Genomic DNA, 288,358 nt, shown 5'->3' on the forward strand with positions numbered 1-288,358 from the left:
TACAACAGAGAGTGATTAAAAGGATGGTCCCTGACATCATATATATGTTCCATCAAGTAGTAACATTTGCAATTTAACCTCTCTGCATCTTAAGTTATTCAGTTGATATATAGGCATACTACTAATAATGCCTCCCATCAAGAGTTTTTTTGAAGACCATATATGGTAAGAAAATAGTTATGTTCTTCTCTGCTTTAGTCCCTTTGATGACTTCCCATTCCCTTCTGATAAAATCCCCAAACCTCAGCATGACCTATAAGGCCTTACATAATGTACCTGCCTGTCCCTCCAGCTTAATCTTGCTCTATTCTATTCACTACCCAGCTGATAGACTTTCTTTCAGTTCCTCCAAAACAAATGATCTTTACAAATGCTCTTCTTTGCCTGGAATATATCTCTATCCACCCCCCCCCCCCCCACACACACACAGCACATGCAGCTGACTCCCAACAGCCTTTCCTTCCCAGTTTAAACGTCACTTGTCACTTATTTAAAGAGGACGCCTTTGATTTATCCCTTAAAAACCATTCCTTCCCCTATTATTCTCAGGCATAAAATTGTGTTCATTCCTAATAAAACAAATGTTAGGTACCTCGTTTGAAATGATTGGAAAGATAGTAATCAAGCAGATGAAGAAGGAATTATTACTTTTATTACCTATGTCAGGCTATGTAAGCCATGGATAGATTTAAGTGTCCCATAGGTTTACAGCTCGGAAGAGCAACACAGAACATGTGTGTTGCAAGAATGAGGGAATGAAAGAGCAGGGCTCATGGGCCAGTTTCTCCTTCCAAATGCACTAAATAAACCAAGTTACCACAGTATCACACAGGACAGTGTGTGTGTGTGTGTGTGTGTGTGTGTGTGTGTGTGTGTGTGGTGGGTGGGAGTGGAGACTGGCAAAGAGAGATGGGGGGCGGGTGTTAGAAAATCCTTCTACATGAAGTAAAGATTGGGAGTAGGGGGAAAACATTTTCTCTATCCCAAATTAAATTGTATAAATTTGAACCCTACACAATAACCATTTTTGAAGTTAATATCAGCAAATTCAAATAGTTTAAACATAACCATGCATTCATATGTTCTATGCACATGATATATAGATACGTTTGATTATATAGAAATATTATATTGTATATGTAATATATGTGTCAATGTATATGAACTTTATACATATAGTATGCAGGCATACCTCATTTTTGTGTGCTTCATTTTATGCACATTATAGGCATTTTGCTTTTCACCAATAAAAGGCAAGACCCTCCACCAACAAAAAGAGTACAACGCTCTTTATTTTGACACTTACTTTATTACGGTGGTCTGAAGCAGAATTTGCAGTATCTCTGAGGTTTGCCTGTACTCTACTATACATTATATGTACATGTCATACATTTATCTGCGTGATTATTATTATACTAGTGGCTTGGTGCATGGATTTGTGCACATTGAAAGGAAAATAATTAAAATAAATATTTTAATATTGCTATTTGCCCTTTCTCCTTCAGCACCTGGGAGCTGGGTGCTGTCTGTGGGGAGAGAGATAGAAACATCAATGATGAGAGAGAATCATTGGTTGCCTCCTGCATGGCTCCTACTGGGGATGGAGCCCACAACCCAGACATGTGCCCTGACCAGGAATTGAACCATGACTTCCTTGTTCATAGGTCAAGGCTCAACCACTGAGTGTACCAGCTGGGCTTGCCTTATTTTAAGAACTCAATAGATACTACCTATTGTGATGATCACACTGCCACTACTTCTGCTGAGAAAAAATCCTTAATATTTGTATATTAATTTTTGATCTGGGCTGTGTAAGTTCCATTTCACAAGTCCATATCCTTGCTTCAAGATTCCCTCATATAGTTTATCTTTCATGGAGCATATTTTCAGGTAACGTCCCATACTTGCAACCTCCACAGCTCCTAAGGCATAACCTCAAGGAGAATAGGGTGAGTAGCAACTATGGCAAACTTGAAACTGTACATCTTGTCTAAAAAGGGCAGCCAGTTTTCCAATCCCTTCAAACTTGCTTTGTGAGAATGTGATGTTAGTGCTGTTAGATATTGATTTTTTCAAGAGAAGCTGAAAATACATATCTATATATATAAAAGTCTAAGCCACCTACCAACCAAAAGACTGGAATGACCAGAACGACCCGTCGCTATGATACACGCTGACCAGCAGGGAGCAGATGCTCAATGCAGGAGCTGCCCCTGGTGGTCAGTGTGCTCCCACAGTGGGAGCACCGCTCAGCTGACCAACCCGTCCCGGTGGCCCTCCAGCCAGGTGACAGCCACTCACTTCCTCAGTAGTCCCGCAGGTCCAATCTCCAGAGAATGGGCCAGGCACCAAAAGACTAGCACCACCAGCCTCCTGAAAGTTGGCCTCAGGCACCATGGTCGCTTCCCTTCCCTAGATGCTCCGCAAGGAAGAAACAATATAAAAGTGGCCGCCAGGTAGATACGACAACCAGTGTGAATGTCAGCAGGATAGATCTGGATCCCTGGCTGGTAAGGGCGTCTGACATCCTGCCTGGAGGGCCAATCGTGTCCCGGCTCCCCCCACCACCATCAGGACCCCACCTATGCACGAATTTGTGCACCAGGCCTCTAGTTTTAGTGTAAAATCTTCTAAATTGGGGAAAGTAATTAAAAAATTGCTAAACTCTATGTGGTTTGAAAGATACTTGTACGTCATACTGCCCAGGGGCAGCTAGTGGGTGACCTCTGCTTTTATGGCAGTTGTCTTGTGGTATGGGGTTTCATCAATCCTTTGTTATTCTTTATTTACCTTTAACATAGATATGAGTCTGTGCTTTTCAAATTAGTTTTTTAAAAGTTGAATTTAATTGCTTTGCAGGAGATCTATTTCTAGCTGTTGTTTTTGCATTCCAACTTCTCTATCTTCTGCTTCTCTAAATCTCTACCTCTTTATTTTCTTAATGTCAGAAGAGTTTTCAGGCATATTACATTATAAGGGCAGAATTTTTAGCAAAAAGGAGGAAAAAAAAGAGCCGAACAGTATTTTCAAGTACAACACAAATAAATAGAATTTTGTGATGTGTTTGGTAAACTCAATTTTGGAAATATCTGAGAAAAGTGGACACAAAAAGTGGAGGCAATGATTTTACACTCAGTTGATATATTTCATCTATAAACCCACTGGGCAATAATTAAGCTTTCTCTTAAAATGATTTTTCCTTAAATCATAGAAAAACAAGATTAGCTTTTTATATTAGCAGTGGTAGAAACTACTGGATATCAACAATGCTAAAATGCAATAAAATTTCAGATACATGAACATATTCCAAACTATGAGAAAAAAATACCACTGTGGCCTAAACTGTGTCATAACACTATTCACTTAGAATTTTTATTATATATTAATGAAAATGCTTTGAGAATTATTTAGAGATAGATTTTTTTTTTTTTTTACCAAATATCATATTGTTCTGTTTCCTTACCTTTCTTCAAAAACCTAGTATAACAATTTTGAGGACATTTCAAATGATAATTAAATTCAACATGCATATCACTGTCAATGCAAGTAACTTAAGTGAAGTGATCAAGTGAAGTGACTTGGTCAACATCTGTGACCAAGTTCATGAGCACGTAAGACTATCACAACTATGTCAGGACTGCTGCCTGGACAACAGCAGTTCTCTTTAAGATAAATCCCCATTTCAGAAGAAGTAAAGTCTAAAAATATGTGTTTCAACATCAATGAAATATTCTAATCTCTAGTGCCTAAGTGAGTTTCTGAAATACCAGTTTTATAGGAAAACTTAAGTTCACTTTTTTTTCTGAATATCACTTAATGCTTTCTGAAAAACTTGTATTTTAAAATAAATTAATTCCAGAATACCACCAAATTTTAGTCAATAACTCAATTGATGGAATATTTTATACTGCTCCTTTGTCTGCTTCACAGAAGACTTCCACTAAGCTGTTTCCTTTGGTGAAAAAGAGTTAAAGAGGAAAATCTTTCAAATCAACTCTTAGAACTTATAACAGAGTACCAAAAGGAGTCACCCTAATGAATATAAGTATTTCAATTCAATAAAACAAACATTTATCTAAGGCCTTATGATAGCTACTTCAGAAAATTAAAATAGTAATAAAGATTCCAAGTACCCATAATGCAAGGCAGACTGATCAGAGTACTCCAATAGAGGTAATGGTATACAAATAGTAACAAGGAAATATTCTCAATATCCACAATGCAAAGCCCACTGACAGTGCAAGCTTTCTCTCTTTCTCTCTCTCTCTCTCTCCCTCCCTCCCTCCCTCCCTCCCTCCCTCCTTCCCTCTCCTTAATCCTAACTGGAGGATATTTTTCCCATTGTTTTTCAGAGAGAGTGGAAAGGTGAGAGGGAGGGGAACAGAGACAGAGGAGAGAAAGAGAGAAACATGAATGTACACATTATTGATTGGTTGCCACCCACATGCTTTCCTACCTGGCAGGAATCAAACCTGTAACTCAGGTAAGTGCTCTTGACTGTGAATCAAATCCGAGAGCCTTCAGTGTGCGGGTCCGTGCTCTATCTGTAGTAGGCAGTTAGATAGACATGAGCAAAGCAAGGAGAATGGGCCAGGTATAGAAGGTCACTAGGGCAGAACATCCCAGACACTTAGCAATGAAATAAACACAGTAGAGTAAATAATGGAGATACTCAATTCAAGACCTTGACCCTAGAACTTCTCTCCACCCTAGAATGCCTCTGGTCATGCAGGTGGGATTCTCCTGACCTTTTCTCCTCTGGCATGTGGTTAGTCACGTGGTAGACCATCCTCCTTAGAGGAGAACATAGGGGCTGGAGGAAAGCCCCATCTAACTTCCATGCAAAAACAGAAGACAGCAGCACAGGCCCTGATAGGTCAGTCTGAAGAAGAAAGCAGTTAACTCCCCTCCAAGGGTTTAATAGGAATCCTAGCCCACTCCCCAGGGTAACTTTTTGAGCTGTCAGCTTGAAATTTCTCTTCGAGGGTATTTTCTCTTTACTTGTTCAAAAGATTTTCTCTAGTGAGTTGAGTCTTGATTGAATTATTTCCTTAGCCAGAACTCAAGTACCGAAGTTGCTGAACCTAGGTTTGGTCTGATCCCACTGGTCTGACACCTGGTGCCGTTCCTGCTGCCTGCAACATATCCACTAAGCCACGCTGGCCAGGACAGTGCAAGCATCCATTTAAAAATCATTCAAACGCTGACCAGTGTAGTTCGACCTATGAACCAGGAGGTCACAGTTTGATTCCTGGTCAGGGCACATGCCCAGGTTTCAGGCTCATTCCCCAGTAGGGGGCGTGCAGAAGGCTGCTGATCAATGATTCTTTCTCATCGTTGATGTTTCTATCTCTCTATCCCTTTCTCTTCCTCTCTGAAAGCAATAAAAATATATTTTAAAAATCATTCAACAAACCAAAAACTGGTGGAGATTAACTCATTTACATATTTAGGGTGAATGAGAAAAAAACAACTTCTTATATGAAGCAAGTGGAAACATGGTTTGTAATAAAATTCCCAGTGACAGAATCATAAAAGGATTCAGGAAGTTATAGTGTCAAAAATATAGACAGATGTGAAGAAAATATGCTCTGAAAAAACCCCACTGATGATTCAAAATGTGGCTTTCATGATGAAGTCATTGATGTCAAGTTGCATGTTATAATTTGAATAAAACTTTAAAAAATATAAATGGAAAAGGCAGTATTTATACATTAATGCATAATTTTACTTTTATATTTGTTTATCTAAAATGACAAATTAAGTATTAAGTAAATAATTAAATAAGTAGACATGACTATTTTCTCTATCTCACTAAAATTTTATATTTGGCAAAAATAATAGTAGGCTTTCTTTTTGAGAACAATGAAGAGATTACTTTAAATTCTGTTGTGTAAATAATTCTGGGTATCAGTGATTCAGAAAGGCTTGAGAGGGAGGTGGGATTTGAACCTGTCTTGAAGAATCACTGGAGAAAAGAGAAGTAAATATATTAAAGGACTTCTATTTTCTAGGGCCTTAGATATGTAATCATATTGAATTCTCATAGATATTATTATTCCCACTTTACAGATGGGGAAATTGAGGCTCAGAGAAATTAATGAGTTTGCTCCAAATGCCACAACACACACAATTAACTTTCAATTCCACCACTGGGCTTTCCCTGAGAGGCAATCTCCAGCTGAGGGTGTATCTAGAAGACTATGTTGGACTTCTCTCTCCCTTATCGTCCTAATTGGTGTAAATTGCTCAACCTCTCTCAAGTTTCTTATCACAGGGATAATAACATCTTCTCTTCAAGGAGCTGTTGAGATAATTAAATGAGCTTTTACAAGTAAAGTGCTGGGAATAGCAACTGGCTCTTAAATGCTCTGTGGGTGTTAGCTTCCATGATGCAAGGAAAAGGTTAAGGGGGGAGAGGAGGAGAGAAGCAGGAGGACTTTCAATCTCTCAGATCCCCTCTTTCAGAAGCACAGGGCATTCTGGGTAGGAGGGGTGGGAGGAGCATAGATGCCAAGTCTGGCCAGGACAGAGCTCTGCCTGCTTCTTACTCAAAATGGAGGAGCCGGTGGGAGTGGGCATTTTGGGATAAATCCAGCTTAGGTGAAGACTGCTGGGTATACATACTCCAATGGCCTTGGCAGTAAACAGATTTTCATACCTCAATTCTTAAGTTAATTTTCCTATTTTGTTCCCTGAATGCCCCACTATGAAGGCTGCTACATAAATAATTTACAGCCTAGTTGTGTTCAATTTATCTACTATTTATTATTTAACCTCTTTAAGTCTCAATTAAGCCTATATTTATAAAACTGGGAAAAAATTTCCAACTCATAGAGTTGTATACATACAACATAACATATGCTAGATATTTGCCTAGAATCTGATACGATTAATAAAAGGTTGTGTTGCCACATTTCCTTTGCCTTTTATTTTCCTCCATACACTAAGGTTCTTTTTTAAAAAATGTCTGGGACTCTTTAAAAAATGTTTTCACTGATTTTAGAGCGAGTAAGGGAGGATAGAGGTTGAAACATCAATCAGTTGCCTCCTGCACGCCCCCTACTGGGGATTGAGCCCGCGACCTATCAATGTACCCTGACCAGGAATTGAGCTGACCTGTTGGTTCATGGTCCACTCTCAAAACACTGAGCCACACGGGCTGGGCATACTTAAAACCAGAGTACATCTTATAACCAATGTATACATTCACTGGGGGAGCTTTTTTCTTTTTTCACTTCCCAGAACTATTATTAAATCATCAGTGTGCCTCACACAGCTCTGAACTTTATTTCCCCTCAGAGAAGACTAAATCCAGAGGTGGTATTGCATGTACTAAGCACTGTATTCTCAAACTATTAAAAAGTAAGTGCTCAATAAATTTTTTAAACAACAAATGACTGAATGATAACCAAGGAACTAAGATATTGTTACAAAGAGGCACAAAGTCCAAATTAGTCTACAAAATTTACTAAGAGAAGTAACTTGATCACACAATGCTTGATATTCTGAGATATATAACTGATGTAAGAGTTTTTGTTTATTTATAACCCACCGTATTCAAAAATGGATGTAAGATGGCTCACACAGATAAGAATAAATGAAAGAGTATGTGAGAACTCTGAGAGGGAGAGAAGAAAAGACCCAAAACAAACAAACAAAAAAAAAACAACAAAAAAAACAAAAACAAAAACAAGGGTATGGACTTAAAATGAATATGGGCTTAAAATGAAGCCAGGAAAGAGCAAATAAATAAAATTCTACAGGAATCCAAAGAAAAGAGAATTCCTGAGGTTTAGAAAATGTCAGGAAAACTTCCCTGGTGGAACTAGAATTTGCTCTGAAGTACTAGTAAACACAGCCCCGCCTCTCCCCCCTTGCTTGGTGTCAGCCCTTTCAGAGCCTGGGGAGCAGGAATTTTGATGAAGATGAGCCTCCACAGGGCCTGGGCTCCTGGGAAGCCTTCCACACGCTGGATCTCACCAATTATCTCATTTTCATAATAAGTTCACCGCTTCCCCTAATGGCTCCACTTCCATCAACAGGTACCAGGCAAAGATCAGGACACTGCATCTTTTAAGGGAGATAAATTCAGGTCAGTCTGTGAAGAGGTGATTATTTTAAAAATAAAGATCAGCCAGTGTTGCTCAGTGGTTGAGTCTCCACCTATGAACCAGGAGGTCACTGTTGGATTCCTGGTCAGGGGACCTGCCTGGTTATGGGCTCCTTCCCCAGTGTGAGGTGTGCAGGAGGCAGCCAATCAATGATTCTCTCTCATCAGTGATATTTTTTTCTTTCTCTCCCTTCCTCTCTGAAATCAATAAAAATATAATAACAAATGAATAAATAAAAATGAGGAGTTGGCCTTTGAACTCATGGCAAACAAGTGGATTTTAGAAACTCTGGTACGGGGGGGTGGGGGGAGCACAGATTTTTTTGTTGTGTTTGTTTTTGACCCTTTATTTGCTTTTGCTGCCTCCTTATGATCACTTCAAGAGCTCTAACAATCTCAGGTGCGGGCAGGACTGGGGCATGGCGGTCTCTCCTCTCTCGCGCAAAAGTGAAGAAAGGGGAATTTAGAATTCAGAGGCTCTGTTTCTCAGGGGGGAGCGTTACAATCTAAATTGAAAACCACGTTCAGTCTGTAATGCTCTGCTCTGGCAAGTTGCTCTGCGTTCTCAGACTCACTCACCAGAAAATGGGGATCATCACCCCTTCCCTGCAGGGCTGACTTGCAGGACAATCCTATGTAATGGGCCCGGTTTACGCGTTGGCACGGGGCGTGGTGAACAGATCCGGGCCCACGGAATGCACCTTGACTGGGAGCAGCCTGGGAAAGTGAGCGCCTTAGGTGAGTGTCAAGTTCGGGAAACGCTGAGGCCACCTGGCCAGTGCCGGAACACGAATGATCAGGGGTGGGGAGGTGCCGCCCGGCTGCCAAGCCCCCTCGCCCAGCAGGCCGTCTGCTGATACCCACCGGCTGGCAGGAGCGGGGAGCGGTCCCGGGCATCCTCCTCCCCGGCGATCTCCACCCCGGGACGCGCCCTCGCAGCCTCCCCGGCCCCGCGGGTCGGGAGCCCGGAGCCGAGGTGCGCCAGGTGCGCGGCGGGCCAGGCGCGGCCAGGGCTGCGCACTGAGTCAGCCGCCCAGCTATGCCGCCCAACCAGGACGGCCGGCTCGGCCGCCCCCGCCGCTGAGCCCGCGCTGCCCCCGCGCGGGGCGCCGGTCCCCGCCCCCGCCGGCCGGGAGGAAGCGGCCGAGGCGCGGCGCGGAGCGGGGCACCTGGGCCGGGCGCCGAGGCGGGCGCGGCGCTTCCGGAGCTGCGCGCTCCCCGCGCTCCCGCCTCCAGGTGCGGCGGCCGCGGCGCCGGCGGGTGACAGCGCCGCCCGCGTGGCCGCCGTCCGGGCTGCAGACGCCGCGCGGGCAGCCGGCGGGACGGGAGGAGGCCCTGCGCCGGGGACCGACGGGTGAGGACCCTGCGAGCCGCGGGGAGAGGCGCGGCCCCCGGGCTCCCCCCTTCCCTCCCCCTCTCCGCCCGCCTCGCCTCCCGAGCCTGGCGGCCCTTGCGCCAGGCGAGTCCCGGGGGCCCCGTGGTGGGCTGGGCGGCGTGGACCCGGCTGGGGTGGGAGGACCGTCTCGGGGTGGGTCTGGGCTATTGGGTACTTTTTTCGGGTAAATTTCCAGGACGCCCAGGGCTGGACTCTGGTTTCAGCCCCGTGGATGGCGTGCCCGCGTGTGGGCGTCTAAAAGGAAACCAGAAGCGGGGACGGGATACAGAAACCCACTTACTCGGGCGCGTTGGCCTGGGCGGGTGACCATCCGGACAGTTAGACTCTCCCTTCATTCCCCCGCCTCCGAAGGGACATACACGGAGAGGAGGCGCCCCGGAGCGAGTTTCAGGCACCAAGTGATTTCCTCGGTGGAGATGATGAGTTTGCGCTGATCTTCCAGCTCCCCCGCATCCTGCTCCTGGTGCGCTGGGGACGGCAGGCCCGTAAATACACGCTCATGACTGTCATCTGACTTCACCTGCCGCCGCCGCACACCTTGCGCGGCGACCTGTGGGCAGTGAGTGGACCAGATTGATCTCGCGCCTCTACTGTGGGAGGCAGGTCTCTTGGGGGGATGGGTGTCTATTGCATTTCGAAAAGTAAGTTCATCCTGGTTTGTTTCTTAAACGCTTGCGCTCTCCTCCTGGCAGTGATCTGGAGTTGCTTTGCTGTTTGGCTGTGGGGGAAAGCGTCGTGAAGTTAGATTGTGATCTAAAACCTTGGGTAAATTAGTGGAAAATGGAAGCTGATGTGTGTGTGGAATCGTGTGTTAGGCTCTTGCAAGTTTGTACGGTGATAGCAACACGTTTACATTTTATTTTCTGCACGCTTGCCCTTGAAGTAGGCTGCTTTTGGTTTAAAAAAAAAAGTGTCCTGAAACAGGAACTATTTTTAAAATTACTTTTAATCGGATGTCATTGTGATGACCAATAATAGTATTGTACTTACAAGCTCAGTATTGATTTTCCCGCACTTAAGCACTCTACACCCCAGAGGATTTGTGGAACGTTGCCCACAAGTAATTGGAAGATGAAGTTATGGCTTTTCTTTTTTCTTTTTTTTTTTAAAAAAAGGAAGCTAACTTTTTTTTAGGACAAAAAGAGAGGTAAATACCCTTAAACTTTTAGTGATGACTTTCATACACTCACAAGAGAAATATCGAGGGAAAATTCTCAGGACATTCCACTGTTTAACCATGTTTTAAAAAGAAAGAAAAAGTAAAATGGGTCATGGAACTAGGCTAGAGTTTTAAAGTGGAAATATCTCCTTGGCTCCTTTTTAAACATACAGGGTGGGGCTGAAGTAGGTTTACAGTGGTTCATATGGAAATTAAGACAGGACTTAATAAATAATAATACAAAAATGAATTCTGTGTTGCCGTACTCACAACTGTAAAACTACTTTTGCCCACTCCTGTATATTAAACAGACATAATATATCGTAACACCAGGAGTGTTTTATATGGAGTTGAGTTGTCATTAGTACTCAAGGATTTATTTAAAATACCTGGAGGGTCAATCAAAGGATTTAAGCTTATGTATGAGGGCCTAATGTGTTTGTGTTTTTCCTTCTGTAAGCCTGTTAAATTTTATGTGTTGACCATGAAAGGAGAAGCTGGTGGTACATTTAAAAATATATATTTCTGTTGATTTCAGAGAGGAAGGGGGGGGAGGAGAGAGAGAGAAACATCAATGATCAGAGAGAATCATTGATCAGCTGCCTCCTGAATGCCCCCTGAATGCCCTCTACTGGGGATTGAGTCCACAACCTGGGCATGTGCCCTAACCTGGAATCAAACCATGGCCTCCTGGTTTACATAGGTCAGTGCTCAAGCACCGAACCACACCAGCTGGGCTGATGGTACATTTGAAAATAAATTTGTAATCATCTATCACTAAAACTTCTTATAATAGTGTGAGGCTCACAGATATTCAATTAATAATTTTCAATTTAACTACTCTTAGTTATTGTGGTTAAATATAGGATTCATTTTATAATGAATTGCTATTTTCTTGTAAACTCTGAGACTATGAAGGTTTAACAACCCGCTTAGATGGAAAACAGTATGGAGTTTCCTTAAAAAATTAAATATGGAACTGCCATTTGACCCAGTGATCCCACTTATAAAAATATATCCTAAGAAACCCAAAATACCAATCAGAAAGAATGTATGCGCCCCTATGTGCATAGCAGCCCGGTTTACAATAGCTAAGATCTGGAAACAGCCCAAGTGCCCATCAGCAGATGAGAGGATAAAAAAGCTGTGGTACATCTACACCATGGAATACTATGCAGCGTAAAAAAGGCTCTTTTCTCCTTTGAGGCAGCATGGAGGGGCCTGGAGAGTATTAATGTCAAGCAAAAGAAACCAGTCATAGAAAGACAAGTATCACATGATCTCATTCATATGTAGAATCTAATGAACAAAATAAACTGATGAACAAAATAGATCCAGAGGCAGAAACATGGAACAGACTGTTCAATCTCAGAGGGAAGGTGGGGGTGGGTGGGTGGGTGGGAAGAGGTCAACCAAAGAACTTGTATGCATTTATGCATAACCCATGGACACAGACAATAGGGTGGTGAAGGCCTGGGGCGGGGCATGGGAATAGACTAGAAGGGGTCAATGGGGGAAAGAAGGGGACATATATAATACTTTTAACAATAAGGATTAAAAAAAATAAAAGCCTGCCTAGGATTCTGGGTTATAGACCTCATGATATCAAAGAAGGTATTTCTTCTTTTGCTACTTTCTACCCCATGTCCCTGCAACTTGGAGAAAGTTTGGTGAAAGATGTTATGAAAATGCTAACATGGACATTGCTGTTAAAACCTTATTTTAACAAGGGTCCCCCCCCCCCAAGTTATTTATTGACTCTTTGGATCCAGTCTTTTCATTACTCTAAACAGAGGGGGTTAAAAAATTCTCTGTGAAATATTAATTAGGTAGGGAGAACTTGTTATTAATGTTGGAAATATTTCATAGCTTTGACAAGAAGTGATTGATGAGAGATTAGAGGCTAGGAGATGTCTTCTCATCTTTTTTTTGTGAAGTCCTAGACCCCTGTAGTTGATTATTTCAGGTTTCTTTTAAGCATTAGCCAGATTAAATATTTAATGATAGGTAAACCATTTTGCTTATTTCCTTAATTCACTAACAGTTAATGATACTCTCTTCACATGATCTTTTCTAGTTAGAAATTTGATCTGTGAATTTTGTTACAGTTTTGACTCAGCATAAACTTACTTCCTTACTTATGCCATGGAGGAAACAAAGGAGTCCTGATCTGGGTTGAAGAAATCGTTTTGAGCAGCTTCAGGGATAAAAACTACTAGAGGAGAAGGAGGAAGAATGATGTTTCTATATTATACCATTTGTGTACAGAGGTGCATGGGTAGGTGAGGGAATACTCAGGGAAGGAATACTCAAACAGTGCATCTGCCTTCGTAGCTCTCACCAAAATGGGTTGCAAAGGGACTGTTACGTCACATAGCTTTAGGAAGAGAATGGTTTAAGCCTTTGGAGTTGGAGAGATTGTCAAGAAAGAGCAAAAGGGAAGTATTGTCTCCATGCTGATGACCAGGAGACTTGGACTTGCTGGGGTGGTGATGGTTGAAAGTGGTTGCCAAGATGCGTTCACAGTATCTTGATGCAGTTCAGAATTTTTAGTCCGCCCTTGAAGGCCCTTGATTGCCACATCCAGCTTCCTTTTCTGGCATCACCTTTTATTGAACTCTTGGTCCCTCCCAGGTACTCCCATCTGCTTGCTATTGCCTGCAGGCATCTTCTCCCTCTTTGCCCCTTTATGGCATTCCTGCTACCCAGATGCTTCTGTCTCCTTTTTGCTACATTTTTTTCTGCACATCTTGCAGCTCTCCTCTATCGCTCCTTCACTGAGCACTCCATCCTCCAGGATCAAATTACTGGGTATTTCACTTATATTCAGGAAGCTGATTGGAGATTTGAGAGTTACCCTGACACTCATGAAAGATGTTGGTGGTGCTTCTCTCTGTACTAAAAAAATAAAATAAAAAATACTTAAAATGTAAACCATGTGAAAGTCAAGGTCACATAATTTGATTTTTCTCATTATTATTTAAGTGCTATTTTGGGTACATCAGAATCTTCCAATTTTTGGTACTCCTTCTGCATTGGTACTTTTCGCTGTAGTAAGGAACTGACTGTTCATATGCATGCTGTTTTCCTTTGGTCATGTCCAATCTACCCTTTTTGTTTTAAACTCTTTGAGAGAAGACATTGCATCTTTACTTTTTTTTTGTAGCCCTTTAATACATGTTCTCAAATGAGATAAATAGGTGCTGTTATCTTGAACTGCAAATATTTCCCACTATTATCTTGGAGAGAGTATATTGTGTACCTTAAATATTTATGGAATGAATAATTATAAATAAATGAATCAATAAGTTGGGAGACACTTGCTGAGATATCCTCTTTTCCTAAGAAAAAAAAAAGAGACTTTGACAATTACAGAACCACTAGGAATAAGCCCTCAAATTCAGTTGGAAAAGAGGTCAGGGTGCTATTTATAAATGCAGAGAGAGGAAACGGTTCACAGTAGGCTATTTTGAAACATCTGGTTGTTAGTCTAAAAATGCAGCTCAAATTCAGAGGAATGGTGGGGTACACATTTGTATTAAATTTTCAGATTTAAAAATATAATGTATGTATGAAAAGGACACATGTTTTAAGTGTATATTTTAAAATCTTTTTATTGAAGTATAATGATCATGCTAGCTTTGATCTGAGTAAATTAAACATTACAGCTATGTTCATTGTAGCATGCACTGGAATAGAGTCCCGACGAATACGTGCCTATGTTCATATCAAGGGTTCTCAGGGGGTCTGAGTTCTCTTCTTCCTGCTGGATGTGGCCAGATTGCAGAGGGGGTGGGAGGGGGCTGGCACTGGGCAGAGGGAGCTGTCCAGGTGTTCGGGGCACGCAGCTGGAAGGCCTCCATAGTGATGCAGGCTTCCACTTATTATTACTTTTAATTATCCCCACTTCTGCTCTTGTAGGAACTTGGGAAGATGAAATCTTTCTCTGGTTGCCCAAGATTTATGGCTCTACTTTAAAGATCTCTAATGGAAAACAAGTCTCAAACGTTAGCCAATTAACTTAAAATCTAGGTGGACAGCTTGAAAGAGAAGCTGCGGGAAGCTAAGGAGATTATCAACCACGTAGCTATTGAGATACCTAAAAACTCTAACCTACGTACTACTTCCACCACTAATAACTTCTCATAACAAATGAAGGAATGGCCATTTCTGGCCTTCACCGGATGTGGAAGTGGGCATGGAGTTTTAGATTTCGAAAGAGTTGTATTTTTTAGGTAACAGTAAATAAAATAATCAAAACAGAACGTAGAACAGTCGTTTCCCTTTGATCCAAGCCATGAATGCTTTTGCCAGAGACTGGCTATTTCCAACCTCAGCAATGCTTGTTAGTTGCCAGGGTCTGTTCTAAGACCTTTATGTATATTTACTCATTTCATTCTCAAAACAGTCTTGTGTTGTAGGCACTGTTGTCATCACTGCTTACACATGACAACAGTGAGGCTCAGAAAAATACAGGAACTTCCCCAAGGCCCTGCAGCTGGTACACGGGCAGAGCTGGGATCGCTGATAATCACTGTGCTCTATGTCCCAAGTCTAAAGTCTTGAGTAAGATCATCGTTTTCACTACTCTAACCACATCTGTATTTTGCTAAATTAATAGAACTGTGTTTACTACTGTGTTAGGTGCTTTGTAGGTTTATGAGAAGAAGAATTTACAGTGTTATTTAAAAGGACTGTAATTTTACTAGGCAGGCAGAAGAAGACTAGTCAAACCAATTCCAATAATTTATTATGAATATGACCAACTGCAGTATTGTATACAACAGATGAAGTAATAATAATAGCCAACTTTATAATTCATGTCAAGTATTGTTATATATCTATATCTATATCTGCCTATCTATCTATCTATCTATCTATCTATAGGCTAATATGCAAAGTGTCCCCTTGGCAGTTCCACTGAGAGACCGGTTGTTCGATTGCTCACTGTGACATGCACTGACCACCAGGGGGGGCGCGTTACGAGGGAAGGCCCAGGCCTGCAGCTGGAAGGCCCCAATCAGCCCTGATCACTGGCCAGGCCTAGGGACCTTACCTGTGCACAAAGTTTGTGCACTGGGCCTCTAGTATGTATATATATATATATATATATATATATATATATATATATGTATATATATATATATATGTATATATCCTACATATTTCACTTGTTTAATCCTAATAGAAATCCTATTAGATCTGAGGAATATTGTCCTCATTTGACAGATAAGGAAACCGAGCTCCCAGGAAGTTAAACTGTCTAACCAAGGTGCACGGTTAACAAGTGGGAAGGCCAGGTTGGAATTCAGGCAGCCTGACTCCAGAGCATTTTGCTCCCTCCCTGTAGTGTGGACTAGGTAGAATTAATGAGGAATTAAGGGGAATGGAATAGGTAGGGAAGATTCATGGATGTGGCGGAACACACTTGTGAGACTTGAATTGCCCCCAAAGGAAAGAAAAAAGCCAAGGTATGTACGGAGAGTTCCTTTTGAATGAAAGCTGAAATGTTGGCCAGAATCTTCCCAGTGGTCTGCAAACTGCGGCTCTTTGGCCCCTTGAGTGTGGCTCTTCCACAAAATACCGATTTCTGCGGATGGGCCACGAAGTTTCAATCGCACTGTATGTGCGCGCCCACGCGTGGTAGTTTGTGGAAGAGCCACACTCAAGGGGCCAAAGAGCCGCATGTGACTCGCAAGCCACAGTTTGCCGACCACGGTCTAGTCAATCTCCCTATCTCCTTATTGTGGTAAAAACACATATAGTAGTGAACTATTTTTAGGTGTATAGTTCAGTAGTGTTACATATGTTTACACAGTTGTGAAACAGACCTCCAGAACTTTTTCATCTTGCAGAACTGACCCTCTCTATCCATTAAACAAACCCCCCCCCCGCCCCACACACACCTCCACTCCCAGCCCCTGGTAAACACCATCTACTTTCTACTTCTATGAATTTGACCAGTTTATATATCTCATGTAAGTAGAATCAAACAGTATTTGTCCTTTTTAGATTGGCTTTGTTTATGTAGCCTAATGTCCTCAAGGTTCATCCATGTTAGTTGCATATTGCAGAATTTCCATCCTGTTTAAGTATGCATGGTATTCAATTGTGTATGCATAGCACATTTTGTTTATCCATTCATCCATCAGCACTTCCATTCCCTGTCTTCCTTTGCTCACATTTCCAGTTAAACCTTTGCAACCACGGTTAAGTACCTTTTGAAACAGTGCTTTAGCACTTTCTGTTCTAGACAAGCAGTTGTTTTGTTTTGTTTTTCACCCCATCACCATTGACTGCTCTGGTGAGCAGTGAAATCTTTGGCTGTATTTGATGATTTTATTCTGGTTTCATACTATTGTACTTACTGTATCAGTTGTCCTACATAGTTCTTTCTGCAATCATAGGCGCAAAATAAATTTTAATAAACTAAATTATGTGTTAATATTTCTTTATACAGTAATTTCAAAGATGTTTTCCCTTAATTTATTCATGGGCTCTTAAATCTCAAACAATTAAATGCAAATGAATGTAGGCTCCCATATTTAACCACTTACATGTACTTATATACCCACAATCAAATTGAAAAAGTATATAAAACTTGAGCTTGTACCTGAGCTGGTTTGGCTCAGTGGATAGAGCGTCAGCCCATGGACTAAAAGATTGTGGGTTCAGTTCTGGTCAAGGGCACCTACCTGATCCCCAACCTCCCATGTGTGAGGCAACCAATCGATGTCCCTCTCTCACAACGATATTTCTTCCTGTCCCTTCCCTTCCTTTCCACTCTTTTTAAAAATCAGTGGAAAAATAGCTTCAAGTGAGGATAATTAACAGCAACAATAAAAACAAACAAATAAAAAACTAGGGCTTGCACGACCTAGTATATTTAAGTAGCATTTCTTTAGTGACTATAAGTACTTAGCTAGACAGAGGAGATAGAAAATATGAAGTCTTTCGTATCCCTCTACTGTTAAATAAGTTGTATAGTCTTAGGCGGCATAGGCGGTGGAGCCTGACTCTTAGAGTTCTGGCTCCACTGTGTGGCTTTTGGCATGAGACTCTGCCTAAGGCAGCTCTGAGGATTATGGGAGATCCTCCACAGATAGTTTGTTAACACTCCACAAACATGGCTATTATTATTAGCAATAAAATTCTGAGGGAGAATGAAAGAGGATGGACGTGTTTTGATGGATGGAAAGTAGTAGTAATCAAGGTAGAGAAATTGGAGGCGGAGGAGGTCAGAGCACAGGAAGTGGAGGTGGCCACAGTGGAGACTGACGGCCAGATTGAGAAAATGGACTTCCTGTCAGGGGTTTGATGAGCGTATGTTGCCCCAAGCTAATATAGGTGAATGGAAGGCAGAGAGGAGGGACACTAAATGACCAGTTTTACCATGTTCTGGGGACTGAGCACTCTGGGTAGAACAATAAGTTAGGATCCTTGACCTGTGACCTTTTGCAATTCACTATATACTATGGGATGGAGTAATATGACAACAAGTGTATTTTCTCCAAACCACTTCCTATTCGGCATGGCTGTGGGGAACAAAGGAGAACGTGTTGTTTTTATGAATACTTAGAGTTGAATATGTTGGTGTTAAACAGTGGTTTTGCTTGATGTGCAAATACCATGATACCTATTTCTCGTGATTATATTCTGTGCGGATGCAAAGGTGGAATTCTGTTAAGATCTGTAGCCTGAACTAGTTCAGCAAGTTATCCATATGGAGTGAGCCCCCTAATTTTTATTCTTCACAACAAGTTTTTTAGCAATTTAAAGGCAGGGGCACATCTCTTACCTATAGTGCCAGGCACCCTACGGGGGTGATTAGTTGTAGAGAATTGGAGGAGTAAAAATGGTATCTGAAGGATGTCATAAATCACCTTTCCTGTCTACTGGTGCCACGCAGCCTTTATGACCAGCAAAAGCATTTTCTTTCACGTTTTTGCATTTCTCCCGGGAGGTGGTTCCAACTCTATTGAGAACCATCTCATTGTATTCTGGCAGACAGTAAACTCTCATTGTTCTTGCCGTCTGTAAGACTTGTATTGATAACATTATAAAGTTGCACTATTCATGTGGCAATTTAATATATTTTTGTTTTGTTTTTTTCCTGAGGTTCCTTTCAGTCCTGTGGTTCTGTGATTGTTAAACCTATTATTTTGACACATCTGCAGTTTTGAAAGTCTCCAAGGTTATACTTCTGATTTTAAAATGGTGTGCTTTTTAAAAAATGGATTAAACTTAACAGCTAATTCAATTGTACTGTGTTAACTTTTCCTTCCCATAAGAGATTGGAGTCAGGCACAGGTGATTCCAGAAGTTATCAGCACTGAATGATTAATGACCTTCTGGTAAGAGACCCCGTGGTTTTACTTGGTTTTACACTTTTCTTTCCTAGCCCAACTAAGGGAAATGACAAAATTCCACCGGTAATGGCTGGGGGTTGGGGGCCGGGGGTGTGGGGGAGGGGAGTAGATCATTGTGGTGGTTTTCCTTACTTTGGGGCATTGGGACAGGGAAGGCTCTCCCAACCCATGAGATTTTTAAAATCCCATGAGTGGTTTGTATGTTTCCAGCTGCCCTCCTGCCAACCCCTAACTCCTGATTTGATCTCTTTTTGTGGTTAGATGGATTGGAGAAATCTGTATTTGGATCCTGTTCCTGCTCCTGAGAATTTTGGTTACCTACATAGACAAAACTTTAAAACTATGTATGGTTTCCATGTTTCGTCTTAAAGCTCATCAAAGCTGGGAAGAAGTTATTCAGCAAACATTTATTGAGCACCTGCTATATGCCTGACAGTGTTCAAACTTTAGGGCTAGAGCAGAGAACAGTAGACAAGATCCCTGCTCTCTTGCAGCAGTCCACAGATGTCAGGTAGTAACAAATGCCATGGGCATAGGTAAAGCAAGGGTAAGGAGCAGGGAGGCACAGGCATGCTTATATACATAGGAGGATTAGGGAAGGCCGCTCTAAAGGGGCCCATTTGAGCAGAGACCTACTAAGGTGATGTAGTGAGCCATGAGTTGTGAGTATATGTTGGGGAGACAGATTTGAAAGAGATGCAAGGACGAGAGGTAAGGTCATGAGGTGGGAATAGGACTGAGACCAACCTGGTGGCAATTGAATGATGGAGGGAAAAAGCCAGAGAAAGTTAGGAAATCTCAGGGAGTGACTTTTATTATCAAATATATCATCTGGCTGCTATATTGAGATATACTGTGGGGAAGGAATAGGGGTAGGAGACCAGGATAGAATCAGGGCTATCAGCCAGGAGGCTATTGCAATGGTATGAGATAGAGAAGATAATGGTGTTGACTAGGATGTGAGCAGGGCAGGTGGTGAGAAGTAGCCGGTTCAGGATATAGTTCCGAGGTAGAGCTCAGTAAGGTAATAAGATCATGTTTATTAGTGATGTTGCAAGCCAGGCATGTAGCAGGTGCTCCTGAATGCTACTTCCCTTCTACTCAGGATAGGACGGGCAGATGCACAACCACATCTGCCATGCCAACTCTTTGTATACTCTCTAAACATGTTCTACATGTACATCATGCACTAAGTTTATAAACAAGTAATTTGACTGGAATTTATTGGGCAGTTTATAAGGGCTGGTCATCATCTTGGAGGAGTTATTAGTTTATAATAGGCTAAGAAAAAGTAATTACAACTGCAAACAGTTACTTAGCATTTGTTGTATGCAGTTGGTGTTGGAAATCCTTTACGACAGCCCTGTGAAATAGAGCTATTATTATTCTCACTTTCCTGATGAGGAAACCGAGGCACAGAGAAGTCAAATACTTGTTCCAGTTCACAAAACTTAAAACTGGAGAAATTGGGATTTGACCCAGGTTTTTCAGTTCCAACATCTTGGCTTTTGTATTATCCCACTTCTGTAGGTTACTATTAAAAGACTAAAACGTAATTTAATCCTCTGAAGTAAATGCTGTGGGAATATAAAGAAGAGGGTTTATTTCTTGTTTGGTAGAAACCTTGTGAAAGAAATAGCATTTGAGTTAGACTTCAAAGAATGGGAAAGATTTCAGTTGTGGGAAGATAATGACTGGAGTGATGAAAAGAAATAATTATAATGATGGAAATGAATGTTTGCTAAGCACTTACCATATGCCAGCAATTTTCAACCTTTTTCATCTCATGTTACAGGTATACTAATTACTAAAATTCTGTGGCACACCAAAAAAAACCTTTTTTTTTCCTGACCTGACAAAGTATAGGTATTCTTTTGATTGATTTATAAAAATAATAATAATAGTAATTACCTACCCTTTTTTCTCCATAGTGACCTTTTAAAAAGTCAGTTGCCGCCCTAGCTGGTTTGGTTCAGTGAATAGAACGTGGGCCTGTGGACTAAAGGGTCCCGGGTTCTATTCTGGTCAAGGGCACATCCCAGGGTTGCGGGCTTAGTCCCCAGTAGGCGGTGTGCAGGAGGAGGCAGCCAATCAATGATTCTCTCTCATCATTGATGTTTCTATCTCTCTCCTTTGAAATATATATATATATATATATATATATATATATATATATATGTATATATATGGCGTAATATGCTAATTAGACCAGACAGCTGAACAACCTTCCAGACGTCCTTCCGGATGACCTTCTGGGCGAAGCCAGGGCTTCGAGGGCTGGCTGAAGCTGCGACGGGCTGCGATGGCCAAGCCCCTTGCACAAATTTCATGCATAGGGCCTTCAGTATACACACACACACACACACACACACACACACACACACACACATATATATATATATATATATATATATATATATATATATATATATATATAGTCAGTTGCCTATACTTGAATTTAAGGATTTCTGGTACCAAGAATTAATCAATCACATGCAACCTTGTTATGTGATGTGACCAGTAAAATGGAACTCTATTAAATGACCTATATACTTATGGTTCAAGACAGGGCATTCACACTAGATGGCTATTGTGTTCACTGTTGTCATTTTTTTATTTGATGGTGTAAGGCAGTGGTCGGCAAACTGCGGCTCGCAAGCCACATGCAGCTTTTTGGCCCCTTGAGTGTGGCTCTTCCACAAAATACCGACTTCTGCGCATGGGCCACGGAGTTTCAATCGCACTGTACATGCACGCCTGTGCGTGGTATTTTGTGGAAGAGCCACACTCAAGGGGCCAAAGAGCCACATGTGGCTCGTGAGCCGCAGTTTGCCGACCACGGGTCTAAGAGAAAAGAGGTCAGTGCCCATGACTAAATAGTCAGTTATTGCATGCTTTAAGAATTCTTGTGGCACACCGGTTGAAAATCGCTGTCATATACTAAGCACTATTTTAACACTTACAGATGGATTATCTCATTTAATCTTTACCAGTGCTGAGGTACTTTTGAGTGTTTCCATTTTATGGTTAAAGAAACTGACGGACAGGTATGTGCCTGTGTTATCACTGGTAGAAAGTGGGGGAGGTGGGATTTGAGTTGGACTCCAGACTTCTGGGCAGAGTGTTAGGCGGGTGGTTCCATCCTGGGGGAGGAGAGTGATGAGCTGCGTCTCAGGTGAGATGGCATAAGGCACATTGGGGAGCATGAGGAATTTAAAACTCTAATTACCAGATTTTGTTGCACAGCCCAGGCATCAAATTCAGATTCCCGGGCCTGTTATTAGCACTTGTTGCTGTACAGCAGATCCACAGACCAGCACCTGCAGAGCCCCCATCCAAGAGCATGGCACACTTGCCATTGTGCCCAAGTGGAGGTCAGAACATGGAAGGCTTCGATTTCATATTAAGGCGACGTTTATAGTTAGGCATGTCCATCTCTTTGCCTCTGATGAGTGCATATGGCTTTCAGAAGCCTCCAAAAAAAGAAGTGGTTCTGTGGACATCCTTGGGTGGTAAGACAGCTAAGGAGTCAGGTGATTGGAGGATGAACTGATAATAAAGTTCACAGGATTGTGGGGCCTTTGGGAGGGAGCCTCTTCTGGGCCAGGAGAGGGAATCGGGTTCACTAGCCACATTCAGCATGTTGACCGAGAGTGGAGAAAGGTGTTTTGGGTAGAATATTTGCTGTATCCGTCCCTGTGTCTGCCATGGAGGAATTATATGTACATACTGCGAGAAGGAAAGTGTATTAACACACTTACACACCAAAAAACTAACGAAATGGACTCAAGCAATTCTGCCATCCCCGCCAACCTCTCATCTCTTAAACATGTTCCAAGCACTTGAAGGATCCTACTTATATATTGAAAAAGGAGCTATTCTATTTAAGGTCAATAGGAAGCCTTCACAGAGGAGGTAATACCTGCCTATTCAGAATTTTAAGTAGTGCATAGAACTTTGCAAAATGTGTAGATTTGCAGGTGTAGATATAGCATATGAAAGAGGTATGGGGCTATCAAACAGTTGTTTGCCTTGGGAACAATAATTAACAGTGAGCTAAAGTGCGTGAACGATGTGGGTAGAATATTTGGCACAGGTTGAACTTGAGCCTGGAGTGAGTACATAGGAACGCCTACGTTGCAGGAAATATATATGAGATATGTTGTTTGGCACATAATTGCTGTTTACATCACTAGTACTGTTATTATTGTTGTTAGACCAAGACCGGGCTGTGTTTATGGCACCATAAGAAACTTAGACTTTATCCTGTCGAGGATTTGGTTTTATATACCAAATTTGGATTTCACTGCTACATGGAGACTGGGCTGAGGGATTTGTTCAGAGGATTGCAGTAATCCAGGCAAGAAATATTATAATGAAGGTCGGAACCAGGGCAAAGGCAGTGAGGATGGAAGAGTGTATTAGTCAGTTCTGGCTGCTACAACAAAATAACCATGGACTGCCTGGCTTAAAAAAACAGACATTTATTTTCTCATGGTTCAGGAGGATGGGAAGCCCAACATCAGGGTGCCAGCAGACTTGGCAATAATGATTCCCATTTTGTGACATGCCAGGAAATTGGAAAATAGGTTCATTTACAAAATAATCGTGTATAACAAGAGTGGTATATCAGAGATCTAGGTTTGTATGTGGTGTTGAGGTTAAACTTTCTATTTCTTTTTTACTGACATTTTGTCATTTTGAGTGTGATAGAGGGATATCTTACTGATAAAGGCATTTCCTGCCTTTCATCTCATTGTGTTTTTATTTTTCTGCTCCTGCAGTGCTGCCTCAATATATGTACTTGGCCTCTTATCTGATACCTGCTTGTCAATATTTGCTGATATTTTAAATAGTTGGGGCAACAGTTTCTGGGTGGTTGGCATGTAAGACATGCAGTGTCTGAGAGGTGCCTTTTGGAGAGTTATTTTGAGGTATGAGCTCCAGAAACATTGCATTAACACTTGTTCAGATAAATTTCCCTTGTTTGGGTGTGTCTCATTTTACTCCTTCGTTATATGGGTGTTATGCGTATTCGGTACTTTTTTCTTTTTATTAAAACGTAATATTCAGAAATTTGCACATATGCATTTTCACAAAGTGAACATAGCTATAAAAACAGAACCTAGGTCACTAGACTTTTTGAAAAGTTTATTGATGTCATTTGGGAGAAAAATGAAGCCATGCGAATCTGCTGTGTATAAAGGAAAATGTGACCTTTAAACGTTTTCCTTTTACTTTCATATCAACTTACTTCCTGTTATATACTGATTTAAGAAGTAACTAATCATTCAACTAGTCTTATCTCACATGTCCGTGTTGTACATATAATGCTGATGCTTTTTTGAAATGAAAATTATTGACCTGAGAAATACGTTCTAACTGTGCTTGTTAAGAAAGTCTTTGAAGAAAGTGTAGTAAAGGAGGAAGTTGTTCATACCTGGTTGTTGTTAAGAGAAATTATCTAAAACTTGGTAATCAAAGAAATATACAGCATGTTCTTTCAATGCCTTGTTGGGGGAACTGTTTAATCAGCGCACCCTCAGGATATGAATTCTAATTCTTGTGTTCCACTGTCTATTTATTATTGGGTGAAAGCCCAGGACTGGCGAGCTACCTATTCACGTACAGATTTTTCTCCAGTAGATAGACAGCTCTAAAGCCTGTGATTTTATTACCCTGGAGGACATTAACCAGTTTGTTTTTTTTAAGTAACCTGCCAGTCTTACTCTAACACAAAGAGAGAGAGAGAGAGAGAGAGAGAGAGAGAGAGAGAGAGAGAGAGAAGAGCGCTTTTGCTGATGGAACTCTGAGCCTGTTCCACAAATGATATTGGAACTAATTTTACCATCTTATTGGTTCCTTTATAAACAAGTCGAATAACATTTTTGACACAAGTTCATTTTATAGTCCTGTGAGAGTCATTTTGCCTTGTTGAAAATCATTATTTGATGCCAGCACAGCATTTCTGTCCTGTCCCATCATGCTCTACCTGGGAGTCGACTTTCCAGGGCATCACAGTAATGCGCAAAGATTCCAAACTCTCAGTGGGTGAAAGTAATTCTAAAAATAATGTCATAGTTTATCATGAAAAACTCGGTTCTAATTACTAAAATTTCCTAATAAATTAATTTGTTTTTCTAGGCTGGAGCACATAAAGCACTCACTATGGAGAAAATACCATTTTGAGACATTTTTCTGTTGCCGGTGAGAGAGGAAGAGCCAATACAGAAGCGCACCCTCCTGTGTGTGTGTCTCATTGTACTGCTTTTTATAAAGCAGCTTAGTGATGAAGCCACCATTATGTCCTCAGTCAGTGAAGTAAATGTCGACATCAGAGATTTCCTAATGAGCATTAATTTGGAGCAGTATGTCTCACATTTCCGTGAGTTCGGTTTTCATACCGTGAAGGACTGTGCAGCCATAGATGACAGCGTGCTACACAAAATTGGAATATCACCTACAGGACACCGGAGGAGGATCATTAAACAGTTACAGATAATCTTGTCAAAAATGCAAGATTTCCCAATATATGCAAATATTCATAAAATAAAGAAGAATGATGAGACTTCAAAGGGTCACCCTGCTCCATCTTCTGGCCAGGATACCTGCATAGCACTGTCAGATTCATCTGGCGTTCAGACACCTAGCCCAGCGCAGTTGGAGACCGTTACAAAAAATCTCGATCAAAGTGACATTGGTGTGGAAAATAGCCAGTGTCTTAAATCAGAAGATGAGCTCTCTCTTCCTAAACACAGCTTTCCCATTCATGAAGAAGGACACCATCTGAAATTAGGTTCTTTTCAAGATTCTTTGTTGGGTAGTGAAAATATTCCAATAGAATCTTTGATTGCAAAGGAGACTGTGGATTGTACAACTAAAGAACAAGAAACAGAAAAAGTCGATTTGAACTCAGAAGATGTGAACAGGCTTCCGAATGTAGACCCTGACCGCCTTCCCTCCCATGGCGGTTCAGTATCAGAAGCCAATTCTGGACATGGAACGAATGGTTTATTAGAAAGATCGCCACCATCCCCTCTCTTTAACTTTCAAGGACAAATGGTTATAAATGATTTGTATGTTCCATCATCACCTTTCCTAACACCTATGAGAAGCCGTAGCAAGTTGGTTTCAAGGCCATCTCGATCTTTTCTGCTAAGACATCGGCCTGTACCAGAGATTCCAGGGCCAACAAAAGGAATTTCAGGGAGGTAAGAACTTCCATGATAAGTTGTAAGTGTATTCAGGTTGGAGGAATTTAATTATTTTAAACAATTACATTTTCAGTGTTTAATTTTTCCTAAATTTGACTTCTGTTAATTTGCCTATTTAACTAAGCTTTTCTTCTCTTTTACAACTTTTTTCGTTATGCCATCTCTCTTGAACACTATTCCCCAGAGTCTGTTTCCAACTCATAACCAGCTGCCTGGAACTCTTTCGCTTTCGCCCACTTCATTCTCTTTATTTTATCTGGCTAGTCCTTCCCAGACCTTTCCTCTGCACCTGGTTTTGCATTCTTCCATGAGTGCTCTTTTCTTTTTTTTTCTTTTAAAATATATTTTATTGATTTTTTACAGAGAGGAAGGGAGAGGGATAGAGAGTTAGAAACATCGATGAGAGAGAAACATCGATCAGCTGCCTCCTGCATACCCCCCACTGGGGATGTGCCTGCAACCAAGGTACATGCCCTTGACTGGAATCGAACCCGGGACCCTTGAGTCCACAGGCTGACGCTCTAGCCACTGAGTCAAACCAGTCAGGGCATGAGTGCTGTTTTCATATTTGAATTGCTGACTCTGTCTCCCCACGGAATTATTTGTTCTTTGGCAGGAGCCATGTTTCTAATGTTTGTACTTCTGCTTCCTGGTACAATGCTTGGCATGAATTAATAACTCCACAGACATCTAATGAATACCTACTTGGTACTCTTGGTCACTGTGCTAGGTGTGAAGGAGGTGGTATTTAAAAACAAAATCCAGCCAAGTAAATTTGAAGATCTAATTGGCTTTGCTCAGTGATTAATGAATCGGGCAGCATCCCATCTAGCAAATAGAAAGGAGCTCTGAGGAGCTGTACACAATGGAAGACTTCTCTAGGCAGATGGAGGCAGGGCGAGGACGATATTCTAGCAAAGAATGGATTGTTTCAGGCAAGGTCACGTTCCTTGGGGAGTGAAGTCGGGGCTGCCTTACAGATTGCCTCACTAGCGTTGCACAGATAATTCTATATTATCCAGCTAAAGGTTTCATTCCAGGGAGAGACTGAAAGTGCAGTTGGGTTAGGTTTTGTGGAGCTTAGCACGGGTGACTCCATTTTGAGTCTGTTGTTTCTTTTCTTTTTTTAACAATATAGAGGAATAATGGAGTTTGAAGTGTGGTGTGGGAGACAGATGTAAAATGATGGTAACAGTACAGTATGAAACCAGGTCCACTAGAGATGGGAACTCTAAAGAGGGGCCTGACCAGAGCGTCTGGTCATTGGTAGCATGAGGTAATTGTGGAGTCTGAGATGAGCCGACTTACAGCAGAGAGAGCTTTTATCTGTTTCTCAAAGCTAACACCTAAAATAGTCGTGGTTTTCCTCTAGTGTTGCGGTGGAGTATTTTTTTCACTTAAAGCTAACACTTGTCTCTCTGCTGGGAGCCATGAGGCTGTTCAAGTTTGGCTGTTACTGAGGTGATACTGAAAGCTGTTACCTATTTCTTGCACTGGCTGGAGGCTGGCATTTCTGCAAGATTCCCCCTCCCACGTGCCCCCCACCCCCATCTACTCTGTACCCTTGCTCTCTGGGACCTTTGGTAATTACAGCCTGAAATGGTGGTTGTATTTTCAAGAGAAAACATGGAGATTTAATATTTGCAAGAGAAAACATGGCAATTCATAAGACTGTTAATTTCAATAACTCCCATTAGAGCTGCCACTCTTTGAGGGTAGAGGCCCTCATTTGTTTGTCTACCTTGGTAGCCCTAGTGCCAATAGCAGTGTGTAGTATTTATTAGGAAATCAATATAATAATAGTGTCATTTATTAGGTGCTACATTGGCTTATAATTTTCCATGGGTTATCTAATTCTCACAATGGCCCTGTGAAGTAGGTAATATTCGTCCATTTTCTTACAAGGTAACTGAGTCTTCTGAGGTTAATTTTCCAGGGATCCCAAGGATAGTGAACTGGATTTCATTCCAGTAAATCTGACTTGTATATAGAGGTATACCTTAGGGATATTACAGGTTCATTTCCAGACCACCCCAATAGAGTGAGTCAAACTCTTTTTATTGCTGAAGGGTCTTGCCTTTAATTTGTAAAGAGAAAAAGTAAAAGAAAGGCAACATCTGTGGAGCAGAAAAAGCTAAGTGCGATAAAATGAGGTATGCCTGTATAAGAATTGGGATATATCTCAAGAACATAGAAGAAGACTAATTTTGGTATGACCGGTTAGCTTTAAAAATATTTTGCTAATTTTAAACAAAGTAACCTGAGAAGGGCCTGCTGTGAGTCTGCACATTAAAATTGCATCTTTGCCAGAACAAAATCCTTTTGGGAGCCATCAGGGTACCTTCAGATAAGAAACATTTTTGGCTTAAGTTTTAAATAAGATGTGCTAGTTTTCATAACTTGAAAGGCTTGTTATTCCCATTATGACCACGAGTTCTTGAAAATGAGAATTGAAATAGCATTAAAATTGGTATTAAATAACTTAGTAGCTGCATTACAGCCAGATTACCTGTTGTAACCTTTCTTTTCTTCTTTGATTACGGCAGTAAGGGAGTTACTCATTTGTGATGCTTAAATCATAAAAGAGAAAGTAATTAAGTTATTTTCAGACTTACTGTTTATTTTTACTTGTGGTCCTCACCAGAGTTGCAAATGGTAATTGCAAATTTAAAAAAAATATTACAATTTGACATTTAAAATAAAAATGTGGATTCTGTAAAGTGAGATTCTCTCCAATCAAATAACATCTAAATATGATATTTAGCACATTCCTTGATGTATCAAATAAGAACATTTTTTGTGGCCAATGCTTTCACCTAATTTCTTTACTAATTAAACTTTTCATATAACTGTTATAAGGAATACGATGCTAGAAGTGCTTTTCTGAGGTGAAGCCCTTTGTGCACCACCGCTTTATCTACACACTTGAATCTCCAGTCACAGGGATGGTTTTCCCTCTGCCTTGAGCATTTTACATGAGTTCCTGTTCCTTTCCTCTGGACAGTTGGGCTGGGTGGTGCTGTGCTGAACAAGGAATTGCAAGATCTCTTGTAAACGTCTACCTCTTGAGGGAGGGGTTAGCACGAGGCTGGAAGAGCCAGTTTCTTCCTTACTACCTTCACTTGGAGCTCTTCCTAGTGCTGTGGAAACCTCCAAGCAGAAAGCCAGTCCAACCAGCTGTCATTTCCTCTGGAGCCATAGGTGTGTCCTGTGATCCTTATGGGAAGATCCTCCATAGTGCTCTAGGCAAGAAGGAACAGGTCAATTTCTTATCCTCCCCAGTTGAATGATTTCATACATCTTTCATGCAATTATTTTTTTCTTGACACACGTCAAAGAGTCCTCCCTTTTAGGTGTTTTGCCTCTGAATTTTTTGGGGGACGGGAGGAAGGAAGCAGAGAGAGGTATTTGGGGAGAAGGATAGTATGAGAGGCAGCAACCCAGGTGTGCCCGACCAAGAATCTCACTGTGACCTCCTGGTTCATAGGTCGACTCTCAACCACTGAGCCACACAGGCTGGGCTTTACAATGACTTTTTATAAATTCTATGAAAAAATAGACTGTAAAATTTTGACTTGAACATCTAAATAAATCAAAATTTAGAGAATTAATAGTTTGATTTATTGTTAGAGGATAAAGATATCTTTCTGCTTAATTTTTACAAGAAAACATGATGCTTATACTTCCTTATTTTTCATAACAAAAAAAGGCCCACTTTGTTTGAAAAAAAATATTTTTGTAAACTAAAAATAACTTTATAATAAAGAATAAAAAGCATTAATTTGAGCAAAAGAAGTTGTAGCTCTGGCGACACTGATTTAGGTAGTAACTTCAATTGTAGTCCACCCAGAGAAAGGGGAGGCGTTCTTTTACATCCAAAGTTTTCATCTTATTAGGTCCATTTTAAGTAAATGAGATAGTCAAATTAAACTTCTGATTTGTCCAAATCTCAAAATCCTTTTGGTTGTCACTATGCATTCTGATTGGTTATTATGGAGTAGTTCTAATTGGTCTTGGTAGGTCTTTGTCCATTGGTCCAAAGATAAAACTAGGAACTCCTTTTTAATTCAGTTCTGTAATGACCTATACTCAGTCTTTTATAGTTAGTCTGTTAGGAATTGTAAGAACTGAAATTTCTTTTTAGACAAACATTCTGTGAAATGATGGACCCTTTATGGCCTGTAAATTATTTTTTTGGTGTGTCTGCCTCACTTAAGTAATAGGTAAGTGTAAATATAAAGGGAGATTTTTTACATTAATTAACCTGTATTTCACTGCTTTTCTTGGCAATTTTAGTGATTAAAAATATGTGAAAAAATAGCATCTGTAGGTATGATGGTGATTCTCCTTGATGATCAGTTATTCTTTTGCAGTTATTCTATATTGGTATTTCATTTAGTATTACTTTTAAGATTTGTCTGCATTGATGCACATTATTTTGTGCAATAACTCCTGTGTAGTATTTTATTATAAGAAAAAAAACACACAACTATTTTCCTACTAGGTTGTTGACACTTTTTCACTATTACAAATGAAAAGAGTTTATACTCTTAATGGCTTTAAAAGTTTACCAGGAGGACCAACCATTATTTTCTCTAATAAAAATAATAATGATGGGGTCATTCTGCTGCGTGTTTGCATTGTATAGGACACAACTTATGCCCTTTAAATGCATTAGCTCATCAATTCTCATAATATTCCTAGGCAGCAAGTCCTGTTTTTATTCTCCTTAATTAAATGAGGAAACCAGGCTCCGAGCTGTTAGGTAACTTGACCAAGATGACAAAAGCATAATAATAGGAAGGATGATGACTCCTGCTTTTCTGTATGGGTTTTTAAATTTCATAGATTAACCATGTTTTATATTTAAAATTTAAAAGCTATTTGCAGTTTTCAGGCTAACTGGTGGGAAAATTATAAGGCAGAAAGGAATAAAGAACATGAGTTTTGTTCTCACCACAGACTTGACCTTGACTTCTGGCTTTGCCTCATACTAGCGGTGGGGCTAGGCCAGGAGAGCCGCCTTTTTCTGTATTGGAAGGATTAGGACACCAGGTCCTACCTTATAGGGCTGTTGTGAGAATGAAACAGGAGATGCAGATATATAAACCCCTAACATAATGCTTTGGGCATAATAGGTATTTGAATATAGAAAAGCTTGTGATAATTTATTCACAATAATATAAATTGCTAATCACCGGTTCTAAAAACAACTTGTTTCCTATATTGAGTGAATCTTTCAGCTGCAGCAGATAAATGATCTTGATTGGCACAGTTGGAAATCACTTGCAGGTGGATATTAAATATCAAAATAAAAAATGATCACAACTATTTTTACGTTTTATGACTAATAGTTAAACCAACAAAATATGCTTTAAAATACCACTAATGGATGCACTTAAAATAGTTCAAAATATTTTTCTTTAATTTGTATATTTTTTCGGTAAGGTGGCACTTATTAAGCACTGTAGTTTAGAATAGAGGTTATGGAGCTGAGCTGCCTGGGTTTGAATCCTGCTGGTTACTTATCAGCTGTGTGATCATGGGAAAGTTACTTAACTGTTTTATGTGCCAGTTTTCTTATTTAAAATGTAGATAATAATAGTTTTTACTTCTTTGGGTATTTGTGACTATATATATGTATGAATATATCTATGTAAAATTTTACATATGTATGTAAAATTCTGATACCTATTTCTGGCATATAGTAGTAAGTGTTCATAAGAATTAGCAATATTTATTATCAGAGAAAGTTAACAAATATGTAGAAAATTTGAGTGCTGCTCTACTAAAGGGTTCAAATCATTAATATGTGCATGTGTCAGAAACATACAAATTTGAGGAAACAATTATAGCTGTACAAGAGGCCCAGTGCACGAAATTTGTGTGCAGGTATGGTCCCTAGGCCTGGCCTGCGATCAGGACCATGTTCCCTGGCTGCCGGAAGCCACCCCCTCCCACTGCCACCCACCCCCGGTTCCCCATTTGCCATTGGGCGATGGGAGCCATGGCAGCCTCCGGCCAGGGAATAGGACTGAGAAGTGGTCAGTGTGCCTCATAGTAACTGGTTGAGTGGCTGTTCTGGTCAATCTGCCATTAGGGTCAATTTGCATATTACCCTTTTGTATAGAATAACAGTATGAAGAATCTGGAGATAATGAACAAATAAAGGGTGAAGTATTTTGTAATCCTTTGTTAAACTTGTATGCTCCTCCCCTGCCAAAGACAACTTTTATCTTTTTTTTTAAAATATATATATATATATATATATATATATATATATATATATATATATATATATATATTATTGATTTTAGAAAGGAAGGGAGAGAGATAGAAACATCAATGATGAGAGAGAATTATTGATTGTCTGCCTTCTGCATGCCCCCTACTGGGGGGGATCGATCCTGCATCACAGGCAATGCCCTTGGCCGGAATCGAACCTGGGACCTTTTAGTCTGCAGGCTGACACTCTATCCACTGAGCCAAACCAGCGAGGGCCAACTTTTATCTTGACTTTAAATAACAATTACTTTCTTTATTGAAAAAAAAAGTTTACCTCTTAAGTATGCCTCAAACAATATACAGTGGGGCCTTGACTTACGAGTGTCCCGACTGACGAGTTTTTCGAGACACTAGCCGTCTCTCGGCTGATTTTTTGCTTTGAGTTGCGAGCTAAAATTCGAGTTACGAGCCAGCTTCGAGATACCCCACCGCTAGTTGGCGCAGCGAACATCACAGTGAACGCCACATCAGCCCAGCATCATGTGTCTCACTCGTTCACTTTATGATTTGACATACGAGTAATTTGAGTTACGAGCTCTGTCACGGAACGAATTAAACTCGTAAGTCAAGGCTCCACTGTAGTTTTGTTCTATAATTTTTTTAAAAATACAATAATACAGTGAGTATTCTTTTAGTCTGGTTGATTTTACTTAACTTTGAGACTCATCTGTGTTGGTGCTTGTGGTTCTAGCTACTTTTACTACTGTATAATATTTCATTGTCTATATCAGTGATGATGAACCTTTTGAGCTCGGCGTGTCAGCATTTTGAAAAACGCTAACTTAACTCTGGTGTCGTGTCACATATAGAAATTTTTTGATCTTTGCAACCATAGTCAAACAAAGATTTATATTTTTGATATTTATTTTATATATTTAAATGCCATTTAACAAAGAAAAATCAACCAAAAAAAATGAGTTCGCATTTCACCTCTGATACACGTGTCATAGGTTCGCCATCACTGGTCTATACCATGATAGTCATTCCATTGACAGATACTTGATATTCTCAACCTGGTCTGGTATTTTGCATAGATAGTATATGTTTTCGTGCATATATAAATTATTTCTAGACAAATGTAAGTCAGATTTATATCTAATTTCCATATAAAATAGACTCATTTTAAGTATACTGGTTGATGAGTTTTCGTAAATACATATACCTGTGTGACCACTACCACATCAAGATTTAGAACATTCAGTCACTCATCCACTCCCCCCTAAAAAATCTCTTTTGTCCACTTGCAGTAAATTATTCCCTGTATCCTGCAACTATTGATCTCCTTATGTCAGTTGTGCCTGTTCTAGAATTCCATATACATGGAATCATATAGCAAGTCATATTTTGTATCTGGTGTCTTTTAATCAGCATGGTGTTTTTGAGACGCATCCATATTGCTGCATGTCAGTTTGTTACTTTTGTTGTTGAATTTGTGTGGATGTCCCATAACTTGTGTATTCATTTACATGAGGACATACATTGGGTGGGTTTTTTTTACTTATTTATTTGGGAGCATATCTATAGGTGCACGTCTGTAGAGTCTATACATAGGAGTAAAATTGCTCCGAGGTGTTATTGGATATGATTGTCTTCCACTTTGGTAGGCAATGCAAAACTGCTCCTATAAAGTGATTGTGCATTCCTTTTGTTTCAGACCCTCTACCACATTGGATTGTGTATATAGGTGGATGTATAGTAATATTTTAATGTGATTTTAATTTGTACTTTCTGATGACTAACAAAATCGAGCACCTTTTAATGTTTTTATTGGTTATTGACCATGCTTACATCTTCTTTTGTGTGGTGCCTTTTCAAGTATGGTACCCATTTTTTTTTCTGTTGTTTTGAATTACATTTTCTGCCTTTCATAATGATTTTTGAAAGTTATTTATGGACTCTGGGTATGAGCCTTTTGTTGAATATATCTTCTCCCCTTCTACCTGTTGCTTTTTTATTCCTTGATGGTTACTTATGAATAAAAGTTTGTAATTTTAATTTATTCAAATTACCAATGTTTTCCCTTAGGGTTGAACTTTTTGTGTCTTAAGTCACATGAAGATATTCTATTTTATCCTCTAGCTTTGTCTGGCCTGTCACTCTGGGATTTATAATCTGCCTTGAATTGGTTTCCATATATAGTCTGAGGTAGGCATGAAGTGTCGTTTATACTGTGTGGATATCTGAGTGATCTACTTATTAAGAAGACCATGCTTTTCTCATTGCTCAAGATTGACATATTTGTCTTAAATGAAAATTGGGTCTGTTTATGGACTCTATTCTACTTTATATCTGTCTTTATATCTAGTACTTATTTCTCCTTTTATCAGTAACATAGTGTATAACTACTACAACTTTATAACAAATCCTGATACCTGGTGGAGCAAGTCTTCTCGCCTGTTCTTTAAAAGTTTCTTAGTTATTCTTGTTATGTTGCCTTTTCATATAAATTTTAGAATTGACTTGTCAAATTACATATGTGGGCGCGCACGTACGCGCGCGCACACACACACACACACACACACACGCACATGTTCACTCACTTCCGTAACTTTTTTGCATTGACTCTATAGATTAACATAGAAAGTATTGGCGTCTTTGTAATATTCAGTTTTCCATATATTCTTCCATTTAATTAAATTTTCTTTAATTTTTCTCAGCAATGTTTATAGTTTTCAATGTGCAGATCTTGCTCATATTTTAATAAATTTATCCCTTAGCATTTCACAATGAAAGTTGTCTTTTCAAACTATATTTTTCAGTTATTCATTGCTAATATTTAGAAATATTATTGAACTCTAAAAGTATTTACCCTTTATCCTTGTGCCTTGCTAGACTTACTTTTTTGAGAAGCTTTTTAGTATATTCTTTAGGATTTTTGGCTTACCTGGATACCTTTAACTGTAAGATATCTTTCAATCTGCATACCGTTCATTTCTTCCTCTTGTCTTATTGTACTGGTCTGGACCTCTGAAATAAGGTGAATATTGATGGGAGAGCAGACCTTCTTGCCTTACTCCCAATCTTAGGTGAAGCCATTCAGACTTTAACCATTAATTATGATGTAGGTTTTTCATAAATGCCTTTTATTAGGTTGCAGAAGTTTCCTTCTATTCCTGAGAGTTTTTTCATGAGTGGGTGTTGAATTTTGACAAGTGTTTTTTTCTGGATATATGGTCATGAGCATGTGATTTATCTCCCATATTTTCTAAATTTGGTGACTTACATAGATTTTTCCATGTTAAACATATTTTATTTCCTGTCATATGCTTATAGTATTCTTTTTTGCTTTCCTGCCATGTGCTTATATTATTTTTTATTTAATCCTCACCCAAACATATATTTATTGATTTGAGAGAGAGAGAGAGAGACAGAGAGAGAGAGAGAGAGAGAGAGAGAGAGAGAGAGAGAGAGAGAAAGAGAGAGAAAATCGAACTGCAACCTTATTTGGTAGAAGGGATGGCAGTTTAACCAACTAAGCCACCCAGTTGGGGCTATTCTTTTTATATATCTCACTAGAGGCCCAGTGCACAAAAATTTGTGCACTCGCGGGGGGAGGGGGTCTCTCAGCCCGGTCTGTGCCCTCTCGCAGTCTGGGACCCTTCAGGGGATGACCACCTGCTGGCTTAGGCCCGCTCCCCGGGGGATTGTGCCTAAGATGGCAATCAGACATCCCTCTGGCAGCCCAGCAGCCCTCAGGGGATGTCCACTTGCCAGCGGGGAGCAGGCCTAAACTGCAGTCGGACATCCTTAGCGCTGCTGAGGAGGCAGGAGAGGCTCCCACCACCACCGCTGTACTGGCAGCCATCAGCCTGGCTTGTGGCTGAGCAGAGCTCTTCCCATGTGAGAGCGCCCTGACCACCAGAGGGCAGCTCCTGCATTGAGCGTCTGCCCCCGGTGGTCAGTGTGTGTCATAGTGACCAGTCATTCCCAGTCTTTCGGCTGTTAGGTCTAGTTTGCATATTACCCTTTTACTATATAGGATAGAGGCCTGGTGCATGGGTGGGGGCCGGCTGGTTTGCCCTGAAGGGTGTCCCAGATCAGGGTGGGGGTCCTGCTAGGGTGCCTGGCCAGCCTGGATGAGGGGATGATGGCTGTTTGCAGCTGGTCACACCCCCTTCAGGGTGGGGGTCCCCACTGGGGTGCCTGGCCAGTCTGGGTGAGGGACTGAGGGCCGTTTTCAGGCTGGTGGGTGACTGAAGCTCCCAACCTCTCCTTTTTTTCTTTTCTTTTTTTTTTTTTTATTTTGGGATTTATTTACCTTCTATGGCCATCACTGAAACTGAGAGCTGGCTTTAGCGTTGAGGCTCAGCTCCAGCTCTGAGACCTTGGCTGCTGAAAGCAGGTATCTGGGTTTGTTTGGCTTCTATAATTGAAACACTGTTGCAGCTCCAGCTCTGAGGCCTGGCTGGCTGAAAGCAGGTTTCTGGGGTTTGTTTAGCTTCTATAATTGCAACATTCTTTCTTAGAGTGCAGCTCAGAGGCCGGCAGCGGCAGGTGGGGAACCTTGGCTTCCTTCATCACTGGAGCAAGCAAGGCTCCTGTTCGCTTCAGCTGCCTGGCTGCCGGCCACCATCTTGGTTGGCAGTTAATTTGCATATCACCCTGATTAGCCAATGGGAAGCATGTCAGAGGTACAATTAATTACCATGTTTCTCTATTATTAGATAGGATTGGATTTTATTTGCTTCTTAATTATTTTTGCATTCATTTTCATGGGGTCCATTTATCTAACATTTATATGTAGTTTTGTTTTTTACTCGTTTTGGTATCAGTAATACTGGACTTAAGAATGAGTTGGGAACTACCCCTCCTTCTATATTTTCTGAAACAGTTCGTGTAGAATTGGTGGCACATTTTTCCTTAAATGTTTGGTGGAATTCATCAGTGAAATATATGGACATAGAGTTTTTGTGGGTAGGTGATTAATTACTAACTCAATTTCTCTAATATTTTCTATGTATTCTTGTGTCATATTTGCTAATTTGAATCTCAAGGAATTTTTCAATTTTATCAGTTATTTGTTGCCATAAAATTTTCTTAGTAATCTGTAGTTATAGCTTTCATGCTCATAGGATTCGTAGTGATGTTCCCTCTTTCATTCCAGATATTGGTAATTTATGTCTCCTGTCTCTCTTTTATTTACTTTCTCTGAGGTTGATCAATTTTATTGATCATTTCAAAGAACTAGATTTTGGTTGCAGTCACTTAAATTTTGTTCATATTTTATTTTATTGATTTCTGTTCTTTTTTTATTTATTTACTTGCTTTTAGTTACTTGGACAGATAAGTATATGAGGACAGGTGTCCAGATCTTTACATTTAGAGGGAAAACTAGATAGAAGTCTTTCATATTGTGGTAGGTATTCATTATCCTCTGCTTCGACAGTGTTTTCCTCTGGCTTGCTGTTAGGTTGTATACTAACTAATTGCTTGTAAAGTCTCTTCCCCAGGACTATCAGATCTTTGAGAAAAAAAGTCTTGTGTATTTTAATATTGTGCTCATGGAGCCAGGCAGACTTTTTATTCAGTATGATAAAACTAATGACAAAAACACTACATATATACTGAAATCTAGTTAGAAAATTTGTTTCACAGATGGCAATGGATGGGGTTTTGAAATTGCTTTATGTTCATACTAGCATTGGGCAAATATGTTTGCTTTTGCGAGTTATGGATATGAGAAACACTTGTAAAATTCTTTGAAATCTCTTCGTTTACGCTGTTCAGAAAAACATATTTGTGGAATTTGCCCATTCTGTTTATTTAAAATCAAATTTACTTTTGAATATATGTTTTGCTACGTAAAAGAATGTATGTCTCTATAATTAATCCTTTTACATTTCTATTTTAACCTATTTTTCCCTTTCCTTTAAGCTATTTCCGTGAGAGAAGAAATGGTGCTACCTCAACTGGAAAATCGGTGACACAGCACAGTGAGTCTTAGCATTTCAAGTCTCTGTAAATCATTAGCACTCATTGGATGGTTTTAAATGTGTTTAAATCATGATGGAGAAGGTAACCCACCTGAGGAATAGGAACTAATGGGAATAGTGTCTGCTAGAGTTCATACTACTTCAGACACCTTTAAAAGTGAGTGAATGAAAGACAGTAATAGACACACAGACACCTGGAAATTTGCACATGGTGATGTAAAAAGATTTTTTTTTTTGTACAGGCTTCATTTATCATTAGCCGCAGTTGAAGGCATTTAACTGAATTAAGTGGTTTCTGACAGTTTGAGCTACAGAACATAGATTATGGAAAGTAATTTTTGCCATGGTAACAGGAAAGGGCTGACATCGCTCTGGTGAATTGATCATTGACAGGGGCTTTTCTTTTTTTCTGAAAATTCTGTTTCCACAAATTCAGGAACATTCTTCTCAACAATAAGATGGCAAACAAATACTTGCTACTGAGCCTTTAAAAATTGTTTTGCCCTATCAGAAAATGAAAGTGTTGAGAATTCTTTCTTGTAGATTGGTGTAATTCAAAGATGGTGGCAATTCTTTTGAAATAATTTATTTACAGATGTATTAGTAGCTGTGGAATCAGAAGGATTATATTAAGTGGATTCTGGTATTTTGAGTCATATAACATCTAATTGTTCTGTTAGTGAAATTTTAATAATTACTTATTGAAAGTTATAATAGAATTAAGATTAATTTTTTTGCTGTTATACTATTATTTTATTTAGGAACTAGAGGCCCGTTGCATGAAAAATCATGCACTCGGCAAGGGGGGGGATGGTGGTCCCTCAGCCTGGCCTGTACCCTCTCGCAGTCTGGGACCCCTCGGGTGATATCCACCTGCTGGCTTAGGCCTGCTCCCAGGGGGATCAGGCCTAAGCTGGCAGTCAGACATCCCTGTGGCAGCCTGGGAGCCCTTGGGGGATGTCCGACTGATGGCTAGGCCCGCTCCCCATAGGGGACATCCTTAGTGCTGCTGAGGAAGCAGGAGAGGCTCCTGCCACCGCTGCTGCACTTGCAGCCATCAGCCTGGCTTGTGACTGAGTGGCACTCCCCCTGTGGGAGCTCACTGACCACCATGGAGCAGCTTCTGCATTGAGTGTCGGCCCCCTAGTGGTCAGTGCGCATCATAGTGACCAGTCGTTCCTGGTCGTTCCTGAGTGTTCCACAGTTAGGATCAATTTGCATATTACCCTTTCATTATATAGGTTTAACATTAAAAATGGCATCATGACTGTGGGGGGTGTGGGTGGAGGTGGAAGAAGTATTGGGGGGAAAACAATGATGGGAAAAATAAAATAAAGGAAAAAAATGGCACCATGACAATTTCCATTGTATACAGTGGAAAATGTGCTTGTTATATTAATGTAGATCTTAGAGGTTAGCAAGGACATATATATCTGACACATCGCACTTTAAGAAATAGTAAATTTTTACTATTGTACAAGTGAGGGTATATATAGTGAGTGCTACATCCGAAGAGTTTATTTGGGGGTAAGAATTATGAGCACAATTTTGGACCCTCAGAGAATAAAACTTAAGTTGTGATATTGCTTTAAAATAAACACATGCCTTTTAAAAAAACAATGTTTCCCATTATTTACATCTTTTCATTCTCATCCTATAATTTCCCCAAAAGATTCAAATGAGGAGAATTCATCTTCCATCTTTCCTTATGGAGAGACCTTTCTCTTCCAGAGACTAGAAACTTCCAAGGTTTGTTCCATTCATTTTAATTTTTTTCATATTATTTACTCTTCTGTTTATACTTGCTGCTTCATTTTCCTGCATGCTGTTTGAAGACTGTGTTATGTTGAAGAATGAAATTTTCAGTCAGTAAAATTCTATTCCATAAAATCAGGATAAAATTTTATCTTTAAATATATATTACAAAAACAAATTTTCAGTTTGATTTCAGAAATAAGGGTTAGTGTGTGTTCAAAGTTTTGTGCAAGAGAAGTTAAAAAAAAATCATAAAAAGCAAAAGCAAGCAACCCCTTCTCTCCCTCCCCATTTGGTTTGCATTATACCCAAATACAGACTTCTAACTAGTTACATATCTTAATTATTCAGTTTTAGTCTTTTCTCTTCAGTATCTATGCTCTTTGCTATTTTATTTCTTGGACATGATAAAAAAGAAGTTAGAAGACAAAAAAATATTGGGAAAGTAAAAGTAAATAAATTTTATTCTTGGTTAGCATATTATGTTTTTTTTCTTGAAATTATGAGTTATTAATGATTGAAATTAGTTATTGAAAAAAGCATCCAAAGGCTACTGTTTAATGGAGTCTTCCTAATTACATTGTTTTTACTGATAATTGACCTAAGCAATTAGACATTTGGATAATAAAACTAAACCCAGATATTGTGGAACTTTGTAGAATATTGAAACCCTAAAAAAACTGTATGTATTTTTTTAATAGAAAAAGTCTATAAGGAATGAATTTTGGGCCCATGAAGAAACACTCAAAGGGAAAGCAACAACTGAAAGAAACTCTTTTTTTGTCCAATCAAGGTATGAAGTCATGACTAATGATGATTAATTCTTTGGAATAAAATGTTACACAATGTTGACTTCTTGCTCATATTATGTTTCTAAGAAAATAGTTTACATTGGTAAGTTCGAATCTTTTTTGATATTTTTTCCATTGATTTTTGAAGAGTGGAAGGGAGGGAGGAGAGAGAAACATCGTTATGAGAGAGAGACATCGATTGGTTGCCTTCTGCTCATGCTCTGACTGGGGCCAAGGATCAAACCTGCAACTCAGGCACATGCCCGTGACCAGGAACTGATCCTTTGACCCTTTGGTACATGGCGTGGTGCTCTAGCCATTGAGCCACACCAGCTAGCGCAGCAAATCTTTTTTTTTTTAATGCATCAATAGCAGAACTCATTTTAATAATTGAATTTAGAGTCTGTAGACCAAGTGTGTTCTGTGACAGATTACTTTGGTCTTCCTCTAATTTGAAACCACTCTCCCCTTCCCAGTGTGGCAAATGCGTGGTGACTGTGATTGCATTTTAAGGATTAGGAGAAGTTAGTTAATCTGGAGGAGAAAGGAGCAGTGCAAAAAACTCTGTGCGTTTTCACAACTGTAACTTAGTACTTTTTTATTGAACGTTCTGCATTGACAAGTGGCTTGAAAATTACCCACTTATTTGGATCACACATGAAATTAATCAGAATTTCTAAGGCTCCAACATAAATTTTGTTTTTCTCTCAACTTTATTAGGACTTGGTTTACTGGTTCATTACTTAACATTCGTTTTATCTTCCATTTTACCCTTCTCTTTCTGAAGGCTAACACTGTTGTGGGTTTCCCTTCAACAGTTGAAACTAAACTTAAGGAAAATAGAAAAACTTAAGGAAGATACTAAAATCCTAGTTCAGCAAGCACTTGATATGACTCTATTATAATGCACAACGTGGAAGGGGCTAGGCTAAATAATTCTTTAAGGAAGTTCTGGTTTTTAGACCACTGTATCCAGAAGAATGTAATTAGACCCCTAAGCATATGTTTTATTGATTAGAAAAAAACCTCCTTTATGGGTTATAGGTTTTATTATACATAAATTACTCAGTGACTCTGTTTTGTCATTCCTGAAATGTATAGCGATATGCTTAGCTATTATGAATGTGTTCCAGTAAATACTATATGCTACACCGCTCTTCTTAATGTAACCCTGACCCTTTCTCATTTTCTAGCGAGCAGTGTGGTCTGGTTCTTCCTCATTAGTGTTGCAGAATAATACTAAAGCTCTCATCAGTCAGGACTCCCTGTCCTATTACGTTGTTATGGAACATAAGGTCCTGGGAGTGGAGAGTCAAAGAAGAGGCAAGGAGTTTAGAAGAAAGATCTCCAAAAACATAAGTTAGTCGTTCATGATGTTGCCCAGGGACCAGGGTTGGGCTGGCCGCTTAATGGTGCTGGTGAAGATGTTTAAATTGTATTGCAAAGAGTACAGCCAGTCTCCCATCCTTACCACCTGTACCCAACCCCCAAAATAGGCAGATAGGATTAAATGATACGCAAGAAAAAATATACTACTTCTAGTAGTGTTCAAATCGGTCTTAGGATAATGAGAGATTTGTATTTAATTTTCTTGGAAGATTTTTAAAAATTACCAGGTGGATTAATTGAATGCTAAGATTTTCCTGGTCTGAAATTTCTGGGGTGGGTTGTTTATAAATGTAAAAAATAACCGATGGCTTAAATGGCATAAGCACTTTGAAATGTTTACACTGTTTTTTACCCTTTAGCATATATGATAACAGGAAGGAGAATGTGAGTGAAGACAAAGTGGAAGATATTTGGATACCTCGAGAGGACAAAAACAATTTTCCGACGGGCGGAGCTGCAGATTCAGAATATTCAACAGTAGAAGAATGCTTTCAGAGTTTAAAAAGAAAAAATTCAAAGGCATCTAATTCCAGGACTCAAAAAGTATTGAACTTGGACCCTGTTAATAGGCACAGTTATCCCTTAAGCTCCACAAGTGGAAATGCTGATTCATCAGTCATTTCCTCAAGTCCAATCTCTCCTTATGCCTGCTTTTATGGATCGTCTGCGAAGAAGGTTAAATCGGGCTGGCTAGACAAACTCTCTCCTCAAGGGTATGTATTTGTTCCCTTATTTTAATAAGTAACATATTTTCAAAAATTCAAGTTTATCCATTTCCAAACCTGCAAGGTTGTTACTAACCCCCCTTCCTTTACCCCTCGTCACCATGCATACAGATTGTTTTTCTGGACTTTCAACATGCTTTTACAAATGCTGTTGTTGAGACATAAGAGAAGCCTGTGGAATATGCTAAATGGAATGAGGGGTTAAGGGGTGCTGAAAAGCAGATTAAAACTGGAAGTTACGATTTCACCTCTAGAACGTTAGAGTGAGTTTCTAACTTTGCACCAAAATTCACTATTGTGTCCCAATTTTTAGCAAAGAAAACAACAACACAGATTGAGTTAGTATCACTCAGGCCACCCTGTTTGGCTTTTGCTCATCTCATAACAGTGTTCTGTTTGGGAATACAAGGCTTATTGTAGTTAAGGGAAAACACGTCATTGTTAGATTTCAGCCTTCACTGTTATTAATATATTGTTTTGAATTTTGTATGTTGCACAGAAGGTCAGAGTTCCCTGAATATTATACTTTTAAAAAAGACTTATCGTTCCTGTTTATGAAGGAACTTCTGTCCCTTAAGCATTTTAGAGTACTGAGAGATCTTTGGGGAGGGATTATGTTTAATTAGAATTGTTTTCTAGCATCTTGATTTTGGATGTCTTTTTGCAATATTTATTTGAAATGTTCCTCATGAATCATTAAGTTATGTTTGGATTAAACCTCTCCTGTTTAAGTAATTAGTGTGATGGATCCCTACAATGTGCTGGTTTTCTCTGCTATCCCCCCCCCCCCCGCAAATGTGTTCATCATTTCCAGAAGGCCTTGGTTTGACCTGAAATAAATTTTATTAGCAAATAATTACCAGAAGAAGTATCAGTTGCCTAGTGGGAGCAGGTATTGCATGTCTTAAGAAAGCCAAAAGACCCCCAACACCTTTATGGCTTTTAATTATATGGTTAACATTTCATATGATTGCATCCTTCTAGCAAATTAGATGTTGAATAAACCAAAGTACTTCTTGTACCAATTACTTTGTCTCTCTTCTTCCTGGTTACATTAGGATGATAAAGTAGTCAGCTGTGTCTACTTTTTATCAGTCATCAGTATTATTGGTAAATAGCAAACGTATGAGTCAATACTCAGATCATACACACTGGTGGAATGAAGCAGTGAGCTCGCATATTCTCAGCTCTTTCATTTCTGTAAAATTAAGCGTTGAGGGAGATCCGAGTGGGCTTCTGAAATATCACCGGAAGGTTTTGCAGACTCTGGGTACAGAGCCCTCAGCAGCTGTGGTTTCCTGCGTAATTTCTGGCGGCACCTTGCGCTTCACGGGGTTGGCATGTTTATGCTCCAGGCACACTGAGAAAGCGTCACCATTATTGGCCACTCCTGGGACAGGTAGAACATTTTCTTCCTTCTCTTTGTCAGAACTCTGGCTTTTCCTTCTTTCTCTTCTGAATCTGCCTAAGGTTAGATGCTGTACGTTTTCTAGATTTTTATCTCTCCATGTTAGGAGAAATCATTGAGTTTTCTGGCTTAAGTTATTTTCCCCCAAATACCAGGAGGAATGGATATAGGAAAGAAAACAAAGGAGTTTGTTATATCACCAGGAAATTTTTAAAAACATTTCTCCAGGATTATATTGCCATGACTGGAGAGAAACAATGTGTCACTGACCAAGAAGCATGTATTAGACCAGAAGTAGACTCTGCATTTTTCCTTTTCCTAATTAGACTCTGGCCATTGGAAGGGTGTTTAAGATGCTCATTAGTTAGACAACGGATACCTGTCCATTCCTTATGCAGAGGTTACCGAGCTGTGCGTAGCTCATGGTCACATGTTGCTTTGGTGCAGGTCGCGCTGGTTTAGATGACATTCTGAATTCCAAGAGAAGGTATTAGCAAGCTTTTTCTGTAAATGGTCAGATAATACATATTTTGATCTTTACAGCCATGTGATCTGTATGGGGTATCAGCAACTCAGCAGTTGCAGCGTTAAAGCAGCCATAGAGACTATGGGAGCCAATGAATGAGGCTTTTTCAATGAAACTTCATTTATAAACACAGACAATGGGCCAGATTTGGCCTGTGAGCCATAGAAGCACAAAGCAGATGAGATGGTTGGCTAAAATCTTATACCATCTTCTTCCATCTCCCCTGGGCCCCAAATAGAAAATTATAACCTGATAGATCACAAAATAGAGAAACCTTTCTCTATTTCTCTATAAAACTAGAAGAAATAAGAAGCAGGAGCCCCCTCCTGGACCTTTGCACTTGTTCTTTCTGCCTGGAATGCTCTTACCCGGAGAGTAATAGGGCTGGTACCCTATTCCCTTAAGTGCTTGCTCTAATGTCTGCCTCCTTTGCTTTGAGGCCCTGAGCACCAAATTTGAAGTTACCACTGCCCCTCCCCCACCACCCTGTTACTCCCTTAGTTACTTTAGTTTTCTCTGCCCAGCTCTATACTAGATGACTTATCTATAATAATAAAAGCACAGTATGCTAATTAGACTGGACAAAGCTGGGGCTGTGAGGGAAGCCCGTGTCCCAGGTGCCTGCTGGTGGCCGGAGGGAAGCCCAGGTCCCGGGTGCCAGAAGGAAGCAGGTGCCAGCAGCCAGCGGAAGGAAGGCCTACTCTTGCACAAATTTCTTGCATCAGGCCTCTAATTTATTTCATATACGTTCCCTGGGGACAACATCTAGATTGGCTTTTGTTTACTGCAGTATCCTCAGTAACCACAATGTGCCACGCGATAGATTCTTTAATATTTATTGTTGACAGAATCAGTAAAAAACTAGCATAAGGCATCATTTTTTTCTTTACATTTTTCTAGGGATTTTGTAAAACTGAACTCTGAACACTGTTGAAAATCTGCAGGTGCCATTGATGGCGCTAATGTACATTTCCGGAGCAGTGGTCTCAGTGTTCTCCTTATAATTCTGTTTCCTCCCTGGAGACACTTACATGTGTTGTCAAAACACAGTTTAAAAATAAATAGCCTCACTCAGTTATCCTTCTCTAAATATTGTTTGAAACTGTTCTCAGTCATGAGTGACATTAAACAAAATAAATTCATAATCTGGATTTATTTCACATGGTTGAGTATCTATTTGCTTTTGAAATGAAAATGCCAGTTCTGAATTAATGAACAGTATGTAAAAAACCACCAAATATTTAGTAAGAAAATAATTCTGTAACATTATGCAACTAAAGAAACACTGATCCCGGCTGGCCTGGCTCAGTGGTTGAGCATCAACATATGAACCAAGAAGTCACAGTTTGATTCCCTGTCAGGTCACATGCCCAGGTTGAGGCTCTATCCCCAGTGTGAGGTGTGCAGGGGATGGGGGTTGATCGATGATTCTCTCTCATCATTGATGTTTCTATCTCTCTCTTCCTCTCCCTTCCTCTCTAAAATCAATAAAAAAAAATATTTTTTTAAAGAAATACTGAAACATTTCCAGTTGAGCTTAACATATAAAGTTTATTTAAAAATTTGAATGATCCTATATAATAAAAGGCTAATGTGCAGATCGATCAAACGGTGGAATGGCCAGTTGCTATGACGTGCACTGACCACCAGGGGGCAGACGCTCAACGCAGGAGCTGCCCCCAGATGGTCAGGGCACTCCCATAGGGGGAGTGTGGCTCAGCCAGAAGCCGGGCTCACAACTGGCGAGCACAGCAGCAGTGGCAGGACTCTCCTGCCTTGGCGGCAGCGCTAAGCCATCAGTCAGACATCCCCCGATGGGCTCCTAGACTGTGAGAGGGTGCGGGCTGGGCTGAGAGGATCCTCCCTCCCCCCCTGAGAGCACGAATTTTGTGCACCTGGCCTCTAGTCTAATTATAATGTAGCTTGATACTATTGCTTTATAAAATTGTATGGAAGAAACTTGATAGAATGTTGAACTTGGGTCTGTTATTACAACTAGGGCAAGCAGATGAAAAACTTAAATAAATGGTACCTGTTTTAAAATACTCACTGAGTTTAGAGGATAAAAAACCAATATGCCCCTCTTGCCTTTTCTAGCTGTAATTAATAAGCTCAAGCATTTCAGCAAATCTGAAAAGATGCAAAAATGGACGATTGGATATGATTTATTCTAGCATTTTCCAAATATGTAATTCAGAGGAAGAATCCTGTGAGTTCTGTAAAGAGGAGAATGTGGTGTCATGTCTGTACCCTTTATGAGAGATGCACATATCGAAATAGCCAAGAATGTCTGCAATAAGGAGACTCTTTTATCTTTAGTTTGCTGTTTTCTACTAATGTTTGTGTGCTCAGCATAATACACTGAGCATATTTATAAAAACTACCGTATATCTCGAGGAACTCATAGTTTATTTGATAAGTTGTTTTAGGACTTTCTTACTTAGCTAAATTCTCTTTTTTTAAAAAAAAAATTATTGATTTTTGAATCATGGAGAAGCATCGTGTGGTTATGTAAATCTGGGGCAGCAGAAGCTGACTGCATGAGGCCGATTCAGCAATTTGAATGTACACTAGCTGAAGAATTTATGGAGACATGCAACGATAAGTGAGATGTGTGCGCTACTTTTGTGTGTCTTCCATTTAGGAAATTAGAAGTAAAACATAGAGACAGAGTATAATAATAATGGTACAGACAGGTCAGGTCCATAGAGTACAGAATTGTGGGGTTACAAAGGGATTGTTGAGGAAACATTTCTTCAAAAACCTGGTCCGGAGAAGTAGCAGTTCAGTTGGTCTTTGGAAAATAGATCCATTTTGAACTGGCATTTTCAGATGCAGTACTTTCTGGCTAGAAGGAGGGGAGGAAGGACAGGACTTGGGGCGCTATCTGGAGGATCTGCAGTGTGTGAGATGGCTAGCAGGGGTAAGCTGGGGTTATTTTATGGGAGATGCAAGGTTGGGCACTAGGCTGAAGAGGGAGAGACTGCCAGTGACTTGCATGTTCTGGTTGGACAGAGGACTAGGGCAGAGGGAAAAGCCAATGGCCAAATACCAAGACAAGGTCAAAGCTGGGACAGGGGTTAGGCATCAGCTCACCCAGAAGCCAGCGGCCCATGTTAGATATAGGGATTCTAGAATTCCTGGTGCTTCGATATTGGACTTCCTGCACCAAAATGCTAATTAAATGTGGCCTTTTCATTTCTGGGAGGTGTCTTCAATTGTACTTTTGAACCTACTTTTGTCTTTTGTCCTATATTTAATATGGAAAGCAGTTTCTTACTTTTGACTGTTCTTTTTATAGCATGCTGGTATTGTTCCATGAATGCAATATATTCTCTTAATATCTCTGAGGATATTAATATGTTTTTTTCAAGCTTTCTTCTCCAGTTGAGTCTGTTTCCTTGTTTTGGGAGGGAGGGGGTCATTCCCATCTTTTACCTTAGAGATGTTTTCCTCAAATGTTTTGTTAATCTTGGGGCTGTTGCTTTTTAAAATGAGATATTACACAGCTGATTGGAACAGCCTCTGATGGGTATGGCTGTCTGTTTTTCATGAGATGATGTTCCTTGGAGTCCCCTCATGCCAGATCTTTTAAATGAATTCCCTTGTTGAGGGTGATAAAACGATAAACAACTTTTTGGGAACTTAATAGGGAAAGTGGACTTTGAGCATAATTATTTATGACACAAACTGTCATTGGATTGTTTCTTTTTTATTTTTATTAAATTTATCGGGGTGACATTGGTTAATAAAATTATATGGATTCCAAGTGGACAGTTCTCTGATACATCGTCTGTATATTACATTATGTGTTTACCACCCAAAGTCAGACCTCCTTCTTCCACCGTATATTTGACCCCTTTTACCTTTTACTCCTCCCCATCTCCCTTCCCTCTGGTAACCACCATACTGTTATCTGTGTCTGAGTTTTCGTTGGTTTGTCTTTGTTCATTTTTTGCTTTCAGTTTTGTATCCTACATATGAGTGAGATCATACGGTTCTTGACTTTTTCTGCCTGGCTTATTTTGCTTAGTGTGATATTCTCGAGATCCATCCATGCTGTCACAAATGGTAGGATTTCATATCTTCTTATGGCCGAGTAGTATTCCCCTGTATATATGTTCCACATCTTCTTCATCTAAGGACACTTCGGTAGTTTCCATGCCTTGGCCACCATGAAGAATGCTGTGGTTCTGCTGTTCTTAAGACTGTCCCCTGCCTTCAGCCCCACCTTCGTCTCCCTGTGAGGAGCCTGTGTGAAGAAGCCCACAGGGAAGAAACTGCCATTCCGTTGAGGAAGAGGAAGGGCAGTTTTCCAGCCCAGCACAGAGAGGGAGGGATCCGGGGATGCAGTGAGGAGGGCACACACCTCTTTGATTGCCTTCCAACAAATTTCTATCCTCAGCACCCCATTGACCTTCATATCCCTTCCCCAAGTGTCTCCACCGCCTGAGATTTTGTGGGTAATTGGTTTTCCTCTTGCTGTGATCAGTCACAGGCTTAGCCGTCAGCTCTCTGAAGCCTCCGAAGGCAGTCCCTGTCCTTTCGTCTGCTTTCCCATTTGCTAAATATCCCTGCTATCACCTACTCTGGTCAGTGTTGGTTTGTAGGTATTTATTTTTATTTGCTTTTTTAATTGTTTGAAGTTTTGGGAGAAGTAGAGGTAAACAAGCTTTTAAGTGATCGTCTTAACTAGAAACTGGTTAAACGTTGGTTTTTTTTTTTAAAAAAAATAGAGTATGACGCCATAAAATAAAGAAGTGTGAATCTTTTAACATAGCTTTTCATATGCCATGTCATGTAAACACTAAGTTCTTTGTTAATATTGTCAAAATTGGTATTCACACACACATGTTCATGCTTTTTCATTGACTTTCCAGGGTCCTTTTAGCACATACTCATGTTTTATTAGCCCCAACTCGTTTTGGCTTATATAATCTTAGAAACTCTCATTTGGGTTTGCTTAAAAGTGAGGAAATGGCCGAAACCGGTTTGGCTGAGTTGAAAGAGCGTCTGCCTGCGGACTGAAAGGTCCCAGGTTCGATTCCGGTCAAGGGCATGTACCTGGGTTGCGGGCACATCCCCAGTAGGAGATGTGCAGGAGGCAGCTGATCGATGTTTCTCTCTCATCAATGTTTCTGACTCTCTCTCTCTCTCTCTCTCTCTCTCTCTCTCTCTCTCTCTCTCTCCCTTCCTCTCTGTAAAAAATCAATAAAATATATTAAAAAAAAGTTAGGAAATGCATTTTAGAATAGAAAAGTGCTGGTGTTTTAGAGAAATATAATAACTCCTTGGCTTTCTATCTATAGAATACTTTATAACTAATACTGCGCTATTAAAAGCCTCATCCTTAAAAGGATAAGTAGGTAAAATAATAATTAGCTAAGTAAAAATGAGGGAATAGATCAATAAAAGTCTATATTTTGGGGAATTATAGTAGTTTCAAAACATATTGAGTCTAGTTAGGGTTAGAGCAGAGAATACGATACAGTGTGCACATAATGCTGTAGGATTATGTAAGCAAGGCCCCTGAGTCTGGTAAAGCATATTAGTCTCTTTGTTCTTAGGTATTTTGTAGAATGAGTGAGAAGTACTTTTGTGATGACTTAAGAATCATGAGTAATAAAATCCATACATCTGACTTAGTGCCTTGGAGGTTCATTCCAGCTGGGTGATAGTTGAAGGTGACAGTTTGTAGCCTCTGCCACCTTGAATTGATATTGGTTAGCAAGCTTGTTTGATTTGGGGATTTTTTTTCTTTTTAAGCTATCAGATGTAATCTTAAAAAAATTCTGCTGGGACTTAGGAGTGATATTAAATAGAAGTGCCTCTGTGTGAGCACTTAATAAATGTAGTTTTAATTGTATATGCACTGTTGTTAAAGAATTTTAAGATACATGATTTTGAGACAACAAAAACTGACACCAGGTGGTAAGGTGTGTTTGTTTATGAAAGCCGCTGAAACTTTACACCCCCTCCCCTACCAGAGCTCCAGGGAAGAGTTTGTAGAAATCCGTTCGATAACACTGCACAAGCCTTAGAAACTATTCTAAAAAAGCTGCTTAAAGAAATGTTTCCCTTTAGAACCCTAAAAACAAAGTAGGATAAAACCTAGGCTAATATGTTTTTTTGTCTGCTTTACCTTTTTTTCCTAAAGGAATTCTGAAGGACTTCGTAAAATTAAACTCACATATAAAAGGGTAGAGGTCAAATGTTATTGCTGCCTAAAGGGATGTTCAGGATTTCTTGCTATAAACCGTGCTAGAGTCAGGTTTGAGCAGTGATTAAGAGCACAGATTGCCTGGGTTTGACTCCCAGTTACTCTTTACTTGTGTGATGTAGGCAAATTATTAAACCTAACAGTGCCTCTGTGCCTGTATCTGTAAAATGGAAATAATACTATTTCTTATCTGGTTATTTGGAGGATTAAATGAATAAATAGTTGTGTATGGCTTGCAACAGTGCCTAGAACAAAACACTATGTAAGTGTTTGTTGCTTTTTATTACCAAGATTATTGTGCCAAATAAATTGCTAATTGACTAAGGCTTTAATATCTCTGTGTAATAATTCATCATTATTTCAGATCTAATTTGTGTTGTGTGATGATTGGTGATATTGCATTTCATACCTTGTCTTTTTTTTTTTTAACACTTATTAGCTGTTAAAAGATATTTAAGGGAAAGGCATAACTTATGTCAGAGAAAATATTTAAAGTATTTGAGCAGCCTCTAATTGTGTATAGTAGATTAATTTTACATAATTCCAGTGCAATTAGTTACCTGATGTCTAAAAGACTTTTACAAATATATGAGAGAAATATTTAACCGTTGCTCAGAAATGATAATTCTTAAAACTTTAGTATTCACCAATATATTTATTGATTTAAAATTGTACATTGACATTTAGAAACACATCCTTCTTAAGCTATTTCTTTTAATATTTAGTTGAAATTTTGATTAATGTATAGGTTTTAGCAAATCAAAGTTTCATTAGGTGAAAAGGGGAATAATGGCCCTAACCGGTTTGGCTCAGTGGATAGAGCGTCGGCCTGCAGACTGAAGGGTCCCAGGTTCGATTCCGGTCAAGAGCATGTGCCTTGGTTGAAGGCACATCCCAGTAGGGGTTGTGCAGAAGGCAGCTGATCGATGTTTCTCTCTCGTCAATGTTTCTAGCTCTCTATCCCTCTCCCTTCCTCTCTGTAAAAAATCAATAAAATATATTTTAAAAAGGGGGGGAATAATGTCAAAAAGGATCTAAGTGTAAGTTCTTTAACCAGTTATTAGAATTCGCTATTAAAGTTCACATGCAGAAAATAGCTAATTGAATGTTGACACATTTAATGAGTAAAATAGGTTGTGTATATAAATTTAGTTTTAGAAACATCTTAAATTGACTAACTTGCATTTTAAATAGGAAAGTACGAAATGAATTCATTTTTAAGAATGTATTTTAAAAATGTTTAAAATATATTTTAACATTGCATGGAAATTAAAATGATCACTTTTTTTCATGTTTTCTGTAGTGTCTAATTTTTTTTTTTAATAACGAGGTAGTTTTACAGAGCTTTTATACTGTCATTTCATGACCTGATCTTTAGTATTTGGAAAAAGAAAAAAACACGGAAATTAAAGGTAAAGTGTTTTAGCAATGTTTATTTTCTCTATATGAAATGCAAATTGGAATTTTTCACTGAAAAATATATTTGTTAAATATTTATTAAGCACATTTTATATGCTAGGAACTATGGCAATTGTTAGTTTTACATTGATAAACAAATCTTTTCTATATTCAAGTATCTAAAGATCTATCATGGGAGATGGATAAAGCAAAATAGATATATAATTATAAATCTGTGAAGTCTGATTCAAGAAATGGAGCAGGAGACCAGGGGACCTGAAGGATCCATCTGGCAGGGATGGCTACTCAGGGAGTGACTTTCAAGCTGAGATCTCACGGATAAGGAGCCAGCCACATAATCATGTCACTCATTCCACAGATTCTTTTTTTTTTTTTTTTAGTGCCCTATTTCTCTCTGAGTTAGTTGCTGGTCATACAGTAGAGAATGAAACGTTCTTGAACTTTGTCCTTGTAACGCATAAGGGCTGGTGTTACAAGGAGAAAAGACGTTAAGCACGTAGACAAATATATATAATGGGAGATTGTATTCAGAGCTATGAGGAAAAAGAGAGGGAATAATTTTGTGATCTGCTCTGAATTGGCTTATCAGGGGAGGAATGTCTGTGTAGGCGGTATAGGTGAAATTCTGAAAGATAAGGAGTCGTTAGCAAAGGGAATGGAGCGATAGTGGAAGCTTCTAAGGCCTTTATCGCCATAAATGTTGATTACTTTTATAATAAAACAGATTATTTTACGTTACTGAGCTTTATTTTACCACCATTCTCAATGTAAGGCAGGTGGGGCTCAAAAAAATCTTGTTTTACAGAATTACTGTGGAGTACTATGGGAAGATGTGTATTTACCTGCCTTTAAGTATGACAGAGATCAGCATGAAAGAAATGCGCAGTGATTTTGTTCAGTGTATTATTATTGTGTGTTTGCTTAATGTTCTTTCCTTTTTAATTTTAATGCTGGGAATTTGAAGAACTCTTGGGTTGTTGAAAGAAGTGAAAACCTGTTGTATGTTGCAATGTTAAGAAAACCAATTGCAAATCATTAGAAGTTAAGAAACCGAAAGCAGAGGGAATAAGGTAGAAAGAGGGCTGGATAGTTAGTTGTAGTTCTGTGATCGTAAGGTCTTTCCATGTTCTTATTATGTCATAATTCAGTGCTTATAATTGAAAATGTTGTCTGCACTGATGAACTTTGAAACTTTTCTCCATTTGATCCGATTTTCTCTAATTTTATTTTAAGCGGAATAAATTGGCTAAGGATGAGTGTGGGAGGCTTGCTGCATAATAGATGTGTGGTACTCAGGGAAAGCCTGGAAGGAAAATTCTCTACACATTCTGAGGGTTTTTTTTTTCTTCTATCTTTAAATCTTCTGAAAACCACAGAAAGCCATGCCAATTCCTTATCTTAAACATGCCAGAACAGTGCAAAAGGAAAAGATAGACAGTGGTTATTCTCTCTTTGTGTAGGTGACTTTTTTTCAAAAAGTTAGTTTTCATATCTGTGTTAAAGGCTAAAAGTATCTGGATTGTGTCAGTCCACACTGAGGGGTCACGTAGAAAGTAGGATCTTCAAAACCTTTAGGATTGTCTGTCTTCAGGAAAGGAGACTAAAACGAGACAGAACAGAAAAAAGACCACGCAGAAATCGTTTTTCACTTTTCCCTTGTAGCCAGAAAAAGTTTTTTTCTCTTTTAAGCTTAACTTGGAAACCCATGATTCTGTTATTTTGCTTTGTTTCTCATCTTAGTGTCTGTTTTAAATGGCATTTGCCTTTCATATGATTCTTTTTCAAAACATGTTCATGAATTTCGGATGATTGTAAATGATTCTCTATGTGGACAGCGCTTTTTCAGCTTATTAGATCATAATTAGTTTATCTATATAAAACCCAATTGACAAAGCTTTATTATTTTAGCAAAGTATTATTCATTCTCTAAAGCAGAAATGGAGGTAAAAGAAATGTTTTAAGCTTAATGAGGGATGAGAAGTTCTGTTATCTTCATGAAGGGGAATGGGTATGCTGATAGGGGGTCTGACAGTACTTTGTTTTGCACTCAACCTTACAAATGTGGGTGACAACACTGTTAACAGTGCCATTGTTTTAGACTCCTATATAGGTGATTAGAAAGTGCCATCACACATATTTTTCTCTTTGTGTACAATTGCCAAACCGTGCATTGTTGTAGCCTATTGTTTTCTGCACTGTTCAACAGCAAGTGGGAATGTACTCAATGCAGTCACATTACAAACATATCTAAAATTCCAGTTCATGGTACTTAAATGTAAAATAACAATTTCATATGTTTTACAGAAAACGCATGTTTCAGAAGAGATGGGTGAAATTTGATGGCTTTAGCATTTCTTATTACAATAACGAGAAGGTAAGTACATTTTACAGTTTTCAAAGATTGCTTTATGCATCCCAAGTGTACTTCAGTAAACTAAGCAATCAACTTTTTGGGTTTTTTGAGAACATGAGTTGGATTATCGCATGAAAAGAATTATAATAGGGTAAAACACTCTTCATAATTTAACTTTTTCTTGAAACATCAAATTGGAATAAAAAACACATACTTTAGCTATCTAACAGTTATTTATGGAGTATCTTTGTATAGCCTATAGAAATTGCTACAAGCGATATACAGATGAACAAGGAAATGCCTTTATCCTAGAGGGCACTCAGCAGTGTGTGCAAAATTACATCACGGCAGGGGATGGCAAAGCAAGGAGAGTTACTCCGAAAGGGCTTGTGGAAGAAACAAAGAAGGTTTCTTGCATGGGATTTCATTTGCTATTTGTCTTCAAAAAAGAATGTTTGTACTTGGAGAAACTAGAGAAATGTCCGTGTGAAAAGAAACTAGTGGGAACAGGACTGATAGCAGAGAGAACAGTGAGATGCTCAGATGGGAAATCCATTCTATTATGGATGTAGTTTTCTCCAAATGGGGATAGTGTTTGTTAAGGAAACTTGTGGGAGATGGAACTGAGAAGGCTGCTTGGAGTTAGAACTCACTGAAAAATCTTAATAATTATGTTACAACTAGAGGCCTGGTGCACAAATTCGTGCACAGGTGGGGTCTGGCTGGCCTGCCCCATGGGGGCCCATCGGGCCGGGCCAATGGGAGGGAGGGGCCGTTGGCGGTTGGCTGGCTGTCCCCGTCCCCAATCAGGGTGTTGGGGGCCGATTGGAGGCCGGGGCAGGGGTCGATCAGGGCCCAGATCAGGCTGGTTGGATGCTGCAGTGCTTGTCATAGCCACTGGTTGTTCTGCCGTTCTGGTCACTGGGCTTTTAGAAGGCAGCTATGCTCACCACTATACCACCAACGCCGCACAACTGGGCTTTTATATATGTAGATATTTGCACAAATGCATAGTTAGATAAAACAAAAATTAAAGATGCTAACAGTTGTCAGATCTAAATGGAGGATACATGGGTATTCATTGTACTAATCCTTCAACTTCTTTGTGTTTAAAAATTAATTTCCTTAATCAAAGGTTGGAACCTAATAAGTATACCATATTTCAGTTAAATGAAATCAGACAATTTTATAGCCTTAACTGTATACATTATTTTAACATACTCATTTTACACGTATCCATATTCTCTTATCTATAATCTAACATTATTTTTCCATTATTTAGAGATTTCCACTGTCTAATATTGGTGATATTTGTGGCTTGAATAGAGATTTATAGTCCTTTTCATATATTGGTTCTTCAGTGCTGCAGGGCAGAAGAGAATATGGTTTTAGACATAAGATAGCACAGGGCATAGTATAACACTACGAATGATAGAGGGCAACCCGCTTGGGTCTTCTCTCTGCAGTAGGGAGCTTTTCTGTAATAAAACTTTGTTTTTGCTTAAAAAAAAATAGTCTAGAGAAGTGCTAATTGCTGGATTTCACAGTATGGTCCAGATAAAGCGTCAAATAGGTTTCAATACACCTCTTGGAAATTTGCAAGATAGTGAGATGAGTATTTTTTAATAGCTGGTTTTCTGCTTTAACTACGGTTTTTAGTTTATTTTTGTATTTGATTTTTTATTATTTTTTAAAATATGTTTTTATTTATTTTTAGAGAGAGAGGAAGGAAGAGGGATAGAGAGATAGAAACATAGATGAGAGAGGAACATCATTGATTGGCTGCCTCCTGCATACCCCCTACTGGGAATGGAGCCTGCAACCTGGGCATGTGCCCTGATCAGAAATTGAACCTGTGACCTCTTGGTTCCTGGGTCGATGCTCAACCCCTGAGCCACACCTGCAGGGCAATTTGTGTATTTGAATGTTGAGACAGTTTCTTTGCCTGGGGAGGTACAATGTGGTCTCTGTATCTGATGGAATATGACCCCTAGTTTTCTTCAGTACCTGTGCCCTTCTCTGGTCTCATTGGAATGAGGAGGAAAACTATTCAGGAATGAGACAGGCTTCCATGCAATGAAGCTCTGTTGGTGGTGGTATCATTATGGCCATTTCGGGGAGAGACTTTCTAGTATCTGTGTCCAACTGGACTCCCTCTGTCCTTTTGAAAGCTCATTTCCAGTGCAGTGAGGGGATGAGTACCTATCACATTTTTAAATATTGATGCAATAAAATTGATGCAACTTCGGTTTAAAATTGTGGTCAAAAGTTCACCTTAAGCCCTAGCTGGTTTTGCTCAGTGGATAAAGCGTTGGCCTATGGACTGAAAGGGTCCCAGGTTCGATTCCAGTCAAGGGCACATGCATGGGTTGCAGGCTCAATCTCCGGTGGGGGGGGTGTGCCGGAGGCAGCCATCGATGATTCTCTCTCATCATTGATGTCTCTCTCTCTCTCTCTCTCTCTCTCTCTCTCTCTCTCTCTCTCTCTCTCTCTCCCTTCCTCTCTTAAATCACTAAAAATATATTCTTAAAAAGTTCACTTTAAAATGAATTATTATAAATCCTTTAGCTTAACATCAAATTTTTAAAAATTCAAATTGTTGTGTTCTGTGATATTTTCCCCCTTTACTATTCAGATGATTTGGTTTATCTTGGCGAAAAACAAAACACTGGGATGGGTCTTTCTAAAAGGAGACAGTTTCTTTCCCTCTTTTTTTTTATTGTTTTTAATATATATATTAACATATATATTTGATTTTTTTCTTTACTGATTAAGGTATTACATATGTGTCCTTTTCCACCCATTGCCTCCCCTAACCCCCCCCACCCCCACTCATGCCTGAACAAAAACAGATCCAGAGACAGAGAAACATCAATCAGACTGTCAAACCTCAGAGGGAAGGTAGGGGAGGGTGGGGGTAGGAGAGAGAGATCAACCAAAGGACTTGTATGCATGCATATAAGCCTAACCAATGGACACAGACACCAGGGGGGGGTGAGGGTAAAATATATTTTTATTGATTTCAGAGAGGAAGGGAGAGGGAGAGAGAGATAAAACATCAATGATGAAAGAATTATTGATCGACTGCCTCCTGCATGCCCCCTACCGGGGATGGAGCCCACAACCTGGGCATGTGCCCTGACCAGGAATTGAACCATGACCTTGTTTATGGGTCAATGCTCAGCCACTGAGCAACACCAGCCAGGCAGGAGACACAGTTTTTGTTGTGACCTTTCAGGCAGAAGAGATGAACCGGGAAGAGGGTATTTCAGGACCAGGGAGCAGAAGGCATAGATGCAGTCTTAGCTACCGTGTCAGGAGGTGTGCAGTTTTAGTGGTCATGTGCACTGAGTAGGTGCATCTTTCAATGTTTACATGTGCACTTGGGGAGCATGTATTGGGCTTTTAGGAGGCAGTGCACAGAGTTGCCTGTTTCCCTGGTTTCCTTCCACTTTTCTCAGCACTGCTCAATCATGTCTCCGCAAGGACTTTTCATTGTGTTACTGAAAATGGCAACATCCCCATGGCCTTGATATCTTATCACCTGCCAAGAAATGGAGCTCACCCCCATTCTCACTCAGCTGTGGGCAGAATTGCCCTGTGGTTGTTTCATTGTCTGAAAGTGGTAGATAAATGACAAACTTGACATAGATATCTGTGTGTTACAGGCTCCAGGGATGCTTTAAAATTTCTTCTTCTAAAGAAAATTTCACACTCTGAAAAACATAGTCATTTTGAGCCTGTTGTCACTGAGTTGTTATTTCTAAATTGTCTTTGGTCTTTAGCGTGTGTTGTTTGAAGAGAAACATAAATGCAACTCCACAGTGTTTAAAATTATGAGATTTATCTTGTAATCATCCCCTGACAGATTATAAATGAGCCATTAGAGGAACTACAACTTCCTGAGGTTAAAGTGACACTGTATGTAGCATGTTAAGTACATTTTGATCATTTCTGGATAATTGTTTTTCTATTACTCTTCTATAAATACTTGTTAGATATAATTTCCTTATTACAGGCATGTAGATCAGTTGTTACTTTTTTAACGACTTGTTTTTTTAATCTCTTTAAAGAGATCTAGAGGAAGGAAAAAAAAATCTCCTTTTTAAAATTCCTGTTTCTTTTTCTATAATGCTACTTGATTTTTTTCTACTGAAAAATGAGTTAATGGTAATATTTTATTCAGTATCTCACTGGAAATATACCTTTATAAGCTCCTCTACCTAATTCTTAGGCAAACTGAAATTCGAGAATGGATCACCTAAAGGGTAAATGTTTTGGACCTTCTAGCTAGATTTTTGACTGTTTAGTCTCAACCACTTACAGCCAAGAGGGGCCCTCACACTGTCCCCAGGGGTGCTGTGCCCTTTCCCGGGTCTTAGGTTGCCTCACAATGGGGAGACATCCCCCTGACCCCGTCATTCCTAGAGCACTTAGTGATCTAGCATTGCCTAGTATTGCCATTGTAACCCACAGTTACTGGCTTTCCTTTGTTAAAGCCAGTCATTTCATTCATTTCTTGGCAGTGACCTTTTCAGTAGTGTCTGGACACACTGGGGGAACCTGGAGCATGTTTTTCCTGTTTTCATCTCCATGTTTTTGCTCTTTCCTCTCAATTTTCCTGTCCATTGCCATCCATGAAAACCCTGTACAAACCTAGACCCACCTTTTTACCCTCCTTTGTGAATCTGTTCTTTTTCCAACTGCGATAAATGAACAAGATGCAAGGAAGGTTAGAGGGAAGACAAGCTGGAAGGAGGAGGCAGATCGGGAGGGGGTGCAGTAACTTGAGCGCTCATTTACCAGGTGTGGGCTGTATAGGCCCGTGGAGGGGTTCAGAGAAGGACTTCAGAAACATTAGACATGAGCTGTCAGAGTTTGGTATAACTGTGATTGATTGGACGTAGAATTTATTCATTCAGAAAATATTTATACAAAACTGCTATGTGAAAGGTGGTGAGGAAAAGAGACGTGTGACCCACAGTCTGTTTGGGGAGACTGTATTAACCAAATGATCACACCGTAAATATAAAAATCATCATTTAAATTATATTTAGTAGTTGTTATAAAGGAAAGGTACAGGTTGCTATTAGCTTAAGTTAGGGTTACCTGCCTGGGTGAGGACGAAGGACTGAGAGAGGAGGCTGGTCAGAAAGGCTTTCTGCAGGAGCATGTAATATGCTGAAATGCAAAAAGTCATAGGGGCATCTTTAGTGAAGTTGGGTATGAAAAACATTCCTCAAGAAATAAGTCAGACAGAAAAAGTTAAGAACCGTATAATTTCACTGATGTGGCATATAAAACTGAAAGCAACAGACGAACAAATAAGACAAAAACTCACAGAGACAGCAGCATGGTGGTTATCAGAGAGAGTGGGCGTGTGGGCAGGGTAGTAAGGAGTGTAAAGGGTGTCAAATATATGGAGATGGAAGAAGGTTCGACTTTGGCTGGTGGGCACACAATGCAATATGCAAATGATGTATCATAGAACTGTGTACTTGAAACCTATATAATTTCATTAACCCAATAAATTTAATTTTTAAAATATTTAAAAACAATTCCTTGAAGAGTAAAAAGAGTATGCAAAAGGTATGTTTAAGGGACAGCAGGAAGGTCACTGTGACTGGAAAGAGTCAAAAGAGACATGGAGAAGTAGGGAACAAGTTGACACTGTAGCTGAAGGGAGAGTCCCAAGTTATGGGGGTCGAAAGGTCAGCACAGGTCAAAGACTCTTCTGTTGAAGACTGATTGACTAGAAGAGTAATATTTTATTGGACAGATATAGAGGCACGGTATATTTGAGGAGATAATTGAGTTTTAAAGCTTGAGGTGCTGATGGTACAGTTACATGCATTGTTGATGACTCTAAATATGGGAGTGAAGTTGACTGAAATGGACAAGGAAGGAAGGAGCAGATTTTGGAATTCTCTGCATGAAATTGGTAGTTGAAATAGCAAGAACAGAAGATAGTAAAAGGAAAATAACAAGGAGAAGATACTTCGTAATTACCTATTTCTTGATACCCTCTTCTTTTTTTGAGAAGTTGCCCACTCATCTTTCTAAATCACAGTTCAAATATCTTATTCAGTTTTAAAAAAAACACATATTTTATTGATTTTTTACAGAGAGGAAGGGAGAGGGGGGGAGAGTTAGAGAGTTAGAAACATCGATCAGCTGCCTCCTGCAAACCCCCTACTGGGGATGTGCCCGCAACCAAGTTACATGCCCTTGACCGGAATCGAACTTGGGACCCTTCAGTCCACAGGCCGATGCTCTATCCACTGAGCCAAACTGGTTAGGGCTCACATTCATTTTTTAAAAAATGTTTTTATTGAATTTAAGAGAGAGAGGAAGGGAGAAGGATAAAGAGATAGAAACATTGATGACAGAGGAACTTCATCGATTGGCTGCCTCCTGCATGGCCCCTACTGGAGATTGTGCCTGCAACCTGGGCATATGCTCTGACCTAGAATCACTCTCTTGGTTCATGGGTTGGTGCTCAGCCACTGAGCCACACCGGCTGGGCTCACATTCAGTTTTGGTAGGATTTTGATGGACCCATAAAGGGATGGGAGATTGGAACAGAGGCTCTGGAAGAGAAGAAACTCTCAAAGAACTAAGGAAATACCACGGTAGTACAATATATCCTCTCAACTAGCAGAGGATAAACCCCCCCAGTGGACTGCCCTGTTGCTGGCAGTGACTGTCCCTTACCTGAATGCCCCTTACTGTCTGCTGGTAGCGCAGTTTACGCCTCGGGGAATATGAACTTGTTTTTGGTTCACTGTGCGGAATGGTTGAGTACATTATTAGCCTAGAATTTTCTTTGCAGCACAGGGCCCATTAAACATTGTACCCTTAGTAAACAGCAGAGTTTGTGTGGCGGTCATTATGCCAAATGGTTTAGGAAGGTCTAGGTAAAAGAAGACAGAGTTACCAAGAGTCTTAAGAATGACCCTCTTGAGCAAAATTATGATCTGTATATATCGATTGCAAACAGCCACATCCATATTTTTCCCTTCTTTTGTCATTGGGGGAATAAAAGTGAAGTGATGCCATTATGAGATTAAGATCATCATCATCAGAGCATTGAGTAATATGAATAATTGATATAATCCAACAGTCTTGTTTCTTAGATATATTGTTGTTCATAATATGTAAGAGCAGTCATTTTGAAATGGTTCAGTTACAGTACCTGTTATGGCCAGCAGATGCCTGCAAACACCATAAAATCATTTTGAGCAGATTGTTTTAAAGACCAAACTGCTGTTTTTTGGAGCAATATATATATCTGATCTAGTATGATTGCTTATATTTCATTCTTTGCCTTTTAATTCCAGATGTAGAGACTAAAGACATTTTACTTAAAAGGAACATGTAATATTTTCTTTTCTGGGAGTATTAAGTGTGTATTAGGATATCTACTATTTGTATGTCATTTAAAAAATTGAGATGAAACCGTGAAAGAGAAGCACTTGTAAATGTTGTGCCATTCTTTTTTCCCCCCAATAAGATCAAACGAATTTTAATGTCTTCTTTTGTGTATCTTTTTCTCTAATCAATATAGGAGAAGTATTCAAAAGGAATAATTCCCCTTTCTGCTATATCTACAGTACGAGTTCAAGGAGACAACAAATTTGAGGTTGTTACAACACAAAGAACTTTTGTTTTTAGAGTAGAAAAAGAAGGTAAGATTATTTCTTTGTTCCTATGAAAACACTCGCAGATATTCAAGAAATCTTTAAATACGTTACTTTTAAATAATTTACATTTTATGTTAATTTTTTAAATGCCATAAGCAAGCTGACAAGTATTTATTCACTATTCTCACATGCAGCTAATACTTAGTGGGGATCTACTAAGGGTAAACAAGGACTCTTCTAAATTCTGAGTATACAGCAATGAAAAAAAGTAGACAAACATCTCTGCTCTTATGGGTAATAATGCAAAATAATTATTTAATATGCAAAAATCCGTTTTTCTAACCATTCCAAGGTTGGTTTTACAGCAGGCTTTAACTGAATGCACAGGCACAGTAGTCATTCTAACATAGATTTTGCAGTATCTTTTCTTTTTCTTGAATATTTTCACCTGCATCAGCTGCTACAGGTCACTTGATGGTGAAAATTGATGTAAAGGTGGTTTAGGGATATCTAAACCTTTAAACCTTCTCTGACTTTTTGGGTGGGAGTGAGGGAGCTAGAGCCAGGGGAGTTAAAATTTTCTGTTGTGTATTTTGATTGACTGCCAATAGCATCATTACTATAAACACCACTACTTTTAAATAATATAGGTAAGGTTCTATTCATTAATTAAATAGGATTTTAACTTATTTTAAAGCCCACATTTAGGATAGATTACATACAACTCAACTAGATTTTTAAAAGTACTTTTACTTGTTGGTACTTAATTTGAATAATGGGTGATATGGAAAACTTACTGATTTTCACAATAGTTTCATGATATATGTAGGTATTACAATTATTATTCCATTTTACACATATGAGCATTCACTTTTTATAAACTACAACAATATTAACTGTTACGGAGCAATATTTATTTATTTTTAAACTGCTAGATTCCTAGAACATACGCTTGGGCATGGCACATAGAAAACATTCCATAAATATTATTTATTTCTAGAAAGCTTCCTGTATTGCTTGGGATAATCAGTAAATGAGTAAGTCCCAGCTGCTGTTTATACTGGAGCTGCTTTTGTCCAACGGTGACTCACCACTTGAGAGAGTAACTTAGTGGTTTCTAATGATATAAAAAAATAATACCAAACAAACATAAAAAAAAAAATAAGAAATACCAAAGTACATCACTTCTGGTACGTCTAAGTAATTTATTGTGAAACATACCGATGCATATATTGCACCCATGTCATGTAAAAGTGTTCCTTATTTGCTATTAGACAAATGTTGAGCGCTTTAGCCTAGAGCTGGGGTTAACCCAACATGCCCAGGTGCCTAAGTGTGGCTCAAGGCTTGTTTTCCTGCACACAATCTTGTTAGATCCCAACCTCCATCATTCCCTGACATCTCATCTTGCAGCTGTTTGTGCCTCAGTGGCAGTGTTGAGCTGTTGCAGCCCAGCCTGTATGGTGAGGAGAGCCTGAGATATTTACTGTCGGCCCCTTTACAGAAAGAAAGCTCGCCGGCCCCTGTCCTGTCCTGGAGCACTTTTTATAGACCTGCTGCTTATGTGAGAAGCTACTTTTTGTGGTTCATTGCCTGAAATTCAGAAAGTTATCCACAGTTGTGATACTCGATATGGAAGTTGTCTCTGAAATCATAGTTTTCTCTTAGGCTATTTCTTCAAACACATGGCGTTGCTACTCTTGACTGGCTCTCATGGTGCTCTTTCCTTCTGCTTTGGTTTCCACGGCCCCGAAGGTGACTGCCTGTGTCTTTGAGGTGCTTGTCACCTTCCCCTTGGCCTGTCAGAGTGAATTCCACATATGCCACGCGGCCTGCATTTTAAGAGAGACGTACCAAGTAAAGTTTCCAAACTGTTCAGCCACGTTTACTTGCTGCAGCTAAAAGTTAAACAGACACATTTTCTTAAAGTGGAATTTGTCAACCCACACATTTAAAAGTTACGTGTTTATAGTTGACCCTTGAATCCATCTGTGATACATAGTGCATCTTTGTGATACGAACTTAGTATAAGAATTTCATTAACTTTGATATAAATTATTTGTTAAATAAGTTTTAGGTCTTTAATTTTTGAAAGCGTGAAAATACTGCTTTAGTGAAAATTCTATTCACATAGAATTACTGAAGGTAATTTTTAAGTTATTTTCATTGGAAGTCATTTTTACAGAGTAACAAGTCACATTTTTAAAGATAAGTGGATGTAGCCAGTCACAGTGGCTCAGTGGTTGAGCATCAACCTATGATGCAGGAGGTCATGGTTCGATTCCTGATCAGGCCATATGCCTGGGTTGTGGGCCCCACTAGGAGGGTGTGCAGGAGGCAGCTGATCAGTGATTTTCTCTCATCATTGATGTTTCTCTCTCTCCCTCTTCATTCCTCTCTGAAATCAATAAAAATATATTTAAAAAATAAAATTAAAATAAAGATAAGTGGATGTAGAGATGTGTGTGTGTGTGTGTGTGTATACATACATATACATAAATGCTATATATGTGTCCATATCTTTAGTATGGAACTTTCAACAGGATACTAAATGTGTTTTATTAAGTGCTTTTTCCTTCCATGTATACAAATGATTACTTTTTATTTTGTGGAAACTGAGAAATCAATCCCATGAAATATGGTTTATGAAATATTTGACTTAATGAATTTTAAGCCAAATTAAACTTTGCTTCAATCTATTCATCATACAAGACCAACATTTGGAACAGAAAGAGGAATTGGTTTCCTATTCTAACAGAGCTGAATTCTTTATTTTGGGAAGGAAGGTTCTGAGTGACCTACATATAGCAGCTCCCCATCTCCCCTGAAACCAGTGTCACTCCTTCCAAACTGCAGCGTAGCCCCCTGCTGAGGCAGGGTTACAATTTGGCATCTTTTCCCCACACATTTTCAAAGGCTCAGTTCCCCCCGGTTGCCTAGTGCCATACTGTCATTCTCTTAGTTGAAATAATAACATTTTAAAAATGCTCTTTCTCATATAGAAAAGGTAGTCTGATTGTTTTTGTCCTCAAACAGAGCCATGGGCACTGGTCATAGAAGCTAATGATCTCTTCATTTAGTCTGTATCCCCTTGGCCATGTGGACACATGCAGATGTGTTACTGCACACATTCAAACAGCAGGTGATGTGTGAGTGCGCAGTTCTCAGCATTAAAGGGGGGGCTTAAGAATTCTGCGGGGTCCTTCCCCTTCCCAGGCCACTTGCAGCACCGGCTCTCAGATGCAGGTCCCGTGTTCCTATCCATCTTTGCCCGTTCTGGACTCCTGGGAGACAGGAAGTGTCATTCTCCCAGCCATGTTTCCAGAGTCTAGAAATCTAGACTATGCCACACAGCCCTCCAGTGGCCACTGCAATACCGCAAGGCTCCCCCCTACCCGATCCCCCCCCCCCCCCCCACACGCACTGTTATTTTCTTTTTAAAGAACACTTGGGCTAAAAAAAACCATAAATTCCCCTTAGTTGTTTTGGGCAAGCAGACTTACCTGTTTTGAAATCGCCAATGTTTCAGAAGCAAGGCATGGAACATTTACTCCCTGGAGGGAGAGCCCGGAGATGAACAGTTCTCTGTTGCATCCTTTGATAGGCTTCTCATGATAGAGCCGGCCACACACTGTGAGTCATTGTCCTATCTTTTTCTCTCTCATATATCACATCCAGTCCATCAGCAGATCTTATCAGTTTGAGTTTGGAAATATATCTGTATGCAGGCCAGTTCTCAACACCTCCCCCACTTCCACTCTAGTACAAGCCACCACGTGTGTCTGGATCATTGTATTAACCGCCCTGGATCGAGGACAGTCATATGTTCACTACAGCTGTCGGAGCAATCACGCAACAAGAAAGTCAGGTCATGGCAGTCCACTCCCGGTGGTCTGTGTCTTTCCATCTCACCGAGAGTAAAGCCGTTAGGATGCCCAAAAGCCCACGTGGGTGGCCCTGATCCCTCTGTCCTTACCTCCTGTGCTCTCCTTAACTTGCCAAACCTGCTGTTGCCTTGGGGTCTTACACTTGCTGCTTTTTAAAAAAAATTCCAGAATGTTCCTCCTGCAGCCATCCTCCTGACGTGGTCTGTTGTTCCCACTTCCTTTAGGCTTTTGCTCCACCATCACCTTCTGAGGCTTTTTCTATTAGTCTATACAAAATAGCACTTCCCTGTATCCCTCATCTCATTCTTTATTTTATCCTGTTGCACTCCTCACTGTGTAACAGACTTGTCTATATTTTATCGCCTTCCTTTTTGCACAGAGTGTGAACTCCAGCAGAGTAAGGCCATGTCTGTCTTGTTCCGTCTTCCATTCCTGGTGTGCAGAATAGGTCTTGGACTGCTGGGACTAAGTAAATATTTGTATGAATGGTAGGTTATTGACTTCAAGAACACACCCTGTGTGCAATACTTCCTTCCCTAAAATTGATCATGGGCTACTTTGAGGGTTTTTAAAAAATGTTGTATTATCATATCAGATTATATCAAAAGTAAGGGTCAATTAAACTTGATTAGATTCCATTATTAATCTGTCACACAGCCCTTGCATAGTAATAACCTAGTGCAGTGGTCAGCAAACGGCGGCTCATGAGCCACATGCAGCTCTTTGGCCCCTTGAGTGTAGCTCTTCCTAAGCCTTAGGAGTATCCTAATTAAGTTAATAACAATGTACCTACCTATATAGTTAAAGTTTAAAAAATTTGGCTCTCCAAAGAAATTTCAATCGTTGTACTGTTGATAGTTGGCTCTGTTGACTAAAGAGTTTGCCGACCACTGACCTCGTGTAATACATTCTTTGTTGTTAATATTTATGCTGACTACTCAGTCTGGTCGTCTGGAGAATATTAAGTCTCTTCCCACTGAGTTTTTGAATAATTTCCTTTTGTGAGTAGTATACCATAGCTGGCATTCCTGAACACCTCAAGAACTGATTTGAGGTTTGAGGGAATTCCTGTTAACTTTTACTTACATTCTAGCACAATTACAAGTGGCAATTTGTTTCCTCTCCTCTCCTCTCTCATCCCCCTTTTTGTCTTTCTCCCATCTGAAATATTCTACTTTGAGCAGGGCCATAGCTAGGTCAGAGCATGTTCTCAGAGGGAATGGTGCATAGACACTCAATAAATATTTGTTATTGGAAAGACCTGTAGCAGCGGATGCAGGTGAAATTATTCAAGAAGAAGAAAAGATGCTCTAAAATCTATTAAAAGAAAAAATCAATCTCACAAATAATCTAAAAGAGTGCTTCTTAAACATGAACATGGATACCGGTCACCTGGGGACCTTGTTAGAAGGAAGATTATTACTTTTTTAATAAATATATTTTTATTGATTTCAGAGAGGAAGGGAGAGGGGAGAGAGATAGAAACATCAATGATGAGAGAGAATCATTGATCGGCTGCCTCCTGAAAGCTCCCACACTGGGGATCGAGCCCACAACCTGGGCATGTGCCCTGACTGGGAATTGAACCGTGACCTTCTGTTTCATAGGTCGATGCTCAACCACTGAGCCACGCCAGCCCGGCTAAAAGGAAGATTCTTATTCATCCTGTCTGGGGGTGGGTCTGAGATTGTGCATTTCTGACAAGCTCCAAGACGGAGCCGGTGTCACTGGGTGTAGGACAACTGAGTAGTGTTTGTTATTTGCTTTTCCTTACAGAATTGAGTATTGGCCCTGCCTGCAACAGCATGCACAGTGTACTTGTGGGAAAGAATCTTTGCATTATCTGTTGTAGAGAGAGTAGATTCCCGGTCCCTGTTCCTATGTGTGTATTATGTATGTAAGTATGGATACATGTATTTTGTTCCCATCTTTATTTCCAGAGGAGAGAAATGACTGGGTCAGCATACTACTGAATGCACTGAAATCGCAGTCCCCCTCCTCGCAGTCTCAAGCAGTTGCTGCACCTGAGAAATGTGGATATCTTGAATTGAGAGGGTATAAAGCCAAAATTTTTACTGTGTTAAGTGGAAACAGCGTGTGGCTCTGCAAAAACGAACAGGTAAGCTATGTTACAGCAATTGCAAATTGCAGTCCCTGATTACATTAGCAGCTGTGCTCTGTTGGGCTTATTAGTGTTTTTACTTACAGCCTTGCTTATGCCTTGAGTATTCCACTAAATATAACAAAGGAGAGTTGTTTTGTTGAATTTTCTCAGTTCATTTAGCAGCACAAAATGTCATCTATATTAGATTTGAGACTAGACATCACCTTTCTAAGGGACTGAGGAATAGAATCATTGAAAATAATTTTTTAAAAGTATTCCTTAGCTGAAGTAACATTATAAAACTACATGAGAAAGTAATTAAGAACAAATTACACATTACAGCTGTTGATGAAATAGGCACCTGTTGTGTTTCTTTTGTTTTTGTGACAAAATTATAGAGTAAGCACGTATTTTCTTGACTTTACAGCATTTTGGCTTTTGTTTTGAGCAGATAAGTTGCTAGCAGAGTAAATAATTTACTAGAGACAAATGATTGATATACACGCATTCACACATATGCACATAAATACACACATATCATATATATATATATATGTATATATAATGGGCTTAACTTGTTATTGAATTTGGTTAATATGGAAGGACTCAATAGAAACTTTCAGTGTTATGAGAGACTGATGTTAAAATAAAGTTGTAATAAATTTTATGAACTTCATTTGACTCTGTAGACTTCCCTTTCTCTAACATATCTTGTTTTTAATATGTATAAGAAAATTCCTTATCCCTTTTTGGGAATTCTTACTTAATCTTTCAGCTTAGAATATATTAAATGCTTAGTAATTATTTGTGGAATTAAACGGTATGTTTTGGATAGCTGATCTAAAATGTACTCATTGTATGATACAGTATAATGGGTTATGATGTTGTGAACTATGAATGCTGACTGTTTTCATAACAAAAAGAGTGAAATCAACTCAAAACAAATAGTTTCAAAACACATGAACTCTAGATCTTTATCCAAGGCATTCTCTGGAACTTCAGTGCAAACTTACTCATTACATTTTTTGGGATAAGATTTCTTAGCCAATTAACTGTGGACAGCATCGGTTGAACACTGTTGGCATATTAATAACTTGGATAGTTAGCCTATTTCTCAAGAATAGTGATGTGCAGCTTAATAATTTGTATGAACTCAATATGAACATTTTCCGTTTGTGAAGTAAGATGATTAAAACTTTTCTTATTGGAATGGTGGTTAAAAATGCATAATTTGCATATATCAGTATGGAAGTTTCTTTGTTAAATGAGTACCACAAAATCATTGAGGTATTCATCTGTTAGTTGCACAGACCTGATGGGCTTCAAATTATTAGTTTAATTGCTTACATTCATTAGAATGCCTGAGTTTGTTATTCTCTAGAAGTAAAGTACAATGCTTTTAAGGTTTTACTGATATTTTCTGATTAACAAGAAATATCTGAAATTTTTGCTTTAACATTAGCATTTGAGTATAAAAAAGGGATAATAATGACTACCATTTGTTGAGTACCAGCTACTGTGCTAATTAATTTATGAATATTCCCTTTAATCTTACCCACAAATATGGGAGGAAGATATTATTATTCATGTTTTATAGCTGAGGAAAATGAGGATTAAGTAACTTGGTAAGGATTTCAATTCATTATGCAGAGTTTAATTTAAAACCAGAACTTTGTAACTCTAAGTCTAGCTTCTTAGCCGCTATAGCAAACTATCTTTTTAAACTGTATGTTGAAAAGAAAATTTGTGGCCTGTGACCTTTTAGAAATAGACGGAGATTCTTTCCTTGAATAATTTAGTTGCCTGGAAGGTTCACAGTGTGCATTCAGTAAGCATTATACCATGCCAGGCACTCGAAAAATGATGCGCTGACTGGAGGACACAAGCCTTCCAGGAGGAAAAGTCAGAGAAGACCAGTGTCCATGATAGATGGTGAGGTCAGTGCTCTGTCAGGCTTGTGTAGAAGTTACAGGGAGGTGCAGAAATGGGCATCTAATGAAGTCCGAGAATTAGAACACTTCCATGTACACAAATAATGAGTATATTCTCCGTAAATTTAAAGCATTAATACTGGACCCCTCCTCATCTTTTGAGAAATAAACCTCTTTTTTAAAACATATGTTATTGATTTTTAGAGAGAGAAGAAGGGGGGGAGAAAAAGAGAGAGAGAGAGAGAGAGAGAGAGAGAGAGAGAGAGAGAGAGAGAGACATCAATGAGAGAGAAACATTGATTGGCTGCCTCCTGCAGAGATTGAGCCCACAACTTGGACATGTGTCCTGACCCGGAATCGAACTGGTGAGTTCTTGGTGCATGGGGCGATGCTCAACCAACTGAGCTACACTGGCAGGACAATAAACCTATTTTTGATGGATGTATATTTCAAGTCCTTTTTAATGCATTAACATATGTGAATGTTACACACACACACATAGACACACACCCTTGCAAAGTGCATATTACTGTTCGTACGTGTGCTCTTTTAAAAAAATTATATCAGATTCATCATGTTGCATAGAGCCAGGTCTTAAGGGACTTAGTCTAAAGAACTAGTTGGCTAAAGACTGGCTGGATAAATTAAGGATGGCCCTCTATGTTTAGGCCCTGACATACTTTTCCAATTGTATTTATTTTTACACCGTAGGGCATGCCATTCCCCCAGGGGAGAGTTGCCCATTGGTTTGCTCACATGGTTTAGCAAATTGTGTGAAGAATTTGGGTGACATGCTAAATAAGGCATCTTTCTTCTGAATGAGCAGGGCTTTAAGCTAGTGTTTTAGGAAAAGTACTAAAAGATAATAAAATAGTTTGATGTAACTTCTAAAAGTTTTATATACACACTATACAAAGGAATCTTGTGGGTTTTTTTAAAAGATGATGGAAAAAACTCATCATAAAAATGTAAGGAGTGTTGATTCTGTATTTTCATTTGTGTCGGCTCTCATTTAGATCCATGTATCCAAGCTTAATTATTTTCATTTAAAAAATTTAAGACAGTGAATTTATTGCCCACATATCTTACAGTTTGACTAGAATAAAAAAATAAAGAACATTGACTTACACCACCCTAACATGAACAATTTTCACTTTCCTTTTCTCTATTTGTACAGTCTTACTAATGTACTTTGGAGATGACTAGAGAGAGTAAATGGAGGATAGAGGTGGGAGGGTAGCTGTTGCAGCATCTGTGGATGGGCTATTACAAAAGAAGCTTGGGAGCGCAGTTAGAACAAAGAAGACTGGACTGGGCGGTGCCAGTTCTGGGTTTGCATTCTTCATCTGCTGTTAATTGGCTCAGGTAATTAAGTTAATCTCCTTAGATTTAAATGGCATCATGTGAAGAAGAGAGATAGATTACTGTCTCCAAGGCCATTATTAAAATTCAACTATCTGGACTCATTAGAGCCATTGACTTAGGGTTTCTGGAGATGTTGTGTCGGAATCTGTGTTTGTAGAAAGTATCCTAGGTGAGTCAGTGACTGGTGATCCAAGACCACACCCAGGAAAACACTGCTCTAAGCTCTCTCTTCTACAGAACTAGAAGCATCCAGGTTAAGTGAACAAGATATTGCTGGAGTGGGAAAAATGTGTAAAAACAGCCTTCCAGAACTTTGAGTGGTTCTTTAGTTCATCATTCATTAACTTGGGTTTGCTAAACCTCTTTTTGTGATTGTTGCATTTGTAAGCATATCATTTTCTTGATTGAACATTTTGAAATGTGCAACATTTAAGTGGAAATTTACCAAAATCATTCTTAGTGGTAATAATATGTTTTTAAAAGTTTGAAGAACTGTTGCTAATAAATTATATATGGTTCTAAACTATAGCTACTGGGTTTTTTGTTTGTTTGTTTTTTAAATGCCAATAATGTTATATAAATTTTCATTTTTTCAGGTTAAAATCCTATTATTAGTTTCTTCACATAGACTTTTATTAACAGGAGAATGCTCTGTTGGAGAAATTAAAACTCCATTTGCAAAGTCAGCATAAAAGAAGGTGTTTGAAAAACAATTTAAAACTGTTATATCCCATATGTTCCTGTAACTCTGTGTATGTCTGGGAATTTACTCTAATTTTGTTGATTATTGCTAATCTTTTCTAAAGTTGTTTCTCTACTTCCAATAGGTGTCCCTAAGATTCCATGTGAAGCATCCCTACAAATATATTTTTAGTAATTCTTTTACTTTTTCTGGATCTGTCCCTTATACTGAATCAAGAATTTAGATTTTCTAAGTTTAAATAGAAATTCCCCCCCCCCCCGTCCCCCCATTGACTTCAGACCTAGAGGAAGGAATAGGGAGAGAGAGAGAAACATCTATGTGAGGGCGAAACATTGCACAGTTGCCTCCTGTATGCCCCTCAACTGGGGATCAAACCTGCAACCTGGGTATGTTCACTGACTGGGAATCAAGAGACCCTTCAGTGCACTGGAAGTTGCTCCAAACGAGCCAAGCCACGGGGAAAAATCTCTACTCTTTTAAGAGAAGTGGCATTATAATAGCAAGAGATGCCAGTCTTCACATTCTCTTCGATGTTTCACTGACAAGTCTAAACTCTGTGGAATCAGCATGGATTTTTCTTTTTCTCAGATGGACAGTTCCAACATTTACTTTTTTCATCTTTTTCTTTCCCTTTCAATAATTAGCAGATTGTAGGAACTGAAACTTGAAGTTGATCTTGGCTAAGTAGGAGAAATGCCTTAGGGAATGTTAGTTGTTTGTTTTTTCCAGATACACTGTAAAAAGTAGAAAAGAACCAATAGGAGATATCAAAACATTTGTTAGAGAGTAAGATAGCAAAGTAGAAACTGACACTAAGATTATTTTTTTAAATTTATTTTTCATTAAAATTGATACACTATATTAGTTTCAGGTGTACAGCATAGAAATTCCTCATTTATATACCTTACTATGTGATCACTATAATAAGTCTAGTAACCATCTGCCACCTTTAGTTATTACAATATTCCCTATGCTGTACATTACATCCTTGTGATTTATTTTTTAACTGGAAGTTTTGTGCTTCTTAATCCCCATCCCCTTTTCTACCCGTTTCCTCCCCTCTGTCAAGCATCAGTTTGTTCTTTGAATCTATTAATTTGTTTCTCTTCTGTTTCTGGTTTTTGTTTTGTTTTATTTTATTTTAGATTCCACATATAAGTGAAATCATATTTGTCTTTTTCTGTTCAAATTATACTCTCTAGGTCAATTCATGTTGTCACGAATGGCAAGATTTCATTTTTTTATGACTGAGTAATATTCCACTGTACACATGCACCACTTCTTTATCCATTCATCTATCGATGGATACCTAGGTTGCTTCCATATCTTGACTTTGGTAAACAATGTTGCAGTGAGCATAGGGATGCACATATCTTTTTGAATTATTGTTTTCATTTTCTTCAGATACAGACCCAGCAGTAGAATTGCTGTTTCTCACAGTAGTTCTATTTTTAATTTATTTTGGAATCTCTATACTGTTTTCCGTAGTATAAAATGATTTACCTATTTACTCATTTGCAAAACACTATGGTGCTATCATCACAGAACTTAAATATCAACCCGTTAAATATTTAGCACCATCTCACAGCACTACCCTCCAAAGTGTTTAATTTTTGCAAATTTCGTTCTGTTTCTTGTCTTGGCTTATGTTTTATGTGCCTGTAATGTAGTATAATTATGATAGTTTTTCTCCATTGTTTCTTCAACTTTGTATAAAATGAGTTTTGTAATTGAGTTTGTGTAGATTATACTACAGTTCACTCTACTTCTGTATTTTTTCATCTATTTTACAAATTTTTATTGGGCACATTCTCATTTGGGGGGACTGCTCTAGGCACTAGGGGTCCAGTGGGAACCCAAAATATCCCTCCTGTTTATTACATTGTGATAAGTTAATAAGATTTCTGGAGCCTTTTGTATATAATCTTTTCCTGTTTGATTACTTTTTGGCAAGAATATTTATGACCTTTTTCTAAATAATTGTTTATATTTAAAATGCTCTTAGCCATGTGAATAGGTATCAGTTTCATTTTAACCTTAAAAGCGTTATGTTATTTTTGTATTCCCCAATTAATGGAATAAGTATTTACTTTATTCACTGCTGTGTCCTCAGGAGTTTCACGCAGGTAGCCAACAGTTAGCAAACATTTTGTAGAATGAACCTGTTGAATTAATGGTCATTTACAGCTATTTTCTTGATGAGAGAGTTTATCTTTTAAAATATTTTTCTTTTAAAATTTTTCTCTATGAATTGTCTTTGTATTTTCTTTACTTATTTATTGGGATTTTGTCTCTTCTTAGAATGTCTTTAACCTGTTCATATATCAGTCCTCATATTTTCTACAACTACTTTTCTGAGCTATTGTTCACTTTCATTTTTCAGTTATTTGTTGTATAGAAATTTTATGTAATTAAATTATTTTTGTATTAGTTCAAAGCCTATAGATTTTCTGTATTCTGGAAAAATAATTGTTTTTTATAAATTTATTTATCTTGAAATAATATGGATGTTGAACGGAATTTCTGCCCATGAATGTAAGACAAATTGGGCTTTGGTTTCCATTTGTTATGTTGTCCTGAAAGCCAATCTGCCATCTTTTTCTAATGAGTATTTTTGAATATCATGTTAATATTAGCGGAATCATAACAGCCAGATGTCTTGCTTGGTGGGTTTGCGTATCCATTTAGTGATAATTGTGGCATTGAGGTTTTAACTACATAAATTTACTTGATTAAACATTCTCAAATCAGGGTATAAAAAGAGGCTTACTCCCCCCGCCCCCTAGCATAATGTTCCCTGGTGTCTGGCGTGGGCCTGGAACTCTGATAGAATTTAAATAGATCTCATAGGGCTACGGGTTGTGTGGTGCAGAAAGAAGCAGCAGGAAGTAGGTGGTGGCCTCTGATTCTCTGGGTTCTGTCTCTGGCCAAACTGTGCATCTGGTGTTTCCCAGGAAGCCTGGTGCCAATGTCATACAATGCCACATCTGTTTGCGACAAATGTCTAAGCATTGAGTTCTTAAATGCCTGGCATGGAGACCTGGCATCCAGTATTTCCCAAAATAGGCTCTGAGATTTCAGCATATTTGGGGTTAATAGACTCTTCTTCTTCTTTTTTTCTGTTTAGAAATCAAACTTTTATTTTGCAGTTTTCACTGTATAGTTTTAAAATGTAGTTTCAACCAGATTTCGTTGTTTCAAATTTGTACAAATAACCCAGTATCTCGGTAAATACTTAACCATTAATTCTAATCTGGATGTTTAATATGGAGTCATTGGTGTGACTACTTTCAGTCATTCTAAATAAAATGGAAATGTTTTTATTGAAGACAAATTCTGGCTTTGGAACCCTCAAATGCAAGGATTGTCTGGATGTACTCGGTTTTATATTCATCAGTTTTTATAATAATGCATATAAGGTAGATATTGCTGTATTTTCATACATGAGAACGTTGAGGTCTAGATAAACTAAATGACTCGCCAGCAGCTAGTCATACAGCTAGTGAGTGGCTCAGCCAAGGTTGTCCCCGAGGCCTGGCCCCCAGTGCCTCCTGGTCATCACCACTTTTGCAGTCATCCAGGCCTGCACTGCCAACCTCAGCCGTGGTTACAGCTGTCCCGGTGGGGGATTCGTGCTTTCTGAGAGTCCGCATTCTCTGACAGCAGATTAAATGTAAAATATTCTCTATTCCACAATCTGTGTTTAGCTTTATGTTTTCTAAAATAATATTCTAGGCATTTCATTTTTATGGTACTGTGGTTTTTTGGTGTGTATTTTTTTGTTTCAGTCCAGTTTATGGCATTTTAAGGGTTGGAAGTTTGGCTTATTCCTGACTTGTGTCTATTTTTCAAAACGAGAATAGTGCTGACAATCAGATTGCAGTTAGTGGGTAATTTATTTTAAATTTTCTTGAATGTCTAACATTCACATTCCATCCCATTTGAAAAAGGTATATATGCTTGTTGTTTCTATGCATGTATTCCCTGGTAATTAGCTTTTTAATAGGTAATATCTCCAATTGGATTTAAATTTAAGCAGGTAGAAAATAACACTTGCTCAGTAGAACTGGGTAGCACCTACTGCGTACCAGGTGCTTATTCTGCTAAGCATTTTTAATTGTATGAATTTAATGCTCCCCACAGCGATGCAATAGCTACTACTGTTATCTCCATTTTACAAATGAGTGAACTTCATGAAGCAAGAGAGGTATCGCGTATCAAGCTGGTCTGGGTTTTGTCATTTGTCCAGTCAAGTGTCACTGCCTCTGGAAAGCCTCCTATGGACACAGCTCTCTCCTCTCTGGGCTGGATTCGGTGCTTCGCCTACAGGCTTCTATGCACTTTTCTTTCAGTGCCTTATTGCATTCCCCCTCATTCTCGCCTTAGACCGAATCTTCTCCAAGGCGGGCACCCTGTCTTAGGCTTTGGGGCTGACCCAGGACTTAGCACACTTCCGGGCACTTGCTAAGTCCTTCATACACGCTGTTTTGCCAGGACACGTTTTCCCATTTTACAAAAGGGTATATCTGCTCTGCCTTCTTCACAGAATCTTCAAGAAAGCAAATGAGAGTTCACAGCTGTCTGTCAGCTTTAGAGCACTACACACACATAGCTACGAAACCAGTGATGGAGTGCTCTGCCAATGCTCAATGAAGACTGATGCTTTCAAGCCTCTAGATACTAGCACAGGGGTTGGCACCCAGGACAAATAGGTGCTTGATAAAACCCAATGTGTCACTGAGTTCTGACCAGCCTCTTTTTACCCATTCATCCTAATGATTTCTAATGATTTTTGTATGATTTGATCTTGTGCTTTTTTGCTTTACAGAAAGAAAAGTGTTTATATCCTGATATGTAAACATTGCAGACTCATACTGTCTTGATTCCACCACTGGTTCTGCTCTCTCTTTCAGTGTTTCTTAGTATTGGCAACGTGAAAATCACAGGCTTGTAGTTTTGCTTTGCTTTTTAAAAATTATTATTTTTTAAATATATTTTTTTAATTGATTTCAGAGAGGAAGGGAGAGGGAGAGAGATAGAAACATCAATGATGAGGGAGAATCATTCATCTGCTGCCACCCCACACTGGGGATCCAGCCTGCAACCCAGGCATGTGCCCTGACCAGGAATCGAACCATGACCTCCTGGTTCATTGGCTAATGCTTAACCACTGAGCCACACCAGTCTGGAATTTTCTTTGTCTTTTTAATGGAAGATTCTCAGGCTCTGCTTTCCGACTCATGTAATCAGAATCTCAGGTGGGAGGGAGACTTCTACACGGTTAACTTCGATGAGCATCAAGGAATGAGATCTATTCTAAATATGTTCTAAATACTGTCTGAAAAGATGGCTTAATGTCACCACAGATATTTTTAATGAGAAACGCAGTTGTTTCTTATTTAACAGCTCTCGAGAGCACTGACATTTATCTTGTTCCTCTGCGGTACATTTCACAGTCCATTTGTGCTGGCGAGTTCAGTGGGTCCTCTAATTACTCCAAACCATGTGGCCGTAGCCAGCGGCTGATAAATGGGTTGTAAATTTTTTTCCAGGCTAAAAAAATCATCTTTGACTTGCTCAGAAGTTTGGGGCCTTGAGCCGATCCTTACGTATTTTGTTTTTAACAGAACTTTCAGCACTGTGAGTAGACATGTCATGACTTGCTTGTAGAAAGGAAGGGCATCTATTCAGGCTGGAGCCTTGAAGAGGCCCATCCATTTCCATAAAGGTTGTCAGTCTTCCCATCTGCTGGTCTGATGGCTGAGTGTGCACTCTGCCCTTAGTAACCCACGGTGCCTGCAGGCCAGACCCCCCCTCAGAAAACACAACGTGCAGTGATCTGATAGCCAGCTCTTGTCAAATGCTTCATTACTCACAACTGTTGGAAGGACATGCACGTTAACGATTGTATTCTAGAGTTATCCCTGTATCAAGCTGAGCCATCATAAACCCTTTACAAAAATATCTTCTCTTCTTACTGCCCCTACTTTATTTCCTCATTTTTAAAAGAGAGCTGAGTTTCCAATCTCATGCAATGGGGTTTCTCAAACAGTTGCATTATCCCAGCCGGTCCCTTGCTGTGGATAATTGAGAATTTGCTTTTCATTTAATTAGTAAGTATAGCACTGAACCAATATGTTGAAACATTGATATGGAGCAAGTTGCAAAAGTTCGATCCCCTTTCTCTGTCTATATAGGTCACGTTCAACACTAATTTTTGTTAAGTGGGCTTATTATAAAAAGTAGAAGTATACCACATTCTTCTAATTGTTTTACAACACTTGGCATATCTCTACATCTTTGATATTATCAACTCAATTTTTAGCTTGTTTCTCCTAGCAAAAGGAACCATTTGTTCTTTCATCAGAAAAAAGAAAAGTTTTAATTGATGATTTATTTTATGAGTCATTTTCTTATCCTGACTAAAAACTTTTTAAGTTAAAAAACATAAGCCAAAGAACTTACATGCATATAGCCATAACTCATGGACAGACAATAGTGGGGTGAAGGCCAGGGGAGGGGGCATGACAAGGGTGAAGGGAGTCAATGGGGGAAAAAGGGGGAAATCTGTAATACATTCAACAATAAAGACAATTTTTTAAAAATGAGACTTTCTGCAATTTGTGATGGAAAGCCTGGATACCTTTGCAAGCGGAGGGAAGATCTGTTATTTTATTTCACTTATTTTATGTCAGGAATGCATTCGTATCAAACTCCTGAAGGACAACCCAGTCGCAGGGATTTATTTGTTTTAACAAATCTCTTGGTGGAGGCGGTGGAGAGCGGAGGCTACCAGGGAACAGGGTTCTTTCTGTTTGTTAACTCACTCTGACTCCTTAGCTCCAGGAATGGGTCCTCGGGCTCAGGCTAAAGTGGCTTCTGGGCATCCGCATGTTATTTCCCAGGAAGATGGAAAGGCAAGCTTTCCCTCCACCTTCCTGCCCCAAGCCAGGAATTATGTATATTTTATTGTGAGATATGGCCCCTCCCACCTGCAAGCAAAATGGGAAAAGAATGCTTTTACTTCTGACCCCTGCAGCAGGAGGGACAAAGGGAAGAAGGCCCACGCATTATTACTCTCACAGTCTCTGCCGGAAGTGCCCTTATCGGAAGTGAGCCGGTGTTTTTTTGCAGCCTGCCTTTATCATGGCTCCTTTTCCCAGCCATAATTTAATTTAGGAATTCAATTCACAGCTATTCTGCATCTGTTCACATAGATACTTTATTTTCTCGAGGTACAGATTAATTATATTTTTAACGTGTTGAGCTTATTTATTTGATAAATTCCCAAGCCCTTCTGACTAGACAATATATTGCAACCTTCAGTGTATTTAAAATGCAGACTTGTGTAGCTTTTTGAACAATTTCTAATCCTGGTGAGACATACCAAACATAGTGGCCATAGGTGTTGAACAAAAGGCAGTTTTCAAACCAAAATAGCAATGGAAGAGCTTCTTCAGAATCTGACTGAAGAAAGAGGAGTGTAATAAAATGTTGGAAATGAGATAAAATTGTAAAATAAGTAACGCATACGTTTGAGAGTAAATGAGAAACAATATGACAGGACAGAGATGACATACAGTAGCACAAAGGAAGAGCAAAGAGATGGCTTGGGTTTCAGCCTCTTTCTACCACAGGCAACTGCACTTTCCATGTAACTATCTTTCTGTGCCTTGACCTCCCCTTCTTTTTATATAAATAGCAATTATAGCAACCTCACAGTGTCCTTTGGCTCCCCCACCTAGAAAACAGCTGGGTACTTGGTAATAAAGCCAGGTGTGTGTAGCTCAAAAATCTATGTCCTACTCAACTGACGTTTCATGTGCAAGAAACACATACTTGACTAATAGCCAATTGTCAAGCTTAGAAGGGACCTTGTTATCATGTACTGAAAGTGACTACCTAAAATAAAACTATTCAATGCATTTTTTAATGATTTGTTTAATTCCACTCATATGTGTGTAGTCAAATTTAGTAAGATGTGTTTTCATTTGAGAATGTAATTGTACTTTTGAAATTCATATTTTTGTTTTAATCATTTTTTCTATTTTTCTTCAAACTAGGATTTTAAGGGTGGACTTGGTATTACCATAATCCCGATGAATGTAGCCAATGTAAAGCAAGTGGACCGGACTATGAAACAGTCTTTTGAGATAATCACACCCTATAAGAGTTTTAGGTAAGCTGTACTTAAACATTTTGTGCCTGTACTACTGCGAGACAGCTTTGGGGAGCCACTTTTACATTGCTAGTGGCAATTTTATTTCTTGCAGGACATTTAGTAAAACAATGTTTTTACTTTGCATTCTGTTTAATTTCTTAGCCAGTCTCTGTAAGCACCTGTGAAAGTGATTTGAATAATCATAAGACCTGCAGATACTAGTTACATGAAATTTGAGTTGTTTCTTTTCTTAATATATCTTTGTCTTAGTGGACTTAGTATGTTACATTTTTGTTATCAACAAATATATGAAAACGTACTTCACATTTTGAAGGAATAAAGTAAAAGGGGAATATTACGTTGTCTTTAGGCTGTGTTGTTGTTTACCTTCTTTTAGCCTAATCAAGTGTAGCCCCTCCTTTAAGATCAGCCCCTAATTATAAATGTTCTGTAATCATTTCCTAAAAGGAGCTCCAGTTTAAAATGATGCTGCATTTATTGGATCTCCTAGCATTTACTGATCAAATATTTTTGTACTTTGTTACATATCTTGTATTATGGTATTCTAGTAATTATTCATTATCACAGTGAAACACAAAACTCAATATATGTTCTTCATATGTGTCAGAATACTCCATAATGACTCCCTAGCTTTAGTACACAGAAGAGGCCTAAGTCAGTATCTGCTGAGTGCAACCACATTAATTCGTTTGTCACAAATAATCAACATACCACAGGGTAGTATAAATGTCATAGGCAATTGTCAGAGTTCTTTAAGGACTAACAATTACTTATCAATTTCAAAAATACAACCAAGTCTGGTACTCAGTTTATCTGTCAAAATATGTCTGCTGGCTCAAATTTTAGCAACAATCAAAAGACGTAAGGGATAATAAGCTTTATTTTCACATATGCAGATTCATGCTTCAACTGAAAATGTAGACATTGACTGAGCTGTTTTTACTCACAACACTCTGACACCAAATCTGTGGGGTTTTCCTCATACCAATCAATTCTCCAACTCTCTGGACTCCAGTCGGGTGTTCTACAATTCAGTTCTATTCTGCCATACCAGAGTGAGCATCAGGCCCCACAGGCTTACGGCTCAGTCCCACAAGACTGTCCTCCAGATACCAGTTGCAAGTATTGGGTCCCTGGGTACCCACACTTCTGTGCACATTGACTATAAAACAGGGTTCCCCTGACTCCCTTTCCCCCAGGTTTGATAAACTGCTAGCATTGTTCACAGAACTCAGGGAAACAGTTTAATTACTATTACCAGTTTATTATAAGGAATACAACCCTGGAAAGGCCAGATGGGTGAGCTGCATAGGGCAGGCACAAGGGATTAGTGGTGTAGAGCTTCTGTGCCCTCTCTGGATGTACCACCCTCCTCAGAACCTTGTTGTTTAGGGGTTTTTATGGAGGTTTCATTCCAAAGGTATGAGTGATCAAATCTTTGGCCATTGGTGATTAACTCAATCGCAAGTCCTTCCTCCTTCCCAGAGGTCAGGGGGTGGGGCTGGTTGAAAGTTCCAGAGCTAATCAAACGTTGGTATTTCTGGTGTCCAGCTCCAGTCTAGACTCCCAGCCATAAGTTATCATATTAGCATATAAAAGTCACTTTTATCATTCCAATGGTTTTAGAGCTATATACCAGTAAAGATCAAATACCTGTTTTCCATAAAACCATATTGGCTGTGACCAATCTCTATATAGAAAGAGAAACCACTAAGAAATGTATAACTATTATAGTGATGATGTTATTATAAAGAACGTCAACAAAAATCCACACAGGTCACTCAGTTTTCTTCCTGATTGTGTAACTTATGCTAGTCGTCTATATTTTCATTGTATTTCAAAGCATTTTTTTCTTCAGAAAATTGTAATGCGAAGCATTTTTCTGTGGGTGATTGAGTATGGCACATTTCTGGGCACACGATAGGTACTCAGTAAATATTTCTTAAAGGAGTTTAAGAAACTGATCTTTAATGTTTTTATTCTTTCAGTGAGGCACCCCACAAACACTAAGATTTAGAATAAATCAAAACATGGCTAAAAATGAGTTAGAATTCTGTTGAATAGTAATCACTAAAATTTTTGATTTCTCATTTTCTTAAAGCCATTGTACATCCTTTGAATGACAAAATAATCTATTTTTAGTACTAAAAAATTAAAACTTTATGGTGGGCATTTTTGTAGTCTAGTTTCAGACTACCCTGGCATTCTTTCCTGGGGAAGTAACCCTATAGACCTGAAACTCTGACAGTCTTACGTTGATTATTATACAACCACTACTTAGGAAACAGGGCCTCTCATTTAATCTCTTGACCTAAAACGGCAATTTTTATATCCTGGTCAGAAAAACGTACATGTTAATTTTGCTTCAAGATACATAAACGAAGTCATAAGCAATGTGAAAAATTAAAGAAAATAAATAGATTCCTAAATTAGATGATTGACAGAAGAGACTATCCAACTGCCTGGAAGGCATATTTTTCAGCTGCTGTGTAATGTGTGAGTGAAATGAATATGCAAACCGAACATACCGCTTAATTGGCCTTTACCAGGGAGATCAATAATGCAGAAACGTTAATTGTTTCAGCTTTGTAGCCGAGTCTGAAAAGGAGAAACAAGAGTGGATTGAAGCTGTGCAGCAATCGATAGCAGAAACTCTCTCTGATTATGAAGTAGCTGAGAAGATTTGGTTCAATGAGTCCAACAGGAGCTGTGCAGATTGCAAAGCCCCGGATCCGGACTGGGCATCCATCAATCTCTGCGTCGTCATCTGCAAGAAGTGTGCAGGTAATTAGTGATAAGTTATGCTCATCACTGTCTGGTGGCAGGTTGGCACTGAAGGCTCTTTATTGTCATATATAATGTGTCTCGGCTAATGGTTGTGGAAAATAAAAACAGAGAAAGCTTATTACATTTAAATCAATTTTCGAAATGCAATTCTAAGTTTCTCTTATGCATGGTTTAGGTATCAAAATTGATTTTTAAGCATGTAATCATTTTTTTGTGCTTACTGGTCCATGTATGGATTGTAAAAAGAGAGCGTCGACATTTTTAGATTTTAGGTGAATGTGTTCCGGAACACACTTGCTCTTTGTATGATTTGTCCTTTTTCCTTCGGTCATCTTTTAGCAATCCTGTTTTTCACATCAACGTTGTTCAGAGCTCTAAACTGGGTATACCAGGTCTGGCACCTCTTCTAGGGAGTATTTTTATACAGAAGCATTTTCCAAGTGTAGTGAGAGTTACGAAAGTAACCAGAGCCATGAGTGGTATTCCTGTTGAGGCCTTCCACCCTACAGACTGTTTGCTAGTTCTCTGTATTGGGAGCTCAGACAGTTGTCCAAGTGAGTGCAGGCAGTGGACCCAGCTTAGGTGTGAAACCGTGGAGATCTTGGAGAAAGTTAGCCCCAACCCAAACTTTAATGCATCTTTTTGCTCTGCCAGGTACTGTGCTGGCCTAGGAATTAAAAAGATGTAGAAGGCATGGGATTTCCTGCAGCAGCAGATCAATAGTGATTATAATAGAGGAAGATGAGGGCAAGAGTAGAGTATAGGTTTCATTGAGTGACATGGAGGAGAAGCACCTAAGTCAGCTGGAGCCAAGACAAGAACAGTTGCTTTAAATTCTTTTTTTTTATTATTAAAATATTTTCTTTAATATATTTTATTGATTTTTTACAGAGAGGAAGGGAGAGGGATAGAGAGTTAGAAACATCGATGAGAGAGAAACATCGATCAGCTGCCTCCTGCACACCTCCTACTGGGGATGTGCCTGCAGCCAAGGTACATGCCCTTGACCGGAATTGAACCCGGGACCCTTCAGTCCGTAGGCCGACGCTCTATCCACTGAGACAAACCAGTCAGGGCTGCTTTAAACTCTTAATACTCTCAGTGCTACCACACTTCTCATCACCACAGGATAGATTTCCCAAACAGCTAATTAACAACATCAATAGCAGCAACAAAGAGCATCCATTAATCCCCCTCTACTCTGCAGATGTTCCTTTCCAGCCTCAGGAAGACATAGCCTTTGTGTTGTCCAAGGCTGTTCTTTCTACCTATGCTCCCTTTCTTTCCTTTCTTCTCACTCTCTATGTAGCTGTTCAACTATGGTTCCTTTTGTTTCAATATATAAACCAGCCTTAGTCTGTCCTATTAACACCAGCTTTCTGAAAATGTAACCATTCCCTTCTGTGTACCAAAATGTGTCCTTTTTTTCTTTAATAGACAAAGGCTCTCAAGAGTAGTCATCTGCACCGGGTTTCTTCGTATCCTTAACTTCCTAGTTTTTCTTTAGCATCTCTAATCAGTCTTCTTTTCTCTCTACTCTAGTAAAATTATTCTCCCCACGTTTACCAATGTATTCTACCTCTCCATGTCTGTGTGGTCAGCTCCAGTCTTTATTGTCTTCTGCGATATTTAACAATCTGACGCTTTAAGACTTCCCATCCTCCCTCAGCTTCCAGGAGACCATTTCCTCGTGTGCTCTTTCTACTCTGCTCATCCTTTCTCGGGCTGCTTTTCCTCTGCCTGCTCCTGAAATAGGTGTTTCCCTGGGGTTGCATGCCCTGCTGTCTTCCACTGGATGTTCCTGAGGGGTGACTTTTATCATTGGACTTCAGCACTCATTTTTATGCAGATGACTGTTAGAAACCAACACTCTTATATCTACCTACTAGAACCTCTTAGATTTGCCCAAGATCCCTCAAAAAATAACATGTTAAAAATGGAGCTCTCATTGATGGCCAGCTCATTACATAAAACTGCACTTTCTCCTATATTCCAAATCCTGGTCGGAACAGTCCTGCCCACCTACAGTGAAGCTTAAAATCCCAGAGATCCTCCTGACCCTCCCCCTGTCCTCGCAGGACACCGGGTCCCATCAGTTTCATCTTTGCAGTGTTTCTAAATCGGCCCTCCACCTTGTTTCTCTTTCTGTTGCCTTAACTCAGATTCTGTCATTTCTTGTCTAGGCTACTCTGTCCAATTCTTCCTACTTGGTTCTCAGTTTGACCCCAGTTGCTTTTAGGTGTTCTTTATAAATGCAAACCTGTGCAAATTCCTGCCCTGGGAGTTCTAGGGCCTTGTGTTCTGAGTAGTTTCCATCTCAAAGACCAGAGGAGAGGAACCTTTTTAAGGTAGAGAGAGGAACTCTTTCATGCTTTAAGGAAGAAAGTTCTTAAGATCAAAGGTAATGTCTTATGTACCTTTTCCCTTCTTTGGAGTTTAGACTATTGTCTGAACATGACTTTGTTGGTAACGACTGAATGTTGATTTATATGGCAGAATTGAACTGATAATAATAGAATGTTGGGCTGTTACTCTCTACCATGCATACAATAGTAGAATAAAGAATCCACTTAAGCCTGGAGTGGCTAAGTGTTTGAGTGTAGGCCTTTGAACCAGGAGATCACAGTTCAGTTCCTGGTCAGGGTACATGTCTGGTTGTGGGCTTGATCGCTAGCGTGGGGTGTGTGGGAGGCAGCCGATAGATGATTCTCTCTCATCATTGATGTTTCTATCTCTCTCTCCCTCACCATATATATATATATATATATATATATATATATATATATATATATTAAAGACTCCATTGAAGACTAAGTACCCATTTATTAGAATTGTAGCTAGTTTTTTTAAGAATAAAGGGATAATAACTGTTTTCATATACATGTAATTTACACAGACCCATTATAAAATATTTTCAGTGACCCACTATTTCTAATTAATTACCAAACGATGCAAAAATTATATATGTATGGGTATACATACATGCGTGCATGCACACATATGTACACACATGCACATCTATACACACCTTTAAGTGTATAGTTTTATGCCAGTACAAGATGGTGATGAAGGTGATTACTGTTAACTTCATTGTGGTTGGTTATGATTTCTGCATAAACACCATCACTACTCCTGGGTGTAAATAGACATCAGTGTATTTTCAGTTGAAAAAAAAAATATAAACACAAACATCCATGCACACATAAACACTGTTTTAAAAAGGTAAATACATTTGCATATGAATTAAAATAGAATGCAACTGTTTTTTGACTTTAGGACAACATAGATCTTTAGGACCAAAAGATTCCAAGGTTAGAAGTCTAAAAATGGATGCAAGCATTTGGAGTAATGAACTCATCGAGGTAAGTCCAGTCTTACTGTGGTGGTGGTAGTGGTGAGCAGAGGTCTGGGAGGAGAGATGCCTGTTAGGAGCTTACGTTAGGAACTCTTTGAGCAACTTCTCACCACAGTAGAGAAATGGCTTATAGCTTCTTTGATAGTAGCAACTTCCTACTTTAACTTTCATAATGCTTCCTAAATGAATAGTTATTTTAAAGATAAAGAAGTACACGGAGCTTTAATTGTAATAACTACTTTTAAGGGCTTGGCAGCTCTGTCGTTAAGCCAGAATTTACTTTCTTTTTAACCCAGCATGGATATAATATTAGAAAAGTGATGAAAACATTGGGAAAAATTTGCCATTCTTCATCTTGGCCATGCTGTGTCATTAACTGTGATTATGTCTAACTTGCTGTCTCCCAGTTCCATTTTCTGCTCCGTTTCAGCACCACTCTCAGCCACACTAGTCCACCTACTCAGCCATTTTAAATGAATCTGTCTCAATGTGAGCTTCAAAAAATAATCATGCTTTGGCTGCAATTTGTGTGGCTTGCAATTTCCTTCCTCGCTAATCTTCTACTGTTATTAAGAGCAGCTAGACTGTATTTAAAATAGAAATCGTGTCTGCTTTCACACTCCATCTTCCTGAAAAAGTTGGATCTTTCCTGTGTTTTTGCATATTTTATACTAAGTTATGCTTTCATTTATCATGTGAGTCAGTTTTCTGCAGATTTAAGTCATATTTTAGGAACTGATATATCTTATAATTTTTTGATAATTCAGCTTTTTATTGTCATTGGAAACAAAAGAGCAAATGACTTTTGGGCTGGTAACCTTCAAAAAGATGAAGAATTACACATGGACGCGCCTGTAGAAAAGAGAAAAACCTTCATTACCCAGAAGTACAAAGAAGGGAGATTCAGAAAAACCCTTTTGGCATCTCTCACCAAGGAGGAATTAAATAAGGTATCCAATAAAACATAACAATAGACATGCATTTTAGTATCTTATTAAATATGTGCCAAGGATTTTGGAAAGAAATAAAAAATATTTTGCCATTTGATGAAATTATTGCATAATCTCATTTTATTTCCTTTTGTGAGACTTGATCCATGGTTTCTCATTGTTTCTCTTAAGAGTTGTCATCAGTGGCAGATAAACTCTCTGTCCACAAGATTTCAGCTAACGTAGGCAGATCCCATTATTCTTAAACCCCTGACAACTTTCCCTATTTTAGGGACAGGACACGCTTCAGCTCATACATTGCTGACTTGCTGTCACCAGAATTAGCATTATTTACTTAATTTATTGTTACAAGCAATGCTTTGCTTAGTGCTGTTGATTTGAACTGTCACTTGCTTTTGGCTGAGTGATTCCAGGTCTTTTGTGACCATTTCATGCTACCCACTTGATCTTCACTCATTTAATGAGGGACGCTTGGGTTGTTTCCATATCTTGGCTAATGTGAAAAATAATGTTGCGGTGAACATCAGAATGCTGATATCTTTTCAATATTCTGTTTTTATTTCATATATATATATATATATATATATATATTCAGAAGGGGGGTTGCTGTATCCTGTGATAACTGTATTTTTAAGTCTTTTGAGGAATACTGATGCTGTTTTCCAATGTGGCTGAACTAAATTGTATTCCCACCAGCAGTGCACAAGGGTTCCCTTTTCTCCACATCCCCATCAACACTTGTTATTTCTTGTCTTCTCCAGCATAGCCATTCTGACAGGTGTGAGGTGATATCTCATTGTGGTTTTCATTTACATTTCCCTGATGATTAGTGATGTTGAACATCCTTTCATGTACCTGTTGGCCATTTGGATGTCTTCTTTGGAAAGCTGTCTAATTTGTTTCTATGCCCATTACTGAATCAGATTTTTAAAAGTTGAGTTGTATGTGTCCTTTATATATTTTGGATTTTGGATAGTAACCCTTTGGATAATATATGGTTTGCAAATACTTTCTCCTATTCATTAGATTGCCTTTTCATTTTGTTGATTGTTTTGCTGTGCAGAAGCTTTTAAGTTTGATGTAGCCCCACTTACTGATTTTTGCTTTTGTTGCTTTTACTTTTGGTGTCATATTCAAAAATCATTCCCAAGACCTATGTCAAGAAGATTACTGTATTACAGTATCAGATTTTATTTTTAATTCTTTAGTACATTTGAGTTAATTTTTTTTAATCCTCACCCAAGGATATATGTCAGTGGTTCTCAACCTTTGGGTCGCGACCCCTTTGGCGGTCGAACAACCTTTTCACAGGGTCGCCTAAGATCATCCTGCATATCAGATATTTACATTACGATTCATAATAGTAGCAACATTACAGTTATGAAGTAGCAACGAAAATAATTATATGGTTGGGTGTCACAACATGAGGAACTGTTTTAAAGGGCCAGAAGGTTGAGAACCACTGATATATGATTGTATTAATTTTGAGAGAGAGAGAGAGACATCCATCTGAGAGTGAAACATCGATTGGTTGCCTCCTGTATGCGCCCTAACAGGGAATTGAACCCGCAACCTAGGTATGTGCTGTGACTTGGAATCGAACCCGCCACCTTTTTGATGCATAAGATGACACTCCAACCAACTGAGCCACTGGGCCAGGGCTCGAGTTAGTTTATGTGAGTGGTATAAGATAGGGTCCAATTTCATTTTTCTGTATGTGGTTATCCAGTTTCCCAACCTCATTTGTTGAAGAGAATATCCTTTCCCCATTGAGTGTTCTTGGTAAATAGATATTCATTGCATACTTACAGCTTGCTGGATTATCTTTTAGTGTTGGGGATACAGTTTGTAGTAAAAAGTAGATGTGCTTATTTCATTCATGAGAGTGATCTTCAGTAGGAAAGACTGACCATAAACAGATGAACTTCAATAAATAGGCCATAACAAATAGAATGTTGTGAAGGATAAGACTAGGATGATGAAAGAGACAAGAAGAAATACATATAATTACAGTGAGAAGGTGGTCAAAGTGGAAGGGACATTAGCTGTTACATTTTCTAGCACCCTCATTTTTCATGTGTCAAAAAACTAAGACCCAGAGAGTTTGGAGAAAGGATTGCCCAAGATCATCTAGTGCCAGGTCAAGAATTCAGGCTTCTTATTCTGAAGTGAAGGAAATTCTGGACGTCAGCTAGACCATGGTGGAAAAGAGAAGTACTTTTTAACTAGTAGACAGGAACTGTGAATACATTCTGAGACTCCTTGGCTGCACACTCTGAGCTGCCCATTGGGGTAGCTAATGAGCGATTACCCTGAGGTTGCAGTGTGGAGGGCAAATTAGTGACCCGTCCAGATGCACCACATCAGAGAGAAGGTAAATAGTGAACCTGAGGCTGAAGTGAAATGGAATCAGGGTGCCAAATCAGAGGGTCTGGAAGAAAATGGGAAGCCAACAAAGTGAGGAAGCAGGAAGAGAGGATGAGAAGAGATGTAAAGGTAGCTTATTAATATAGGTCCGCAATGTTTTATTGTGTCTGTTTACTGTTCCTGCTCGCCACATTACCCCTCCTCCAAAGGGAAAGATTCTGAATTAGAGCTCATCTTTCAAATTACCACAACACAACAATAATTGAACGAATATACAGATCCCAATTAAGCTGGAAATTACATGCATACACATACACATGCGTACATACATTAATATGACAAAACATTCAGTGGATACATTATTACATTTGAAACATTTAGAATTTTCTGAGCATCAGTCATTATCATTGTATGTAAGTAGAAAAAGTGTCTTCCAGAGCAAATATTCTGGATTAGAAGGTTTGGAACATCACAGCTACAAAACAATGAATTGAGGCTTGGAGGTCTTGGGTTATAATTTAAATTCATGCAAAGCAGGCCTTTTGTGCCTATTGTTTAATTCAGGGCACACGAATAATTATATTTCTTAGTTAAGAAGGAATACAAACTTCATATCGTAAATGGACAGACTTGCACTCATTTTAATAGCTAGTACTGCATTTTCTTCCTTTAAGAGTTGTATTTTCTTTCAATGGCCAGGCTCTGTGTGCTGCTGTGGTGAAATCAGATGTTCTGGAAACAATGGCTTTGCTCTTCAGTGGAGCAGACGTCATGTGTGCAACCGGAGACCCCGTGCACAGCACCCCCTACCAGCTGGCCAAGAAGGCTGGGCAGAGCCTGCAGATGGAATTTCTCTACCACAACAAGTTCTCAGGTGAGCCCCCATCCCTTCATTAGCCCGGTTTCTTCTGATGTGTCCCTAAGTGGGCAGAAGCCCATATGTGTTTATTTCTCAAATAAGAAAAGCCAGCAGAATGAAGAAAACTATAACTACCAACAAGATGGAAGGTGCATCAGACTACATTTTATTTTAAGAAAAAGTCTAGGAAATCTTTTACGTTTCTCTGATCTTACAAATGGAAGATTAAAACAGTTAATCCTACATTATCATCTCCACCAAAATCAGATCCGATTTTCATATATGAATAATAAACACAACGTAAGTGCCTATTTTTGCAAGTTTTATGCAAAGTAAAATAAATATGTCTGTGTATTTATTCTGTGGTATGTTTGAAGTAGTTTCTCTTCTAGCTCAAACCTCCCCTACATATTCATAAGCAAAGGGGAAGTTGTTTACATTTTAGATGTCAAATGCATTATTTCTGCAATTTCTCCAGATTTCCCTCAACACGACGCTCACTTCGAAGGTGGAGTAAGTCCAGAGTCCGCCCAGTGCACGTTCCTCTGTGACTTTTTGTACCAGGCTCCTTCTGCCGCCTCCAAACTCCCTGCAGAGAAAAAGCTGCTGGAAGGTATCTTCCCTGCTATTTTTAGATTTGGTTACCGATAAAACTGTCTTTCATTATCAAAACAATTAGGTTTACGTTTTGATATCTTTTTCCCCTTAAGATATTAGATTTGATCTTGTGGTAGAAAAATATGTTTTTTTAGGATTTATAAATGCTTCCAGGCACAGATAATATTTCGTGAGCTGCAACAGGGATTTACCACCGGTTTGGGATGCTGAGGGAATTCTCAACAGAATTCACTGATGTCTACCGCAGGGCCGACCAGTTCTGTTTCAGGTTTTAAAGGTTATTCCAAAGAAATGTGAAACTCAGCCCCTTCCCTGAGGGACAGACACCCTAACTGGGGAGATAATATAGGTAAATGTGAACACAGAGGAAGAAGTGACAAGTTTTCAGTGCTTATTTTATCAGCATACTAAGTCATATTAGGGAGTTCAGTTTGTTCTGGTGGACTGTGTGTGTGTGTGTGTGTGTGTGTGTGTGTGTGTATGTGTGTATAAAATAAAGCTTAAGCATGATTTCCAAATACTGATGGGAATTGATTTGGTTCAGCAGCCTATATTCTAGGTTTGGGAATTACCTGAGCTGAGGCCCTGTAGGCAGTTATCCATCAGCTCCTTGTGTCAGGCATCTGTTAAGCAGGCATTAGAAATACCAAAATGAAAAAGACACAGGCCTCATGCTCAGGTGACAAATATTTGAACTAATTTTAGAAATATAGCAGGAAACTATGAGCTCTGTCTTCCTGGGACAAAGAGAATGTAAGAGATTAAGCTCCACAGGCCCAGTGACGGTGGGCATCCCGAGGCCCCGAGCCTGGCATTAGTTCCCTGGGTGCTGTGACCCAGCTCTGTTACTCCAGCAAAGGAACAATAGGACGAAGAACTCACTTTAAAGTGTTCATGTGGGTTCTTGTGCACTTGAAGTGATTATTTCAGTGTAAATGCTTTCTTTCCAAAAAAGTATTTCCCCAAGCAGAATTCTCCTGGGATTAACTGGACTTGATTAGGTTTTTCTGAAAACAGTAGCAGCCCTTTAGTAAGGCTTTAGGTATTTACATACATTAATTGTAATCCTCATAAAAACTCGGTAAGACAGCTGATACTGTGCTGATTTGCACATGAAAAAAAATGGAGGAATTCAGCACGAAGCAGTGTTTTCCATTTGAGCTGTGTTATAATTGTTATTGTGGCACTTTGGCCAGTGGCACAGCATTTTTATTCTTTGAATTTAGATGTTTTTGCTTCTTTCAACAATTGGTTTTTAATGACTTTCTTAACTCACCCTAACTCAATAATGAACGATGAATTTCACAGACATTCTCTCATCATCTGTTCCTCCTTACCAGTGTTTAACCCTTAAATAGTCCAAAGTTGACCGAACAGAAAGGAGGAAGTACCTGAATGATCTGTGAATTGACTACAGCAGTTATTTATACTGATCTATATTAATAAAAGGGTAATATGCTAATTAGACCGGACGCCTTCCGGACGACCATCTGGATGTCCTTCCTGACAAAGCCACCGCGGCTGCAAGGGCCGAGGGCCAGTGGAGCAGGAGAGGTGGCGGCCCTGGGAGCGGAGGAAGGCGGCATCCCGCCCCTTTTGCAGAGGCGCACGGGAGAGGCCTCAGCGTGGGCTGGTCCAGCGCCAAGGCCCCTTCCACAGAGGCAGGGGAGAGGGGCTGTGTGGTCCAGGTCCCAGTGCTGCCCCTTCCACAGAGGCAGTCACAAAGGCAGCGGTGCAGGCCTGGGCCCGGTGCCACGCCTGCACAGAGGCTGGACGAGGTATGACCTGCTGTGCCTCAACCTCCCACAGCCTCTCCCACAGCTGGCCTGGTCCCAGATCACGCCCCACCCACCAGTGGGTGGGGGGGTGGGGCCGGCGCTAAGAAGTGAGGGCTGAGAGCTGGCAGCAGAGCAGGGTGATGGGGGCGGTACCTTCCCCTGATCTGCCAGGACATCCCCTGGGGGCTGTGAGAGGGGGCAGGCCGGGCTGAGAGACACCCCTCCCCCCAGTGCATGAATTTTCATGCACTAGGCCTCTAGTTAAGTAATAAGTAATAATTGAGTAATAAGACAATTAATGTACTTCCAAATAAGTTTACAAGTTTTCTAGAATGTTTCATCTCAAGAGTAGGAGATCCTAGACTTAACTCTTCAGACCATTGTAGGAGGATGAAATAGGAACTTGAAATAGAAGACTTTCTTCCTGAAGCTTCTCAATAAAGTATGAGCACCCTGCAGGCTAAAAATAAGATTAGTTATTTTTTGACAATTGTGGTTATACCATTTATAGACTTCCTTGAAATATGGTTTGATTTTTTTCTTAATCACTTGAGGACTGATGTTTTAAACTTTAACTAAATCATCGTTTCCTTTTATCTTTTAAAATTAACTATAGATTTTTTTTGGTTACAATTTAAAAAATAGAAACTAGTGCATTCTCTGTGCAATTTAATTAGGGATGTTTTCTCATTTTGGAACAACCTTTTTTAAATAATATGAAATTGAACTTTTATACTTTGGCTATGTCACACACAGAAATTATTGTATTGGATATAATCTCCTGGCAGGGTATTCTTTGATCATCTTCTTTTCTTCCATCCAATATTTCGGCAAGGTCTATCCTTTCAAACTCAAAATGGGTTATGAATCAGTTGGCTACTCTCCATCTCCCCTCATAGCCTAGCCCCAGCACCATCATGCCCTCCCTGGGCTGTTACAGCCTCCCTATTTGTCTGCCAATACCTATTCTAGTTCCTTCCAAACCATTCTCCAAAAGCCATACTGGTTTCCTGTCTGTTTCTACAACATGCCTCTTCTTTTCTGCCTCCCTTTGCAATTGCTGTTTACTCTGCAAGGAGGCCCCTCCCATTTTGGCTCCTTGTCCTCTTTCAGGGATCAATTCAGTGCCACCCACTCAGAAGGCCACTTTGGCACTTTGCTAAAGTTTGTGTCCACTGCCAGCTCTTCCTTTTATAGTCTGCCACTTATTTCCATCCTGGCACTTAGCGCATGAAGGTGATTCTCCTTCATTGATTTGTTTCTCTTTCCCTCTGGAGTGAAAGCCCAACGAAACATCAGCATTTTCTGGTTTATTTGGGATTATCAAATCTTTGGTGCCTAAAACTGTGTCAACACATAGTAATCATGTGGTAGCTACTTGTCCAATAAATGACCATTTCTCTAGTCACAGTACTACCAGTGTAAAAGTGTAAGTGACTTGTTAATGTTTTGTTTTTCCCCTGTGTACAAACATGTATCATTGCTGGCAAAAAAGCATATTTTGTTCAGAAAGAGCCTACTTAAGAATGAAGAAGAAATGGGGGGATAAGGACACATATGTAATACCTTAGTCAATAAAAATAAAAATAGAAAAGAATGAAGAAGAAAAAGTCAAACTACCAAGAAACATAAAGTTCTGGTGTTTTTGTTTTTTCCTTTCTCTCTTTGCCCTCAAGATCCTGTAGTGGTGTTACTCCTATTGAGCGCCAGCTTTATGGAAAGATGAATTATTCGGAAAGATTTAGAGATTAAAGTGTGGTTGCCACCTTGGCCTCTGAATGGGCCGCACCACTCCATCAGTGCTTGTCCGGACGCCATGGGGCAAAATGATTAAAAACCGAGAAAAAGCCAGGGAACAGAGTGCGTGCGGCCCTTCAGAGAGTTACGGAGGCTTCAAACTGTCAGCTCAGGTGTTCAGGGTTTGAAGTTCTTCTAGCCTCTGGTTATGAAGACTGATCTGTATTTTTCTTTTCCTTCTCAATTTAGTGTTCATGGAAAGAAAGATTGATAGCTCCTGTTAAACCTAAGTACAGAGCTGAAGAATAGCATCCTGCCTTTGTTTTCTGTTTTCTCCCCTCAACCGAATTTTCTCCTTTTAGCATCTTACTTTGATTTGTTGACACAATGTTTGATTTCTTTTTTTTTTAAATCCTCACCTGAGGATATTTTTCCATTGATTTCTAGAGAGAGAAAGTGGAAGGAACATTTTCTCTTTAGAGGGAGAGACGCAGAGAGAGAAACATTGATGTGAGAGAGACACATCAATTGGCTGTCTCCCACATATGCCCGGACCAGGGCCGGAGTCTAGCCTGCAACTGAGGTAGATGCCCTTGACTGGAATCGAACCTGGGGCCCTTCAGTCTGCGGGCCAATGCTCTATCCACTGAGCCAGACTGGCCAGCGCCAGTGTTTGATTTCTAAAAAGAAAGTCATTGATAGGGCTTACTATTAGAAGCTGTATCATTTATTTATATTTAATTTCATAGATTAGCATTGAGGATTTTTGATGATCTGTTCAGTGCCTAGCTTGTGTCGTTTTTAAATGTTTCTTCAAGGCTAAAACACATTTGCTTAAAATGAAAAGGATACCTAGTGTGTATTCTTAGTTTCAGTGGAAGCTGAATACAATCAGATTAGGAAATTCTTCATGAGGAAATTACTTATTTATGCTTTCTACAAATAATAGTTTTACCTGAATTATCTCAGCCTTATTGTGCACATAGGTGTTAGAAGGTATGACCTCCACTCTACCCTAACACATTAAAAATGGGCGTATGTGCTTCAGAGGTGTAACAGGCTCCGGGAGGTAGCCTGTGAAGGAATCACGACCATAGCTTCAGGAGCTGACCGCCTGGCTCACCTCCAGCCCTGACGCTAAGCCCTCGTGTGACCCGGGGAAAGCCAGTGGGCTGCTTTGTGCCTGTCTACAGGAGACAAGGAAGGGGTTTGTCATAACAGGAATGGCCTAAGAGGCCTGCTCTAGGAGTGAGTTAATGAACATAAAGTGTGTAGAAGAATGCATGGCACATGAGTGTGGTGATGAGGCGACCACGAGGAGGAGGCGGAGCAGCAGAGGGGCTGCTTCCGGTTTCCAGTTGGCCCTTGAGTTTAGATATGTTCTCCCGGCTGTAGGTGACGGCCCAGGTGTCAAACTGTGGTATCCATAGCACTCCACAGCCGCATTTCAATAGATCACCTCCGGAGTCCTTTACCTGTGCTTGAGGACATTCTAGTAATGTTTGTCTTCCCTGGTCTAAACATTAAGATAGAATAGGAGTCAACAGCCCCTCCAGTCAGTCCAACCGCTGTACCCATGGCCTCTTATCCATTAAACAACTTACATTCTTAGGGTTATTCATTGAGAGTGGCCCCTGCTTTGTTTCTGGTGGATATCTTTGAGTAACTGAATAACAGTAAGACTGCTTCTGCAGCCAACAAGGTGTCATGATGGTATCGACATTTCTCAAGGTCATAGTCTGCAGACCGTGTCCAAATTGGCCTAAGCAGACCAATGCAATCCGACATAATTTTGTTAAAGCTTTTCCTTGCTTCCCAAATGAATAGGAATGTCAAGATTTGCTATCCCAGCTTTGTCATTATAAATCCTCAAAGGTAATATCTCTGCCTCCCTTGTCTGACCTCCGGCCCGTTTTCCTTATACCGGTAAAATGAAGCTAATCAAGGGTAGGAGTGATGATAATGCAGTAGAACTAGATCTCCTCAGGCCCATATTTCTAACTGGAAATGAGTTTGTACTCACCTTTTTAAAGAGCCCTATCATTTGTTTCCCATTGAAATTTGCATAATTAGGTTCCTCATTTACATTTATTGTATGCATCATGTATTTGGCACTTTTTATTTAAGACTGTCCAAGGGCTCCCGCTTGTCTGCTGAGAAAGGCACGAACTCCTGAACACCTGTCATGTGGGGCTCCGGGGGCCTGGTCTCTGCCTTGAGCCTGCAATCTTGCTTCCCTTTCCCAACTTCATGTGTAACCTGAGTCTCTGGCCAAATCAGCTTTCAGCACTGTCCCCTTCCTGTGACTCCCCAGAATTATGGAATGACTGCAGTTCAGAATGCATTTTTTGCTGCTTTAGAAACATATCTTTGCAGTCATAAATGACTATTTCAAAAGCTGTGTTTTCCTATGAAATTTTTCTTTTCACTTCAGACTGAGAGTGGCTTCCCTCCATGATTGATTCTCACCTGAAAGGGCCCACCTGATGGTTGTTATTCCAAACAGCTCCCCTTAGATTGGTTTACACACTGCCTAAGGCAGTGGTTCGCAACCTTGGCTGCACATTAGAATCACCTGGGAATCTTTTTAAAATCCTGATTTCTGGGCCTCATCCTCCGGAAATTCTGTTTCTTTGTTACTAATGTTGTGGCCCCACCCCATAACAAAGAAACAGAATTTCTGGGGGATGAGGCCCAGAAATCAGGATTTTAAAAAGATTCCCAGGTGATTCTAATGTGCAGCCAAGGTTGAGAACCACTGGCCCAAGGACTGGGTGGAATCCTAAAATGTGCCAGTGACCAGCTGTGTACTGAACAAATGTACATTTTGTGCTTTATTCTCCATGAATTTATTCTAGGCATCTGAGTACATTGTTCCGAAATCATTTCATAATTCCAATTGATAAATTCTTTAACTTTTGTTTTTCTTATATTTTAGAAATCTACAATAAATACTCATTTAAACATAATAGCCTTTTGTGACTTCCATGTAAGTGTGCAGAGTTATATATACTCTGTGACTCGGAATTTGAGGCCCCGGAACAGTATATCAGGGATTGATTGGGTCTTGGTTAGCTTCTTTCCCAGGACCCATAAAGAAACTCTTGGTGCTGTCTTCTCCTGCCGGTTTTCTTCTGCTGGTTATGATTCAGCTTTTCATTTGGCTGTCAGTTTCTCAGAATTCAGTGACCCTACAGCTCTCAGGGGTCTACCTTGGGAGTGTTTCTCCTTGTGCCGGTGTTTGAGGCTAAACACTCTTATTTTTCTTTTTTGTTCTACTTCTCAAAACTACCCCACCCTATGATATAGGGAAATTTAATGAGTGACAATAAATATTTCTTTAACTTTTAATTTTTAATTATTGTAACATAATTTCAGATCTACAGAAAAGTTGCAAGTATAGTACAAAGAATTCCCATATAGCTTTCAGCAGACATCCCAAATATTAGCATTTTACCTGTTACTCATGGGCGTACATATCCTCAGAATTGCTTGATGCCTATTAGTCCTAGGTACCTCAGTCCGTATTTCTTCAAAATAAGGGCATTCCTCTGAAATATCCACAGTACGACGATCAAAATTAGGAAATGTTTGGATCTACAGTCAGATCCACTTTATTACCTCCTTATTATGAGAACCAACTGACATTTTTTCAGCCCTTATTTTATTAGATCTCTTTGCTTATTTATTAGCAGCAATCATTCTTTTTCTAAATACTCTACCCCTTTTCTCTCTTCCTCATTTGCTTCATTGCTTTCATGGACCCCTCTACATCTGTTACTATATATATAATTATTATTATTATTATTATTTTAAAATATATTTTTATTGATTTTTTTACAGAGAGGAAGGGAGAGAGATAGATAGTTAGAAACATCGATGGAAGAGAAACATCGATCAGCTGCCTCCTGCACATCTCCCACTGGGGATGTGCCCGCAACCCTGGTACATGCCCTTGACCGGAATCGAACCTGGGACCCTTCAGTCCGCAGGCCGACGCTCTATCCACTGAGCCAAACCGGTTTCGGCTATAATTATTATTTTTAATTAAAGTATAGTTGACAGCTCTTTACAATTTTAATTTCCCTAAGATTGTCTCCTTGGTTACTTATGTTTTCAAATACTACCTATATTCTATAGACTTTCTAGTTATCAAGATCTTTGTTTGCTCCAAGATGCAAATCCATAAGGTAATCACCTAATATATATCTCTACTTGGGTTTCCAAGATATCTCTAATTCAGTGCTCTAAAAGGAAATTTATATTACATGCTCTAAAACTCTATACTTTATTTTCTTTTAAATAAAGGTAGATATCACTGTCTGTTTTGTAATCAAAGCTAAAAATAATGTCACCATTAATTAGTTCCCCCTCATGCATCCAATCAATATATGCTTATGTCCTTAGAACACAATGCATGTATTCATTTCTCTCTCCCTCCTTCCCTTCTCTCTTTCTCTTTTCTTCTCCCTACTACACTCCCACTGGCCTGCTTTGGGCTGTTTTCATCTCGCAGATAGACTTCTGTCAACACTATCCTAACTAGTTTCCTGCCTCTGGCCTCACCTTCTCAAATTCATTTTCACAGTGAGCAGAGTGTGTAAGACTCAAATCTGATGATAATCCTCTGCTGAAACATTTTAATGGCTCACCATCAACAACAAATCAAAACTCAGCAGACTTCTGAAAAGTAGTATTTTGAGCTTTGTGGTCCAGATAGTCTGTGCCAGGACTCAGATCTGCCCCTGTAGCGAGAGAGCAGCCACAGATAGTCTGTAAATGAGTGGGTCTGGCTGCATTTCAGTGAAACTTACAGAAACAAGTGAAGGCTTGGATTTGGCCTTTTGGCCTCCGGGTCATAGTGATGAATTTAAGTCTCTAATTAAGGCATTAAGGGAACTCCATGCTCAGACCCCTTCTTCCTTTGCACACCTGAGGTCAGCCATAGTCTTACTTTTCAAGTCTATGTGGACCTCTGTCTTTGCTGTTTCAGTGTTTTTTCTAGCTGTCCTTTTTGGTTCTGCCTGATTCACTGGTCATCAGTGTCATAGCTATTTTTGTCGTGTATAGCCCTTGCTCCTAGATTGTTAATATTTTGAGAGCAGAGTATGACAACTTTATATGCCATGAACCAAGAGCATGCTCTTTACACAGAATAGAAAATTAGCAGATTTATTTGAATCCACTCATTATTTAAACTGTGTATTTTTTTTTAAATTAGAGTTATGATGCAGTTCAATTGTTTGTTTTGTTTTAAATTCTTAGAGACAAATAAAAAGTGGTGTGTTTTGGAAGGAGGCTTCCTGAGTTACTATGAAAATGACAAGTCTACCACTCCCAATGGCACCATTAACATCAGTAATGTCATCTGCCTGGCTGTGCACAAAGAGGACTTCTATATAAACACCGGGTAGGTCTGTCACTCCACGGACAGGAGGTAGAAGCATGTCTGGTATCTGTCATACAGGTAATAAGTGTTCTAAGGACATGTGTTCTAAGGACATTTGTTATTTCGGTTCTTCCATTGCTTATTATGGAAGGGTTAAGTGGATTCTTGAAGCCGACTCATTTTGCAGCTTCTGAAAGTTCCTTAGGGAATTCACACAAAAGAGAAAATTAAAATATTGCATTAGTTAATATGAAAGGCTGACATGTTTGCATCTAATCTTAAGTAAATTTATAGTAATTCCTTCATGACATATAGTCCTATAATTTTTATGACATACTCATTATTTAAAGTAGTGGACTAAGGGCAAATTTTATGCATCCGTTTAGGGCACCATGGTTCGAATAGATGACAAAGGAAAATATCTGTTGATGATTTATTCATATTAATATCAGCAAAATACTAAGTATATATAGTAACATATGGAAGTGCTAAATTTCTTAAAGATCTACTTTGACATTTTAATTGTCTCAGAAAGGTTGCAATTCTAAGAGTAAGCATTATTTAATATATCATCTCACAGATTAGTTAAACAAATTTCTATGAGGACTTTTAGAAACAGCATCAAAGATCTTTGTTGTGGAAGTTACTCATCACATTTTGTGATGAAATTAATGAGAAAATACAAAAACCAAATCTGCAAAAGTTAACTATAAAGGAGCATAGTATTTAATGAAAATTCTGTATGAAAAAGAGATTTTCAAAGCTTTTTCCATTACATGATATTACATGAAACATTATTAAGTAATGATCAATATATTCTAGTTGAGGTGACTGTTGTTTTCTAATAAATCTAGTTTGATTTTTTATGCAAACGAAATTGATTATTAGTTGATTTGTTTTTGTTTTAATTTAACAGAGCTTTTATCCTAAGTGAATTATCAGTTTACTGTGTCTTATTGTGGAATGTTAAAATAAGTGCATTCAATGCATTAAGATACTTAATTAGTAAATAAAATATAATTTAAAATAACATGAGTTTATGTCAGCGTATAGTTATTTAAAAATAAAACATTCTTGGTAGAGTGATATTGATACAAATAGATGTTCAGGAGAAAGCAGCCAGATTCTGAATTGCTTTAAGTAGCATATTACAGAGTTTGAACAGAGGGTTAAGCAGTTTTGGGAGAAAGCTGGCCACAGTGGTAAGGAAGAGTTTAGAGGAAGAGGGATCCTAATTACCGAGAGTTTAACTAGAGGAAGAGATGATTTAAAAAGTGGGTTGAGAAAATATTATGATTGATCTGATAAGATTAAACGTATGATTAACCAGATGAAAAACTGACGGTAAAGGGAAGAATAAATTAAACGAGATGGTTTTAAGCTTATTGATGAGGTAAATTGGAACATGAGGGATATGTAACAGGCTTTGGGTAAAAAGGAGGAAAAAGGAAGATAACTATATGATATAGGGTATTTTGAGGTCTTTAGGTAATAGCATACACGCTTAGCATGTTCCATGAAATAGTTTAAGTTGTGGATGAGAAAGCAAGGGAAGAATTCAGGACAAAGGGATGTTACTCTGATTTTATCTATAGGAAGGAGCTGACATTCACATTTACTCATTTGAATAAAATACGTACCATCAGCAGAAAACTGTGAGATTGATTTCACAGCATTATCCAGTTTTCAGAATGCATTTAATGAAAAAAAACTTGACAGTCATGTGATTTGTTTTCATAAGAGCCGAGCATAACCGGCGGTATCGTTTTATTCGTGTGTGCCATAGGCCCATCTTCACCTTTGAGATCTATTTGCCCTCAGAACGTGCGTTTTTATTCGGAGCTGAAACATTTCAAGCCCAGAGAAGATGGACAGAGGCAATAGCTAAGGTATTTAAAGATTGCATTATTCCCCTCAACCCAGAGAAGTTTCTCAACTTGGGGACTATGGTTGAGCTTTAGAGGTCCACGAAAATTTTATACACGATTCTGGGAAGAATGTCCATACTTCATTACGTTTTCAAAAGTTATAATCAAAGAGGTTAAGGGCTACCTTCCTAGAGCCCTAAGCAGAGAAGAAATTAATATCGGACCCCGGGGAAATTATTCTTCAAATAAAGGTCATGTTTTGATGATTAAGATTTTTTTTTCATCATTGTAAAGTCGTTTCTGTGAATATCTTTTTATGAGTAGTTATCTTACTCATGGTATACACAAAGGGGAAATGGCAGATTCAGTAAAAGATGCAAATGAAGACAGTGAAGGCTGACATTTTGGAAAGTACCAGACATCAACAGAGAGAATGTCTTTCTCTTTCAATTCTATATTTATGGAGAAAAATGGTTTAAGATGTTGCCGCTTGAAACTGCGTTAATAGCTGTTCACCTTTAAGATTGAGAGCAAGTTTAAAAAGTTATTCTGAAATTTAGGTTACTTCTAAATCTTTAAGATAGAAAATCAAAGATAATTTTCCTGCCTTCCCTCATATCTGCAGGTAAGGAAGGGATTTCCTATATTCACTCTCTTACTTCTCTGTATTTGTTGTAACAGCAATTTGTTCCCTTTTTTGCTGAAAACTTAACACAAGCTAATTATGATTTGATTGGTCAACTCTACTACAAAGACTGCCATGCCCTGGATCAGTGGAAAACAGGCTGGTTTGCTATGGACAAGTCTAGTTTGCGTTTTTGCCTTCAAACGCAGGAAGTTCAGGAAGATAGAATGAACTTAAGAAGACTGCAAGAGCTAAGTAAGGTTTTTTTCCCCTCATCTTATATTTTGGACACAATTTTTATTGCATATGTTAATAGTATCTTTTACATAAAATTATAAGAGGACTCACTCCAAAATATATGACTAAGGAGTATTAATAATTGTGTCTTTATGTGTATTTAGTGGGTATTTAGTAAAATATTCTTAAGAAATATGTTGATGTTTTTCTCTTCTCCCTCTAGCTATCAGCACAATGGTTCAAAATGGGGAAAAAGTGGATATTTTGCTCTTGGTAGAGAAAGGGAGGTAAGTGCGTTTTTGTCTTTGACTCTTTAATAACTAGGGAGTGGGATATTCTGTTTATCTCCTTGGGGAGAATCCATGATTTTATAGCCTGCTAGACATTTTATGAATTGTGTGTGTGTCTATATGTGTGTGTGTATATATATATATATATATATATATATATATATATATATATACTCTTCAGTAGAAAGAGTATATGAGTGAAGCTTACATATTTTTTTGTATTTGCCATGAGAAACTCAGTAACACTAGTTATTATAATTTTCTGTAGATCTAGATGCCTTTGGGACATTCACATTTAAGCATTTGGAAGCACTTTGGTAGTTATAAATATATTTTCAGTGTAGATATGTGAGGAATAAATAATATCCTGAAGTATTTTTTAATGTGATTCATGCATAGCTAATTTATTCACTTTTTTCAATAAATACAAAGCATCTACTGTGCATCAGGTAACTGTTGAGGATATGGTGATGAATAAAATAGACATGGTCCTTGCCTTCATGAAGCATGCACACTAATGGGGGGAACAGAAGAGAAGCAGAAAAGAAAATTACATTTTATTGTGTCCATAAATTTTAACTGGCTTAAAGCAAACTGTAGACAGAGCGGCTGATGGAGAGTGTTCTGTTTTAGGTAGGGGTGAGGGTAGGCATCTTCTGCAGAAAGGGAAGAAGCAGACCATGCTGCAGTCTTCATAATGTTCCAGGCAGCAGGGCAAGGCTATTTTGAAGACCCTAGTGCGTTGTGCTTGGCATTTTCAAGGTCCACAAGGAAGCTACTGGGGAGATTTGAATGAACAGGAGAGTGGGAAGTAATGATTTCAGAGATACTCCTGGGCCAGATTCTATAGGGCCTTACAGGTCATTATATGTAACGTGATGGAGCCTTGGTGAATGCACCTCATTTTGGAGGCGGGGCAGTTGTCAGGAGGAGTAGCTATCCTGGAATATTAAGCTAGTTTGCCCAGGGAGTGAATCCAGAAACCAAGAGAGAGTGTCCAAAACCTAGAAAGAGCATTTCAAGAAGGAAGGAAGAGTCAGAAGCGTCCAGTGCTGCCTGATGAGGACAGATACTCCCTGAGTAAGTGGTGCGGACTGCACCTGCTGACTTTGAGAAGCTCAGAGGTGAGAGAGCAGAAACCGGGTTAGGTGCAGGCTAGGAACAGAGTACACAGAAACAGTTAGTGAGGTTAGTTTGCCAAGGAAACTGGAGCTTAGTAGGATTATCGAAGTAGAAGGGATTTGACCTAGAAAGGGAATGTGTGTGCCGTTTGTTTTTAGATGGCTTGGACTTGTCCAGCTTTAGATTTGGATGGGAAAGAGACACAAAGGAGTCAACAATTTAGAATTCAAGCATGAAGGCTTATAAAAATTTTAATTCAGGAAGGTTCAGGCTTATTCAGTAGTGTTCCATGTTTTGTTATGGGATTACATATACATTTGTTAGCCACCTACGAACTGAGAGGGTTTTTTTTTCCCCCCAGATAGTAGTCCCAACAAGTTAAATCAACTTTTCACCAAAAAACCCCACTAGACTTTGTATATCGAATTTTGAGTGATGATGGTTTTCAATTTTAAAAGTAAGAAAAGGGCCCAGATAGTACAGACTTTGGTCATAACCCAAAATTTCAAAATAGTTTGTGATTCAAATATTTATCTGAAGATAAATGATTTCTAATATGGTGACCTTCACCTCAACTTCCAATGGATCCTCTCTCACATGGCCATAAGAGGGTTTTTTTTTGTCTCGACCAATCTTTGAAACCATAGAGATAAGACTGATGTTTAATAATTATAGTTTCAGAAATACAGCTTATTCTATGTTGGTTAAAGTTTTATGATCCTATTATTTAAAAAAATAAAAGAGAGAGATGGAAGGTATAAGAGAGGACAAGAGAACAATTATAACAGAAGGAGAAAAGGAATTGATGAGTGGTTTTGATGTGGGTAGCTTTCTAGATTTGGTGGTAGGATATTGAGAGAGACACCAGTCTGATGGTGTTCAATTCCTTGTAAACTAGGAGGTAAGGTGACTCCTGAGCTTTTGGCCTGGGTGACTTTACGAATGGTTGTGCCATTAGCCAGATAGGGAATATATACTTCTCTCCCACCACTCAAACAAGCCCATTAATTATAGGCGTGATTGTTTAAGAGCTGTTTTAATGTCATGTCCAAATAAGAGAATTTCATTGCAGTGCCCTCTCTCTCATCTCTCTTATGATCTATTAGCCCCTTGGGAAATAAGGCGTGTTAAAGTAGATTGTGTTAGACTTGTCAATGACAGATAAAATTGTGGCTTTAGGAAATAAAACAACTTCCAATTACTCATGTTGATGACATATAGAGATAGTGAATAATTGAAAGAGCGAGAAACCAACCAGCTGTAAGTTTTAAACTTTTTTTTTTTTTTTTTTGCTAGTAACTGCTAGAACCGGAATAGGAAATCATAAGTAAATTTAATGAATTAATTTCACATTTTCCCCTTGTCCTTGTCTACCTTTGATTAAAGTGATAAAATATATTAATGTTCCTAAAGGCAAGGAGGAGAAAGAACCCTCTGAACTGGAACAGTTCATAAATTGATAATCATGCACTGAATAAAGTCACTATTTAGATATATATTGTAATCTTCACGGTCATTTTCTCTATATGCAGAGCATGAATGCCTTTAGACAGAAAAATATTGCAATAATATTTTCCACATACAGAGCATTTTTTGCTCTAAAAAGCTCTAAACAGAAGGTGTTCCAGATGGTGTCGCTTTAATGGGTATTCTTTGTATACTTTAAACATTATTATTTTGGAAAAATAAAGCTTTCTCGATTACACTTAGGGGTTTCTGGCATGCTCTTTGGTGCTGTTACCAGGACTAGATCCTGTGCTTCTCTGTTACGCCTCAATCAGAATTGCTGTTTGAAAAAAAAATCATGTTTCTGAATATCTATTGTTTTTCAATGACTGTTCTAGATCACAAGGTCAGAAGGCATTTTCCTGGACAGTAGGTTATATATTCACTTTAAGTTCAGTGTTTAGTAGATTACAACATCCTTTTTTTAAAATTTAGAAATTATTTCTGCACTTTAGCCCACACTTCTGCATATCCCTTTCTGATAAATACTCTCCTATGTTCACCATCTTCACATTTCATAACTGTATAACCATTTGTCAAACAAACCTATAATTAAGCTTTTACTGAAAGGTTGTTGGTTGCAAAAATACAGTAAACATGAATGAGTAACTCATCTGTGTTATCAGAAAGAGAAAAGACTGGTGTGTTTTCACTTCGGCTTGCTGTTTTTTTAATCCTCATCTGAGGTTATTTTTTTCATTGCTTTTCAAAGAGAATGAAAGGGAGGTGGGAGAGAGGGAGAGAGAGAAACATCCCTGTGAGCGAGACACATGGACTGGTTGCCTCCCGCATACATGGCGGGTGGGAGGGTGGCAGGTGCTGGTAGCAAACTGCAACCCAGGTACATGCCCTTGACTGTGAAGTGAGATGTGCTAACCATTTAGCACACCGACCAGGGCGTGTGTGTGTGTGTGTGTGTGTGTGTGTGTGTGTGTGTTTTAAGATTCCTTGGTTTACCTATAGTAGAGCATAAAGCATTTAATGGTTCCAAAGCCTGACTGCATTCACTTTTATTTGCAAATTCCAGACATAAAGAAAGTATTCCTGGGGAAAACACATTATATCTATATGTTCCAAATTATGAAACAGACTACTTTTCTCAATTGAGGAGATTAACAACCTAAGTTTAAGGCTCTTATTTCATATCAACTCACTCCATGTGATATTTTTCCCTCCTTGAGTTGTGTTTTCGGGAAGCTATGTTAGCAATACTCCAGAGGGTGAATTATCCTAAAGTGGTTTCTAAATTGTGCATGTAATTGCAAATTAAACAGTAGCCGATTGCCCACAATATCAGCTTGACTGCTTTTATAACTTTCTGATGATTTAATTCAAAGAGATGCTTTAATTTGAATGTTGCCAAGGTAAACAAGAGATTCTCTTATCTTACCACCCCCCACAGGTTTTGCAAAAAGGAAGAGTATTCCAATTTACATTATGAAGTGATTTTCTTTTTGTTTTGTTAAAGGGAATACAGGACTAACAAAAGGTGGATTTTAAAGTATATATTTGCTTGAAAATTTATTTCAATCAATTCAAAGCCCCTTCTATATACTAAAATGTAAGCATACAAATATGAGATACGTGAAAAACAAAAGGATGAGCCGTCTCGGCTCCATGCTCATCTGCATATTTTCAGGGTGAAATTCCAGAAGGCAGCTCCCATGGGTGTGCTGTGGGTTGAACAATCCCAGAGCATAGGCAGTGTTCAGGTATGTGTAGAGATCCCTTCCATCCATGCTAGACAGCCCTCATTGAACACAGAGGGCATTAGTAAAGACCCCAGAAAAGTAACGCTATATAGTGTAAAGGCCAAGCCAGCCTCGGAGTAAAGGCTGCTCTATTTCTACCCAACTCAGCTTTAGACCTCTGAAGGATCAGCTGCTCTACACGTAATGCAGTACCCAGGGTCAGACAGGCACAGGATGTTCTCACAGGCATCAACATCTCTAAAGGAAGACAACACAATCCTGACACTCCAGTTAACATTCCTAATGTCTGGCATATCATTAAAATTACTAGCGATGTGAAAAAGCTGCAAATCAGTTGGTAGGCATTGACCCAGAAATGAGAAAGGTAATGGAATTAGCAAATACTCTAAGCAGTGATTTTTACATATTATATATTACAAATATTTTCAAAGATGTAAAGGAAAATATAAACAGTAGCAAGAAACAATATGGGTAACTAAAAAATGAACAAATGGAATTTATAAAGCCAAAGAATAGAGTATCTGAAAAAATTTCACTAGATTGCCTTGACATAAGAGTGGACTCTGTAAGATTAATAAACATGAAGGCATGACAATAGAAATGATCAAATTTAAGCACAGAGACATAAGATTAAAATCACCAGAGCCTCAGTGACCTGTGGGATAATAACAAGCAGCCCCAATATAATTGGAATCCGAAAATGAGAGAAGAGAAAGATGGCTAAAAAAAATCTTTGCAGAAATGTGACCAAACATTTTCTGAATTTGATGACAACTCTAAACCCACACGTACTAAAATCATCATATCTCAGGCATGATAAAGCAGACCACATCAAGACACATCATAATCAAATTCCAGAAAACCCGTGTGAGGAAAAAAAGTCCCAGAGGAAAATACACATTAGACATAGGACAAAAGATGAGACTGTCTTGTTAGAAACAGTGTAAACCAGAAGGTAGTGTAATGAAATCTTTTCAATTGCTGGCACAAAAAAAGGGAAAGAAAAAGAAACAAAAACAAAAACAACACCTCAAAACCAGCAGCTATTAACCTAAAATACTCCATTCAGCAAAAATCTCTCTCAGAAATGAAAGGAAAAGAAAGCATTTGGGGACCGAATAAATGCTGTTATACTAGGAGATTCACTGCTTTTATTTTTTTTTAAATGCTTAGGATATTATCTGTTCAGTCATGTTTGTGGAGTCTGTTATTTGCTTTTTAGAATTTTTTTATACAAATTTATTGATTCTGTTATTTGTGAAGACACTTCTGATTCTTGTCAGTAGACTAGGCTCGAATACGATAGCCTACACTTTGTGGTTATTATATTGCAATTTTGAGAAGATTGTTTTTATTCATCCTGGCACTTGGTTTCTGAACTGATTTGATTTGTTATAGGATCTTACTGAACTGATTTGATTTGTTATAGGATATAGGGATATTTCTCTGTATGACTTTGAAGTACCCTTTAACATTTATGCTTGGGCAGTGGCCAATTAGAATAATTCTCTCTATACCAGTACTTAGAATTCTTCAGAATTACTTTTCAGATGCTGAAGATATAAATGAATGTTTCTTTGGAATTCTTATCCAGAAAGGTAGCGTGGTTGTTTGGTAACACTTGGAGTCACAAACTCCACCAGCATTTGTGCTGAAAATACCTTTGATGTTTTGTTCGGTGCGCACAGAGCTTAGAGAAGCATCAGAGAGGAAAGTTGTTGGACTGATGCAGTTCAATGTCAAGCATCCGCTGCACTAGATGATATATTTAAGGATTCAGTCCTTGACAGGTTGACTCAGGAGCTGTCATTTGTTCTAACCCTCACTAGTTCACAAGGAGACAGCTCAACCTGTCATCATAGGATTTCTTCTTACTACAGAGGAGTTTGACGTTTGGAACATTCACTGTTGATGTCAGAATTACAGTGGTACTGTAGGAGGGCTGTTGTATTTTGGATGTTTCACTGCTTGCTGAAATACTCACCCACTGAAGTACTGTGTTTAAAAGCAAACAGTTTTAAATATTTTATGTTAAATTTAGAGCTTAATCATGAGATTAAAACTCAAAAAAATGAGTGTAAAATTTTCTCTTTACCTAAACTCCTGAATTTAGCAAGATGTTAGTTAGGTCAAACAGTGTAGGGGCTTGATATTTCTCAGGAACATTAGCTGAGTGATACAATTTCGTTTAGATAAATATACCGAGCAATAGAATGCTTTCAAGCTAAAGATAATGTGTAAGGTAAACGAAAAAGCGAAAGCATGTCAGGAACATTAGAGTAGCAGAATTCTTCAAAAAGAAAATTACAAACCCTGGAGGTAAGGTCTGCTGTAGTGATGTGGGAAAATAAAAACAATATATAAAGAAAGCGAGAGATGAAGCCTGCGGACATTACTGAAGGACCTGTAGTTACAGTGAGTCCAGAAGTTGTGGATGTAAGCGTGGTGAGGTGTCAGTAACTTTTGTCTTCTTAGGGGAGCATTTCAAGAAAATAAACCAAAGGGGGGAAAAAAGGCCTTTTATTTTCTGTTTAAATTAAGTTAGGGCCCATCTATTATCAGGGAAGTAAAAGATTACCCTCCCCCTGAAAATGAACAACAACAACAAACCACAGCAACTCAGAGTTTGTGCAGTTGATGCCTTTCTCTTTGTTTGAATCCAACGTAGCCCTCTTACAGTTTGAAATGGAGATTAAATCATTTTACTTTGGTGTAAATATACTTAAATACATCAGTGAATATACTTAAATAAATCCATTTTTATATCTAGTTAGGACTTTGAAACTATTATGTACCTACTAAATGTCAGATGCTCTGCTAATGACAACAGATACTGAAATGTTTTCCTTGGTCGCCTGCATGATGTTTGGATCTAGCAGCTAAAATATTCTCAGACATGGAGCTGGTGGTATAATGCAGGGCAGGGGGCCTCCTCAGGATTAAGAGGGGCACCTGTTACCACTAAGCGTTGGAGGGCTATCAGGGAGAGTGTCAAGGAGGATCACCTGGAGTAAACCTTAGGGAAGATTTCGAGTGGCCCGTCAGAGAGCAGGAAATATTTATTATCAGGATAAGGCAGTGTGATTGTTTAGTGTGCCCTGAGTGTAGGTCAATGGCAAAGTTGAAGGGGAATTATGGGCCAGAGCATGAAGGCCTTTTAGTCTTGAAAATTCCAGAGCTATAGACAAACAGGGACCAAGAAGTGACATCACTAGCTTGGCATTTCAGAAAGGTCATTCTGGCAGCCCCAAGGAGCAGGGGCCAGGGAGGTGGAGCACCGGGAAAGGAGTTCCATGCAGAGGGTTGTATCGGCTCAGGAGTAATAAAGACCTGAAACACGGCCGCATTGGAACAAAGGGGGCGAAGCGAGTGTGTCAGGGAACTGGAACCGACAGCGTTTTGCGACTGAATTCATGTGGCAGTGACAGGTGGGGGCGGGGACTAAATCTACAGTTAATCCTAAGTTTCTGGTGGGATAAATGGAGAATTGTAGCACCAGTTTGTCGTGAGGAGGTAGAATGGATTGAGATGCTTGTGGCACATTCCGGTGAAGGTGTCCAAAAATCGATATCACTTAGTATTACGGTTTATTACTTAGTTCTTAATACACATTTACCCAGTGCTGGGGCAGGAGCTATTCCCTTCATTGGGCCAGTGATGAACCTGAGGCCCAAAGAAGCTTGATACCTTCTCCCAGGTCACAAAGGAAGTAAGTGCAAGAGCTAAAATTTGAAATTTGAGTTCTAGAAGTGATTGGATTCCCCACTCAGCTGTTTTAAGCTTTTAAATACATATATATATATATATATATATATATATATATATATATATATATATATATATTGATTTCAAAGAGGGAGAGGGAGAGAAAGATAGAAACATCAATGATGAGAAAGAATCATGGATTGTCTGCCTCCTGCACACCCTCTACTGGGGATCAAGCCCACAACACCAGCATGTGCCCTGACTGGGAATCAAACCCTGACCTCCTGGTTCATACGTCAACGCTCAACCACTGAGCAACACTAGCCGGGCTGTTTTAAGCTTTTGCTTTTTTGATTACATAGAGATCTGGTTTGTAAAACAAAATTATAGCCTGGAGATAGGGACTTGGGAGTTAACCAGTTTACATACGGGGATTGAAACCACTGTCCCAGGAGAGGCCTTGGAGTTCATGTGAGTTCACCGAGGTTACAGCTTCATTCTCAAAAGGAGTAGGTGGGCTTGGAAAAGAAACTGACCAAAAAGATAGGAGGAACAGCCAGAAAGAATTGTGCTACAAAGCCAAATTGGGTGGAGTTTTTTTCCCCTCTCTCTTTTGTTTTTATAAAGAAATGAAATCATAAACAGTTCTAAAATCTTGAAAAACACAGCCACATATATCCAATAGAAGTCACTGGTGATGCTTACCAGAACAGTGTCAGTTCATTTATTCAGAAAGAGAATGACAGGGACTGGGGAATGAAAGGAGGTGAGATCACAAATCCAGAGAACTGCCTCCCCTCTATGCAGGAAAAAGAGGCATTTGGGGTGAAAGATGGAAGATTTTTCTTCTCTTGGGTGAGACAAGATCACCTGTGTATGGATTTAAAGGATCATCTGTCTAGACATAAGAGTTTTTTAAAGCAAAACTATAATGTGAAATGCTCTTTAAACTTCACAGAACATTGTACATCCACGGGCACACCAAGTTGGATTTCACAGTCTGGCATGCTGCAATTGAGAAAGCAGCAGGTACAGATGGAAATGCTTTGCAGGATCAGCAGCTCAGCCAAAACGATGTTCCCATCATCGTGAACAGCTGTATAGCATTTGTTACGCAGTATGGTACGTATCACCGAGTTTTCATTCAACCCCCAGACTCATGGTATCACTCTTACAGTTTTTAAATGGTATCCATTGGACTGAATGAGAGCCTTTTATATGTGTTAAGTATATCAGTGAAAATATAAATGTAGTCTCTGTTCAGTTAAATGCCATTCCTTTGCCCAGTAAAATGATATAACGTACTTTAACTATTTTCTGATTCCTTTACGCACATAAACATTTAAATAACATATTGAAAGGATATATGTTGTGAAATGTATATTAAAAATAGGTTAAAGACTGTTTTTCAGATGTTATAACCCCACGATGAAACCAAGGGGAATGCAGTGTGCTGCCTCGGCATGTTTTTAGAAGTGGTGAATGCTGGGACAGTATGGGGAAGAATTTTTTAGCAGGCATACAAGTGTGTATGTATTTATTTTAGTTACCATACTATTGGTCACACGGATATTGATTGTAACCGTTTTGACTTCATTATAACATTTTCTTTGAATAGCGTACAAATAAAAAAAAAAAAAACCCAAACAGCTCGATACCTACATGGTCCAGTTTTATTGATGTGCTAAGGTAGTATTTTAGATGTGCCCAAAGAATATAAGTATACCTTTATTCTTCATGTTCAATTTCAAATTACTATGTATTCTTCAAAGTCCTTCTTTCTGTTACATATTTCCTTAATATTGTAGAAGATAGAAAAGTCTTAACTACTTTTTTAGTATAAAAATATTTCTACTTTTAATTTGCAGATAAATGCCATTGAGTTACATTGTAAAGGTAGAAAAGGGTAAAATGATTGGTCTGGTATTTCTGAAGGTGTAGTAACTTTATTTGTTCTTCTAGAATTAGAAATGTGTTTGGGAGTTTTTAATTTGAAAGAGATTATCTCAGTGAGAGAGCTGCAGTGAAACACTGTGTTACTGGTTCCTTACTTCTTTGGGTGTCTGTTGTGTGCCAGCCGCTGACCTTGGTCCTGGAAATGCAGCCATAGGAGTAGGAAGTTAAAGACAGATCCATGAATCATGTGTTTCTGCATGAGAACTGACAATAAATTGATTGACATGTACCAAAATACCAGAGATAACAAAAAGAAGAAAAGAATTTCTGAAAATTTGTAACATGTGTACATTAATCTACTTTCTTCTAAGAAGAGCACTATCTTACGTGTTTTTACTTATTTCATATGTAATCCAAGAACAGTTATCATTAATATTCAGATTTGTTGTGTGTGTAAATTATATGTCTAATGTGACTATGTATTTAATCACTTTATGTGGGCATTACTGTGAAGTTTCTTCCCATGGTAATGTGTCTGTGTGTCTTATCAGCTGTAATCATCTGTTTAGTTGGAAATGGGGGAGAAGGGTGGTCATCATCTTCATTTTATTCGCTCTTCAGTATTAGTGTGCTTGCATTCTGCCGGTGTGTTTTGGCATGAACGTAACCTCACTGGGAATGTTTACATCGTGTTAGTTTCATAATGGCACAGAGTCTCTCGTAAGCTGACAAATGATTAAAATAACTCGACTACCTCCAGTGTATACAATTTCATGTTTCTCTAGGGAAATCAGAAGCTACTTTGTGATGTTTGTTTGAGTTTAAAATCATTAAGCATTAGATTGTTTTCAACTGAATTTCATACATTATGTCTACTTTGCAACTCTAACACAAGGTACATTAACTTGCATATTACAGTAATAGAACCAGCGAAAGACTCTTTATTTTTTTAATGTTTTTAATGAGCAGAACATGGGGAAAAACCCAATCTTATTAGAAAATGTCCAGTGATTTTAGAATGTGGGTGGTCAGCCCAGAGCCTTTTAAGTCACACTTATTTTGAACTTTCTGACTTTTGCGCTAAAATTTAAAGGCCATTGTGTGTGTGTGTGTGTGTGTGTGTGTTCATTGTGTCAAGATTTGAACTTGACAGAGTTCACAGTATAACTTTTAGACTTTTAATTTTTTTTTAAATGAGTTGCAATAGTTAGTTCTTGGGGGAAATTAATTTATGTAATTCACATTCAGTTAACTTATTTGATTACCAGCTATTAGAAATTCACTTAACTAGGAACACAGTATCTCAGAAACATAGTCATTATTGTTTTTTGTAGAATTTGCTTATTCTTGCATTAAGGGGTCACTCATTGAATACCTGCTGAGTTCTTCTAGGCACTAGGTAACTTCTATCTACAGAGAATAACCAGGACTCTTGCCATCTAGGACTTTACAGATTTGTGGATCAAGGACAAACAAGTGGGCAGTTACATCCCAAGTGTACATACTTTTGTGGCAGAGAGGCTCTGGGGTTGGTACAGGAATAAACCGCACCCAGAGTTGGGGGGGGGGTGTGGAGGGCTGCAAAGGTGAGGCGGTGCCTACCCTGAGTCTGAAGAGAAAATAGGAGCTTATTAGAAGGTAGAGGAGGAAACAGGGTGTGCCCATGTGTAGAGTCATGAGGGGCATTGTCTGTTCAGGGAACTCTGTGTAGTTAACTATGCCCAGAACTTGGTGTGAGAAGAGGGGAAAGATAAAAGAGGCAGGAGGCTAAGGAAAATTCACGTAGGGACTTATATGTTGTAATCAAATCCTCATATTTGCCTTGTAGGCCGTGAGAGGGCATTATGCAGATTTTTAGTCATGTGGTGACACTGGTGGACCTGCATCTTAGATCATACTGGCATTGGCGAGGCAGATGGGCTGCACAAGAATATGGACAGGGAGTTGTAAAAACCTAGTATGGAACTGAGTGGACAGAATAGCAGCCTGGAGGATGGAAAGAAGGGAGGTCATAATGAAAAATCTATGTGACATAGTTGTTTGTTTGTTTTTCGTTTTCTAAATCTGGAATATGAGAAAGAAAGGTTCTGAGTTGGAAAGGATTGGGGAAAAGGCGACGCCATATATCAAGATAGAGGAACAAATAAAGAACAGGTAGAGGTTGGGAGACGAAATAGTGAACGGAGCTGGGAAATTAATTTCTTTGTTTTGATTGGTCCATATGTGTAAGTATGGTATGTGTGTGTATGTGAGTGTGTGTTGCATGTATATGGTATATGTTTCTTAAAATGTATTTGTGTGTGTTTGGGGTCTTAGAAATTAAAACCTGGGTGAAAAAGTATATGTAAGTGGTTAAAGTAATGAGGTTAGGTGGGTTTACCCAGATAATTCTGTGGGGAGTGGGGAGTGAAGAGCATTGAGTTTGGATTCCGGGAATCACCAGTAAATACTAGAGCAGAAACAAATGGAAGGGTGGAAGAGTAGCCATAGAGGAAGAGCTGGGGAATATGGTATCATTATGCCATGAAGGCCATGAGATTAACATAATTCTAATGCAATTCATTTGGAGTGTCAAACGCTGCAGGGAATTCTCATTAGATAAAAACCAAATTGCATCTAGAAAATAGGTTGTCATTGATATTCTTGATGAAGATCGTCCTAATAGAGTGGGAATTGGGCCTTCGATGAATCAATAACTTTGTAAAAAAGAAGACCAAACTCTTTATCTAGAACAGCGGTTCTCAACCTGTGGGTCGCGACCCCTTTGGGGGTCGAACGACCCTTTCACAGGAGTCGCCTAAGACCGTCGGAAAACACATATATAATTACATATTTTTTTTGTGATTAATCACTATGCTTTAATTATGTTCAATTTGTAACAATGAAATCGGGGGTCACCACAACATGAGGAACTGTATTAAAGGGTCGCGGCATTAGGAAGGTTGAGAACCACTGATCTAGAAGAAGGTGAAGGTGGGAACAGGCATTCATATGCAAATTAATGGGCAGAGGATTGAGGAAATTTATAAGGGGAAGCCTCACTTTTGTCAGGGAAAGGGGAGGCAAGTTTTTATCCCAGGAATTAAGCGAAGTAGAGCACTGGCTATAAAAGTGCAATTTAAGAAGATACTATGAACAGCTGGGCAAAGGGCTGACCAGAGTCTTGTTAAAAGTCAAGGATGGAATATTTCATCGGGTTTACCCTGTAAATACTAAAATTAGGGGGACAAGCCTTCCCCCCTTGGACATGTTTATATCAACTCAGGTAACGATTTCTTCTTGCTCGTCATCCCAGCACAAAAATGTGTTCAAATTTTTAAGGTATCAAAGTGGATTTCGATTTTAGACTTTTTTTCATATAATCTTTTTTCCTTTTAAACAAAGGTTTAGGTTGCAAATATATCTATCAAAACAGTGGCGATCCTTTGCACGTAAGTGAACTCCTGGAGAGTTTCAAAAAAGATGCCAGAAGCTTTAAATTGAGGGCTGGAAAGCATCAGCTTGAAGATGTGACTGGCGTGCTGAAAAGGTTTCTGTCCGACATCGACGATGCGCTTCTCACTAAGGAGCTCTATCCATATTGGATCTCTGCTTTAGGTAATACCTGTCATGTATATAATCAGAAAGGCTTGTCTTTTAACTGGCTAGCTAGGTTTTTAAACTCTTCTTTGATGATCTGAAGTTTTAATTGGAGGCGAAAATGTACATATGACTCAGAAGAAAAATTGTGTAAATATCAGCAGTTGTTTATATTCATCTAAAAAGGAATTTATACTAATAATTGCTAAGTAATGTTTTATATACTTAGTTTTCTGTGGGTTTCTTAGTTCTTACTCTACTTGAAGTTGGGAAGTGTTATAAGCAAGTCCATGTATGCTATTAATTTTTCATTAAGGTTAAAATGGAAGTTTTCTAAGATTTTCCTTTATGGCTCATGTGGCTTTTCTGTGTCATTTTGTCATTTAATCTTCCTCTTTGGAGTACATAATGACAATTTTTTTACTGTATTATTTTCTCTAGATTCTGTTTAATGAAGTTAAAAAGCTTTGCTACAGTGTAAGAGAACCTGTTTAAGAAATTACTCTAGAAAAGTAGTTCATTAAATGACTAATTTGGTCAAAATGATTTCAGTAAATCTGTATTTATATCGAGTAATTCAAAACAACTCCTTTTATAGGAAAATTATAACAATACTGTCAAATATAGTGTCTTTAATCCCATCTTTCTACTAGAACTAATTTTACATTTTATTTTATCGTCTTTGCCCCTCACCTATAACTTATATATAAATCTTCATTTTATTAACAAATCACAAGCATTTTCCATATATTTAATGCTTTCAAAATGATTTTCAAAATTTAACATTGAATTATACCCCAATTTACTAATATATTTATTTCTTGCACTTTAATCTGTTTTAAAATTTGATAATATATTCCTTTATTAAGGTATGGGTATTTTTTCTTTGAAAATATTTGTTTATTCTAAAACATAAATGTGATATTTGAAGGGATTAATTTTGAAATGATATTACAAAACATTCATAATTTGAAAAATTATCCTAAGAATGACCCTTACTAGTGCCAACAGGAAGAGTAGTATTATTAAAATAAAGCTTTCCAAATTTTACATAATTCAGAAGTCTTTTATTTGCTCCCTAATATTTCTCAAATCGATAGGTTTTTAACTCGAATCACAACAAGAGTTGATTGTGTAATTCTCTGGGATATAAAATATGGAATTAGATGATACATCTCTGTAAGCCCTGTTAACATGGCCATCCTCATTTTTCTTTTAAAAAGATTTTATTCTAATTTATAACCATGAAATTATTTATAGTATCTGTCTTAAAAATACATACAGTGTGTCTTTATTATAAAATTAGTGATCAAAAATCTGTGACAAATACATTTTTGCTGAAGTTTCAGATTCCCTGACAAAGATGTCTTTGATGTCAGTCTGTCAGGAGGAGGGAGGTGGGAAATGATAGCATTTGTCAGAGGAGGAAGTATTCACCTTTCACTTGGATGTGAAGTCTTTGAGAATTGACTTGGAGAAGACTTTGACTATGGAGTCAAATAGCCTTGAAGTCCTTTTCGTTTAAATCCAGGATAGCTCTGGCCCTTACCTTTCAGAAGGGCCCTGTGCTGGATCTGACCAGGTTCAACCAGACTCTCTGGGTGACCTCGTAGGAGAGCTCTGTTGGGTCCCGTGCAGCCAAGGCCAGGAAATCCTTACAGTGACGTCGCACCTGTTTATATGATCTATGCATTATTCTTCTAAGAATGCTATTAAATTGTCTGGTGTCTGTGGCTAGTTGGGTAGTTCATTATACTTTCTCTGTGACCTGAATCTATCTTAAGCTTTGCTTTCTACTTTTTAAGCTTTGATTTGGAAATGTCGTTTATTTTCTTTTTATAAGATTTGTGAAAATTACTATATTAGCCTGACTTCTTGTTATAAGTGTAGTAATATGAATTACTTTGTATTGAATAATACAATTACTCCTGCAGTTAAAAACTGGATGACATGAGGGTAAATGTTTGATTATACTAGGGATGATAGTTAATTCTTAATCTAGTAGAATCTCCAAATGTAATTCGGGCATTTGCCCCTTTTGCTTTTGGAGAGTCATCCACCTACCAGCGCGGGTAAGACGGTGTTTACTTTCATAGATCTCTGCAGCCCAACTCGATACAAAGGAGCTCTCAGGTTCAGTTTTGAATAGGAGTGCATTCCAAAAACATGTCACGGAGTTTCTTACCTCCCCAAGGATCCTAATGCCCTTTAGTGATGACCATGTACTTTTAAAGATTCATCAATGTGCTGCTGGCTCTCTGTGAATAGAATAGGCAGGGCTAAATGGAAAATGAAGAAGTCTTGTTTCTAAAGGTAGTTGGGAATTGAGCAGGAGTATGTAAGTGCAATCCCCTTGAGTTACGAAGTCAGCATAAGTTATTTATTTGAAGAACGGTCTTTTATTTCCCCCATGTGAGCTAGTAGGTTAGACCAAACCACCATTACATATCTTCTTGAGACGAGAACTTTGGGGATTCCTGTGTCTAATTTTCCAAGTATTTGACTTCCTGGGATTGGGAGAGCAGAGAGAAATTCGTCCCTGTCCTCTTTTCCATGATTCACCAAGTCTGTCCATGCCTTAGGCAGAGGGTCCATCCTGCTCTAAGTCAATATCGTAGTTACCTATTCTTCCATTGTCTGCTTTCCTTTTCCAACAAGTTGAAAGTACCAGGGCTGTTGGGTAACTCACAGTTCATAGCTCTCGGATGATTTTAGTTTGGGGAAGATTTTTATGATTTCACAAGAGAAAAACAGGACAGAAATGTCATTTTAACATACAAATAGTGAAATCTTTCCATAGCCAGAGTTAAACTATTTTTAAAAAATGCATATTTTATTGATATCAGAGAGGGAGGAAGGAAGAGGGAGAGAGAATCATTGACTGGCTGCCTCCTACACACCCCCTACTAGGGATCGAGCCTGCAACCCGGGCAGGTGCCATAACAGGGAATCAAACCATGACCTCCTGGTTCATAGGTTGACGCTCAACCACTGAGCGACACCAGCCTGTCACAGAGTTAAAATACTTTTTGCTTATCTCTAATTTTCACTCCACTCTGAGTTATTGAGTATACTTCTATTAGATGAAGTTCAATAGTCCAAAAAGTAGAAGATAAAATACAACCCTGGGTTTTGAAAGTACTATATTTTTAATTAACAAAGTATAGGAAGTACAGCATATAGCCATGGAATGTTTATGTAAGTCCTTTACCAGAATTATAGAAGTTTGCATATTTCTGTTGAAACGTGCTTATATCACTTAGTGAAATGCAATTGTAATATTGTTTTATAATACTGTTAAAAGGCAAATTTGTAACACAGATTAATATCTTAGGCCTAAAGATTTTTTTTTTTTAACCTCTAGATACCCAAGATGACAAGGAAAGAATTAAAAAATATGGAGCATTTATAAGTACTCTTTCAGGGGTCAACCGAGCAACATTGGCAGCTATAATTGAACACCTTTACAGGTGGGTGGATTCATGAATTTTCTAATTTATTTTAAACCTTCCACTTGGTAAGTCATTATTTCTGAATTTAAAATACTGTGGTTCACTTTCTACACGTGACTGCAAATCGCTCACTCAATCTTAAGAATGGTTTCAAAGTGAAATTCCCACTAACTATCACTTTAGTGTCTCTTTCTGTAATTAGGGTGCATTTCAAATAAATAGCACTAGAGAGTTTCTTAAAATGAGTTAAACATTATCATATATAGCATCTGCAAGTGCATAAGCAAGAATTTGAAAACTCATTTACGGGGGAAGCCGGAGAAGCGAAGCAAGTCCAGGGCCAGGCTTCTTTAGCAGGAGGGCTCTTCCTAAACTCTTACCTCTTCACCATCAGTTCGCATCTAACCTGCCCTGATATGTTGGTGTCAGACTGTGGATCAGATGAGGACACTTGAAGAGCCAGACTCATTTTCCATGTCGGGGCGTGTAGTCCTCTGCATTTGGGAGGGTAGGAGGAGGATATAATGGTAGCTTGAGAAATGACACCTGAAGGAAGAGGATGTTTGAAAATAACCTTTCAGGTTAAAACCAAAGATTTGTTTTGCTTTCAGCGAAAATTAATTACAAAATCCTCACTAAGTATAAATATTGCTTAAGGAATATATTCCTGCATAGACACAACATTCCCTTGAATGAATTTCTGTGAAGCTGAATTCTGCTCACAGTACTTCATTTGAGTCTGTATTCAGAAATCCTCCACAATTCTTTGTCTCTTCACCTTTTCCAGCTACCGCTTTTCATGCATGTAAATTCTGTTACTGTGAAACTAATTTTCTTACTGGGACATATAAATATAGTCCTTATAGTTCTATCTTTGTGCCTGTGAGACATTGGGGCAGATTATTTTTTCTTCAAACATTTTAATAGTGACCAGGTTCCTACAGTTTATTAATGAGTTACATATCATGATTCTTATCATTCTTAATTCAGATTTGAATTTGAGATAATGAATTCCTTCCCATCTTTCCTCTCGCTCTCCTTTTCTTCAAGTAACATATATTTTACCTTCTATTATGTACAAGTCAATGCCTATTCAAAGTCCATGTGAATAGAAATATTTGATAATCTATAATAATAAAAGTATAATATGCTAATTAGACCGGACATCCTTCCGTCTGACCTTCCGAATGAAGCTGCGGCAGCGGGGAGCTGAGGCAGAGGCAGCCATGGTGACGGCAAGGGCTGAGCCTCCTGCCTGAATTTCGTGCATCGGGCCTCTAGTAATATATAAATGACAAACAAAATCCTAAGTCTGCTATTCCCAAACTGAGCACCAAGGAGTCCTGGGACTTCACAGTGAACTCGTGGGGTGCTATAGGGCATTTTGTGTTTCCTAAGGAAGCACAGCGACATCAGGACAGATTTTATTACAGAGAATTTTAGCATGAGGCATGGGCTTATAGAGGAGGCACTGATGCCTTCATTGTGTGTTGAGGTCCAGAGATACTTCTGATTTAAAGAGACACGAACTGGGCATGAAATACTAAGACATGAGCGAAGTGTGTTTTCTAGGAAATAGGTGTTCTGGGAGACAAGATGGTTTGTAGTTGTCTGGCAGGAGGTTGTGAAAGGCCCTATCTATCATGGAAAAACATGTTGGATTTTATTCCTTGAAGTGATCAGGAGTGACTGATTAAATCTGCTTTAGGATAATAACCCCCACAATGGGATGGGTTGGGAAGAGGTTAGAGTAGAGGCAGAGAAACTAATCAGGAAACAGTTTCCTTGGGCTTCTGCTGAGAAGGCCTGAGTGAGAAGACACTGAGCAGTGGAGTAGGGAACTAACCTGTGGGAGCTGAGAAATAAAGGAAAATACTATGTTGTACATACTCTTGCCAGAAATGAAGGCCGCTTCAGAAAGTGGAGGGAGATGAAGAGTACCGAAAGAGAATGCCTTTGCAGAGGGAAGTCTCGAGAAAGGTGGTGATGTCTGTTAGTGTCATCAGAAGTTTGAGGTCAGTTTGGATAGGGTCAGGTTGATCGAGCACTTAATTCCATCTTTTTCCTAGAAAAAAGATCACTTCCCCATGACTAACATCTCCTTAATTCCATTCACAAGATATTCATTGTGCACTGTAGTGTGGTTAAAGCAGCAGTTTCCGACTATAAGATGCTTGAATTCTAGGAACAGAGGCAGACTTGCAGGTAATTTTCCAGATATTCACACCATAGTGTGGTAAGAGTACAGAAGTGGTTGTGAGAGGGGTGTCCACAGTTACTACATTCTTCTCTATCAACTTGTAATTCTTTGTGCATCTTGTAAATCCTATAGGATGAAGGCACTTGCTCCATCTCTGCTATGTCATTTGGCATTTTTTTTTTGTTTCTTACATTATCATATGTATTGCTGTCATGTTTACTCACTTCTTGTACCTACTAGAATCTCTGTTCTTACAGGCAGGTGTACCTTCCTTAGTCTTGCTTATTCTTTTGATGGAGTTGGTCTCCCTTGTATATAGTATGTGTCCTTAAAGTTTGCAGATGTCATTAGGCTATTAAGCAGCTGCTATATGTACAGCCAGTGTCAAATAGGGAGCATTGATAGGTACTTCCCTGTGCATGACTTCGTGTTCTCACCTCGGGCATTTTTATCAGTGTAAATGTTCTTTTATTATGGTGATGACCATATATTTTTTCCTTCATCTTTTTGAATTTACATTTGTGACTAACTTAAATGATCTTTGTAGGACTCACATGTGGTCTACTGATTGAGAGATTTGACTCCTATTCACTTCTCTTCATTAGAAGAAGACATCCTTGGTTATTATATTCAAGAAAAGTGTAGTTGTGTTTTTAAATTAGGTATTTGTTTTTTGAGAGCTAATATCCTATTTTGAGTAACCATACAGACATAGCTGCCAGGTCTATTTCTCACTTAATAATACACTTCCTGGGACATTCAGCCCAGCCCTGAACACTGAATTTGGAACTCTCTACTCTATACCTCCTGACTCACCTTTCTTGCCTTGTTTCCTATTTACCTGCCACCCCCTTTTCCCTCTTTCATTTATGCTTCAGGCCCACAGGTCTTTTCACACTATTCTGCAAGCATACCTTTATGCCTTAGCCATAGGTTGTCCCGTTATCTGGAGTTGTTTGGATACTCTAAATCAACACTCAAGTACTACTTTTTAACTTGTAGTGATATTCTTGAACAGTAGTTTTTTTCTTATGTTCTTAACCACACTGTTAGCTACTTGGAAGAAAGAACTGTGTTGTTGTTTTTTTCTTTACATCACCACTGTGCCCTTTCGTTGTATCTGAGACCTTCAATATCTGTTAAAATGATAAATGAGTATTATGACTTGCAGTTCTATGAAACTTTCAAATAGAAGTGTGTCATAATGAGCTCTGCTTTTCTTCAACAGGGTTCAGAAATGCTCAGAAATCAATCACATGAACGCCCATAATTTGGCCTTGGTCTTTTCATCCTGTTTGTTTCAAACTCGGGGACAAACTAGTGAAGAAGTGAATGTAATCGAGGACTTAATTAATAATTATGTTGAAATATTTGAGGTAAATATTTTATATCTTGTTCTCATAAAAATAGTTTTCTTGTTACTGTTTGCAAGCAAAAATACTTATTTTAGGATGTTTTTATTCAGATCTTTATGAATATTTAAAAATAAAGACAAAGTATTAGTTATATTTGATCTTTAATTTTTTAGATACAGCTAGCTTTTGAAAGTATAGTCATTGATTTAAACTTTTAAAGCTGTTTTACCATCTGGTGTCTGTTGGACAGAATATTTTTATTTACAGTGTTTTTATGTGTGGTTTTTTTCCCTACTCAGTATGTGTGTATGCACTAAGTATGTGTACTTAGAGGTGTGAAATTATGAATTTACAAATTCAGTAATAAATGCCAGGCCGTTAAATTCTGCAGTTGAAAGTGTTTCCATGTTTTCTTTTCACTGTGCACTGAATTGGAAAAAATGAAAATTCTGAAATATTGCTCTGTGGGCTTTACTAAGTCGTCTCTGTTCTAATTATTTGACTTTTCAGTTTGCTATTTTATGAAGTTAATATTTTCATGTTTCATTAGAAAACTGTTAGTATGGGGATGGTTTCTTAGTTCAAAGACATACAAATAGAGGAAGCAAACCCAGGCTTTGGAACTGTAGGATATACCGGGATCTAGCACCATTATTATTTCTGGCATCTCAGTTTTGTCATTTTTGAGTATTCCATTAAATGGTGTTTTATAAGATGCCTTGTTTTCCATGGCTGTAGGTACACCAGATGAAATGAAACGGGTTAATGTAATAGGTTACTACTTATAAAGTTCTTACATTCTTATAATAACTGGTCACAATATTCCTTAGCAAAGGGAAAGAAACTGTATTTTAATAAAGGAAAATAACTGTTTGTATCTTAATTTATATAGGAAAGGACACCAGAGCTGTCGGATTCTCTTTGATCTTCTTTTTATTTCTTTCTATATGTGTTCACTGTTTTTGATCAACAGCAACCTCTGTGCAATAATTCTGATGCTGAGAAATGAAAGAATTAGGAAAAAGTGTGTGGCTTTTGCATGCTATCTTTATTTTTTATATGTGTACTGTTTCGTTGATTAAAAAATAAATGGCTGTCTTCATGGGTTTGTTAAATCCAACTTTAAATGGTGGAAATTTCAAAAGCACTTAATAAATATTTTCGTTTGAGAAATGAGTCTTGTCTCTCAACTTACATAGACTCCACAAACCAGTCATCTGCCCCTTTGCTTATTAAACTGCCTCGGCAAAGGGGCTTCCATTGATGGGCTCTGTAGCCTGAAGCAGCACCATCATAAACTGTTCTGACCTTTACGCCGCTCTGTGTGGTTGGCTTTAAGTCTGCCCTCGCTGTGCGGGCCTGCACGGATTGAGATGGCCATTCTCATTTACTTTTACTTGTTGGTCTTTAAATTCCTGAAGAAGCTTTTGTGAGGATGAGTACCATCACTCCATGTATTTTATTAGAATGTCCCAAATTATATTTTAAACAGGTTAAAGAAGACCAAGTCAAACAAATGGACATAGAAAATAGCTTTATTACCAAGTGGAAAGACACTCAAGTGAGTAGTAATAGTTAGATCTCCAGAGAATAAAAAGAATTTTTCAAAAAAAAAAAACAAACCCCAAAACTTCCATTGTAAGTAGATACATTTGTTGTGTTTATTGTCAAGTTTCTATTTGAAGCAAAGTAAAATCCATGGGCAAGGAGACCCAACATAAAAATAGTTACGTAATTCAGCAGCATGCTATGCATAGATGCAAAATGCCAAAAGTTCATTCATGTAAATTTTTCAAAATATAAAAGGAAAAAATCAGTGTTAATCTTATCAGACTATCCTTTAAAAAAATCAGTTTTTATTTATAAAAGCACTATTGAAAATGTCAGTGGATTTCACAGAAAGCATTTAAAGCCAAAAATACTAGAGTAAATTGAAAATTCAGACTCCCTAGTGATTCTATCCATTCCGATTTTGTACATATAAATTATTTCTTATATGCTTTTGCTTTGCCTGCTCTTGAATGATTGTATCAGTGGGAATGTTTCATGTGATCTCTGTAACATATGCTAATTTATGTCTGAAGTTGACGTTTCTAGATCTTCTCTCGTTTTCCTCACTCCCGTTATATTGGCTTTGTGTGTTCATGCTGCCCTACACTTTTCCAGGATGCCTCTCTCCTTATTTGAAGACTGTTCATTGGCCTTGCTTAAAATTGATCTTTAATCCTCTTTACTGGATTTTGTAGAGCAGTGGTTCTCAACCTTGGCTGCACATTAGAATCACCTGGGAATCTTTTTAAAATCCTGATTTCTGGGCCTCATCCTCCGGAAATTCTGTTTCTTTGTTACTAATGTTGTGGCCCCACCCCATAACAAAGAAACAGAATTTCCGGAGGATGAGGCCCAGAAATCAGGATCTTAAAAAGATTCCCAGGTGATTCTAATGTGCAGCCAAGGTTGAGAACCACTGTTGTAGAGGATTCAGGGTACCAATGTCAATAATAGAAATCGGTCTAATATATTCTGTTTATTAGATGCACTCAGAGAATGAGGCAAATGCTGCCTTATTAGTCAAACCTTAAATCCACCTCAGTACTGAACGATCCTCTCCTAATTAGAGAGGCCACCTGAGCTATCATTCTGTATGAAGGAGATGAGGAAAAGCCTTCATGCTAGTGCCTAGATCCCTGAGTACCAAGGCTCTGAAACTGATTTCCTAAAGGAGTCTTTCCTCCCTTTTGACCCAAAGTAATTAACGCAGCCTGCAGGGGAGTTAGCTGTAACACTAAAAACCTGGCTCATTATTAGCTCTTTCTCTTGGGTGCTTGCTTGTTGGGGAAGAGTTTCATTCATGAACTGAGGGATTGTGTGACCCCAAGAGCTCTTCTTTGACAGCATTATCTGTGCTGTTTTACATAAAGCACGAGGACCCCTCTGCATTTTTATATTCAAAGTACTTCTTCCATATTCATAGTACAATAAGGAAATGAGTCTGGAATGTGTTTCTACTTCCGTATAAGACAGAAGAATAAAATATTATCTGTAAAATAGAATAATTGGGGGAGGAAAATAGCAGTGTTTGGAAAAATCTCTTATTCGCTTGTGTTTTTCTCTGTTTCCTCCAGCTCTCATCTGGAGTATTTTTCTGAAAGTGTCTATGTCTTATCCCTGCTCAACTTTCTTAGCTGGGCTTGTTTTTGGCTTCACTCTATGAGTTTGTGGTGTTTGCTTTTTTAATTTTTAAAAATGTGTCCTTCCTGGAGAGTTGTTTATGCAAACACAATGAAAAGTAAAAATGTCACCTGTATTTTCTCTTCCCTAGGATTTTTGTACAGCATCAAAAGTGAGAAAGGAGAATGGGAAATCAGCTTTTCTAAACCTACAGTGTCACAATAATTAAGAACTCGTTTCCAAAGTACATTTTTAATGTTTTCCCCACAAATTTACTCAGTAGGTTTCACTCTGAGGCAAATTTAACTTCAGAATGATCCTTTCTCCATTAAAGATTAGAGGATGGATATTATTTCCAAGTGGTTATACACTTAAGGGAATTTCTGGAAAAAGCTACTCAAAATATGTTTCAGAGATTCGTGTGGTTCTTTAACTTTCACATTATATTGTCAATCCATGACGATATCTTATTCTTTCTATATTCTGGCTTGTATCTTCTTCACTTAGAATGTCTTCTCAGGTATAGTAGTGACCCAAAATGCCACTAATGCTTGGCTAAAGAGAATTAAAAACGTATCTTTATTATCTACCTTATTACTTCACTTCCATTTTTTTCTTTCCAAATATACTTTTTCTATTTGTAGTTTTAGTACAAATCAAACCTAATTTACTCTCAGATTTCAATTTTTGGACATATTATCTCTGAAAATTTAGCAGGACATATTTTAGTCTACCAATTTTCTTAATTGTTAGTATTAGACCCATACTATAGCTTAGAGCAGAATTCTATATGGCTCATTTTATGTTCTTATTTTGTTGAACAGCTTCTGTTTTTGTAGCAAACATAATTTCATTCTAGCCAGATTCATTATTTCTGTAAGAATATAAGGGTGTTTGAGGACTCTCAACTGTTCAGTACGAGAGAAAAAGCCTCACTGTGACTTGTTGCTGATTGTAACATTTCTGTACATTCCTTGTCCTTAATCCACCATATCTGGTGAATGGGTACCATCACGCTCTTACTAGAGATTGGCTTCTTTTATTATTATAAAATATTTAGAGATAGGACTGGGGCTTTGTCATAAGTGTTGTATGTGTGTTCTTGCAGCAGACTTACACTTGCTCTCTTCACATCTGTCCTTTTCCAGGTTTCCCAGGCTGGAGATCTGTTAACTGAAGTATATGTGGAGAGGAAGGAGCCCGACTGCAGTATTATAATCCGGGTGAGTCCAAGAGATGGAGGTAAAGACCACTGTTGGAAATTGCAGGTGTTAGAATGAATTTACACGTTCTGAATTTTTTATTGTTTCTCAATAGCTAATGTTACTTGTCCATTTCAAACCACGACTGATACAGGATGGACTTTTTAAACCAGTTTCTTCTGGGAATTCCATGTTTCAGTCATTTGGGAAGGGCACATCTCATGTGCTTTCAGTTAAGGTTAGGATTTTTTTGTAGGTACTAGAAAACAACCTTAGCTTACATTTTGCTCCTTTCCTTCTTAGGTTCTTAACTTTAGGCAAGTGACTTATTCTATTTGCGCCTCTATCTTCTCACCTGTAAAGTGAGGAAAAAGTATAGTATTTACATTGTAGCATTGATATGAGGCCTCAATAAACCAGTACATGTTGAACACTTAGCAAATTGCTCGACACACAAGTGTTTAATAACTATTACTGTTATTATTATTATTCTCCCACCCTTGTACCCTGTACTTTGGCTTTTAGTCTACCAATTTCCTTGAGTATTGGATGACTCTGTTCTTTCCTAAGACTATTATTCATTTTTGTTAAGGAATTAAGAAAATCCTTGTTGTGCTATCATAACTAGTACTTAGGCTGCCTTGGAAGAATAACCGTGGTATTTCAAATTCCTACTCAGTAGGAATACATTCTCTGTCTAAGGAATAGGCATTCCGCCGTGTAGCAGGAGAGATTCAGCTTTATCTTCTTATCTTTTTTCAAAGTTAAAGATTAACTTAATATTAGATATTTCTGGACCTCAGTTTTGTTAAACGTGTATCATCTTTGTTTGTTTATGTATGTTCAATAATTACGTGTTTTGACTATGTAGCACTGGTAGCCTTCCTCTGATCATGGAGCTGATCTGTGATCATAGGCTTTGGTCACATCATAGGCCTTATGCTGTCACAGGTGGTGATAATAGGGAACCGGAGGAACCCATACAGGTTAATCAGCACAATTCCAATGTGAGAGTTGGTATTCATAGCCCAGGACTTAATTCCACCCACACCTGAACTCTTTAGTAAGCTCAGTTTAATCTTATCTTAATAATGAAAGCCATAATAGAAGGTAGTACAACTGAGTACAGTTTTTGTTATTTTAAGTACAGTATTTAGACAAAGGACTGTCCAGTTTCACCTTGCAAATTTTCTTTAAAAACATTGCAAAAAAAAAACTATACAAAAATAAATGTTAACATTTGCTTAATGCTTAAGCCTTTGCCAAAAATCTTTCAAGTGGCATTTATCTCAGCTGATCATTACCTCCACCCAAGCAGGTAATGTCCCAAGTTTATAAGAATAGAAACTGGGAATTAATAAGCATTAAGTCCAGGACACAAACCTGGATCATCATATTCCAAACCTGATGTTCATTCCACTGACTTGGATGTTCTTTAGAAAAACGATTTCCCATGTGTCCCTCCTGGAAATGTAGGTGTTCTGAAGAGGGGCCCTGGGTTTTCCCTGAGACAAAGAATGGAGTTGAGGCACATGTTTTATTGATTATTTTGCAAGTTTGGTTTCTCAGTAATTTATTATTTTAAGAAAAGGCTATACTGAAAGAAAAATTAAAGCTATTCAGATGAACAACATCATTAAAAAAATTAACCTAATGTTTTTACTGCTTGAAGTTCTCTACTTTCCCCAGATACTGTCTTTTGTTCTGTGTTTTTTTTTTATTTGTTTATTTTGCCTTTAAGTTTATACTGTATTGGGCTTTTCTAAGTGGAAAACAGTGGACTTCATGTATAATTAATGTATTCTAAAGAAAGTACTGGATTCCACAAAGCCGAAAAGATAGACCATAGGAGTTGCCTGTAATGAAAAATACGTATATTGTTTATATGTGTGCAATATGCTTATAATCAATAATGACCTGGAGAAATGGGAGTTAGCACATTTCTAAGAAATTTTAAAATACTTAGTTTACTGAAAATGAGCAGTTAGAATATTCTAACGCTTAAAACATCTTTTATTTGTTTAACATTGTAACTAAATTCTCATGGAAGAAAGCCGGCTTGCTTTTGGCCAGTATGAATTTCAGATTAGCATAAACAAAAACGGGAAGAAACAAATCAGAAACCCCCAAAGTTCCTGAAGAAGGCGGTGTGTGTGTGCGGCGGGCTGAGGCTTTGGGTCTTGTAGAGCTGGCCCCAGGCTGCCACTGCAGACCCTGCCCTGTGCCCGGAAATCCTGGCTCCACGCTTTGGTATCTCACCATCTGTCACTTGGCAGGACAGGGCCCACCACAAACCACTACAACCCTGGGGCTCTCTGGCATGGCAGACAGCAGTCAACTGTGTATAATGTAGGCATCAGGCTGAATAATAAACCAAGCCACTGTGAACTCTTGATTATAGAGCTGACGAGTGAAAAGTCTTACTCCTGGGAGGCCATTGGATTTGCTGCCTTGTGACAGTCTTTGCATGTGTGACTAGGTATAGTCTTCCCTCCTGAGTAACCTAACTGCTCACTCAGTGAAAAAAAAAAAATCTTCCTGTCAGAGGGAAGGTAGGGGAGGGTGGGGGTAAGGGGGGGAGATCAACCAAAGGACTTGTATGCATGCATATAAGCCTAACCAATGGACACAGACAACAGGGGGGTGAGTGCATAGGTGGGGGGTTGGGAGGTAATGAGGGGATGAGGACACATAAGTAATAAAATATATATATTAAATAAATAAATAATTCTTCCTGATTATGTCTATGTTGTAATAACTTTTTAAAATTATGTGTTTTCTTTTTATTGATTTTGGAGAGAAGGACAGAGAGAGAGAATCATTGATCAGCCTTCTGCACATCCCCTACTGGGGATCAAGCCTGCAACCCGGGCCTGTGCCCTGACCCAGAATTGATGGGTCGATGCTCATGGTTCATGGGTCGGTGCTCAACCGCTGAGACAAATCAGCTGGGCCAAAGTTGCAATAACTTCTTGCGCTCACATTAGAATGTATTTTATGAGAAGATCTGAATAGGCTATCTTTTCTAGGTGCTTAGAGCAGCTGGTTAAACATGCAAAGAAGAAACTTGGGGTATCATAACATGTGCATGGCGAGTATTATCATCCTAGCATCAGGCTGTGTCTGAGTCTGACATATATTTTAAAAGGGTTTTGCCTCTTTTACAGATATCTCCTGTGATGGAAGCAGAAGAATTAACTAATGATATGTTAGCATTAAAAAATATTATTCCTACCCCAGGTGATCTCTGGGCCACATTTGAAGTCATTGAAAATGAAGAGCTAGGTAAGTGATTTTCATACCAGTTATTCTTAAATTCCTTCACTGTAGAGAAATGCTATTTTTGTGACATCATTGCTAAATTTTATGTTATTCTGATGATTAACATTATGAATCCCCTTATGCGTCAGTGCATGTGCCGATATATATAATTGTCACTTGAGGTTGCCCTCCTATGCTTTTATTCATCAAAATAATTGGATTATTTTATTGACTCTAAAAATATAGTGCAAAGCATTGGGCATCTATGTTGCTGCCTTAGGAAATAAGGCTTTTGTTTATAAGGAAAAGCAATTTCATTTGTAACAATATTCTAAATGTCACCACCACCATCCACATTACTCCTCTACGCTACTAACTGAACAAAAAGAATGTTGATTTAAAAGATTATTTATTATTTTAAAAAATGATTTGCTTTCAGACTATCGGGACCCTATTTTGTCAACATTTTTCTTTTCATACATCTCTTTAATGGAGTGGATAGATGTTTTGTCATCTCTTATCTCAGTTGTGCAAATATAAGGAGAGCTTTTAAAACTCCTCAACTACTTCAGTAGTAAAGTGCTGAATAAGCCTAACATTCTAATGACATAGTTTGGTTTCAAAGACCTCTAGGAAAATAAAAAATAAGATGCAGAATGTCTTTGTGCTTTGACCATCTGTCTAGCTGATACCTACTAAGGTCTTGGGACCCTGTCAAGCATAGCTGTCAAACTGCCAACAGTAAAATGTTGCCACTGCAAGCTCAAGATAAAAATGAAAATTCAACGTTGAAATACCCCATCGGGTATTATGAGGACTGTTGTAATCAAATTAGAACAAAATGGGATTATCACGTAGTTTCTTTCATTACTCCATTCTTGATGTTTTTATGCCGTCATTTTTTTAAATCATGCACAATTCTTTAAGAATCTTATTTGTAGCTCTGGCTGGTGTTTCTCAGTGGTTAGCGTGTCAACCCATGCACCAAAAGATTGAGGGTTCGATTCCTGGTTGAGGACTTGATTCCTGGTTAAGGGCATGTACCTGGGTTGCAGGTTCTCTCCCTGGCCCTGGTTGGAGGAGGCCACAGATCGATGTGTCTGTCTCACATCTGTGTTCCTCTCTCTCATTCTCTCTCTCTCTCTCTCTCTCTCTCTCTCTCTCTCTCTCTCTCCCTCCCTCCCCCTCCCTCCCTCCCTCTCTCCCCCCCCCTCTCCCTCTCTTCCCCCTCCCTTTCTCCCTTCTACTCTCTCCCAAAACAATTGGAAAAAATATCCTAGGATGAGGATTAACAGTAACAAAAACATCTCATTTGTATTAAAATGTTAATTTGCAGTATTCACTGTCAAGAGTCAGTGACTCTGATGCTTTGGTGTTGGTCCACCTGCATCTCCTCCCCAGGCAGGGCCAGCCTTTCCCTCTCACAGACAGTGTTCTGGCAAATGACTCCGGTGACCACCCACCCGCAATGCCAAGTCTGATGGCTTTGCTTCAGGCTTCACAGCACTTTTCCTTTTTGTGGCATTTATTGTTAATGACCATTCCCTTTTTCTGGCCCTCTGATTATTGTCAATTCTTCTTCCTTTGTCTCCTAAATGGTGGGTTTCTGCTGCTCCAATCTCCTTTGCCATCTTTTTTCATTTGACATGTTCTTTATAGATAAGGTTCTTCCATTCTTTGTGTTTGACTAACACGTGTGAGTGGGTGCTCCCTGAATGTTCTTTACTCTTTCTCCACCTGACCTCCTTTAATATGCAGACTAAGGGTTTTAGTGCACTTTGTTCTATCTTTCTTTATAGAGCCCATCACACGGACTCATCTTTTTCAATGGGAGCTCATCAGAAAGAAGGGGGAACTCTCTTTTTCTATCTCTAGGACTGGGTACAGTGCCTAAAACGTAGTTTCCATACAATTAAAATCTCTTGCACAAGCGAAGCACAATTTTGCATCACTATATGGTTTAATGGTGGTAGAGTCTTTGATTTTTGATGTTTAATTTTAAGGTGAGGGGCTAGGTTATCAATTTCACCATATTTGTGAATAAAAGGCAACTGTTGGCATTACTGCCAGAATTACCTTTCTAAATCACAAATAGGATCATATTGCTCCATTGTTTAAAATTGTTCCTCTCATTATTTACTCATTGCCTATCCTTTCTGCAAGATCCAGCTCAAATGCCTGTTCTCCATGATGATACTTGGATAAACATAGTTCTCACTGGTCTTTTTCTGATTATATGCTTGTCCTATATAATAAAAGTCTAATATGCTAAGTGTCCAGTTGGCCATTCAACCAATCAAAGTGTAATATGCTAATTATTTGCTAAGGCTGCTCAACTGCTCACTATGACATGCACTGACCACCAGGGGGCAGACACTCCAACTGGTATGTTAGCTTGCTGCTGTGGTCCAGCTGATTGTGACTGAGCAAGACGGACTGGACACTCCCTGGAGCCCTCCCCAAGTCCCTCCCTGGCTGGCCAAACTCCTGCGTCTCTCCCCGACCCTGATCGTGCACCAGTGGGGTCCCTCAGCCTGGCCTGCACACTCTTGCAATCCGGGACCCCCTCAGGGGATGTCAGAGAGCCAATGTTGGCCCGATCCCGCGAGGGGAGTGCCTCTCAGCCAGAAGCTGGGCTCATGGCTGGCAAGCGCAACAGCGGTGGCAGGAGTCTCTCCCGCCTCTATGGCAGTGCTAAGGATGTCCAACTGACGGCTCAGGCCTGTGGGGAGCAGGCCTAAGCCGTCAGTTGGACATCCCTTGAGGGCTCCCAGATCCTCTAGTAGATCTATAATACTGTGTACTGTCTGATTATTGAATAGTAGTATGTATACATATGGCTCTGCCCTAGACCTCATGTTCTTTAGGACCTTTATATCTCTCCCTGCCTCTAGCATAGTGCATTCATGTGGAACACATCCTGCAAATATCTTGTTAACTGAGGTGGCACCTAAAATAGATGTATTCTGAACCTGAGTGACTTGGATTGTTGCTTCTTGGACAAATGTATCAAAATGCGGCAGGCACGTAAAAAATGATTTCTGCTTGTAGATGAGCAACTCCTAGGATATCTCAGGGCCCTGGTGAGGCCTGAGACAGCAGATTGTCTCCTGCTTGCCTCTGTATCTGTTGTGTTTCTTGGAGATCCACCGCACGATAAGGAATCGCGGATTTGGGGGTAGGCATCGTCTCCCTACCACCCTGTCCTCTCAAGGGTTGAGTCAAAGCATGCCCCTCTGTCACAGCATGGGGGCCCATGTGTCTTTGGGCATCAGTCCTCCCGACTAAGAGGAGCAAGCAGAATGCATGAGGGTAGGAAGGAGATTGTAATAAACTTAGAAATACTGTCTTTAAATTTCATCTTGGAAAATGAAGGGATTGCTTACCCTGAAAATGACTGAGTATTGGCTTGCATGTGACAATGAGTACATCACAGATGGTACAGTTGGGTTGGGATGGGGTTGTTGTTGTTATTTTGTTGCTCTTTTGGCTACTTGTCTAATTAAAAAAAAAAAAGTTATCTTGTTGGAGATATAAAAAGAGTAGGAGTCCTCAAGTTGTTTTGATATGTGCATGTCCAAATATATAATCAAAGGAACACCCCAAATACCTCAAGGAAGAATACATTTGATGGAGTGAAGAATTCAGATTTGGCATGGTTTTAATGTTGGGTCAGCTGTTCAAGTAGAAACGCCAGCCGAGAAAACGAAGATGGTTTTCCCAGCTTTTAGAGGAACAAAGTGAGGATTGCCACAAAGGGGCCTGTGATTATGTTGGCTTCCTGAAGCAGACGGAGCCGTGGCTCCACCTGACCTTCCGAAATGTTAAAAGCTTTATTGCTGGAAACATGCAGGGAGGATAAAGCGAAATATGAAAAGAAGATGAAGGTGAAGGCATTGGCAGTCACAAGATTGCAGCTGATAGGAGGAGTGTCAGCAGGGAATCGGTGCCTTTTCTAATGTAAATATAAATCCTCCAACTACGCAGGTAACTGAAGATACATGAATACACGGATAAATAAGTGAACCAGAAGTACTGGGTTTTACTTTAGGTGTCTGCAAATTTTAAAGCAACAGTCTCTGCCCTGTCATATCCAGTGCCTGCTTTGTATAATAATTATCCTGTAAGATTCCCTTTACTCTCTTGAGATAATCTATTATACTTACTTTTTTTAAATTAAATCTTTATTGTTCAGATTATTACAGTTGTTCCTCTTTTTTCCCCCCATAGCTCCCCTCCACCCGGTTCCCACCCCACCCTCTGCCCTTCCCCCCCCCCCGTCCTTATCCATAGGTGTACGATTTTTGTCCAGTCTCTTCCTGCACCCCCACACCCCTCCCCCCCCGAGAATATAGCACCCTAATTATAATCTAAAATGAGAAAGGAGAATGTGTAATAGAACATATAACTGCTGACACACTTGTGTATGGTCAGAGGTAATGAAAATGGATTCCACACCTGTGTGAACTTCTCAGGGATGTGCCAGCTCCAATGCAGACTGCTGTAAGCATGTCAGTTTGTGGCTCACACATCCCTGGAAGCATTGCTATTGTTGGTGAAGGGGTGTCTTAGTCCACTTGGGCTGTTCTGACAGAATTACACAGCCTGCGTGGCTTACAAACTACAGACAGGTATTCTCACAGCTCTGGGGGCGGAGAGGTCCAAGATCAAGGTGCTGGCGATTTGGTGTCTGGAGAGAGAGATCAGCTTCCCAGCACCCAGAGGGCTGACTCCTCTCTCAGTTCTCACGCGGTGGGAGGAAGCTTTGTGAGTCTCTTTCATAAGGGCACCTGTCCCATTCGTGAGGACTCTGCCTCCCAAAGGTGCTGCCTCCTAATACCATCACACTGGGGATTCGGTGTCAACCTAACAATTTTTTTGGCGGGGGCCGGGGGGCGGGGGGCGGGTGGAGGCAGGGGGGGGGGGGGTCGGGGCGGACAGACATTCAGACGCTCACAAGTGGTGAACAATTCCTAGAGAGTGCTGACAAAGCATGATCGTTTTCTTCCCGTATGGTAGTCAGATTCATGGAAAAAATGCATCAGGTTAAAACCATAGAACATATTTTGAGAATTTATATGCATAAAGCGGAGTTAGAGTCTAGGCTCAGTTAATTTATAAGTAGGTTTTCACTCTAACTGCCTGGTGGGACACTTGAAATTACAACACCATTAATGCCACTGAATTGTGCATGTAAAATGTGTACTTAAAGTGGTACGTGTGAAAAGGGCAAATTTTATGTTCTCTGTGTCTTACGACAGTTAACAAATGGTCGAAAGAACAAAAAAATAATTTTTTAAAGGAACTGTTAAAAAACTTTGTATTGAATAGAGAAAAAGTCTTCCTTCGTCCCATCTTCTGAAAGATGCCAGGCATCCTTGACCCACTGCTGCCAATCCTTAGACAAGCTGAAACCCGCCCTGGGAGAGGTGTTACCTTCATCAAGAGCTTCTCTTCTAAAGGGTGCTTTTATTTTCATGCTTCGCCCTAAAGCTGAGCCTGTCCTCTGCTGGTATAGCCCCATAGTCTCTAGGTCCTTGACTTGCTGAAAAACAGTAACTTACATTGAGAAGGGCCTCATGGAAGTGGGCTTTTTCACCGAGCAGATCAAGCTTGTGAGACACTTTCTGTGCAGCAGTATCACAGTGAAATGTTTTACTAATTCTTCCTCAGAGCTGCTCTGATACAGAAGATCTGTTCATTGTTCATTGAGGTCCCGTCCAGCCCTTCCCTTGATTGACACAACATGCAGTCGCCCTCTAATTATATGGACAGGACAGGGGCAGACTTACACCACTCGAAGTTTGGCACTAAGACTTTAATTATTGGGGAAGTCATAGTTGTCCCGGGAAATCCTGTGTCATTATCACCAGAAATTTAACCACAATACCTATAATTTCAAGTGAAAAATGGATAGTTCTCGTTTTAACAAGGGAGGCCAGGTATTTTTCTGTAAACAAGGTTTGAAACTATTAATAATGTGATTTACCTAGCGAACTTCCTCCATAACCTGTTCTTAAGTAACTACACTGAATATTCAGCAATTTTTATGCTATGGGTATTTCTAATAATAACTTAATGCCAGCTCATTTACACACCATATACTCTATCATGACAGATGATTGTGAATGTAACTATACATAAAATTATCTGTAGGCATTCATTTATTCAAATACTTTTTTGGTAGAGTCTAGGTTTTTCTATATAAAGTTTTATGTCATCTGGCAATAGTGACAGTTTTACTTCTTACTTTCCAATTTGGATACATTTTTATTTATTTTTCTTATCTGATTGCTGTGTCTGTGATTTCAAATTATAATTAGTTTTATTTTTAAATATAGTTCAATTGAATTATAAGCTCTATTAATAGAAGACTACCAATTAATTATAGCTTTGGTAAATTATGGGCAATTATGATCTTAGCCAAACCTATTGCAAAATTATTTGAAGAAAAGCAAGATTGCTATAGCATTAAATATTTTCTTTAGTTTCACAAAGAATTATATTCTGCCCATTGATCCACTTACAGATATTTTTCATTAATTATAGTCCACCATAAAAATTCATAAGGCACTTCATTACTCAAATATTTATTGAACATCTATTATATACATACTCAGCACTCTACTGTGTACAGGGATATATTTGTAAACAAGAGTGAGATAAATCTTCAAGATGTGTGGCCTAGTTGCTCTTTCTTTCCTCCCCCTTTCTTCCTCCCTCCCTCCTCCCCTCCCTCCCTCCCTCCCTCCCTTCCTTCTTTCCTTCCTTCCTTCCTTCCTTCCTTCCTTCCTTCCTTCCTTCCTTCCTTCCTTCCTTCCATCCATCCATCATCCATCCATCATTTCTTTCTTCCTTATTTGAATTGCCATCATCATTCGCTTGCTCCAATAAACACAGAATGCAGAACTGCATTACATTGTACTGAATAGTAAGCAAAAATCTGGTATTTACATTGGAGGCAGAAAATTTGTTTTCAAGTTCTTCTGTGGACCTGAGGTTGTTGATAAGTTCTGGAATGCCTGTGGTCATAGCAGGGCAGACTAGTAACTACACTGAATTTTCAGCAATTTGTATGCTATGGAATATGTTAAGAGGAATATTATCTATTTGGTTGTCATACTTGTGATTCTATCACCAATTAAAATATCATGGTTCATATGTGATTATGATACTATGGACAGATTCTTGTTTGTCATTGCTATTCCTACTTTAACCAAAATGAAATCTCAGATGCTGTGTGCTTTACCGTTAGAAGGGTGTGAAAGAGCTGAATTGACTTACGTTTGGTGATTTTACTGGGGAAGCTACATCAGCATCTTCCTGTTAGAGCTTATGTTCTTGCTGTTTCAATTATACTATTTTTAGTGTACTGTGAAAGGATTGAATTTTCCCCCCAATATATGCTTTTGTTGTAACTTTTTATTAAATGATTGGCATATTTTGATCAGCAAAAAACTTTTCTATGAGGCTTTCCTTATAATTGTAAAATCTATATTTTTAACTCAGTGCTAAGAACTTCTCATGCATTAAAAAATATGATTGCCTAAAACAAAATATATATGGATGAGTATTTATCAAGGAGAAATCTTTAAGAGGTCATTAACTGCTGGTTTTTGGTTCTTTATATCAACAGTTAATGTATAATATTGTCACATAATGTTTCTGATTGATGTTTCCACCAATAGTTAAACATAGATTAACTATTAGAATATTGATTGTTTTCATATGATCTCTGTTGAAGTTACATTTTATGATTTTATATTAATTGACTATATGAATATCAGCTATAAGTTGTTCACTATTGATCAGAAATTATAATATGCTCATCTTTAGGATTAATTTATATTATCACTTGCTACTGGACAAGAGTAATTTTGCTAGTCCTTTCACAGTTATTTAATTGCATGTGAAAAATAGACAGATTTCCATAAGCAAACCAGAATGTTGCTTTAAATTCAAAAGAAGGTGCTGTAAGCCTGGCCAGTGTTGCTCGGTGGTTGAGCATCAACCTATGAACCAGGAGGTCATGGTTTGATTCCCGGTCAGGGCACATGCCTGGGTTGCAGGCTTGATCCCCAAAGGGGTGCATGTAGGAGGCAGCTGATCAATGATTCCCTCTCGTCATTGATGTTCCTATTTCTCTCTTCCTCTCCCTTCCTCTCTGAAATCAATAAACATATATTTAAAAAGATAAAAAAAGAAGATAGTGTAAGATACTGATTTGTTATGTATAAGGTTAGCATTATTTCTGAAATTTTATCTAAAGGATAGCATCTGTGATTTTTTAAAAAATCATTGTGCAAACCACAAATGTTCCTGCATAGATTCATTTATACAGTAAATTTTATTATATACTTACTGGTGTTCTAGGTGTTAACAGTCTCTTTTATGTAGTCAGTGCTATATTTATGTAACAAGATATGAGTATGCTTATTGTTGAATACAGATTTTTAAAGGACTTAAAGAATGTGTAATTATAAAAAATGATATTTTAACTTCCTTTGGTTTTACTTTGCAGAGCGCCCTCTTCACTACACAGAAAATGTGTTGGAGCAGGTGCTTCGGTGGAGCTCATTAGCTGAGCCCGGCTCTGCTTATCTCGTGGTGAAGAGGTTCTTAACCACCGACACCATCAGACACTATAACGGTAGGTGCTGCTGTTATCTCACATTGCAACTCCGACGGAAAGTTCAAGTGGTTGAAGGATAGTGACTACGGCACAAGTGGCATTTGCAAATGTCAAAAGTAAAAATGAGTAGCTAACTGCAGATCCCGCTGACATAGTATCGTCCAAGAGGAGGAAGAGCAGGTATGTGCACAGGAGTGCCATGTGCCAGAGTCAGGTTTCCTGGAGCCTAGCACTATGGTAATAGTTGGCTCATCTGATGGTACCAAGTTAACGTTTTTGGAAGGAACGGTTTATGTTGGAAGGGCTTCTTGCCATACTTCACTGTTTTTCTGATGTTCAGATAGCTGGTAAACCTTCTTCCTGAATTATGAAAGTTCTCTGGGTATTCAGTGGCTCTCAGGGGTAGGGCAGTGTTGTCTCCCAGGGGACATTTGGCAATGTTTGGAGACATTTCTGACTGTCACAGTGGGTGGGGTGGTGCTTCAGGTCTTTAGTGGGAGACAAAAGGTATGCCACTAAGCATCCTACAATCCACAGCACAGCTCTTCACAACTAAGGATTATCTGCCCCAAATGTCAATGGTGCCCATGCTGAGAATTTCTGATTTAGATAATCTGTGAAATCTGTTCTAGTTCTTAAATTCTGTATTTTTCATTGTAACACTGCGATAAAGAAAAATTATGGAGCTTAGGAACCAAGTCCTGTCAACATTATGAAACATATGTAGTAAGTTCTTGTGGTTTCTTTTCTTTTAGAAAATAAGCCAACTTGTCAGGTAAATGTATAGTGTTTTCCGGTGAGAATTTTCTAGTATTCCTCTAAATGTCTAATTCTTCCATGCTGCGAAATACTTGAAACCCACACTTAGACATAATACACTTAGACATAATACCTCAGCTCTTGTTTGAATGTTAATGGGCTGGCTATGTGAATACAAATAGACAAAAATAGGATCTTAAAAGGCTGTGGTGTAAAGTGAGGTTTTGTGCAGGTGGAGTGAAAAATAATCCAAATAAGGACACCATTACGTTCTGTTGGTCTTGGGGTGGGGGCGAGGAGATAGAGCAGGTTGAGAGCAATGACATTTGAATTAAACTCTTTATGCTGATTAAAGACAAGAAGAATGGCAGTGTGACTGAACATGGGCTCTGCCCACAAGCTGGGCAGGAAGATGGGGCAGTATAATGATGCCTCCCATACTCCTGTGCCTTCCTGGGGTTGTGAGTGTGTCCTTCTGTTGTGAAAGCATCACGCCTCTGTAAGGTCTAGACCGGCACCTTGCGTAAGAGCTGGAGAACCCCAGAGTGGAAGCAGGCTTACTGGTAAGTGACAGTTTTAGGATTTGGATGAAACATTCTCTGGAGTAACTTTGGTGTTACTCTCGTGTCTCATTCCTTCCTCGAACAGGGTGGAGCAGAAGCACATCCCTGTCCTTGCACTATTCCTACCTCAGTCTGCCAAACCAACATGCAGCTTGTTATCATATCTGTAGTTCTTCCTACCAGGAAACGGTCTCATTGCATGAACAACATCAGGTTTTAGTGTAACACTGTCAGCAAATACATTAAGTGGACCATTTCACATTAGTAGTTATTGTATTTTGGGTCAAATAGAGGAGTACCTATGAAGTACATTTTTAAAATACTCTTTATAGTTTTCTAGCCAACAAATTATGTATAAATGTTGTTCATTAAAGCTTGATTTATATTTAGATTGCCAAAGCAAAACAATCGCTTTCACTGTGGTGGTTCTGCATCTGTGTGGATTTAGGATGACCCTTTTAAATCGGCTCTGGCCTGTGGTTTGTGTGTGTGCGTGTGTTTTTAAATCAGTTTCTTAAATAATGATTTTTGTCCCCTATACTTGTGTATTACAGCAGCCTGGCATTTAGAAGCATGTTTTATGGGATATACTTGGTGATAGATTTTCGGGGAGTTAGATGTTCAGTCTGCTTTGTCTCTGTCTTGGCAAATGTCTCCTAAATCAATCACAATGACCACCAACTCCAGAATCGTTGCTGCGTTCCATACAACCACTTCTTAAACTTGGCATCTGAAAGGAAAATAATGAAAGTAAATGGAATGTGATGTCTCTGTCAATTCGTTAGAAATATTGGCGTCATCTCAGAAATACATTGCTCTTCACAGTAAGATGGAATAAGGTTAAATATTTCTCTCACTGAAGATTTTCTTTTTCTAAGCTGGGGCCCAAGTAGAAATCAGCTAAGTTTGAAACTAGGGTGGTTGGCTACAACCACATTCTCTCTCAGTAGAACAATAGCTAATGCGTTAACATTTTTTGAAGCATTGAGTAGCAATAACCTTTGCACTCTGTCCCCACAAACCTGACACCTAGTTGCCACAAATTTTACTCTCTCCACCTAACATTATTCCAACTATATATTTACACACAAAAATATCTGTGTGACTTGCATTTTATTAATTGCATTGTTACAGGAGAATTAAACTTCCCTGTCGCTCGTAGGAGCGAGGTATAGGTTCTTAGGAAATGGCTGAAAGAATTTTCGGAAGCCCCGACGGGCGGATGGGAGGTGAAAGAAGGCTTTATTTGGTGAAGTTATGTCTCTCAGGCTCCAAAGCCCCCTGCCCCTTAAGCCAGTCCCGGAAAAGGTGCAGCTGAGGCTCCAGCAGAGCCAGAAGCAAGGCCATGTCCAGAGCTTCCCTTCCACGTTGTAGCCGGTGTGGCTCAGCACCCATACTCATTAAAGTCCATTAGTCCCTGTGGGGAGCAGCCCTACACGGCTGTGAACCCCTGCCACAGGAGTCACAGGACCCAGTATGTGAGAGAGAAGAACGAGAACTTGGATTGTTTAAGTGTATTCAGGTTTCATGTGCTTGCAGTGGCCATGCCCATTCTGACCACTAATTTGTTTCGGGGTGTGACGGGCAGATAGGCAGGCACCTTTCCACATCACTCAGACCTTACTGGGCATGGTCCCTCCCCCCATCACTCAGTGGGGAGCAGGCTTGGAGAGTGTCAGATGCAGCTTTTGGGCAAAGCTGTGTAAATGGCAGGCCCGCCTCTAGTCTTCCCTTTCCTCCTTTCCTGTGAAGTGATAACCAGGTTATTACAATGGCATCCATGTGATAGTTATTTTTTAATGTAATAAATTCTGAGCATATCCTTTCGATTGACGTGTTTTCACCACCTTCATGCTAAATGAAGAATTTTTATCAAATAATACGTTTGGAGGTTTAGGGGTATTAGTTTTCTGAGTTTCCTCACTTTTTCTGAACAGTTTAAAATGTAGACATAGCCGTAGGAATAGATTTAGAATCAGCCAACACTTAATTTCTGCTCATTCATTTAAGGTAATGAGGTAACATACCTTGCTTTTATAGAAGTATACTAGAGTAAATGAATTTTCTGTTGCCTCTACTTAAAAATCAATTCTGTGCTTTTCCAAAGCGACATTTGATTTCTTAGAAACAGTTTGCGCCATTGTCATTATTGTAATGAGGAGTTAACTAACTTGAAAAGAAAGATAATAGTCCTCAAATTTCTTTTCTACCCCATGGATTATGACCGCGACATTGAGATAGGGAGTATAAAACTTCATTAAAATGGCTAAATAGACTTTGTCATAGCTAACCTTATTAGACAATCTTTTATCATTAGCTCTCATATTGAGTTGTTTGAACATCTCTATCACAAGTAAGGCATATATTTATAGCTTCTGTAAGGTTCCAGAATAAATAATTTTATGTTGCTGAAGCCTTATTTTAAGTGCTAAAGTTCTTTAAAAATTACCTCCATAGAATGTAATGCACGGGAGTCTAGTTTTAATGATCTCAATGGGGAAGAAATACTTTTAAGATATAAGATGTAACTCAAATACAGATCCCTGTGGGTTTCTAAATTTAGATTGCTGCATAGGACAGATGCTTTGGAATTAAATTTGCATTAGAATCCAATAGTTTAAAATGCATCTGCTTCCGGCAAGTTCAGACCTGGAAAGCTGAGCCATCCACTATCAACTGACTCAAGAAAATAAAAAGAAAATGTCAGCAGAAATAGTATGAGTCTATAAATCATAGTCTAGCTAAAATAATTTACATTCCACTTCCATCAAATCTTTTTAAATCCGAAGGTAAGACTTAGTCCACTTCAAGTGGAAGTATTTTCTTGGGACTTGATGATAGTCTTTGGTTATTCACTGTAGATAGAGTAGGAATGTCCTGACTTTTTCTCATGTTACTATTTGGTACTGAGAAAACCAATTGATAAGTTTCTGTTAGCTCTCTGTTTCATACAGGAATCTGTGGAAAATATAGAGGAAGGAACAGAAAACCTAACTGTATGAAGACTGTTTAAAAATAAATGTAAATACAAACACAAGATGCTATAAGTGACTGCTGTAGGCCAGGATGCGTATGTTTATGCAGAGCTTTCAGGCACAGAGAGGTGATTCAGCTCCAAGGTCATTGACATCCTTCCTAACACTGCATGTCTCTTGGTCAAGGAAATATCTCCTGTGTAATTTTTCTTGTAGGTCTTGATCTTTCATTATAAGACTCTATCTCATTCCTTTGCTCACTAAAAGTACCCGTTGAGTAAACTTTTTAAAAATATAAATGAATAAAACACTTTGTAATTGAGGAAGTTTCGGACAAAATTTCACTGGACTGCTCTCTCACTTTTATCTGGGTAGTAAGGGCATGTTTTCTAAGGGAAATTAGCAGTGTATTTGTTACAGAGACCACAGTGTGTACTTCTCAGTCTCTTGCTTTGGATGCTTCCTGAGCCATTAAGAACGGGAGCCTAGAAGAGGTTACTATTTGGGTTGACACAGGGGTAGGGTCACTGAATTCTGTCTTGGATGTGTTGGGTTTTACTTGTCTGTGAAGTGTGTCCAGGGGTAGATGTCTGGAAGGGACCGAAGGAAGCAATGGAGCTCATTGCATGGGACGTGGTCTTAGCCTTGGGAGAACACCAGATCATGCTGCTTACTTATTACAGAACATTAGAAAGCTGAGTATAGAGTTACCATCATTTGCATGTAAGGGATGGGTGTATCAGGAGAGGCCCATGGTGTATGAAGGAACAAGTAGAAAGCTTTCAAGAAAACAAAGACAGAGCAGTGTCACGGAAATCATCAAAGGAGTAAGTTATAGATAAAGAGTGCAGTGTAAAATGGTACATGAGTTCAGGAAAGGCACCTAGATATTTATTATTCTGGTAATGGTGGTGATCATAATTGTGACGATTACTTAGAAGTGTCTCAGTATAAAAGACAGGATTCTGTGTTAGATATTAAGAGACCTGAACTGTGATTCTAGAACAATTGCTTTCTAAACCTTTGTGAGCCACAGTTTTCTCATTCATAAAATGAGATTGTTTGGCTCAGTGGATAGAGCATCTGCCTGTGGACTGAAGGGTGCCAGGTTCAATTCTGGTCAAGGGTACATGCCCAATTGCTGGTGCGATCCCCATTAGGGAGTGTGTAGGAGGCAGCCGATCAGTGATTCTCATCATTGATGTTTCTATCCCTCTCTCCCTCTCCCTTCCTCTCTGAAATCAATAAAAATATCTATCTATCTATATATATAAGCCTAAGCAACCGTTACAACTGAACAACCAGAACCGGTAGCTATGACGTGCACTGACCACCAGGGGGCAGACGCTCAACACAGGAGCTGCCTCCTGATGCTCAGTGTGCTCCCACAGCCAACCTCCCACGGCCCCTCCCCCTATCCAGCCAGCTGGCCCCCATCGGTCCCTGGTGTTAAACTATTCATAGAGACCTGCTTCTGGGTCGGGGTTTCATACGTAGCAGAGCAGCTCCCTCCCTGCTATCTATTGAAAGTCAGCCCTTGACACAAGGGTCTGCCTCACTCCCATCCTGTCCCTTCCCCGGGTGCTGCCTGCCCACCGCAGTGGTGGCGTGGTGGCGAGGGAAGGCGGGGAACTGCACAGTGGCGAGGCACCAATGGCAGCGTCGGTGTCCAGCATCCATTCCTTCTGCACCCAGCCCAGCAACTGTTGCCTCCTCTCCCGACCCAGCCAGGACGTTTGGGTTTCAGGCTGGGATAGGGAACCAGGGGTGGGTGGCAGCAGACGTGGCCCCTTTCCCAGGGGGGCCAAGGGCCGGTTCCCTCCTTGGGGCTGGCAGCCAACCTCCCGTGGTCCCTCCCCCTCCCCACCCCATGCACAAATTCGTGCACTGGGCCGATGATATTTAAATAAAAATAAGATGAGATGTGTTACGTCTACTCCCTACTTCAGAAAGTTGCATGCAAATCACATGACATAAAATACATGAACATTTGAAAAGTCTAAAATGTATACTAGTTTTATATCATGTTTATTTTTTTCTTGATCTTCCAGTTGTATTAAAACATGTCTTCAAGTCTTTTAACTGGAAACTATGCATGAATATTTTAAAATTGTATAACCTTAACACTAAGAAATTGCTGAAGTTTCAAGTCCTGATATGGTGTCCCACTCTGCATCTTTTGTGGACACCATCTAATACGTGGGCCACAGCAACCTGCAGGACAAGTGTGATTTTTCCTGTTTTATAGGAAAAGCAGGAGTTGACATCATAATGACAGCGTCATGGCTACTTGGCTTCATTGTTCTTTCTGTCCACTGCACTTCAGGTCTCAAGCAGGCAGCTGGTCACTGTCTGGATTTCCAGGAAAAAGTTTTAGATTGGAGATATATTGATACAGTTATACATGATAAATTTATGGAGCTAGAGTGATAAATTTATGCAAATACGAATTTGGTGTTCTTACAAAAAGTGTTTTCTAATAAAATTAGTTGAAAAGACTCCTACGCGTGGGATAATCACAGTATTGCATATGAAATATAGTTGATGTTAAATACGCTACCTTAGCCGTTTTGCCCTGTTACTCTTACCTGTTTCGTGTTGACAGGAATTTCTCGATCAACTTAAAAATTCTTTGATTCCTTTGTCAGAATTCTGGTAGAGGTTGCCCTCTTTACCTGTGTATTTGCATTCTTATATGAGTGCTGTTGAAAAGAAATATGAGGCAAGCTGATGATGTAATTTTAAGTTGCTTTGGATACACATTAATACCTATGTATATAGTGACCTTAATTTTACTAGTATATTTCATTTAAACTCACATATCCAAAATATTATCATTTCAACATGTAATTAATATTGCAAAATTGGGAGATTTTTTTAACTGTTTTGAACTGTCTTCAAAATCTGTAAGTATATCTTATCTCGATTGAGACTCGCCATGTTTTAAGTGCTAATGGGACAGTATAGGCAGGCCTATGTATTACTGATATAAATAGATCCAGTTGTTGGATCTGCAACTTATCCGACACACCCCTGATAATGTGCTATTCCCAGAAATTAACCATCAGCTTCTTAATGATAGGAAATAAGTTATTTATAATATCAAAACTGAAAGTATAGAAAAGTTTTTATTCTGTTCCAAATAAATGAAAATGTATCTCACTTACAAAAACAATGTACTTTACAGAGAGAAATGCCCTGGAAAGTATCAAAGAGGGAGCCCTGAAAATCAAAGAAGAACCATCTAAAATACTGTCTGGAAATAAATTTCAAGATCGGCACTGTGTTTTACGAGATGGATATCTGATCCTTTACAAGGACCTGAAGGTATTTGCATATGTAGTATCTGACTATGTACACGTTTCTGTGTAGGTATTTACATTCTTATCTTATACTTTTCTCAGCCCTCTCTCTTGGAAGTCAAGGCCCGTAGTAAATAAAATAAAATAAAATAAAATAAAATAAAATAAAATAAAATGCAGAGTAGGTTGAGGATTCCTCTCAGCCACTGGACTTGCCATTAATGCACTCAGGAAGGCAGTGAAAACTCCACATGTGGCCTTTATGAGCACCTCACATTTTTTAGGGCAGGGGGATGACTTAAGTCCTAAAGAAAAGTCTTATATGTGTTACTTCAATGAGCATATTAGTCAGCATCTCAGTCAATAAAATCCACCGGGAGAGTGTGTCATGCCCTAAGGCAAAAGTGGCTTGAGTTTAGCTAATGGAAATTAATAAATGCAAATTAAAACTCTGATATACTATTTTACTCTTTAAGTTGACTAAAATGACTAAAATTGTAAGAGTGACAACACCTAATGTGGACAAGGACGTTGGTCAACGAAAACTCTCATAAATTGCTGACGGAGGGGTACGGTCACCATCACTGTAGAAATGTTGGACAGTTGTTAGGTAAGGTTATTAGAGCATCTACCCCTGGACCCAGCAGTTCTGTTCCTGGTTATTATGTCCATAAAAGTGTTCGTTCAGGAATGTTCATAAGCAGCTTTATTCACAAAAGCTGCAACCTGGAAAGATTCCAAGTGACTGTCAATATAAGAATGATAAGGTCATACAATGGGATCCTATTCAGCAGTAAAGTAAGTGAATACTCATGCATGCAGCAACATGGATGCATCTTGAAATCCTTGTGGAGTAGAAGAAGCTTCACACAAAACACTACCATCTGAGTCTGTCTGTAAGAATTCTAAGATCGGGCAAAGCCGTGAATGGTGATAGAAAGTAGAAAGTGTTTGCTGAGGTGACAAGAAAGATTGTAGGTTCGATTCCCGGGAGGGCACATTTCTGGGTTGTGGGCTCCACTCCCAGTAGGGGGAGTGCAGAAGGCAGCTGATCGTTTCACTCTTAATCAATGTCTCCCATTTCTGTCTCTCTCTCTCTCCTTCTCCCTTCCTCTTTCTCTAAATATCAATTAAAAATCTTTTAAAAAAATATTCTCTATCTAGTTTTCAGTGGTGGTCACATGGGTATTATTTGCAGTATCATCTCTAATTCCTTGAGATTCTGGTAATACCCATGCAATTATTTTAAATGCTAAATGACAGCAGGACCTGGAGATACTTTTTTATTTTGAATTATACAATTCACTTGAGGTAAACATTGCTTGCATACTACTGTAAGTGTGTGGCACTTCACTATGTTGTTTTGGTGATGTACAAAGAAAGAACAGGGTAGTAATATCTGTTAATATGTTCTGAAGAGAGGATAGTTAGCCCTATTTTGGGGAAGTATCTGTTGAGCTCTCCACACCTTTAACCCCTTTCTATGTTTCTCCAGAGAAGCCTCCATGTGTGGCCTTAAATAAATCATACATTCCAACTTTGTGTAGACATCTCATACTCACTTTTAAAGACAGTGGATGTCCAGGCATTGGGGCTAGTAGGACAGCACTGAAGTCTGCAGCCCTTATCCCTCCATTCAGAGGTCTGTCTTATCTTCCCTACTTGAACTCCCACTTCGCCATTCCATCTGATAGACCCAGCAGGGAGTCTGTGCAGGTACCAAGATATCGTTTGTTGTTATTCTTCAGATTTTTTTTCTTTTTTTTTCAGTAGAAGAAGGGTGGAGTTTGCAGAAGTAAGCCACATAAGAATTTGGGGTTAGTGAACCGAACACCAGATTTCAAGGTTCATGAACTTAGGTTTATATTCATGAGAGTAAATGTTAAAAACCACAGCTGACTTTTAAGTCTTCTAGGTTGAATTTTATTTGGTTTTCTTCAGGGCCTCACGCACCTTAGTCTTTTTTAGACGGAGTTCCTTCATCCTTGTCCTTCTGTATACTTATGTTAATTAAGAGTCATTTTGTAGTTAGATGGCAAATTAGCGAATTTAAAAATCAACCTGTAGTTTTTAGCCTCAATAAGGAACTGATACTCCATTTCTAGAAATCTAGCCATAAAGGAAAATATATCCAAAATATATATGTTATTAAATTATCTACTATGATTATAAGAGCAAACATTTAATAATAGTGACTAAGAGCAAATCCACCATGTAAATTCCAGGCCTTAGCATCTCTGCCACAGAGGCCATTGGTCACCAACGCATAATTTTTGATCTTCCTGCTTACTTTTTCTGCTATATTCTCCTAACCTGTGTTCTCCGTGGAAACCAAGTTTTTATTTTATAAACATACTAGAGGCCTGGTGCACGAATTCATGCACAGATGGGGTCCGGCCAGCCAGGCAGGCCAGGGGGGCGGGGCCGCCGGAGGTTGGCTGGCCAGCCTCACCCCTGATTAAGGTGGGGGAGCCGATCATAGGTGTGGCTGGCTTCGGGGAGAGGCCTGAAGAAGACCCACTGAGCTTTGGCCAGGCGGACTCAGAGCTGGTATCTCTGTGTGTCCATTAGACACAGCCTGACACTCGCCTTTGTCTGTTGGTCAAATCCATTACATCGAAAAACTTGTTCCCCTTCTTTTCTTTGGGCCCTTACAGCACATACAGGCCAATTGGAAGATGCAGGCCCAGTGGCAGAGCCAGGCCCCACAATCACGCTGAATTTAGGCCTAACACAACTGGGTAGCGATCTCCACGGAACCAGAACACACTGTTTTAGAGTCTTAATTCTCCCCTAAAATGTGCCCAGCTACTCCTCTTTAGCTGGGATAGACTGAACTAAGGAACCAAAGACCGAGTTTCCTTTGAGGTGGGATCCACCAGGAGCCGGCTGGTGGCAAGGCCCCTCACAGGCGGCTGCCTTCCCCCCAAGCTCGGTGAGCTCTGAGCCAGTCCGTTTCTGGCGGTGCCAGGTCCTGGGCTGCTGTCGGGCGGCAGGTCCACAGGGTTTCTCTCCGCCGCCTTCCTGGCCTCCAGAGCAGTACCCTCTGGCCCAGCGCACCAGGCGGCTGTCACTAGAGCCGGGAATTGAAGAGCGAAGGAGCCGGCCTACGCAGAGAGGGACCCACAGGTGGCCAGGCAGCGCCCCCCACCCCGCTTCTCAGTCTCGCTCGCGTGGATCGGGCCAAAGCCTGTTCCCTGAGACTGGCGCCATGTGGGGAAGGTCGCAGCAGGGAGAGGGGTGCTCTGACCTGCCAGCCTGGTGATGACCATCTCGGTGCCCAGCTGATTGAATTCGTCCCACAGAGCTGCACACTCACGCTGGTCACCTTCGCATTCTTCTTCACCAGCACCTTCGCGGCCGCGCAACTGGCCCCGGGGCCCTTGGGCTCCGCAGCGGTGCTGGTGGTGGCCCCTGCGGCCGGTGTGTCATAGCACCCGGTCGTTCTGCCTTAATGGTTGCTGGGCTTTTATTATATAGATTTTCCACCCTTTTCAAAGGTGGCTGCTTTCATAAAGAGCAGATTTCATAGTAAGAGTTTAAGTTTTATAGAACTTGTACTGAGTTGAGCTACATATTTGTCAAGTGGGCTTTTGTGCATTGTCTTAGGATCCTAATAACTTGTTTATATTGCTATTTCAGTGAAGCAGGGTGTTCTAAATTTATAATAATAGCTATAATTCCCTGCGTGCTTTCTACATTCCAGTTACTAGACTAAAACCTTATAGGCATTTTTCTCATTTAATCTGTGTAATAACCCTTCATAGTAACTACTTTCTCATGTAATCATCATAATGACCCTATGAGATAGTCAATATTGTTATTATCCCTGTTTACAAGCAAGAAATAAGGCCCTAGCCAGTTTGGCCCAGTAGATAGAGAGTGTCGGCCCTGAGACTGAGGGTCCTGGGTTAGATTCCAGTTAAGGGCGTGTATCACAGTTGCAGGCTAGATTCCTGGCCGGGTTTGGGGCTCCTGGGGGAGGCAGCCGATCTATGTGTCTGTCTCTCTTTCACATCGATGTGTCTCTCTGTCTCCCCCTCCCCCCTTCCACTCTCTCTAAAAATCAATGGAAAAATATCTTCAGGTGAGGATTATAGGAAAAAGAGCTGAGAGAAGTACATGAGGCTACAAACTAATAAGTAGCAAGACAGATTTGCACCTAGGTCTCTGTGACCCTCACACCCGTGCTCTCAGCTATAAATGCTGTCTGCCTAACAGTTTGAAACGAGATTTCCTGGGGAATACTTAGGATATAGGGACTGCTTGTGTTAATTACTTCCATGGCTATTATCTTTATAAAATCTATTGCAGGGTATTCAAGGATAACTCATAAAATTCATGTGAATTGATATGAAGGTTTTAAATTAAAGTATAAGGATTCAAGTTTTGCTTCTGTCAGGCAACTTTCCTGATGTTCTGTGTTCAAGGATTGACATTTTAAAAATATTAATCACAAATAAATATGCCAGAATGTGTACGGAGAATGTGTAATTGATCTAAAGCAGATGTATATAAATTCTTTTTTATAGTCTATTTTCATGAATTTAATGTTCATTAATATGGATATTTGAGATAGTTCAGTATGTGCCCATATAGCTTCACAGTATGTTTTCTATAATTCTGAAACCCAAAAACCAACACGATTTTGCCTCAGCTCAGGCTGCTGTAAGAAAGTACTGTACATGGACCTGGTGGCTGACAGACAACAGACATTGGTTTCATTTCTCACAGTTCTGGAGGCTGGATGTGAGATCAGGGGGCCAGCCGGGTCAGGTCTGGCGAGGCCCTCGTCCAGGCTGTGGACTGCCAACTTGGATCCCCATTTGGTGGAAGGAGTGCGAGCCAGCTCGCTGGCCTCTTTTCTAAGGGCACTGATGCATTCATGTGGCTCTACCTTCATGACTTAATTACCTCCCAGGGGCCCCCCCTTCAAATACTGTCACACTGGGGATTAGATTTCAACATAGGCAGTTGGGGGTAGAGGGGGATACAAGCATTGTCTATAACAATATTTATAGCCTTTATTTATCGCACACTATATGAAATATCATGCATTTTAATGTGGAAATATGAATGTATTTGAATAAAGGGTGCTGCCCCAAGCAATACTGGTAGTGTGGTGGAGTTATATAACATATTGCATATGCATTGTATTGTATTTTTAAAATATGAAAAAATGAAAAATTATCAATTCTGATATACATCTGGTTCCAGCTGTTTTGAATAAGAGATTATTATGTGTGTGTTTAAATATACATATATAAACAGACATATATATCCAAACTTATCTATTTAAATTTACAACATTATAATCAAAACAATCTTCATTTACTAAGAGCTGGTATTACATTCATAAAGCATTGGAGAAACTAAGCAATTCTAAACCAAATCGCCATTCAAGGCAAATAACAAGGATATTTGTAAAGTCTGTTCAATTACATACTATTTTGTTTTCCTTACAGAGTAGCAAACATGACAAAATGTTTCCTCTCAGTTCAATGAAGTTTTATCTTGGAGTGAGAAAGAGAGTGAAACCTCCAACCAGGTAAAGCTTGAAAGGGAAGGGTGGCTGAAAACATTCTGGGAATGTATGTCTGTTCCAGGAATGAGGGTCGGAGGCATTGGTCTAACTTTATAAACTGCGCTTTAGACAAGTTTCTGAAGATCCAGAGAACGTGTGTGGGTAGCTGAGGCGGGAGGCCCTTCCCCTAAAGGCAGCTCCTGGATGAGCGCATGTCCCCTTCATAGAACAAGAGATCCCAGGAGCCCTGTCTGCTGGGAAACACCTGGGTTTGTCCGCATCCTACCCCTTGCTCAATCGAGGCCGGGGAACCCAAGGAATGTTCCAGGCAAGTCTGCCCACAGGAAAGCAGCTGCCCTCAGCCTGGCTCTCTAATTTGCCCTTTTTGCTTTGCCAAATTTGGTAGTAAATCCACAGCACGTGGATGGACCCCTCCTACACATTCTGTTCCTCTTTAACACTTGAATCAACCCAGCATTCGGTGTACACTGTGCTTACTTTCTTTTAATCCTCACCTGAGGATATGTTCAGTGATTTTAGGAAAGGGGACAGAGAGAAAGGAACATTGATGTGAGAGAGAAACATCAGTCTGTTGCCTCCTGCACATGCCCCTACCCGGGATCGAAACAGCAACCTATGTATGTATGTGACATGATTGGGAATTGTAATGCAGCCTGTTTTGGTGTAAGGGACAACGTTCCAACCAACTGAGCCACCTGGCTGGGGCCATACTGTACTTTCTTATCAGAAATTACTTTGATTTAACTAATTAATGTTTCTACTTATACACCTAATCTCATGAAACTTCATTTTAACGAACTGTCTATGGTTTGTGAGCCTGAAAACATTCTCACTTTTGCCTCCATGCTTAATTTATAAGCCCAATACAATTACCTGTGTTGCAATTGGCATATTTTTCAAATTCTCACACTATCAGCAGGTCAGTATGAATATTATCTTATTTTGGCCATTTTTCTAGACATCCGCTTTTACTCAGCCAAGGCTATCTTCTGAGAGATTTCCCCCACTGCTCCATGACATCAGGAGGCTCCTTCCCTCCGTCTCCCCCCGCATATTTAAATGTGTAGCCAAGCCGAAACCGGTTTGGCTCAGTGGATAGAGCGTCGGCCTGCGGACTGAAAGGTCCCAGGTTCAATTCCGGTCAAGGGCATGTACCTGGGTTGCGGGCATATCCCCAGTAGGATATGTGCAGGAGGCAGCTGATCGATGTTTCTCTCTCATCGATGTTTCTAACTCTCTATCTCTCTCCCTTCCTCTCTGTAAGAAATCAATAAAACATATTAAAAAATAAAATAATAAAATAAAAATAAATAGATGTGTAGCCAAGTCCCTCAACAGTTATCATTTATGTCTAGATAAATCACACCCGTGGCATCTTCACTGTGGGTGCCATTTCCATCATTAAGTGTCACCTCCTTAGCACCCCATCCTGTTTCCTGGTAAAGTTGGTCATTTTGAATATGTTTGTGTTTTTTCCCCATGTGGCGCAGTTGGGGATTGACAGCGTATTCTGAAAAACATCAGTGGTAAGTTCCAGCTGGCAGTTTGGGGATCTGGTGTATCGATAGTAACTTCACTAAACGGATAATGTTGTGACTTGGCAGATAGATCTATAGACAGGAAGTCTTTCACCTAAGCGAAGGTAAAATCTCTACTAAACAGAGTCTAGGAAGAGGAAACTATATTCGCTTTCAGAGTTTAGGTCCATTCCAGTCCCGTGTATCCTAATTGCCAGTGCCTCTTAAGAGCAGCTATATCTGATTTCTTCCTAGTTACTGTTGAGTGTGGGATCCTGGCTCTTATGGGACAAGCAGGCAACATTCAGTTTTAAGTAAGGGATAAGAACTAGCTAAAACTCAGCTAGAAAGGAAAATCTTGGTTTCAAACCTGTTCTGTACATGTATGTACTTGATTCCACTGATGTCAACGGATCAAGCCACTTTCCCAAAAGGTTATACGAGATGTCTCCTTCTCTCTCACCTTCCTGCGTCTGATGAATCCAAGCCATACAAGACTGCTCCTTCACTCTCTCTGGTTCACCACACCCCATATCCTAGGGCCCTGCCTTCATTCACCTGCCAGGATTAGTCCAGGAGTTCAAAGTGCTCTTCCTGCTTCTGACCCTGCCTCTGTCTTCTAGGACGTTCTCCACCCAGCCCAAAAGAGACTTTCTAAAATGTATCACGTTTCTTTCCTGCTTTAAAACTCTCCTGTGAATCCTGTCACCTTACAGGATAAAGCACAGACGGGTTGGCCTGGCATGCAAGGCCCTCAAATATGGGCTCCATCAGCTTCATTGCCCATGACTTCGCCTTTTTGCTTAATGATAAAACAGTTATGTCTTGAATTCACCACCCAGGCCTTGCTGTCTCACATCTCCATGTTTAATAGATGTGGTCCCCTTACTGAGCCTTCATCCGTACGATGTGCTGCCTCTTCCTCATCACTGACCTCTCCCTGCCCACCTGGCACACTCCGCTGTCCTTCATTCAAGCCATAACTCAGATGCCCCAAAGTCCTGTAACTCTCACCTTTAATCTTTATGTCTACTTTGTATCTACAGTATTTTGTACACAGTGGTGTGTAATCAACCTGATCTGTAACTAAAACCTTGAGAAAGGTTCTCTTGGATATGGTAAATGGAAAAGGACAGTGTCTCTATGATAATCTTTCAATGAAGAATATTTCAGAAATGTTAACATTTTTAAAAATTAATTTTATTATACAGGAATATAAAAAAGATGGTGGCATCGAATGCCCATTTTCTCATTTTGCCATCAGTCACAACATTTTCCTCTTATAGGAAACAACCTCCATCTCATCCCCAAGCATGCTGTTTCTATGTTCGTGTTCAACTTTGCGCTTCTCTCACTGTTTTATTTGTTTACATTCCCGGCTCCCCTAGTGGACTGTGTGAATCTTGAGGGCAAGCGCTCTGTATGTACAGGTTTTCAATAAAAGGTGTTATTGGCCGGGCAGTGGTTTTTTCATTTAGCTTCTTTTTCACGAGTCTTGTGGGTATTAATGTTTATAATCATAACGATGGAGACTGTCTAAGCCTTTTTAAAGATCTGCTGTTAAGAAAATAAGCACACATTTTTCTTCTTAAGGTGGGAGTTTCTAGGGGAAAAGGTGTTTTACCAAGTCTTGCACCTGAAAAAGCAAATGAGGTTGACCTTTCCAAAAATATTGCTGATCATTGTTCAGCAATTATCAAAACCTTAGCTATATTTTGTTTAAAATAGCATATGTACACTATTATCCTGACATCGTACACTAAGCAACCTGTACTGAAATACTCCCATTTTGAGTGCATTAAGCCATCAGTCAGAGAAACCAAAGGGATTTCCGATCACTTACTTACCAAATACACTGGAGAATAGACTTTTTTATCTGTATAGTCATACATCTTGCTTTGCAGGCACCTGTGTTGTGACAGTTTACAAACCCAGATGGAGTGGATGGCCAGTGTCTTCCTTGCCCAGGTAAGATATCTGTTTCCAGTTGTCCAAGAAAGCGTAATGATGGTGTATGGGAAATGGCGGTGGTTTTGATTAACGTTTGAGTTTTACGCATATACTTTTATTTACTCTTGTATGTATTTTTAATATATAAGCATCCGGATTTATCCCTTACCTTTGAAAGAGAGTTTACTCTCTTCGTAGAGTCTTTTTGCCAGCCCAGCAGCTCTGCAGCCTAGGGGAGGTGTGTTGCTTCAAGATGACAGGATAGCCCTAACCAGTTTGGCTCAGTGGATGGAGCGTCGGCCTGTGGACTGAGGAGTCCCGAGTTCGATTCCGTTCAAGGGCATGTAACTTGGTTGCGGGCACATCCCCAGTGGAGGGTGTTCAGGAGGCAACTGATCGATGTTTCTTATCGATGTTTCTAACTCTCTATCCCTCTCTCTTCCTCTCTGTAAAAAATCAGTAAAATATATTAAAAAAAAAAAAGATGACAGGATAAGAAAGAGGGCCTTGTGGAAGCGGCCACCCTACCAGAGCCCCACATGATCCTACTCTCCCCACCCTGCCTGTCCACAGATACGGACAGGAGCCTACATTTCTTTAATACTTGTTATTTGCTAGAAACTTCAAAAAGAGTTAATATGTGTGTTCCTTGCAACAAACTATGCATGGCGATTCTTAATGATGAAGAAATAGATGAACAAAGGTTCCATCCTTTGCATAGGACCATATATTTAGTTAGTGGTTGAAACCCAGAGCCAAACACATACACTCCATTCCCCATTCAGTCTCCTTCCTGGAGGAGGGCTCACTTTTGGGGGGAAGGTTTCAGTAGTCCCATTAGTATATTTGGTCGTCCCCCCACCCTGCCAGCCCTGTCTGGCTGAATTCCAGCATTGCTTCGCACAAGAGCATTGAAATTCACAGTCACGATTAAGTTGCCACTCTTTATTACCGAGGATGTACTTCCCCATTTCTCTTACTAGAGAAGTTAATCCACCCCCCAAATCTGGTCATTTTCTCTGTTCCTTTAATTTATTATCCTCTCCAGTGGTTAATAAACACTGTTCTCAGCCTGACGCTATTACTACCTGGGAATACATTTGCAGAAAAAGACTGGTTGCTAACTTTTTTTTAGAGACTTTTCTTCTTTTGGCGGGACTTTTTAATAATTCAGATATTCAAGTCCTACTTTGAAAGACTGGATTTGAAGTATTTTACTGAAATTGGAACTATAGAGTCGAAAACTGTTACGCTGTGTCTTTGTGGTGCAACTAAATTGATTTTTTGTTTTTATAATTGAAGTCAATCCATCCTGTAGTTTGAAAATCAAAGTATAAACAGCCAGGATGCTGCTCTCAGAGTGAAGTTATTTCCCCTGCCTCGCCTATCCTGTGTGGTCTCAGCCCGGTTACCTTTCTTTGTCCATTCCACGTTTCAACGCAAAGATCCTTGGGATTTAAGGATTTAGTGGGTCACCTCCATAGAGAAACAGACAAGAACTTAGCAGATGTTAAAAACACACACACACACAATAGTAAGCGTCCCTCCAATTTACGTTAATTGAAAAAATAGCATTGGTTACTTTGTTGAAACCGTACTCTCAAGGGTCAGAGATGGAAGCAGGAGGAATGCCTCTGTGGGTGAGGATGGCAGCTCGGACTAGGGTGGATCTGCTCAGATGTTCAGATTCAAGAATACTGGAAGGCAGAGCCTGTAAGGCTTTTCACATTAATTGGCTATACCAGTTTGAGAAGATTAGAATCTTAGTTTTTTGGCCTTGGGCAACAGGCAGATGTAAGTGACATTATCAGAGACAGAGTGGGGGGAAAGGGAGAGTTCTGTTCTGGCCACATGGAATTTGAGTTACCTTTTAGACATACACGTGGGTATGCTGGATAGCAGGTTGGATATAAGGATGAAAAACTCAGGCAAAAGGTTGGGGCTGAAATGTAAATTTTGGGGAAGTCAGTATTTAGATTTTATTGAAAACCATGAGTTTGGGTGAGATCTGAGAGAGAGAATGAGAGAGGGGGTTGTATGGGAGAGAGAAAGAGATGGCAGACAAGCCCTGGAACATTCTAAATTTAAATGCCTAATATATGTGTGTGTGTGTGTGTGTGTGTGTGTGTGTGTGTGTGTGTGTGTAAAACAGCAAAAGAAATGAGAAGGGTTGAGGAAGGAGGAAAATGTAGGTGATTGCTACAGAATATTCTATCAAGGAATTTGCCATGTAGATAAATGAGGCTGTGACTAGATAGAAACAAGGAGTCGAGGTAGGTTTGGGGCTATTGATTTATCTTTAAAATGGGAGAGTATATACTTTGCCTCTATGCTGATGCAGACAATCCAGTAATTGCAAGAAAAGTTAATTTTTTTAGGAAGAGGGTGGTGATTAAACCAGCAGAGGCCCTGGGCAGATGTGAAGCAATGTAAGTGCCCATTGGTTCATCATTGCTGGAAAAATCAGCAGCAGCACAGTGTGGCACATTTGTCCTCAAATTCCTGACTATGTATTCTGGCCACTGAGCAATTATGACTGGAGAAAAGTTATTTAAGCAGAGCAGTACTGATTGAAGAGAAGGGAGCCTCGCTTACATGGCTGTGAACACAGAGGAGATTGGTACATTTCATGATGGGGAAAATGAACATCTTGAATGATTATTAATAATCTTAAAAATTAAATCAGCATGGTCACTCCACTGGGGGATATTAGAAGTGCGGGGAAGAGTAAAAGATGAGATTTCTTCAGAGAGGGAGAAAACCAGTTGCACGGTAGTCAGGCAATGCTGCGTGCTCACTTGAAATTTAAAGTTAATTTAAGATGAGATGCATCTCCAGAGTGATCTAATTTATTTTCCTCCATCCGTCCATAGGTACCCTTAGAGTAAGCAGAATTGGGTTTAGGTTCAGGGCTTAGCCACGCACATGTGAGGGGGAGAGAAAGAGCACAGGACTTGAAGGAGTTGATAAGGAGGTGAGTATACTCTTTGGCCATGAAACTGAGGCCAGGCTGTGAAGGAAGTGGGGAAAATGAGCAAAGTGGAATGGATTGAAGGTCTTAGGAGCCTAAGCATGCTTTTAGTGAATGAAACTAAATGAAGTGAGCTGGAAAGATACGAGGTCAAGGTCAGAAGTGAGAGGCAAACCCCATGTTCACTGCAGCATCATTCACCCTAGCCAAGGTGTGGAAACAGCCGAAGTGTCTGTTGGCAGATGGATGAGTAGGTCAAGAGAATGTGGTGAACATGCACAATGGAATATTATTCAACTTTTTTAAAAAAGAGAAATACCATCCTGTGCAACAACATGGATTAACCTGGAGGGTTTCATGCCAAGTGAAATAAGCCAGACTGAGAAAGACAAATACTGCATGGTATCACTTACATGTGGAATCTTAAAAAACACCACACAACTCAAACTCAGAGAGTGGAAAAGTGGTTGCTCGAGTGAAGGGAAGGGGGGGGGGGGTAGAAGAGAGGTTGGTCAAAGGATACATAACTTGCAGTTATAAGATGAATAAGGCCTGATGATTTAATGTGTAACACATGGTGACAGTAGTTGATAAAACAGTATTGTATAATTAACATTTGCTTAGAGAATAGAACTTAGATTTTCTTAAACACACACACACACACACACATACACACGGTAAATATGTGAGGTGATGGATGTATTAATTAACTCATTGGGGGGAATTCTTTCACAACACATGCTTATATCAGATCATCATGTATACCTTAAAATATTTTACAGTTTTATTTGTCAGTTATACCTCCGTAAAGCTGTGGGGAAAGAAACTAGAAAGTGGGAGACAAATGAAGGTTTTGGGATGTGATCATTGGTTATAATAATGGAAGTATGATCTCAGCTATACGTCTATGCGGGAGAACATTGGGAGTCACTTATACATAACTGGAAGTATCAGAACGCATTGCTTAGATCTAATGATTCCTGCTGTTGGGAAAAATACCTCTTGGGTCATTCAGTGAGACCTAATGAGGCAGTATCCAGAGCATTGTTTGTCATGTCAGGAAAAGAAATGGTGTTTGAAAACTGCATTTGCTCTTAGGTTCCTCAGAATGTCATTTAATGCATGCACTATACACCAGTGAGTAAAAGCGTAAGCATAATTCCTAGGATTGCCTACTTCCTTCCCAGCCAGTTTTCTCCCAGCTTTACACGTTGGGAACATCCCACGTATATAACATCAAAATTATTTTATCAAGTGTGGGACCGTGACATAGAAATGTTATGAAGCTTGTCACTTTCCCTCTGATTAAAGTATTGCAGACATCTACTGTGTTTGGTTTGTTGAACCAAGGCAAATACTTCCTTAACACATGGCGGACGGATCACGAGAATTCTCGCTTCATATTACACAGTGTCTTACATGGTATTATACTTTAAAAAGGTATTAGTTTGTAAGAAGATGTAATAAATAACTTCAGAATGCAATGGGTATTTGATTTTAAAGCGTGCCTTTAACATTTATGTAAAATGTTTTTTGTACTCGTTCAATAGAAACTTATTTGGCCACTGGGTAAAGCTAGCAATAAAACTACTGGTCCGCAATGTGTTAAAATTCAAGGACAGACATTATGCATATACACTAAGTCTGGTAATAAGTAGGACCTACACTGTAGGATCACTGAGGATGAAAGGCGATAATACGTGTATATCGATAAGCCCAAAGTCTAGCAGTATGCCCCTCAATGTAAATCAGCTATTCTACAATGGGTATGCAGTCAGCCTTTGTTGAAATGAATTCGGTGCTATAATACCCTACGTTAAAATACTAATTGCAACATAAGAACAAGACTCTGTTGAGTCTTAAGAGTAGTGGAAAATAAGAGCAGGCATTCAGCTATATAGCTTACCAAATGTTTTTCATTTCACCGTAACATCTGTAAGCTGCTCATTTTATAGTTGCTGTTCTGTATTTCTTTCATAGATTGTTGTCTGAAAATCAATTTGCTTTTCCCAACATCTGACAAGTGAATCTACCCTGAGGAGTGGAAAAATCTTTAAAGATTTTTCTTTTATCTGCGTATCTCAAGGATTTATCAGTCAAGAGCTTCTATTTTTACCTGTGGATATTTTTCCCAGTTGCAAAATTAACTTTTTCCCAGTCATATCTACAACTGCTCGGTGGCAAGAATATGTAGTCAATAATTTGAGAACAAATGTGCCACACGCTCTGTTGTACAATGATTTTCAGTATAAATGTCTGTGTACAGGTAACATTTCTCTGGAACTCAATTAGATGAAAAAGTAACATTTTAAAAAGGTCGTACATTAAGGCTAATTTTTCTGGTGACGTGCCTAAGGTAGACTTGGGCTACATAAGGTCAATTTATTATGTTTACACTGAAGTCCTCTGGTGGAGAGAACAAACGTGAACGCATAGTTACGTTGATGACAGGGCTGAGAAGTGTAGACAAGTATATTCTTTTTCTCCCACGAAGAGATGTGCCGGTTTTTAAAATATTTCACCCCTTGCCCTGACCGGTTTGGTTCAGTGGATAGAGCATCAGTCTGTGGACGGAAGGGTCCCAGGTTCAATTCCGGCCAAGGGCATGTACCTTGGTTGCGGGCACATCCCCAGTAGGACGTGTGCAGGAGGCAGCTGACTGATGTTTCTCTCTCATCAATGTTTCTAACTCTCTATCCCTCTCCCTTCCTCTCTGTAAAAAATCAATAAAATATATTTTAAAAATTTATTTTAAAAAAAGAATATTTCACCCCTTTTGGTTTCGTAAGTAGTACCGAACGCATGTATTTGAGACTTAGAAATTGAACTGAGACCTCAAAGCTCAGTTCACTTAAGAGTATTACGTCCTCCGGCGATGCAGCGATGGCATTCTCATAGGAAGCAGGTCACTGGATGTGTGTGTGTGAAAAGCGAGCCAAGTGGCTCTGTAACAGGGTGTACACCACAGAATAACGTCACACACCAATGGCAAGAAATTGTGTTTCCACAGCATGAGAATGACATACGGCCACCCGCTGGAAAGCAACGAAAACGCTCTATAACCAAAAACCCCAAAATCGGAGGCTTGCCTCTCATTCCCATCCAGCAGGAGAAAAATGCCACCCAAGCCTGGAGAAATATCGAGGTAGGTCAGGATTTTATTTCGTTTATGTTAATTCTAGCATTTGTTTTCTTCGGTCTTACTGTGATTGAGTGCACTCATTAATTCATTGGCTTCAAAAAATCAGGAATAATATCTTTGTAAAGCATAAGGAAAATCACATCCATCAAGAAAACATGAGAAATTCTATGGCATGTTTTAGAAGTTTTGTGTTGTTGTTTTTTAACTTCTTTGAAATGATTAGTGTAATGATGCCATTGACTGTTAAATATGCACAGTACCACCTGTTTGCTTATCCCTAAAGTAGCCGAGCCATTTTAAATATATGTACAGAAGCTCTGTTGGTAAAATCACAGTCTCAAATTAGTCTTACAGGTTGACTTCTAACAATCTGAGAATGAGCCCATAGCAGCAGATGTCTGCTGAAGCCCTGGTCACTAGACTTTCTAGTGACATATTCAAGTAGTAGTTTGGGAACCGATAGGGTGTCCCAGTTAACTTAAGGAGCTGCAAGATGACCTCTGAGCATCAAAAAAGATTTGGCATTTTTTTTCCTGAAAGCCGCGATTTGTTCCTCTTCTCACCTTGAGGGGCAGGGAGAGCAGAAGTGGCATCAACCTGGGCTTGAAGTGCAGGCTCTTCAGGAAAGAGTGGAGTCTGTTTTCACTCAAAACGCCCTGCTCTGGGGCTAATGCACATTTCAGTGCCTCCATTGCGTCTCTCAGAGCAGAAAGAAACGCATGTAAGATGCCCTTCTTCTTAGAGGCTGGGTTTGGAATTAAGCTGTTTGAATTTCTTGCTTTCCAAACAGAAATATCTTTTGAAAGACTAAAGCCATTTTAACTTACTGATCAGATTTTAAGAAATAGTTGTCCATGCCTGTCTCTCCTTGAACACTTATCTCATTAGAATATTCCTCTTCCCTAAAAAGATAAAAGCTTTGGAAACATTGGTTTATTACCTTTGTTGCCTACTTGGTCCTTCTGCACTAATGTAATCAAAGAGAAGAATAATCTTCCAAGAAATCATGAGCTTGTTTCTCCTGCCATTCTGGGTAATAAACTGCCCTACAAAACTATGGATTCCTTAGCTAATCTAGAAGCTTAAAATTCCAAGGGCTGCATTTCCCAGAAACCAAGGGTGGGAGAGACAGGTTGAACAAGTGAAGCCAACGTAGGGAGTGAATATGCCCTATAGTGACCCCAGCTTGTCCTGACATTGTCTTAGGATCAATTATAGCCCAAAGCAAAAGCTATAGTATTGGTATTAAAATACATTAATCAGTACCAGTTAAGAATTGGGATGATAATTGAATATATAATTGTTATCTCATACAAAATTCAAAATTTCTGAGACAATGTTTTTAGTATACTTAAGACCAGGGAGCTGAACTAAAACACTGAAGATATTGTTAAAGGCTTTTAAAACAACTCCATGAAATATTAATAGAAAATTAATGAGTAGTTAAACCCAAGATTTTTTTGTAAATTTAAGTGCAGTGATTTGGTGATTCAACATATAGGCAAAGAGTCCTTAAAAATATTCCAACGTTGGGGGTGAAAGTTGAAAGTTTAAAAAGCATTAAAACAAAATTAGTGAAAATTAAAAATTTTTCCTATGAACTATAAACCTCCTAGGAAAAAAAAAACATAGGAAGTTAACTCTGACATTGCTCTTAGTAATATTTTTTTGAAATATCTCCTTGGGCAAGGGAAATGAAGGAAAAAATAAACAAATGGGACTACATGAAACTAAAAAGGTTTTTCACAGCGAAGGAAACAAACATAATGAATGAAACAACCTACTGAATAGAAGATATTTGCCAGTGTTACATCCAATAAGGGATGATTGTCCAAACTCATACAATTTAACACCAGAAAACAATCCAATTAAAAAATGGGCATAGGGCCCGCTGCTGTTGCTCAGTGGCTGAGCATCTACCCACGAACCAAGAGGTCATGCCCAGGTTGTGGGGGCTCAGTCCCCAGTAGGGGGCGTGCAGAGGTAGCCAATCAGTGGTGTTTCTCATCTGTGTTTCTATCTCTCTATCCCTCACCCTTTCTATCTCTCTAAAAAAAAAAAAAAAAATCAAAAACATTGAAAAAAATAAATACTTAAAAAATAATAAATGGTCATAGAACCTGTATAGACATTTCTGCAAAGAAAACATACAGAAGGCTAACAGACATATGAAAAGATGCTAAACATCACTAATCATCAGGGAAATGCAAATTAAAATCATGAGATATCATCTCACACCTGCCAGAATGGCTGTCATCAATAAGTCAGCAAGTGTTGGCAAGGTTGTGGAGAAAAGGGAACCCTTGTGCACTGTTGGTGGGATTGTAAATTGGTGCAGCCACTATGGAAAACAGTACAGAGGTTTCTCAAAAAAATTAAAAATAGAGCCACCTATGAGCCAATGATTCACTTCTGGGCATTTATCTGAAGAAATCCAAAACACTAATTTGAAAGATATATACATCCCTGTATTGCAGCGTTATTTACAATAGCCAAGATATTGAAGCAACCTGTGTGTCCATCAACAGACAAAAGGATAAAGAAGATGCAGTACAAAATATAATGGAACACTTATCTCATTAGTATTGAACACTATTACTCAGCCATAAAAAAATGAGATCTTACTTGGTACAACATGGATGGGCTTGGAGGGTATGCAAAGGGAAGTAAGTCAGATAGAGAGAGACAAATACCATATGATGTCACTTACATGTGGACTCTAAAAGAAGCCTCACAAAATAAATGAACAAACAAAACAGAAACAAACTCCTAGATACAGAGAAGAAATTGATGATTGCCAGACAGGAAGGGGGCTGGGAAGATGGGTGAAGAAGAAGGGATTAGGAGTATTAAGTTGCCAGTTGATAAAAGCAGTCACAGGGATGTAACGCACAGCATAGCAAATATACTCAACTCTATTATAATAACTGAAAGGTGCCAGGTGGGCACCAGCCTTACCGGGGTGGTCACTTCATAAGGCATATAAATGTCTAATCACTATGTTGTGCACCTGAAACCGTAATTGAGGGGAAACATTAAAAGGAAAGTGTACCTCTATACCTTCGCAGGTATTGTGACAGTGAATTTCCATGCCTGTAGGTCCTTACAGTTTACTGAATGAACGTGTACTCTAATCTACTGGTGTTTTTAAAAATATTTCTGTGGAATTCTAATATTAGGTGGGAGGAAAGATTTTACTAAATATTTTGGGAGGAAATTAAAAAAAAAACAACAGAAAGAAGTTAAACAGATTTCTCTGTCATAATACTCCTCAGCGTCTTTAATACGCTGTTATCTTGAAGAGAGGCTGTGGTACAAAGAGCATTTCCCCAAACTCAGGGGCCACAGCGACTTCCTTTTCTCTGTGAGTATAACTAGAGATACACGGACATGTGGCACATCCAAGCAAAAGGTAATCGGAAGAGGCAAGTTTGAAAAGACACTCGATTTAAATAACTACCCTGAAAGGCATCTTTGTAGTTCTGCATTAAATGCACGATCAAATAAATTTCCATGGTCTTCATTTTAGTCCACATTGTAGCTCTTGGATCAGTATTTAAATTTAGGGAAGCCACTTGTGTCAAAATTAGAACCTAAATCCTAGAAATAAGCTGGAATATAAGAAGCCTCAGCTTTTATGTGGAATGCGTTTTTCAAATGTAAATTGCCAACTCCAGCTTTCCCACGCGGTGTTTCATTTTACCCTAGAGCGCCAGGGGGGAGCTGGAGAAGCTGCGGCTCCATGAGAAGCGCGACCAGGAGCCTGGGGACAGCACCCTGAAGGACAGAGCCTCCATGGTGGCCCACTGCCTGGAGCACAGGGACGACAAACTGCGGCATCGAACCCGGAAGCATCGCAGCCTCTACTGTCTGGAAGACACAGAGGCCGAGACTGAGGCCTTTCATGGGCAGCAGAAAGGCCCCAAAGGCTCATCCAAGACCCTGGGGAAGACTGAGGACAGGAACGGCAAAGCCACTCTGGACGCTGACAATAAGTTGCCGTCCCAGGTCATCAGAGAACTCAGCGTGGTTCTACAGCGGTCAAGAACCCTTCCGAAAGAGTTACAGGGCGAGCAGATCTTGCAGAAAGAGATAAAATGACTTGCAGATTTTTTTTAAAAGAACGTTGCATACAATGTTTGTGTACAAATCAGAAAGCAAACTCTAATGGTTTGTAACATTTGTCTAGCTGTATGTATTCATTTGAAGAGCATTTGGGAATATATATATATATGTATATATGTGATAAGTGTAAGATTTAACTTTATTTTGGTCTGAACAAAGCTTGTACAGCTCACCTGTATTAACCGTGTGTAAAAAGTCCTTGGGTTACTTTGAGTGGCCAGCCTTTTGAAGTAGGTGTCTTTTAAGCAGTGTAATTTATGAGCACAAAGATCCAACTGTACTGTATTGTATAAAATGCTGTTTAAACGAAGCCTATGAAACTATGTGTAACACATTTTGCACTTTGAGGAACCCTGTATATTAAGTGAGCACATGTTTTTAGGTTTACAGAGGGTCTACCTTAGGGAAAAGAAAGGGAAGTAAGTTGAAAATGGGGAGGGTTTATTTTAGTGGCCTCCTATCACACAACACCGGGGTTTTACAAAGAGGCCAGAAGTTAACAAACATCCTAAAAACCGAGGAGGTTAGTGTGTTCCAGTTCACTTTTGAGAAATGGCTTGTGAAGAAAATGTCTAGTGACTGAGTTTTTCCTAAGAGTCCGACTCAGCCAACAAACATGCCTGATGGCACTGGCCACTCTTCGTTGGGGTGTGAGTGGACCGGCCACAGTCGACACTCACTCCACTGCAGGTCCCTGCGGTGGCTGCTGAGAGGAAACTTACACTGCCCCGGAGGCGTGTGCACAGGGCCCGGCGTGGACGCCAATTGCACTGTCGCCGTGTCCAGGAACGTGGTCTTGGTCTTCAAGAGTTCCTTGCCCTGGTTTTGGTACGAACACAATTCATCATTGCAGCATTTTGTTATTGTGTTTTTTGTTATTGTTTTACTGTGTACGCCCCTCCTTGTTACTTTAAAGTAAGGTGGTAACATGGTTCTCTGCACTGTCACAATTAACAGGAAGTATGCAGCATGTGGCCATTTTGCAGCGGGAGGTAGGGGAACAAAGCCCTATCTCTCTTGACATCCACTTCGGATCAGCTACTGAGTCCATGATTCCCCCAGGGCTTATAGTACTTATTATAGCTCATGGAAGGGGCAGCACTTTTCAGCAGTGTCTTTAGAATTCTATCAGGTCTGGCAAGTTTCCATGAAAGCTTATGTTATGTATGGATGCTTTATCCCTAGCATTTCTTTTTACTCCCCTCTACTTTTTGAGTATCTTGATCAGAATTTGTATACCAAGGACCATACTGTGGTCGGTCTGATCACAGTACAGTAATATGCTGCCAAATGCCCTGAGTTTCTTGACTGTAAAACACGTATATTTGGTGGGGATAAAATTGTTTGCCCTGGATATGTGATATTTATTCTTTTAATCCAAATAGATTGGAATTTTTTTAAAGAAGAGAAAACTGCGGGTCAGTTTATAAAATAGATGGGCACTGCTGGGGAGCCTTTTGGTATTTTAGAAAAAAAAATCCAAACTAAACAGTGATCCTAATAAGTGATATTTATGTTATAAAGTAAGGAGGCATATGAAAATTAATGTTGGACAACGTTGGACAATGGGAACAGTATCTGGAGTGTACCCGTCCTTTCTGAATATTTTTGAAACTTGAGCTTCAAATCTAATAGCTTCTGTTTCCTGTACAATGCTCTCTGTTTTTCCAAGTGTAAGATAAGGGCTAATGATATCTCATATATTTTGAGTAAAAATTAAAATTGTTTTACAAGTCCACCTGAGTATGACTGTCTCTATTTTCAGAGTTTAAAGTTGTCATGAATTAAATAAAATAGATTGTCTTTTTTCCCTTTTAAAAAAGTTGAGTTTAATATATATGTAAAACTAGCTCATTCATTTTTTCATGTACATCAATACAAATATTGTTCTATTTTTAAATGATGAATATATGCAGACCTGACACAAACAGAGTGATGTTACTTTAACTTTCATTTCTGTAGCCCTAAAAGTAATTGCTAGACATTGGAACAGCCGTATGATCCAGCAATTCCACTTTTGGTTATTCTTCTGAAGAATAACTACACAAAAAGATATATGGACCCCTGTGTTAATTGCAGCATTCTTTATAATAGCAGGATATGGAAGCTACCTCAGTGTCCATTGATGGGTGATATATATATATATATATACATATAATGGAATGCTATTCAGACATAAAAAATAATAAAATCTTGCCATTTGCAACAACATGGATGGACATTGAGGACAGGCTAAATGAAATAAATCAGAGAAAGACAAATACCTTATGATATCACTTATATGGAGTATCTACAAACAAACCAAGTTCATAGAATACATTGCTAGTTCCTAAAGGCAAGGGTTGGGAGTGGGCAAAATGGTGAAGAGGGTTAATAGGTAAGAACTTCTGGTTGTAAAATAAATAAAGTAAGGGGATGTAATATAAAGCATGATGACTATCATTAACAATACTGTATTGCATATTTGAAAATTGCTAAGAGTAAATCTTAAAGGTCATTGCAAGAGAAATTTTTGTGAATGGATAGAGACAGATGTTAACTCGACTATTGTGGCATTTTGCAACATACAAATATTGAATCATTATGTTATATACCTGAAGCTAATATAATGTTATATGTCACTTATCTCTCAGTGAAAACAAAACATACATACATACATAAATGTAACCTTCCCCAATTCAGCTCAGTCCCTGATTAGATCAATGTCATCAGCCTCTTCTCTGCCAAAAGATAAAAAAGTGCATCCTCTCTAGAAAAAGATAATATTTTCTAGAATTTCAGCAAGTTTTTTCACTATCTGACATTTAAAAAAATCATTTAAAGAGACAGGAACCTGTGAATCACAACAACAACAAAAACGAAGGGGAAAAATATAAAATGAAAGAGATCTACAAGTGAACATGCTATTGGAATTATCAAACAAGGACTCAATGACAGCTATGATTAATATGATCAAGAAAAGTAGAGGAAAAATAAAATACAGGAAAAGTTGGATAATTCTGCCAGAGTATTAGAATCTAAAAAATGAAATGGAAATTTTAGAGCTGCACATAGTAATACCAGAGGAAAACAATGGAAAAGTGAAGAAGGAACTTGTAAAATTGGAGAATAAAGAAACACTAAATTTAAAGTAACAACAATATAATGATAGTGGCCTCTCACCATGGAAAAAAGTAAAATGGCAGAATAAGTTCGAATATATCAAATGCAAAATAACTAAACACTTAAGTTAAAAGCAAACAACAAAACCTTATGTGTTTGCTGCTTCTAAGGACTCATCTATAGTAATGAAAGGGTAATATGCTAATTAGACTGGATGTCTTCCGGATGTCCTTCCTGACAAAGCCAGGGTCGGCAGAGGGAAGCCAGCCCGGTCCTGGGTGCCTGTGGGAGGCCAAGGAAGCAGCCTGGGTCCCAAGTACCAGAGGGAAGCCAGTGCTGGCAGCCAGGGGAAGGAAGGCCTGCTCTTCCATGAGTTTTTGTGCATTGGGCCTCTAGTTAACACATTGTTCGCGGGTAGTTTTTATCGCGCGCTAACAGGTGGCGCGGGCCATTTTTGCTAATTTTTTGCGCAAATGGCAACGTTCAGTAAAATTACGATAACTTTAGTTTACGTATTTATACGGTACCCGCATTCTACCGCTAGTCTATAAAAAACGTATTAATATGTGTCCCACGCTCTACTACCAGTCAACGTAAAACGTATAAGTAAAACGTATAAATACATTTCCCGCATACAATGTGTTAAATATAAAGATGTTGAAAGCATAAAGTTGAAGAAAAGATATACCATGCAGACAATTATCTCAAGAAAGCTGGTGTCCCAATACTAATACAAAACATAGGAAAGGTAGGAAACCATGTATCATACAGAAGCATTTCTTATAAAGGAAGATATTATTAAATACGATCCTTATATCTCCCATGAAAATTGCAATTCAAATTTCAAAGACCGGGATCCAACTCACCCGGTAAGAAGATGCCATCTGAACAGGTAAGAGCTCAATACACCATAGTTCCTGGAACTGTTACATGGTTGACTACATTGCCATCAGTCTGTAAGCCTTCTGCTGGCTAAATTTTTTCCTTTCGGTGCTGGCTCTCACAAATAGAACCTACTTGGTCCAACTCATGAGCAAGGATAAGAGATTATTACAATGATAAAGAAAGAGCCTTTGCACTGTTAACTTGTCCACTGACAGAAATGCCTTAAACACCCTTTCTAACGGCTGTGCAAGATCTCGCTTGGGACCCACCTGAACAAAGAGAATAATGAAGCTGGTTAACTCTTTTGAGGAAAAGCTTTGCCACCTAACAACTGTTGAGACCATTCGCACATAGAACTAAGCAATCACCTTGGAGGTTGATGCTCTCTCCTTCCTGGACACTGAAGTGCTGTCAGTGCCTTTAGAGAGTAAATACAGGTGATGCCCCACTCCAGAAAGGTAAACATTTCCATTTCAGAGATGGAGAAGCCTGGGTGCAATACAGAGCTATCAGCCATCCCCAAAATCAGGAACTTCCATCTCATTTCTGCTGAATTCCTTTTATTTACCAAGTCCCAGCAACATAAGGCAACACTTGCTTGAACAGCGCATCTGGACTTGATGCTAAATGTTGGATCCATTTACAGGTTCCCCATAGCTCCCTTTGGGGTGTACCCAGGGCTGTTGTTTTTGGAAGTGCTGACTACAACATAGATCAAACTGCAAGTGTGCCTGGAACGAGTATATTTGAATTAATCCTAATATTTTTTCATCATGTTCTGCCCAACTGTTCAGTTACCTCATAGGAACAGGAATCCTTAATCCTTTTGTGAGATCTATTTCTTTCTTGGCAAATGAATTTATTAATCTTTGCTTCCAAGGAATTGGTCTGGCTTGTGTTTTCATGTATATACTAGAGGCCCAGTGCATGAGATTTGTGCACTCGGGGTTCCTCAGCCTGGCCTGTGCCCTCTTGCAGTCCAGGAGCTGTCAGTCGGCTCCTTAGCACTGCCGTGAGAGGCTCCCGCCATGGCTGCTGCACTCGCCACCTGTGAGCCTGGCTCAGGGCTTCTGGCTAAGCGGTGCTCCCCTGTGGGAGCACACAGACCACCAGGGGGCAGCTCCTGCATTGAGCACCTGCCCCTGGTGGTCAGTGCACGTCATAGTGACCTGTCGTTCCACTGTTCAGTCAATTTGCATATTAGCCTTTATTATATAGGATTATTCTAAATATACATCAATTCTTTTTAAAAATATGTATTCATTGTTTGTTGTTTTTTTTGTTGTTGTTGTTGTTGTCGTTTTAGAGATAGCAGAAGGGAGAGGGAGAAAGAAATAGAAACAAAGATATGAGAAAAACCTCGATCTATTGAACCCATAACGTGGGCATGTGTCCTGACCAGGAGATGAACAGGTGACCTTTTGGTGCACAGGACAATATGCCAACTGAGCCACATGAGCCAGGGCTATCCACCAATTCTTTTTTTTTTTTAATTTTTTTAAATATATTTTATTGATTTTTTACAGAGAGGAAGGGAGAGAGATAGAGAGTTAGAAACATCGATGAGAGAGAAACATCGATCAGCTGCCCCCTGCACATCTCCTACTGGGGATGTGCCCGCAACCCAGGTACATGCCCTTGACCGGAATCGAACCTGGGACCTTTCAGTCTGCAGGCCGACGCTCTATCCACTGAGCCAAACCGGTTTCGGCTATCCACCAATTCTTGTCTCTCCATGAAATAAAATTATAAAATTACTTTACACAAGCAACCAGTAGGATCATTTAGTCAGTAATCTTACAACTGTATAGTTACCCAGTTGAATAAGGAAACTACTAGACATCTAATATTTAAGAACAAATTAAAAATTATACATTTGACATGCTAGATTAAATTTCTAGAAATGTGATGGTTTTATTAATAAGATTTTCTAAGACAATGATCTTTTATTTTACTCTATCTCAAGAAGAATGGTGTGTGCACATAGGCAAACAATGCTACACACTCATTCTGGATAAGTCAGACCTCATCTAAAATTTTATAATTGTATTACAAAATTACCAGGATTGAGGCTTCTTTAGTGAAATAACTGAACATAACATAGTGACAAATGGACACACATCTATAGAGGTATTCAATCACTTTTTAAAATATTTTAAACGTGCTCCCTTATACAACCAATATAATTCAAATACTAGAAAAATTTAAATCATTTCTATCAGTGGACTGTTCAAATGACAACACCAGACGTTACTGCATATTTTAAAAGATAATCTGCTCATCAAAGTCATTAAACTTGAGTAATAAATTCCTGGTAGTACACATTTTAAATTGTTACTGCAAAACAAATTCCTGGTCTCACATGTAATCAATCATTATAAAATGCCCTAGAAGTAGCCCTCAGGCCCTTAGGGAATTTTCTCTCATGCCTCAGAAAGAAGTGGGTAATAAATATTTCTTTGATGACTGCATAGATATGAGCAGTCACCCCCTACACTTAGTTCAAATTATTTCCAAATCTTGATGTTTATCTGATAGTTTGTGGTAATGTAATAGTTTCTGTTTAGTGTTGTTTTGTATATTTATTAGTTTATTTTGCCTTTTCACCTTTTTTATTTGCTTTTTTTTTATCCCTTTGTTACTGGTACTTAAATGTCAAATTGGGACAGACTCTTTCATTTTTTCTATATAAACATAATTTTATAGCAGAAGTCCAGTTCTGGTCTCCCTCAACTCTGATTAAAATTCATTTTCAATCATGGTTTGTGAGAGGTATATTTTTATAAATTCCCTACTGTACTTCCCAAATAATTAGATTATAATTTAATTGTCTTTAGGAAGGAGTACTAGAAACATACATCCTGTGTAGCAAAAATGTTTCTACTTACTAATAATAGTAAAAAAAAAAAAAAAAGTCTGACACTCCAATAATGTTGCTAATGTGTCCCATTTTTAGAATAATTGAGCAATAAGTTATTATCAAATGCCAATGATTTGTAGTCATAAAATATTTCCCAGGCTCCTCCTCTCTGGTCCAGACAAAGAGAATTTGGAGACATAAATCAGTAAATATTAAACCTATTGCAGATGAGTATTCCATTTGCTGCTGTGATGTTCTGGATGATTAAAACCCTTTAGGAAGTTAGAGCCTACACGTTTCAATAATCATACTGATGCATTTTACTGGTGAAAGTGATATATTATGCATCTACAATGTACAAGGCATGAGCAAAGCATATGTAACTCGAAGGACTGTTTCAAGGAAAAGAATGATAGATGATTTATTCAAAACGTGGCATTCTGCTAGTCATACTCCTGAACAGTGAAAGTGGGTTCCTTCCTCAATCATTCTGTTGTTCTTCTATTCACTTTTGTTCCACTAATGGAATTACGTGGACTGTGATGGTAACTGATACCATGGAGCCTTCATGAGAGCAAGATGTTCCAAACATGGAGAAAATGAAGACAAATCTCTGCCATGTTTCAAAGGGAACTTTAAAGTAATTTGATACTGATTCTACTTTACAAAATCTTACCAGCCTAAATGACAAATGTTTAGAAGTCTTTTTTGAGTGAAAGACATTTAAAAAAGAATTGAGCGAAGATTTGTCCTTTCTATAGTACAGAGGTGGAGTATCACATGAAAAAACGAACGTAAATGCATTTAATTAATAAATGTCAGAAGATTTAAACAAACAACTGAATTGGGGGAGGCATAATATTTAAATAGATAAAAATCCCCATATCTCAACTATGTCCTAATTTATGGTATTTCTTAGATGTTACATCAATAATGAAATTCATAAAGAACTACTTTGTTGTGATCCACTGAAGAAAAGTAGAGGGGAGAAAACAGATTTCCAATGAAGTCTTTCATGAAATCAAAGTTTATTTGAAACACCTGCTGAAGGGTAACTGCCCTGGGCATCATCCTTGGTTAGAGTGAAGAGAGAGTTCCAGGATGAGAAATCCATTCCATCCCACTCAGAGACAAGCTTGGGCAGCGGATCGTGTTGTTCTAAGCTAATGTGTTTCTGCCGGGAATGCCCACTTTTATGAGAGAATTCCAAACAACTAGTGCAAAGTTACCTTTACACTAATTTTATACTAACTGGCTAAACCTTAAAGCCAACATTTCTGACAAACTTTACCAGATGTGAGTTTCAAGTGATATGATTGTGACTCTCTGATGCAAGCACACTACCTAGAGTCTGGCTTCAGATATCCTGTGATAAAGCCTACGGGAAGCCAGGCAGGGACTTCTGAAATATGCCAATGTCTTGTCCATCTCCAGAACCAAGTGTAAGAGGTTCCTTTCTCGGCATGGAAACAAGTCTCAGGTCATCTGCTCTGCAGCTTCCATGAAGTACACCCTAAATAAATCAGGTTAATAAGTAAATGAATAATTGAATTAACAATTGAATAACTTACAGTTTCAGATACAATCCCAAAATGCTACTAGCTCCTCTCCACTAACTTTGTTTTTAACATGGATGTTATTTCTAAGAAGAGCAATGTAACTGAAGAAAATTTCAAAGATAAACCCTATACTGTAATAAGGTAAGATATTTATGTATATATCTGTGTCAACTCAAATGAAATAACAAGCATTATATTCCACATCCAGTGGCTTCTTGTAAATCTCTCTACACTGAAAAGTGTTCCTTTCCTTTAAGACTTTCTTTAATGGGCATTTCTTGAGCTCCCAGCATATCCTAGGACTCCGGGGTCGGCAAACTCATTAGTCAACAGAGCCAAATATCAACATTACTTCTTCAAAATAGACTCACCCAGGCCGAAAACCGACTTCTGCGCATGGGCCACGAAGTTTCAATCACACTGTACGTGCACGCCCGCACGTGGTATTTTGTGGAAAAGCCACACTCAACGGGCCAAAAAGCCGCATGTGGCTCGCGAGCCGCAGTTTGCCGACCACGGTCCTAGGTTATGCATTAGTTTCATACATCCTACCTCGTCATTTCAATTACAGCCGAATACCAGTCTGTGAGGCCAAGCCAAAGCCTTGAAATAGTAAGATTTAGCCCTAACCAGTTTGGCTCAGTGGATAGAGCGTCGGCCTGCAGACTCAAGGGTCCCAGGCTTGATTCCGGTCAAGGGCATGTACGTTGGCTGCGGGCACATCCCCAGAGGGGGATGTGCAGGAGGCAGCTGATCGATGTTTCTAACTCTCTATCCCTTTCCCTTCCTCTCTGTAAAATATCAATAAAATATATTTTAAAAAAAAGAAATAGTAAGATTTAATCCTTAAAGTATTTCTAAATAGCTGAATGCATAAATCCTGAAATGGGACATGCATACTTAAAATATAATTGCAGGAAGTCCGTAGCAATTTTACTGCTAAGGAAAAGGCCTAACCAGGGACACAAGCGCAGCCTCTCCTTAGATGCCTGTGGCCATTGTTCCAGTAACACATTTGAAATCTCAGAGGTGATAAACAGTTTCATCATTACAGTAGTACTCTTCAGTTTTTTTATTTTACACTTCTAGCAGTAAAAACCTTGTGAACATGCAGTGCCAATAGCTAGTTAACTGTTCTCCCCTCTCTAGTTTATTTCCTAGATACATTTATTATTTACATTATAAAACATGTATTATGCTTCAACAAAAATAGGCATTAATAAAAGAAGAGATAAAAATGTGATTCTAGGGCTCTACTGTTTTCTTTTCACATAGCAATATATTAGCTGGCACACCCCAAAGATCAATGCATCTTGAAAGGAAAATCATTGCAATAGATAATCCAAAAGATCAATGTGTCTGAAGTTTAGTAAGCAATGATGGGAGGATCAAGCTGAGGAACAGGTAGGCAGTGGCTAGATCATGCAGGGTCCTGACACACAATTAAATCTTTTCAGTTTTTTCCCTAGTTCACTTAAGAAAGGTTTAGAGCAGTGATGGCGAACCTATGACATGCATGTCAGAGGTGATGCGCGAACTCATTTTTTTGGTTGATTTTTCTTTGTTAAATGGCATTTAAATATATAAAACAAATATCAAAAATATAAGTCTTTGTTTTACTATGGTTGCAAATATAAAAAAATTTCTATATGTGACACGGCACCAGAGTTAAGTTAGGGTTTTTCAAAATGCTGACACGCGAGCTCAAAAGGTTCGCCATCACTGATTTACAGCAACCCATTTCCAAACATATTGAAGCTACCAGGTGGAGAATGAATTGGATAGGGACAAGAGTTAAATAAAAGAATATTATGATAATTTAGGAAAAATGTTGCAGACTTAGATTAGCCTGATAGGAGTTGAGGTGGAAAATATGTGATTAGAGATATATTTTAAAGGTTTGTCTGGCCTTAATTATGATGTGAATAAAAATGTGTCATTTATCTAACAAGGAATGTGTGAGTCAAAGCAGGGATTAGATTGTGATAGCAGTAGAGAAAAGGGGAGAGGCAAGACCTGGCCAAAGAACCTAACTCCTATTTTGGAAATGGATGCTTTCCTAGTATGATATATCCAAGCTCATAGACATATAGGTATATGGTGGTTGCCTGAGGCAGGAGGCTAGGGAGTGGGCTGTATAGGTGAAGTGCCGGGGTCCAACCCCAGCGGGTCCAGGGGTCCCCAAAGGTGTGGATGGAGTCGGCGAAGAAGAAATGACACGGAGATAGTGTTCAGTTGATCAGCAGCCTAGCCAGGATCTCTAGCCCGGATCTCCAGAGAGGTTCTGCTTCAGATTTCCAGGGAGGTTCTGTAGCCATGTTCCCTCGCTAGGTTCTCCAGCCAGGTTCTGTCCAGGCTCTCCAGTCAGGTTCAGTGTCCAGGTTCCAGTCAGGTTCTCCTGCCAATCTCTGTAGTCAGGTTCAGTCCAGGATCCCTTGCCATGTTCTCCCGCTAGGCTCTGTCTCTAGGCTCTGAGGCCAGTCCCTCTCCAGGATCCTCCGGCATGCTCTCTCCAGCGAAGTTCTTCTGTCTCTAGAGAATGCTCTGTGTAGGTTCTGGGCCTAGGCTCTGTCTCTCTTGGTCCTGTCTTCCAAGCCCTGTGTCCTTAGTTCTGTGTTCTGAGTTCTGAGTGTTTCTGTCTTGTTACAACTGTATTTATACCAGTTGATTCAATCCTATCAATCTCTATTACAAAGGTTAGGGCGTTTCTTATCTCCATTCCAGGGAGAAAAGATTATGTAGTTTAAGCATGATTGTTCGTAGTTAAAGGGATTAATTACCCACCTGGCACTTAGTTGAGGGGTTTTATTCCCTCCCTAACTTCAGGGGAAAATCCCTGGGGATTCAACCTTTCTCGGAGAGGTGACCTTGGTTAAAACACAGCGCCAAGAAGGTGAGCAAACATATTAAAAACCGTATGCCATATATGCCAGGTCCCTTGAAACAGCAAGGATGGACCGGCTCCCGGCAGTGAAGGGGGCCAAAGGTACAAATTTCCAGTCGTAGGATAAGCTATGGGCATGTTATGTACAGCATGGTGACTATACTTAATACTATTGTATTTCATATTTAGAAATAGCTAGGAGAGTGATCTTGAAAATTCTCATCATAAGAAAAATATTTGTAAAGGCATACATTGGAGATATTATGTTTTGTTTCAGACATCCACAGTAAAAGTAGTATCTCAATAAAACAAATTGTAATATTTTTGCTGCTGCTGCTGCTGCTGGAGGGGGTAGGGTGGGGGGGGGAGGTCCTGCCTTCAATTTGTAAAAAATAATGCAACATCTGTGAAGCACAATAAAGCAATGCACAGGGAAAGGAGGTATGTCAGTAACTATGTATGGTGATAATTTAAACTGGACTTGTGGTCCTTCTGCAATATTGAATCATTATGCTGTTTTCCTGAAACTAATACTATGCTATATCAATTATAACTCAATTGAAAAAATAGTATGGGTATGATGCCAGCCTGGAAATAGGAATAGGGTTTTCAGGCTCAGCATTCAGGCCAGAGATTACTTCCAAAAGTTAAAGCCCATCGAGGTGCATAAGCAGATGTAGACAAAGGTTGTACAGGCCAGTGTGGCACAGACCCAAGGAGGTCAACCTGCAGAGACCCATGTCGGCAAGGAAGGCGTAAGCAGAAACAATCCAATCACACAGGCAGCAGCCCAGCACTCAGGAGAGGTCTGAGGAAACTTGGAAGCAGACTTTTTAACCAGGTGACTAGAAGCAGCTGTTCAAAATCCGGAAGAGATGTGCAGATTTATACAAACAGTGAGGGGTTGGTAACTCCAGAATGGAAAATAGTTTATTCTTTTTTAAAATATATTTTTATTGATTTCAGAGAGGAAAGGAGAGGGAGAGGGAGAGACACATCAATGAGTATTATTGATCAGCTTCCTCCTGCACACTCCTTACTAGGGCAGGAAGTAGTTTATTCTTTGCCATTGTTTTAGTCCCTTTTCTGGGTGTGTGTTGGAGGGGGTGGATGAAGAAGGGATGGAAGGCTCATGATGCTTCCAGAGAGGGGCAGAGCTTTGCTGTTTGTAGTAGAGGGAGAATTCCTCACTGAACTTCATCCTTTTATCGTTCTGTCTTTAACAAATATCTTGAGCCCATCCCTTTTACTCCTTCATCTGATTTTCCTTTGTCGGTATCTATGCTGAAAAAGACAGTGATAATTATTTAAATAATATGACACTAGTTGTCAAAGGCATTTAGCCGTATTGTCCCCCCCCCCCCTTTAATGAGGTAGGAGTGATATTGGGGAAATTTTACATTTAGTTGGCATAAATGTTCTCAGAAAATTAAAATAAATGCAAAAGATGACATTTTACAAGATTGCTTTCCATTCTGAACACAATGAGCAATTCAGTCACTGTTGAATAGCCCAATCTATTTTATTTCTTTGAACAAATTCCATTGTAAGAGCCAACATCATCCATGTGCTTCTAAAGCAGAAAGTAATTATCATTACAATTAGCTTTTAGAAAGATACGCATCTTCCTTATGGCATTGCTTCTCATCTTCACCTTCCTCTCTGTTATGTATTCATATCTTCAAAGTGGCTGTATAAAAAAAGATTATTCCTCCTGTGTCTACTTATATAGCTCAGTTGAGAAATTCCACAGAGATATTAAAGTATGGATAACTGTTGCCTGAGTCAGTGGAAGCAAGTTAGCCAATATGTATGGTCTAGACATATTGTCAGGGTCTTCTGAGATTCTGAAAGAACCTCAGAAATATAAATGTTATCTTACACCAAGAAAAAATATTCAAAATAATTTATTTTTGAATATTTATGGAAAACATAAGGTGTTTAAACTGCTTTTCTGAACTCCATTATTCCCTGATCTTTCATAGTCTTTTGTAGGAGCCAAGCGCCTGAACTATAATTGGCTATGCCTTCGCAAGATGGAAAGCCAATGGGAGGATGGGCAGATGAGACCTCCTGCCCTCACTATACAGCTGTATGGGCAGGGAGGGTCCAATCAGAGATATCACTGGCCTCTAAATATGCCAGGAAGGCCCAGCTGGCATGGCTCAGTGTTTAAGCATTGTCCCATGAACCAGGCAGTCATGATTCAATTCCCCATCAGGGGACAATCTAGAGTTTCAGGCTCTATTTCCAGTAGGGGGTGTGCAGGAGGCAGCTGATCAATGATTTTCTCTCATCATTGATGTTTCTCTCTCTCTCTCTCTCTCTCTCTCTCTCTCTCTCTCTCTCTCTCTCTCTCTCCCCCTCTCTCTCTTCCTTTCTCTCTCCCCCTCCTATCCCTTCTATGCTGAAATCAATTTAAATAAACATATTTTTAAAAAATAAATAAAATAAAATATGCCAGGAAGACTGATATCCCAAGGCCTAATGCTAATCACAACTCCCATGGTCAAATTGTCCAGAAGTCACTAGTGCACCCATTAAATGGCACAAAGGAGAAGCCAAAAAAGACCTTACATATGTGTGCAGCCACACAGTCAGATTTTTGTAAGACTATTTACTTGGCCATATAAATTCCTGTGAGTGATAGTTTCTCAGAATTTGGAAAACTGAGAAATGAGATTGTTCTCTAAGAATTAAATTATAAAATCCACGCTAAATTATAAGAAAGATTAAAGTCACCTGGAAGAGACAAGTTGGCCCCCTGAGCAGAGAAAGATGAGAGAAGACATTAATGAGTCTGAAAAGAATTATTTATTAGAAACATAGATTAATTAGCATAAAACATAGAAAAGCAAGACCATTAGGCAATCAATGATAGTAATCTCTCCCCCTAATCCTGTTCTGGGCAGAGAGCACATTAATAAAATATTCACCATGCTTCGTTGGGGTAGCAGGTCATCTCTCTTCTGATGAGGGATGTATCTGATTATCCTGGATAAAGTTAACTATTGAAATGCTGAACTAATTCTCCTTACTCTGATTCTATGTTCATCAGTCAATTGTATGATTATAATTTTATTTTGCAAGAGGCTTTTTTCATTCAGAGAGAGAACACCACCTAGAGTGCATGCCTGGCTAATCCTCTCTTTCAAACTTAGTGTGATCATATCCCTGAGGTATGTATATGTGAGTTCCTACTGCTGCCAGTCACCGAGCAGGAAAAACTAAGGAGTGACAACAGTGGAATGAATAAGGTCAATGCCAACTGGGAAGGCTTCTCTGATGACATCATAACTCCAGCACACTGACAGAGGTAGAGAACCTATTTCAAAGTGAGAAGATATTCCTAGTCTACATTCATTTTCCAGACCACACCCAGAATAATGGGCCACACTGCAGAGTGCAAAGAGTACTTGAAAGTCCTTGAGTGATGTCCCAAATAGCTTCTATTTCTTATATATTTAAGGCCCGTCACCTATGTTGAGGTGCGGGGGGTTCCCATATAGGTGCTGCTCCTCAGTGGGACATGCACAGGTGGTCTGGACCATCCGCTTGAGGCTTGTGCCAGTACCTTCTGGTCAGACACTTTCACAGAGACAGCACCGAGATCTGAGCGGAGCCGGAGAAATTACACACAAACAGGTTAGATGCAAGCACACAGGGGGTTTATTTACCAGTTCCTGATGGGTCTCAGACGCTGGGAAGGATCCACCCTGCGATGCTCGCTGATACACACACAAGGGTAGATGGCGCCATTGGCCGCTGGTTCTTTCGTCGATCGACAGTTAATTGGGCAGAGTTTGTGCTGGGAACCGATACGATACGTGAACACACACAGGTCCTCACGCTCTGGCGACAGGAGAGCTATGCGCTGCTGGGTCGATCAGACTGTCTGGTTATATACCCCTCTGTAGGCGTGGTCCTCTCTGGTGTGTGTGTTATCAGCAGCTGCCATGTGTGGATCCACCTGGGATCTGTTAATCTACGGGTGTGTACAGGCTTTCCCATCAGATAGGTTGTTTACCAGTACTAGTTGGGTTACAAGGGTGCATTCTTGGGTCTCACACAGTATTCCTATATCTAACATTAGGCACTATCATAATTACTATAACAGTCCACACAGGGTTACATGCTTTAAGTCTTACATCCTAAGGTCCTAACATTAAATACCATAATGATTACTATAACAAGTGAATTCAGGCAAGAGTAATGTTTCTCTTTCTCTCCCTTCCTCTCTCTCTAAAATCAATAAACATTAATTTAATCTGCATTGGTGAGGATTAAAAAAAAAAAGAGTGGGTAATTCTCATTAAACTGATTCAGCAAGATTCTTACTAAAGCCAGACCAAGGACAAGGCTTAGTTGAGAAGAGGGCTCCAAGTTTTGTCTATGAGACAAACAGAGAGATATCCCATGTTCATGGATTGGAAAATTTTAAACTGTTACCCAAAGGAATCTATAGACTCAATGCAATTACTACCAAATTTCAATGGTATTTTTCACAGAAATACAAAAACAATTCTAAAATTTACTTGGACCCACATAAGACCCCAAGTAGCCAAACTAACCTTGAGAAAGAAGAACAAAGCTAGAGGCATCACACTTTCTGATCTCAAACTATACTACAAAGCTATAGTAATCAAAAAAATAATATGGTATTTGTATAAAAATAAATACATGACCTAATGTAATAGAATCGAGAGCCCAGAAGTAAAGCCTTGCATGATGGTCAGCTAATTATTCATCAGGGAGCCAGGAATACTTAATAAGAAAGGAAAGTCTCTTTAATAAATGTTGTTGCTAAGAGTGGATAGCCACATACAGGAGAATGAAACGGACCTCAAAATTCACTCAAAATGAATTACAGTCATTAAAATGAGAATCGAAACCATAAAACTCTTAGAAGACATAGGGAAAATGCTCCTTGACATTAGCCCTGGCAATGATTTTTGGATATAACACCAAAAGCAAAAAGCAATATGTGGGATTGCATCAAACTAAAAACGTCTGCACAGCAAAGAAAAACATCAACAAAATGAAAAGGTGATCTACAGAATGGGAGAAAATATTTGCAACTCATATATCTGATAAGGGGTTATTATCTAAAATATATAAAGAACTCACAATACAACTCAATAGGAAAAAATTAAACAATCCAATTAAAAAATGGACAGAGTAACTCAGATTTTTTTTTTAAAGAAGACATACAAATGCCCAAAGGATACATTAAAAGTTGCAACATTACTACACATCAGGGAAATTCAAATCAAATCCATGGTGAGATATCATCTCATATCTGTTAGAATTGTGTCATTGAAAAGATGAGATAACAAGTCCTGGTATGGATATGAAGAAAAGGGAACCCCAGGTGGAAATGTAAATTGATACAACCACTAAGGAAAACAGTATGGAAATTCCTCAAAAAATCAAACTATCATATGATTCAGCATCTTACATCTGGGTATATATTCAAAGAAATATATGGTACAACCTTCTAGTTACAAGACAAATAAATTCTGGGGACCTAATGTACATAATAGTGATTATAGTTAACTAGAGGCCCGGTGCACAAAAATTTGTGCACTCGGGGGCGGGAGGGGGTGTCCCTTCAGTCCAGCCTGTGCCCTCTCGCAGTCTGGGACCCCTTGGGGGATGACCACCTGCTGGCTTAGGCCTGCTCCCCGGGGGATTGGACCTAAGCTGGCAATCAGACATCCCTCTGGCAGCCCGGCAGTCCTCAGGGGATGTCCACTTGCCAGCGGGAAGCAGACCTAAGTTGCAGTCAGACATCCTTAGCGCTGCTGAGGAGGCAGGAGAGGCTCCCACCACCACTGCTGTACTGGCAGCCATCAGCCTGGCTTGTGGTTGAGCAGAGCTCCCCCATGTGGGAGCTCACTGACCACCAGAGGGCAGCTTCTGCATTGAGCGTCTGCCCCCTGGTGGTGAGTGTGTGTCATAGTGACCAGTCATTCCCAGTTGTTCTGCTGTTAGGGTCAGTTTGCATATTACCCTTTTATTATATAGAATAGAGGCCTGGTGCACGGGTGGGAGCTGGCTGGTTTGCCCTGAAGGGTGTCCTGGATCAGGGTGGGGGTCCAGCTTGGGTGCCTGGCCAGCCTGGGTGAGGAGCTGATGGCTGTTTTCAGGCTGGCCTCTGACTGAAGCTCCCAGCCTCTCCTTTTTTTCTTTTTCTTTTTTTTTTTTTTAAATATATTTTATTGATTTTTTACAGAGAGGAAGGGAGAGAGAGAGAGATAGTTAGAAACATCGATGAGAGAGAAACATCGATCAGCTGCCTCCTGCACATCTCCCACTGGGGATGTGCCCGCAACCCAGGTACATGCCCTTGACCGGAATCGAACCTGGGACCTTTCAGTCCACAGGCCGACGCTCTATCCACTGAGCCAAACCGGTTTCGGCGGTTTTTTTTTTGTTTTTTTTTTTTTTATCCTGGGAATTTATTTACCTTCTATAATTGAAACTCTGTTTCTGTCACTGGCACTCTCAGCTCTGAGGCCGAGGCTGGCTGAAAGCAGGTATCTGGGGTTTGTTTGCCTTCTATAATTGAAACTTTGTTGCTTTTGGAGCTGTTGCTTTCGGAGCTCAGAGCCGGGCCACGGCAGGCGGGGAACCTTGGCTTCCTTCATCACTGGAGCAAGCAAACCTCCTGCTCACTTCAGCTGCGTGGCTGCCGGCCGCCATCTTAGTTGGCAGTTAATTTGCATATTTGCCAATTAGCTAATGGGAAGCATAGCGGAGGTACAGTTAATTACCATGTTTGTCTTTTATTTGATAGGATAATACTATATATATAAAAGGCTAATATGCAAAGTATCCCCTTGGGAGTTTGACCGGGGGAATGGGAGTTTGATTGCTCACTATGTGTGCTGACCACCAGGGGGTGGCACAGAACATGGTGGGCAACCAGCAGCTGTAGTGAGGCACCGAGGGAGCAAGGGAAGGAGGAGGTGGGGATGCTGGGAGGTGGGGAACCTGATCAGCCCTGATCGCCGGCCAGGCCTAGGGACCCTACCCAGGCACAAATTTTGTGCACCAGGCCTCTAGTATTATATATTTGAAAGTTGCTAAGAGAATAGACCTTACTGTTCTGAACACAAAAAAAAGAAATCAATTATTTGATGTGATGGAAGTGTTAGCTAACACTATGATGGTAATAATTTTAATAATTTTGCAATACATAAGTATATGAAATCAACATATGTATACCTTAATTATACAATGTTATGTGTCAATTATATCTCAACAAAACTGGAAAAAATAAAGTTTGGTCAAGGTGAAAGTTTTTGTCAATACCATCAAAACAATGTCTACTCTTTAAGACAATGTCGCTTTTTTTTTTAATGCTCAGTATATAATCAAAACACCAACAAAAAAATGCCCTCTGAGTCTTTTAAAAAACTGAATATTTTCAAAAGAACAAAAAGTGTCAGATAACATCCATACAAGGGAAACATAAGAAGAACTTATAAAATGAGAAGAAATTATTTTAGGTAAAATTTGACTTTAAAATTATAGAGAAAGACAAGTATCACCTGATCTCATTCATATGTGAAATCGAATGAACAATATAAACTGATGAAAACAATAGGTCCAGAGACACAGAAGCATGGAACAGACTGATGAGTCTCAGAGGGAAGGTGGGGCTGGGGCGGTGGGTGGGGAGAGATCAGCCAAAGAACTCATACATATATGCATAACCCATGGACACAGACAAGAGTTGGTGAAGGCCTCCGTGGAGGGAGTCAATGGGGATCAAAAGGGGACAGCTGTAATACTCTCAACAATAAATGTAAATTTTTAAAAAATCACTATCATGCAGATGAAAACACCTTGACTCCGATAGACACTCAGAATAAAAATACTGGCTCCCTGGGGTCGCTGCAGGCCAGAAGTGTGCCCCCAGTGGCCAGACTGTAAAGACCTCTTATGAAGGGACTGAGAGTGCTCAGAAGGGCACTGCCTCAGCAGTGGGGCCGAGTCATGCACAGACTGAATCCCCTTCCAGTCCCAACTGTCAGAGATCCTAATCAAACCATATAGAGTCTAAAGCAGTGATGGCGAACCTTCTGAGCTCGGCGTGTCAGCATTTTGAAAAACCCTAACTTAACTCTGGTGCCATGTCACATATAGAAATTTTTTGATATTTGCAACCATAGTAAAACAAAGACTTATATTTTTGATATTTGTTTTATATCTTTAAATGCCATTTAACAAAGAAAAATCAACCAAAAAAATGAGTTCGCGTGTCACCTCTGACACGCCTGTCATAGGTTCGCCATCACTGGTCTAAAGCATCAATATGATTCCAAGTAACTTACGGGCATCACAGAACCAAGCCCAACATTATTTAAAGGAACACAAAATACCCAGCACCCAACCATGTAAAATGCAAGATGCTGCTCTCCTGCCTATAATGACCAGGTGTGCAGTGAGACAGAGAACTATCATCCACCATTCGCAGGGAAATGGATCAACAGACCCAGACATGACAGACGGCGGAACTGGTACAGGAGGACTTCAACACAGCATGATAAATGGACTTCCTGCGGTCAAACAGGTAGAGGAGGCAGAGCATAAGGAGGTAACAGGAAGACACACAAACACCTAAATGGAATTTCTAGAGAGGAGTAACACAAGAACTAAAAATATGGAAGCAGTCACACAATCCCGTTAACGTCAGGCATTTGTGGAGAGCTATACCATCAAGCAGTGAAGAGGCAGCACAGAGCGGCTGTCAAGGTCATGGACAAGGAGCTGCAGTGCTGGGTTCCCATTCCCGGCTCTGAAACTACAACTGTGGATCCTGTTCAAGGTAGTTACTCTGCTGATCCTCAGTTTCCTTCTCTGTAACATGAATATAATAATGGGTGGTAAATGGGGACATGGCCCCTTCCCAAGCTCCAACTCCCCCGCCCACCCTGTGGGAACATGATGAATGGCCTCGGTAAGCGGACGGTGGGACCCACCTCAGGAGCCTGGCCAGAAAGGGCCAAACACAAACTGTTCTCGAATGTGAGCCTGGACTGTAAACAACTTCGTTTGGCTCTCACACAGCTTGTGCCTGAGCTCGCACCCTCCTGCTTTGCTTTGTTTTCTGTCCTCTATGTAACCTGGCCCTGGGAAAGTCTGGGTGGCAGTGAAATTTCACCTGTCGGCTGCCCCCGGTGTGGCCCGTCCTCAGGCCACTTGGACTTAGTGGAAAACTTCACCTGTCAGCCATCACCGGTGGGCACCGAAGTCCTAATCAACCCATGTCTTCCATGGCCAGTCCTCCTGGTTAGTTCTTTGGAATCGACAAACAATATGCTAAGGCCGGCTCTTGGATAAAAAGTAACAACTTCTTCCTTGGGGCTTGCTGTGAGGAATTAAACTAGTTTATAAAGAACAGAGGAGGCCCTGACTGGTTTGGCTCAGTGGATAGAGCGTCAACCTGCGGACTCAAGGGTCCCGGGTTCCACTCTGGTCAAGGGCATGTGTGTACCTTGGTTGCGGGCACATCCCCAGGAGGAGGTGTGCAGGAGGCAGCTGATCGATGTTTCTCTCTCATCGATGTTTCTAACTCTCTATCCCTCTCCCTTCCTCTCTGTAAAAAATCAATAAAATATATATTTTTAAAAAGAACAGAGAAGTTTATTGGGCACACATTTTCATGGCGGTAAAAATGCTATGAAAGAAAATGAAAGACAAATAACCCAGCTATCGTCCCACAAACACAGGAAGCAGGCTCCTGCCCTATTTTCCTCCACTTTTCTTCTTGAGTGTTCTTAGCTATAGGGCCTAATCCGGGGCCTGCAGGAGCTGGCACTGTCTGTCCGGCTGGAGTTCAGGAGGGTCAGGGGTCCTGGGGTGTGAGAAGCCTGTCTGCTCTGAAAGGGCGAGTCATCTCGGGGCCTGACCACGCTGCTGGCGGCCTCGGGCACCGACTCCCCAGCCCACTGCGGGAGCCCGGCGCAGGCTGCCACCCGCCCGCCGCCCCCGGACCGGACCCACGTGGCAGCAGCGGCGGCGGGGCGGGGCGCGTGCCCTCGCCCGAGGAGATGGAGGAGGAGGCGATCGCCGACGCCCCCGGGAACGAGACGGAGGACGTGGACTTCCTGCCTGGGCTGGAACTGGTCGATCTACTGGACCCCCAGCAACCGGACTGGCCCCTGGAGCCCGGGCTCAGCTCGCCCTGGGGGGGGCTAGGACTGCGCCCTCCATCTTGCCCTGGGTCCTCCATTTTTGGGGTGGCCGCCATGTGCTCAGGAGAGTGCCTTCTTCCTGGAAGCCCAGGCCCCTGCTGGCCACGCCCAGGATTTCTTTAAAGTAACCAATGACAATCAAGGGACGTGGGCGCCATAGAGATGACCAGACTCGCGCCTGACCAATCGGCGGGGCCCACAGTCCCCTCTCCTGCCCTCACTCCAACCCTCTATAAAACCCCCTGTCCCATCAGGCCTCTCTCTCTCGGCCACTGGAGCTTACCGTTGCATCGGTGAGTGTGGCAGGGGAGCAAAACCTAGGTTTGAAAATAAATGACTTTGCTTTTGCATCGGACTGACTGGCTCCCTGGAGGTCTTGGGAACTTTGAAATCTGGGCACAACAGCTCCTCTCTGCTTCCGGCAATCTGAGGCCCGTGGGAGGTCTAGGATGTGATTGCTCCTCTCCCATTCCCCGCTAATGCCCTTCATCACGCTGGGGTAGGCTCCTCACCCAGTTCTCAGGTACTCACGGAGCATAGAGGCCTTCCCCCAGGGCAACACCCACAGAGGTGTTTCCCTGTTATTCTGCCCTTGACCTCGATGAACACTTTGTACAGTTCTACGTAACTTCAGGTTAAGTGGAGCTCTCCCACCAGCCCAGAAGCTCTGCAATCTCATGTACACCATCAACAGTGGGGCCTTGACTTACGAGTGTCCCAACTAACGAGTTTTTTGAGATACCAGCTGTCTCTCCACCGATTTTTTGCATTGAGTTGACAGAGTAATTTGAGTTAATGAGCTACTTAACGAGCTCGGTCTCGGAACAAATTAAACTCGTAAGTCAAGGCCCCACTGTACAAGTGAATTCAGCAATAAAAGAGCTTCCTCACCTGATGCCACAGTGGACTCAGTTGGAAGGCATTTCAAAGGCCAACCCAGGTGATTCAGCCTTAATGATTTGGGGCTAGGTCCCAGCACTTGTGTTTGTGACGCGCTCCCTTGGCAATGCTAACCAGCAGCCCCATTGAGATGTGCCACCGTGCACTCTGCTATGAGTGCACCTGAGAGCAGGGGCCTCCTTGGTCCATTCCCAGGTCTTTGTGTTCCAAAGGGGTGGGGCCTTTAGTAACTGGGAGGCACGCCCAGGCTTCCAGGGTTGAACTCTCCTGATGAGGATCGCTTTCCAGAGATTCTCACTTAATGATAAACAGTGGGGCCCAGGCATCAGGACTTCTGAAGGCCTCAGGTGATTCTAATGTACCAGCATGAGGGAGGAGCTCCTCTTAAAAGGGTCTGGTAGGGAGGGCCTTTGTTTTGTCTCCTAACACAGGATGGTAGTTCTCGGAGTCTCAGGGGCCTGAGGCAGAAGACGAGGGCCTGCTCTAGGAAAGACTTGTGGAGATTTGGTATTTATTCAAGAGAGGCCTGTGGATTTGAAGAAAAAGATTTCACACACGTTTCGAGCTGGTTGTCTTTCTGAGGTTGGAGAAACTGTGCGGATTGAGTTTTAAAGCTTTCTCGGACTGGCTTATTTCACTTAGCATCATCTCCACATCCATCCATGCTGTTGCAAAAGGTAAACTTTCTTTCTATTTTTATGGCCTTGGAGTATTTCATTGTGTAGATGCACCACAGCTTGTTTATCCATTCACCTACGGATGGGCTCTTGGGCTATTTCTAGATCTTGGCTATTGCAAATAATGCTGCAGTGAACACAGTGGTGCCTTTTTTTGAATTCATGTTTCAGGATTTGTAGGATATATTTCCAGAAGTGGGATCGCTGGGTCAAAAAGCAGTTCCATGTTTAATTTTTTGAGGAAATTCCATACTGTTTTTCACAGTGGCTGCACCAGTCTGCATTCCCACTAGCAGTGCAGGAGGGTTCCCTACAGCCTTGCCAGCACTTCTCTTTGTAGACTTGTTGGTGACAGTCTTTATAACAGGTGTGAGGTGATATCACATTATGGTTTAAATTTACACCTCTCTGATGATTAATGACATTGATTTTTTTTATGTCTATTGGCCATTTGTTTGTCCTCTTTGGAGAAGTGTCTATTCAGGTTGTTTGCCTATTTTTCAATTGGATTGTTTTGTCTTTCTGGTGGTGAGTTATATACATTCTTTACAGATTTTGGAAATTATCCTATTATCAGATGTACTGGTGAACATGTTCTTCCATACAATGGGTTCCCTTTTCTTTTTGTTGATGGTTACTTTTGCTGTATAAAGGTTCTTAGTTTGATGTAGTCCCATTTGTTTATTTTTTTTCTTTGTTTCCAATGCCCTAGGGCAGTGGTTCTCAAACCTTCCTCATGCCGCGACCCTTTAATACAGTTCCTCATTTGTGGTGACCTCCAATTTCATTGTTACAAATTGAACATAATTAAAGCATAGTGATTAATCACAAAAACAGTATGTAATTATATATGTGTTTTCCGATGGTCTTAGGTGACCCCTGTGAAAGGATTGTTCGACCCCCAACCTGTCGCGACCCACAGGTTGAGAACCACTGCCCTAGGGGGTATATTGGCAAAAATATTGCTATAAGAGATGTCTGAGATTTTACTGCCTATGTTTTCTCCTAGGATTTTTATGGTTTCATGACTTACATGTAAGACTTTTAGTAATCTTGAGTTTATTCTTGTGTATGGTATAAGTTGGTGGTCCAGCTTCATTTTTGTGTGTGTATCTGTCCAGTTTTCCCAGCACCATTTATTGAGGAGACTGTCTTTATTCTATTGTATGCCCTTGCCTCCTTTGTTGAAAGACAAATACCAGATGATCTCACTTATATGTGGAATCTAATGAACAAAATACACTGATGAACAAAGTAGAAACAGAGGCCTGAATACATGGAATAGACTGACAGCTCTCAGAGGGGAGGGGGGAAGGGAGGGCTGTGTGAAAGAAGGTGAAAGGATTAGCCCAAAACCGTGTGTATATTTATAACGCATAGACACAGGCAACATTGTGGTGGTAGCCAGGTGGAACTGGGGGCTGGGGCTAGGTGGAGGTGGGCAAAGGGTGGGAAATGGGAACACCCTCTCGGTCTCCCTCCTTCTCCCACCCTCCACCCTCCCTCTCTAAAAATCAATAAATACATTTTAAAATAATGTAATTAATAAAGTAGGCTTTATTCATGCGTTAGCATGTGTTAACATGAAGTTTTATGTGTGTATAACACCGAATATACTTTATTCAAGCACTCATTTAGTTTTCACAAATATTATATATTAAGTATCAAAGAATACCTCTTTAGATTCCTTAAAGTAAAAATGATTCAGAAATATTATTTGATCACAATACAATGACACTAGAATTAATAATAATAAAAAAGGACCCTTCTATCAGGTGGGAAATCTATTATACAACTATGGGGGAAAATAAAATTAATATTGTAAAATATTGAAAAAATGAAAATAATCAAGGAGATAAAGCATGAAATAAATTCAAACTTAAAAGCCAGTAAGAAAAAAAATAAATGTAAGGATTTAAGAAAAAATGCAGGATTAGTAAGAGAGAAAACAGGAAAAAATTAGATTAATAAATTAAAGACTGATTCTCTGGAACAAAAGACCAAAATACACTAATACTAGGTAATCTAAAACAAACAAAAAGCAGAAAGTACAAACTTATAAGTTCAAAAATAATAAAGGGGCCCAGCCAATATGGCTCAGTGGTTGAGCGTTGACTCATGAACCAAGAGTTTGAGTTCAATTCCATTTTGGGACACATGATGGGATTGTGGGATAGATCCCCAGTAGGGGTCATGTAGCTGATGAGTCTCTCATCGATGTTTCTATCTCTCCCTCTCCCTCTTTCTCTAAAATCAATAAAAATAATAAAGGGAAATAACTTTTGAAACAGAAAAACTTCAGAAAAATCACTATAGATTACTCTGTATAAATCCAAACAAATATATTTGAAAACCTAGATGAGAGGAAAATAAATTTAATGAAAATAAAATTTATGAAATTTTATTAGCGTGGAAATAGAATGATTAAAGCAATATATTTTTATAAAAGAAATAATGTTTTTAAAGAAACGCTACTTAAAATAGCACCATGTCTGGATGCTTTCCTGGAGGAAGTTTTACCACATTGTAGAAACTAGATAATCAAAATCATAATCTATAATAATAAAAGTGTAATGTGCTGATTAGACCGGACAAACTTCTGGACACAGCCAGGGCCCAAGGGAAGCCTGGGTCCCAAGTGCCAGAGGGAAGCTGGTGCTGGCAGCCAGGAGGGGTGGGGGGAAGAGAGAGGGGAAGGCCTACTCTTGTTACATAAATTCTTGAATGTTTTTAATGAAGCATATATCTACTTTGATAACAATAGCATTTAGAAATATAGATGTAAAATCATAAGTAAAACATTGGCAAGTAAAATCCAGTACCACCTTAAAAATATACATCAGTGAAATTTATTCAGGATATGCTAGAATAGTTTGATATTAGCATATCCATTTGCGTATCTCAGTTCTAAAGCCAGTAACATACCCAGTAATTAAATGAGTAAATACTAAGTTGTCTTCCCATTGTGTCCTGCCAGGGATGGCTTCATGGGTATGCATTCAATGCGGTCACATAGGTACTTGTGCTGAAAAGAACGCACACACACTTGGTTTAATGCTCTTAATTTTTTCACAAGTGGTCTCAAATTTGAGATAGGCAGACCTGGATTTGGATCCTGGTTGTCACTCATTGCCTATCTGTTCTTGGGCAAGTCGCTCAACTTCTCTGTACCAGGCTATCCTGCAGTGCTATGGTGGAGACTGAAGTTGGTATATGACCTTGCCAAGTACTTAGTAACTGATGATACATGGTAATTATTGTTGCTGCTGTGGTGGTGGTGGTGGTAGGTATTGTTGTGACTAGTTTTTCTCTAAGTCTAGTGTTGGTTAAAAAAAGAAAGATTAGGCAACTCTGATTTCAAGTATCAGAGATTCCAAGGAAATCATTTTTTTAGCTGAGTTTAGAGGGCTGAGCCCAGAGTTGAGTTTCTATAGAAGGGCACCTAACAAACTATAAATGTCAAGAAGGTGATATATTATAATCTGAGGAAATCTGAGTCAGACAAGAAATGGAAAATAAGTTGGCAAGGGCCACTTCACGGAGGACTAGATCAGCCTGTCATGCTAAAGACCCCGAATGCGATCTTGCAGGCAGTGAAAAGTCATTAAAGGGTGGAAGTGTAATTGTGACGGGAGCTGACCCGCCTTCTAGAAATTGCTCTGACAGCATTAAAGAGACATGAAGAACTGTGGAATGAAAGCTGACTTCCCGTTACCATTGCTTTCCCTGCTGGCACACCTGACAGAGACAATTTCCATGTCTTCCATAAGTCGTAGTCAGCACTGAGCAGATACATTCTTAGCTTAAGGAAGTGCCTTCAGGCCACAGCATCGGTCCGGGAGGCATCCTGGTGAAGAGTCGGCCATAATTCACATCCTAAACACTGCTCACGCCCTGCACCCAAGCAGGAGTGGGAAGATACTCTAGGTGGCCACTGCTCCTGCTGTCTTTTCCACACCCACTCCAGGCTTGCAGGCAGAGCCAGTCCCCTGCTGAGTGCGTTAGCACTTCCTGTTCCTGACACCCAGTGGATGTCCTCACCATATGCTAGAGCCCCCAAAAGACCTTGTGTTGCACTCATTGTCATTCTCAGTTGGTGTCATTCTCAGTGGCAGCCCATAAACAATGCTTATTCTGCACCCACAGTGCTTAGAGCTCAGAAATAGGCCTACAGATAACGGCCACAGCAAAGAAAGCAGTGGGAGCAGGTAGTATTTCCAGTGTTGTGTGTAGACACGTGTCAATGGCATTAGCTTTTCCATGCCATTAAGAATTACTCAACACAACTAAACAGGTGACTCAGACCTCCCCTCCGCCAATTTCTAAGGTGTCTGACAGCTAGAGATTCACCAGGCATTGGACAAGCTATTCTTAGAGAGTATTTTGAATTTCTCTTTGTGAATCACAGAAAATGTCAATTTGTCATGCATGATCAATTGGCTCTGGGTTTCAATTTGATTTTGTACTCTGTTTTGAACAGCAACAATTATTTAAAATGGTGAGCAACAATTTCTTTGAGTATTATATTTCATTTTTAAATGTTCAGTAGCATCGATGCTAAATGTGTTATTTCCTCTTGCTGTTTGGGAGATTTAATTTGCTTTGTGAGATAAACTGTTTTGAGCTCTCAGAGCGGGTTCATACAATGAAACTGCATTTTGCAAGTTCATTTCTCTAAAATGTATCCCGGTACCAGAGTCCACTATTTAAGATATTCTTGGGCAAAAATAATCATTAACATTTAAAAGCAAGCTTCTTTGTTATATGTAGAAGTATAATTATCTTTTCCTGGAGTATATAAAAACCATTTTACATAACACCATTATCTCATTGTCAGTCACTAAGTAATATTGAGCTGTTGTGTGTGGTGACTTTCTGCATTTCATGTTTTCTTTTTTCTGCAAAACATAATTCTCCACAGCTATTTCATAATTATATTTACAAAGATAGATGAAGGACCTTGTTATAGATCTCAGTCTCATCCAAAAAAATGAGATTGAACGGGGGTGTCAGATTGTTCAAATCTTCTGAAATAAAAACATTCTGGAGATCCAGTTTGTGTGACAACAACATGCATTTAACAAAACAAAAAATAATCAATTCCGTGCCAGTGACAGGAGGTGATTCAGCTAGCTGGCTGGCAGTAAAGGTTGTTTAGCAGGTTTCAGATTCCTAATTGGGTGTCTAGCTGGCTAAGTAGCAGCTGGTCTTTAATTAGTTGAAAAATTATTACCACTAAGAGTTGCTTTAAAAAGAAAAAGAACAAAATAATTAAAATGTTAGAATCCATATGGTGGGTGCTTGTCCTCACTTGTCAATAGCTGTTTTCTTTCATTATCACTAAGAAGTTTAAAAATATTCCTATGCCACTTACTTTTTAAAATGTAACTCATGTAAATGTAAAATCCCCAAAGATTCCCAGAATAGAATAGTAAGACAACCGCTGCTTGCCATTTAATTATTCCTTTTGAACATAAAATTATCTCAAATACTCCCCACCCCCTGGGTTGAATATATAGTTGATAAGTGAATCTTGTAACAGGTCTCATTATTATAATTATTATTTTGTTAATCCTCACCTGAGGATATTTTTTTTCCATTGATTTTTAGAGAGTGGAAGGGAGGGAGGGAGTAGAAGAGAGAGAGAGAGAGACATCAATGTGAGAGAGACACATTGTGTGGTTGCCTCCCCCACACCCCCACATTCCCCAACCAGAGCCGGAGGATCAAACCTTCCACCCCGCAGTGTGCTGGCCAATGCTCTAACCACTGAGCACCACTGGCCTCATTATTGAAGGAATTTGGAAATTCCCTGACTTGATTTGTTATAAATATAAGGACGCTGGTGAAAATGTCAGTATCTTACAGATAACAGGAAAATTGCCTTTGCACACAGACTCCATTTAATGATTAGTAGGAAATCCCAAGTTTGACATGATTTTCTAATTATATTTGCATCTTTTTTAGGAGAAAGTTTTGTAAAAATACAACGTAATACATGACTTAGAGATAAATAGTCTACACCAGTGGTTCTCAACCTTGGCTGCACATTAGAATCACCTGGGAATCTTTTTAAAATACTGTTTTCTGGGCCTCATCCTCCAGAAATTCTGTTTCTTTGTTATGGGGTGGGGCCCCAGAAATCAGGATTTTGAAAAGATTCCCAGGTGATTCTAATGTGCAGCCAAGGTTGAGAACCACTGGTCTACACACAGTCTACATGAATACAGCACGAAACTCTCTAGTTAAATATACACGCATAACAATGCTCTTACCTACCATATTGACAAAACTGTACCACTTAGACCAAATAATGTTGTTTTTTTTTAAATCTTTCTATATTTTTAAGTTGGAGGTGGCGGTATAATAGAAAGTGAATGAGTCTTGTCAAAGATATAGATAACAGAATGGTGGTTGCCAGAAGGGACAGGGGGAAGGTGAAGTGAATAGGGGGTCAGGCACAAGGAAACTAGACTCCAGGTGGCAAACACACTAATAGAGTACACAGGTGTCAAATTATAGTCTTGTACACCTGAAATGTATGTAATGTCATTAATCAGTGTTACCCCAGTAATTCAGTTTTTAAAAAGAGTGTACAATTTTTGGTTCTAGTAGAACTGGATCCAAATGTAATCTTCCTTTTTTTTACTACCCTAATGTTCCTTAAATCACCTTTGGCTCTATTTTTTTCTTCTATGATGTAATAACAATTAGATCTAACCTTTTAGATTATAATGAACGCTACAAAGTAACTAGCATGACTATTTCTGGAATGCATTATCCCATACATTCTTTCATTTTTTTCTTATACTTACTTTAATATACATGGGATGTTTCAGTTACCTGGAAAATTCTTTTATGGGGTCCATCTCATGCTCTTATGGTATCCATGAGCAATGATTTATATATGTATCCAATCTATTTTTGAGTAAATATATCATTTAACAAATGTTTGACCACTTTTGGAATGTGAATATCATGTGATATTTATACCATGTACCCCACAGTTGCTAGAGATAATGAGACTGACTTGAATGGAAATTAAAAAAAAATTATATATATATATATATATATATATTTTATTGTTTTCAGAGAGAGGAAAGCAGAGGGTGATAGAAACATCAATGAGAGAGAAATATTGATCAGCTGCCTCCTGCACACCTCCTGCTGAGGATGTGCCCTGACCAGGAATCCAACTGGTGATCTTTTGGTGCCTAGGCTGATGCTCAGCCACTGAACCACACAGGCTGGGCTGAATGGAAATTTGATAGAATATTTACCTTGCATCCTCCAAAAGTTGCTAACTCACAGGAGGAGGAACATTTCTTAGCTAGGTATCCAAGTCAGCTCTTTAACTGAATGCGTGCCTTACGGTGCATGCACTTACTGAGCAGAATCCTAGTTGTGCCCAACACCGTGGTCCTTTGTGGCTGCTCTAGAATGCCATGCCTTCTCCCTTGACAGAATTAGAAGCTCCTCCTTTCTTTTTTCCAACTTTAAGTTCTTCTTTAAACCACTTTTTTTGTGTCTTGTTTTAATATTAGCATTTCAAATGCATTGCAAGATAATAAAAGGAATCATTTTCAATTAAATGTTTTGTATCAACATTGGTCCCTACTTTTCTGCTTACGTTTCAGCACTATCTAAAGTCTCCGCCCACGAAATTTTTCCATCATTATGTTCTGCATGTTTCCGAGTTCACTCTGATGTTCAGTAAATATCAGGTTATCATGATCAGGCATTGCCAACTGGGAGAAACACTAACATGTCTTCCAGTGAGATGCAAATCGGGCAGTAGAGATTAATAGTAAACATTTGGTTGACATGTCTAATTTCACTTGGGTTGGACACTATTGTACTTCTCTGTGGTCTGCCATACCACCAGCTGACTTTTCTACAGATGTTCTCAACACACGAAGGGGAGGCTGAGCATTAACCTCCTGCTGCATATCAACAAGATGGAGAGGATGCAGCAATGCTCTCGCTTTTCAAGACCTGTTGATATGACAGGATGGAAAACCTCATGCTTCTACACTGTCACCGATGTCTGTAATTACTGCTGCTCCACAACTAAATGATTCAGCGTCTCCATTCCCATCACTCTCAGAAGATACCCCATGACACTTTACGTTGCCCTGCCCTTGGTTTTCCCAATTCACTGAGCCAGGACCTACATGGTTTGTTCAATCTCTGAAGTCAATGAGGTAGTAACCCAGCATTAAGAGACTTCACTACAAAACTACATTGTGTTCCTGGCACATTCCGCTTTGAGAAATAGTTTTTCAATTTTAATTTACCACTAAATCCTATCTAATAAAAGAGAAAAATGGTAATTGGCGTACGACGATACCCTTTTCATTGGCTAATCAGGGCTATATGCAAATTAACTGCCAACTATGATTGGCAGTTAACTGCCAACTATGATTGGCAGTTAACTGCCAACTATGATTGGCAGTTAACTGCCAACTAAGATTGGCAGTTAACTGCCAACAAGATGGCGGTTAATTTGCATATGTAGGCACAATGCAGGGAGGTGAAAGGGAAAGCAGGAAGAAGCCCCCTGCCACTGACAGTGATCGGAAACCCAGGGGGGAGCTAAGAGCTGGGGGGCAGGGCAAAGGCGGCCCTGGGGCCGCCTTTGCCCTGCCCCCCAGCCATGATCAGAGAATCAGGCGCCTTTGCCGCCCTGGCCAGTGATAGCAGGAAGTAGGGGTGGAGCCAGCGATGGGAGCTGGACATGGTCGAAGCTGGCAGTCCCGGGAGCTAGGGGTCCCTTGCCTGGGCCTAAAGCGGAGCCCACGATCGCGGGGCTGCTGCAGCTGCGGGTCCCCGCTGCCCGGGCCAGACACCTAGGCCAGAGGCCTCAGGCCTGGTCAAGGGGCCGATCCGGTGATTGGTGATCGGAGGGTGATGAGGGTCAACTCCTCTGGCCGAGGCATCAGGCCTGGGTGGGGGGCGGAGCCGGGGATTGGGGGGATATGATGGTCCCCTTGCCCAGGCCTGAAGCCTGGGTCAGAGGCGTCAGGCTTGGGCGGGGGGTGGAGCAAGCGATCAGAGGGAGATGGGGGTCCCCTGCCCAGGCATGATTCCTGGGCCAGAGGCCTCAGGCCTGGGCGGGGGCCAGAGCCAGTGATCGGGGGGAGATGGGGGTCCCCTGTCCAAGCCTGACACCTCTGTCAGAGGCGTCAGGCGTCAGGCCTGGGCAAGGGGCCGATCCTGCGATTGGAGGGTGATGGGGGTCAATGCCTGAGGGCTCCCAGTATGTGAGAGGGGGCAGGCTGGGCTGAGGGACACTCCCCCCCCCACACACCCAGTGCACGAATTTCGTGCACCGGGCCCCTAGTTGAATATATATTTAAAAATAAGTTTCATGAAAATTATGTCCATTTTTTTCCTTTAAGTTTGTAACTGTCACGTTATGTCCTGGGCTTCAGGCTTTTCAGGATTGTGTGGTAAATAGCATATGGTAAAACAAATGAGCATGGGTTTGACACAACCTGACCTTTAAGTGACAATGAGAGCGAAAGGGCAGAATGAATATGGCCTCGTCAGACGCTTATAAAAATAGAAAATTTCCAGCAGCCCCAGAGAAGGTCAATAAAAATGTTCCATAAATGGAATGGGGAATCAACTGAAAGTTTTTCATCGAGTGAGGGTGACAGACAGAGGTCTCTCCAAGAATATCTAATGAGGATCACCCAAGTCATTCAAACTAAAGAACGGCCAAGAGGTTATATGATTTATCTCACATTTTCAAGCAAGGGATGGCCATTGCAGGGAAATAATGTATTTTAAAATGTGATACATGATCATGTTATAAAAATTCAGAGTATAAAAATGTAAAAAGGTGCTCCTTATTCTACATACCCCTTAGCTCTCTGATTCCCTTCCTCAGAGTCACCCATTGATACTAATTAGTTTTATAAGTTTCCAAATGTATTCTATGCTAATACAATTTGGAATATATACATGCAAATATATATTATTAAACTATTACAGATGTCCCCTATTCCCTCCTCCTTTACTCTCCACCCAGCTACAGCCCCCTCCCACCCACACTGACCTTCACCACACTGTTGTCTGTGTCCGTGGGCTAAGCATATATGTTCTTTGGATTATATATTTTTTTTAAAGTTGTCTTAACTCTGAAAGATTTCAGGCAACAATTATAGAGAATATTAGAATAGCACCAGTGTACACACTAAACAGATTTTATGACAATTAATATGTCCAAATTGCTATCCTATATTATAAAAGCATAATATGCTAAGTGTCAGACTATTCATTCGGCTGTTTGTTCCACCTTTCCACCAGCCGTTATGATGCACACTGACCACCAGGGGGCAAACGCTCCAACCAGTAGGGTAGGTTAGCTTGCTGCTGGACTCCGGCTGATCAGGACTGGGCGAGATGGGCTGGACATGCCCTGGAGCCCTCCCACGGTCCCTCCCTGGTCAGCCGACCCCATCAGCCCCAATTGGAACTGAGCGAGATGATCCCGATGGGCCATGATCACCAGCCAGGCTAAGGGACCCCACTGGTGCATGAATTCGTGCACCAGGCCTCTAGAGTGTGTGTGTGTGTGTGTGTGTGTGTGTGTGTATGTATGTATACATACACACACACACACACACACTCATGCACAGGGGGGTGTCCCTCAACCTAGCCTGCACCCTCTCCAATCTGAGATCCCTCATGGAATGTCCAACTGCTGGTTTAGGCCTGATCCCACTAAACTGGCAGTTGGACATTCCTCTCACAATCTGGGACTGCTGGCTCCTAACCACTCTCCTGTTTGCCTGCCTGATTGCCCCTAACTGCTTCTGCCTGCCAGCCCATTTGCCCCCTAACCACTCCCCTGCTGGCCTTATTGTTGCCTAACTGTTCCCCTGCCAGCCCGGTCGCCCCCAACTGCCCTTCCCTGCAGGCCATCTTGTGGTGGCCATCTTGTGACGACATCGCATGAGGGCGTCGTGCAACGCCACCTAGGCTTTTATTATATAGGATTCCCAGATATAAACATAATCCTGAGTCTGATTTGCATTATTCCTTTTTTTAATATTCTACTTACATATATGTCTATAACAATACATAATTTTATATTATTTCTTAATTTATATGTCATATGCTTTTTGTAACTTGCTTTTCTATTTGATATTATAATTTTAAAATTAATACATATTGGCACACACAACTCCAGTTCATTCATTTTAACTATCATATCATTTCACATTTATGAATCTACTCTATGTATCCAAATTGTATACATTAAATTAATTTCTAAGTTTTTTATTTGTAGACAATTTTCTGAATTCTTATACTTGTTTTCCTATATTCATATGCCAGATTTTCTTAGAACACATCCATATAAGTGTGATTACTAGTTTGGAAGATAAGTGTGTATTTAATTAATAGGTACTGTCAAACTCTTTTTGAAATTTATCAAACTTTTTTACACCAGCATCAATCTCTGAGACTTACACATATTCTTGTCATGGCTTGGATAGAGATTGAAAGCATAACACAGCATTTTGTGGCTACTCCCTTCAAGAGATAGTGTCCATTACCCTACCTACTGAATTTGGGCTTTGACCTATAGAATATGGTAGAAATTACATATGTGAATTCCAAAGCTTAGGCATCAAGAGATGTTGGAGATTCTGCCTTCTCCTCTTTTCAGCATATAAACAATTGTGTGAAGAAACCCAGTCTGATTTACTAGAAAAAGATAGGACATGTGAAAAAAAGAGATGCCACAGCCAATAGTCAGACATCTGAGTGAGGCCATCAGGTGACTATAACTGCAGGAGAGATCCCCCAGGGAACAGGGATATTTCCTCTTTGTTCATGTCCACTTTAATGTCTTTTTTGAGTTTTCAATAATGGCCTCATATATGTTTTAAATAGTTCTTATTAAATTTATTTCTAGATATTTTATCTTTATTAGAGCTTTTTTCTTTTCCATTATAGCTTCTAAATTGTTGTTTGAAAAAAACAAAAGATATTTATTTTTAATATTAATTATGTATTTTGCTAGTTCTAATTTTTTGACTTATCATTGATTCTTGTAAGAATTAATATCCAATCACAAGCTAGCTAATAGAAAACAAATTACTTTTTTTAAAAATGTATTTTTATTGATTTTAGAGAGGAAGGGAGAAAAAGAGAGAGATAGAAACATCAATGATGAGAGAGAACCATTGATCGGCTGCCTCCTGCACACCCCCTGCTGGGGATGGAACCCAGGCATGTGCCCTGACCAAGAACTGAACCTTGTGACTTGGTTCATAGATTGATGCTCAACCATTGAGCCACACCAGCTAGGAAAAACATTTTAGTTTTACTTTTTTTGGGTCAATTCTTACACCTTGATATTCTTGTCTAATTCCATTTGACTAAGATCTCCAACACGATGTTAAGTGACAATGGAAAAGGGGGGCATTCTTGCCTTACTCCTGATTATTGTGGGGAGACTTTAAACTTTATGTTACTAAAGTTCTTTGCACACAGTAGGTGCTCACTATTTGACTTTGAGTAGGTAATTTGTGCAAATTTGATTTGTTTGAGAGTTATGCTTCTCTTTGTCCTTTAAGTTGTGAGGAAGATTAAGTGTGTAGCAAACTTGCTGAAGCAATCATTGAAAGATCCGTAAATGAGAACAGCAGTCTTCAGCATTTCACATTTTCTTTTATGGTGATAATATCATGAGCAGATTTTATGTTATAAAAGTGTTCGATATTAGAAAAAAGAGCACCCTGCAGAGAGTACTTTTCACTAAAAGTGCTTTTCTGTCCTAGAAAACCTAATGCTGATAATTGAACAAAAATATCATTTGTGGAAAAGAAAGCTTTGTTAAAAACTACAAATACACCAATTGTAACATACTTTGTATGTGTTAACTCTTCCAAAATCTTTGCAAATGCAACCTACATTTTCTTGTTTTGAAAGTTATTGCATTCACAGAACTTTGGACTGTAATTCTGTTTTATTCATTTTGATGCATATTTCTTGCATGATGTTTAGTAAAGCAGGCAAGACAATGCCAAAGTTTCATAATGATTTTACTAAGCTGTACAGTCATGAGTTTTTCAGAAAATGCTCCATTTCCTCCACAGGGAAAGGTGAGGTAGAAATGAGACCTCCCCCCTACCCCACCACAAGGGAGTCTGACCATCGGTCACACAAGCGTGCATAGCTTCACAGCCCTAGAATTCCTCTCTCCTTGGAGGAGAGCCAGATGTACAACATGAAGAGGCATACATACAGTTAAGGACTACACAGTCCTTTGAGATGTTTTTTCTGATTTTTTTGGAGCTGGGCATTTTGAAAAATATGGGTGGATGAGAAATTCGAAGTGGATTACATGGGCTGCTGCTAAAGAGTTTATGAAATTATACAGGCTGGCTAAGCCAGAAAATGTCTGTCATTTTTTTATTCAAACTAGAGGCCTGGTGTAGAAATTCACACACAGGTGCGGTCCTAGGCCTGCCCAGCCATCAAAGCACGAGCATCTGGCATGGAAGGGCAGGTCCCAGCTGACCTCTGGGCCCTGGGAAGCACCTGGGCCCCCCGGCCCCGGTCCACCCCCCTCCACCTGAGTCATCGGGCCCCTGCCTGGTTCCCTCAGCGCCTGGGAGCCGAGCCGCAGCCCTGCCACTGGCCACCGTCTGCAGGGCGATCAGTGGAGCAATTGGGCCCCATTCGCACCTGCCTTGGCCTGGCACCACCAGTTCACCTGCTCCACCACCCTGCTGTGGTCCAGCTCTTGTTGGGGCTGGCAGTGCCTCCACTGCCACCTGCTGCCAGAGCTGCATTGCCGACACCTGCCATGTTCCGCGCCACCCCCTAGTGGTCAGTGCACATCATAGTGAGCCATAGAACTCCCAGTTGAACTCCCAGTCAAGGGGACAATTTGCATATTAGGCTTTTATTATATAGGACAAACAAACCCACTTACATGCATATTGATAAAGCAAAGGCATACTCAAAACCAAATAAAGATGAAATAGTCAGTATTATAAAGATATCAATGAAATAGCTGCCTGGATGGAGTATTTAAAATAATAACTTTAACAATGAAGAAATGGCATATTTTATTAAAGTACATATACTTTAGTGACCTAAGCTCAAGTTGTACCTGACAAAAATGAAATGTCCTGAGGTCATGGCACTAACACTTCTTGCCTCAGCAAAATTTTACATCTATAGACATAGCAGTTTCCAAGTGAAAACCACAGCCTTTTCTAAAAAGACTGCTTGTCACATTTTCTGAATAATCATAGAAGTTCATTCACACACTCTAAACGTTACAAATTAAGCACCCTCTGTAAGTTATTTAAAAATGAAAAATGTACTCAGAGACCACTTCACTTATAATCATTCCACCACACTTTGGATATTTTGGAATTATTCACACATCTAACACATTATTGATTTAAGTTATAAAATAACTGCTGATTAGTATCACTTATAAGTTTAAAAGTATTTTCACTCTCATTAGTTTATTTAGGAAATATTCTCAACATGCCATCATGTCTTCTTCCCTGTGAATGTCTGTTTTGTATTTGAGATTTCCCTAATTCTACTAATGTGTTTACTTAAAACTTTAAAAATTGTGACATATGCCACATGTAGTTGATATATTCAGTTTAAATAATAGTAATGGGAACATATGTATGTACAACTCCCAATGTAAGAAATGGTGGTGCATTTAAATAAAATTTTCAATTACAGTTGGCATTCAATATTATATTAATTCCGTGTGTACAGCATAGTGGGTGCACTTTTATATCACCTGCAAAGTGATCCCCCAATAAGTCCATTACCCCCCGTGACACCATACATAGTTACTAGATTATCATTGATTATATTCCCTATGCTGTACTTTACATCCCCATGAGTATTTTGTAACTGCCTATTTGTACTTCTTAATCCCTGCACCTTTTTCACCCAGCTCCCCACCCCTCTCCCATCTTGCAGCCATCAGTTTGTTCTCTGTATCTATGAGTCTGTTTGTTTTGTTTGTTCATTTATGTATTTATTTGGATTCCATATATAAGTGAAATCATATGGTATTTGTCTTTCTATGTCGGACTTATTTCACTTAGCATAATACCCTCTAAGTCCATCCCTGTCGTCACAAATGGTAAGAGCTCATTCTTTTCTGTGGCCAATATTCTGGGATGGTGGTGCATTTAAAGATTCCCTGTGTGTTCCCCCAATTGTATTCCTTATCTCCTTGCCAGAGGTGACTGTTAATAACAGACATTGATATTCTGCTGATCAGTGTACTCTGTGGGTGTTTCTGAGTGGCTTTGGCAAAATGGTTCTGTGGTAAAATAGGCTTGGAAAAATTAATGTGAAAGCCAGATGTTAAATCAGAGTTTCCTGTGGGAATTCACAGAACCCTATTGTGCTAATGAACTTTGAAATCTATATGCAATTTTATTTTCTGTAACTTGCCATGGATCATATTTTAAAAACTATATGTCTAGGACTTTTTCTAAACTTTTATGTGGTTTATAATAAACTAAAGATCAGACAAATACAGACATCTACACTAATAAAAGAGAAACATACAAATTGGTGTCACTCCGCTACCCTTCCCATTGGCTAATCAGGGTGATATGCAAATTAACTGCCAGCCAAGATGGTGGCCAGCAGCCAGGCAGCTTGAAGCGAACATGAGACTTGCTTGCTTCAGTGACAGAGGACTCCAACGTTCCCCACCCGCCGCGGCCGGCCTCTGAGCTTGCAGTTTGAAACATTGTTACAAATATAGAAGCTAAACAAAACCCCAGAAACCTGCTTTCAGCCAGCTAGGATCTCAGAGCTGGAGTTGAAACAGTGTTTCGATTATAGAACCCAAACAAACCAGATACCTGCTTTCAGCAGCTGAGGCCTCAGAGCTGGAGCCAAGCCTCAGAGCTAAAGCTGTCCCAGAATAAAAAAAAGAAAAGAAAAAAAAGGAGCGGTTGGGAGCTTCAGTCACCCGCCATCCTGAAAACAGCCCTCAGCCCCTCACCCAGGCTGGCCAGGCACCCCAGTGGGGACCCCCACCCTGATCCAGGACACCCTTCAGGGAAAACCAGCTGGCCCCCACCCGTGCACCAGGCCTCTATCCTATATAGTAAAAGGGTAATATGCCTCCCGGCACCAGGATCAGCGTGACAGGGGGCAGCGCCCAAACCCCCTGATCGCCCTGCGGCTCTGTGTGTGACAGGATGCAGTGCTCCAACCCCTTGATCGGCCCTGCTCTGTGAGTGACAGGAGGCAGCGCCCCAACCCCTGGATTGGCCCTGCTCTGTGTGTGACAGGGGGTGGCGCCACAACCTCCCCATCGACCCTGCCTTGAGTGTGACAGGGGGCGGTGCCCCAACCCCCAATCGGCCCTACCCTGAGCATGACTGAGGGTGGTATTGCAACCTCCCGATCTTCCTGCTCTGTGCATGACAGGGGGCGGTGCCCCAACTCCCCAATCAGCCCTGCTCTGAGCCCGACCAGGGGCTGCACCTAGGGATTGGGCCTGCCCTCTGCCACCCGGGAGCAGGCCTAAGCCAGCAGGTCGTTATCTCTCAAGGGGTCCCAGACTGTGAGAGGGCACAGGCCAGGCTGAGGGACCTCCACTTCCCCCCCGAGTGCACAAATTTTTGTGCACCGGGCCTCTAGTCCTATCTAATAAAAGACAAATAGGGTAATTAACCATACCTCTGATACGCTTCCCATTGGCTAATCGGGGCGATATGCAAATTAACTGCCAACCAAGATGACAGCTGGCAGCCACACGGCTGAAGCAAACAGGAGGCTTGCTTGCTCCAGTGATGGAGGAAGCCAAGGTTCCCCGCCTGCTGCGGCCCGGCTCTGAGCTCCGGAAGCAACAGCTCCGAAAGCAACTATGTTTCAATTATAGAAGCCATACAAACCCCAGAGACCTGCTTTCAGCAGCTGAGGCCTCAAGCTAGAGCCGGGCCTCAGAGCTGGAGCCGGCTCTCAGCTCCAGTGACAGCTATAGAATGTAAATAAATCCCAGAATAAAAAAAAAAAAAAGGAGAGGTTGGGAGCTTCAGTCACCCACCAGCCTGAAAACGGCCCTCAACCCCTCATCCAGAATGGCCAGGCACCCCAGTGGGGACCCCCACCCTGATCCTTGACACCCTTTAGGGCAAACCAGCCAGCCCCCACATGTGTACCAGGCCTCTATCCTATATAGTAAAAGAGTAATATGCAAACTGACCCTAACTGCAGAAAGACTGGGAATGACTGGTCACTGTGACACACACTGACCACCAGGGGGAAGACGCTCAATGCAGGAGCTGCCCTCTGGTGGTCAGGGCGCTTTCACATGGGGAGCTCTGCTCAGCCACAAGCCAGGCAGATGGCTGCCAGTACAGCGGTGGTGGTGGGAGCCTCTCCTGCCTCCTCAGCAGCGCTAAGAATGTCTGACTGCAGTTTAGGCCTGCTCTCCGCTGGCAAGTGGATATCCCCCGAGGGCTGCCGGGCTGCCGGGCTGCCAGAGGGATGTCTGATTGCCATCTTAGGCCCAATCCCCCGGGGAGGGGGCCTAAGCCAGCAGGTGGTCATCCCCTGAGTGGTCCCAGACTGCGAGAGGGCACAGACCCGGCTGAGGGCCCCCCCCCCGCCTCCAAGTTCACATATTTTTGTGCACCGGGCCTCTAGTCCTATATAATAAAAGGCTAATATGCAAATAGACCTATCAGCGGAACTACCGGTTGCTATAATGCGCACTGACCGCCAGGGGGCAGACGCTCCCTGCAGGAGCTAGCCCCTGGTGGTCAGTGCACTCCCACAGGGAGAGCGCCACTCACCCAAAAGCCCTGGGCCAGCTCATGGCTGTTGAGTGCAGCTGCGGTGGCGGGAGCCTCTCCCACCTCCACAGCAGTGCTAAGGATATCCAACTGCTGGCTAAGCCATCAGTTGGACATCCCCTGAGGGCTCTCAGACTGCAAGAGGGTGCGGGCTGGGCTGAGTAACCCCCAGAATGCATGAATTTCATGCACCGGGCCTCTAGTTTATTTATAAGATTTCAATGTAGTATAATGGAAACTGAATCTGTAAGGCAGATGAGCAAGGCAGAACCTCAGCTCAAAATCTCAGTGGCATAAAAGAGCAAATATTTATTTCTCATTCACAATAGATGTCTACCATTGGTTTGCTGGGGCTCTGCCCTGAGCAGTCTTCCTTTGAGCCAGTCCCTCTTAGACATTGCTGATCAAGACTTTTGCTCACAATTTGCCTGGCAGAACTTGCCAAATGGCTCTAATATTTGGGGAACAGAATTAAGGATTATTATAGACAATGTATTAGTTTCCTAGGGTTTCTATAACAAATTACCATAAACTTGGTTTCTTAAAACAGCAGAAATTTATTCTGTCACAGTTCTAGAAAGCATAAATTCTAAATCAAAGTTCAGCAAGCTTTGTACTTCCCCTGTGGAATCTAGGAGATCATTCTATCTTGCCCCTTCTAGTTACTGGTGGTTTCAGACATTCCTTGTCTTGGTGCCACACAATCCAAATCTCTGATATTATCTAATGTGGACTCCTGTTCTTCCTGGCTGTGTTTTCTCTTCTGGTGTGGACACTTATTATTGGATTGATGTTCTACAGTGATGATCCAAGGTACTTAACTTGATTGCATCTGCAAAGACTCTTTTCAAATAAAGTCACATTCACGGGTTCCAGGTGGACATATCTTTTGGGGGTGCACTAGTCAACCCATTACAGGTACCAACCTAAATGCATTGTACTTTGGCATTGTCCTAGCATGTTTAGATATTCCATTCAGATTTGTATGGGTATGATGCCAACTGTCATTTATATCATTCCTCCTCTGAAAAATTCTGTCTGCTAGTCTTTTCTTTGAATTTTAATTCTAAACATACATATATAAATAATATATTTTCTTGTATATTTCATAAGTGTATAGACAAGTCACTTTCTTCTGAGCTTGCAGAAGAGTCTGTTTGCTTAGCAAACAGATTGCCAACAATATTTGATACATTTTTCAAAATAGTCTACATTCCAGTATATAGCAGTTTTGCTCAGACACATAAAAATAATTCTAAGTTACACTTTATTTTCTGTTCCAAAGGAAACAACGTTTGGAGTCTCTTTCTCTCTTTTTTTTTTAAGTAAAACAAATGCTATAAAATATTCAAATTGTTACAAAGAACACTTCATTCTAACCCCCTGTGATTCATGCTAGCAGTGAAAATTCTAGACATTGGAGCCAAAAATCCTGACTTCAATTGTTGGTTCCACTAACCACATGATCTGAGGCTAATTTCTTAATTTCATTTCTTACCTATAAAATTGAATGATAATTCTTCAACCCATGAATCAGTACCCTTCAAATGTTTAGAACCCTGGTAACATTCAGTAGGTATTTACTAAATGCTCATTATAATGATAAGTAGAGGCCCAGTGCACAAAATTCATGCACGGGGGGTGGGGGATGCCCTCAGCCCGGCCTGCACCCTCTCGCAATCTGGGATCCCTTGGCGGATATCCTGCTGCCGGTTTATGCCCAATCCCTGCAGTCAGACATCTGCAGTCAGCCATCCCTCTTGCAATCTGGGACTGCTTGCCCCTAACTGCTTGCCTGCCTGCCTGCTCGCCCCAACTGCTTGCCTGCCTGTCTGCTCAGTGCACGTTTTAGCGACCAGTCATTCTGGTCGGTCTCCCATAATGGTCACTTAGGCATATATATCTATCTATCTATCTATCTATCTATCTATCTACACTAATAAAAGAGAAAAATGGTAATTGGTGTACGACGATACCCTTTTCATTGGCTAATCAGGGCTATATGCAAATTAACTGCCAATTATGATTGGCAGTTAACTGCCAACTAGGATTGGCAGTTAACTGCCAACTAGGATTGGCAGTTAACTGCCAACTAAGATTGGCAGTTAACTGTCAACAAGATGGCGGTTAATTTGCATATGTAGGCACAATGCAGAGAGGCGAAAGGGAAAGCAGGAAGAAGCCCCCTGCCACTGACAGTGATCGGAAACCCAGGGGGGAGCTAAGAGCTGGGGAGCAGGGCAAAGGCAGCCCTGGGGCCGCCTTTGCCCTGCCCCCCAGCCGTGATTGGAGAATCAGGTGCCTTTGCCACCCTGGCCAGTGATAGCAGGAAGTAGGGGTGGAGCCAGCGATGGGAGCTGGGCATGGTTGAAGCTGGCAGTCCCGGGAGCTAGGGGTCCCTTGCCTGGGCCTAAAGAGAAGCCCACGATCACGGGGCCGATGCAGCTGTGGGTCCCCGCTGCCCGGGCCAGACGCCTCAGCCAGAGGCGTCAGGCCTGGGGCAAGGGGCTGATCCTGCGATTGGAGGGTGATGGGGGTCAACGCCTGAGGGCTTCCCAGTATGTGAGAGGGGGCAGGCTGGGCTGAGGGACACTCCGCCCCCCCCCACACACACCCAGTGCACGAATTTCGTGCACCGGGCCCCTAGTGTGTATATATATATATATATATATATATATATATATATATATATATATATAATAATATTATTACTAAAGATGCTGTTTCCTAAAATCAACAGAGTCCAAACTTCTTAATACTCCAGTTTTCTGTAAGAGTGCATTCAGAATCATTTTGTAAGGGACCCCTAACCCTGCAAAGTATTCATTCAACTGATTTCCCTCTCAGAGGAGTTGGGATAGTCTTTTATTCAGAATACATCCTTGTTGGGCTCCTCAGTCCCCTAACCATTCTTCATTCTCATTATACAGTTGACTTTTTTTTCTTCTCATTTTCACTTAACTACTAACAGGAGAAGAGCTACACCGTTAAGAGCCCACAAGTGAATACAGAATCAAACTCCCTGCTATATTCTATTTCTTAAAAGGCATGGAAGAGAAATAACAGCTGAAAGGATTGCCTGGATTCTGTTGCATCACATGGTTACTTTTTGGGAATTTTTGTAGGCATTGCACTTATGTTTCATGCCACCAGTTTACCTAGGGAGACTCTCAGAGGAAAAATGGGGCCCTAAAGCTGTTCACGCCATTACACAGGTCTTCATTTTTAGAATCTTAGGAGACATTTTTTCTGGTATTAATATCAGGAATAATTGGTGTTTATCTTAAGAAAGCTTGAAATAGGTAACATATTAGATTTTCCTCCTGTCTGTTAAATATCTTAGTGGAATATTTGTGGTCAGCTTATGGCAAATGTATGGAACTTGATGGTATAAAAATCTGATTAGCCTCATTGGTGGGTTTATTTTTTTATGTTTTGCTTTGTCTTGTATTTACCTATATTCTCACTCTATTAAATTTATTCTTTTTAGCTGCATTGGGTAATTGTTTTAAAGCCACCTGAAATTCTTAAGCCCTCTTCATAACTTTATAGATCCTTTAAGAACCATTATATGTGACTGATATTTAAAACAGAAATATTTAAATGACAAGCAGAGAAAATTTAAAGTATGTTGGGATAATGCAATTCTAATGTACTAGTATAGCTTTTTATAAAAACAGTGAAAAATGCTAACTTTTCCGTTTGTCAAATGTTAGTTTTAATATCTATTAGATGTTAAAATTATTTTCACAAAACATTTTAAACTGCTTTGAAATAAAATTTTATATATTTGGAACATATATTTTTGCCACACATTTAAAACTTTTTCTATAGAAGTTCACTTAGGAAAAAATTTTACTTGACAAATTGTTATAATAAATAGGGTAAGACAAACAGTCTATGAGGAAAATTGCTTTGGCTTTATAAGGTACATCTCTTCAATTAAATGTTGTAGTGTAGAATTTAGGTTTATACCAGGTGAAAGATTAAAATTCCATGTTAATAAGAATACTTTATGAAAAATATGAGAATATAGTGTTATGTTTTTTTCATATCCATTCTGGCAAAAATGCTAAATTAAGAAACAAGGAGATATGCCTCATGAGAAATATAATTATATAAAGTAGCCATCATATTTTTTCTCCATATAGTATGGGTATATTTTAATTTAAAAAGACATGACAAGAAAATCATTTGAGAATAAGGTAGCTTCTTGTGTGAACATACATTTGTCAAGAGAAATGATCTCTCTTAGATCTTGCTCTTTGAGCACTGGGAAGTGACAAGCATTTGTTACTTACACTCAGCTGACAATGAGGCTGTCTCTCATGAAAGACAAATGAAAAGAATTGGATTAATTTAGTGATAAAGAGATTTACATTTTGCTCTTTTTAGCATGTCTTTTGGAGATTGATGAATAAGAAATGAGATAAGAAAGCCCTTCAGAAGCTACTATTGCTGAATATGGTAGAAAAATTGCTCTTGCTGGAAGATGAATCAAGTTTCTGTCAGGTAAAGCCAAGGAAAATTCTCTTGTGTTATCAACTAATCTTACCAGAGAGGGACTATTATGCAAGATGTATGACATTGCTTTCTCCCTCTCCCAGAAGTCAGGTGTCTGTGCACAGTGCCAATTTAACAAATTTCTGCACCTTCACTTAATTTATTTACCAGCTTAGTCATGAGTCTAAAATATTGTTAGCCCAGCTGCTGTGGCTCAGTGGTTGAGCATCTACCTATGAACCAGAAGGTCATGGTTCAATTCCCAACAGGATACATGCCTGGGTTGCAGGCTCCATCCCCAGTGGGGGGCGTGCAAGGGGCAGCCCATCCATGATTCTCTTTCATCATTGATGTTTCTGTCTCTCCCTCTCCCTCCCTCTCTTGAAATCAATAAAAATGTATTTAAAAAATAAGACAAATATTATCTGATCTTGTATATCCACTAAGCTTCATCTTGTTTTCACTATTTAACATTAGTTATGAAATCTTTTATGATAACTATAAAACTCAATGTACTGAAGTTACTTGTTTTGCTCTATTTTTTCTAAAAATTTTATACTGGTGAACAAAATATAATCTAAATTCAAGGAATATATATGATGTTATTTTTCCTGCTTGCAATCTTTTAAGTACATGCTCCCCTGTTAACCAGAATCCTAATTTCTTTTTCTTCAACTCAGCATGCATAATCGCACAAAGTTACAAAGCTGTAGTTGTGTGTAATTCTAATGCTATATTGGGATTACACTAGTGTTTTGCCAAGCACAACATTTGCAATAAAAACTAACTTAGTGTGGAAACTCATTCCAAGATAAAAACAAGTAGCCTAGTATTCTAGAATGAAGAAGCATAAGAAAGCAAGTGCCCATTTCAATCAGCTGGGCTATTTTTCAACCCTTCTAAGAGCTATTCAATCCAGTACTTCAGGGTCCTGAAATAACGCTGAGAAACCTGGGAAGGCCTCTGGCTCCTGGTAATAATAATAGAGGTACCTCAGGGGGGAGAAAAAGAGGAGGTGCATGATTCAAGCACCTTTTACAGTTAAAACGGATACAGTTGCTTACAATTTAAGTCATGCCATTCCACTGCTCTTCAAATTGAATCCCTGTTCTTGACAAGGCTCTCTATCCTGCCACCGCCCCGCATGAGACTGCCACTCATTCTTCTCCCTTACCCTGTCAGGTCACACCAAGGCTCTCCATCTCTCTGATATGCCCAATCCCTGCCTGTAGGCATCACACTGGCTGTTCTCCCTGCCCGGAATGTTCTGCCTTGAGATTCCTGGTCTGGTGCCCCTTTCAATATTGAGTTCTCAGTTTAAATTTTACCTCTTTAGCTATCCTTCCTTGATTATTGAGTCTAAAGTTGACCTTCAATTCCTTTCCAAGACATTACCCTATTTTTATTTTTCATTGCATATATGGACTACCTGATATCTTCATTCAGTCGAGGGCTCCATAATAATGTTTCTGTGAAAAATGGACTGTACAGCCCCGCCGGCTGGCTCAGTTGGTTGGAGAGTCCTGCACACCAAAAGGTTTCCGGTTGGATTCCCAGTCAGGGCACATACCTATGTTGCGGTTTTGATCCCAGGTTGGGGTGTGTATGGGAGGCAACCAATAGATGTTTGTCTCTCACATCTATGTTTCACTCTGTTTCTCTCTCTTCCCCTTCCTCTCTCTCTAAAAAATCAATTAAAAAGACATATCCTCAGGTGAGGATTAAAAAACAAACAAATGGACTGCATATACCACGGTGGTACCATGGCAACTATTGGTCTACCCTTAGTACATCATAGCCCTCAGAGCATCACAGCTGGGGAAAGGTTACAGCCAACCTAACATTGTAGCAGTCCTAACCTGGTAGTTATCCAAAACTCATAGTGCAACACTATGCTAATTAAAAAAAAGTGTAGCCTAAATGTATAATGGAGAAAAGGACTACAGTAGTGCACATTAATATCCTAGGCCTTCACCTTCACGTGCACTCATACACTCACCTGCCATAGCTTCCAGTCCTGCTTCATTCATAGTAAGTGTCCTATATTGGTGTACCATTTATCTTTTACACTTTATTTTTAGTGTACATTTCCTATGTTTAGATATTTTAGATACATAATTGTCTATGGTATTCAGTACAGTAACATGCTATCTACATATATAAAAGCCTAAGCGACCAAATGACCGGTCGACTGGTCGCTATGATACGCACTGACCACCAGGGGGCAGACACTCAACATAGGAGCTACCCCCTGGTGGTCAGTGCGCTCCCACAGTGGGAACACTGCTCAGCTGACCGACCCATCCCAATGGCCCACCAGCCTGGCGGCAGCTACTCACTCCCTCAGTAGTCCTGCAGGTCCAATCTCCAGAGAACAGGCCAGGCACTGATGGACCAGCACTGCTGGCCTCCTGTAAGTCAGCCCCGGCACTGCGGCTGCTTCCCCTCCCTAGACGCTCCACCAGGAAGAAATAATATAAAAGCGGCCGCCAGGTGGCTCCCCAAAACCGGCACGAATGTCAGTAGGATGGATCCAGATCCCAGGCCAGCAAGGGGAGGGCCGATTGCAACCCGGCCCTGCCCTGCCTCGGGAACCCACCCTCACACGAATTCATGCACCAGGCCTCTAGTACCATATAACTTAGGTGTGTAGTGCACTATACCATCTAGGTTTGTGTAAGTGCACTCTGTGATGTGCCCACAATGATGAAGTTACCTAATGATGCATTTCTCAGAATATATTCCTATTGATAAGCAATGCATGACTGTACATGCTTATTGCTCATCTCCTATTATAACATACTAGAGCCCTGGTGCACAGATTCCTGCCCCAGTGGGGTCCCTCAGCCTGGCCTGCGGGATCGGGCCAAAACCAGCTCTCTGACATCCCCTGAGGGGTCCCAAATTGCGAGAGGGCACAGGCCAGGCCAAGGGACCCCACCAGTGCACGATCAGGGCCAGGGAGAGACGTGGGAGTTTGGCCAGCTGGGGAGGGACTGCAGGAGGGTTCCAGGGCATGTCCAGCACATCTTGCTGAGTCCCAATCAGCCGAACCCTAGCAGCAAGCTAAACTACCAGTCAACTGTCTGCCCCTGGTGGTCAGTGCATGTCATAGCAAGTGGTTGAGCAGCCTTAGCATATCATTAGCATATTGTGCTTTGATTGGTTGAATGGCCAACTGGACAACCAGATACTTAGCATATTAGGCTTTTATTATATAGGACTAGAGGCCCGATGCATGAAATTCATGCAAGAGCAGGCCTTCCTTCCCCCCAGATGCTGGCACCAGCTTCCCTCTGCAACCTGGGGCCCAGGCTTCCCTCTGGCCCCAGCTTCATCCAGAAGGACATCCAGTCTAATTAGCATATTACCCTTTTATTATTATAGATGCCTTCTAACAATTATCTGTATTATTTGTTACCCAGCATATTGTTTCGGCTCACTAAGTATCTGTTTAATAAGTAAATACAATCCCCAAATTATCAGCGAGAGAGAGAGCATCTTGATATTATAGGGTTTGCATGCCTGAACATCACTGTCTATTTTTAATAAATTTAATAGATGAAATTATTGAAATTTATCAATTATTGAGTGCCGGGGTCGAACCCCAGCAGGTCCAGGGGTCCCCAAAGGCGTGGACGGAGTCGGCAAAGAAGGAATGACATGGAGACAGCGTTCAGTTGATCAGCAACCTAGCCAGGATCTCTAGCCCGGATCTCCAGAGAGGTTCTGCTTCGGATCTCCAGCGAGGTTCTGTAGCCATGTTCCCTCGCTAGGTTCTCCAGCCAGGTTCTGTCCAGGCTCTCCAGTCAGGTTCAGTGTCCAGGTTCCAGTCAGGTTCTCCTGCCAATCTCTGTAGTCAGGTTCAGTCCAGGATCCCTTGCCATGTTCTCCCGCTAGGCTCTGTCTCTAGGCTCCGAGGCCAGTCCCTCTCCAGGATCCTCCGGCATGCTCTCTCCAGCGAAGTTCTTCTGTCTCCAGGCTCCGTGTAGGTTCTGTCTTCTTGATTCTGTTCTAAGTTCTGAGTTCTGAGTTCTGTCTGTTGTTGTCTTGTTGCATCTGTATTTATACCAGTTGATTTTAATCCTGTCAATTTCTATTACAAAGGTTAAGGCGTTTCTTATCTCCATTCCAGGGAGTAAAGATTATGTAGCTTAAGCATGATTGTTTGTAGTTAAATTGATTAACTACCCGCCTGGCACTTAGTTAAGGAGTTTCATCCCCTCCCTAACTTCAGGGGAAAATCCCTACCTGGGGATTCAACCTTTCTTGGAGAGGCGACCTTGGTTAAAACACAGCGCCAAGAAGGTAAGCAAACATATTAAGAACCATATGCCATATATGCCAGGTCCCTTGAAACAGCAAGGATGGACCGGCTCCTGGCAATTGAGTATAAAAATGCATTCAAGTCTCTGTATATTGCTGAACTTACATTGTATGGCCACTATAAGTGTTCGTGGAGTAGAATCACAATTTTGTTGTCTCCTGATTAAAACTTGGAGTACATTTAGTATGTCCTATATATTTCAGGTTTTGATACTTTTTTTTTTTTTTTTTTTTTTAGTTTCTCCTACATGGCAGCTATTGGCCTATGGAGGTCTACGGAAGTCTACACATTTTAGTTGCGCACATTAGTTAATATCCCCATTTTACAAATAAATACAATCTTGGTCCAAGAAAATCAAATGCATGTCTTCTGATTTCAATGTCAAGGCAGTTTCCACTATATCACTCACTCTTTCTTAAAATTAAGGCACAATAAACATACTTTTTCTGTATGCCCTCATGACAGTGAATGTAAAAATAGTAAAATTTTAAAATCACTGATATAAATTAAAATGCATACTAATGTACATACTTTCTAAAGTTAAAAGTCCAGGTGATGGGACAATATTGAATAAAACACTGTTAGAGTTTAACTAAATAGAAAATTTTCGTTTTCTATCAGGAGATAAGAAGGTAAACTTGTTCACTGGAAATAGAATGGGATTGATGGGAAAAGCTAAGCAAGTCTGGCCAGTGTGGCTCAGTGGTTGAGTGATGTCAACTCATGAACAAAGAGATCACTGGTTCGAATCTTAGAGCACATGCTCAGTTCTCAGTAGGGGGTTTGGTTTGCAGGAGGCAGCCAATCAGTGATGTTTCTCTCTCATCGATATTTCTATCTCTCCCTTTCCCTTCCTCTTTCTCTAAAAATAAACAAAAAAACATATTTAAAGAACAAACAAAAATGAAATCTAACCAAATAACATAGGGAAAATAAAACCCTATGGCTTCTGTTTTTGGGTCTGAAATCAGTGTCGTGATGCTAGATGTATGATTACATTTTTGTAGCTTGGTTTCCTCATTTATGAGATAAGGATCACCCAATTCCTCATAATCTTTTAGTACCGCTAAAGGCAAAGTGTGAAGCAATGTGAAATTTGCTTTGATAAGACAGAGCGAGGCTCCATTAGAATGACAATGACAGAGACTAAGGAATGTCTTGCACTCAGCAGTCTGTGGTCCCCACTGGTGGAAGTCAGGGTTCACATTTTGGAAATTGTGAGATTTGTTTCTTTGTTTGGGGAAGAAGTTTGGAGTGTCTACTGCAAGTGAATTTTAAATCACATTTCAATTTTGTTTTAGATGTGAAGAGCCTTAGAGTTAGGACTATTTTAATGCCAATCTATTACTTCTTTTTTTCCTGGCATTCCATATGTACTTATTTAATACGAAATAATTAAATTTAACATAAAGAAGTAAATATGTGCTTAAACAATGTGAATTAAGGACTAAAGAGGGAGGGTACCATGGCTGAGACCTAGTCACCTATAATTTATGCGCTAAAGCTGAACTTATGGGCATGAGTTTTCTTTTGTTTCAGGAGGTAGCTGGTAGGGACCCAGATGCTTTTCTTGGAACTGTTTATGGTCATAGCAACCACTGTGATATTTTTCCTTCTCTTCCCTCATATATCACAGTCGCCCATGCCTTCTTTCTTACTGATGCTGTTATAGTTAGTTTTTCTTAATAGAGTGACTTCTTCCTTGAGTATAAAAAAAATATTTGAAACCATAAAAACAAGCATTCAGTGTGTAAATACTGAAAGAACTATGTTGGATAGGACCCCACAAACACTATAGTTTATTATTCTCCCAGCAGTGGGCAGCATCATTACAGAAAAAGTCTTTCTCCCCAATATTAAAAATGTTCAATTGCCTCCAAGAATACTTAAAGCATGGAAAAGTAGATAATAGTTTCTACAGAATTATTAGAACATTTCATGCTAATAAAATTAAAATATAACTGGATTTGTGACCAGCTTGTGTGGCTCAGTTGGTTGAGCATTGTTCCATGCACCAGGAGGTCAAGGTTAAGTTCCCAGTCAGGGCACATACCTGGGTTGTGGGCTCAATCCACAGTAGGAAACATCTCATTGATGTTTCTATCACACTCTCCCTACTTCTCTCTGAAATCAATAAAAGCATATTTTAAAAAAATGCTGACTTAAAAAAAATATAACTGGATTCAGTAAAGTGATTTGGTTATGGAAATGAGATGCCTCATTTGTCAAGGAGTAAACTCAGTATTTGTGGGTTGATCATTTCACTTTATATTTAAGTATTCTGATAAAGACACAGTTTATGTATCTGGAGAGGTGACATTAAATGGGAAAATATAAAAATGGATTTGTTCCACATGAACAATCAAGTTAGAAAGATTCATTCTAGCATTGAATCCCTTTTTTACCTATAATATGTTATAATTCAATATAAACTTATTAGATCACTTCAAAGATCTAATTTTGCCTATTTCATACTAGCATGCTACCTTTGAGCAGTAGTTTGCAAACTTGAATGTTAATGGGAATCACCAGGTGGGCTTGTTAAAACATGGCTCTCTGGGGCCACACTCTTCCCCCCCCCCATCCCCCAGAGTGTCAGGGCCTCTGGGTCTGGTCTAGGGCCCAAGACTTCACATTTCTAATATGTTCACAGGTGCTGCTAATGCTGCTTGTCCAGGGACAAGTTTGAGCAGCTTGTCTTGCATGAACCATTACAGTTTTCTGTTTCTCAACTATTTTATCTGTGACATAATGGTCTGAAGTGACTTTTATGTATCTATTTCTATGCTCCCTGCCTTTGAGAAAATCATGGAGAAAACTATGGGACTGATTCTGCCTGTGGTAGAAGAATCTGGAAACCCTATAGAGAAGAGATGAGTTTGAAACCAAGAAAGACTGCTGTAAAAGTTAAAACATACAGAAATACCTTAATTTAGAAAAATCGTTACCTCTTGTCCTTCATTCCCCTCAAATCCACCTTATAATTCTCATTTGAGAGATATAACAATATTAATAATTTCAAGTGAAATCTGTCAAAATGTCTCCACATTCAGCCCTTGGGAGCAATTCACTAAATATCCAAACAGAATAACCTGTGCTTCATGTCTCATACACATACGAAAGTTGAGAAAATATATCCAAGTATTTTCGAGGATTCTCTATTATGTAGGAAAGGTTTTACTGTGACTTCCAGCTCCAAATTGCTGGTATTGACTCTATTCTTATTCCCCACTCTTGGTTTCTGTTCCTTTGGTGCCTTTCTCTCTCCATCCTGCATTTCTTAAGGCAGGGACACCTTTAAACCTTTATTCCCCAATGCAGTGCACATCCAAGACTGTTGTGTACAACAGACTTTACTAAATATAGTGAGTTCATGGAGGGTAATTTTAGTACTGAGCAGGAAATGATTTTTCAAGTATTACAAATGTCAAGTGTTACAGTTTCAAAAGCCTGCCAGACAGTCTTCGCCACAGGAAAGCTATAGCTGGCTGTGGCTCTATCCTTAAAACCAGATCCCCTGCCTTACTGTCTATGTTCTTTTTTTTCTCACTGAGAGATTTCACTAGTGTCCGTGACACCTGCCCCTCATTTAGGGATAGCCGGAGGTAACCCCAAAGTTCCATTTGTTCTCTCCTAAGCATCATCCTCTTCTCCACTAGCTGAATTCTCACCTTACCTGTCATAACTAAAATCAAATTATTTCCTACATGGGCCCTACACCTTTAGAAACACAAAGCAGAAAATTTAAAAACATCTATTTAGTCAGCAACGAATATTTCCAAGTTTATTTATATACTAGAGGCCCGGTGCACAAATCTGTGAACAGGTGGGGTCCCTCGGCCTGGCCAGCAATCGGGACCAATTGGGGCTGTCTCACCCAGTCCCGATCAGGGCCAATTGGGGCCGGCTGGCTGCGGGGAGGGGCCGTGGGAGGTTGGTTGGCCAGGGGAGGGACTGTTGAAGGTTGGCCAGCCATTGGAGATTGGCTGCAGGAGTGCACTGGCCACCTGGCCAGCTGGAGGGGAGGGACTGCGGGAGGTTGGCTGTGGGAGCGCACTGACCACCAGGGGGCAGCTCCTGCATTGAGTGTCTCCCCCCTGGTGGTCAGTGCACATCATAGTGACTGGTCGACCGGTCATTTGGTCATTCAGTTGCTTAGGCTTTTATATACCCTGAGTGGCCAGATTATTATGACCACCTGATGTTTGTAGGTAAATTAGGTATAATTTCGCGCTGAAGTTGCTAGAGAGCCAGACCATTGTAAATAGGGAAGCAGGTTGTTTACCTCGACAGTAGAATTGCTTTTTTTCTGAAGATAAGGGTAAACAATGTGATTTAACAGCCTTTGAACGTGGGATATATATATATATAGTACATATATAAAATGTATATACAAATCTTCCTCTTGTCAGAGTCTGGGGCACTCCATGGGATGCAGAGTCAAGTCCCCGCCCATCTGTGGCATCTCAAAATTGCACGAGACCCAGACCCAGCTGGCCCCATCCCCATTGGGTGAGATCCAGACCCGACCGGCCCCAACCTTGTCAGGTCCCGCTGGGTGGGGCCACAGCCTCAGGTCCCCTGGCCCAGTGCCAGGCATAGGGCACAGCCTCAGGTCCCCCAGTGCACCCACAGGTCCCCCGGCCTGCTGCTGGTGAGGGAGGTGCAGCCTGAGGTCCCTCAGTCTGGTGCCAGGGTGGGCAGCATGACATGAGGTCCCCCATAAAGCCCTGCTATGCAGGGGGCACACCTTGAGGTCCCCCGTCAAGCCCCACAGGGTGGTGGGTGAAGCCTCAGGTCCCTGCTGATTGCTTGTTAAGGCTCCATACAGGAACTTGGCCTCCACTGTGCGTGCAGCCATCTTGTATTATGGATTCCCCGCACCCCCCCCCCACCTCTGCTGTGGCTGCCTCTATCTTTGTGGTGGAGTGATGGTCAATTTGCATATTCCCTCCTTATTATATAGGATTATTTTGTCATTTGTGTAAAAGTACTTATGAAAATAAAAAGCTTGTTTACCCTAAGGTCTTATTTCTTCTGATGATATTACATTTTATTCCACTTTTAAAACATCTTTATTAAAATGCAATTCATATGCCATAATATTTCCAAAGTGTACAACTCAGTGGATTTTAGTATATTCAGAGTTGAGCAATCAACATAATTTAAGACATTTATAACCCAAAAAAAGAGACCCCATAATCCTTAGCTGTCACTCCATATCATGACCATCCCTCTATCCCAGCCGTGGGCAAACTACGGCCCGCGGGCCGGATCCGGCCCATTTGAAATGAATAAAACTAAAAAAAAAAGACCGTACCCTTTAATGTAATGATGTTTACTTTGAATTTATATTAGTTCACACAAACACTCCATCCATGCTTTTGTTCTGGCCCTCCGGTCCAGTTTAAGAACGCATTGTGGCCCTCGAGTCAAAAAGTTTGCCCACCCCTGCGAGTCTATCCCCAGCCACAAACAACCACTAATCTACACTCTGTCACTATAGCTTTACCTATGATGGACATTTAGTATAAATGCAAGCATACAGTATGTGACTGGCTTGTTTCATTTAGCATAGCATTTCCATGTTTCATTAATGTTGTAGCATGTATCAGTACTTCATTCCTTTTTATTGCAGATGATATGTTGTTTATCCATTCTTTAGTTGATGGGCAATTGAATTGTTTCTCCTTTTTGGCATTTATGAATAAGATTGCTATAAATATTTTTGTTCAAGTTTTTGTGTAAATGTCTTTTTTTCTTTTGAACATGTACCTTACGGTAGAATTGTTAGACCATAGAGTAACTCTATGTTTAAGCTTTGGAGAAACTACCAAACTGCTTTGCAAAGTGGTTGCACCATTTTACCTTCCCCCAAACAGTGCACGAAGGTTTGGATTTACCCACATCCTCACCAACACTTGTTACTGTGCGTCTTCTTGGTTATGGCCATTTTAGTGGTTGTGAAATGGTATATAATTGTGGTTTTGATTAGTATTTCCTTCATGTGCTTCTTGGCCATTTGTGTATCTTTTTTGGAGAAAATTCTAGCCGGATTCTGGGCTGTCTTTTTAGTGTTGATTTGTAATAGTCTCCGTATAAGTCCTTTATCACATATATGGTTTACTAAATTTTTCTCTCATTCTGTGGATTTTATTTTTACTTTATTGATGATATCACTTGCAGAGCAATATTCTTCTTAGTTCTGAAGCAGTCAAAAATTTATTTTTTTCTTTTGTTTCTTATGCTTTGGTATCTAAGAAGCCATTATGTAATCTAGCACTATGGAAGTTCATTCATATGTCTTTATTGAAGAGTTTTATAGTTTTCAGCTATTATAATTAGGTTTATGATGCATTTTGACTTAATACTTTTGTATTTTTTATGGTGTCACATAGAAGTTTAACCTCATTGCATGTGGATATTCAGTTGTTTCAGCAACATTTGTGCAAAACACTTCATTCCCTATTAAATTGTCTTGACACTGTATGAAAAATCTATTGTCCATTAATTTATGGGTTTATTTCTAGACTCTCAATTTTATTGTGTTGATATATACTTTTATTATTATACAAGTACCATGCTGTATTTATTACTACATTTGTGTAGTAAGTTTTAAAATCATAAAGTGTGAGTCCTTAAAATGCATTCTTTCTCAAGGTGTTTTCTGTTTATTTGTTTGGTATTCTAGATACTTTGCACTTCCATCTGAATTTTAGTATCACTTTGTCAATTTCTGCAAAACAAAAAAGGCAGTTGGTAATATGATAGGGGTTGTGCTGAATTTGTAAATTAATTTACAGAGTATTGTCATCATAACAATATGTGGGAAGTTTTAAATTAGTAATAATATTTACTTAATATAGTCTATTTATATTTTTCTATTCTTCTCTAGTCAGTTTTGGTAATCTGTGTGTTTCCAGAAAATGGAAATTTCCTACTTTATGTAGGTTATCTAATTTATTGGCATACATGTTTTTTTTTCCATATTCCCTTTTTATTTATACAAGGCTGGCAGTGATGTTCCCTATTTTATTCTTGATTTTAATAATTTGATCCTTCTTCTTTTACCCTCCGGCCAGTCTAGTTAAATGTTTGTCCATTTTGTTGATCTTTTCATCTAATCAACTTAAATTTTTTTTTCTATTTTTCTTTTTTTCTATTCCATTTATTTGTTCTCTCATCTATTTCCATTCTTCTACTTGGTTTGGGTTTAACTTGCCCTTCTTTTTCTAGATTCTTCACGTGAAAACTTAGGTTATTGAATTGATCTTTCTTTTTAATTTTAATATTGGTATTTACAGTTACAAATATCTCTTTGTGTAGCTATATCCCAAAGTTTTTATATGCTTATTTTCATTTTCATTCCTCAAGGTGTTTTTGAATTTCGCTTGTGATTTCTTCATTGGCCCATTATTTAGGAGGATTTTGTTAATTTCCACATACTTGTGAATTTCTAAGCTTCCTTTTGGTATTGATTTATAATTTAATTCTATTGTGGTTGAAGAACATGCATTGTATTATTAAATCCACTTAAATGTGTTGAGGCTTGTTTTATGCCTGCAATTATTGTTGTATATTTTGTAAGTCCAACAATACAATTATATTTATCTTGTATGCAATTGTGTTTAAAATCAGTTAAGAAAAGAATAGGTAAAAATATGTAATTACATTATCTTTTATAATTATGTATAATTATCTTTACTCTGATACTCTGATTTTTTAAAAAAATATATGTTTTTATTGACTTCTGAGAAAGGGAGAGGGAGAGAGAGAGAGATAGAAACATCAGTGATGAGAGAGAATCATCAATTGGCTGCCTCCTGCATGCCCCCTCCTAGGGATGAAGCCAGCAACCTGGACATGGGCATGTGCCCTGACCCAAAATGGAATGGAACCATCACCTCCTGGTTCATAGGTCCATGTTCAACCACTGATCCACACCAGCCGGGTTCTTGGAGATAGATGATATAGATATAGATATAGATATAGATATAGATATAGATATAAATATAGATATTAATGTGGATTTAAATTACTGCTTGACGTCATTTTAGCCAGAATAATTCCTCTAGTATTTCTTGGGAGGCAGGTCTGCTAAGAACATTATCTTTCAGTATTGGTTTACCTGTAAATTATTTTATTTCATTTTCACTTTTAAAAGATAGTTTGGCTATATGTAAAATTCTTGGTTAACATTTTGTTTTTACTTTGAGCCTTTAGAACATGTCATTTCATTAGCTTCTGTCTTGTTCTTAATTGTTTCTAAAACCAAAACAAACCTCACTAATCTTATTGTGTGTATATGTGGGGAGTGGGTCTCCTGTAAGTAGATAATGAAACATTTTTCTCTTTTTGACTCTAAGATTTTTACCTTTACCTCTGGCTTTCAAGATTTTGTCCATGCTATGCCTGGGTATGGGTCTCTTTGTGTTTGTCCTACTTATAGATTATTAGGTTCCTTGGATATATGTAGCTTAATGTTGTTGCTTTTTTAAAATCAGTTTTAGGAAGTTTTCAGTCATTATTTTTTTATATATTTTTTTCTTCCCCTGTCTCTCTCCTCTCCTTCTAGTAATTCCGGTTACATTTATGAAGGTTCACATAACTATGCACTACGTTTTTCTGAGGCTCTGTTCATTTATTTACTATTTTTTTCTCACTGTTCTTCAGATTGCATCCTTTCTATTTGTAAGTGTGCTGATTCTTTTGACACCTCAAATCTACTGAATTCCTCTAATAATATTTTTATTTTGCTTGTTATACTTTTCCACTCTAGAATTTCTGTGAGTGGATGTTGCCTAACTAAAAACTTGACATTATATATTTATTCCCATTCAGAAAATTATTTGCATTTGATTAGAAATTTTAGTTTACATGATCATATATAGAGAAAATGTTTTCAGTTAAACAAAATTTTTGGAATAATAAAACAATTTATTTATATTAATTGCCCTTATTATGTTTATTGTATTATTTAAATCCACTATGTGTGTGTGTGTGTGTAAAACAAAATTCTGGCTGTTTTAACGTTAGTTGGCTGTAGCAGTTCCTAAATTTGATAGTCATTAAGAATGATTTAACTATAATAAACTTTAAAGATGTTTTCCATTACTGTAAATGCTTCATGGCATATATATTTCTTCCTAATTTGTTAATATTATTCAGTAAAGTTGCAAGTCTTCTGCAATATTAATTTGTTTTTATTAAGAGCAAATATTCCTATTTTAATTAAAAATCTGAAGCAAAAGTTTTGAAGAAAAACTTCATGTCACCACAAATAGAATCAGGATCAGGTAACAAATAAAATTCCATATTTAAGCACATATAATTCATATCTGCTACAATAGAATATTCCTATGTAATCATATATTATTTTTATAAATCTTAATAGCAGCATACTGGAATTTTATAACAACATTTTGAGATTCATGGCTTCCTATGGTTACAAAATCTGTGCAGAATTCTCAAGAGAAGACATTGTTATGTATAGACTAGGTATCTAGTGGGTGAAAGTATTTATGAAAAACTGAGAAATTACATTCCTTTAAAGTTGCAGTTTGTATTCTAATTTCTAATGGTACTGTCTTCTGAATTGTTTATAATTTCTGCTGAAGTACATAAAATGTTCAACTAATATTATAGGATAATGTTAATAGCTAATTGGATAATTTATAATACATTGTAGAAATCACAACCATCATATATTAATTGTTTTACTGACAATTTCATATACTGAAAATATAAATGTTTACAATTAAGTTTTTTCAAAGCCTTAATATATACCAAATAAACCTTTCCTTTAAGCTGAACAAAAAAATCATCTTTTCATATTCTTAATATACTTCTCTTTTATTCTGCTTACTACAATATCTGAAATTTTTAAAATCCCAAAATAAATGTTCACTAGCAGTTAATTCCTTAATTAACATCAAAGAATTGGTGCAAAATCAAGAGGAAGATGCCGGGGTCCAACCCCAGCAGGTCCAGGGGTCCCCAAAGGTGTGGACGGAGTCAGCGAAGAGGGAATGACACAGAGACAGCGTTCAGTTGATCAGCAGCCTAGCCAGGAACTCCAGCCAGGATCTCCAGCCAAGTTCTGGTCTGGATCTCCAGAGAGGTTCTGTTCAGGATCTCCAACGAAGTTCTGGTTAGGATGTCCAGCCAGGTTCTGTAGCCATGTTCTCTCGCTAGGTTCTCCAGCCAGGTTCTGTCCAGGTTCTCCAGCCAGGTTCAGTCACCAGGTTCTAGTCAGGTTCTCTTGCCAATTTCTGTAGTCAGGTTCAGTCCAGGATCTTTTGCCATGTTCTCTCGCTAGGTTCTGTCTCTAGGTTCTGAGGCCAGTTTCTGTCCAGGATCTTTTGCCATGTTCTCTCCAGCGAAGTTCTTCTGTCTCTAGAGAATGTTCTGTGTAGGTTCTGTGCCTAGGTTCTGTCTCCTAAGTTCTGTCTCTTGCTGTCTTGTTACATCTATATTTATACCAGTTGATTCAATCCTATCAATCTCTATTACAAAGGTTAGGGCGTTTCTTATCTCCATTCCAGGGAGTAAAGATTATGTAGCTTAAGCATGATTGTTCGTAGTTAAAGTGGTTAATTACCCACCTGGCACTTAGTTGAGGGGTTTTATTCCCTCCCTAACTTCAGGGGAAAATCCCTACCTGGGGAAACAACCTTTCTCGGAGAGGTGACCTTGGTTAAAACACAGTGCCAAGAAGGTGAGCAAACATATTAAGAACAGTATGCCATATATGCCAGGTCCCTTGAAACAGCAAGCATGGACTGGCTCCCGGCAGGAAGATTTTTACAGCTCTCTTCCCTGAGGCCATATTATAGGTGGTGAATGGAATAAAAAATGGACTGGCTATCAGAAGGTCAGTTTCCTGCTTGTAACCGTATCAGTGATGGCAGTGTGACCTTGAAAACCAGCACTCCCTGCAGAAGTCTCTTAACCTCATCTGCTAAAGAAAGGAGAGCTCTTGAATTGATAATCCCTATCGTCTCTTCCCAAAGAAAAGGTGCCTCAGAGGACTACTCGGTTGGTTTTGAGTGCGCACGTGTGTCTCTCTCTGTGCCTGCCTGTGTACCAGTATGTGTGTTTGTGTTATACATTTGCGTAAGCATTCAGTAAAATCACAGGTGACTGTCAAAGCACCTACATTCAAAATTACTCCTTTTGTCCTTGTTTCTCTTCGAGCGTTAATTAAAACCCTATGATAAGGGGTTTGAAGGGAAGGGAAAGACCATACTTCTGGAGACAGAGGTATATGTGCCTTAAATTCTCTGCACTGAGGGCCAGCACAGTGTAGGTACTGTGCTGTGTCACACATTGCTGAAAATCACAGAAACCCCAAGAGCTTGTTTTCCTGATCCCAGTTTTACAGATGAGGGAACTGAGTTTTAGATCAAATAACTTGACCAAGGTCACATAATTAAACAGTAGAGAAGTGAGGAGGGGAACAAAAGATGATTGAGAAGAGCGGCATTTCAAGAACATCAAAGAGGTGATGGGGAAATAGAAGGAAACATGTCAGAGTTACCAATTCAGGTTTTTATCGAGAATCTGATCAGCTTGGATAGTTAAATCCATCAAAAGGAAAGTGCCTACACCGGTGGTCTACAACTTTCCCAATGCCAACTGCACATCAAATGGTGTTGACATGCACATACAAGCGCAAAAAATATCTGAATCAGAAAGAAAAAAAAATGATACGGATGTTCTGGCCTTGGTTCTGCACTTATAAAAACATTCATAATTCTTACGAACTTTGAATACGCCTGGCACTGCTCTGTATTCTTAAATACTAACTCATGTAATCCCAGTAACAACTAATAGAGGTAGGAACTATTGTCGTTATCCCTACGTTGCATATAAGGAAACTAATCACAGGTTTGGGGAACTTGCTCACAGTTACACTGCCAGTTAGTGATGAGCTGAGATAAGAATTCTGGCATTTCCTCTCTAGAGATGAATATACTGTGCAATGTGACATGATAACCTCATGTGCCCACTGAACACTTCAAATGGGACGAGTCCAAAATGCAGTGGGAGACAGCGGAGGAGAAGGAGACTGAGAGTAAAGAGAGCTGTGTGTTTGCTCCACAGTGTGAGGACCACTGCAGAATCAGCAGCGGGTGGAGGAGCGGGCATCACTCAAGATACCAGGCGTCTGTCCTGCACGTGTCCCTGGATGGCGGTGTGAATGAATGGCAGGAAGAAGCACAGGCAAGTGGTGAACCCATGAGCTTTGAGTGCTCTCCCTGATCCACTCTGGGACTCAGTTCCTGAGGCTTCTGTTATTTTGAAAGGGAGGCCTCAGCTGGTGTAGTGAACACCACCTGTTCACCCTGTTGGTGAGGGAGGGATCCCAGAGCCTGGAAGTACAATATGACTGAACACACACACCTGACTTAGGACAGATGCGAGAGAAAGCAATTTATTCATCACATATACTCCCACCCAGGGGCAGGTACTGCACCCCACGCAGGGACCACGTGGGAAATGCGCTCAGAAGAGAGTGAACACACAGCAGCATTGAGAGGCAGGTTTCACAGTAACAGAATGAAATGCCTTTCGGTACCTCCAGGAGGATGCAATTGGCTTGTTTGAATAATTTCTACAGGTGGCCGGAACGTGACACCTATTAAGTTGAGGGCCAAGTGGGTCCAGCTGATCCAGCTGGTAAAGGAGATGACATGTCCCTCTGGCTGGGCAACACATCAGGCCAGAGCTACGGAATCCACAGTTAGACCTTTGGGGTCCTGTGAGGTTCAAAGCTTTCAGGACAGCAACTGAAAATGCAGGCTTTATGACAGAGCTGGGAAGTTTTGGACTCCTGTGATTGGCCAGGTGAGTACCTGAGCAATGAGCGGGCGGATGTGCGAGTTGTGACGGTGTTTATATTCTTGAAGGTAAGTACTCGGGAAAGGTAGTTTTAAATTCTACAGTAGGATGCAATTTTCCTTTTGCACATGAGTACACGAAAGAGCTTCAGAAACTAGAATGTGCTGAACAATTGTATTTTTGTGGAGAAACGTGCTGAAATGCCATTTTGGATTTTTTTCCCCCATTGGAATTGTTCAAGCTTGAAATGGCATTTCAGAATCTCATTTTAAAATAAAACTAATTCAGATGTGTTATAAAGAAATACATGCTATCTAAAAATGAAGGTTATTATTGGAACCAAATACAATATTTATATGCATTTGCAAAGCTTATTTTCCTCATTTACTTAGGGAGCAAGCATTTGGTTCCCAAAACAAAATTTACTCAAATGACTATATATAAAAGAAATAATTTTATTGGAAACAAAGGGGGTATTTTAGAAAAGTGATGAGTAAGCAGTAGCTTGAAACCCAATGAATAAATGGAACTGGGAACTGATAAGGGACAAACCTCAGATAAAGTGACAGTTTTGCAGAAACTTGAAGAAAGTGAAAGAGAATTAAGATTTATTCCTTAATTGTTTACTCCCATGATAATTTGTGCTTCCCATTTTAAACAAGGATGATAGAGTTACTTAATTATTTGAACCTAAAAAAATGTCTGTTTTAGTGCAGAGTTGAAGCTCCATGAGTATAAGAATCATGCTTATCTATAATAATAAGAGTGTAATATGCTAATTAGATCTGACAGTCAAATGATGAAGGTATGGCAGCGGGGGCCAAGGTAGAGGCAGTTAAGGACGATCAGGCAGGCAGGTGAGCAGTTAGGGGTGATCAGGAAGGCAGGCAGGTGAGTGGTTAGGAGCCATTGGTCCTGGATTGCAAGAGGGATGTCCTGGATTACAAGAGGGTGCAGGTCGGGCTGAGGGGTTACCCCCCCCCCCCATGCACAAACTTTGTGCACTGGGCCTCTAATATTTCCATAACTACAGCAGCTCTACTGTCTAGCCTGGGTCCAGGCATAGGTCAAGCTCATCCTGTGTTGCTTGCTGTTTTTATTATTATTTCTTACAGGTGCTAATTTAATGGTTTTATGTTTATATTATAAGAAACTAGAGGCCTGGTGCATGAAATTCGTGCATGGGTAGGGTCCCTAGGCTTGGCCCACAATCAGGGCTGGCTTGGGCCTTCCTTCCCCTGGCAGCTGGCTGCCGGCTGCCGGCCAGGGCCTTCCTTTGTTCTGTGCTGCCTCCTGGTGGTCAGTGCACATCATAGTGAGTGGTCGAACCCTTGGTCGGCCAAACTCCTGAGGGGGCGATTTGCATATTAGCCTTTTATTATATAGGATGATAGATCCAATGTTGTATTGTTAGGGAATAGGCTAGCATGTTCTATTTGAAACCTAAAAATTCAGTGGCTTACACAAGGTCTATGTTTACTTTCGGGAAGACAGGTGGCTCAGTAGAGGGAGGACATTCTGGGATGCTCTCTGCCTGGGTGGTTCTGAAGTTCTCGCGATATTATTTCCACCTCTGGGTGTAAGATGGCTATTCACATTGTCAGGACTACTCAGCTAGTGGGAAAGGGAAAAGGAAGTTCCAATGTAATGACCTTCCTTTTAAGGAGATGACCTGGAAGTCACATTCATTACTTTCTTTGCAGCCTTTAGCCCAAATTTAGTCATGTGGCAGCATCCACTGCAAAAAGGGCTGGGAAATGTGCCCATCTCTTGGGTTTGTGATACTAAAGGGATGCAGCATATCAGGGACACCGAGGGGCAATATATGCATACTTACATGAATACACAAAGGTATAGCTATTGTCTGTGTTAAAATGTAGGCCAGGATATTCTAACACACACACACACACACACACACACACACACACACTTATATAAAGGGGTGAGAAAAAAGGTTTACAGTTGTGAATACATGAAACAGAGTTTATTCTTGTATTGTTATTTATTAATTATTGTATTATTTTCCAATTGAACAACTATAAACTGTGTTTATATATCCCCCACTGTCCAGTATTTGGAGATGCAATGATTTGTTTATTCATCTCCCTACAGGTGGATGTTTTATTGTGACTTGTGTTTTCCGAAAGTTCCCAGGTGATTTTTAAGCAGCCAATCTGACATATTTTCATGAAAAAGCAGTTGGGAGGCATTTATAGGATAATTGGGACTAGAGACAGGTAAAGAAAGAGGCGATGCAAAGGCAATTAAGGGATCAGATGTAGGTGACATAGTTATATCTTTGTATGTGGTAGTGCAGTGTGAAAAGCATGGTCCACAGACACTTATGAAGTACTGACTCTTTTTAAAAAAATATATTTTATTGATTTTTTTACACAGAGGAAGGGAGAGGGAGAGAGAGAGAGAAACATTGATCAGCTGTCTCCTGCACACCTCCTACTGGGGATGTGCCCACAACCAAGGTACATGTCCTTGACCGGAATTGAACCTGGGACCCTTCAGTCCTCAGGCTGACATTCTATCCACTGAGCCAAACTGGTTAGGGCAAAGTGCTGACTCTTTATCAAGCCAGTGCTAGGGGTAAGGCTAAGAGATGGTGTCTCTTTTGGGACACAGAGTATTTTGTTTGTTTGTTTTGGTCCTGCTGACTTCACAGAAGGGTAGTCCAAGCAGGTATACGTATTGCTATTTTACATGTGAAAAAAATGAACACATAATCACAAGTGAGCAAGTTTCAAATCCCCCCTCTGGGAGCTACTACTGGGTTTTCTTCTTTCTGTGACTGCCTCCCAGGGGACGGCAAATGAGAAGCAGCACTTATATGCACACAGTCAACTCCATGTTTAACCTTCAGACCAATGGATCCCAGGGACTATCAATAACAATTTATTTGATAGTATAAAAAAGTGCCTATCAAACATGACTCCTTGAATATCCCTCCTTTTGTAGCAACTGTTTTAATCCTGATAAAGTAAGATGAATGAAACTGCAAGTGACAGCAGCTAGGAGTTCCATGCAGGGATGTTTACTATGTTTATTGCTAACATTAGGGGATGGCCCCGAGGGAAGAAAACTACTTGTCCGAGCCCTGAAAAACTTCTTCCTCTTCATCAAATTATTTGAGAATTCATTTCAAAGTCTAAGGTCATGGCTAAGATGAGAGAGCTTTGGAGAAACTGAGGAAAGACTCAATACTGAAGTTATATATATTTTTAATGTCATATAAACTCACTGGTATATTTAGTGGTTTATCTAGGTCAACATGTATCCTTGGTCTGATGTCATTCTCAAGATACTGAAAAAATAGGTTGCTTTTATCTAGATTTATCTCTATTAAAAGTGCCAGCCAGTGTAAGACAACACCGTTTTCTTCTGTGAATCATTTAGTAAGAACAGTTTTTCCTTTCCTATTGGTATGCCAGTCGTCGGCAAACTGCGGTTCATGAGCCACATGCAGCTCTTTGGCCCTTGAGTGTGGCTCTTCCACAAAATACCATATGCGGGCGCGCAAGTATAGTGCGATTGAAACTTCATAGCCCATGCGCAGAAGTTGGTATTTTGTGGAAGAGCCACACTCAAGGGGCCAAAGAGCCGCATGTGGCTCACGAGCTGCAGTTTGCCCAGATGCAGTTTGCCGACCACTGGTATAGGCTATATTCTTTCATATGGTCCTCATTGATTTCTATCATAAGTTAGTCTCACACCTTTTTTCCAGTGGTTGGTTACACAGGTATTGTCATGCAGGTTTTACAAATGGAGTAAGTGGGCACCAGAGAAGCTGAAACAATACAAGTAAGTGGCACAACTGTAAGAGTGGAGAAGGTAAGAGACAAACCGTGGGCTCCACGAACCCTTGCTCTCCTCTTCTCACTCCTACTGTTGTATGGTAATGGAGTGCAGGTGTTTGAAAATTCAACTTGCTAAGAAATATACTAGGTATATACTAGCATAGTATCAAGCACATTGAAGGCATACTTAATGCTCAAGATACCCTGTAACTTACATGGACTTGTCCCCATTTTATAGGTAAAGGAAAATGATACTTGGAAAAGTGAAGTAACTGGCCCAAGGCTACATGGATACCCTGGTAGAATACTAGAAATGAATCCTGGAAATGAATCCTAGAAATAAATACTAGAAATGAATACTAGAAATAAATACTAGAAATGAATGCTAGAAATGAATGCTAGAAAATGGCCCACTTCCCTGGTAAGATAAAGACCTCACTCTACTTTTTGAAGTATTGGGTTATTTCTTGATACTTTTGAATTTTGGAGGAAGGGAATTATGGAGAGGAAGAAGGAAAGAAAGAAATCTAATAGCTAAAGCAGTTTGTCTGGTAGCTTTTTGAATGGAAAAGCCATGCCTGAGTCATCTTTTAATTTTTATCAAGTCTAATGGTTTGAGTAGACTTGAGCATTAATGAGCATTTACTATGTGCAAAACCTAAATCTTTTATATCTTGCAATCCTATCAGCTATATACTACTTAATATTGCCATTTTATAAATGAGAATATCGAGACAAAGAAATTAAGGAGCATGCTCAAAATCACAGCTATTAATGATCAACATTAAAATTGCAATTCAATAACCCAGTCATCTTTTCTATGTTTGAAAACTCTTGCCCTGATCATGACCAAACATTCAGGGCACATGCCTGGGTTATGGGCTCAATCCCCAGTGAGGGGGCATGCAGGAGACAGCAGGTCGATGTTTCTATCTCTTCCTCTCCCTTCCTCTCTCTCTAAAATCATTAAAAAAAAAAAGAACTAGTTCCTGTAGTTTTGGCTTCTGAAAAAGCACATCGAAGCATAACTATTATATTTGACTCCCTATATCTTTAATTCCTATAGTCTTTTTAGTTCTATAGTAACCAGTTTTCTTCTTTTCCTCTTATTTTTATCCTGTTTCTCATACTTCCCTCATCTTCTTCTTCTCCTACTCTTCCTCCTCCTTCTTCTCTCTATTTTGCTTTGATTTTGTAAGGGCCTTAGCCTTCCCTCCTTCCCTTCCCTTCCCTTCCTTCCTTCCTTCCTTCCTTCCTTCCTTCCTTCCTTCCTTCCTTCCTTCCCCCTTCCTCTTTTTTCCCTGTCTTTTCTTTAATTTAAAGCATTCAGATTTTGATAATTAACATCTAACAGTTACAAAACCAAGGAAAGAATTAGATAGCTATTAATCACCAGTGATTCCGATTACAAAAAGGACCTCAGAACACATTACGTTTTAATGAACGATGTGCCTGAATTGGCTTTTCTTCTATTTTTGCCAAGTAGGAAGAAAATGCATCATTAGCTACAAGGAAATCATATAAGCACAAAATAGTAAACTAGCCAACTGTGGACAAACACTGCACATTTAAAATATTACATTTTCAGAGCCAGTGGGAGTGATGTTTTTATAAAAGCCAGAAAGTCAAATGTGAATATTAGCCAACGAAGTGTAAAAAATGTAGGGTTGGAAGCAGTAGAGGGAGGAAGACACTCTTAAAAGGGTGAATATGTGTTCCCAGAATCAAATGTTTTAAAACTTGGATGAGTATACCATTAAATGAAAAATTATTAGTTGAAAATAGTACCTATTTAAATATGATAAATAATTTTAAAAAGAGGTGATGAAAATATCAATTTATTCATAGATTTAAATAGGTCTACTTCACATTTAAAATGTAACCCACTGTAAAATGTTAGAAACATAGACTCTTGATTTCAATCTGGACTATTGAAGTACATAAGCATAATTAAAAAGTATTTCTTCACTGTTCCTCCATCCAATACTGCTCTTATGTTAATGAAATGATGAGGTGTTTTTTGTTTTGTTTTTTTAAGATGCAGTAGCATTTTACAAGAAATTTATTCTAGCATGAAGTAAAATTACATAATTAAATGTTTATGGAAACTCAAGATTAATTTGCAGCCACATATGTATTTGAAAGAATGTTTCTGTTTATCTGTCTACATTGCTTTTTGTAGCACTGATTTGGGTTTTGTAGGGAATCCAGATTCACCCTTGTAGTGTTTTAGCCTTCTTGGTTTAGTTTCTTTGGGGATTGAGTAGGTCGGCTTAAAATATATCTTTTAATTACAAAGGAGAAAAGTAACATCCTACCACATAATTAAGTGTAGTTGCTGTCCTAGAAACCCTCCCTGGAAAACTGACTCTTAGATTTCTCATTGAGGTTTGGCTTAGAAACGGATGATATATTTACAAAGTATATTCTACACACACATTAAGGGACATCTGTATTACTGCATGTCTGGAGAAATACAGTCTGTTCGTTTTCATTCAGAGGTTGCTTTGTGGAGTCTGCCATGCTTTCGTGTTGTATAAGCTTGCAAACAGTTTCCAACAGGTTCATTCCTCTCTGCCTTTATCGGAATACTGTCCAGGAAACATGAGCGTTTGATTGGCATCAACCATAATCTTTGCAATATATAGATCAGGGCTAGTGGGCTGTAACATAAAGCACTGTGATTTTTGTCATCTATTATCTCTTTAAGTTAATTTAGAGGACTACATCTTCTCTTGTCCTTGGGGTGGGAAGCCCTGTGAGTGTTATGCTTATTCTGTCGTTATACAAAGCTATTTAGTCAGCACTTAACAAGCTCAGACCACCTTCCCCACTCCAGCTTGCTCGGTGTAGACAGGAAGCATCGAACTCAATAAAGGGCACATACATGGCTTCTTCTTTCTCCATCTGGATATTTTACATGTTCTCCCCATCTTCTAAATGTTCTTTTTCCTCCCATCTTAGAAAGATTCTAAGCAGCACTCTCTCCTCTCTGAGGATGAAGTGGGGGTGGAAGAAGAAATAAAAAGAAGAGGGAAAGCTCTCTTATTACTCCTGTTTTGAGCTGATGGTGAGCCTTCTGGGCCTGGGGGTTTACATGCAGTTATGCAATGTTTCCATCAATGATGCGTGGCATGTACAATCGTGGCCCGTAGATTATCCTGGAGCTGAAAAGCTCCTATCGCCTGGTGGCATTGTAGCTGTTGTAAAAGAGCGCCGGAAGGTCATAGAGCCACGCATTCCTGTTTTGTGCAGGTCTGAGTCTATCGAGTGTAATACTATCTGCTAGGAATGTCTGGGCGCACTCAGCTGGTCCCCTGTAACATCTCTGTTTTCTAAACCATTGTTACAACTGGACTGACCTTTGTGGTTCTTACTATGATTGTGAGACAGACACCCTTCAGCAACAACTATTAAGGAACTTTGAAGAAAAAAAAGGATTTGCTTTTTATAGGTCCTGGAGCTTACAAAGTAAGACGGGGGCACATGGCAAGAATGTCACAAGTAAGCGGGGGAGCGCATGCGCGTGGCCCTGGGGTCCTGCTTTCATCAGGGTTCAGGGCGGGGGCATAGGTTTCCACAGGGTCACTTTTTAGTGGTGATTTCAAACATAAGAGCAAGAATGTAAAGCATTGGAAGACAAAAAACAGGTGGCCCAAGTGGTCAGTTATAGAAATCAAGATATAAAACAAAGGGTCCTGGTGGCGGGCGGGGAGGGGGGGGTGAGGGGGGGGGCGTGGCTCATTATTTACCCCTGCGGCTGGCAATGTGTTTTTCCTTTTCCTTTATTTTTTTCCACAAATGAAATCTTGATATATATTTCACAATATAAAACAATTTGAGATCATAATAGAAAAGCACCATAAATGATTAAAAAGCAAACACCAGTTTTGCAGAAACAATTTTTTTTACAAATATGACAGACATAGACAAAGGGTTTTTTTATCTGTAACATATAAAGCTCACCCAAATCAGTAAGAACCAAGTAAAAAATAGGAAAAGGTAGGAGCAGACAATCCACAGAAGAAAATATAACGAAAGAAGCAATAAACATCCCAGCCAGCGTGGCTTCGTGGTTGAGTATTGATCTATGAACCAGAAGGTCATGGCTTGATTCCAGGTCATGGCACCTGCCCGGGTTGTGGGCTCCATCCCCAGTAGCAGGTGTGTAGGAGGCAGCCACTCAATGATTCTCTCATCACTGATGTTTCTGTCTCTCTCCCTTCCTCTCTGAAATCAATAAAAAATATATTTTAAAAAGCAATAAGCATGAAAAGAATTTACCTAAGTGGTGACTAAAAAATACAAATGAAAACAATGATTAGATAAGTGTCATATGTGTTTGTTTTGTTTTTGTTTTTTTCAAAATAGCCTCTTTGAAGTGGATGCCTTGGCAATCGAAGCTTAAGTCAGGCACTTGTATTACAAAATAAAAGACAGCTTTCAGGGCTTATGCAGCAATTACTGGCCAGTTTGAGGTGATGCTGGTGTAAACAAACCTATTGTGCTGCTAGTCCTGTACAAGTACAGCACATACAATTCCAGCCATGGGCTATGCCATCTAGCATAGTATGTGTCTGACAACGCATTTCTCCTAATAGACCCTGGTCCTTACATGGCTCATGACTGTACACTCTCTCTTGAGAGTGGCTGTGGGTTCTTTGCCAGCACCAGCCCCACCACCATTGCTGAACATTTCTCCTCTGTGGTTGCACTGATAATGGCCAATGCTCTGTTATTACTGGTTGCGTATTCTCCCACAGCCCTAGCTACCTGTTGATATGGTCTGTTCTATGAAAAAGAATGTTTCTGCAACACGTACTAGGTAACACATGAATGGTAAACAGTGAGAGGATATTTATAATGCAGAAGTGCTAGGGGATCATATGTGATTTTGTTTTCTAGCATGCTAATATTTTGGAACACTTTTACCTGCAGTTGAATGTAGAGTACATGAATAGAACTAATCACAGCAAGCTCCATAAATATGCAATTCTGAACATGATGCCCAATTAGCTCACATTTTCCCTTTTGGCCCAGCTTGGCTGTACACTCTGCCTACAAAGTTTTTGTTGCATTGCTGGTGTCCTGGTGCACGGATTCGTGCACACTGAAAGGAGATTAATTAGAAGAAATATTTTAAAATCGCTGTTTGCCTTTTCTCTATAACAGAAGCGTCAACCAGTTTCACGATCGACAATGACAGATCGAAACACATGCGTGCAATTGGCATCAGCAAGTGCTTTATATGTATCATGTGTGCGCAAGTCAACTTAGCCTTTTATATATATTCTAGGGTCCCGGTGCATGAATTTGTGCACCTTGAAAGGAACTGTGGGCCACAAGGCTATGGTAGGCACAGGGCAGGTCTCAGCTAATCCTCTGCACCATCGCCCAGCCCCTCCTGCCACAGCCCTGGTCCCGTGTCTGCCAGCAGCCCACTCCTGCCACCGCCACTCCCACATGCTGATGGCGTCAGCCCCGCTCACACCTGCTGAAGGCGCGGAGTGATTGGGGCAGCACCAGCAGCGGTAGTGAGCAGGGCCGGCACCCAAAGTGGGTGCGAGCAACAGCTGCTTCCCTGATTGCCCCTCAGGAGCAGAGGGAGGTAGAGAAGCCCTCAGTGGTGATCAGGGCTGGCAGCTGCTGCTCGCACCCGCTGATGGTGCCAAACAATTGGGACCAACACCAGGCACTGGCAGCAGGTGCGAGCAGTGGCTCTGGCACTGGCAGCGGGTGCGAGTGGGGCCATCACAAGCAGTGGTGTGAAAGGCGGCTGCCGGCCCCCATCTCCCCTCAGGAGCAGGAAGAGTTGGAGAAGCCCTGAGGGGTGATCGGGGCCAGCAGCTGCCACTCACACCTGCTGATGGCGCCGAGCGATTGGGGCCGGCGCTGGGTGCCGGCAGTAGGTGCGAGCGGCAGCTCGGGTGCTGGCAGCGGGTGTGAGCGGGGCTGGTGCCAGCAGCAGGTGTGAGCATCAGGTGGAACTGCAGTGCACAGGAGCAAAGAATTTTCAGTAACCACCGGAGGCTTGCCCCGATGACAGCAAAAGGTGCCCCACCTTGGTCTGGTGCCCCCACTCACCTGCTCCACATTCCTGCTGTGGCCAATGCCCACCATGTTCCACGCGTGCCCCCTGGTGGTCAGCGCATGTCATAGTGACCAGTTGTTTGGTTGTTCTGCCATTTGGTTTATTTGCATATTAGCCTTTTATTATATAGAAAATAGATAAACTTGCTTAATTAGACCTGCTTTCTGATTTAGCTAAACTTTTTCCAGCCCAGTGAATCACCTCAACTTCTCTTTCAGGTAATTGTCAGCAGCACAGCAGTAAATATTAACATGAAGCACATTATTATTGTAGATCATGCAGGGAGGAAAAAGGGTAAAATATTTAACTGTAGCAGTGTTTGACTATATTCTGTGCAGTGAGAAAACCTGAAGTCATTTTCATGGTCCACCACTTCTTACTTCTTTTCAGTCTGGTCAAGTCTCTAAACTTTCTAAATCTCTGTTGTTTTGCTAATAAAAAGAAAATAGAATTCCCCATGAGTCTCCTATCTACCTACTCCAGGACTTCTGTGAGTATCAAATGAGATGAGGCATGGGAAAATGCTCCACAAACATTTGGTTGAACTGTAAAATGTTTGCACCTGGCTATAAAGCAATTTGTGTTCCTGGGCTGAAGAAACTCCAAGGAGGCTAGTTGCTAGGGAGAGGAAGCCAGGCATTGCTATGTGATGTCATTAACTGGCACCCACAGCCACCATTTTCTGGCTGAGCTGGGCTATGGGCTGCATTTTGCGCCATGGGGTCTTGACAGCATTGGCTGCAATTTGGTGGGGTGTAGCTCTGGGGTGGTGGCGGGGCCTGTGTCCCACTTAGGGGAAGCCGAGTGTTGGTTTGTTGGGGCTAAGTCCTTGGTGCCGTTTATTTTTAAATGGCCAATGCGCATCATGGCAGCTCCTGCGTTATGTGTCTGCCCCCTGGTGGTCAGTGTGCATCGTAGCTACCAGTCAGAGGGAAGGACAGACATTTTGCCTTTTATATATAGAGATTACCTCTATGCTTTGTTCATTTTGACTTTTCCTTTATTTACTATCAGGTTCAACTCTTTTTTGTGTGTTGGTGCCCTTCCTTTGATTAATCTTTATTTTCAGATAAATTCTTCATTTACTATGGTATTTATTTATTCTAAATTTAAAATGTATTTTGCCATGTTAGAATTATTTTGCATTTTTGGAATTGTGTGTGTGTGTGTGTGTGTGTGTGTGTGTGTGTGTATTTTTTAATGATAAGACTATAAAGTTGTCCAGGTTTTGGATGGTCTTCCCCTACCATTATTATCCCATAAGCTCAGGTTATTTCTGCAGATTGTGCAGCACCATGTGTATCATTACTTAAAAATGCCCACATCATGGCCTCGGTCCTATGAGCCCTGTTCCACCTCCCAGGTGACCCTTTTGGATAGGACTCAAGAAGAGTTCATGTTGATTCTGTTCCCTGCTACATCTCATCCACAGGAATGGTGATGGCTTTCTTTTTTCCACAAAACTTTGCGAGTATGAATAGAAATACATTTGGAAAGCTGTTTTTTGCTTTGCCAGCAAAGGGTCCAGGATTTCTTTATCTTGCCTATATACTTCCTGGTAGGTGGCAGACACAAGTCCATTATATTTTCGAATAGGGATGCATATTAAGCATCACAAGTGGTATTTTAAAGTCTCTTTCTCTTTTTACTGGAAGTTAGGAAGTAGTACCACTGATATATCCTCCTTGGGATATATATCTCTCAGCACAGTTCTCTCCAAAGAATCATCCCCACTTGGCTGTTGTGGGTCAGTGGTTGAGGATCGACTTATGAACCAGGAGGTCCTAATTTGATTCCCAGTTAGGGCACATGCCCAGGTTGCAGGTTCAATCTCCAGTGTGGGGTGTGCAGGAGTCAGCTGATCAATGATTTTCTCTCATCATTGATGTTTTGGTCTCTCTCTCCCTGTCCCTTCCTCTCTGAAATCAATAAAAAAAGAAAGAACCATCCCCAACTTTACTTTCTTCTGCTCTCTGATCTTGTGACTGTTACATTCCTGATGTGGCATGGGATTTAAAAGTCCTCTAATCCACTTTGGAAATTGTTGGTCATTGTGTATTCTAGAGTTTCCATTTTAATTTCCTGTTGCATATGTCTCTTTCTCTATCTGCACATGTCTATAAGTATTTTGAACCACATTGCAGAACAAGATGGTAAACTAGTACATTTTATTTAACTCCAGAAACATGCAAAGCCTGCATTTCTTTCCATTTTAGAATCGCTTGTATTTTTAAAATATAGAGCGATTTAATTTAAAGAGCCAGACTTTTAATTTATTTGAGAAAGTGTTATTGCTCTGAAAACAAATGGAGATGCCTTACACGGTTCCATGAGTTATGAAAACATGGCAGAGTATTGTAGAGGGGTTAGGAAAGGATGAATCTCATTCCTCAGAGTGTTCATACTTCTTGATCAGCTGGGTCAGAATAAATGTTGTCTGATTTCCTAAATATTTACCATGCAAGGGTTTGTTCACATTTTTCTTCTTGTCAGAATATACTTCTGGAATCCATGGTTTCAACTCATCATTCTTGGTTTTAATCCATGGTTTCAACTCATCATTCTTGGTTTTTGAAGGAGCAAATCCTAAAAAGCACCATCTATAATAGCATATGAACCCTATACGGGATCGGAAATATACGTAACATTGGTAGGTAGAAAGGCTTTACCTGATTTAAAGTTTCTTTATTCACTTGTTAAATAATAATTAGGAAAAAAGATAAAATCATTATTCTTATACAGATATAAAATGAACACATATCAAATAATTTATTTGACTCATTATTTAATGAGGAACCCATTGGTTTAAAAGATAACTCAAAGAGCCCCATATTTATAATCAGATAAGGAATTCTGAAAGAAACTTACAAATGGATGCAAAATGGCAAAATTCTTGAAAGCTATAGGACCATAATCAATTGCACTCCAATAGACATCATTTGAATATACGTGGATGGGAATTATTTACATTAGTATCAGTTTATGGTAAGTTAACTTCTATCTGTACAGAGTAGTAAAATGGCCTCGTAAGAGACAAAGATAACCTTCATCTTTGATGAGTGAGCTAACCAGGAGAAACACTAAATTCCAAAACCTTTTAACAAGTTCTCCTCAGTAAAGTATCTTCGATCCTTTTAGGCACCGCTTCATGCATTCTGTGGGAATGCTAAGGGCTTCCTATCCTACATTTGCACAATTAGTCAAAGCTTTATGGTAACTTACTACCTCTGTAGGGGAGCTTCTGAACTGGCCCTATAGCTTGCTTTGTATGTGTAACTGAGTTCTGATGGTCTTCCCGTGAGTCCCCCGTTAGAGTAAGGGTTCTCAGAGACCAATGACTGTGCTTTGTACGCATCACCTGACCTAATCCCTGATTCACATTATGTGTTTAGTTAATGTCAAGTGAAGGCATGGATGGTCTGAGAGACAATTATTTTAAGGTCACTTGGTTAACTCAAAAGGATAATTTCTTTCTCCCTTCCTAGAAAAATTTAATTATTCAAATATACCAACTAAAAATAATGAACCTCATAATATACTATGCGTATTTCTAGGACAAGTATTCAGTTCACTTTTTAGTTTCATGAACATTTTTGCTTAGGAAAACATTATTTGCAGACAATTGTGCATACTTCCAGTTATTTGTCACATTTCTTCTAAGTTCAAAGTATTCTTTGTCCTTACCTTGAAGCCTTTGGCATTTAAGTTGCAGAGAGAGGCTCTGGTAATAAGAGAATATGTTTTGTGCACTCTTGGTGCTGCCAGTAATGTTTTCAAACGAAAAATTAATTTTTAAACAGTAGACTTCTGTGACCATGACACTATTATTAAAATCCCTTTTTGGCACAATATCCAGCTTTCTTTAGTCATTATTGATGCTTTTATTTTTAAAAAGCTATATTTTATGTTACATTGGTACCTTTACCTCAAAATTAATATTTAATCCAAAGTATATTAAAAAATAAAACAGAAATGCATTGACATTGCATAAGCCTGAAGTCAGTAGGGTTTTAAACTTCCATTTAGCATGTTGGAACAGGGCACATTTTTGTTTTTGTTTTTTCTTTTCTGGAAACAATAAAAAGTATGAGAAAGAATTATGCTAAGGGTAAATAGTTTAGAATAGGCTACAATATTTGGAGTCAAAGGTAAAATAATAATTAAAAATAACTATCCATACATTTCCATAGTCAAAATAGACTGAATATCTTAGGAATTGGCACTTGTATTATTTTCATACATAAATATAATTTTTATAATTTTAGAAATATTATGGTTTTGAAAGGAAGGACAGTATCATAATTATTCCTGGGAGTTTCCTTGAAACTATTCCTCATTGAAACGCTCTCCCTCTTTCTCAATTTTAGTTTTAGAATAGTAATACTTGGTTTTTAAAAAGCAATAGCAAGAACATTTACTTGTAGATTGTAAGTTCCTTTTAATAAAGTCAGGCTGTCAAGGGCATTTGCTGTACTTCTCTGAATTAATCTCCAAATGGATTCATTCCCTTTTGGGGAAAATAACACCTCTAATCTAAATACGCTTCTTCCAGAGAAAAATTGCTGGTCAGTTTGGTTCAGGTCAGTTTATTAAGTACTTCTTGACCATCTATCAGGTGTAGGACTTCAGTTTTAATTATAGGGATACAAAAATGAATAGCACTTTCAGACCAGTGGGAGAGATAAACAAAAATATAATTTATTGTTCAAGGATATAGTATGAGGAGGAATCCCTTAAAATTCTCATAAGTTCAAAGAAATCTTCTTGTAATATATGGACCTCTGGGCTGAGAGTTGAATAATAATTAACATGGTAAAAAGTATGTGCATATATGTGTGTGTATTTTCTATTTTTTTTTCTAGTTACAAAAGTTGGTGAAGTGGGATGGGGTAAGGAGATGTGGTATGAGAAGCTTTTGCTGCTTTTCATCTGGGCTTCTTGGTAAGGAAGTATGTACTATGTATGGCATGGGGAGCATTTTATTTGCCTCTCCTCTGGGCAAGCCTGATCAGCTCTGGATGCCAAGAGACCTCCAGTGGTCCTTGGCCGGGTCTCTGAGCTCGTAGTCTTACCCACTATGGGACGAGAGAGAGACATTGCTCTGCTTCGGTGTTTTTTTGTTTGTTTTTTGTGCTGGGCATTCTGAAGTTCCTGTGGCTGGACAGACAAGGAGCAGGGTGTGAAGCTCTTGTCTGTAGGTTGTGCGCACCTGTAAATATTGTACATAGGAGTATTTCTATTGATTGTTGATTTGTGTCTCTTTGTTGTTTGGTTTAATTTCTTTAAGGATGGGGCATATCCCTCTTTGCTGGGGGGGGGGGGGGGCAGCTGCTTGTGGTGGGCTGAACCCGTGGTAGGGATTGCAGGAACTTCCCAGAAGCTGCTGAGGATTCTTAATCTTGGGGACCCTCCCTGCTCTCCCTCTCAAGGCATCAGCCACCAGAAACTCTTGCCTGTCTGTCTGTCTGTCTACAGTGTAACTTTGATTACTGATGTACTTAGCTTGCTTTCTATCTTTTGGTAAATTATATGTTTTTTCCCCTACCTGATCCCTCCAGAATTTGGCAGTTCTTAATGAGTGAGTCATGGCAATATGTTTCTTTGCATGAATTCAATAAGACCAGTTTCCAGCTGTGGTTTTATTAACAAAGACCTTGGAATGTCACGTCTAACATGCCTGGACTCTGGATGTCACCAGAAAGCTTTAAGGAAGGAAGCCAATAAGTCCCTTGGAGAAAGCCTGGTGTCTTGCTTGTCACATGGTTCATGGCAGCCTTTCCATGTAAGAAATGAAGGTTGCTTTCCTGAGAGATGGCAAGGAAGGAACCTTAAGACATCCTTGGTGACCTCAAATTGAGGAATTCACCCAGGTCTACAGGTGTTGCATAACAACCTGATAGCAGCGAGGTGGCTTAGCTTCTTTGCCTTGTGGGGCTAATTAAATCTGGATCATGAGATTCCAGCAAAGCATATCTTAAAACAACAACAACAAACCTATATGATCAATTGTTATTCTTATTGTGTTCATGCAAACAATCAGGCCAAATTGTAACTAGCCTTAGTACAGAAAACTAATTGGTCTTATTTAGCTCTTTAATAAAAAATGAGGATGATTTTAGGGGAAAACTTGTGTTTCAATAGGGAATTATTAGAACTGAAATGTGTTTTTTTTTTCCACCAGAGCATTTGTTGTAATTCTTGCTGTTCTAACATTCACCCAATAATACTAAATTTTATAACACAGTTTGTCTCCACCGGTTACAAACCCTACTCACACATAGGGAATATAATCTCTAGACACCATTGCCATCTCCTTCTGTGCCCTGGCCTCATTGTCCCTCTGACAGAGAGCAAGGATCTCTTGGCTTTAAAAGAAAACTTCACCCTCCTCAGCATGAACTAGATTCAGAAGAGACCCTGCACCCCTTTTTCCATGGAAGAATTCAGAGCTAAGTTCCTTGAGAGGATGTGGTAGGCAGTTAGAAGCAGAGCAAGGAGGATGGGCCAACCAGAGGAAAAACGGACAGGACCCTGAGATGTCCTTCTCACCACTCCAACTGCTCTGAAGCTGGTAATGGAGGAACCTATGTAGAACAGACCTTTACATTTTGCCTAATAGGAGTTGGGACACCTATTGCTAAGATATAGAATTATTCTATTCATTTTGGGAAGAAAATCCCAGAGGGGACCTTTATATGTTGGGACCCACCATCCAGGAAAAGGATGCAGGAATGTTTTCTGTAAAGGTTGCTGTAGTAACGTCCTGTGGTGAATGTCTGACTTCTATTGGGTGTTCTAGTTATTTTCTTTAAGTATCTAGTAACTACAATGTGAATTGTTCTGATAATTTCACCCTCCCTAACGGTAATGGACATACTAAGCTGCCAGTCAGTTGGTTTTTGGTATGTGGGGTAACTGTTGATTCATATAACCCTGCGGACAGCAACTGGTGGCTTGTTCCTTAGGACGACTGACTGTGTTTATGCCTCAGAAACATGAGAGGGTCTGAACCAAAAGAGACTCTGTCAGGGCTGTGGCACCAGCCTGCAATGGTAATCTCCACCTGTGGAGCCCTGCTGAGTATTTTGCTTTAACCATTTTTGTTATGCTGGTAATGGTAGGCTCCCTTAATGTAGAAGTGACTGGGCTGGCTTGTAGCATGGTAAAAGCCCTGAATGCCACTTCCAGGGCTATACATGGGATACATCAAGAGCTGAGCCAGGAGCGGGAGGTAGTTCTAGAGAATTGGACAGCAATAGATTACTTGCTGTTGCAGCATAACCACGGTTGTGAGGAATTTAAAGGAATGTGCTATTTTAATCTTTCTGACAATTCTCAATTGATAGAAAACAACATTCAATAAATTAGGGAAACCATCTCCAAGGTAACACGAAAAGGGTTTTTGGGATTTGACTTCTCCCACCTAACTTCCTGGTTACCTAACCTGTCTGGGTTGTGTCTTTTGAATTTTTCTCCTGTTTAGTTTTTTTGTAGTCTAATTGCTTGTTGCTATTTTCCATGTCTTCCTCTTTTTAGATCCTGCATTTGCTGTATTCCATCCCCCTGAGGCTTTTCATCTAAGACCAATCTCATGGATATGAGATGAAAAAAAAATAGCAGTGGGGAAATGTTAGGGGCAGAAACAGAATCTTGGGCACCAACTACAATTATAAGACATATCAATCATGCTCGGTTAACAATGGTTGTTTTGTTCTGATTAAAGAAAACACATTCTAACCTGGATGGGAGTTGCATATGAGACCTGGGGGCTCACCTGGAAATGCAGCTCATCCTCCCCATCAGGGAGCTGCCTATTATCATGAAAAGATTAACAGCCTTGTTGCAGAAACCAGAATTGCCAGCCCTTGGAAGACCCCAGATCTTTGCATATGACTAGCCCTTTGAAGACCCCCAGACCTTTGCATACCCGCAGGCCTTTGCAAATCTCCAGACCTGTAAACTGCCCATATGGCATGCCTTTTGCCTACTTCCCCATGTAATCTTTGTCCTTCTACCCAACTTAAGCAGCTGGCTTTTGGGGGAGAGGGGTCAGAGCAGAGTTTTGTGGATGACCTGCTGCTCTCCCATAATACTGCTGGCAATATTGGAATAAATGCTCATTTATGATTCAACCCTATTTCTGCTTAATTGACTCAAGTAGTGACAGACAGCATGGTCCCATTGATTGTCTGGGTACAATTTTAGAGTAAATACTGTTGCACCCCGTTCTTCCCCCCTCCACCAGAACCAAAAATCAATCCTCCTACATTGTCACTGTGGGAACCTGGTGAAGTTCCTGAAGGCAGGTCCCCATGAAAGTGTTGGGGCCTACCCATGCTGTGGCTTTAATTTCTCATTCTCATGCTGCTTCACACTCAGCCTCTAGCAAGTGCTCAAAATTGCCATTTCAATCCTTCACCAGTTCCTCGTCCCACCTGCTTCATTTGCAGGTGATCAGGATACCCCTGTCTCTTTAGAGTTTCAGGGTCCTGTTTGCTCTGCAATCAATTCTCTAATGGTTTCAAGTAAAGTTGTTGACTTTTTGTTTATCCAGCCTTTTTTTACTGTACACTTGGAAGTATTGATTACGGAGATCTGTTTGTATTGGAGCTAGAACTGAACATCTTCAAGCATACTTTAAAATATGCCTTCATTCAGCTCAGCCAGCATGGCTCAGTGGTTGAATATCAAGCTATGAACTAGGAGGTCATGGTTTGATTCCTGGTCAGGGCACATGCTGGGCAGCCAGTCCATGATTCTCTCTCATTACTGATGTTTCTATCTCTCCCTCTCCCTTCCTCTCTAAAATCAATAAAAATATATTTTAAAATATTTGCGTTCATTCAAATTCAATCTGACTCTGATCCCCATTACACTGAAATGGGAGAATCTTTATTGTGGCTTGTATTCCCTAGAGTGAGAAAAATAATTCACGTCTCACGTGGTGCCGGAGCATGGGGCGGATCTCTGGGGTGTGGGTGTTGCTCCCACAGGCCTTCCTGCTGAGGAGCCCACCATGCTGTCCCAGAGGACGTTTGGAGGACTTCCCCTCTGCTGCTTCTGTTCAACTTGGGGCAGAAATCTTAGGAAGGTGGTAGTCCCTGTACTCCAGGATCCGGCCATCTCTTTAGGATGCATCGCTATCTTCCCAGGCAGTGTTGGAGGGTGGCAAACAGGTGCTAGGTTGCAGATCATTGTTGATCACAGGACACATGGATCTCCAACTTTTCCTCATCTCTGCCCAGCTCATCCAACCTGCCTTTTCTGGCTGTCCTTTTTTCTTGCCTTCCCTCTCCCTTTTCTCCTAGGATATACACTTCATTATGGCTTCAGTATATTAAATGTTTGAATATCTCTTTCAGAATATTAAATATCTTTAAGAAAATGAAAGCTAGAAAGAGAAGTGTCTTCCCAATGAAAATCGAAATTTCCCCTGGGCTCTGTCTTTAAATTCAACAGATTTGATATTTTCTCAATATAAAATGCACAACACTTGTAGCTTTGTGAGCATGTGTGTGAACACATCCTTGAAAATACACGTGTACAGGAAGAGAAGTAATGAAAACAGGAAGAATATTGAGAAATACTTTCATATAACAACAGTCAGGGCTGTTTTTTTTTTTCCCCCCTATTATACTAACATCTTTCATCTAAATTTTAAAAGTGGGAATCATGCCCTGGTAGGTGTGGCTCAGTTGGCTGAGCGTCACCCTGTGTACCAAAAGGTTGCTGGTTCAATTCCTGGTCAGGGCACATGCCCAGGTTGTGGGTTCGGTCCCCATTGGAGTGAGTATGGGAGGCAACCAATTGATGTTTCTCTTTCATATTGATGTTTCTCTCTTCCTCTCCCATTCCCTCCCTCTCTTTCTAAAATCAATAAAAACATTTTTTTTAAAGTAGGAATGTTCATTATTTTTATATTTGAGCACACAGAGACTTGTTATAACTGCACTCATAATGTATTCTGGGAATTCAAAAATCCAATTCAGTTTGGTATTTAGATTAAAATGCCTACATTTCCATGTTCTCCCCTCATTATTTACTGTATGGACTTCTAAAATGAAACTTCTACAATTGTGCTAAATAATAAATACATTCTTACAGCTTTATCTCACTGCTATAGTATTTAACATAGACAAAGACACATTTAAAAAAGTGTCCTGGTTAAGAGTAAAATATAGGAACCAAAATAAAAGAGAGATTTATCTGTAATCTATGAAGCTTATAAATACTTTATTTCTAGAACATAGAAAAATTAACTGCAAAGAAATTGGGGAAGGAGAGTATCAGAAAGCCCCTACAAATTGAACACACTGGTGACTGCTGATGCTAGGAAATTAACCCTCATCTTCTGCTTCTAGAAGCAATGTTCTTTTCACAATAGTTCTCTGTTTCCAAATAATTCCCATGGCTCTTTTACTTGATATATGTGTGTGCAAATTTGGGGAAGAGCCTGTTTGTTTCTAAGTATGTGTGCACACATACAATTGAAAAGCAAAATTAGTCAGTATAACATGCTTGGTGTGTTTTTAGTGCATTGCATATACTTCCATCTTGTGTTTTGACAACAATTCTAGCAATATTACTACTATTATGATTCCATTTTTACAGATTTGGCACCTTAAATAAGTTGCTGAAGGCAACTTAGAAATAAAAAACTCAACCCTAGTGAAATCCAGTTAGTCCGTCTTCAGAGTCCATGTTCTTAACCTCTTCTCAGTATGGCTCTCAGGCTGGGCTTCCTGCAGTCTTGTGTGAACATCTATATGAGGAGCAGCACAAAGTAGATATAATATTTTACGTTTTTAATTCATGAATTTTTTTTAGTGAAGCAGTGGTTTTAAGATGGAATGACAGAAGATTAATTTTGCTTTCTTTCCAAAATACTTTTCTATACTCTGTTTCAATTTCAGTTTCTCAAATATATGCTAACCTTAGCCCTCCAAGTTCATTGGAGGCAATGCTGATTAGCTAGCTATGTACTATGATTTAATTATTGATGTCTAGTTAATATTTAGTAAAAACTCAAGTTTAGTCACTTGATATATTACATCGTGTGTGTGTGTGTGTGTGTGTGTGTGTGTATTGTATGTAAGGCACCCCTGAGATTTTCTGTTTGTAAATTACATAAGCCATTAAACTACAAATAAGAAATGCTTATGTTTATTTTGCCTGAGACAAATTCAGGTATATGCTATAATGATACCAAAATAAGGCATTTGTATAATACTAATATTCAGTTTAATTGATATATTATTTAGTAGTAAGCATTATGTTACATATAATATATTTTTATAAAATATAATGAATACAATATGCTATTTGCTGTTAAGAAAAAAACATACAGGGATAAAAAGATTTGCTTAATCACATGGTGGACTGATTTGAGTTACACATCATCATGCTTCATTCACCTGGGTTCCCCTGTGCAACCTTTAGATGCCTTCCCAGAGTTCTGTGAATTTGTCATTCTGATTGAATCAAAAAACTAAACTCCAAAGTAGTCAACAATTATTCACAATGGATGGAATGTGAGAAGGGACCATATTTCTTAATTCCAGGATGTCCTTGTGTCTTCTGGGATAAGTGGTATTTTGAATACACTCACTATTAACTTTCCCTCCGATACACAGATTGCGTTTGTTATCAGTTATGTTGACGGCTTGTCCTCACATGGTTGAAGACGGGCTGCAGGGATGATGGGAATCTGTGGGCGGAGGAACAACTGCTGTGCCCGGAGGTGTTAGAAGTCTGCAGTGTTGCGAGGTCTGGTGCTGCCTTTTATATTTCTCTTCCCTGGAAATCTTCCTTCATAACAGATTTTGAACTAAAAATAAAGAAAAGCTTCCATGCTCTGTTAGAAGTTTAATTTTTCAAAGAAATCTTGCCATCTTCTTTGAAAAAACTTCTAATGAATTTTACACCTTTCCCTCCTTTTATTATTTCAACAATCTGGCCACATTTTTCTTTTAAAATAGGAACATTAAGGTCAACATTGCCTTTTATTTTCACAACTTCTTTGCTTTCTTTCTAACAATTCTTTAGAAAATTTGAATTCTTGGCGGCAATGTTTATTAGCTATGTATTCTGATTCAATTCTTGATTTCTAGTTAATATTTAGTAAAAACTCAGGTTTAATCACTCAATATATTAGATCCTGCCTATGTGTATGTGTATTGTGTGTAAGGCACACCTGAGATTTTCTGATTTAAATTATATAAGCTATTAAACTACAAATAAGAAATACTTATGTCTATTTTGCCTGAGACAAGTTCAGGTGTTTATTGATGGATCTGTATTTGCTCAATGAAAGTGCTTATCCACTACCTGAAGAATAATTTTCAAATACATGTTCCTTGTCCATCTTTATCACAATTTACTGGTATACTGAAAAATACTCTCTGAAGAGTGGAATTATATATGCTTTTTCAGAAATAGGGTCAACCTATATTAAAACTACATCTGAGAATCTATCAGGTTATATGCAGAAATCATTTAATTGTAAAATATCCATATTATCAGATAATTATATATTATTCATATATAATTTTGATTATATATGAATAATATGTAGTTATAATCCAAGCCCACAGTTTTGGCCCCTGTAACCAGAACTACTGCAGTTGGAAGTTAATACTAACAAGCAGAGGAGTTGGATTAAAAAAACATGCTAATGAAATATGCCCTACATATTTGGGTTTTAAATGGATGATTTCTAGATTAATTTTGGCATTTTGAAAGTTAATAGTAATTAATTTTTTTAATTGATAGTTAAAGAGGAAGGGAGAGGGATAGAGAGATAGAAACATCGATGAGAAAGGAACATCATCCATTGGCTGCCTCCTGCACGCCCCACACTGGGGATCAAGCCCACAACCCAGGCATGTGCCTTGACTGGGAATGGAACTGGCAACCTTTTCATTCCTGGGTGGACACTTAACTGCTGAGCCACACCAGCCATGCAGTAATTTTTTGAATGCTGGAATTTTATGTCTTTTTTTCCCTTACAGTTTACATTGAATATTATTTTGTATTAGTTTCTGATGTACAGCATAGTGGTTACACATATATTTTACAAAGTGTTTCCCCAATATTTCCAGTTCCCAACTGGCACTATATATAGTTATTACAGTACTAGAAGTACGGTGCACAAAATTTATGCACTCGGGGGCGGGGGCGGTCCCTCAGCTGGGCCTACACCCTCTCGCAGTTCAGGAGCCCACAGAGAGCAGGCCTAAGCTGACAGTTGGACATCCCTAGTGCTGCCATGGAGGCAGGAGAGGTTATTGTCACCACCGCTGCTCTCGCCAGTTGTGAGCCTGGCTCAGGGCTTCTGTCTGAGCGGTGCTCCCCCTGTGGGAGGGAACTGACCACCAGGGGACAGCTCCTGCATTAAGCATCTGCCACTTGGTGGTCAGTGGACATCATAGTGACTAGTCATTCCCCTGTTCGGTAGATTTGCATATTAGCCTTTTATTATATAGGATTATTGACTATATTCTCTATGCTGTACTTTATATTCCCGGACTATGTTGTAACTACCAATAGAATAATATATTTGAAATAAAAGAAACATCTCTCACAACAGTTTCTGAGAAGACTACATTTGGGCTTTGGCCATATTTCCTGGGAAAAATATTTTGAGAGATAGAAGGTTATATTACTGTCAAGAAGAAATAACAGAATCTAAGTTGGAAAGGACATTGGAAGTCACCTGGGTAATTTTCAATAGATTTAGAAATTACCTTTGTTATATGCCTGACCACACTGTTGCTCTTTGGACACATCTATGAAGGGTGTTTTGACCTCTCATAGAAGGATTCTAATTGTTACAGAGCTGAAACTTACCGTTCACTAATTTCGATAGATAAAAATTTCACTAAGTTTTGTTCTTCCTTTTGAATTTAACATACTAAGTCTCATTCCTCATTGACCTATGCTCTCTTTTTGGGGATAGCCAGCCTGTTCACATTAGCCTTAATTTTCTGTTCTGAATAAACTCAGATATAAGGATACTCAAGAGACCATCAATGTCTACTATTCAGAGTTCTGCTTCTCCCACTTCTCTCCTCCTAAGTCCCCTCTCTCCCTCATTTCCTCTGTTCCCTAAATTCTCTGAGTTGCTGTGTCTTATTCTATAAGTTCCCTTTTCTGCTGAAATTAACTAGAATTGGATTTTGTTGTTTGGGGCCAATGAACTTGATAGTAGAAGAGTTATTGTGTGTATAAAATGTGTGAAAATTTATACACATTTTACTTCTCACTCTTTAATTTACCGAGTTTTGTCTTTTAAAAATTGTTTTGGCTCCTTTACTTTGCAAATTGAGAGAAATGTTAGATTCCTCTCAATGTTTGACTACCCTATGGCTCACTTGGTACTCTTAGGAGTAAAGATACTCTCATTCAATGAGCACAGTCATAGCCTCTATAGAAAGAAGCATGAGTACAAAATTATATTTGAACAAGTAGTCAGAGAAGGTGGATTTGATTTAACTCCTCCTTTGGTTGAGATACATGATTTAATTGTTAGTAAAACTGATGCCTTGTATTTTAGTAGTGAAAACAGGTCTGTTTTGCCTTATGTTTTCCTTAACTGGAAAACACATCACTATTTAAGCTGAATGCTATTTAAGATACTCATCAGTAAAATTGATTAAGTAATTCACTCTGGCAGTGTACTTGACAGCTAACTTAGATGAACGTCAGCTACAGTATTTATTATTATTGCCAGATCATCTCATCTTTAGAAAGGCCACATGCTGGTTTACACCTGAAGAGGGATGGTTTCAATTCATATACATCAACAGTTTTAATCCAGTAACCTTTTCAGCATCCACTAAGACATATAAGAAATACTTAAGCCTGCCTGGCAGGCACATTCAACCTTGCAAGCCTGACTGAGCTCAGCTGGGTTCCAATGGAATGATTTGAAGTACCATATTAAAAAACAGGGAAAAAATGAAGATTTTGTTAGGAACAACATGATCATGGACATGTTGCCAAGTATAGACAATCCTTTTATCAGTGTTGCTCTTTATTTCCCAAAGAAAGGGCACATGAAGCACCTGACTAACAGTGAATATTTTGCCCATCTGCAAGGAGATGTGAACAGCTCTGTCATTATAGCTCTGGGTTTTTTTTTCCTTAACGAATTTCCTCACTTTAATGAAGCAAGTATAATTGTCCACACAAATGCAGTTATCACTACCCTCAATTTTCTCTTCTAATTTTAATGTTGATGCAGATTATACAGCAAACAGACATTTATTGTAATCATAGGTGTTTTGTTTTCTCAGTGGGCAAGTAAACGTATGCAATTTACTTTATGTTTTTGTTAAATGTTTTAAACTGATCAAAAAGAAAGGAGATGCTCTCCCAGGTAGAAATGTATGTATGCATATACCTATTTATATTATGTATATGTAAGCACTTATACACTGAGTGGCCAGATTATTATGACCAGCCACATTATTATGACCACCCCATCAGTACAATGAAGTGAATTAGTTATGCAAATAATGATAATAATAAAACCTTGAGAGTATTTGCTTAGGAAGTTTTCAATAATCAGTATTTTTGGAAGTGTCAATGAAGTACTGATGGGGTGGTCATAACAATCTGGCCACTCAGTGTATATTATATGTATAGATAGAATATAAATCTGGGAGAGGTAGTATGCCACAAGATATGGCAAAACATTGACCAATCAATGTTTCCATGCAAAGGGTATACAGAAGGTCTCTGTATTATTCTTGTAAATTTTCTGTAAGTTTGAATTATTTAAAATAAATAATTAAAAATAAAACAATGTATTTCAGATATGCATTAATTCTCATAATTTAAAAAATCATCCTGAATTCAAGAGTTTCAAACAACTTAATTCTTTAAAGAAGACACATTTGAGAACAATTTGCACTCATTGTGGCCCTTTGTCTCCTAACATTTTAATTTGTGTTTCCTAGGAGCAAGGATATTCTCTTATGTAGCCACTGAACACAGTTGTCCAGTGCTAATAATGTAACATCGATACTTTATTCTGGAATCACATTGTGATGTGGTCCCGTAATTCCCTTTCTGGTCCTTTTTTACTCTTTTGAGGATGTGGCTTAGGATGCATATTGCATTTAGTTGTCATGTCTCTTTGGTCTCCTTCAATCAGGCGAAGTTCCATACCCTTTCCTTTATTACATGGACATGTTTGAAGAATCCAGGCCAGTCATTTTACAGAATGGTTCTCAATTTGCGTTTGTCTGGTGTTTCCTCATGATTTCATGCAAGTTGTTTATTTCAGACTAAAGGATAAAAATGACGAGTCCTTCTCAGGATATCTGACCTGGTTGAAACACTATCAAATACCTGGTTTTATTTTTATTGTTTTCTACTGTGGTGCATACATTTTTCTCCCCCAAACCAAGTGGAATTTTAAACAGTAAACACAAGAGGTGAGCCAGCTAGAACTGCCTTGTAGAAAGTATTCTCAGTGGAAGAGGCATTTTCAGCCTGGATCCTGATTGTGAATCACTTTTCCTGCAGAAAATATTGAGACACCTCAGCTGCATGTCTTTTTCCTAACAGTGACAGACCATTGATCAAACAAAAAAAACCTTACCATTGAGACAGCTGACCGGTCTGCTCAGTGCAGAGGGAGATCATAAGAGTCCAGGGCTGGGCCATCAGAAAGATGCACATTCCTACAGTGGACAGTCATCAGCATCAGGCATGTTTGTGAGAAATAACTATACTGATGGTAAAAACTGATGAACAGCCGAAACCGGTTTGGACCAGTGGATAGAGCGTTGGCCTGCGGACTGAAGGGTCCTGGGTTTGATTCGGGTCAAGGGCATGTACCTGGGTTGTGGGCACATCCCCGGTGGGGATGTGCAGGAGGAGGCTGATCGATGGTTCTCTCTCATTGATGTTTCTGACTCTCTCCCTTCCTCTCCGTAAAAAATCAATAAAATATATTTTAAAAAAACAAAACAAAAAAACCCTGATGAACAGAGTAGATAGAACTGTTTTTTTTGTAGGTTATGATCTCTGAAGAGATATCATTTTGACTTGATCTAAACTGTTGACTAGCAAGCTGGGTGCTTCCGACATGTGGTTTTCCCTGATCTCTGGCATCTAAAAGTAAACTGAAGCAGGTCAGATTTGACCCAGAACTCTAACTCAGTAGTAACGTGAGCTCTAATGCTAGTTATGAACTTAGCTCTTAGCTCAAACTAGAATTAAATCTAACTCATATTCCCTCTAATTTTTGACTCTTCTTACACTTCTGATTAAAATATTGCAAGTGAATCCATACTTCTTGATTTCTCTATCTCTATTTCTCCAGAGTTCTGGATGACTTGTAAAGTTTTTCCCTAACTTGTTTCTACTTAACTCTTTTATGCCTCAGTGTCTCCTTTGCTAGATCTCACCGTTATTACTTCTCATTGAACATATCATTAACTACTTTTTTTTTTCCTGCCATGCTTGAAAAATACCCTTCATTAATTCCTTCATGAGTTGGTAATTAGAAATAAATTATCAGAAAATATTCTGCTCAACATCTTTAGTTTGTGGTAAATAGTTCTTTGGTATGTCAATCCTTTATGGTAACTTCCTAAAATCTCTAGATGAAGAATGTGCTAGAAATAGATGCCTGAAAAGATATGGATTTTCTAATGCTTACAATATACAAAGGAGGTTAAACAGACCTCTTTAAATATCCTGATTTTTGTTAAGCCACATGTAGTTAAATGTGGGGGCATTAAAACAACAACAACTCATATCTATGGTTCAAATGCTTAAAATAAACTGGGCAGAAATGTGAATTATTAAACCCCCACAAAAGACCGAATAGTTAAGTGACACTACATTTCTATGGCCATTAGGTTGTCAATCCTTTTTGGGGTTGAGATATCACACTTTGCTATTACTATTTCTACTTATCCTCCCCAATTTCACACTATCAAAGAGGCTTTAGCATAAGGCACAGAAACAGAGTAATTAGAAATGTAAGGGACTTTACAAGAAATGGAAGATTATGATAACTTGAAATCTGCCTCTAAAGAAAGTTGTCAGTATTGATGACTGTTGGGTTATTTATTATTGAACTAAGTGTTGTCATACAGATTTTAGGGCACAAGTTATAGGCAAAGGATCAGGTGACCTGGAGAAGAGTCAAGTTGTAACCCACATGGTGATCTTTTCTTTAATGCCAGAACTTGGAAAGCAGTGTACATCCTTTCAAGATGCAATGAGAAAGTTTTACCATACTCATCCTTGCTTTCAATGGCTCAACATTTAATTTCCATGTGTTTATTTTGTTTACTTTTTGTATATATGTTTTTATTGATTTTAGAAAAAGAGAGAGGGAGAAGGAGAGGGAGAGGGAGAGGGAGAGGGAGAGGGAGAGGGAGAGGGAGAGGGAGAGGGAGAGGGAGAGAGAGAGAGAGAGAGAGAGAGAGAGAGAGAGAGAAACATCAATCAGTTGCCTTTACTGTAGATTGAGCCTACAACATGGGCATGTGCCCTGACCAAGAATTGAATGACCAGGAATTGAACCAGGGGCTTCTTGGTGGATGGGATGTCGCTCAACCAAACTGAGCCACACCCGCAGGGCAAGTGTCAATGACTTTAGAGGGAACAGGATAGGAGAGTGGCTTACCCATTACTGACATCATGCATTGTCCTGATGATCAGGCATTAGACTTGGAATAAGGAAATTGTTTTTTGTTGCTACCACCTGGGTGGCTTTGATGAAGGCATTTAAAAACCTCCTTAAATTTACTCACCTGTAACATAAGGAAGTTGGACTGGGAACACAAGCTGGCGAGGATGTGGTGCAAGGAGGCACTTGGCAAAAGCAGTTGCCTGTGTGCTCTTCCTTAGACTCTCTTGTTGAGAGACTGGCCACAGGTCAGTGAGAGTGGAAGAGTGATTTTCCTACTGAAGGATCGCCATTTCAGGTACCTGATTTTTTGAATTTAGCTATTTTGTGAGGAATTCTGCCATACTCATGCACTACAAAAAAAAAAAAATGCAATTCTGGCAACCTATAAACTGAAAATGGAGCAATTGCTCCTAAAGACACTTCTATTTAATCCTCCAATTCTGAGGCAATTTTCTCCTTTTCATCTATTGTATTCCACAAGGCTAATATGTTTAAAAAGATCTGCTGCCTGAGAACGTTAAGTGATATTTATGTCAGCTCTGAGCACTTTCCTGACACGTGGGGGAGGTAATTACGCACATCAAGTCAGTGGTGACGGTGACAAGACTTGGGCACATTTCAAATGTTGCATCAAAGACTCATTTTGGTTCCTTATGAAGCCGTGTTTCTCATGTTGGACGGCCAGTTGGGAAGAAAGTTTCACATAGTGTGGACTTGCTTTATTTTCTTCAGATTGATCCTGTAATGGAAACCTCAAGGGCTCCCAAGGTGAGAAATATGGCCCAGCTGGAAAGAGCGAGGAGGACACATAAAATAAAAATAGTGTAAATGATTAATAAATGAGCCTGGGCAACTTTGAAGCAGAGTCACTGACATCAAAACTTCATTACTTGTTCCCATTTCTTATTGCTGCCCGCTCTTATCATGGTTTCTTCCATCTTTCTCTACTTGAATTCCTTGAAATTAACAAGGACATCCTAGCACAAAGATTCATAAAACAATTTAATACTTAAAAGATACAACTGGCTGGTGTGGCTCAGTTGGTATGGTATAGTCCCATGCACCAAAAGGTTGCAGGTTTGATTCCTGGTCAGGGCACATGCCCCGGTTACAGACTCAATCCCCAGTAGGGGACATGCATGAGGCAGCCAATTGATGTTGCACTCTCACATCGATGTTTTCTTTCTCTCTCCTTCTCTCTTCCACTCTCTAAAAAAATCAATAAAAAATCTTCAAAAAGTACAAGATATGTCATGATTATTGTATTAGTTTCCTAGGGTAGCTACAACAAAGGACAATTGGTATATTTTTAAAAACAAAAAAAAATTATTTTTTCACAGTTCTGGAGGCTAGAAGTTCAAGATCAAGGTGTTCACAGGGTTAGTTCCTTGTAAGAGCTGTAGAAGAGAATCTGAGACTTGCCTAGGTCCTCCTGGTTTGCTGAGAAATCTTTGGCATTCTTTGGCTTCTACTACAGCACTGTGATCTAGTCTCCACCTTCACATGGCATTCCTGTATGTGTGTCTGTGTCCAAATTTCCCCTACTTTTAAGGACACCAGTCATATAGGATTCATATAGGATTAGTGGCCAACCTACTCCAATATGACCTCATCTTAAATAATCACATCCGTGCAATGATCCTATTTTTAAATAAGGTCACCTTCTAAGATACTGAGGTTTAGGACTAGACCATATACATTTTGGAGGGAACACAATTCAACCCAGCAATTAGAAATTAAAACAGTGATCACAAATTTGGCCACCTACTTTACTGTGTCTCGTCTCTTAGGTGAAGTGACACCTCACATTGCTGATTATGCTGTTCACTTTAGCTGTCCAAGTTTTTCTGGGTTACCTCCTTTATTGTTATCAATCTCTACTATCTAGTACATTTACTGATAACATATTATGCCTTTAAAACTGAGCTGAAATAGGTCATACTATTGAAATATCTCTCTCTTTCTATTTCCTCTGTTTTCCCCTCTATTTCAAATATTTTTCTTCTTTGTGCCCCATCTATGAATCCTTTGCCCCCCTTCCATGAGCCTTATTTTCATTTTGGTAAATGAAAAGCCTATGTTATTTCTGGAAACACCACCTAAATATTAAAAAGTTTGTGTAATTTTTTAAAAGCATGTGAATTCATTTCTATTTTGATATAATCTCCATTTCCCTAAACATTTTTAAAATCAAGACTAAATATTTTTTCTGACACATTGATCACCGTAAATGGACTTAACCTTTATTTTAAAGTATTTTAAGCCTGCAAATAGAGTTGTTTTCTAACTTTGAGATTTAGGCGAGCCATTTTATAGAATACTAGAGGCCCGGTGCACGAAATTTGTGCATGGGTAGGGTCCCTAGGCCTGGCTGGCAATCAGGGCCAATCCGGGCCTTCTGGCTGCTGGCCGGGGCCTGCCTTCATTCTGCGCCACCCTCTGGTGGTCAGAGCGCATCATAGTGAGTGACAGAACTCCTGGTCTCTTAGTCAAATTCCCATGGGGACACTTTGCATATTAGCCTTTTATATATATATATACTAAAGGCCTGGTGCATGAAATTCGTGCACTGGAGGGGGTGTCCCTTAGCCCAGCCTGTACCCTTTCCAATCTGGGACCCCACAGGGATCGGGCCTAAACCGGCAGTCAGACATCCCTCTAATAATCTGGGACTGCTGGCTCCCAACCACTCACCTGCCTGCCTGCCTGATTGTCCCTAACTGATTCTGCCCGCCAGCCTGATCACCCCCTAACCACTCCCCTGCCAGCCTGATTACCCCCAACTGTCCTCCCCTGCAGGCCTGGTGGCCCCTAACTGCCCTCCCTTGCTAGCCTTGTCGCCCCTAACTGCCTTCCCCTGTCGCCTGGTTGCCCACAACTGCCCTCCCCTGAAGGCATCTTGTGGTGGCCATCTTGTGACCACATGGGGGTGGCCATCTTGTGCGAGGGTATGATGGTCAATTTGCATATTACCTCTTTATTATATAGGATATATTAGTTGTTTATGAATTATTGTAGTCAATCACTTATTTAGTGTGAAATAGCATAGAAATAATTGCATCCCTTATCTGGTTGTGAGGACCAGAATTTTATATGCCATTTCAACTTTAAATCAATATACTATTGATGCTGTGTAATATAATGGTTTGTACAGATCCTAAATTGGAAGTTTCATGTAAAATCTGTTGACAATGACATTGAACTGAAGTCACTCTTTATTTTTTGAGGCTATCAAAGAAATATAAAGACAATTTACCCTCTTAAAAAATTCTCGATATTGTGATTAATATCATGTTTTCTGATAAGATAATTTCAAATGGTCAAAGCAGTGTCAAAGACACTTTTGAATGAAATGATGCTGCTCTGTTTGTCTTCCAAAAGACTTTACCACCCACAGCCAGTCCGTGGTGGTTTAGACTTATCTTCTGTTGGCAGCAAACCAATGAGCCAGTGAACACCTCGGCATTGAACCCACAGCATGGGTGCATGCTTGGTCTGCTAGATCACTCATGAGAGCAATGCTAGCTAGTACCATTTTTTATTTTATTTATGCAGCAGCTTTTTATCCAAGAAACTGGGAAAAGATAAGGATTTCAACAAATGAACTAAAAAATGGGAAAACTACTCTTCGTGCTCTTACACAAAACCCAGAGACACTCTCTAATTTCTGATTGTTATTTTGTATTTAATTTATATGCTAACCACTTAATAAGGATTCTCATTGTTTGAAAGATAGAAAAATTTACCCTTTCCCCATTAATACTTCAGTTACCTTATACCTATGTAAATAAACAAATCTAAAACAAAACAAGGAAAACAAAGTACTGAAATGAACTGGTAATTTTAGGATTTGAAGGTCATACTTAATTTGTCTGACAATTATTCATGATTGGCATATGTTTTAATTTGTTCCACAAATAGTTCATAAATTTTCAGTTCTGTAGAAGATACACAGTTTCAAGTTATTTATATATCAACCTCATTTTTTTTTTATTATCTTAGTAATGAGAATCACATTCCCTTTGTAATGTGATTGCTTAAGGATAGAAAGTGCCCCAATATCTGCAAACATGTTTAAATACTTATACTTTTCTGAGCACTGTGAGGATAAAAATATGTTACTAATTATTTTATTTTCTGAAAAATAATTTATATGTAGCCCACTTATTTGGGGGAAAAACACCATTGAAATACTAAGTAAAGGACATTCTAATGTATTACTATGTAAATTGTAACCATTTCTAATTTCACAAGTGATTCACTTGAGCCATTTAATGGAACCAAAGGCTAGAAAGCAAGCAAGATTCATTTCTTCTCTCTCATTTCCTAGCTTATTAACACTGGCATTCAGAATTGCTCCCTGATTCATCAAAGCAGAACTGTTTGAAATGCTTTTAGTTCTTTCCCCAAAATTTATATTCTACATTACACTATAATACATTTTATGGGAATTAAAAAATTGACTATGTAATCAGAGGTGTCAATTCTAAATCTGTCTCTTGATTCTGGTTGTCATTCATACTTAATATTTTCTTCTGCCATGTAGGGTCATCAGCCAAATAAAAAACATTAATTCTTTTTTCTTTTTTGTGAAAGCATGAATGGACCTGGAGATTATTATGCTAAATAAAATGAGTCAGAGAAAGACAAGTACCATATGATCTCACTTATATGTGGAATCTAATGAACAAAATAAACTGACTAAAAAAAATAGAAACGGAGGCCTGGGTGCATGGCTGACAGCTGTCAGAGGGGAAGGGGAGGGAGACTGGATGAAATAAGGTGAAGGGATTAACCATAAAACATATGCATGACATATATGCCACCAGACAAAGGTGTGGTGATGGCCAGAGGGAGATGGGCGCAGGGGCTAGGTGGAAATGGGCAAAGGTGGGGTGGGGGAGACATCTATATAGTGTCAACAATAAAAATAAAGCTTAAAAAAAATCATTAAATCTGAAAGAGACTTAAAAAGTCATGCAGTCAACCAGCCTCATGAAAGGGGTGGCAACTCAGGCCCAAGAGAGGTTCAGTGAATTTCACAAGGCTATATTCTCAGGGATGGCAAAGTCATGTCTGGAATCCATATTTCTTAAGTCCAGGCTCATTTTTTTCCCCCGAATAGTTTTATAATTTTCAAAATGAAAGAAATCTTAATAGTTCGATTAAAATCATCTAACAATATCATATCATTTCAGACAAATTATAGAATGCCAACTTAAACTTTTTTTGTTGACACACACACACAAAATCCACTGGCCCCTACTTAACCTTGAAATCGGATCATAAACAGGCTGGCACATAGTGGACACTCTTCCTGGCACTGTGCTGGCCACAGAGTCCTCCTGTTCCTCTTGTTCCTGCACTGAACAAGCTGGGAGGCCTCCCGTAACCTCCACACCTCACCATGAGGTGGTTCCCGGGTCCATGGCACGTCCCTACACAGACACCCTCTTCTTTCTCGGTGTCTGTTTATCCAGGGGGCACACGAACAAGCGTCAGAGGCAGCGCTAATCTTTAGTTCTGCTGGCAAGAGGCCACCTGATTGCATATTCCACGAGGAGAGAAATTATCAACCTTTACCCTTTCATGTCACCAGAGTCTGATAGAGGAGCTTAATCATTATTTTTAGAATGAATAAAAGAATGCTTTGAATTACTTTCTCATGGGACTTCTCAATGCCCCAAACCTGGAACAACCAGCTTCATTAATAAAAGCTGAATAAGAACCTTTCTTCAATAATTATAACGAATAATAATCCTATATAATAAAAGACTAATATGCAAATTGTCCCCTCAACTGGGAGTTTGACCAGGGGTTGGGGCCTACTGGCCAACTGCCCGTGGCCTCTCCCCCTGGCCAGCCCTGCCCCTGATTCACCCCACCCACCCCGATCTGAGGTGGGGCTGGCCGGACCCCAACCATGCATGAATTCATGCACCAGGCCTCTAGTTCATTAATAATAGAACTGGACCACTGTCTTCAGAGGGATCCTTTGAAAATGATGAGTTATTTGGGAAGAAGGTATATAAGAACACTAGGACTCAATAGCAGTTATGTTTTTGTTCTTTTATCTGAGGCTCACAAACACAGAGGAGATCCTAAGATACTTGGACAGGGGGAAAGCAGATCAGAGTGTAGGGGTGTGGAAGGGGGGAGTGAGTTTTAACATAAGCTCTTATTCTAGGCTAAGTTGAAGAAGACCATATCAGCAGAAAGTATCACCAAATGGCACCTCATCCTTTGGGGGCTCTCATGAAAGAAATTGGTTGTGTCTTCATCTAATTCACTGAACAAATACATTTAACGGGGCAGTTATTTAAATGATGAAGATGTGTGACTTCATACACTCTAGGAAGAAACTCCAAGAAATCATAAGTGGCTGGCAATGAGGCAAGCAGAGAGAATGGTTTTCTATTTTGCCATTCAGACATTTTAATAGTTGACAGTTAATACGTTTTCCCCTTGTATTGCATCCAAAATATATTTTTGTAAAGTAGCTGATAACTATGGCAACTATTCTTTGCATGTTCACTATGGATAGGGTAGTTACTAAGCACTGTCTGAAACATCACTAATTTCTCATAGCCATCCATTGTGATATGTATTATGATCCCCATTGGGAAGATGAGGAGACTGAGGCTTATTGAGGTAAAATAACTTTCCCAATGAGAGTCATGAAGGGACATGAGGAGTTAGGATTTTAACGTATGGGGTTGAGCCGTATGAAACCGTTGATGTTAACCTCTTGTGATTTATGGATAAAACAAACACCAGCCCCAGCCTGTTTTGTTTGGTAGTTAGAGTGCCGGCTCTTGGACTGAAGGGTCCCAGGTTGTATTCTGGTCAAGGGCAAGAATCTAGGTTGCAGGCTCAATCCCTGGCCCCATCAGGGCTTGTGCATGAGGCAACCAATCGATCTCCCTCTCTCTCTGTCTCTCTCTCTCTCTCCCCCTCCCTTCTACTCTCTCTAAAAATCAATGAAAAAACTATCCACAGGTGAGGATTAACAAAAACAAACGAACAAACAGACAAAAAGAGCATTCGTTTCATATGATTCCACCTTACAAATCTGAGTGTGACTGTGAAACTCGTGATTGCAATTATCATGTTAGGCTCCCTCGTTTGGAGGAAAATATACTGGGATTTCAGAATCACCAGAGTCTCAAATGCATTTCAATTCTTCTGCATCTTCCACGTTTCTCACTTCCCATTTCTCCTGAGGAAAGTGATCTAGATGCCAATAAGGTTTTGGAAATTACTGAAAAATTCTGATTCTCAAAGTGCTCTTTATTTTTGTGATCTCTGAAGTGGTTTTTCACAAGATGACTATTACCTGAAATGTAGCATATTTCCGATATTTTTTAATGGGAAAAAGCTGAAATTATGGGATATTCTTTGTTTGTAAAAGGCTGTGAAATGTTATTTTTCCAATGCTTTTAAATTGATCTATTTTATAAATTGTTTCTCTTGTGTACTGTACACTATTTATTCATAAAAGTAAATTTGTGGAAATTCAAAAAAGGATAGTTTAATTCTTCAAAACGGGCATTAAAGAGCTCATCTTTGCTGGCAAAACCACAAGGAAAAAGTGGATGGAGCTTAGAAAATAGAATTTTATGTCGGATAAACAAATGATTCCACTAGGTGGCACTGTTGATTTATCTACCTGTGTCATTTGGACACATTTTTATCTTCCTGCAAGCAGTAAGAGTCTGAGTTTTTTAAGTTACTTTTTTTTTTTTCTTTCTTCTAATCTAATGAAAATTTCTGCATAGGAAAGAGCTGATTTGGGCAATTCTGAACTTGAAAAATGGGTCCTTCTTGCCATTGAAACCTTATAAATAAGCCTGTACCCAACAGGTTAGTTCTTTTGGCATATAAACAAGAAGGTTGATGACATACGTAACTTACCATCTGGATTCAATAGGTTTAGAAGCAAACTGTTTTCATCTCATCTATCTCTCACTATTCGGGATTGTTTTAAATAGGACTTGAGTTATTGAAATATCTTTCTCCTTGTCATCTGCTTTCTTTGGAAATCAGAGTCTCTGGCTTGCCCAAGGAATTCAGGTTTCCAATGACTTTGCAGTGCACGTTGAGAGAGGCAATCCCCTGGGCCCTGAATGTCCCTGAACATTCTTACTGGCTATTCCAAGAATCCAAGGCATCGACAGCCTGGGCCATCGCTCAGGGTTGTGTTTGCAGAGAGCAGCAACCTTGTGGGATGCAGTAATATCTCCGTCTGGAGCAAGAGTAGGCTTGCTTTTATTTACCATAAAAATGATTATTCCTCCAAGCTCAGTGTTCTTCCTCTGTAATGCAGGCATACATCATGGCTCTTGGCATTGCCCTCATGGGACATGGGGGACACGGGGGATTGAGGCAAAGAAACATGAAGTTCCGGCTACTGCTTTCACCATGATTAATAAAGCCTGTGTCTCTGATCCAGGAGTCTCATCTTTTTTTCCTGCCAGCATCTCTGAATCAGTAAACTCCAGATCCTACACAGTTTTTGACAGCACACACTGTTGTTCTCCATCCTCCGTGCAGCACAATAAATTTATTCAAATCTGATTCAGATGACTAACAAGTCATCTTGTGGAGTTCAGTCTTTTGATCTAATAAAATAAGACGTTCTAGAACTTCTCTGAGTAGTAAATGGCCCATCCTCAGGCTTAACCCTTCAGTGACAGGGATGTGGTAGCTTATTGCAGTTAATAATAGTTAAAAGCTTACTCTTTGTGCTAAGCCTTCCTTTTAACCTGTGTCTTTCTCCCAGCGGAACTACTTCTGTCAGTGAAAACTATTCAGATATGTGTTGGGTCTGAATTCTCTTTTTATTGTGGTTATTCTCCATGTGTTATGCACAAACATGTTGACTTTTATTTTAGACACAGTCCTCAAATATGACAAAATATACATTTTTAGATATGATCTGGTTCCTCTGTTCCCCCCAAGTATCTCTCTCTATCCATTTTATTTCTTATCAAATTAAATAAGTTAAATATTTATTTTAACTCATCTTTGAATCATGGATGCCAAACCTGATCCTTAACACTTGGTCTGTTCTCACAAACATTTCTTGAAAGAATTAATGAACAAATGAGCTGCATACATTGGAATATCATCACTACCATTCTGTCTATTAGGCTTTTAGTGATATGGCCTCACATTTGTCTTTTGTGAAATTTCATTACTCAATTGAGTGATGTCAAAAAGATAAAGGTAAGAAAACAAACTCATCTTGCCTGTGTTACTAGAGGTATGTTATTGGGCGAGTTATTATCCAACCTGCTTCAATCTCTCCTCAGTTTTAAAATGGCAAACAAAGAACATCTACCTCATAGGGTTTCTGTAAAGATTAAATGAATTAATATAAATTATATGAAATGTGTAGACATGAGCATGACATGAAGTAGGTACTATATAAGTCCTGACTGTATAATTATAAGTCAACATGGAAGCAAACAATATCTTTTTAAAAAAATATTTCTTGCCGAAACTGGTTTGGCTCAGTGGATAGAGCGTCGGCTTGCGGACTGAAAGGTCCCAGGTTCGATTCCGGTCAAGGGCATGTACCTTGGTTGCGGGCACATCCCCAGTAGGAGATGTGCAGGAGGCAGCTGATCGATGTTTCTCTCTCATCGATGTTTCTAACTCTCTATCTCTCTCCCTTCCTCTCTGTAAAAAATCAATAAAATATATTAAAAAAATAAAAAAATTTCTTTATTGATTTCAGAGAGGAAGGGAGGGGAGAGAGAGAGAGAGCGAGAGAGAGAGAGAGAGAGAGAGAGAGAGAGAGAGAGAGAGAGAGAGAGAGGAGAGGGAGAGAAACATCAATGATGAGAGAGAATCATTGATTGGCTGCCTCCAGCACGTCCTGGGGATCAAGTCCGCAACCCAGGCATGTGCCCTTGGCCAGAATTGAACCTGGGACCCTTCAGTCCCCAGGCCAACGCTCTATCCACTGAGCCAAACCAGCGGGGTCACAAACAATATCTTATGTACACTTAAGTGGAGTAGAAGAAATGTGAAGAGCAGTATGTACATGTCCAAAGAAAAGCAGGCCCAACTGGGAATGGCTTTCCAAATGAGCAGCTGTTGGAGAAGGGTTGACAGAGGACAAAGAACTTCCAGGTTGAGAGACCTGAATGAGCACAGATCTAGTATAGAATTGATAAACTTATTTTTTTCTTCTACCATTATTATTCATTAAAATAAAATAGAAAATGTGTGCTGTCAGAATAATGTACAAAAAAGGAGCACTTTAAAAAAATCATTATCTGAGGATATTTTCCAGCCATTTATAGAAAGAGTGGAAAAGGGGCAGAGAGAGAGAGAAACATTGATGTGTGAGAGACCCAACGATTGGTTGCCTCTTACATGTGCCCCTACTGAGGCAGTGAACCTACAAATGAAATACATGCCCTTGACTGGTAATCAATCCTGCAACCCTTTGGTCTGTAAGCTAACACTCTTACCACTGAGCAAATCAGCCAGGGCAAGAGGCACATTTTTAAAAGAAAAGACAAGATATCTCCACTCTCAGATGGAGTAAAGAATCATGTTTTGGTTTGTGTTTTTATGTTTTTATTAATTTTTAGAGAGAAAGAGGAAGGGACAGTGAGAAACAATGATGTGAGAGTGAAACACTGATCAGCTGCCTCGTGCATACCCCCTACCTGGGATCGAGCCCGAAACCAAGGCATGTGCCCTGACCTGGGACGGAGCTGGCAATCTTTCAGTGAATGGGGCAAGACCCCCATCCAGCTGAGTCATACTGGCTAGGGCAAGAATAGTTTGTTGTTGTTTTTAAAGGAATTAAAAAATATTCTACAGAATGTCATTTGGTTCACTGACTTTTGTGTGAAGGATGGAATTTTAGAAATAGTGAGTGAGTGATATTCGGCCATTAGATCAGTTACAAGTACATTGTAGTACCTTAGGAGAAAGAAGAAGATTGGGGTTTTAGGATTGGGATAGTGATGGGATTAGTGCCAAAGGGGTGAGTAAAATTAGGTTTACAGTTGTTCATAGAGAAAATAATACAATAATTAATAATTAACAATGCAAGAATAAACTCTGTGTTTTGTGTACTCACAAATATAAGGCAACTTTTGCCCTCCCTTGGATAATGGAGGAGAAACTTTCAGGCCTTACACCTGAGAAGGTTAGGGATGCAATTAAAGGGAAAGAATCAAGAGTTGCCAGGCTTTGTTCTGCACAGCTGTAGAGAATGTAGTACCGTTTCTCAGAGAAATATTCCAGGACTGGATTTAGAGGGGAAAGTACCGAGTGTCTTGAATACAGCCAGGTGGGAATGTCATACGGGATATTCTAGCACAGAGCTCAGAGGAGGCATCCAGACTAAAGACATACATTTCAGGGTTATTAGGATATTGATAGTATTGGGAAGAACAGAAACAAAAGGCCTCCTCAGGGAAGTGCGTAAGTAGAGAAGAAAATAGAGCATGGGATCAAGTTTTGAGGTACTTGGATTTATAATTGTTGGAGAGGAAGATCCGGTAAAGGACAAGAAGATAGAACTTACCAGGGAGGATATGGCCAGTTTGGTTCAAGTGTCCTAGAGCCTAGTTGAATGCTTAACCTGGTCAAATGCTGCTCAGAGTTTATATATAATAAGGACAAGAATTACCCACAGAATCTGATAAGACTAGAGTTCTTCATGGCTCAGAGTCTTAATTTCGACTGAAATTTATTAACAAGTACATTGAGTTCTGTGATACATATTTTTTTTTCAGATCTTAACTTGCCTTCAATATTGATTCCTAAGTTACTTTGCAGTCACCAAGTTTTCCAATAAAGCTGTATTATTATTCGTTTTATTATGAACATGGTCTCATATTTGTCATTCCCTCATCTTTAATTTGCCTTTGATTTAAACTGTGTTGTTATTGGATCATAAAGAACAAAGAACCCAAATATATTTTTAATTCAAATGAAAACGGATCCCTGCCAAGCTATTTGTGCTCTAGTCATCATCTACCATGATGAAATTTTTTTCTTCCTCACTCCTCCTCCCACCCATTTTTCCTTTTAGTTAAGGTGTTTTCTGGTTACATTTTTTTTTTTTTTTGCTTTGAATGTTTCCTTCTATTTTCCACTTTTCAAGAGCAATGGGGAAACCAAACACACACACACACACACACACACACACACACACACACACACACACACCCCACATCATTAAATTAGCATTTTGGCCAAAATGAAAAGATCTTGAACTGCATCAGCAAGTTCAGTAAATGGAAGTGGTGCTTTTGTAAGAGAAAAATTTTGAGTATAGGCAGGTACTTCAGAGAAAAGTAGTCACTTTCTTTTTTCCCCACCATTATCTAGATGGGAAATTATGTATTCAATTTATCCTTCTCAATCCAGTTAATGTTGTTTACAGAGATCCGGAGTCTCCAAGATAACAGGGTCCAAAATAATGTGAGGGTTTAGAAATGAGTTAGTTATCCAGAAGATGCTCTCATGAGTTTTCAGAGAGCCGAGTTTCCGTGCTGTGCAGGGCTCTCTGAGGTCCTCTTTCACGCTGGGTTCTTTTCTCTGGTTTATAACAGACTCATTTGTGATTGCCCTTTCCATGGTTTTAAGAAATGAAATATTCTTTTATTGTTATATTCCTCTCTGTTTTCCTGTAAAAGAGTGAGATCACACTTCTCCCAACCATGTACTTTTCATCATAATTCCCTATTAACTTTCTTTGGTGATGTCGGGACAGAAAAATATGTCATATTTTAACAGTGAGCTACAGAGGAGTAATTTGTGAATTTCTCCGTTTCTAGTCTGAGCCTCCTCTCCTATAAAATAGGAATCATAGCAATGCCTGCTCATTCTTCCTCGAGGTTTGGGTGAGAATTAACTGATGTAGTGAATGTGAAAGGGCCTCATACGTGGGTGAATAGTATGAATGTTAGTCATGTGCATCCTCTTTAGTATCCCAGATTTATGTGAAAAATGTTTGAAATAAAGTACAAGTCAACTTCATGCATTCTGAATATATTTAATTGAAATGCAAATGGTGGCATGCTAGAGACCTTAATTCTCTAGGTCAATGGTATCAAACTTTAAGATGAATGACAATTTTCTGAGGTCTTTGTTAAAAGTAGGTTATTAAGTCCAACCTGTAAAGATTTTAAATTAGTAATCCCAGAAGGAGTCGAGGAAAATGCATTTGTATTAAGGCCCACAGTTTATTTTAGTGTAGGTCATCTGGTGGCCCCCTGTGACCAAATGCTGCTGTAGTCTTGGTCTATGGAAATCTCTGCCAATGTTGTCCCAGATGCCCATGAGCTCTAGAATCAACGGACCAGGGTTTGAACTGCCATTTCTACCCAAATTTTATAGGCAGATTGCTGAACCTCTTTGAACCTCTGTGTCTATATTCATTTTCTAGAGCTGCCATAGCAAACTACAAATTGGGTGGCTCAAAACAACAGAAATTTATTTTCTCATAGTTTTTGAAGCGGAAAGTCTGAAATCAAAGTGTTGGCAGGACCAGGCTCTCTCTGGAGACTCTCTGGAAAAAGCCTTCCTTGCCTCTTCTAGCTCCTGGTGGCTGTGGGCCAGCCCGGGCTTTCCTGGACCTGTAACTGCATCACTCTAATCTGTCTCCGTATTCACCTGGTATTCTTCTTTCTGTTTCTCTGAGTGCCTGCTCCTGTTTTCATACAAACCCAGTGATCAGATTCAGGACCCACTCAAATCCAGTATGACCTTGTCTTTACTTAATTACAATGGCAAGGACTCCATTTCCAAAAATGGTTACATTGTGAGGTTCTGGTTGGACATAAACATTGTACTATGCAACCCAGTTCAGTGCCCTTGTATTAAAAAAGATACATGATGATACCATTTAGAACATCTAGTTAGTACCTGGTAGTACTAGATGCTTAGTAAATAATAGTGTTTCTTCTTTCTTTGTAAGTATGGCTTAAGCACTGAGTCTCAAACACAGGTCTGGACCAGGGCTAACTACATTAGGTTTTCCATGAGGACATTTAAAAAAATACAAATTCTTGGTTGCTCACTGTAAGGCATTGTCCTTCAATTACTCTTGGATGAGGTCCTAGAAACTGTCTTTTCCAAAGGTTACTTAGGTGATTCTGAGGTGCATTCAGACTTTGGAACAACATGGTTTGACTAAAAATTTATTTCTTCATTTATAGAACTGGAAATATTATTCATTTGCAGAATATTTGCAGAAAGTGTGACAGATAAACTTCTTATAGCATACATTTATGTATAAATGATCATGCTAAAATTAACCCAAAATTTCAAAGAGAATGCAAAGACCTTAGGCGGGTATATTTGGGTATTTGGGAGTTAAAATTTACCGCTCTGATTCTAGTTTTAAATCTCAAGGAAAACTTATTTTGTCTATTATGGGCTTCAATGGGACAAAATATTATTAGAAGAATATTATAACAAGGACCAAATATAAGTCAAACCATTATTTTCACTCTCTCAAACCATTATTTTCTTGGGCATGTTCAGGCAGTTTTCCAGGTGAGCTTAAGTCTCTCATTCATTTCTTTTACACTCCTTCAAATGAAGTAATTTTTCATTATGTTAAATATCTTCTTTAGGGTTTCAATAGTTTACAATTTACCTTTCTCTGGAAAGTCTTCATTTACTGTCTGAATCTTACACAAATTTTCTTCTTACCAAAGAACAAAGAGCACAGTGGTTTTTTCTCAGCTTAGTGGGACCATTGGCATCAGAAGTCTTCAGTATTACAGGCAGTGAAAATCATAGTGACGGTGAAATTACTGTGAATGAAATTCATTTTGCTGATTATAACACACGTCCACTCCTGGGGTAGCCTGTTCTATTGTCACCATCAGTTGTCACACTTACTTTGATAGGAATATTAAAAGAAGAAAGTATTCTCATATAGTAATTCACATCTTTAAAATACTTAGAACTTAAAGAACATACCTTTTCTGTTACTCTTGTGTATTAGCTTTGGCAATTGGATCGGATGCATTAAAATAAGATGTGGATATCTGTGCTCTCAGCAAGACAATACACATTTCATTCAAGTACATGAGTAGATTTTTTAATGTTGAACTTGGGGAGATAAGCTAAGTCTCCCTGAGTTGCTAAGGGCAACTTCATTGCACATGAAATTAGGAGCTACTCTGAGATGGCTAGACACATTCTTATGTTTCATTTCAGGGAAATATTCACCTGAAATCTCTTATCTACTACTGTTGAAACACTGCTGATGAATACCGCCTATCTTTTGAATCAAGTATCTGAGCTCTATGAAGAAGTGAGCATAATAGAAGTGATAATATTTCCATGTAGCAGGGAACTTCATTTCAGCATAGAATTGTCACGTAGCTCCAATACATTTGACTTCTTATACTAGGTGCATCGGTTAATAATGGCGGATTTTGTAATCAAAGAAAACACGATAATTTCAAGAGAAGCATCAAAAGTGCTTTATTCAAAGTAATGTCCATCGCTAGCTACACATTTTCCCATCTTTCAGATAATTTGTGGATACCATCCCAATAGAACTTTTCTTGTTTTGAGGCAAACCATTCAGAGACCCAATTTTCCACTTCTTCGTATGTTTTGAAGTGCTGCTCAGAAAGTGTGGGTGCCATCGATCAGAACAAGTGATATCTGAAGGGGCAAGGTCTGGTGAATACAGGTGGCTCAATACTTCCCAGGCAAGATATTTTAATGTGTCTTTAACTGGTTTTGAAGTGTGTGATGGTGCGTCATCATGAAGCAAAATTACTTTGCCCTGTCTTCTGGCACATTATGGTCATTTCACAATCAAAGCGTGGTTCAAATTGATTATTTGTTGTTGTTAGCTATCAGTATTAATGGTTTCACCTGGCTTTAGAAGCTCATAATACACCACATCTTCCTGATCCCACCAAACACAGAGCATTGTCTTCTTTCCCAAGTGATTTGGCCTTGCGGTCAATGTTGGTGGTTGCCCTGGATCAACCCATGATTTTGTGCATTTGGGATTCTCAAAATAAATCCACTTTTCATCACCAGCCATAATTCAATGCACAAAAAAGACTTTCTTTTGTGCCGTTGAAGCAACATTTTACTGATAACTTTTCAGTTTTCCATTTGTCTTTCGTTCAGTTGATGTGGCACCCATTTTCCTTCCTTTAAAATCTTTCCCATTGCTTGTAAATGATTGGAAATTGTTTGCTGAGCAACGTTTAATCTTTCTGCAATTGTTTTTGAGTTTGACATGCATCTTCACCCAATAATGCTTGTAATGGTTGGTCTTCAAACTTTTTTGGTTGTCCTGGACGTTCTTTGTCTTTCACATCGAAATCATCACTTTTAAAGCGTTTAAACCAACATTCACAAGTATCTTTAGATGAAGCATGTTCACCATAAGCTTCCCGAAGTATACGATAATTTTTTTTCAAAAAAAAGTAATGAATTAAAACGTCCCGCACATGCTCTTCTTTTTGGCATGAAATTTGACATTTTTAAGCGTAAAATATCTATGATGTTAACACCTTCAGCATATTTGACATATGAAGTTTTGAAGCTTGCTGTCAATACAACAAAATAGCATACATATCAAATCGCATATATATCAACATATGTGTAACTCCGTCTATTGAAAAAAATCCTCATTATTAACTGGTACACCTAGTGTATCTGTTATGTTTGAAATTGTTGATGAATATTCAGGTTATGCCTCCACTTATTTCCTAGGAATGTCATTTTATTGAAGACTAGAAGCCCAGTGCACGAAATTCATGCATAGGTAGGGTCCCTAACAGCTGTTGGTTGCCAGCCAGGGCCTCCCTTCATTCCATGTCACCCCTGGTGGTCAGTGCACATCATAGCAAGTGATCGAATTCCTGGTCGGTTGAACTCCTGAGGGGACACTTTGCATATTAGGCTTTTATATATATAGATTTACTTCTCTAACTCTCCATCCTATTTTTGTTATATATTCAATTCAAGTTATGTTACAATTGTGAACTTTTTCTAATAGATGCTAATTTATGTCGTTTATTATATTCTCTACACTTAACTATGAAGAACCTTAGGTTATTATATGAATATTCATGCATATGTGTGACTGAGCCATTGACTGTGAATATCAAAGATGGACACTAGTAAGCCCCCCAGGGAGGCCCTTCTTATGTAGCCATATCTCTCTAGAGCAGGGGTGGGCAAACTTTTTGACTCGAGGGCCACAATGGGTTCTTAAACTGGACTGGAGGGCCGGAACAAAAGCATGGATGGAGTGTTTGTGTGAACTAATATAAATTCAAAGTAAACATCATTCATTACATAAAAGGGTACGGTTTTTTTTTTTTTTTTTTTTTTTTAGTTTTATTCATTTCAAACGGGCCGGATCCGGCCCGCGGGCGGTAGTTTGCCCACGGCTGCTCTAGAGTCACACTCAGAGTGAGTAAGAAACTAGAGATGACACATTAAAACAACATTCATGAAAAACTGATGTGTAAACCACACTTCTTATGATAAAGAGCTGACAAGAAATCCTAGTACTTATACCACCTCCTCAGGGCAGAAACCAAATTCATCTTAGTGGAAAGTCTATAGCAGACATCAACATTTTGGAGTTTCCCAAAATTACTTCACTTTAACAAGCATGACTCTGTTTTTCTTTTTCATCCCTTTTAGCAAAGCCATGAGAGGCTGGCAATTCCAAACAAGTTTAACTGAATATTACATAATAATATGAAATAAATTAAATACTGAGATAATTAGAAAACTAAACAATTAAATTTTAAGGAAGAGGCTTGCACTCCCAAATGTTTTGGCTTTATCTTTTTTTTTTAAATATATTTTATTGATTTTTCACAGAGAGGAAGGGAGAGGGATAGAGAGTTAGAAACATCGATGAGAGAGAAACAACAATCAGCCGCCTCCTGCACATCTCCCACTGGGGATGTGCCCGCAACCAAGGTACATGCCCTTGACCGGAATCGAACCCGGGACCTTTCAGTCCGCAGGCTGACGCTCTATCCACTGAGCCAAACTGGTTTTGGCTGGCTTTATCTTTTTATACATAGATCCCTAAGAAAGAATCAGGTCATGCCCGTGTTTCTTATTGTCCTGCTCTTGGCCATGTCATCTTTGACCTGTAGCATGTAGGAGCACTTAGCTACACTTTGAGAATATATAAAAGAAAGAGTACTCTGTTTATTATCTAAAGATTGTTTCTTTATAATTTACAATAGGAATGAATGATCATTTTTTCAGATGATTATTAGAAATAGACTCCTCCTCGTCAGTCTTCAAATTTATAGATACATAACCATATGTACTATAACATAGGGATTATAGATCTGTAAATCATAGATTGATAGGGTAATTATGACATTCATGTAGGAAGAATTACATCAAAACTCTTCTTTATAGAGTGTCCTTAAGGAGTTATGAAAACAGTGTGAACCTGGGAAACCAGAAATACTTCAAATTACAAAATTAAATGACATGCTGTATAAGATAAAACAAACATAAACTGTTGCCTAAAAAAACAAGGAAGATACAAAGAGGCCAGCAATGAGGAAAATGGAAAACCAGAGGGCATGAATTGAAGTTTGGGCTGCCCTGTGAGAGTTTGAGGAGGTTAATTAACCACAAGCATGGGTTTGAATGGCTGGCTGGGGACAGCCAATGGGGCTTCAGTTAGGCAATGATTTGAAACTGACTGTATTGATTTTACCTGTACCGCCTATCTCTTGGATCAAGTATCCACTACTGATTATTTCTGTTCAATACTGCTTAACACTTTTAAAATGTGTTGACTAAGATAATTGTCTGATAGAAGAAAAGAAAAATCAAGAATGAAAGGAGGAATAAATGAAAGTACATTTATGTACAAACATATCTATAAGAAAAATATTGTTTAAAGTACTTGCCCTAGCTGGTTTGGCTCAGTGGATAGAGCATTGACTGCGCTCAGGTTCAATTCCGTCAAGGGCACATGCCAGGGGTGTGGGCTCAATCCCCAGTAGGGGGCAAGCAGGAGACAGCGAATCAATGTGTCTCTCTCATCATTGATATTTCTATCTCTCTCTACCTCTCCCTTCCTCTCTTGAAATCAATAAAAATATATTTTTAAAAAAGTACTTTTTCATATTTATTTATACTGTTAATTATCCCTTTTTAAACTGAAAATTTAACCTTAGTTTTCATTTAATAAGGTTCTCAAACTATCATTCAGTTTTTCAATCTAAAAATGACATTTGAAGAGAATTATATATATCTAATTACTTCAGGCACTTCAAAATATGAAATCACTTAGGGCCCTGGCCAGTTTTCTCAGTGGTTAGAGTGTCAGCTCATAAACCAGAGGGTCCAGGGTTCAATTCTGGTCAGGGGTTGAAGGTTTGATCCTCTGCCCCAGTTAGGGCATGTGCAGGAGGCAACCAGTTGATGTTTCTCTCTCTCTCATATCCCTCCTCCCTCCCTCCCACTATCTCTCTCTAAAAATCAATGGAGAAAATATCCTCATTTAAGGATTAAAAAGAAAAAAATCACGTAGGGTTAAAATTCTAGCTCATGAAATATCTTCAAAGAGGGTGGAAGAAACAATGAATCAATTTGGGTCACTTCAATAAAAAATTCAGAATTAGAATAAAAGAATAAAAACATTGTGAACATCTCTGAATATTACACAGTTCATCTCTGATTTTGTGTTTGACCTTGTGAAAGTTCCCTCGATCTTATAGTGCTTTGCTCTTTAATATGGAGCTATTTTTTTTCAGGATTTTTTTTTAAACGGGATATCTAATGTACTGCCTCAAATAGTTTGTGTAATACAGCAAGATGAGTTATTAAATAAATGATATCTAATGTTTATAGTCTAGAATAAAAATATAATGTTTATGAGAAAAAATCTTTCTGTTCTGTTTCTAACCCCTGAGATGAAATATTCTCTTCTATGATTCCATTCTCCTCCTGACCCTAAGAATTACAAGGAGATTTCATCAGGACGAAAACTTTATGATTATCTGCTCAGTATAAGGGAGGAACAGGGTGAGTGTATGAGAAACACCACAGAAAAACATTAATAATTCTTTTCTGTTTTGCCTCTCCTTTATGGGCCCAATCAAAATGTTACTTAAATTTTATTGGAACAGTTTTTTATACTGTTGCTGAGTGAGCATTTTAAGGTACACAGTGGGCACTGAGAAGTAGACTGATTGTTCAGCCCACTCTTAAACCTATAAACATGCTGAGACTTTTCACAATTAAAAACAACCTAAGAGGAATATCTGTATTGGACACAGTTTGTTTGTTTTTTTCTAACAGTTAACACATTAGGAAAAAAATAACTTTAATATTTAAAATATTAAATTACCCAATAATTATGCCATTTATTTTAGAAAGCAATATTTTTCCTTTTACAGAAAGGAGCAGCTATATCTCTATCTGTATCGGTATCTCTATCTACATATATGCTTTTATCTATCCTTTTATTTTATAATCATAGATTGTAGTTGTATTATAGTCTCTGCCTTCCTCATTATTAATTAGAAAACATATACCAGTAAAAAGGTAATTTTAAAAGATTTTCACCTGGCCTTCTTATATGGAGTTCTGAGACTTATATTAGAAGAGTAGCTTATGACTTTCCTCAATTTTTTCTTCCCTGAGCCTCATCTTCATGACTTTGTCATCATAAGAATGTGCAGCTCAGGGCCACCCAGCATGAGCTACAAAGCAAAGTGCAGAGAGTTCTTACTTGTGCTGGGTTTGGGGGTGCCCAGGTGAGGCCAAGCTGTGAGTCAAGGCCCGATGCTGCTAGCGCCAGGCCAGGGGCCACTTGTTGGGCTATGATCTTTATCAGTGTTTGTCCAAGAGCGTGTTTTCCCTCCTGCTCTTTCCTCTCTTCCCTGTCTCAACTCTCATTCCCCATCAACTTCACTGAAGCCTTGACCACTGTTCATTATGTTCTTCCTGTTTACATGAGACGTGAAGGATAGAAGGGACTGAGGTAGGAGCAGTGCCCTTCTCCAGCTGGGATAAAGCTCTGGTAATGACTGTTTCCCTAGAAGGTAGGACTTTGTTATGGAGAAGGTTCTGGACATAGTTCACAGTGACTACTCTTGTCCTGTTCCAGGAGGAGACCTTTCTCAGGTGTTCACCCTTTCTCAGGTGGGGTCTCTGAAAGTAATGTCTATAAAATGCTCTTCCTAAGACTGTGACCCCCGAGAACTTTCCATTCTCACACAGGTTCACACTCAGATTACCATTAAGTCATTCTACCACTTAATGCTCTAGAGCAGCGGTTCTCAACCTGTGGGTCGTGACCCCTTTGGCGGTCAAACGACCCTTTCACAGGGGTCGGCTAAGACCATCCTGCATATCAGATATTTACATTACAATTCATAACAGTAGCAACATTACAGTTATGAAGTAGCAACGAAAATAATTTTATGGTTGGGGGTTACAACATGAGGAACTGTATTTAAAGGGCCAGAAGGTTGAGAACCACTGCTCTAGAGACTTGCACAGGTAGAAGCTGTGCCTCTCTAGATTTGCCTGTCACTACAGGGAAAGGTGGGAGTTTGCTCTAAAACTTCAGTTCTCTGATAGGATCAAGATATCATTGCTTCACAGTTTGTACAACTTTTCTTGCTGTGAGAATGACAGTGATGACATCCAAGTTTTATGCATTCAGAGCTGAAACTAGAAGTCAGATTCAATATTCTTGTTCAATCTTCAAATTATTTTATCTTAGAATCAAGGGAGAACCAACATATTGTACTGTATATCATTTGGATATGACCCAATTTGTATTTTATTGATTCCTTGCTTTCTGGGAAAACATATCCCAAGCTTGTCTTATACGTTGTCTTTGCCAGATCTGAAATGAATAATTTCTTCAAGGATCTCTGAAAATAATAATTAAAAAAAAAACACACGAAAAAGAATAAAATATCCTTGTCAAGCGTTACCTAAGCTACTTCATGGTATTGCTGTCTCAGCATCCATTTTATTTGACCAAGTAGCCTGCAGGCACCTTAAGCTGACGTTAACACCTTCATGCAAGGGCATGCCCTGGAGAGCTATCTGCCCACAGAGACACAAGCAAATGTAAGTTCCTGGTAATAATTATTCAGTAGCTCTTATATTCAAGAATCTTCCCTGCCTCCCAATGCCATATGCCTTATAACACCCCTTGGATAAGACCCCGTGGGGCTTAAACAAACCCTGATCTTCTGGTTTGAATTGACCAATCTGGCCTTATCCCAGGAGCCCCAAGCACTCCAGCCACAGACCCTAATAAAGACTTGTGCCCAGGTCCTTTCTCTCTCTCAGTCTGCACTCTGCCTTCACCTCCCTGTGTGGTCCTTTGAAGTATATTTGTGCACTTCCTCCAGTATCACTTAGTAATAAATTGAGTAAGTCTCTGTTTCAATTGCTCCTATAGTTTGTTGCTGATTGTGGCTCACCATCCAAAATCTATTTTCTACTTAAAAATTGTTTACTTGACATATTTATAACAATCCTTGTAAATTTTCACATTTTTGAAGACATGCACATATATTATAAAGCATGATCTATTGGTGATTAGTAAGCAGAGTTTAATATTTCCTTAATAATTCAGTAATATGTATTAAGTACCAACTCCATACCAGGTGCTTGAAGGTATATTAGTGAACAAAATAAGACCTTTACACTCATGGCACTACATTATAGGAAGGACAGGCACCACACAATAAACTCTAATAAACAATATATATGAAGTGTTGTAAGTTTCTAGGTACCATGGAAAAGAGAAAACATAGAGGTTATTCAAAGGGATCAGGAATGTGCGTATATATGTGATTGAAATTTTTAAGAGTCATCAGTATAAGTCTTTTTAAAAATTTTTTATTGATGAAGTTATTACATATGTGTCCTTATCCCCACATTCCCCCATCCCCCCCCAATCATGCTTATTGAGTGACAATTTAGTCAGACTTCAATGGGCGAGGGCATTAACCATGTTGATATCTGGGCAAGAGTGTTCTGGGCATATTCCAAATGCCACATATCCGACCATCCTCTACATGTTCAATGTATTTATGACAACATTTCCCCTCCCATTGGATGTAGGTATCAGAGAGGTATCATACTAGAGCTATCTGTAATCTTTTAGAGATCTGGACTACTAAGAAGTTGAGAAATTTTGGCTGTATAGAATTTATTCTCTGCTTAGAACATAAAGAGGCCCTAATATAAGAAGGAAAAGAATTGTATTATATAAAAGTACTTCTCTAACATTTAAGGAACATTTTAAAAACCTTTCTAAAGAGTAATGTTTACTGGAATAAATCAAATGTGAAACCATGACTTGGACCATCAGTTTCTGATATTTTCTTCCCAGTCACATTTAATTAAAGAAAATGTCCTTATTAAGTAAAATTCTTTCATCTGCATAAAGACAACTAGGAAAGATCACTAATTGTGATCTCCAATGCAAGAAAATAATTAAGACTTAATTATAAAACAAAAAAATGATTTTTCCCTGTCTGTTTTTATTTTGTAAAGATGAATAACTAAAATAAAACTCTTGGCATAACCTTGGAAAAGATAAGATCTTTGAAAACTGAACCATGAGACAATCAAAAGGAACATCATTAATAAAAAAAAAAAGTGTTTTCTTTCTGAACTGGAAACAACAAGACAAAATCATCATGAGTATATCATAGTTAACATTTTTTTCAGGTAGTTTTTTACTTGGCCATTTTAACATATCTTTTGAAGTTGCATATGTTAATTTACAGTGTTTGAAATTGGAATGTTAACGAGTCCAATCATAATACTCCATACATAAAAGTCAAAAGACTTTAATATACATTACCTTGTTAATTACTCACATCTAAGTTTTAGACAGGGGAGAGCTTATTATCCTAATAAGAATCAGAGAGCTTAAAAGATTAATTGTAAATTATAATAGATCTAAAATTAGAAACTGGATCTTATTGCCCTTAGTCTAAGAAACTCCTTTGCAAATTATTTGTTATGTAAAATGGATCCTTGCCAAAATGTCAGCCTGAGTCACTGGTACTTTGAAAACAAATGGCTTTGGTTTGGGAAATTATGAAATAACTAGAGGCCTGGTGCATGAAATTTGTGCATGGGTTGGTGGTCCTTTAGCCTTCACCTTCTCATAATCTGGGACTGTTGGCTCCTAACTGCTCACCTGCCTGCCTGCCTGATCGCCCCTAACTACCTCTGCCTTGGCCCCCACTGCCATGGCTTTGTCTGGAAGAATGTTTGGAATAACGTCCAGAAGGTCGTTTGGCTGTCCAGTCTAGCATATTATGCTATTATTATTATAGATAATGTGAAATAAGCAAAGAAATATTCCTTAGTTTTCCCATTTAAAGCTAATTATTAAATTAGCAGTTCTTCAGACTGATTGACTTCTTAAAAAGAACAAAAGCAATAACAAAACAGTAAATTTTCTGTGATCAATGATTTACCAATGATGAGATAAGATGAGATACTACCAAGAATAATCCCTACATGACAGTTAAAAATGGTCATGATTCTCTTTGAGAGTTCTTAAAGGAATAAAGTATATTTTTCTTTCTTTTGAGTTTGGGTGGGTTCTGTGGATGCTTGGCTTTTAGAATATGGTGGAAGTAATGTTGAGCCATTTTCTGGGCCCAGGTCTTAAGAAACTGGAAGTTATCATGCACTTTGTCTAATCACCTTGTTGGACAGATCATGTGCAGAAGCCCTGAGATTATCTATCTATCTATCTATCTATCTATCTATCTATCTATCTATCTATCATCTATCGATCGATCTGTCTATCTATCTATCTATCTATCTATCTATCTATCTATCTAGATCTAGATCTATCTATATATATATATATATAGAGAGAGAGAGGGGGGGGGCATGGAGAACCCAGCTTTGCAGCCATCTCAGCAGTATTAACTTACCAGACTCACCACGGCAAACGAGTGACCTAGTGGATACCAAGCGAAACTATCAAATCACCTAGCAGAGCCCCACCCAAGTCCTGATTTATGAAACAATGAGTTGTAATAAAACGGTTCATTTCAGTCACTATGTTTTGGAGTGGGTTGCTATGCAGCAGTAAATAAGTGGGACATCCTCTTCCCTCGCCTGAATTTCTTACTGGGCTGTACTCTCTCAGGTATTTCCATATAAGGAGCTCATAAAATCTAAAAATAAACATATGTCTAAGAGATGAACATCTATTCTCAAGTACAGCAGCTTCTCAACATCATTTTGTTTATAATTGTTTTATGATTGTGTAGATGAAACAATATTGATGAGAAAAAAATTGATTCCTGCTGGGGCCACTGTCTGTGTGGAGTTTGCACCCTCTCTCCATGTCTGTGTGAGTTTCTCCAGGTATTGGCTTTCCTCCCACATGTCAGAGAAGTGCATGTGAGGTGAATTGGCCTGCCTACATTGTCCCAGTCTGAGTGAGTGCGGGTGCATATGTGAGGGGCCCTGCAATGGAAGGGCCTCCTCCCGGGGGGGGGGGGGGGTCCTGCCTTGCACAGGTGACCAGAACCAGAAGAAACTATTGTTATGTACAGAGGCTAACTGTTCCTAGTCTCACTTGCTCCTCATTTTTCATACTAGCTATAAACTGTCTACTTAACCAGTTCAAAGACCAGTTTCAATAGGAAAGTGATGTATGCAGCACAGGCACGCCTCCAAAAGGCCACGCTGTTAAAATGCATACATCATGACTGAGAGGATAGACATAAATGAAGCTCTAGCTTACATGTGGCGGATGGTCTTTATTTGTGTGTAAGTTTCTGTTCATTGTATGCTGTGTTTTGCTTTGAAGAATTCTCACACTGAGCTCAGAGAAAATGCATTCTAGGGTCAATTATTGATATCTTCTATGACTGCAAAAGGAGGAATTTGCTACTGATGGCAGTCTTTTTTCATATATCAGAGAGACTCCATGGGCAACACTATGATGTAGTGAAGGGGCAAAGAGCAGTGGAGAATTTGGTTTGCTTACCAGCGGTGGGAAAGTCCAGCCCATGGGTAATGTAAGACCCATGAAATCATTTGGTTTGGCCCTGGCAAGGCATTAGGGATGAGTTAATTAAATGTTTGACCAAATATAGCAGGCTAATTTTTAAGTTTATCATTTTTGTATGGCACACAAATGATGTTACAAATATCCAAGTGGTTCTTGAAAGAATAAAAGGTTCCCCACCCCTCCTAGACCATGGGTACTGAGGCCCTGAAGGCACACTGGAGCATGACCATGGGACCCATAGAGTCAGCAACAAGTATAATTCTAATACATTTGGCTAAGAGCTAGTGTCTGCTGCAGCTTCTCTTGGATTATGGTTAGGGTGAGTGGTCTTTTTTTTTAAACAATACATTTACTCATATCTCATATACATTTCACCATAAACCCATGATTAGCCCAATGGAGGATTGGCATTCTTTTTCTATCAAATAGTGAATAAACATAAAGAAGTTAAGCATCACAATTTCCCGATCCCGATTATTGTTCTTTATCCCACAGTGAAGTCCTCTAACTCAATGTTCTTTTCAGGACACCCTAAATGCTAGTGGATGTTTTGCTCCAAAGTATGCATTATCTCTTTGCAGTAAAACAGAAGACTTAAACTAGACTCATCTTTTATTAAAATTTTCTAGCATGTTTTATGTGACAAGATAAGTAGTAGAGAACTTTAAAAGGACAAAATGTGGTCTTCAAAGTTTTCAAAATAAATTGCTACAAACAACTGAAAATATAAAACAGAAAGTATAATGTCCATAAAAATGTGGAGATATATATATATATATATATATATATATATATATATATATATATATATATATATATCAGCAACCAGATTTCATTTCTGAAACCCGATCAATAGTTGAAAAACATTTGTTGAAAAATTAATGTTACAACTGTCAGAATGAAATACCATTTGCCTTTATCAAGAAAATCTGAACATCAGCTTTCAAATGACACAAGTTTATAGATAAAACTAAGTGGATATTTCTCAACTGAAATAATATCACAAAGACAGTATTTCCTAATGTAGCATTAATATAATTCCTAAAACCCAATTCATAGACTTGAGTCACACTGGCTGGGCTGTTCTTTTTTAAAATAAATGTTAGCATAATTACATGTGGTCCCCTTTTCCTCACCCTTTAGAGAAAGGTTGTTTTAACTTAAAGCAGGGAACCACCAAGAAAATATTTCAATGAAATATCAAAAGAAATGGTACATAATCCAACTTGGTGAAGAAAAGACCAATTCTATGTCCTGGATAATTAGATATTCATGTCAGTGAAAATGCCATTCAAATTTATAAGTGTATATTAATACAAAGTTGTCCATGTTTCTCAAAAATACTTATGTAGGCCAGTTAAGATACCTTGCCCCATCTCCTACTCAAAACCATGAGCTGATCTTGTTGGGAAAATAGAATTAAAAACAATTTTTTTTTGTCAACCTAGAAAACCTCTCCACAAATACAGTAAAGAAAAAAATGCACCATTTTATTGTTAAATAAGCATTAAATAAGAATGTGATGCACATCACACGCAATCCACTAAGATACTGCAAAGACAGAAAGCAATCTCACCCTTTTATAAAGTCAATTAGGTATAACCCAATAAATACACGTTCCAAGATTAAAGCCACTGGTCCTTAGGTAAGAGGACTTCACAGCGCCATTTGCCACAGAATTCATCTTAACTTTATCTGGCAAGTGGGGTGATCATCTATGTCAGCTAATTGTTTGTATTTGGAGAAACAAACAATCATAACTTTATGGCAGAAAGTAGTTTTGCAACTTGAATCAAGACACCTACCTAATTAGGCTCTTACCCCTCCACAGAAATTGGAATATTGGGGTGCTCTCTCCTTTAATTTTTTCAATTCAGAGAGCTAGCTCCCAGGTCCTTGAGAAAGACCTAGATCAGAAAGTTGACAAAAGCCCACTAGTCTCCCAGATTTACAAACATTTCAAAGAGAGGAGAAAGTATATGTACATTTTCTAAGGTAAATACTCTAAGACAGTGGTCAGCAAACAGTGGCTTGTGAGCCACATGCGACTCTCTGGACCCTTGAGTGTGGCTCTTCCACAAAATACCATGTGCAGGCGTGCAGATACAGTGTGATTGAAACTTCGTGGCCCATGCGCAGAAGTCGGTTTTCGGAAAGGAGATAGACGAAACAAGTATACAAGATGAGTGTGGATGGGAGGGTAGGAAGGGGTCGACGTCAGCGAATGTTCCTCAATCAGATTGAGGACGTTTTTAGCAAAGGCCAGCTTAGGAGTACCCTAATTAAGTTAATAACAATGCACTTACCTATATAGTTTAAGTTTAAAAAATTTGGCTCCCAAAAGAAATTTCAATCATTGTACTGTTGATATTTGGCTCTGTTGACTAATGAGTTTGCCAACCACTGCTCTAAGAAAAAGAAAGGGAGGGAGATCTCTTTCCTCATTTTCAACAGGGAGAAGTAAGCCACTTATTTAACTTGTATTTGTCCTTACAGTTTCCAGACTGACTGATATAGATACCTAGTTTCTCTATAGTGCTTGATCACAAAGGAGGGTGGCACTTCTTTATTTTTTTGGTTAATCCTCACCTGAGGATATTTTTCCCAATGATTTTTAAAGAGGGTGGAAGGGGGGGGGGAGAGAGAGAGAAACATGGATGTGAGAGAGACAGACACATCATTGGTTAAGGACACACATCATTGGGACTTTTAACCAATTGGATCTCCTTCCATTTTAGAGGTGGAAGGATATTAATGAAGTGTTATTATTATTATTTTTTGAACATGAGAAGATCAGGTAGTGTAGTATACTGATCTTTGTTATTAAAAAAATCAGTGTCTTATCCTGTTTTTAGTTATTGAAAAACAACAACACATAGGCAATAATGTTCTTATATGATGAAGAGGATAGAAGGAAGAAAAAACATAAAATTCTTTTCAAGTATTTCACACAGCCAGAAGCCTGCCATGAATTAAAATGAACACCTGAGATTTCAGGTAATTGCCACCTTTTCATTTTTTGAGGCCATTTCGTCTTTTAAAATCAATTTTCAAATTGACAGGGTTTTTTTTTAGGATTATTCTCTAAAGCCCACACATCAGATTATTTGGCTTGACATAGATTAAAACGCACGGAAATCATTTCTCTAATTTCCACTTGAATCTTTTTGTGTAGTCCTGGGGTTGGGCCTGCTTTTAACTAGCTCTGTTCTCTCTCCCTCTCATGTCTGTAGCTCTTTCACACTCTAGATTCTCTCTCTTTCTCTCTCTCTCTCTCTCTCCCTCTCTCTCTCTCTCTCTCTCTCTCTCTCTCTCAAACACTGCCTACCTTAATTCTATTCACCATATAGGTATTCAAATTCCCACGAACATATTCATGAGATAAATAATCAACTCATGGGTTAACTACATTTTTTTTTTACATTTTAATGATTTTTTCAAGCAACAATTGTAATTTTTCACTGTAGCAATGGTATACATAATATATATCTTGTTTCTAAGCCTAATAAATGTGTTTCAAAAGATAAGAGGTATATTTTCACTGTTTGTTCTCTGCATAGCCAAAGTTTATGAAAAGGTTTATGAACATTACTTATGATACTTTTGTTAATCATTTCCCCTTGTTAATTGTGGAGTTAGACTCAATTTGTGTGCTGTAATTTCTATCTCTCTTTTTTTTTTTAATTTAATGTCATCAGATTTGACTTCCAATTGCTGATTAACCTAATGTGGAATAATGCCGGGGTCCAACCCCAGCAGGTCCAGGGGTCCCCAAAGGTGTGGACGGAGTTGGCGAAGAAGGAATGACACGGAGACAGCG

At 39.5% G+C, this 288,358-nt stretch overlaps 1 protein-coding gene and 1 long non-coding RNA gene across 8 annotated transcripts; one reads left to right on the forward strand and one right to left on the reverse strand.

Annotated features, from left to right (window-relative positions):
* Positions 1-7,394: 7,394 nt before the first annotated feature.
* Positions 7,395-9,226, reverse strand: LOC132220524 (uncharacterized). Its single transcript, XR_009449803.1, has 3 exons — positions 8,978-9,226; positions 8,693-8,884; positions 7,395-8,073 (listed from the first exon to the last, which is right to left on the reverse strand). It is a non-coding gene; the product is annotated as an uncharacterized LOC132220524 (long non-coding RNA).
* Positions 9,227-9,259: 33 nt separating this feature from the next.
* ARAP2 (ArfGAP with RhoGAP domain, ankyrin repeat and PH domain 2) lies at positions 9,260-168,876 on the forward strand. Of its 7 annotated transcripts, none has more exons than XM_059673647.1 (33): positions 9,261-9,467; positions 25,182-26,248; positions 38,411-38,469; positions 40,142-40,218; positions 40,926-41,017; positions 42,764-43,117; positions 55,007-55,076; positions 62,623-62,743; positions 68,526-68,704; positions 80,752-80,867; positions 83,455-83,654; positions 86,934-87,019; positions 87,780-87,962; positions 91,029-91,203; positions 91,667-91,801; positions 100,587-100,731; positions 102,497-102,599; positions 103,260-103,458; positions 103,664-103,727; positions 112,734-112,897; positions 117,056-117,268; positions 120,615-120,720; positions 124,131-124,278; positions 125,750-125,818; positions 128,577-128,651; positions 131,798-131,915; positions 140,413-140,541; positions 148,008-148,147; positions 153,588-153,670; positions 155,158-155,193; positions 157,089-157,152; positions 163,116-163,250; positions 166,956-168,876. In XM_059673647.1, the coding sequence occupies exons 2-33, from the start codon at positions 25,341-25,343 to the stop codon at positions 167,346-167,348; spliced, it is 5,139 nt and encodes a 1,712-aa protein (XP_059529630.1). In that variant the 5' UTR covers positions 9,261-9,467; positions 25,182-25,340; the 3' UTR covers positions 167,349-168,876. The 7 variants fall into 7 exon arrangements, 5 of the variants coding, with proteins under 5 accessions (XP_059529655.1, XP_059529663.1, XP_059529630.1 ...); XM_059673656.1 differs by lacking the exon at positions 9,261-9,467 and adding an exon at positions 9,630-10,150; XM_059673672.1 differs by lacking the exon at positions 163,116-163,250 and having other exon boundaries at positions 9,260-9,467.
* Positions 168,877-288,358: the final 119,482 nt, after the last annotated feature.

Source organism: Myotis daubentonii, chromosome 1 (genome assembly GCF_963259705.1).
Source record: "Myotis daubentonii chromosome 1, mMyoDau2.1, whole genome shotgun sequence".
NCBI classification, from domain to species: domain Eukaryota; kingdom Metazoa; phylum Chordata; class Mammalia; order Chiroptera; family Vespertilionidae; genus Myotis; species Myotis daubentonii.

Excerpts from the sequence above, each read along its gene's own strand:
- ARAP2 (XM_059673647.1), top strand. The coding sequence starts at position 25,341 with ATGTCCTCAGTCAGTGAAGTAAATGTCGACATCAGAGATTTCCTAATG. Across the intron at positions 91,204-91,666 it reads CTACCACAACAAGTTCTCAG|ATTTCCCTCAACACGACGCT; the intron begins GTGAGCCCCCAT and ends CAATTTCTCCAG. Across the intron at positions 163,251-166,955 it reads AAGCCTGGAGAAATATCGAG|AGCGCCAGGGGGGAGCTGGA; the intron begins GTAGGTCAGGAT and ends ATTTTACCCTAG.